The sequence below is a fragment of the Gymnodraco acuticeps genome, unplaced genomic scaffold, assembly GCF_902827175.1.
Source record: "Gymnodraco acuticeps unplaced genomic scaffold, fGymAcu1.1, whole genome shotgun sequence".
Taxonomy (NCBI): Eukaryota; Metazoa; Chordata; class Actinopteri; order Perciformes; family Bathydraconidae; genus Gymnodraco; species Gymnodraco acuticeps.
Window position 1 is genome coordinate 2,346,318 of NW_022990054.1, and position 285,916 is coordinate 2,632,233.

Below are 285,916 nucleotides of genomic sequence, written 5' to 3' on the forward strand. Positions count from 1 at the left end.
CCTCCCTGACTTCCATCACTTTCTCTCTCTCTCTCTGCCTGTCCTGTCTCTTCCTTACCAAAGCTGAGCTTCAACTCTTTTCATTATATCTGAGTCAGTGTAAACAACTACAACAATACAATGTTATATCTTCAATGTTTTACTCAAATTGAAATGAAAATTACAACGTTTGTTAAAGTGTCTATTGGATAAATGTTGGCCCTTGGACAAATGTAGTTGGTGATCCCTGGTCTACACTATCTGTCAGTGCTAAAAAAATAAAAGCTGTAACCAGCGACGTGCAGTCAGGGGAGGCAGGGGAGGCAGAGCCTCACCTATCATACTCCAATGTAACGGAAAAACAACTAAAGAAAAACGAAATAGTAATAATAATAAAATGTCTCCACTGATCTGTGTTGTAAGTGTGATTTATGTATGTATCAAAATCAGCAAATTTGCCGAGCTCCGCTACAACTACGGGGCGCGATGAGAAGAGAGGCAGGGACGAGCTCTGCCTCTCGTAAGCCCACAGTAATTAGCTGGAGCGCGGGCACTAATTTAACGCGGGCACTTATTTTGTGAGCGCGCTCAAGCCAGTTACTGTGGGGTAAGGTGAGGCACAGATGAGATCTGCCTCACCTCAGAATGCGTCACCCCCATGGGGTCACCCCACAGAAACTGGCTGGAGCGCGGGCCCTAAGCGCATGCCTGCACCATCTCACTGTATGTCACCAATGTAATGTTTGTAGATCCCTTTATTACATTTATCCTCGCCATCCATAGTCTCTAAATAACTTATTTCACGTGTATATGATATTTAGGCTCGCTGGTCTCATCATACAACGGCAATGAAAAAAGCACCAGGGGAGGCAGCCATACCCTCTGCCGCACTGAAGGGGGCGCAAGTGAGCCCACAGGTTCTTGTTGCTACTGTTATTCTACGCAGGGACGGTAGACGCGAACAACAAACTAGACTTTTGAAACTAGAGGAAGATAAGGAGGACTTTTACAAAAAAGTAATGGAGATTGTTGTCCAGAAGGATAGCATGGACTTCATCTTCAAGTCAAGGTAAGACCCCAATTGTAATGGAAATGGGATCTTACTAAGAAAGAACAATCCAATATTTAGATTTTGGGTATCCTTTTGTTGAACGGTCTGTTTAAAATGAATCGAAGCATCAGACTAAAAAAGCTTTTAAAAATAATCGAACATTTCGATTAAGGTCAAAATATAATATTTGTAAATCTGACTCTGAAAGAGTCAGTGCCTCACCAGCCATGAACCTCACCGCACGTCACTGGCTGTAACATCGGCTTTAATTCACTGAGATACAAATCAGTTTATATTATATTGCCATGTCATATAAAAGGTCAGATTTTTATGCTCATCACTTTGCCTTGTCAGGGACGTGAATGGATTTCTGCGAGAAAACACATGAATAATAGCTCACTGACAAAGCAATTACCAAAGAGGCTTGAATAGCACCAATCAGCGGCCGAGGATGGGGGGGGGGGGGGGGGAATCGTGAGGTCCGGGGTCTCCTTAGGGAGGAGCAATTCTCCTCCGATTATACTGGATTTCATTTGAAGAATTAACTGCACAACATGCTGTAGATGGATTATCTTATTGCTTTGTAATTGAACGGATGGGAAGTGGTTGATATACCGAGGTCCTGATGTATGAACACTGTTATGTTAATGACACTAGAACATCCATAGAATTTCATAGCATACAATCAGGCAAAAAGGACATGAATTATTCAAATCCAAAAAGGGATTATACAGTTTTAACTGAAGCATCAGGCCTAATGGAAACTAACCTGTTCCAGTAGACTGCTCCTGATACTCTCTGCATCTCGCCCAGCGCTGCCAGCAACAGAGACGACTTCCCACTGCCCACCTGGCCAACAATCATAGTCAGCTTACCTGAGAGGGTTGAGAGGCAGCAAAGTAAACAGGTGAGTGACTGAAGGACTGCATGGAGAAAGGATTCGGAGAGGAATCGATGAGGCATATTGTATATCACACTGTCTGACTCACCAAAAGGAATCTTGATGTCCACATTAGAAAGAGTTGGTGGTCCATCGGTCCAGGTGAAATAACCGCTGATTATCTAGGAAAGCAAAGCACAGGTATCAAAACAGATGACCTTACTCTTTAGCAAGTAAACAGTCAAACCTGCCATCTGTACGAGGTGATGCAAGGTGAGGTAATAAGATGTGTAAGTGTGTACTTGTTTTCTCTTCATGCAGGGGAAGGAAGATACTGATGCTTTTCACTTCACAGACTATGCCAGGCAAATTATTTAGACTGAACATTCAGTTGAAGAGCAATCAGTCTCCATTCAGAAGAATTTGAGATATTGACAATGAGATTTTCTTTTTTTATACATAAAACTAAGCCCAGTTCATACACTTTATGTTAAAAGGAATATATTAACCAAGAAAAACTCCAAACATTTACATTTTTCATATATTTGAACATGTAGTGTCCCATCTGTAATTTACTGTAATGTAAGTATTTATTATGAAATGTTCATTTTCAACCCATGACTATGATATTATGATTCATGGTTTTAATTTCCTGTTTTTATGCCTGGATGCCAGAAAAGCAATAGTTCTTTTTAAAGCTTTGTTATAGTCATATAGTAGTAATGTAATAATACACTGAACAGCTTTGCCTTTCTGTTGCTGCAGTGTCTACATTAATGGTTAAAAAGCTCTCTTTTCTCCAGGTCCCTGGATCCCTCGTGGTTTGAATAATTTACCGTTATAATTTCAGTCGATAACTCCTTTTGGATTGTTTATAACCACCAGAGCATGGACAACATAATGGGAATGCCACACACATAATTACTGCTTTTCATCCAAGTAAACAGGTAAGTAAAGGTAATTCTTGACAAATAGTGACAACATCTGGAGATAAAGTGTGTTTATCCTCCATAAACTCAGTCAGTTTCATTTGAAAGGACTACAATTAAAGAAAGGGGCAAAATGTTCAGAACTGTGAAGACTTGCTAGATCACCATTTCAAGTTTGATAAGACCTTGAATAATATTGCATCTTTTTTCTGAGCAGGTAGCATCTGGTGCATTTGTCCTTTTATCGCTCTCACTTTGATGCAGATGTCCTGGTCCATGTCCTGGTAGGGTCCGTCTCCCTCGTGGTCCCCCAGGGAGCTGTAGTTGTTCCAGTCATCCCTCGGGGGGCGTTTCCGGTTCACCACCTTCAGAGGCTTGAGGTGTCGGGACGAAGACGAGGAGGAGAAGGATGAAGTGAGAGGTTTAGAAGATGGCTAGAGGAGGGTAGCGTTACAACAGTCACGCAGGACGAAGAGGTAAATGGTGATATTATCACAAGGACGATAATGTGGAGGAAGGAAACAACATTCAAAGCAAAATGAGACCGCTGGATTGCAGCAGCAGGGGAGGATACCAAGAAAACTGACATCTACATTATTGCCTAAATCAAGCCAACATAAAAGGCGTGTGTGCACATGTACTCACCACAGCCTGGTATCTGTTTTGGTTGTGATTGCTGGAGCCAGAGGTTAACATCGCTCTGGGCTCCTGTTCCTCTCCTATCTCATCGCAGGAGAAAAACTCGCTGAGCTTCTGAACACTGCACATCAAACAGAAAGACAATACATGAGTAATGAGGTCAAACTAAATTAATATGTATAACACATTTGTATAGAATGCTCAAAACATGGTGCTAGTACAGCAGATAGGTAAAGGTTTTCATTGAGCTATCTTCCATTCATGTAAAGATAACAGCATCCCTGCTGTTTATGGTCCCAAAGCTCATTCAGAGGAAGATGTTTCAATAACAACGAGCTTTTGCTTTCTCTGATAAACTCACATATCTCTACATCTCTGAATTGAATCATGTCTCTTCTTCTTCTACTTCACTACCTAAATGAGAAAAAATGCTTGCCAGGTCAAGACCATCTTAATTTAATTACTAAATGTGGGCTGAATGTCGGATCTGACACTGGCCCTCATTTCCTTCAATTTCCTTTTGTCTTATCTTTGTTTTTTTTGTTTTTTTATTGTCATTTGTTTTATTGTCATTGACAATTGTCATTGTCATTTGTTTTATTGTCATTTATTGTCATAATGTAACAAAATGGTTTCTCTGCATTTGACCCATCCTAGTGTTTAGGAGCAGTGGGCTGCCATTATGAACGTAATCAGTTTATAGTAGGGTTAGGTTTTAGGCTGTTTGTTAAAGCAAATACACTGAAATAGTAATCAGTATAATGCATATTATCACAAGTGCATTAAAACATGATAATTACTCTTGAAACATGTAAAGTTATGCCCCAGCCACACAGAGACGAAACGAGTCGTATCCGCTACAGTTCTCTATCATATAGACGGTTCGGCCACACGAGGCCGACAGGGAAACGCAGATAACGATAACGGGTCCCAAGGTGGGTAGATCTGCAGACGCAACGCTCTGGGGGGGCCAAACAGCTCCGTGATTACGCCCAATACGATCATTTCTTGATAACGAAAATACTGACGGGGCTGTCAGGAGAGGGGGAGGAAAAGAGAGACTCCGTATATTATTCTTGTATTATTATATAGAGTCGTTATTCATTTGTTTTAAAGCTCAATAAATAACAAAGAAGACCATTGACCGGCAATTTTATAATTTTGTCCGGAAGATTTCAACTTTAACGGACATGTTGACCAGCGAAAAAAAATTCGAACGGAAACTCTGCCGCACGGTTCCCTCGTCCCTTGGAAGAGGCGGAGAGGTGGGTGTTTTTCATCTGCTGGTAGACTACTGGGGAGATTTACAGCAGGAGCACACGCTTGCCTTGGGGAGGGAGAAAAAGAGCCAGAGCCCTGGCCCCTGCCTCTCCCCACCTCTGCTGCTAAATCCACTGCGGAGAATAAACAGAAGGGCAACCATGGCAACCATGCATGCTCGTGAAGTCTTCTTCGCTGCTTTTGGTGTATTTTACTTACAGGCCCGGCATATGTACTACAGCGTCTCCAGCGGGTCGAGCGGTCTCGTGTGGACGGACACGTTTCTGGTGCCGATTGCGTGTGGGAGGAAGACTTTTTTTATATCGAATTCGGTTCATTTTCGTTACTGTCTCCGTGTGGCTAGGGTCTTAGAGTCCACAGGAACAATAAATGATTCTTTAATGAAATCCAAAGAAATATATGTCAAGTTTCACAATGACTTTGCATTTAAATTGGTGCATAAGTAATCTATTGTTCCTCTACAAAGACACATCTTCTCACGTTGAAGTGTGAAGATGAAGTGAATATAAGCTGTGGGTTATTTTAGTTCCTGCTGTCTGACAAAGTGTGTCAGATCACACAGTCTCAAAATAGAAATCTCGAATAATCACAGGTGCTTCCACATTACATTACATTACATTACATTACAATGCATTTAGCTGACGCTTTTATCCAAAGCGACTTACAATAAGTGCGTTCGACCAACAAAATACAAACTTGAAGAAAACAGAATCATATAAGGACATCAGGTTTCATAGAGCTAAAACATTTCAAGTGCTACTCAACTGGCTTTAGATAAGCCAGCCCTTTCTTAGTATATAAGTGCTTTGTTAATAGTTCTATCACTCGAAGTGGAGTCGAAAGAGATGCGTTTTCAGTCTGCGCCGGAAGGTGTGTAAGCTATCTGCTGTCCTGATGTCAATGGGAAGCTCATTCCACCATTTGGAGCCAGGATAGCAAACCCACGTGTTTTTGCTGATGGGAACTTGGGTCCCCTTCGCAGCGAGGGTGCAGCGAGCCGTTTGGTTGATGCAGAGCGGAGTGCACATGCTGGGGTGTACGGTTTACATTAAAGGAAGAAAATACACTGGTTAAAATAAAGAGCATATTCAACTCAGTTGTATAAGCTGGCCTCTTAAAGACCCTTATAGAAAATGTGTGATGTCAGTTTCTTCATCCTCAGTCATTACTTCCTGCCCTGCGATCAAGACTTAAAGATGGAGATGATGGGATTTAGGCTGACACGCTCTCATTGTCTGTACATGGAAAAAGTTCTGCTTCATTGACTTTATGAGACAACCTTAAAAGACTTTAACGTTTTAATCCTTAAAGCATATAAATATTTTGTTAATCAACAGAGTTTGGATGTTACACATTTAGGAGGCATACATAAACACCTCAGGCAAAGCAGTGAGTTTGGCAATTACATTACATTGTTGAAAATAAAATAAATTGTTGTCTCATCTTCCTGTCTAACTATATATGGAAAGTAAATTAACATATTATTTTCAGATTAAACATGTCTTGTAGCTCAGGGGAACAATTTATATGTTTTCTCCTTCAATACTGAAGCTAAAATGACCCTACAGCACAGCATGTTACTTTTTCTATTGTGGCGTTTTTGGAACCTTTAGGAGTTGTAAAGGTTAACCTTGGCAAATAAAGTCTGCTGTACATTGAATACTTTTCAGTGCCTCACTGCACTCCGTCCTGCTGAAAATGATCTGTACAAGAAATGAATTTACAAGAAGTATATTACTCAGTATAATAAGCAAAGCACACATGGGGAGTTATTTGCTTGTGCAGCATCAGCATCTATGCAGCAGCCTAATTACAACATATGTATTGACTGCCAAACTAATTGTGCGCTAATTGCTAAATGAAACAGGCAGAGATTCAAGGGTACTACAGTGAACAAGCACTCGGTTACATAAATAAAAGACTGATCTGATAATGCATCTGATCCTTCTAATGGAAAACTGAGTCGAGTGTTTTCATTTAATAATGGTGCTTGTCACTCCTCCTGAGTGTTTTTGTAAACATCTCCTTCCACAGAACACTTATCACATATTTCCTAACCAATAAACTGACCCAAAAAAAACAGTGTTTGCTAGTTCCTTTTTCAGATTATGATATTGTATTCATCCTGCATCTACTCAAATCAATCAGCATGAAGATGAATCTGATGTTGAACTCTGCTGTTAATATATATTAAAGGTCACCTATTATGCAAAATGCACTTTTTTATGTCTTTTATACATAAATATGTGTCTTCAGTGTGTAAGGAGACTCACAAAGTGTCAGAAAATACAACCCTCTCTCTTTTCCTCCTTACCCACATCTCTAAAAACAGGGGTACAATGGAGCTGTTCGAGATTTGCTGCGGGCTTGACGTCATTACTGAAATATAATTTCTGAAATATAATTTCAGTAATGATATATATAATACATATAATGGCACTGTTCTAGCGGTAAACACTGAATAAAGAACATGTCAAGCTATGTGCTGTATCAGAAACAATGTGCAACGTGTTTTTGAAGTAATATATTCTTTGTTTACATTAGCAAGCATCGCTAACACTCAGAGCTAACACTGTACTGGAGAGCGTATGTGTAAAGATGTTGTAGATTTGTATAGATAAGGCCCTATAATATATTGTTCAAATATAGCATAATAGGTGACCGTTAAGGCTTCTCACCTCACAAGGGCCTTGACGGTGGAGCGCACCACGCTGGAGAGCAGGAAGAGGGGGGTGACCAAGATGTGAAAGAGGGACAGGGAGGCAAAGGCCACAGCTGGGGACAGATCAGCGTCATCTGAGAGGTGAACATGAACCACAAACGTCTGTAGGATGAGAGGAAGGGTAGAAAGGCTGAGGTTAGTCTCCACAGCATGGATTAAGATCCCTAAACCTTTGAACTGTTAGCAACTCAAGACCAGTTCAAGGTGAAAACCAATGGAGGAAAAACAGACGTTTTTATCTGTCTGAACTTCAGTTGTGCTTTGTTTGAGGAGTCAGATACAATGAAATCAAAGGGGAATCACTTGTCTACATCCGTCATTTAAAATAATCCCCCTCCTTTCTATGTGTCTGACTTTTCTATATCGTCACCTCTCACGTCTAAATTCATGAAGGACTTCTATAAATACAGTCAGGATTTAGTGAGTTGCTGTCAGAGAGCCTCCGCTGTGGAACTACAAAGTCACAGGACACTGACACTGTCTCTGCTCCGTCCTTCACACAGGAGGGAAGTCGCAAAGATGTAATCTGATCAGTAGTTATTGTCTCTGTTCATGACTTGACACAAATATAAAACAAATTATCATAAATATATCATCTTGGATAGGTTAATTATGTGTGAATTAAAGGTAGAGCTAGAATTTAAACTCACCGTCAGGACAGCTGCAATGGGAATAGCTGCATTCATGAAAACTGAAATTGAGAAGAAAGAGAGAGGAGGTTGTGAAGGCTTGTTTAAACTCAGTGAAAACAAACAATGTACATTTTTGGAATATTATTTTGTATTGATACCGTAGGTTCGTTAACAAAAACAGAAGTGTATCCATATCTTCTCAGTGATATCCTGTAAAAACGTCACAACTGTGGTGATACTGTACATTTGATACTGATGATACTTGGTTATGTATGAGACGAGAACAATTAACATCCCTTTGATTACATACAAAACGTTTTAAACTATTTAGACTCCAAATACATGGGTTGGGGTGACCAGCAGTTTCATAGTGCATTTTAAGAAATCACAACATCATCATCCCCTTTATCTCTGTGTATTATGTTCTAGGATCCGCCATTATAAACTATGCAATTAATTTAAAATGACATATAATTAAAAAATGTGAAGGATGTTATGACGAAACAGCATTGTTACTGCAATGTGTACTGATAGCATGTGTCAGTGGTGGATAGATCATGATTTGTATTACTGGTGTATTATCAGTGTGCTATTCCTCTCTATTGTCAGGGAGAAATGATACTAGTTCATTCCTCTTGAACTCTATAATTGTGCCATGCAAACTGCAGCCACTGTTCACCCTGGAGAAGAAAAGGAGCAACCTCTAACAAATCACAGAGTGGCATTTTGTGAAGTAATAAAATGGGAAAAGTAATGGAAGTATTAAAGTTCCATGTTAGCCGCGCCTGAAACATTAGTTACCTTGTTGTGCCTTTGAATATTTCTTTCGGTGGAAGCAACGTTTTATCTTTTATAATATGTTTAAAGGGCTCCTATTATACTATTTGTAGGCATATATTATAGGTCTTAGATATATATAAAAGTATAAAGAAACACGTCTATGAAGTGTTTTGCTCAAAATACCAAACAGATCACCCATTCTAGCCATGCCTCATATCCCTCTATTTCAGCCCTGTTAGAGAAGTGCTGATTCTGGGTCCGTAGCTTGAACAAATTATACCGATATACTCAGCTAAATGCTGCCGTGATGAAACGCCATATCATGTTCAAAACCACATCAAGGATTATTTCTGAAACAGTATGGAGCTCAAATGCTTTTTCTCTTGCGGGTTTACCACAAGGTGAGTTCCTTTTTTATATCCTGCTTTTTTACACGTACTCTCTCCAGTACAGGTTAGCTCTGAGTGTTAGTGATGCTTGCTAATGTAAACAAAGACCATATTACGTCCAAAACACGTTGCACATTTTTTCTGATAGCAATGTTTCTGATAGTGCCATGGGTCCACATTTTCGATATTACGTCATATCGGACGCAAATCTGGATCAGCTCCGTTGTACCCCCGTTTTTAGAGATTTGGGTACAGAGGAAAAGAGAGAGGGTTTTGTTTTCTGACACACCGGGGACACATATTTATGTACAAAAGACATACAAAAGTGCATTTTGCATGATAGGAGACCTTTAATTAATAAAGTGCCTTACTGGATATGGATGTGTAAAAAGCGAAGGCCTTCAGGCTGGTGAGCTCTTTGCCCCTGGTCCCCTCCACACTGTCACAGAAGATGTGTTCCCAGGCGTACAGCTTCAGCAGCTTGATGCACCGTAGCAGCTCATTGGTCTTCTTAAGACGTTCACTGGAGTATTCCTGCAAGTGGAAAAGGGAGCCTTTGATTAAACAACAGTAATCCATCACATCACAAGAGGTGCAGCTAGAGAGCTCACAAGCATTATCACATCCTACTTCAAGGATTAAATTGCCAATGCAAACATCAAAGTCAAAGAGGCATTGTTTTCCCTAATATAAAAAAGCATCCAGTAAGGCCCTTTGTTTCCCCTGCGCACATGGACCCTTGCTCTCTCACATTTGAGCTACTTAAAAAGAATAATACTAATAATAATACGTTTCTTGCTGAGAAAATATTCAAAGGAAGGCACAACAAGGTAGCTAATGTTCCAGGCGCAGCTAACATAGAACTTTTGTACTTCAATTACTTTCCCTTTTTAATTACTGCACAATATCAAAGTCAAGTAGGTCAAAGTCAACTTTTTTGTCAATCTTTCAGTTTGTTTTTATCAAGGTTTCAATTGCCAATGCAAACATTGAAGTCATTGAAGCATTGCTTTCCCTGATATGAGAAAGCTTTGTATATCCCTGGCAATAAATCCTGCTCTGCAATATCAAGGACTGAAGGTAACAATATTATCACACCCGACTGGACTTAAGGCAGATTTGTATCAATGGAAAGCAGCAGAAAGGCTTGAGGCAAAATCAGTACATATCCTTTGTTAATATTGACCAACACTGTTTTCAAAGTTTTGTGTGATCTTTCTGAAACAGACGCGGCTTAGACACTGTTTGCATTTAATAGTGAACATGAGATTAGATGTTTAACCAGGCATTCGGGTAAAAAAACAAGCCACTACTCTCCTTAATACTGGATTAATAGTTTTCGAAAACTTTTTTGATTCCAAAAGATTATAATAAAACAAAGACAACACTGATTCTTATTGAACCAATATTTCCCTCCGAACAACAGTGTCGACTTCATAGTGGTACTGAGAGTAAAATAAGGAATTGACAAAAGTAATTTCTCATGGATATCTGTATTAAAGCTATGGGCCTCTTCAAGCAGCAGATATTGAGATATTTTACAGGGAAATAAAACTGTGGGTGATTAGAGTCAGCAGGATTTCCTCCTCTTGGTGTCATGACATTTTTTTATAATAGCAATCCATCCAAAATATAGACACATTTCATCTGGACCAAAGTGGTACACCAACAGACTAACCTTTTAAAGCCTCTAGCATGGCTAAAAATAAAGTCTCAAGAAATACTGCATCTCTTTAAATGAGACAATAAAAAATACCCACCAGGGTGCTCTTCTGAGTTTGGGACAGCTTGGTTGCGACAAAGTATTGTACAGGAGCTAACACAGCGATGACGGTCGCTCCAATCAAGGCACTGATTCCCAAGAGGTAGTAGAGCAGGATCACTCCCACAATGATCTGAGAGGAAACACAGAGAGAGAGAGAGAGAGAGAGAGAGAGAGAGAGAGAGAGAGAGAGAGAGAGAGAGAGAGAGAGAGAGAGAGAGAGAGAGAGAGAGAGAGAAAAACTATTTAACCTTGTGTAGAGAAAAATGACAGACTGAATGAAAGACCCAATTACCACAGCACATTGCTTTGTGAGAAGCAGTGACCTTGAGCAAAAGTGCATCAGCATGGAGGCACGAATACCGTTTTTCCTGCAGTGACATACAGCTTAACCCTTGTATGGTGTTCGGGTCTGTGGGACCTGTTTTCATTATTTATCTAAAGAAAAATTATATGATCAATTATTTTTTCAAACTCACACTCAATGGCCGTGGCTCATTTTCTGTGAAGAACATATATCAGAACACATTTTCAATGACCATTGTGCCCCCTACACATTTATATTACAAACAGGATGTTCGGGGCTCGGAAATTGTAGGTCCTGTGGTGTGTGTGGTGTGTGTGTGTGTGTGTGTGTGTGCTGTGTGTGTGTGTGTGTGTGTGTGTGTTTGTGTGTGTGTGTGTGTGTGTGTGTGTGTGTGTGTGTGTGTGTGTGTGTGTGTGTGTGTGTGTGTGTGTGTGTGTGTGTGTGTGTGTGTGTGTGTGTGTGTGTGTGTGTGTGTGTTTGAAAAACTTCTAGTGTGTTGCCTACACTTTTTGAGATATTTAACTTAGTTTGGAGCTTGGTAAAGAGGCCTTCTTCAGATTTTAACATTAGTGTGTATTGAGCAGCTCGTTAAGGCTAGAGTGCGTGATGTCACAGCTATGTGGGGGAGAGCTTGAAATTAGCCTTCATATTTTTTTTTTTTAAACCTGCCATAATTCCCAAACCCTACACTCCTGAGACATAATTGTTCATGAAAAACGTAGGAAAACCTCTCCTAGGTTGAAAAAAAAGGTTAAGTAAGAATATTAAACAAAATGCCTCTTGAGGGCATGAAAAGACAAAAACTTGTCAAAAAGTCCACCTAGCTCCCAATAGACTCTCATGTAAAACAAATCTGGATCTTTCTTCAGACTAGAGAGAAGTACACTTTAAAAAAACTGCTCCCATCTCCACAATTTACACACAAAACCTAAAAAAACAACATATATCAGTTCATTGGGGTTCCCTGATGCTCACGGTCTGGTCATTCTTTTATAGGAGCCATAGTTTTTGAACAGGTGGCAAAATTATCAGATATAATCCTCAATGCATTCTTAATGGGACTCAGTGCTGCAGTTGGTAACCATGGTGTTGCTGGGCAGATTGGGGCCACAAACCTGAGTGACATCATCTAATCAGAGCAGACACGCCCACAGACAGACTGGTACACGCACACACAAACACTGGAGGTTTGTATTATTATTTTTTCAACAAAAGTTAGAAATGCAAGAGGTTTATCTCTCATTCAGAACAAATGGAAAGGCTCTCCTTTCACAGCACATCTCCATGGAAACCTTTGATCTCTGGGCTCACTTAAACAGGTGTTTGATAACGTCGTCACCATGGTAACCTTTGATCTCTGGGCTTACACACACAGGTGTTTGTAAACATGCATTCACTACTACTTACATTTAATATCTAACTCATTGAGCCTACTTTCAGCTGCAGAAACCATCCAACTATTAACTTATTCAGCTATTTCAGGGCATTGAGGCTATACATGTTGTTGTTTATACCTTTTTTAAACCTTTTCTTTTAAATATTAAGCTTCTTCACTATTTTTCCTACTCTTCCAGTTTAACATTTCACTTTCAAGTTTCCAACAAAGTCATTGCAATGCATTTGAGCTGTAACAATTTTGATTCAAATAATTTCACTTTTCTGCCTTTCTCCGCTAAGTTCAGCAACACACTTACTTGGTTTTTGTAGCTAAAAGCAGCTACAGAGACCATTCAGCTAATAAAATATTCAGCTTTTTCTGCATTTTCAGCTAAATTCAGCAACAAATGTACACAGTTTACAGCATTCGCACGCATTTTCTGCAGGAAATGCATTTTCTAGTTTTTTATATTTTTTCTTTATGTTATTATAGTTGTTTTCAAATAGTTTTCTATCTGTGATTTTAATTTTTGTTTTATTTTTATGTATGCACCCCATTCTTATTCTGATTCTGACAAACTGAGGTAACGTAATACATAGCGACACAATGTAAACTTGTTTTATAATGCACACATGTGCCTAATCAAACAGAGAAAATACATGGAAGTTGCATAAAGTCATTTTTTTTTAAAAGGAGACGAACACATTTCTCACCTGTACAGGCATGGCCCACAGGTTAGGACAGAGGAAGAAGAACCACATGAGCTGGTTGGTATCAATGGCCACCAGGTTACAGATCTGAGCAACGGTTAACTCTCCCATGGACATGTTGGAGGTGCACAGACGCATGATCTTGTTGTAGATTTTTGTCTAGGGAAGAAAACCAACAAAACAACCATGTGGACAAACAGTAGACGAGAATAATCAGTTTTGGCTGTTATACATTAAATGAAGTGTCCTCTACCTGAATGGCCCCACGTAGGTTGATGCCCGTTTCAATGGCAACATAGTAGGAGGCCTGGAGGAAGGTCCTCTGAAGGAGCAGGGCGAAGAACAGCAGCACAGCCAGCACATATGCATTCTCCAGAAACTCTTTGGAGGAAATGAAATAGATACCCAGCAAACTTGTCTGCCAACACAGAGAGGAACGGAGAGGGGAAGATAGTGGTATCGACCAGTTTATCATTGTTTGTCAGGAAGCGATCATTACAAGGTCAATCACACAAGCTGAACTCTGCAGGATTATGTTAACACTGTCAGTAATGACTTTCGACTACAATTGTTCCTGTTCACTTCAGAAGTCAAGATGACAATTTAAAATGCATCATTTTCATTTCACAGTGGGCTACAACATTGCATTCTAACTGAAATTAAGTGGAGCCCTCAGAGATATGTGTTGTGTGAGCTGGAGACCAAATAAAAACGTGGCTAGGTTACAAGAGACGGATACAGTATCTCCCTCAAAGTTGAATGAATTAATCAGGTAGATATCATTCACTCAGGAGGGATTACAAATTATTAATTAGATATGTGCCTGATCTTAACATCCACTTTATCTGCTGTCTTTCGCATCCCACTGCTAGTTTGACCCAGAAACACCATGCTGCTACCCTTGTTGGTTTTAAATTGTGACCATTTCACAAACAGGCCTATTATCAGTATTTGATTGCCTGGCGAGTCTTTTTTCCATTTTTCAATTATCGTTTTCAATTCCACTGGCTCGAGTGAATGTGACTTAGTCTTAGACTTGTCTGTGGTAGTCTGATATTGTAGTGTGTCCTATTGTGGTAGCTAAGAAACTGAGACAGCTTCAGCAGCAATAAGTCTCATTAATATTTGACAATAATTTAATTAGTACACCAATGTGTCAGGTGCACCTGGGAGAGATAGAGGCATCATAAATGTCTCAAACATTCATAGTGACCTTTAAGAGGCAGGAAGAAGCCATGTAGTGAATCTGTCACGTCTGCTGAAGCTGTGTTTGTCTGTTTCTCAATCCTTTCATCAGTTCGGTTTATTTTTGTCAACCCAACATCAACAGGCTGTACCAAAAAGAGTTCATTTTTACACAGAACTCTAAAGTCCAGGTTATGTTGCACGCATTCTGCTGAAGCACATAAGTGTTATGGTTTCACAGGTAAAATTGAACGAATGCAGTTTAAAACATGTCGCTGCAGGTTATTCTGAAACTTTGGCAAACTACACGACAGGCGTCTGTTATTTGTGAACAGGGACAACTTCAGCACCTGAAATATATTCTGTCACTGCCAATATCCCTGGTGTTGAATTGAAAGTGAACCCAATATGATACCTATTTGAAAAAGGAATATCAAAGGCCATGAACATATTTAGTTCTTCAATTTAATTTTTTATACTGAGCAATGGGCTTTATTTGAACCCTTGTGGTTCTTTGGTGTAATATCTTTGAAACATATTTTGAAAGGAAATAGCCCCAAGGCTATTCAACACTAGTTAAATAAAGTTTAAATAAATAAAATCTAACATGAACACACCGTTTCTTGCCAAGGTTAAAATTGATTTGTTTATTTTACATGATATTATTATATTATCTCACTCGTTTGGAGTGGGTGTTTTACACAGTCCTGATGAAGCTGTTAATATATGATAAACAAGGATTATTTTTAATACCTACATTTACTTTTAGAGCAGTTTATTTAGACATGTATGTGTAATGTTAAGCAAAAATACTTAAGATATTGAACCAGGCTATTGAGGCAGAAAGTAGCGGAATATTATTGTGGCAAAAAGACAGCAGGTGAGGATAAGAATATGAGAGCAAGCAGGTAAAGACTGGTTTTGCAAACGAAAACTTGAGTAAAAAACAAATTCAGCAGCTTATATACAAAGTTCTACAAGTTATATTGCCCACTGTTGTGTTGTTTTATGTTATGCTTCCCTATCATGTGCATGGCAGAGGTGTTGAGCCCTCACCGGCGGCTGAATGGTGCGGTTGTCCTTGCTGATGTGGTGCACGATGCCAGAGATGCAGAGAGGGCCGGCGAAGCCCAAAAGGTCGGCCATGAAGCGAAATGTGATGCTGAGGATGAGAGGTCTGCCAAACGCTTTCCTCAATGCCTGCCAGATCAACTTTGGTCCCTGGCTGGCTGAGCCCTGAGGCTTCTGAGGGAAGACAAAAACAAAAGGTAGAATACATTCAGGAGAAATTAACCACATCGGGCTCTTAATGTCATCTGCTGAAGGCAGCTATAGGCATACATCTACTTTCAAGGATTCTCAGAATTACATTTACACATTAAACCCGTAACTATCAGAACATTTACATTAGTACTTTGGTGTAATGAAAAGGATGCAGTGAAGCTAGAAGTACTGTAAATGGGTTTGTTATTTCTCTTCCTGCACCAAACATTAAACACAGCCAACATTCTGTGGAGATACTGGCAGTATAACTAAAGAAAAAAACGAGTTTCCACAAAACAGGCTTATGACATCAGGTAATTGTTTGATCATAAAAGCTAAAATTACACTTTTACTTAAAAGTTGCTCCACCACTGCAACAAAAACCTGCAAAATCAGATCAAGTTTGGGGCGTCCATCTGTTCTTATTATACATCCATGCCATGGTCCATCCTCCCCACCAGTGTTGGGCAAGTTACTTCCAAAATGTAATACAGTACATATTACTTATTACTGTCTTTTTAAAGTAATAAGTTACATTACAATATTACTGTCTCTGAAATGTAATGAGTTACACTACTTTTATATTACTTTTGAGTTACTTTCACCAAAATAACCGCAAAATAATGGCTAGGTATTTTAAATGCTAAAATGTAGTTTAGTGCAGCAACTGTATAGGCCCTTAAAGGTGGGGTAGGTAATTTTGGAGAAACCCGCTTGAGTGCGTTAGAATTTGAAAGTACACAGCCGGAAAAAATCTGCCACTTCCTTACAGAGCCCCTCCTCCAACACACGAACGCGCACATGACCAATGAGGGCACGAGATAAGTTTGTGCTAGTGATGGGAATTCCGGCTCTTCTTGGTGAGCCGGATCATTTGGCTCGGCTCACCAAGAAGAGCCGGCTCTTTCGGCTCCCAAACGGCTCTTCAGTTTACCACATACCTTTTAATTCAATCAAATGTAGCCCTGTTTTGACTAATGATTTATATGTGTACACATATATCACTTAAATTATTCAATACATCCTTTGTACTGAAGTATTCAAAAGTAAAAATGACATGTTTAATATAAATGATTTGCTGTGGCCAATTGTTTTCATTTCATTTACAGACCTGTGTAACTCTCTGATACCACCCAATGAATGCATTGACTTGCTTGTAGAACCACGCTACACAAAACAGATAGCAACACCTATAAACACTATTTAAAAAAGGGGCTACTGTATCGACCTATATAAAGTATATAAATATAGTTTTTTTTTCAAAATACCAAAAAGATCCTGCATTTTAGTCATGCCTCATTTCGCTCTATTTGCTCTTTCCAGCGCTGTTTTTGCAGGGGGCTGATTCTGTGAGCTGCAGCTGACCACGCCCCCCTGCAGGAGAGGGGAGCGTGCTTTGAGATCAGCTGCTGGGCTGTCAGAAGAGGGGGAGAAAAAGAGATCTCCGTCCTCCATGTTTTATTCTTATAGAAGTAAGAAGAGAAGTAATGGGGCAGAAACCCTCCTTTTTACGCAGCGGTCCAGACATAGACATCAAACAGCGACACATATTCAGTGTGCAGTTACTTTGGCATTAGGGCAGGGATATCTAGATACTTTCCAAGGTTTGACATAATGAATTGTGCTACTTTTAAAGCAAGCAACGATGTTTTCAAATCTGTAATCAAAAAGCTCCTCAAAAACACTATCGAAGCAGTTCCTGCCGTTGCTACGTTAGTTCAAACAGTAACAACGGACAATTTTCTTAGCGGATGCATGTCAATTTAAATCAATACATAAAACTATTTTTTAAATCAATAAAATCATTTTCTAAATCCATAAAAGCATTTCAATTAATATTGGGAGTCATGTCGTTATTTTGTTGAGAATGTGGCCATGTGTAATAAGCGGGATAATGTGCACATTGCATAATGTGCCTTCATGCCGATCTAGATCCCTCCGCAAAACAAAAACAAAACCGGCTCGTTTGCGGGCGCGAGCCGGCTCCCGTCGTTCTCTTTATACCTCATGCACACCAATGCAACTCCGGTTCAAGCTCCGTGCTAGAGCTTTTCCGGTTCAGAACCAGTTCTTCGGTTTAGCTCTGGCTCTTTTCACACCGCCCAGAGTCCGACTGGTAATGCGTCGTTGCGTCATCGTTTGCGTCATGACGTAACCGTTTGCGTGCCTGCTTCATAAAGCCAAACTGCGCGGATGAAATCAGTTGCATTCATATCTTATGGCTCTATCTGCAGATTTTCCGGAGTCATTTCTGTGGTTTAGTTATATTCTTATACAAAAGTGTACTCGTGTCAATAAAGGTTTTTTTAAAACACAACTGCTTCCGAGGTCGGTCTTATTTCTTAAGGTGGACTGAACCATGAGTGTGGAGTAACGTTGTATCTTTCATTTAAATGAACTGTAACCTTCACCCAGGTATGTAACAGCTGTTCTCAAATGAACACGTGAAGTAAAGTTTAATATTTGTAGTTTTATAGATTTATAATGAGTTATAATGAGAGGTGATCAAGGTGAATGCTCAGGTTCCACCTTAACACGCAGACACGTTGCTTCACCATGAGCAGAACCCTTTATATACAGTCTATGGCAGAAACACTGAAACTCTTGTTAAGTTTCTCCATCGTTGTGTACAAACTGGATAAAATGCGGGCTTTTTGTTGTTGTTCAGGAGTTGATCTGTCTCTGCCCCTGCCCCCGCCTCGACGTAAGCGTGACGTGTGTGGTGCTTTTGCTCTGGCCGGACAATTTTTTGGTGCTTGAAACGAACCGGATTCCGGAGCTAATACCTCATTCACACCAACGGTGTTTCGGGGCCGGTTCGGAGCTGGAGCTTGAAAAGCACCGGGTTTTCCTCTTCACACTGCAGCAGAGCAGCCTATTATGCCCCTTTCACACCAGCGCTTTTTCAGCTCCGGCTCGGAGCTGGAGCCTGAAAAGCGCTGGTTTTTCCTGTTCACACCGCAGCGGCGCCGGCTCTTAGCTCCGGAATCCGGTTCACTTCCAGCTCCAAAAAATTGTCGGTCTAGAGCATGGGTCGGCAACAGGCGGCCCGCGGGCCATTGTTGGCCCACCAGCAATAATATTTGGCCCGTAATTTTGAGAATCAAAAATAAAATATTATTTAGATTTTTTTCTTTTTCTTTTTTTTTACAACATAGGACCGACAGTCGCACATGAGGGTTTCCGTTAGCCGCCGATTGATCGGCCGCCGGTCATTATCGGCCGATATTCACTCTTAATAGTTTGATCGGTGCTCTCTATAAAGGCCGATCAGGAGAGCTGGATCTGATCGATATGGACATAAACGCGAGTGAAGTGTAACCGGACCCGAGAGAGAGATCAGATCAGCTGCTGAGTCTGATGGAGACACGCAGCTCTGCATAATCACCTGAAGCCCCGCCCACTGTTTAGCGAGCTGCAGGAGCTGCATGAGAAACTGACGGGCTGTCAGGAGAGAGAGGGAGGGAGAGGGGGGAAAGAGAGCATCCGTTTCTCCCGTGTGATTATTCAAAGTTGATGTAAACTTTTGAATAATGTACTTCATCTACTACAAGTAGTTTGTTTGAATGTAATAATTATGTTGTTTGTTGTTTGTGGAATCATTTATTGAAAAATGAATCTGAACTTTTCGATCTGTAACGATTATAAACTGAAGCAATATAAAAATGAGCCCCATTAACTGAACTTTGCTACACCATTCTTATTATTATTATTGAAACATGACGGTAAGTTTCAGATTTGTCCGGTAAAATAAATTCTGTCCCGATATATCCGCTTACATTCATAATGTCAGCGGAGGGAGGGGAAGCGGCGCTGTGGAAGAGCAGAGTGGTGAGGGAGAGCAGTCATCTTCCTTTTACAAGCTTCAAACATTTATTTATCGGGTGATTTTGGAAATAAAAATGTCATATTCTGAAAGCCAAGACTTTGTTTATTTAAAATCAAACAAAACACCCGATCCCCGAAAAACTATTTTTTTTACGCAAATCCACGTTTATTTTTAAATGAGCCGTTGCGTCTTTCGACTGATTTCGATAGAGCGGGTCACATATGGCAAATGTGTGGTTGGGGGGAACCAGGTCAATTAAAGTACTTATTTAACTATTAAATACATTGAGTTTGAGTAAAATACTTGGTTACTGATTAATTTAGGTTATAATATATTAAATTGCAAAGCAAAACTGCTGTAATGGATTTATTTTGTCCTTTGGTATTTTTTAAAGGTTTTCAACCTGAAAGAATCCTAATGTGTCCTTGAAAAGTTGAAATAAAGAAAAGGAACAAGGATTCCAGTTGCCCCTCAAGCCTCTCAAATGTGGACAAACACTCAAATAAATGCCAAAAACCCAGAGAACTTGACAATACTTATCAGAATAAAAGTATGTTAAATAACACTGCTACCTAGTTAATAACTCTACTTTACTCAGTTGAGGCTCGTCCATTGAGGAAAGGGAGGACCATCCTCCCTACAATTTCAGAGAAAAATAAACTTTGAAGAGAAAAATAAATACACCTCAATTTAAAAGATAAGTCTGTTAAAATACAGATAATAGCCCTGGCTTTGGGACTGAAATGGGGCTAGAGAGGACGAGCCTCCCTTTGGGCGGGTCATCAGCGATATCAGAGTTTTTTATGAACCGGGGAACAGGGGCGCTGCGCCCTCTTACCAAAATCAATTCCTTGAATTAGGCTTTGATTATGTTCTGGCCCGCCATCTGGCGGCCCAGCAAAAAATTGGCCCACGGCCAAACTTACTTGCCTACCCCTGGTCTAGAGGCAAGAGCTTCGGAGCTAAGAGGTGGCGTCGCTTACGTCTCTCTTACGTCGAGGCGTGCAGGAAACTAAACCCACCTCCCCTGAACATGGGTCGACTGTCATGCCTGCCTACAAGCAGTAGTGCTTATAAACACACTTTATAAAGTCAGGCAACACTAACCAGGCTTCGTGTGATTCTGTTTATTTGTACCTTACTTTGACCATCCGTTCACTGTTATTGATCATTGTGGAGAGATGCAGACGTTTTGTTTTGTATTGTAGCAGCTATCGGATGGAATCAATACATGGGCTGCACAGGTTGTCGTGTCCGACTATCACAAGTAGAATCATAATAAAAATACACCGGTAAAATGTGCCTGTAGAAAACGGTTTATGCCACAATAGGATAGCAATAGCAAGTAGTCAGTTTAGCTTCGGTTGCTATGCTAACATCACCCATTTTATACCAGAGAAACTTTCATAACAGCGTTGTGATGCCAAACAGCGTCAATTCAGACTGACACACATTCAGGGGAACTGGGGATATGTATCAGCTGCTTGTGTGAGTTGGACAGTGAATACTTTAGAGCGGCCGCTGCAATGTGAGCTAACCGGGAGCTAACGGGAGAAGAAACTCCCGTGGAAGAGCAGCCAGCACTGCAGCGGTCGGTAAATGCTGCAGAAACACATTAATAAACAATGAACCACGGCACTCTGGAGAAAAGCATAAGGTTGGAGAAGTCGTTATTTAATTTAATCTGGCTTCGTGTGATTAAAAGCAACACGATCATCGACCCGACGCAGTTGTTGTTGTTGTGAGCGCCGTAATGCCGTTGGGGAGCAAATCAGCGATGTAAACGGTGACGTTATGACGCAGCAGCGGCAGCACCAGTCGGGTGCTGGGCAGTGTGAACAGAGCGGGAGCAGAAAAGGGAAACCGGAGCTGAACCAGAAAAGCTCCCGCTCGGAGCTAGAAAGGGAAAAGTGCTGGTGTGAAAGCCGCAATAGCTCCGGAATCCGGTTCATTTCAAGCACCAAAAAATTATCCGGCCAGAGCAAAAGCACCACATACGTCACGCTTACGTTGAGGCGGGGGCAGGGGCGGGATCAACTCCTGAACAACAACAAGAAGCCCGCGTTTTATCCAGTTTGTACACAACGATGGAGAAACTTAACAAACAGCAGTGGTCCACTGAAGAATCTGGTCTTCCGAAGAGGTACAGAGGAAGCTGGAGGGGAGCACGCAGTCCAAAGCAATTCTCCAACAATTGCAGAAAGAGATGGCAACCGCTGGTTTTTACCGTACCGTGGAACAGATTGGCAACAAATTAAAAAAAAGTCAAGAAGGACTATCGGGACCAAAAGCGAGACCTCGGACGGAGTGGTAGCGGTCGTCCGAAAACAAGTCCACATTATGACATGCTAGACTCGGTCCTCTGGGACAGACCGACGAGTGGTTTTGGATCCACGGTGAACTCGCTTTCTCTCACGTCGATGATGTTGCAGGACGAGTTGCTGAATGTGCAGAGCTCATTTGATGCCGGTGAGTTATGCATTACCCATTTGTTTTATTTGTGACTTTTTGTTTTACAACATAAACTAAACCATGTAGCTATCGACAGACCTGGTAAGAAAGCTAAAGTTGACCTACTACAGCTACCGGATGTGTGCATCCAAACCAATAATAGCCCTAGCATGCTAATGCTAACAATAATAAACAAGGACCTGTATCCCCATGGCAAAGACAGCTAACGCCTCCAATGTATATTCTTTCTTCTCACTAACGATTTATGATTCATTGTGTTTATATTGTGTTTACAGAAATATCTGGTTTGGAGTGTACTGTGTCGGAACCACCACTGCCGTCGGCGTGTAGCTCGCCAATGCGGATGCAAGAGTCTCCTTTTCCCACAAGCAGCTCTTCCCAGGAATCTCTGGTGAACCTAATCCAGCCAGTGGGCCGACACAAACAGGGTAAGGTTTACAGTGGTCATAATAGTAATACTGTTCCCTGTTGCCATGTGCATTTATCATGGCATAGTCATTGTAGTAGTTGTTCAAGTTATACAACTGCAGCCATAAGAACAATACAACATTTCATTACACAGTATATAATATACATCTCGTAAAATGCCATGAATACGGTGTTGACTTTATTTTTCTCTTTTTGTAGTTAAAAGGAAGCGAGATTTATCATCTGGCCTTCTGGAGTATCTGGAGAAAAGTGAGGACAGGGAGGAAAGGCTTCAGGAGCAGGGCCAGGCGTTGCTTAAGGAGCAGGGCCAGGCGATGCTTAAAGGGGAAAGGAAACCGCTATACAGCTATAATATTCCGGTAGTTTATTCATTTTACAATGGATATTGATCGTTCTATTTATTGTATATGATATTACTCACCAAAAGAAAATTAATTATCCGCCGGCCGGGTGGGGAATTCCGGGACCGCCATTAGGGGAGTCCCAAATGGTGACGTCACTGGGTGGGTCTTACAACGTAGCAAATATGGCAGCGATGGAGGAATTTTGCAATGAGATCGACGTTTTGAACGATGAATTTGACTATTCGTCGGGAGATGACATTGATGTGGAAGCATCTACAGTTACCAGGCATCCCATGGCCTATGCTTATGAACCGATTCGGTCGAATACTCGAGTGGCATACGATCCGGAATCCGCCGAAAGTATCGACGGTTCTGAACTCGCCGAGTGGGATACCACCAGTTCCAGTACCGACTCGGTCTCAGTGGTCAGTTGACATATATTTTGTATTATTTTCCAACACCTCATACATCTTGGCAATACCATCCATTGAACACCTAGTCCAGCAATACTAGCCTTTTTAGGGCTGTTTTCGACAGATGAGCGTATGTATGCCAGTTTAATTAGTTGAGCTATAGAACACCCCAAATTCTCCATTGTACGTCATAATAATAGCTACCATTTAGTTTGGACGTGATTGCGTTAATTAATAAGGTCACACTGTGTCAGTAAATACATGTGTGAGCTAGTAATCTGGTAGTGCTGCAATATTTACCTCTCTCTCGGCAGCTGAAGCAACTCGTTTGGTGGCTCGAACTTCACGTTTGTTGACACTGTCATTGTCTTGCGCGGCCGACGTGCTGGGACGGTCGGTGTTCCCGACTGCATACGTTGAGAAATCGAATATTGTGGGAACAGATCCTGGCTTCAAATCCGATGTTTTGTATTGAACCAGGCATCCAGACTCATCAAACCTCATTTTGTGGACATAATCGTCATTTTTAAAGTGTTTGCTGCACACACGTGCGTACTGATTCAGCGGCGGATCGGACCGTTTCATGGAAATAACCCATGCTTTGATCAGCTTCTCATCTGTTAGTGGCAGCCTATGGAAATGTACTTCTTCCTTCTTCGTATAAAATCCATTTGTGCAGCCTGGGGCAATACAATAAACTCCTGACGACGACCGTTTTCTTTTAATGTAAACTACTGGTGCATTGCACGCCATGTTGTTTGTTATTGAGCTTTGGCCCAGGAAGCCGTACCCACTCAGTGACGTCACTGGGAAAGTCCCGGAGCAATGGAAGCGCCCATGGTCATTAGGCACGTATTTCAAAAAATAAATGTGTGTATCTCGATCGTTTACATTGGAAATAGACTAGATAAATACATTTCCTAATGGGAATATTGTCGCATGGAAAGCAGTTTGAAAAGTGTTTCCATTTCCCTTTAAGGAGCAGGGCCAGGCGATGCTTCAGGAGGTGCATGTGGCCAATGCTGAGTTCCTACGAGTTTTCACCAGAATCGAGCAGAACAGCCACTCAATAATTGGCATGGTAGACAGGCTTGTGAAGGTGATGGAGGCCAACAACAAAAGCTGACCATATTTTTTTATGTAAATAGTTCATACCTTGTTTGTATACACGTTCTTTTTTTGTATACACATTATTATTATTATAGTATATTCGCCACACTTTTTGGTGAATTATTGTCCATACATGTCTTTGATTTGTACAATAAACAAAATTCAAAAGTCATGTCTGATCCATGGATTTTATTGAAAAAACGGATAGGCATGTGTATTTGAGTTAAGAATATAGTCTAAACCGTTTGGGTATGCACTTTTTTATAAGAATATAGTCTAAACCACATAAATGACTCTGGAAACGCTGCAGATAGAGCCATAAGAAAGGAATGCAACTGATTGAATGTGTAATCTTTTTATAGGCAACAATTTAAGCTTTGTTAGTTCCAGGTTTAATATTACTCAGATGTGAATCATGTGTGCAATCCTTATCATTTAAAGTGCCCATAAAATGATGTTTGAAATGTAAATGTATACTTGCAATGTCTTCCTAGGAGAAGGCCCACTCACAGATTGACACACATTTAAATACAGGGCATTCACTTATGATATGACATACTGTACATTATATATGAGCCCCATCAATACAGGCTAATATGATGTTTTTTATTCTGATAACAGTATAGAAGCATCAGTATAAACAAGCTACATTGATAGGGATCCTTTTTCTTTTTATTTCCTGTCAAATTAATTAATATAGTTTTTAGTAAGAATATACTATTTTGATAAAGGGTAATAAGATTGAGTATTGCCAATAATGAAATCAACATGTTCCACTGTTGTGTAGATGAACAGCAGTCATTGTTATTATGGATATATAATAAGGACTGCATGGTTGAATGGTTATATGATTTTGGGGAGGCCAGGACTGTATGATAATGTTCTATATTATTTGTAGTTCTTTTGTCCAGTTTCAATTGTATTCATAACTCGATGTGCTTTTTATAGTTTTTTTCATTTGATTTTACAATATAGTCTAAACCACAGAAATGACTCTGGAAAAGCTGCAGATAGAGCCATAAGAAAGGAATGCAACTGATTTGATGTGTAATCTTTTTATAGGCAACAATTTAAGCTTTGTTAGTTCCAGGTTTAATATGTGCAATAAGTTCATTTCAATACGTTTTGCAATAAACATTGAACCAGTCCGGCCCTCGACTAGTACCCATCTATTTTTATTTTGGCCCATTGTGTATTTGAGTTAAAAATATAGTCTAAACCGTTTGGGTATGCACTTTTTTTATAAGAATATAGTTCATACCTGTTTGTATCTAGATGCTGTGATTTGTATACAAAATAAACACACTTCAAGTCTGATCCAGTGATTTTATTGTACAAAAAAAAGAGGCATGATACAAAATAGATCAGGTTTAACTGCAGTAATATTAGTGGTCCCCCATGTTGAAATAGTCCATCAATGCGGATCTAACATCAGCTCCTTCTTGTCTACCATTATCTGGTAAGGGGTGTAAAGCGGGTTGGTCGTACACAAGTTCATGGCAATCGTCAGTGAAGTTGTCGCTATGTTCCTCACATATGTTGTGTAGTACACAGCAAGTCACTGTCATTATTTTGCTGAGCTCCAGCTCGCAGTCGTTCCTTTTTAGGAGGCACCTCCATCTTCCTTTTCGCCTTCCAAACGCCATCTCAACAACCGACCGTGCACTGCTCAGTCTGTAATTGTAGGTGTGCTGTTCAGGGGTCAGTCTCCCAGTGTCTGAAAATGGTTTCATTAGCCATCTTTGCATTGGATAGGATGGGTCACCAATCAGGTAATGTCCCACATCACAGCCAGAGATGGTCATTTTGTTTTGGCCTAATGGATAATCTCGGGGTGCTAAAATAGGGATGTGACTTCCATCTATTGCACCAACACACTGTGGTGCTCTCCAACGTCTGTTGAAAAAAGTGGCCATTTCCACCAACTTCTCCACATCAGGAAATGTGATATGTAGTGGAAGCAGCACTTCCATGGTTGCCCAGCAGAAATCCTGAACACAGAGGCAAACGGTGCTTTGGCCTACCCCGAAAAGATGGCTGATGGTCCTGTATTCACCTCCGGTGGCCAGCTTCCAGAGGGCAATTGCAACCCGTTTTTTATTGGGTATACACAGACGGTAATTTGTGTCTCTTCTCCCCATAACGCCGCTGACCTGGTTGCAGATGTAGTCAAAGGACTGCCTGGACACGCGGAAATTCTAATGTTATACCATAGTAATTAATTTAGCAAAGCTGGGTAGTTTGAGCTTGGCGCATGCAGAGGCTAACAACAGCTAACTCTAACATTGAATAGGACGTATATTTACCTTCTTTCTCCTACGGAATCTGAATCGTCGTTGATGTTTAGGATTGTAAAGCAGTTTTGAATTTAGCATGTAACGACTGTAAAGTTGGTAGTAAAGTCGTCCCATTTCTTCCATTTCGTTTCGACAGAGCAAAACCAAAACGAGTAGCGCTTCAACACAATCGGCCATTGTTGTTGTTGTCGGTGTCAGCTGTGAGGGTTTTCCGCGCGGTTTGGCTTTATGAAGCAGGCACGCAAACGGTTACGTCATGACGCAAACGATGACGCAATGACGCAGCACCAGTCGGACTCTGGGCGGTGTGAAAAGAGCTTCCGCTACACCGAAGAACCAGTTCTGAACCTGAAAAGCTCTAGCACGGAGCTTGAACTGGAGTTGCGTTGGTGTGAATGAGGTATGAGAGGCTGCTCCGCTGCGGTGTGAAGAGGAAAACCCGGTGCTTTTCAAGCTCCAGCTCCGAACCGGCCCTGAAACACCGTTGGTGTGACCGACACATCACCAGTGTTGCCAACTTGGCGATTTTCTCGTTAAATTTGGCGGCTTTCCAAACCCTCCGGCTACTTATTTGTGTCAAAAGCGACTAACGACTAATCTAACGATTTATAATGGTGTTATTAGGGACTTTTCTGGTGTTTGGAGACTCACGTATTGTTCTGCAGTTAACGAGCCGCGGGTGCTGCCGTGAGCCCCGCCTCCCTCCCATAGTACAGTTGCCTGGCCGCAGCAGAGCTGCTGCTGCAGTCAGAGCAGAGAGGAGACAACCACACTCCCCCGCGTCGAGACTGCAAATGAATTGCGCATGCGCCAACTGCCAAGCCGTCCTGGTTTTGAGCGGGATTTAAATGTAAATGTTTCTTCACTCACTTTCACACTATAATAAATAACTGCCTTTGCTTTGCTTTGCCTCACACAGCCTCAGTCACTCAATCACCTCGTCCACAGTGTGTGTGCCTCTCTGTGACAAGCTAAACATCATGGCACAGTCTAAATTGTATTCTCAAAAATACAGAAAGGAGTGAGAATCAAACCCTGAGTATAAAGGATGGTTGAAGCCATTTATTGGAGATGACACACGGGCATACTGCCTTTATTGTAAGGGGGATTTCTATGCCAAACGGTCTGACATCAAGAAGCATGTTAAAACCCAAAAACATACTCAAAAGGCCTCTACCATTCCTGCCAATCACACACATATGTTTTGGTCATGCCCCAGCCTGAATGCCCTCTGGTCTAGTATTTTCAAAACCCTTGAGCAGGCCCTTAACACACCCATACCCCGTAACCCTCTAACTGCCTTGTTCGGCGTCCCCCCAACACAGAACATGCCCACCACGACTCAGCGGGTCATCGCCTTCACAACCCTGCTGGCCAGGCGTTCCATTCTTCTTACGTGGAAGCACGTCTCCCCACCCACACATGACAGGTGGATACAGGAACTATTACAGTGTATTAATCTCGAAAAGATACGATTTTCACTACAAGGATCCCTGACACTCTTTCATAAGACCTGGACTCCCTTACTACTGCTAATCAATGACCTTACAATCAACCCTGATGCTGATGAGGTGTGAGTGAACCCGGTGGGGGGGGAGGAGAGACCTTCACTTCCCCCTTTCCTTATCTCCCTAATACATTGACCATTACTTTTTATGTCTTCTCTGTTTCCTCATGTAACTTGCAGTACCGTTATTTCCCTGGTATTTATTTTTACTGACTATTAACTTGAAGAAGCACCTGTATTTTTATGTAATTTTCAGTTATTGGTCTTTGTATTTCATGTAATTTCTACCCCTCTTCTTTTTTTTTATGCTGGTGTTTTATGTTTTGTAACTTTTTGATTTATGTCTTGTTTATAATGTGATCATAGCCCATAGGGGTGGGGGGTGGGAGGGAGGGGTGAGGTAACTATTTAATTTTCCTACAGACCATCTTCTATACATGTGTACCTACTGTATTGCCATTGTGATGTCTGTCAAAAAGCCAATAAAAAGATTAAAAAAGAAAGAAAAAAAAGGCCTCTACCATGCTCTCTCCTACAACCGCCATTACATGATATGCAAATTAGGCGATGACGTCATTTCGCGACTTCTGGCGACTTTTCGGACAGCCAATAGCTACTTTCCTTACTATGGAGTTGGCAACACTGCACATCACTAGTTTGTGCACAGATGGAAGGCTGACAGGCAGGTAGGCCATCCAGTTATTTTAGCCGGGCCGGCTAAAATGATTGGTCGTGCTTTTTACAATACTACGGCTTCCACAGATGACATTTTTTTATGGATTTTTTGTCAAAGCACTTAAGATATTCATTGCTATTGGGATGTTAAGAGCATTCCATGGAATATAACAAAAAGTGTATCTCGAGCCGGTTTCTCAAACTTACCTACCCCACCTTTAAGGCTACTAACAACTTTTATTACACGGCTTAGTTGAATACTCGATTCTGATTGGTCAATTCAGAACACGTGACACGTATTACAGACGTATTACAGACGTAGTACAGACAGGGACTATAATGGGCGTTGCTATGGAGGATCAAGAAAGAGAAAGGAAAATAGGTTAAAACATGGTGCGCTGGACGTCAGATACATCATCATATGTACGTAGGCAGACAGGAAGTAAACAGTAACAGGAACACGATGTGGGCTCTGCAGTGTTTAATGACTTGTTAGTGGATCATCAGAAACTGTTAACAGAGTTGGCCAGTACTGCCGTAAAGTTGTTGTTGTCGCAGTTCCAGCCGGAAGAAATACGATCATTTTAAGTCAATAAAATCATTTCAATTAATATTAGGAGTCGAGTCCTTAGTTTGCTTAGTATCTGACCGTGTAATAAGTGGGATAATGTGCAGGGGCTTGGTCATTATGGGGAAAAGAACACCCTTCATGCTCATCAAGATCAGCTTGTCCCTCCGACAGGCTTCTTTCCCCACAATTTGTCTCTGGTGTCGGAATGTCTTGCGATGTTGATGAATTCTTAATAAACAAAACACCATTTAATTTCGGGTTAAAATGTGTTGTAACTGCGTTACTGAGAATTGTAACGAGTAGTATATTACCCAAATTTCATTAGAAATGCGTTACATTTCTTCTTTACAGCAAAAAGTAATACAAGATTAGCCTACTGTAACTCTGTTACTTTTGTAACGCGTTACACCCAACACTGCTCCCCACTGCGACTGCTGCGTCACATGACTGGTGATTAATATAGTTTCACAGTAGAGCTCAGACCACCTACTTGATATGCTCTATAACGGTAAAAATGATCATCAAAAACAAGTCGAGGCAGACTGGTAGAGCTACTCATTCAAATGTTATATTACTATAAAAAACAGCTTGTTCGAGTGAGTTTGCAATGATCAGAGGAAAACATCTGGACTGTCCTGGTGCAGTAAACACTCCCACATCCTCACTGTGTGTGTGTGTGTGTGTGTGTGTGTGTGTGTGTGTGTGTGTGTGTGTGTGTGTGTGTGTGTGTGTGTGTGTGTGTGTGTGTGTGTGTGTGTGTGTGTGTGTGTGTGTGTGTGTGTGTGTGTGTGTGTGTGTGTGTGTGACTAGTTCATTTACAGAAATGGGTCACTGTGCATGTTACATAAACACACACACACAGAGTTCCCGTTAGCCGGTAATTACCGGACTACGACCGGTAAAATATGCTGAAGACCGGCAAATCTAAATCTGTCCGGTCAAAGTGTCCGTTCAAAAATAATTTCCGCTTAGCGCAATACCACATCAGTTGCCCAACTTGCGCCATTTATGTGACAGACAAAAGAGTATGTGACAGACAAGAATAGTCCATTCTAATGTCTAACACGTAATGTGGAGAAAGAGATGTCCTGTATGGGTTGATTGTGCGTTGATCTGTTGGTAATGCCTCGGGGTTCCGGTGGGCATGTAAACAAATACATAATGCTGCGCTTGTGGTGACCACCTATTAATACACTGGTTCATAATTCACACATGGAACTACAGTTGGGGTTTTGTTTCCACACGGACATGTTGTGTGTTGACTATATATGTTGTGTGCCCTCCTGGCTTCTCTCTCTTCTTCCCGGACTGCAACCGGACAACATGTCCTTTTCTGCTCCGCAATAAAGTTCACTTTTGCACCTCCATTGCACCGCCTCCGACTTCCTATCTCTCGGCACTACACGCTATACTTTGCGGCCTCACCCGGTTGCATAGCAACGCTTATTGTTTAGGTGTCTTTTAATAATCAGGTAGTCATATCATTAGCTAGAACTAGCTGGATCTGATCGATATGGACATAAACGCGAGTGAAGTCTAATCTGATGGGAGAGAGAGATCAGCTGCTGCTGACGAGTCGACACGCAGCTCTGCATGATCACATGCAGCGGTGAGCGGAACAAAACACACACTTCAGGTTAGAATATCACACATAGCTATTTCAATTACCTCTCAAACTACCTAAACTAGTTATAGATATGTTTAGTTTTACAGTCGGGTGACTCATCACTGATCCGCGAGCTGCATGATACTGACGGGCTGTCAGGAGAGGGAGAGCGCTCCGTTTATTATTCACGTGTTATTGTAAGTTACTGTTCACTTTTGAATAATGTATCAACTATAATTAGTTTGTTTAATATCGAATCATATCAATTTGTTTTAAAGCACAATAAATAACAAAGAAGACCTTTGACCAGCACTTTTCTCATTTTGTCCGGAAGATTTAAACTTTAACGGACACGTTGACCGGCGAAAACATATTCTAACGGGAACTCTGACATACTCACACAATCCCTTTCCACCTTGGGTTCAGACGAAAAGGAAGGAGGACATTTCCTTTTCACACACACAAAGTGAAACTAGCTTCCCATGCAGTTCTTTCACCCCCCGGGGGTCGGGATGACACCACGTTCACAGTGGAATGGGAATGACCCGCCGCCTCCATGCTCCCCTTTAATCCCCCCCCCAACCACTTATCCACTGGGATCTCTAAATCTCTCTCATCCTTTCTTCAAGCGGAAGTAAGTGGGTTTGCGTTCACACCGGACGCACATGACGAATCTCTGTGGCCTTCCAAACACTGGAAAACAGCGACCCAGGACAAGAGGCCCTTCACCTCCAACCCGTGACACGTGCTCCGTAAGTCCGTAACGGACCGTAACGGAGACCGAAAGAGAGGCAAGAACAAAAGATGGAAAAATAATATGTAATGAGAAAACTACCCCAGTTTGGACTAATTTTTAAAAGACTGGAAGCACACTGCCTTGGGACGAGTGTGGAAAAAAACAGAAAGGACAGAAGCTGTTTCGTGCGCCTCTCCTGAACATAATTAACGTTATCCATGAATTGCAAACAGCTGAACTGCAACTAGCCTGTATTTCAATTTTGCGAAAAGAAGAGAAGGGACTAACAAAGTGTCAATATTTCATGCCTATATAGGAGGAAGCATTGTTTGACAACCTCTTCTACACCGCACCCCCGATACCGGCGGAAAAACACGTCATCTGCAGGAAACAGCGTCTGAGGGCTTCTTAATATTCAATAAACTATGAATGTTTCATATCTATGTAACGGGAAGAAACTCAGCTAACTGATCTTTTTTTTTTTTTTTTTAAACCCACAAAGCTAGTGCCGAGCCTCTGAATTAGCTACGAGCGAAAGAATCTTAAGGCCGTTAGCACATTTAGCTACACTGATCGATATACTTATTGGATCTGCACAAACAATCTCAGATAACATCCTGAGAGTCCACAGATTATAGAAATATAAGGATCATCACTGAGCGAACTCATGACAGGGGAAGTAAATACAGACAACACACGACGTAGCTTTAGGTAGCAAAAAACGGAGATATGCTCACTTTAGCTGTTAATCTGATCAAAAGTCGTGTTCAATGGCATTAAAACGAGAAAACACGCGTATTCCCATAATTCCATTTTTATGCAAAAATCGGAGAAGAAAAAATAGCTGCTAATGGTAGCCACCAGAGGTTAGAGCAGCTTCCAGTTTTTCTACACGTCTCTCTCACTCCTTATTTGGTAAGCTGTGTGTGTATGGGGAACAGGGACGTGCACAGGTACGGGCTAATGTTGCCTGGGCAACGGCCCGTTTCCCCTTTTTGGCTGACCTGCCCCTCTGGAGAGAGAGGTTTTTTTTTCTTTTTCTGTTGTGGTCGAATCAACATGATAAGCCACAATTAGTATTGTAGTGTCTCGCTGCGGGAAAACCATGGATGTATAATAAAACACACCAGCTTCATTTTTCTTCTACTAGCCTACTTCTTCTTCTTCTCCTTCTTCTTACGTAATTGCCCGCGACATTTTGAATAAAGAACTTGTTTCAGTGTAAACTCATTCCACAGTATGACCACAAAAGTGTTTTAAACCAGGTATATCTACGTTTTTATTATTTATGTTCTATATCGCTAAGTGTGTGATTACACATGTTACGTATTATAGCCATGATTATAGCCTATATTGTTGAACTTTCCTGTCGGCTCCCAGACCGTGGTCGAGGAAACAGGGGGGATGACTCCCTGTCGTCTCCCAGCCAGGGCAGAAGCAACACGCTTCGGGTTCAATAACCCACTTATAAAATGACTGGAGAGAGGCAAGCTCTTCTTGGGAGGTCGTTGCATTATTTTGCTCTTCTGTTTCACAAGATACATCACAGACCTATGCTTTTTCCTGCTGCCTCGTTTCATTTCCAGAAAACATACACCGCTCGCTCACTCTCGCTCTACCATACCCACACCCCACATGCACGCACCACACCCCTCTCTTAAAGGGGTAGCGATCTCACTCTGCATGACCCTAATGTCATAACAATATCATATTTATTATATATTGGTGCCGGTGCGTTAAGACCACCTCCAGTGTCGGATTTTGGAAAATGGATTTTGAGTTTTCCTCATGCGGGACTTTACTTCCTCTTGGACACCGTCGGTTATTTACAAAAAAACACCTATATACTTGTTATTGTGCTTCTGTCTTTCTGTGTCTTTTCATCTGCTCCGTAAACTCCTATTAAACATCCATGGTAAACTCCCTCAACGGGCCGCTCGCTCTCTTCTCTTGATCAACCTCTCACAGGAGAACACTTCACTGCCCCGCTTCATTGTAGGATTTCTGCCATGTTTCTACTTTAGTTTGACCATCTCTGTTATTAAGTTATGGAATACTAAATAAATAAGTAATTAGATACCTTACCGTTACTGCGCTCATAAAGAATGATAAGAATAAGAATAATGCGTATTGAACTGGTTTCATTAATTAGTGAGTTTATTTAAGGTAATTATAGAAGCCCTATTTTATCAGTAGCCTATGTCTGCACAGCAGTTATAATGGTCAAACTACATTGAATTGTCCCCATTTTTTCTTTAGTTACTAACATTAGATATTTTAATGAGATATGGACTGCAAAACAAAAAATGTCCCTGGTTTTCATTTTAAAAATCAAGTCACAGAATGCAAGTAGTCGCCTTAGCTTATTTTGTTATGAGATGATGATGTGAATTACTGTTCAAATTAGTTAATGTAATAATCGTTTTGGTCTTATATTTTTTTTCGGGGAGATGCCCTTTTTCCAGTTTAGAGCAATAGCCCCTCCAAATGTCTGTGCACGTCCCTGATGGGGAACTTTCCCTCGATTCCATGGCTCTGACGATTAGAAAGATGTCAATCAGCAAAATCGACCAAGGGGGGCCAGAGATATGGAAAATCCACCCAAATGACCCCAGAAGTGTTTGTTTTTTTGCTAAACCTCTCTAAAAAGGTCAAATGTCACTTGTTTTGCATCAATCTTGATACAGGGTACTTATTATATGTAGTACTTTGGATTACTAAAGCTTTTAGTCTACCTTACCATCATCCAAGGGTAGTTTTCACTATAAGTACAAAATAATTTTCGGACGGACACTATCATTTACAGTTTTTTACTATGTTCAATCTGAATTTTCTTTAAAATAAAAAACTTCTATATTGATTCTGACTTTTCTACATCCAGCTCACAGGTGTATCATTACTTTGAGAAAAAAGATTATTAATGTGACCCTTTTAGAAGGGAAGATATGGTCATTTGTTCTGGGAATGTCATTTTCGAGCTTGAGACCTGAAAAACAGGCTCAGTGCTTAAGCATCAGCTAATACATTTTGCATGCATTAGTAGGTACATGCATGAAAAGCTTTGAGGATAAACTCAAAGGGAAACTTTTTTGTAGCACTGTATCGCTTTTATCTAAAGGCACTAAGATTTAATTTAATTTAAATTTAAATTAAATTCTTGTTTGTATTGTACAGCATCCAACCATCCGTTTTCCATACCAGCTAAGAGTTGAAGGGGGGTAAGTATCCCAGCATGCAATGGATGAGAGGGAAGTATATCAAAGACCGTGTCATCATTTAAGTTTCAGTTTTAACTAAGCTGCATGTCTTTTGATTGTGAAAAGAAACCCTTAAAGACACAATATTTCCACTTTTCATCTCTGTGACGTCTGACTAGAGTTTAATAGTCCCAGTTCAGCCAGCGCTGAGTCATCACAGGACAGAGATCAGTGTCTCTTTAGACAGCTGCATTACAAAAAATAAAATAAAATTAAAACGTTGTAAATTCCCAGATCAGGTTATGCACATGTCAGACTGAGACAGCAATCCAATATTACACACACAAAATGACAGCTCAAATAACCAATAGAATCAGAAAGGTGGGGAGGTGGGCCATGAGGACTCCTTGTTTTATGATCTGGTTTGCGTGAGTATGCTATCGTCAAACAGCAAAGAAAACTTCACATGCAGATGTTTGCTTTGCTCTTCGTTTAAAACATGCTTTTGCTTTGGACTGAAAACGACAAGCCATAGAGAAAACGCCAATATATGAATACTCCCTTAATCTATTTTCTTTCCAACATACACATCATATTCTTTCTGTTGCAATCTGCACCAGAGCATGATACATCCACGACTATTCATTCAGCACCAATGACGCAACAAACAGAGTGAGGCTTTTGATTTCAGTTGCAAAGCCTCAGATCTGACATCAAACACATCGACTACGTTTAAATAGATCTCAAGGCAATCTTAAATGAACTGCCTTTTGCACTGGTCATTGGGCTAAATGGATTCCAGCACTATACAGCACTCTCTCTAGAAAGAAGCAAAGATTAACCACGCACCAGTTGGCCGGGGCACTCACCTTTTGGTCCTCGAAGGCCTTGCGTAGCTTGATGTAGTTGGTGAGGGCCCTCATGGCGATCGGCAGCTTCCCGATGACCTTGAGGTCGATGGGTCGTCTGTGAGCGTCTGTAATAAAAGTGTTCATCCACCAGTAGGTGGCTTTGGACAACAGGTTCACGAAGGGCTGAAGGAAACGAACACCCAGGTCCTGGAGGTCCTCGGGGGGCTTCACCTCTGTGGGGTCAGCGTAACACATGTAGCGCTGTGAGAAAAGAAGGGAAGACAGACAAGTTTGACTATTAGACTTACTGTTTCCAATGCAGGGGCCTGTAAAATGGATAAGATGAACACATGCAACCGCTGATTAAACCCTCAATAAAATATAACATTAGCTCCTCCCACATGGCATGTTCTATGGAGTACACACAGTTTTTAGTGGGATTCATTATAGTTGGCGGGGGAAAAAATGGGTCTCTATTGTGGACTAATAACAGGTTGCCTGAAGAAAAGGAGAATAATAGATGTGGTGGGCACAACTTTAGATTTAGGGAACTTAGCCCAGATACTGGTTATTAAAAAGTTATAATTATTTCATTATACCAAAAGTCCCATGATATTCTGTTAACATGGTTTTGTTTGAAATTGGTTTAAGATCTGAAATAACAATGTTTTTGTAGAATTACGTTTTGTAGTGTATGAATAAATCAGATTTCACTGGAGAATTTGGGGGGTTAGCAGTATTAAGGGATGGAAGAGTAAAGTTTAGACTGGTTTATTAAAAAAGTGATTATTAATCATTGTAACATTAATTCACAAAGAAATGTAACATTTTAAACAATTTAATTCATACAAAAGAGATAGTTTGAAATTAACTTCAAAGCTATGATGCAGTAGAAATGGGCAGAGCCCTTGCTTCAACAGAGTGCAGTGCATGATGGGAGAATCCCTTCCTCTGCCATTCACCCTGAGGAACGAGATTCAATAACAGATGTGTTCTCAGTGCAGAGGTTAACAGATTCAAACACATACCAAATTGTCCAGGGAAAAGGGTACACGAGTCTGACATTTTCTCAGTGGCGTCAGAAAGGGTTTGATTTGATAACAGGAAATGTCTAAGGAAAAGTTATGACCACGTTCTCTGTGTTGTGCAATCAATACAACAGAACTTTAGATGCCATTGCTCTCAACATCAGTTTTAAGATATTGTTGATCACATTCCAGACACTGTTTAGTGGGCTGGCACACTAAACAGTGTACGAGCCAGATAAGAGGGCAGTCTGAGGCTGTTATTGTTAGTTCAGTTTCATCAAGGGATCTGGGGCCTCATGTATATAGGATTCACGTGGGAAGGTTGCTTACGTAGTAGAAATCCAAAAAATAGGTACAGAGATGTTCCGACATTTTCCGATTCACCAAACATTGCGTACCGGCGAGGAAAGTGCGTACAGCGCTTCCTACGCCGGTTTCCTTATAAAATCACAACCGACTCGAAATGCGGTGGCAGCTTTTGCGGGCTTCACGTAACGCCCATATTTGCCTATAAATAGTCAAAGAAACGCCCATTCCATTCATTTTGACTGACTTTATGAAGAAGATTCGCAGGAAATGACGACAGAACAGCTAAAAAAGACATCTCACAACCCGTGTCAGATTCTGGTTATTTGTGGGAGGTCGAGATAAATCATATTGTTTGGTGATGCAGTTTGAACCAGAGTATCAGCATGGAGGGGTCGGATCGTCACCAAAATAAATAAATAAATGGCCCGAAAAAGGTTAATGACAAAAACAATAACACATATCCTCAAGGCATGTGTTTGTACGGGGACAGGAGACCCCCTTGAGGATAAACTGTTAAGAAGCGAATAGTGGGAATCACTCCGGAGTATAGTCATGACGACTTGATCTGAATTATGTTTTTGTATTTGGTGGTTTGTTGTTCCAGCTTGTCGATCAGCTGTGGGCGCAGCGAATTCACAGCAGCTGTGCATCTCAACCCCCCCCCCCCCCCCCCCCCCCCCCGCAACCCTATAGCCACCAGTTAAAGGAAAATACAACTAATGTGTTGTGTTATATCAGCTATACAATTTACCACATATGGTGTTCTTAGCTTCCATACCTCCTGTGTTTTACGAGGACTTATCAAGTATTGGCAACCGGCATAAAACACGATTAAACATGGTAGTATATAAAAACCATGCTCGTATCTACAACCTATAGAAATGCAAAACGGCGTCAGTTTAAAGTAATGCTGTCCTCCTGCTTACCGCATCATTTATGAGAAAACATTTCATAACATTAACACAACATATTCGAGGTGGTTTTAAATAACATATCCGTATTTATTTATTTCTCCAAGTTATGTTTTTGTGTGCACTGAGGAGTCGCAAACAGGCGTTTGTTAAATCATTTTAAGATTGGCTTCAATCAATGTTTGAAAATGAATTCTTCATATATGATAAATAAGAGGTAACGTTTTATTTATGGTATTATTTCCACATATTTCTCTCCATTCTTCCTTCTGCCAACGGTGTCGCAGTTTCTCGTCTCTCCCGTGTTTGTGCTTAGTGCGGACGCATGGGTTAGAGTTTGCGTGGAGGACCGCACGTTTTCCCATCAAGTTAGTATTTTATAAATCGCAAACATTGCGTAGAAACTGGCGTCCGCCATTTTTTGAGCGTATATCCCTTTATAAATTAGGCCCCTGACCTTCATTTCCTTCCTTTTGTGATTCAGGTGTGTTGATTTTCTTGCCTTATTTTGTATGCCTTTTTTATTTAAGTTTGTGTTTTTTAAGCTTTGCTAAAAGCATGTTGGGCTGTCAGTCAACCCTTTGTTCCAGACGGAATTATATCAACAACTATTGGATGGATTCATGTGACATTGTGTGTACAGATATTTATTGTTCACCACAGAATGATGCAAAATTACTTGAGTGATCCCCTGACATCTAATCTTGTATTTTGAAAATCTTGGAAATCAGCCATATATTTTGGTACAGTAATTCAGGTCTCCTTCACTATTAGTTGCAACATTCGTCACAATGACAACATAAACATAACTTTCCAAACAACATTGGTGAAAATGTCAAACAAAATGTAGCATCATTGCATCATCAAATGTTTATCTCATCCTGGGAAGCTTTACTGATCACTGGCTATTGAAGACGTTAGTATGTCAGATTAAAACTAAAGGTGAATAAAGCTTTAATACAGGACACATTCATATGACTTCACACACAAGAAATCACACAGACACACACACTCACCCTTCCCAGGATGACATTGACCTCCACAGCCAATAGGAGTCCATACAGCAGCATTAGCAGTCCGGTGATGCAGTAGCGTAGCTGCCGGGGGCCGATGCCATGCTCAGTGTACTTGGCAAACTTGATGGTCTTCATGATGAAAGCCAGCACCCAGTAGATCAGCAGGGCTGAGGAGAATTAGCAGGGATCAAAGAAGGACAGCACTTCACTGTACGAGCCAAAAACATAAATAAACCAACTTCAGGTGGCTAATATCAGATGACTTATCAGTGTTTTTTAAACTGGATTTGAGTAATTTATTTGATGCACTTGTTAAATGACATAAAGACATGGTTCAATTGATGTTTTTTGAGTGATGTTTTCCCGTGTTAGCATCATTTCAGTTCTTGTTTTTGTCTTTTGGGACAGGTCTGCTTTCTGTCCCCAGAACTAAACATGGAGAATCAGCGTTTAGTTATTATAATCAAAATACCTGGAACAAACTCCCAGAAACATGCAGGTCCGCTGCAACTCTTACTACTTTAAAATTCAGGCTCAAGACTTTAATTGTGTTACTGCTTTTAACTGAACTATTCATATCTCACACTGCACTGTAACTTGTATTCATGTATTTCATACCTGTGTTATTCTATATTAGCTTGTTCTATGTTTATTTTATTCTCTTTGCTTTTTAATGACTGTTTTTAAATGCCATTTTATAATGTGTTTCCGTTGCACTATTTCTTAATGCTCTTAATGTTTTTTATTTTTGTAAAGCACTTTGAATTGCCTTGTGTTGAAATAACACTATACGCCAAAATATGTGTCAGATTTTAAGGCAATCTCATTTAATCCAGAAAAGACCACTAATATAATATTCTTTGAGAAGATGAGAAGACCATCTATACCCCAACAATAGTGGCAGCGTGTGAGTCAATGGAACCAATTCATGAGTTTGGATTTAGAAGTTTCATTGCTGTTCGTGCAATAATAAAACACAGAGACTGTCTATGAAAACACAGAAGACTTAATGATGCGTGTGGAGGGCAAGTTTTAGAGCAGCACCACAGGGATCATTACAGAAGCAAACACTGGACAAAAAGCAGACAAAGGCATATTAATGTAAAATCTGAACAAATACAAGTATGTCCTAATTAACTTCACCGTTGCTATGGGGATACTTCATTATATTGTATAGTTGTCACTGTTCATAACGGATAATTTTTTTTTTTTATATATATATAACAAAAGGAGGAAAAAGTAAGAAATAAATGATTGTAAAAAAACACAGAAACCTTTCGCCAAGAACTAATCACCCTAATATAAAGGGATAATTAATATCTACCAAGGGCAGTGCTATTACACTATTATATTTGTTCAAACACTTTCGATCCTAGCTGAATGTAATGAACCATTTATCTTGAAATAATTGCACTGACTCAGATTATAATTGTTTAATTGTGAAGAGCTTGTGTAATTTGATGTGTTCTTCAGTTGTTAACTCAGAGGTGAAAGAGGTGCCTAAGGTCAGTGTCATAGTCAAGACATTCTCACTCCCAACTCATCCCTTATAGTCCTTGGTCAGGACCATCTGCAGTCACTTTTTGACGCATTGAGTTACAATACACGACATCCAGCTTCTCATCTCCACCAAGTCCATCTCCACTGCTACCCACTCCATCCTGATAAACTGCATCCCTGAAATCAAATCCTGGCTCCAACTCAATTTCCTTAAACTCAACTGCGATAAATCTGAGATAATAATCATTGGACCAAAAAAGCTCACCACACCTATCCATAACTTCACCCTCAACATAGACGGCTTCCCAGTTCAAACCTCCCCTCACATCTGGAACCTAGGCATCATATTTGACCAAACCCTCTCCTACAACAAATACATCAAACAGATCACCAAGACAGCCTTCTTCCACCTCAAAAACATTGCCCTTCTACGTTCATCCCTCTCCCCCACTGCTGCAGAAACCCTCATCCATGCCTTCATCACCTCCCGCCTGGACTATTGCAACAGCCTCCTCTATGGTTCACCTGCAAAAATCCTCAACAAACTTCAATACACCCAGAACTCCGCCGCCCGTCTACTCATCCACACCCGAATCCGTGACCACATCACCCCCGTCCTCATCAAGCTCCACTGGCTCCCCATCCCCCAGAGAATTCAGTACAAAATCCTCCTAATGACATACAAAGCCCTCCCTAACCTGGCCCCATCCTACCTGACTGACCTCCTCCACAGACACACTCCACCTCGCTCCCTCCGCTCTGCTACTGCCAACCTCCTTTCCCCCCCAATCCAGACCAACCTCAAGTCCTGGGGCGGCAGAGCCTTCTCCGTTGCTGCACCCACCCTCTGGAACTCACTACCCCAATCCATCAGAGATTCTTCCTCCCTTACAGCATTCAAAACATCACTCAAAACCCATCTGTTCAACACTGCATTCAACCACTGACCCCCACCCCCTATTTTCTGTTTTGTTTATCTATTTTTGTATTTTTCTTTGTTTAGTTTTTTTTAATTATCTGTCAAAGCGTCTTTGAGTTTCCTGAAAAGCGCTATACAAGTCTCATGTATTATTATTATTATTATTATTATTATAATAAACTTCAAAGTACAGAGTGTAAAGGAAATTTCTAGAGCAAGGACTCGAAATACAATGATAACACGGGAGAGCTGGAACTTGATGGCAGACACCAGGGCCGTCCCTCCTTACAGGCCGATCATGCAGACTGTGTGGGGCCTCACCTCGCGGAGGGGGCATCATCTGGGGGGGAATGCGGCACACCTATGCGCTTATGCTGCGCAATTAGTGTGGTATCGCCGCTGCGAGGCTCCACTAGAAAATATTTACCTCAAAACAGAGTAATCCAACTTTGTATTAATCAAGTGACGGAATTTAAAGACGTTATGTAAGTTGAATGTGTTGCATTACTCCTTCGTTAGGTTATAGCAACAACTACGTTTAAAATAATGTATTGTTTGGGTTCAAATAAGTATCTTTTTAATTTAAATTAAATTACAAAGTAGGTTATTTATGCAAGTTTAGTAAATGTTAGTCATTGACTTCAGTTTTATGCAAAAATGACACCAGAGGGTACGTCGAGTGTCATAGGTCACCAAGCTGCTGTATTGGACGAGCCAGCAGTGAGAACGCAATTTTAGTTCAATAGTTTGATTCATCTGAGTTCTACAAACCTCGATCCCTAACACCCAAGAACTTTCATTACATTTTATATTTATACTCAGCACTCTTGTTTGAAAGCCTCACGTTGGTTCAGAGCTAAGTATACACCAACAGCAACAGACAAGACATGAGTCAATGGGGGAGCAAAGTTAAAAAAGAAAACATCTAATGAGTACTAAACAAAGGATAGTTGAATTAAAAAAATACTGTACCTAATAGTAGTTTGGGGAAGTTGGAGGTCTCGATGTTATGATAGTAGATAATAGAGGTGATGCCAGCCATGAAGGCCAGAGCTGCAGGCATGTATAGATGAAGATGGAGGGATTGGCTGAATCTGCAAATGAAATACAAATCAGATAGAGAAAGAACATCTTGAGTTAACACAACGTGACTGACAAAAATGTGAAGGGCTCCTAAGCACAGCATTGAAGTCAGTGTGAATAGCCCGATGAAGAGGCAAGCTCTTTAATTCAGTAAACACTCGTCTCCAGTCTGCAGAGAGGGCTCAAAACAGGTAGCAAGTGCTTACTTGACCTTGTTTGAAAGAGACTCATTACGTTATATAACAGTATGCATAGGGCACAGAATTGAAGAAAAAGGATAACAGGATATAAATAACAGGATATAAATAACGAGACAGGGATTTAGAGAGAAAGGGCCAAGATGGATTCTCTGACTAGCCATGTCTCCCGGAGACTGAAAACATTTCTTATATGTGGCTGATTATAAAAATACAAGTATAATAAGATTGGACATATTATAAATACAGACACAACGTTTTAAGGCACATGCTTTATGGCTGTATTAAGTGTTGCTGGAAAAGCACAAACACCTTAAATGAGTTAAAATCTGTGATATTAGCTTAAATCAGCAATACCAGCCACTGATTTGTATAGTATATTAACACAAGACAAGCAAATGCTGTAGGTCTATTGTTACAATACAGCTTATCATGTACAAATGACAATTGCACTTACTTAGTAGTAGTAACTGCCCTATTGTTTCTGTTGCTAATTTGGCAATAATTGTATAATTTAAGACAAGAGTCATCCCTTAATCCTGGGTTAGCTTCAGCCATAGGCTACAACACTGTAACACAATAGTGTGGCTTTCTTTTCAATGACGCTTGTCATTTTTAACAAGATACAAATAATAGTTTGTGAGCAATCAGCAATTGCAACTCATACGTTTTTGTCAAAGTGCAGCTGCTAACGCTAGGGTAGTTATCTATGGATTAAATACAAAATGAAATAGAACCAGGCGCTTCATTATCACAAACCTGTACAGTAGCAGATATCCAGAATATGGTTGGAAAACCGCTGTATGTAATATAAAATATAAACTATATATATTTAAAAAGTTTCTCTAGTGAATCAATATTGAGTAATTGCTATAAGCAGATGAAGTTCATAAATAATAGGCCTGTATTGCATTCACCTGCCATTCCAGGTTTATAAAATAGTCTTTGATTAACTACTAGCATGAGTCAGATATACTCTCCGTCACACAGCACAATGCAGATTGATTCATCATCTCAATGTCAGTTGCGTCTGTTTATCAAATACCACTGTTTAAAAGTAGTTAATAATGTAAAACGTTAAACATTTACAAGTAAGTAATAATAATTGGAATAGCCTAACAATTGCTTATAAATACTAAATAGTATAGTCACACATCATCAGTGTCAGGAAATTAAGACAAAAACATCAGTTACACTGGCAGGTTAGATTATTTAGTGTGTGGAACATACCCATCAGACACAATGCCCTCTGCAAACTCACAGACGAGGATAAACAGCAGGACAAAGGTGAGCAGCCAGCGCAGGTTGTGACCCTGGAAGTGCAGCCAGGTGCTGTGGTGGATGTGGACCTTTGAACTCTGGCTGGCCCAGCCTAAAGAAGGAGACAGGAAATGAAAGTTTTAATAAAAGCATCAGGGGTTTGTCACTTTAAATACATATGCAACAGTAACATTAAAGAGTGACTTGTAAACATGTCTGTAGATGGTCAGAAAGTGTAAAGATGGATTGAAATAACAGTAGTTAGACAGTAGCTTGACACACTTCTCTGTGAGCTGTGAATTGGCACTCAAGAAAATAACCATTTACACAGTTTTGAACTAGTGCTTTCTATTCCCAGTGCAACCTTTCATATCAGGAGCTACGATAAAGTGCTTTTATGATCACAGCTTAATGACAAGGCTGAAGGACTAAAGTAAAGACTAAAAGGATGGGGCTGCTGAGGGGAATTGCAGCCATTACCATTTCTGAACTCAGGACACTTATTTTATTTTTCACTTTCATTACATTATTCGATGTTTGGCAGGTACGACAATGAGAGTGGCCAGATGGCTGATGGCCTTAAACCGCCAAGTCAATTATTTGAGCTTTTATTGTGTCTCTGTGTCCTTTCACTTAGCTAGATGTACAAATCTTTATTATACCAATGATATAGTCATCAAATTGCAATTGATGTAATTGTGAGTCACGGCTGTCATAAAACACAACTCAAAAAACACAAAAAAAAGCGGTCGCAAAACAGTTGTGTGATTACTTAAAAAACAATGATTTATTTGAAGATTTTCAGTCTGGCTTTAGAACACATCATAGCACAGAGACAGCTCTGGTTAAAGTCACAAATGACATTCTAATAGCCTCTGACAAGGGACGTGTCTCTATTCTTGTTTTGCTCGATCTCAGTGCTGCATTTGATACTATCGACCATGATATCTTATTGCAAAGACTAGAGCACTTAGTTGGCATACAGGGAACTGCTTTAGACTGGTTTAGGTCCTATCTATCTGAACGCTCTCAGTTTGTACGTGTCAATGATGAATCTTCCACGCAAACCAAAGTTAGCCATGGAGTGCCACAGGGCTCAGTGCTCGGACCTATTTTGTTCACTTTATATATGCTTCCGTTAGGCAATATTATAAGGAATCATTCTGTACATTTTCATTGTTATGCGGATGATACTCAACTATATTTATCAATCAAGCCTGATGAAATTAATCATCTAAATAAAATTCAAGACTGCCTTAAGGACTTAAAAACGTGGATGACCTTAAACTTTTTAATGTTAAACACGACCAAAACTGAAGTTATTGTACTTGGCCCGAAGAATCTACGAAACAAATTATCTAAGGATATACTAACTATGGATGGCATTAATTTGGCCTCCAGTGAGACTGTAAGGAATATTGGTGTTATATTTGATCAGGAATTATCCTTTAACGCCCACATAAAATCAATTTCAAGGACCGCCTACTTCCATCTACGTAACATTGCAAAAATCAGGCATATCTTGCCTCAAAACGATGCAGAGAAACTAGTCCATGCATTTGTTACTTCAAGGCTGGATTATTGTAACTCTTTATTATCAGGGTGTACCAAGAAGTCAGTCAAGTCGCTTCAGCTGATTCAAAATGCTGCAGCTCGTGTACTAACCAGAGTTAGGAAAAGGGACCACATTACTCCTGTTCTGGCTGCCTTACACTGGCTCCCTATAGAACACAGGATAGAATTTAAAATTATTCTTCTCGCCTACAAAGCCCTTAATGGGCAGGCGCCATCTTACCTTAAAGAACTCATTATACCCTACTGTCCTACTAGGGCATTGCGTTCCAAGAATGCAGGGTTGTTGGTTGTTCCTAGAGTCTCTAAAAGTACAATGGGAGCCAGAGCCTTTTCTTATCAAGCTCCACATTTGTGGAATCAGCTTCCAGTTTGTGTTCGGGCGGCAGACACCCTATCCGTTTTTAAGAGTGCGCTTAAGACCTTCCTTTTTGATAAAGCTTATAGTTAGGGCTGATTAGATTCAGCCCCTAGTTTTGCTGATATAGGCTTAGTTTGTCGGGGGACATCTTACTTCTTCCTTCTCTCTGTCTATACTTGTGTACTCTCATGTTCCGATTAACCTAGCTTCCCCAAATGTCTTTCTTTTTGGTGTCTATATACGCCGGGATCCGGTGTCATGGATGATCCTGCGCTCCTCTGTCCTGGATCGCGAGCCCTGGATCTTGAGTCGTGGCTGTGGTCCTGGATCATAGGTCCTGGATGGATATCCTCGTGGATTCATCTTCCTATTATACACACATGCATTTCCAAACATTTGGACTACCTATGTTGCAAATGTATTATCTTTTCAATTTACACACGGCATCTATTGCACGTCTGTCCGTCCTGGGAGAGGGATCCCTCCTCTGTTGCTCTCCCTGAGGTTTCTCCCATTTTTCCCTTTAAACTGTGGGTTTTCTTCGGAAGTTTTTCCTTGTACGATGTGAGGGTCTAAGGACAGAGGGTGTCGTATTGTCATACTGATATTTTGTACAAACTGTAAAGTCCACTGAGACAAATGCAACATTTGTGATATTGGGCTATATAAATAAACGTTGATTGATTGATTGACTCTGGTGACAACATTATGTTAATGACTCTTCTGTTGTTGGCACCTTAGCGGTTGGACACTTCATCTCTATGAGAAGTGTTGGCAGCACAGGCCGGCAATCGCTCCCACACACACACACACACACACACACACACACACACACACACACACACACACACACACACACACACACACACACACACACACACACACACACACACACACACACACACACACACACACACACACTAAACACGATAACTCACTCTGCGCTCCAGTGTTGTGCCTTACATGACGCAACATTTCTCACATGTGTAAAACAAAAACTATTCAGTTTTTGATTATACATAACTTGGACTTATCTGGAATATGGGAAACATTCAGGGTTTCGGTTTGACAGCAGCTAGAGAAGGCTGAGGCTGGAGTTTAAATGGTCAGCAGACAATTAGAATCTATTGTGTGCATCAATGAATTATATCACAAATTTTGTTTACAAATAAGCAGGGGTTCAAAATTCTTACATTTTATATTTTTCTTGTATATTTTATGTGATATTTAATTAAACATATTTGAGTTCTGGACTGCATGTTGAAAGAAAAAATCACGCGAAGATATTAACAAGAACAGACATCAAAACATGTGGCGCTCGGTAGCTAAAAACGGCAACATGGCTCACCTTGGTCGTTGTCTGGTCAAAAGTGGTCTTCAATGGCATTAAAACGATAAAAACGCTGCTGAAGTTAATCCATAGGTTAATCCAATGTGTCTGTGTCTCTTTGAAATGATTTCTGATAATCCATGAGCAATAAATCTGCTTTCGGTTTTCAGATGTCAGAGCGAGAGATAGGTTCACTCCGGTTCATTCTCATGCAAAACTGCGTGAGCGAAGCCCCCACCTTTTTGTTTTACCATGTGTGTGAGTGGGGAGATTCCCCTTCGATTCTATTTGCTCTAACGGTCAAAAAGAGATGTCAATAACCAAAATCGACCAATGGGTTCCAGAGAAACGGTAAAACCCCCATTTCCACCCAAATCACCTCAGAGGTGGAGTTTTTTTTGCTAAACCTCTCTAAAAAGGTCAAATGTCACTTGTTTTGCATCAATCTTGATACAGGGTACTTATTATATGTTGTACTTTGGATTCCTGAAGCTTTTAGTCTACCTTACCATCATCCAAGGGTAGTTTTCACTATAAGCAAAAAAGAATTTTTGGACAGACACTATAATTTAGAGTTTTTTACTGTGTTCAATCTGAATTTCTTTCTTTAAAATAAAAAACATCTATATTGATTCTGACTTTTCTACATCCAACTCACAGATTTATCATTACTTTGAGAAAAAAGATTATTAATTTAACCCTTTTAGAAGGGAAGATATGGTCATTTGTTCTGGTAATGTCATTTTCGACTTAAAAAACAGGCTCAGGGCTTAACAGGTTAAGATCTTCAAAACATGTGTTCACTCATTTCAATTATTTCTAATCAATAGGTTGCAGCCATAACTGAGGTTGAACATGTTTTTAGTCATTAATGGTGCAAGAAAACTGTCTCATAAAAGTGTTGTGGTGCATGTATTTACGACTCTCTCTTACATCGTTAACCTTGATGAGACTAGCTGACTCCCTGCAGGTCAGGATACAGCGCAGAGTACATCTATAATGCTGGACACAAAAGCTTGTAATACCTCTGAAGGGTTTTATTTGGTTAGAGAGTTGTTAGTCAAAGCAGTAGAGCTGGAGGTGACATCAGAGAGAGAGAATTCACAGCATACAGTATTTATACAGTCTATGGATCACAGCAGCTTCAGTGTCCTGGACACACACTGCTTTTCACTCATTGTTTTGCCTTTCTTATTTCAGTTTGCTAGTTGCCATAACTTCATTCTGATTTCTTTGCGCCAATCATACAAGAGTGTTTTTAAAATGACAAACAAAACATTGATGAAGGCCATCTCCACAGTGTTTCTACAAACATCTAACCTTTGAAAAAGATAAAAAAACTAACAATATTTGACAGCCAGAGCAGTTCTAAGAGACATGCTCACATGCCGATTGTTACCATGTTCACCATCTTAGTTTAGTGTGTTAGCATGCTTACATTGGCTTGGTACTGCTTGCTGCTTAGTACTTATTTTTTGTATTACATTACATTACATAACACACGTAAGACGCTCTTATTTGTCTTAGCCATTATCTTTAGCAGATATTTGGTCAAAATAAATATTGGGCAAATTTGGCGCAGTGGTTGCAGTTTACAAAGAAAGGAATCCCAAGTTGTTACAATTCATGCTTGGGCGAACATTGAAGTCTTTATTAAACTTTACAACAAATGTAATTGTTGAGATATTTCAGTGGTTGCACAGACAGACAGACAGATAGACAGACAGACTAGCATTGCTAGCATGGCTAATAACACATATATCTATAGTGACTAAAAGTGGAAGCATGTGGAAAAATAGCCTACTTAAAAAACAAAGAAACAGACAAACTAAATGAGAGATATGATTAATATATGGAACTATGTATGGATGCAATTGGGAGTGTAATGCGGTTATTGAGGAAGACAAAATATAATCGATGAACAATGGGGAACACAGAGCGACTATCAGACCAGTTGTATCAAGGGACATTGTGTTAAAAAGGTACACATGGTGTAGATGTAAGAGGAAGGATTATGAAGCGCGTTTTGTACGAGTGGAGCAGCAGTGTGTGCAGCGACGCTTAGCTGGTTACACGATGGTGACACTAATGGAATGGCCAGCGGCCAGGAAGGAGGGCAAAGGATATAAAGACCTATCTGAGTCTATACCTCACATTCACCAGCGTGTAAAGAAATACGTCCTTAATTTCTAGCACACTTCTAACCTTGCTAATGGGACTACAGAGAGGGTGTTTTAACTGAGGGAACAAAGTGCACATACGAGCGCATTAATAAAACAAAGGTAAAGTGACTAAATACTGTAGACACTATTGAAAACAGATGCTTTCATTAGTCTATTAGTCACTTTACACACATATATACTGAGTGTGTGTGTGTGTGTGTGTGTGTGTGTGTGTGTGTGTGTGTGTGTGTGTGTGTGTGTGTGTGTGTGTGTGTGTGTGTGTGTGTGTGTGTGTGTGTGTGTGTGTGTGTGTGTGTGTGTGTGTGTGTGTGTGCACAGGGAGCTATGATGGGTAGAGGTTGTGGATTTCACCTCACAGTTACACTCACCGATGAAGAGGATGGGGAAGGTGATGAAGAGGAGGAACACATGCGGCACCACGTTGAGCGCATCCAGGAAACAGCCGTTGTTCAGAACCCCCCCGTCCACATTGTATGCCACCGAGTTATTCTCGTTCCCACAGAACGCCAAGGACATGGTGGAACTGGGACTCTGCGAGGAACCGGCCGGTGGAAGAGGAAGAGGAGGGGAGGAGGGGAGGAGGGGAGGAGGGGAGGACCACAGACAGGAGGAAACACAGACAGATTTTAAATAGTGGCTCTCAGAGCATGTCGACCCTTTTCTAAGGGAACACTGGATGGTGTCTTCAATAGGAAATTCCCAAAGAGACCTACTCCCTCTGGAATCCAGCTAACAAAAATCAGATCAAATAAAAGAGAGGAGACAGAGGAAAAAAGAGAAAAAGGAGGGAAATGTGGGGTCAGAAGCAGTCACAGCAGCAGCTCTCTCTCCTCTCCGGCAGACTAAGCTTCTTTCCCGGCCATGCTGGTGAGAAACATCTGCACGCCGTCCGTCTGCAATCCTCAGGCATCCTCTGAAACTGAAGCTTCACTTGGCTCTGCACCGCTCCACGAGAATGCATTCAGACACACATACACACAAAAGCATGCACACACACACAGAGCAGCGGTGGCATTCTGCAGTGCATCCGCTATTCTTGTCTCTTTGAAAATGAAAGTCGACCTTGGAAGACAAGGCAGAGGGAGGAAGAGTATACCGGCGAGCAGGAGGACTGAGAGCCACTGAAGACAAGGGGAGGCAGTACAGGAGAGCAGTGAAAGATGAGAGAGAGAGAGAGAGAGAGAGAGAGAGAGAGAGAGAGAGAGAGAGAGAGAGAGAGAGAGGAGGAGGAGAGAGAGAGAGAGAGAGAGAGAGAGAAAAGGGGGGTACAGATGCTGAGTGAGCAGTAAAAGCATCCCACAAAAGGTACGTGTGAAGCATGAGCGAGCGCACTAATCTAAATCCTTACCCCAGCAATTACATAACCCTACCCCCAGTCATTTATCATTTTGGTTCATATTAAGAGCATTAAGTAAGGAAGAGCACAGCAGCGACTGAATAACCAGGCTGGAAACGATAAAAAAGAAAATGATATAAAATATTAATAAATGTCAGGGACGGGTGCAATATGTGCCGGTCCTGCAGGGAGAGATCCCGCGGCAGCCAATCACAGCTGACGTTTCTCAGAGGGATCAGCAAAGAGGCACATGGGAGCAGATTTGATAATCCATGTTTGAATAGCCTTTTTTTAACTGGTGAAAATGATTGATGTTTAGTGTAATCCAAGCCACCATGACCTTTGCATAGTAACAACAACAATAGGAAGAAAAGCCTAAATGTGTTTACATATCTGTGGAATCAAGTGATATAAGAATACACAAACAGATAATGTCTTCATAGTCATTATACAAATGTGGCCCTGTGCATGCCATGAATAAAAGCAACATAACTCTTGACGTCGAGCTGCTTGAAAGAGATATTCAGTTTTTTCCAATTAAAATGTCTGCAGGTTTGCATTCTGCATTTCTTTCATTAACTAACTCCCTGAGAAACCAATTGCTGTAATCTTGAGTGTCTCAAATGATGTTAATGTTGGCGGAATTTGCAAACGCAGGCAGAGCAGGATTTTCTTCACAAACAAATAGCTGAGACATATTTCTCTTTTAAACTAATAGATTACTCAAAAATAATAAATCAATGCGATTACTTTTAGGAAGCTCAAGGTCCAAAGGAATTTCGGAAGCATTGACATGTGAAGGAACGAGACACCGGGCATAGAAGTAAAGAAATTCTTGCTAATCTTTCATTTGAACACACAAGATAAACAGGTCATACTGTAAAGACTGCAGCCACATCCTCTCACTTCCTCTTACCCAGAAGACCATAGACCAGCTGACAGTAAACAGCTAGGCAATATGTGGCTTCTTGAAGGAGAGGGATACTTCTGTTAAGCAAAAGTAGACAGCAAATCCAGATGTTATGTCAGCAGGGGTTTTACCAACACAATGAGAATAGATTGCATGGTGCAAGATACTGCCAGCATCAGGGGCGGCGGGTGCTGTAGGCTAGGGAAGGCTTAAGCCTTCCCAAATATTTGTGTAACTGCATCCTGGTCAAATAAAAATATAATGTCTTTGACATTAGCGCTGCTATGCAGCCACCTGTGCCCTGTACCACGAAGCCAGTTCAACATACATATGCTTGAGTTATCTTAACTAACCCTAACAAACGCGATCTCGCTAAACGGTCCTACGGCGCTGGTTATCAACTCGGTGAATCAAGCCAGGGTTTCTCTCTCCAGCTGAGAACGCGTTCACGTGAAAGGGGCGGGGTTAGCTACATTTGACCAATCACAAACAGGGACAAGTGTACTGACAGCGCAACATCATACTTCATTAATGAAAAGTAAACTAATATTAGACAAATATGAACTTTAAACATCCATAATGACTTAAACATATAATCCAGGATACAAGCCACATAGTTGCACCTGCAAGGAGAATACAGAACAACTCGTTAAAAAATAAACTACCGAGTGTTTGAAAGCGCACAACAGTTTTATGATACTGCCCCATCTAAAACACGAGGGGATCTGAGTTTATTACATTTGAGTTGAGTGTTTCGTCAACTTAATGTGTTGCTTAAAATAATACGTCTGCATACAGTATATGTGACAATGTAACTAAGTGTTGCACGGCCAGATACGGCTCGAGAAGCTGACTCAGATAAGGAAATATTGTGATATCGATGTGAGATCGATGATCTGATTGATGATGTGATGTCAGTGTGATATGAATGATAAGTGCGACACGTCTGCGTCTTCTCTGCATACGGCAGTTTAAACTGCATTTCCTTTTTCCTGTAATATGACTTGATAGATTTAAACTCCGCACACTGAGCTCTGATCGGTCAGCAGGCGGTGCTTTCACTGAGTTGATCTCTTTTCTATAGACGCCGGAGGCGGGCAGCGTAAGATGGAAAAAAAAGTTATTTAGCCTTCCCAAACCTGAGCCTCACGCGCCGCCTATGGCCAGCATCAATGCCTCACATAAATAAAACAGCTTTATCATGCACTGTATTATTATTATCCTTCTTTTTTTTTACTTCTGGGAAAACTGGCTGAGTTGTGGTTCTCTGCTGCCCTACATTTAAGATAAGCACTGGATTGCCTGGGGAGAGTTAAAGCTTCAGTGTGTGAACAGAAAGAGAACAATGAGTAGAGCAGAAGCCACTCACAGAGACCCTTAGAAAAGAACAAAGTGCTTAGTAAACCTGGGGGGCTTACAACAAAGATAGTGGACAATGCATTCCTAAAAACACTAATAGGAACAGCAAGAACTCGAGACTCTGCCATTGTTATAGAACCACAGATACAGACAGATGCCAACTACATGTAACTGCTTGAATGTGTGAACAGTGTGTATGTGTGTGTGCCTCTGGGAGTAAAGTGAGGGTGAGAGGTGACTGATGAATCACACATTGTTATAATTTATATGTGAATCAATGTAGCGGGTTTCTCGCCCACGGATTGAAGGAATAACATAAGTGTAGTGCTCATCCTAGAAAATGTTCTCTGTTCATCTTGCAGTGACAAATGTTCAACAGCTCAGTCGAGAAACCAACAAATGCAATATTTCATACTTTCCTTTCATTTCTGCCAAGAGAGCCATGAATATTGGTGATGTATTAACACGGGGAATCCTCAACTACTATCCAAAATGACTTGTTGCATAGTCTTGCATTCAATTCAGGGCTGTAAAGCATTCAGTTGACATTTATATATAGGCTAGGTCTATTATGCACGTGTCAAATACTTCATGATTCCAACACCCCTTATATTACTACTCTGTTGGGTATGAACTGCTTACAGCATGCAGCCTGCTATTTAAAGTGAGAGTATCGACCAGTGTGAGAGACCAGGTGACTTACCAGTTTATATCGTGAGATCATTGTTGCAGCGGCGTTTCCCTGACTCCCAAAACTCTCTTCAGTACTGTCACATGCGTCGAATGGTCGTTAAAAAAACAAAAGGGGTACAATCTCCCAGATTGCACTCTCTCATGTGTTCAGAGTGCAGCCGACTTCTTGCCGTCCCACTTTGTGTTTGACCACCAACCAGGCGGAGGTTTAAGGAAGAAGGCAGTGAGCTGTCCACGGTCCTGAACCAGGGTAGAGAGGAGAAGGAGGAACAGGAAGAAGAAGAAGAAGAAGAAGAAGAAGAAGAAGAAGAAGAAGAAGAAGAAGAAGAAGAAGAAGAGGGTTAGTCTTCCATGGTAGGCCGCCTTTGGACTACAACGGGTTAAAGTAGCAGGGGCAGCTCAGCTGTCGATGCGACGCTGAAACTTGCAGCAGTCACGTATCGTATGTGCTCATGTACCGCCCGGAGCGGCTATATAACAGTAAAGCGACGCTGCACAGAGATACACACGTGTTTTTACATTACATGACGGATGTTCTGGGTGACTTTTAGATAAACACAAGTTCGCATTTACAATTAACAAGTCACACATGTAGGGGAGAAGGGGGTACATTGAGCCAGTGGGTCAGTTGAACCACCTCCTGTAACCAGGCAACGCCTTATAGTTGTAATCACGTGACCAGAAATTAAACTCCTCCCATCTCTCATTGCCAGTGAAAGAGAGATGTGGTCTGGAAAGTAAGCATTTTTTTTTTTACTTGTCAAGGTACATTTTCTAGATGTCAGCTATATCGGCTGTCATGTAAAAAACAAATGTATCCAGGTTTAAACACATATATTGTACATGTTGATGTGTTGGCAGCGTAATAAACCATGTGAACCATTAAGCTAAAGATGACTCTGAATTTTATTGCTAGGCTAAAATGGTGGCTATGGGGTAAAGTGAACCGTGGGCCTTGGGGTAAGTTGAGCCAGTTTTTCAATGGAGAAATGACTGAAAGTAGGCCAAGTTGATAATAAGAGCTCATTGTAGGCTACATTTAAAGTTGAATTTACCCTGTGTTTGATTGGTAAGATGTATGAAATTGTATCACCATTTGTATGATTATTTTTCCTTTTAACAAAAATCTATCAATTCAATCGGAATTTATATAAAAAATATTTGAAAAACTAAACTTATATTTGGTTTGTTATTTATTGTTTAAAGTTACCTTTAAGATTTTTTGAAGGTATGCCCAGGTTTGAACAGTGGTTCAATTTACTCCCTGACCTGGATCAATTTACCCGGGGCAAATTGACAACACAAGACCACTTTTTTTTTAGAGGTAATATTTTCACTGCCCTTGATCAAATATTAATTCTTATCATTGCCATTGATAGGAGACATCCTGAATTATAGGTGTGTGCTTTCATTTTACTATGTGTAATTTCTCCTTGCTTAGAGGACAGCATAACTAAAAAATGGCTCAATTTACCCCACTCTCCCCTAATCTCGTCAACCTTTTTGACATTTAGGGTTAATTAAAAGCAGGATTACAAATCCAGATGGGACTAACTAACCCTTATACAGAGTGTAATGATATTCAATAAGGAGCACTATTGCCCCCTGTGGACGTTTAATTCCAAAGCTGTATGGCGCCACAACCTCAATGTAAGTCTAAGCCGAGTTGGTGAAACGGTATAGAGAAGGCGAAAGTATGTCATGAGGGGATGTGATGGAGAAAAGTGTTTACCCCAAGCCCCCTTTACATGAGCAGAATATTGTTTATCAACCTTAAAGCAAGCAAAGAATGAGAAAACAAATGTATGCAGGGTAGAAAAGGCATGAAAATCTAAAGCAGGAGCTGGCTGCCAAACTGAGATCAGAGAGAAAATATCAAGCTAGAATCTTTCCCTTAATTGTTCTTCCTGAAAATGTATGGTGTGTAAAATCTGCTGATAGTCCTGGCTGTCTGTACTATGACAATCACTAACTAGATGTTGTTCTCTCTCTGTAACACCAACCTGGCAGTGTAGTGATGAAAAATGCAAAGCAGGGGGAGAATAAATCTGTACGCACAACAGAAACTCAATTCTGTGATGATGAGCAGTCTTTTATTGAGCTTTGAAAAGGCAGATTAGACATCAGCTATTGATTACAGTTTGCCAGTTTTAACCCGTCCTTTCATACTGATGAATGAGTCACATGTCTGAAGAGAATGCTCAGCATGGCCATGCGGATGTAAAAAGAGGTCAGCCATGTACAGGCTGAAGACGACTGATTATTGACTGGATCATCCTTTAATAAACAAGACAGTGAGGATGCTTACTGACCCTATGGTGTCAATAGCTTGATAACATGACACAAGGCTTTATAAGAGCCTATAATAATGATGAGTAAAAACAAAGGACCATGTTGCGCTTAACAATGATAAGCTTCTTAATCAGTGTGGATTTTCTTGGCAGGCTGTTGATGAGACTAGAAGAACGTCCTGCAGGAAAAGAAAGAATAATTAATTAACAACATGTGAGATAAGAATGCACCAAATAAAAGCTTACTTTGTACATTTCTCCTAATTTGATTGCTTTAGTCACTGCACATAAACACAACACCAACGCACATGCAGGAATCAAAACTGCAACAACTGCTTCCTTTAAAACGGTATCATAACCCTGGGAACATATAGATGTTTGCTGTAGCACAGGAGGAATCCTCGCTACAGCATGACCCGGTGTCACTGAGTGTCTATGTATGTCACAACATGTAACAGTCCAGGGAGCAACATCAATCAGAACAACTGCTGAAGGCTGGCAGGAGTCCTGCTTTAAAGAGTGGCCATGACCTGATGACAAAGGACAATACCGCAGAGGCCACAAATGTACATTTGCGATATATGCGGCTCACTGGGTAAGATATTTGGCAGATATATAGTGGGATGGGTCAACGATCGCATTAGTTGTAAATGTCTTCACTTAAATAGCATGTCTTTATCATTCTAAAGCACATTCTTCAGCAATAAAAGGAACACGCCTCGAGATATTTTTCGTATATAGAAAAATTGCATAGGCTGTAGATTTTCACTCTCACGCTAACCTTTCTTGGAAATGTCCATACTGTAAAAGCAATACATACTGTAAATATCACAGTTTGACAAAAGGTGGGAAACAAATCCCAAAATAGTCTGCTTTTTTAAATTCTGATCGACAGGGAGACTGTCACATGTGCTTTCGAAAAAAAAGAGTGGGGCCAAACAAAACAATGCCACACCAAACCTCCTCTCTGAGACGTGCAGTGAAGAGGAATCTTTGAAGACTACGTTGTTTACCGGGAGGTGAGGGAGGGCTAGTGCTGAACGAGGTAGCCGTGTCTGTACAGTGTTGCACTGCCTTCAAACACCTTTCTGTTCACAGTGGGACTGACTGATGCTGACTTAGGGCTGCATACACATTCAAAAACACACAAAAGCCACACTGTCACATACACGTAAACTACTGGGCCAGTTTCATTAGATTATGGCCTTAATCTCAAAGTGACACTCTGCCAGAGGGTCCGCCAAAGGTTTTACAAATGATTCAGTTTAAATTATGACTTTTTTTCCCCACCAGTCATAGCTTAACAGTAATGTTTAATAACAATAATACATAAACAAATGTTTTAATCTATAATAGTTCACAGATTACTTTACATCTACAACTTTAATATCTGTAAATATGCTGATTACATGTCCAATATGTTACTAATACATTTGTCTTGTGTTGTTCTTAAACATAGGCTAAATAAACCTATAAAAGTGTGAGAAAATGTATATTTGTTTTAATATTTCCAATAATGCATGAGGGTGTCCTGGTTATCTGCTCTATGTTTTGAGGGGGCCTTGGCTAAAGAAAAAACTATTGAGAAACATCTGGCCTTAAATGATCACACAAATGCCCCAGATTTAGATTTGAATAATTGTATAAAAGATCCACAAAAACAAATTAATACACAATGCACATACATGTTTGTGAATAAATAATTATCAGAAATGCTTACACTTCATCTTCATAATCTTTCGGAGGGGAGACGGTGATCACAACATCGATCCAGTCCTAAAGGTAAAAACAACTTTTAACTGTGATTTTCCGCTTGAGTGAATATCATTTTTTTTATAAATGTAAAAAAAAGTGTGACAACAACATACACAAACAATCAATCAATCAATGTTGACTGGGTTTAAGTACAATCAATACTGATGTTGCTACTGTGGTTAACATAAATAATCCTTTGAATGGAAGTACGACACATCATTTTCCTTTAATCTGAGTCATACCCCTCCACTGTTCCAGGCTCGTGCCAAAGCGTTTTGTCCCTCGGTCAATGTCGCATCAAGCAGGATCTTCCCATTCACAGCCATCAGTTCATCTCCGGGCACTACGCCACCTACAAGCAGACACATCAGAGAAGGCTCACTGCCAGACATGTTTCATTCATGACAAACTGAGTGGGAAGCTGCTGCAGAGATTAACAGCCTGTGTGAAGACTATCAAAGGGAAACATCATCCAGCAGCAACCAGTGTCAATCCCTGGCACATCCATGTTTCAAATGCTTTCAATAAAAAATACATTTGCCTTTTTTGTAATGTCCATGGATCTAAATGTAACAGATTTTTCAGTGAGTTCATATTTAAAACAAAAAATGAACTAACCGTGCTTGTCAGCAGCGCCACCTTCATACACAGCGGATATCACTAACTTTCCCAAAGGCGAGTCTGCACCTCCCTCCAGAGCAATGTCAAGATGTCCAGTCTTGAAAACAATCAACATCAACACCATCCTCATGTTTTAAAATATTGAACATAAAGAAATATGTGAGATTTATTATATTACAGTGAGGCAGAAGATGTACCTTTTTTATTCTTAGACGTCTTACATCTCGCCCGTCTATCTGATCCTGGGAGAACTAGAACCAGAGAAGGATTAGGGAAGTTGAAAAGCCCAAAACAACACGGATTGCTTTGTAGCAACGGTAAAACAAATATTGTGCCAAAATAAAGAATGCCGTTGCACTATCTAACTATATCTGTATGGCAATGCTTAGCAAACAAATTAAATTAAAATGCTCCTCTATTAACCATGAAGGATATAACTTAACACAATTGATAACTAACTAACATCCGTTCTGATCCCGGCAAGTGTATGCCGTTATGTGAAATTATTTTTATTAATTTCATCGTAACTGTTGCAGTAATGCACTGTTTTGAACCATTTCTAGTCAGACATAATTCAAAATGGCTGCCATGCGTAGGCCTATAGCACACACACTTTGTAACCTAAAGAAACTTTAGCACAGCAGGTAATGCATCCTAGCAGACACAGAAAGTTGAGATTTATACTAAGCAGAAGGTCAAATCTGTTAGCTAAGTACGTCTTTCATTTGAAATGCATACAATACCATTGAGTAGGGATCAAAATCTTCCTCGTATTTCTGAAATCCCTGAAAGATAATCAATTAAAAACACATCAATAGGTGGGTAACAAGCGACACAGTGAAAGGAGAATGTCAAGGAAATCTTGGTGAATATCAGTTGTTGACCAACTCATTGAAGGAAGTGCTCAGATTTCCTTTGACAACCAATTCTATGTAAACGTTTTAATATCACCCAGAATAAACAGAAACCATGGAAACACTCAGGGACATTAATTCAAAAAGCACAGTGGCTCTCGAAGCCTCACACTTTAATGCAATGATGACAGGATGAATTAATAGAAACGCACACACAGAAAATCCTTTCTAACGGAGTTGGCGACTATTTAATTTTAAAGGTAGGAAACTGGACAAAGCCAGAGCCTTTTTCTCCCTGCAGAATAAACGAATGTTAATCTAACTCTTAATTTCCTGTTGTTTTGCTCGAACACTCAACACTGGTCCGTTTCTTTTATAGGTTTTGATTTGTTGTGGCTGGAGTCAGCAGTTGAAATCAGCCAAATCAAACTAAGTGATGTGGTTTTCCAAACAATAAATACAGTCACTTAAAAAAAAAAACCTCATCACTTTCATAATGCTCATGTAACCAACCAAAACAGATCAGAAGTCAGTACATGAGGAACAAACCATCTGTTGCCAGTAAAGATCAAAGCCAATAACTGCAGTAACACTGACATAAATTCATGTCACTATAGTATTCTCCAAATCAATAGAAACCCTCTCGTGCACAATTTACCCCGCAGTAATGCATCCAAGGAGAATGAGGACAAAATAGGAAGGAAGAGCCATGACAGGCAATAATGAGAAAACCTTATGTATGAGCACGGACAAACCAATGCAGAAAGAACTCAGAACACGCACTCAATCAACAGATAGTTATGGATTACTTGTCGTTTGCTGTTGGATTTAAAAGACGAGTTGAAAGGCACCATCCGTTTCAGCATTTCCTGAGGCTGAAACACAAGACCGTGACATAACTTTTAGCGAACAAATGAAAACAAACCCTGACTTCTCCGCTGTTGTCAATGTTTTTACTGCCCTCAGATTGAAAGTTTTAAGTGTATACATTCTTGAATTATTGCAAAAAGGTCAGTGACATTGACTTGTTGATACCAAATCTTAATCAGTTAATCCTAAAATGTAAGTGGATGTCTGGGCGAAATTTGATGAATTTCTCTTCAGGCGTTCCGGACATACTGCTTTCATGAGAATGGGACGTAGGGGACAGGAAGAAAGCCTTATGACTCCTTCCACTGCTACTCCCATGGGAGGCCTAGTAATATAGACTACTATGAACCGTATCCTAAACTTAATTGGCCCTTTTCTCCATGCTGATAAACACAGGGACCCTCAGAATTGGGTAATACTGCACAAAACGTATCTTTGGGTTCAATATTAACGATTCAACTTAAATAAAACATGTAAACCTGCTTTTAAAGGCTGCAGCAGTGTAATCTACTGTAGCTACTAGGGGAAAACATGTGAGGGGAAAGTGAGTGATTTATGGCACCCCCTCCCTCTCCTTCTCCCTCAGTCAAGGTGCCTCTCAGAGGGACGTTTCGCCTCCAGCTGCAGAGGAGCTTCTGAACTGATGGTAGAATTGTGTAGTTTATCTTTTCAGGTGTATAAATGCCAGCACAGTACTGAAAAGTGTTCCTCCAAAATAAAAGCAGTTTGAAAAATAAACAATCCGTCAACTTTCTTTGGAGATATTTGACATGAAATGGCTCCCCTGTGGGATGTGAAAATGACAGATTGGGAACAGCTGGAGAGTCTGGAAGATGCAATAGGACTCGCTAAAGAGGTGGAGAATAATCTCGCACACAGTTGAGGGCACGCTGTGTCAGATGTCTGACTGTTTCATTAACTTATTACACTGAATGAGAGAAGATTTGAGTGTGTGGTGTGTTTCCTACCAGGGCCTCTGAACGGAGCGTAGGTCTGAGAGGGTCTGCTCTCTGGGTCTGGGACTGCGGCAGCATGACGGGTTTAGACATGACAGGGGTCATCTGACGCCTCTGGTTTGGGGGACTAGGAGCTAGTTGCTAATGGGGAAAGACCACGTTTTCATGGAACAGCTGAGTTTATGTTGATTCAAACAGTGTGTTCATTCAGTACGTCCTTTGAAAACAAAAGCATCTGGTTTGGCTAGGATTTGACAAACGCATAAAGCTGAGTTGTCCTACAAATTGATTGTTTACAGAAAGACACTCACCAAGGGGGTGCTTGCACCGGAAACACGACTGGCATGAGAGGTATTTCTCATTATCTGAACCACAGTAAAATAAGAGGAATCATTAAGCCTCCTGACACATAGAGAGCACGGCTGGAATATCAGTTCAACACATTCACACAAGCTGCACTTCACACACTTCACACTTAAACAATCCACTCAGCTATAAGGCACACACCAATACGAATTAAAATCAATGCCTTCGCAGTTCAGTCCTGCTCTTCCTTGTATCGCCCTCTCTTCCTACATAAAACATCTCAATAAATAAAACAAGACATGCATGCACACACCCTTAAGCATTCAAGAGAATTGAGCTTTGCATCTATGCATTTACATAGGTGAAAAACAATCCATGACAATAATACATATCACAGCACATCCCTCACATGAGGGTCTCCAACCTTTGGACTGGAGGGGTAGGACATCTCACTGGTGCTGGATGAGTACATCCCCCCTCTTGGGAGATAGCCGCCTGACTCCCACTCACTCCTTTGCCCCGGAGGACTGGGGGGGTGTTGTTGGTGTTGGTGGTGATGCTGCCGGTACCCGCCGAGGGTTCCCACTCTATCTCCTGAGTGTTGTGGTGGTGGCGGTGGAGGGGGGGGAGGCGGGGGCGGGGGTGGAGGAGGGGGGTGCGGGGGGTGAGGCCGTGGAGCCGGCTGTGGGGAGGACGGAGGCCTCGACGACTGAGGATATTGGGAGGAAGGCGGGCGAGGGTGTTGGGGAGGCAGAGATTGTGGGTGGGGCCTTCGTCCTTTGTTGGGTAAAGTAGACGGAGCAGAGGGAGGTTTTCTGGCGCTGGGTGGGGAGGGAGGGCGTCGCTGTGGGGATGCTCGAGAGGACGGAGGGGAGTAGTTGTGTATTGTGGGGTTCAGCTTGGGTAAGGGTGGAGGGAGAGGCAAGGGAGGGGGAGGGTAGCTGGTGCTGGGCTGGGTGGGGGCCAGTCTCTTCAGAGGACCCCTCAGGCTCTGATCCACGTCATCCAGGTTAATGTCATCCAGATCAGTGGTGGCCAGGTGGAGGCCGCCAGGGAAGCGCTTCACTCGGGGCGCCGCAACGGGGGAGCGCGGGGGGGAGAGCTTGAAGTCAAAATGAAAAATGGTTCACGTGTTAATTCTCCTGTTGAGAATATACGCCTCAGGAGGAAAACACACATCCATAAATTCTCTCCTGCAGATTAGTGTCTCATTCTTCTTGTTTTATTACCTGTGCCCAGGAGGTTATGTCTCTAGTTTGCTTGTTTATTCATCAGCAGGATTGAGGTAAAGCTACTTTAGAATCCATTCCATTTGGAGCAATTCCAAACAGAAATGGACAAACGCATATTTTTTTCACCTCTGGATAAGATCGGCTCTAGTTTTGAATCGGTATGTTGTCATCTTACTACAAATGCTCTGCGGTAACATAATGAAGACCATTTGAGCAAAAACATGGTCCACACTATGTACAATATAAAACATGGGAGTGGATTGATAAGAGTGTGGTCATTTTTTGTGTCAATTCACAATTCACACTGCAGTCATATTTTACTTCTCTCTTTTACTTAACTTCAGATTTCACTTGCTAGAAAATAAATTAAGTTTCGAGGTACTAGCAGGTGAAAAATGATTCGTCCAACTCTACATACAAAAAATAAGTGTGAACTCATAGTGGTGTAAAGGGCCTCCTTTTCCTGTCATTTCACTCATCCGAAAAGTCAACGGTAACGGTAATGGCGGAAAGGTGTTCCCTTAATACTAGTATCAATGCTATTCTGAGAGCCCCATCAAAAAAAGGAGAATTAATGGGATTACACAGTCTATGGAAAAGCCAAACACAATAGCTCCGAGTGCAGACAGGTTTTGACAGTCTCACTCTGTACCTCTGGGGATTCATTTTCCACGCAGGATATCTGCTCCAGCCGAGTCTGGCAGAGACGCTCCACCCAGTGTTGCACTTTCTCCGACTCCTCCAGGTCTTCTCTCTCCGTCTCTGAGACCTGAGGCAACGTCAGAATATAGCAGCGTTGTTGAGTGAGAGACTTTGTGGTTACTTTTAGATAAAAACCAAAACTTGAAACTCTGAAAGTACATTTGAAATATCAGTTGTTTATTATCGCTTTGGTAAGCCCCTCTTTTTGTACCTCCTGAACCAGCCGATTGATCTTCAGCTGCTTCTCTCGTTCATGCATCTCTTCCTTCTCCTTGGCGAGTTTCAGCTCAAACTCCATCTCCTTCTTGTTCTTTCTCAGCTCCTGCAGCGTGTCCGCGTTGGACACCTTTTTCTTTTTCTTCTTCTTCTCTCCTTTCTATCATCAGGTAGTCAAAATAGTCAACTAGAAGCAGACCAAACTGCAACTCCAAACCAGGCAGCATGACATGAAGAAATACATATTGAGACCACGCTGTGATGACCAATAAAAAGCCCAGTACACACCATGAAGTTTTCTAAATATTTCTTAGAACAAAAAGGGCTTGAATATGCAACAGCATCTTAGTCCGGATGACACAACAACCTTTCATATTTCCTTTGTAGCCACACCACACTGAACTCAGGCTGGGGACAGTACCTTGTGGAGTGAAGGCAGTTTTCCCTCATACCGATAAAACCAGCCGAATGCTAAGGGTGGAAATGAAAACAGGTCACTCTCACAGCTTTGTTAAACTTGTCAAAGGTTAGAACCGATTCTTAGCTAACTCTATAGAAACATAACACAAGAGAACCAGAACCTGCTCCATTCAGGCACTCAAACAAACAACACCCAAAGACGCTCCGTTTTTTTAAGAAAGGCAGCATTCAACTGCTAAAACATTTGTATCCTTCAGCAGCATCTAGCAAGAGAATGCTACTCAAAGGACACTGCAAACACAACTCTCCAAAGGTTACATTTTGGTTGTCAAAGGAAATCTTGCACTTCTCTGTGTGTACAAACATCCTCCCACGCCAGCTGTGAAAATGGCAGCTGAGGCTCCGGACTCACTTGTTCTTCCTCGTTGTCTTCCTCTGTGAGGGAGCTGGCTTCATCAGCTTACCGGAGAGTATGTAAAAAGCAGCACAGCACACAGAGGCGACAGGAAGAGACACAGAGAGCGTGCAAAAGAGAGAAGGGGATATAAGGTGAAACCCAGGCAAGAGCAACGTCTAAAACTCTATAGTGTCAGAGAAAATGTAAATATATAGGTTCAGCAGAATTCATGCATTTCACGACAGATCTGGCCTTACGTGAACTCTTGGATTTGGCGTTTTTTGTCTCAGGTGGGGCGGGGGACGGGCTCTTAGGGCTCTTGGGCCTGTCTTTGGCTCCCCAGTCCTCATCCCACTCTCTGTTGTGCTTCTTCTCCCCAGCCTCAATCCTGCAGAGGACAACAAAACACGTGAGAGATGTTTTTTTACCAGCCAAAATAATACTGAATTGGCACTTTTATAGAACAATAAATCAGCTGTTTACTTCTCCATCTCTTTTTTATAGCGATCCTCTTCCTCTGCGGCTTTCTGATTGATCTCCATCTTTCTCCTGTTAAACACACGATACATATACAAAATAAAACTGCTGTACCACAGGCTTTCAACATAAAATATCACTTTAATATTAAGACATTGCTTGATCAAAGCACTGACAACACTGCGAGGATATAAATCTATGTAGCGAGCAATATAAAATTACCCGTTTACTTTCTTCTCACATGATTTATGTAGGTGGGTGTTTGTGAAGCACATGCCTAGTTGACAGGGAAATGACATTTGTTCCCATATGTAGAGTACTCTGTTTCTTTGATGGGTTGTGGTGTAGGGAAGTTAAGTAATGCTATTGGGTGATTTGAGTCTCATATTGTCGCATGTTAGTATTCCCCAAGTTAATTACAAAAGCTGAGCCTTCCAGCTGAAAGCCCCACCGCGGAGACGCGCACCATCTCCCCCGTCCTCATCACCGCGCCTACGTCAACCACCTCCCCCCCCTGGCAGCATGTCCTCTACCCCCGCACCATCTAGCCCGTCTCCATCACCGTGCCTACGTCGACCACCTCCCCTCCTTTCGAGGGTGCATCTGCAGTCTCCGAAGCCTGATAAGGATGTGTGTGTACAAAACACAACAAACTCTTACTGATATGTGATGGGTCCAGGCTCAAGGGCGTATGGCACTCTCAACTCTTTCCAGGACATGTCGGGGCCCTGCCTGCCAGTAGCTTTGCCGATATCTGTGTTGATAGGTAATAGATTAAGAGCGGTGAATCATAGAAACAGGAAGCGCTCAAACGTTTGTGTGAGTGTATCTAATTTAGCAGTGATTCCATGTCAGCCACAGCTTGTTACAAAAAACATGACTGATAGTGTGTTTAACAAACTTAAACTAGCTTTATTAAATGTCAGGTCTTTGGCAGGAAAAACATTTTTAATCAATGATTTTATCACTGAGCACAATCTCGATTTTATGTTTTTAACAGAAACTTGGATTGAACAAAATAACAGTGCAGCTGTTCTTATCGAATCAACCCCTCCCAACTTTAGTTTTATGAGTCAGGAAAGAATGCATAAGAAAGGGGGGTGGAGTTGCTATTCTGTTCAATGATTCCCTTCAATGCAGGAAGACATCGTATGGAAACTTTGATTCTTTTGAATATGTGGCCCTTCGGCTGAAATGCTCCTCTCGAGCTCTGTTCCTAAATATCTATAGACCACCCAAATACTGTGCAAGCTTTTTTGATGACTTTACTGAACTGCTGTCTATAGTGTGTATTGACTTTGACCGTCTAGTCATTGTTGGTGATTTTAACATCCATGTTGACAACCCCCAGGACAGAGGGGCTAAAGAACTGTTTTTGTGTTCTTGATAGCTATGGACTGACTCAGCATGTGACGGAGCCCACGCACAATAAGGGGCACACTCTGGACTTAATTATCTCAAAGGGTGTGAATATCTCTAAGGTTGTGGTGACTGATGTTGCACTCTCTGACCATTCCTGTGTTTTCTTTGAGAGCTCTATTTCTGTTCACAAAAATGTTCAAAAAGAGGTAACCACAAAGCGATATTAACTGAAAATACTAGGGAAATGTTTACTCAGAATTTCTCTCCACACTTGCCCCCTGCCAACATCTCAGTAAATGAGCTAGTAGATCATTTTAATTCAAAAATTAAAAATGTTATAGATGCCATTGCTCCAACTAAGGTAAAGGAAGTGTCTGGCAAGAAAATATCTCCATGGAGAAAGGAGCGTGAAAACAGAAAAAAGAGAATGTCGAAAAGCTGAACGCAGGTGGCGAAAAACAAATCTCCAGGTTCACTTTGAAATCTATAAAGAGAGACTTGGCCTTTATAATTTGGAATTGAAAAACGCACGACAATCGTTCTTCTCTGACATCATTACCAAAAACAAAACAACGCACGTGCCTTGTTTGCTACCGTCGACAGACTAACTAACCCCCCCAGTGTCAGTAGCCTCTGAATTTCTATCCACCAGGGCGTGCAATGATTTTGCCTCCTTTTTCACTGACAAAATTCAGAAAATCAGACAAGCAGTCAGTGCCTCTGCATCAGGAACAGCAAATGTGTTGTCCCTATCTCCACTTAACATCAATTCAGACATCATGACACAATTCCATCAGATTAATGATAAAAACCTAGAGGACATTATTCAACTTCTGAAATCCTCCTCCTGCTGCCTTGATATTATTCCAACAGGATTTTTCAAAGATGTTTTGCCTTGCATGGCCTCAGATCTACTTCATATAGTAAACAAATCTCTTCACTCAGGTATTTTTCCACAGGCCCTGAAAACTGCAGTCATTAAACCGCTCTTAAAAAAGAATAATCTAGATGCTTCAGTAATGAACAATTACAGGCCCATATCAAACCTGCCATTTCTAGGTAAAATCATTGAAAAAGTTGTTTTTCAACAGTTGAGTAATTTCTTGCATTTAAATAACTGTTTTGATGTGTTCCAGTCAGGCTTTCGTCCAAACCACAGCACTGAGACTGCTCTTGTAAAGGTCTTTAATGACATCCACTTAAACACAGACAGTGGCAGAACTTCAGTGTTAGTATTATTAGATCTCAGTGCTGCGTTTGACACTGTTGACCACAGCATATTACTAGACCGACTGGAGAACTGGGTGGGACTTTCGGAAACAGTTCTAAATTGGTTTGAATCCTACTTAAAGGACAGAAACAACTTTGTTTCTATAGGTAAATACACATCTGAGTTGACAAATATGACATGTGGGGTTCCTCAAGGCTCCATCTTGGGGCCTCTTCTCTTTAACATCTACATGCTACCACTGGCTCAGATAATGAAGAACAACAAAATAAGTTACCATAGCTATGCAGATGACACACAAATTTACGTAACAATTTCACCAGGAGACTATGCTCCAATTCAAACACTGAGTAAGTGCATTGAACAAGTCAATGACTGGATGTGTCAGAACTTTCTCCAATTAAACAAAGATAAAACTGAGGTAATGGTTTTTGGAGCCAAGGCAGAACGTATACAAGTTAGCGCTGAGCTTCAGTGTGCAATGTTCAAAACAACAGATAAAGCCAGAAATCTAGGTGTAGTCATGGACTCTGACCTGAGTTTCAACAGTCACATTAAAACTGTTACTAAATCAGCCTACTATCACCTAAAGAACATATCTAGGATTAAAAGACTAATGTCACAGCAGGATTTGGAAAAACTTGTCCATGCTTTTATCTTCAGTAGACTCGACTACTGCAATGGTGTCTTCACAGGTCTCACTAAAAAATCTATTAGGAAGCTGCAGCTAATTCAGAACGCTGCTGCTCGAGTCCTCACTAACACTAAGAAAGTGGATCACATCACTCCTGTTCTGAAGTTTTTACACTGGCTTCCTGTGTGTCAAAGAATAGATTTCAAAATACTGCTGCTGGTTTATAAAGCACTGAATGGTTTAGGCCCAAAATACATTTCTGACCTCCTGCTAAATTATGAACCATCCAGATCTCTCAGGTCTTCAGGGACTGGTCAGCTTTCTGTCCCCAGAGTCAGAACTAAACATGGTAAAGCAGCGTTCAGTTATTATGCTCCAAATATCTGGAACAAACTCCCAGAAACCTGCAGGTCCGCTACAACTCTGACTACTTTTAAATCCAGGCTGAAGACTTTTCTTTTTGTCGCTGCTTTTAATTGAACTATTCATATCTTAGACTGCACTGTAACTTTTATCCATGTACTTTTTTCTTTTAATGTTTAATTGACAGCACTGTAACTTTTATCCATGTATTTTTTCTTTTAATGTTTATTTTATTAGCTTTTCTTTTTAATGACTGATTTTAAATGCCATTTTCTTAATCTCTTTCATTTTTTGTAAAGCACTTTGAATTGCCTTGTGTTGAAAAGTGCTATATAAATAAACTTGCCTTGCCTTGCCTTGCCTTGCCTTGCCTTGCCTTGCCTTGCCTTGCCTTGAAAGTGGATTTTTGTATGGAGCTGTATCAACATGTCAGCCAACTGCCCAAAAAACAACACTTGTACTCAGTCCATTTTTTCTTCTGTTCCAGTTTTGTACTGCTTTTCATACAGGAAAAAAAAAGTCATTGGTTGAGCAGCCAAGGTTGAAGCTACTTCAATCGCAACGCTACTTTGGATTATGAACTGTAAGGAAATGTGTATGTGTGAGAAAGATCAGTCATTCGTTGGTTTTAAATAATAATAATAATAATAACTTAAATGTATATAGCGCCTTTCATCAACCCAAGGTCGCTTAACAAAGAAACATATAAGGACAAAACATAAAATAAATGGAAGTGTTACATTGCAGGGGGGGGAAGAGTGAGTTAATGTTGGAAGGCTTTGTTGAACAGATACGTTTTCAGAGTTGATTTGAAGATGTTCAGAGAAGGGGCGTTACGGATTTCAGCAGGGAGGGAGTTCCAGAAGGTGGGGGCAGCGACACTGAAGGCACGGTCCCCGAAGGTGCGGAGGCGTGAATGGGGAATGGAGAGCAGGCCGGAGTCTGAGGATCGAAGGGTGCGGGACGGGATGTATGGGTGGAGGAGATCTGTGAGGTACTGAGGGGAGAGGGCATGGAGGGATTTGTAGGTGAGGAGGAGGAGTTTGTAGGTGACGAGGGACTTGACCGGGAGCCAGGGAGGTTGAAGAGAGTGGGGGTGATGTGCTGCCAGGGCTTGGTGCGTGTGAGAACCCTGGCAGCTGAGTTCTGGATGTACTGGAGCCTGTTCAGGGTTTTGCTGGGAACCCCGGATAGGAGTCCGTTGCAATAGTCCAGGCGGGAGCTAATGAAACAGTGAATGAGCTTCTCTGCAACAGAGTCGGAGAGTGATGTCCGGAGTCTGGAAATGTTTCTGAGGTGGAAAAAGGCTGATTTTGATACTGACTTGATGTGGTTCTGAAATGAAAGGGTTGAATCCAATACAACGCCAAGGTTGCGGACCTGAGGGGATGGTGAGATGATGTTGAGGAGCAGATCTCCAACCTTCCCGAGCAGCGCTTTGGGGGCCACAACCATGAGCTCAGTTTTAAATAAAAATTCTATCTTAGACACTTTATAAATGACAATTCATAAAAGGGTTAATCTTGTCTTGTTTGTGTTGTGTGACAATTCCTTTTTTTTTAAACTAAATAAATGTATATTGCACTACCTTAACATTTTGGACTTTTATCTATATAAGACTTGGACACTGTCATTATTCTTCAATATACAACAATAACACAATAAAACATTTCAAGATGATTTCTTTCTGTGTGGTCCACTCACTGCCTCTCCTTCTCCTGCTGCTCTTTAACGATTTTGTTAGTCTCCAGGGCCACTCTCTTCTGGTGCAGCAGCTCCTGCCGGTCCACCTCCCTGCGGGACTCTTCCGCCAGACGCTCCTCATCGGTCATGAACAGCTCCTTGCCCTGAGGGGGAGAGAGGCGATGATAAGGGACACACACCGTGCACAGCAGGGGGCCCAAAAATACTCCCAACTCCCAAAAATAGTGTATTATTCTTAAATGGACCATTCTTCAACGTGGGTACTTTTGGGGTAATTTTTTAACTTTCCTCAATAACAAAAGTAGGACTTGTGTAGTTATTCAACACTGTATGTTTCTACTTTAATCCAAATACAAGATCTGAGTAGTTCTTCTAATACAGATGATAACGGTGTATACATGCTAAAATATATAGGGAACACAATAGAAACACTATGCTACATACATTCATGCTATGTATGAACTTTGAAATATTTACTTAAAATGCAAATAAAGAAATGCATTGCACAGGCATCAAGTGAAACGGGAGATGCGAGGGGACAGTTTGTCACAGTTACAGTGGTCGTCACCCAGTCCCGTGGCAACAACCTGCCGTGTGACTCCACTGATGATAGATGTTTCTCCTGGAGACAGACAGGCTGAGGCACACACTGGGTAAAGAGATGTCTCCAAAACAAAAGCATTTGAATCTGTGTGGCTTGAATGCAAAGGAGGAGAAGGCGGATGTTTATGTATCCTAAGCGTATTCACTCAGATGTTACCGGCTGCAACTCTTTTTCTTTCTTATCTACTGTAGGAGCCAATTAACACTGTGGGTATAAAGGTAGGAACCTATGTTTGTGGTTCGAGGTTCCGCTGGAAGGCCATACCGTTTGTGACCACACACGGACTACACACGGAGAACACACACACACACACACACGGGATTACAAACATTTGCAAAAGGTATTGTGTGAACCGTAATATCGTGTATGGTGAATGATAGAAAGAAGCAAGTTAAATGGAAACCAGTGAAAAGGAAATAAATGGACTGTATCGAACTGGAAACCTTGTATCGGACTTTTATTCAGCAGCAAACTTTGTGTGCGTCAATTACGCCAACATAGCGGATCCTCAGAGGCTTAAAGCGTTGGCTTAGCCTCTACATCTACAAATGATTCTCTGATCCCAAACACTATTTACACAGCAAGCCATATTATATACCAAGGTTTCTGCAGGTTTGAAGACCTTGTATTTCCTTTTAAAACCATATAGAGTATGTTTATTTAGCAATCACACTGGCAGAAGTCTGAAAGAAAATAAGTCATAGAAGTACTTTAAGTATGTGGCATTATTGACATAAAGCAAAGTAATTATAACAGGAATCTACGTTTAACTCTAGCTAAATCTGAAACCTTTTTTTCTACTGTAGCTTTTATTGTTTTCAACCAAAACACAAGACCTTGGCAAACTTTAATCTTAATGAAGCTGTTAGGATAGCAAGACAGTCACCATGGGTGTGCTGAAAAAGTTTGACCGTGGTGGAAAACCTTCATTTTGTTAGTTTCTCCGCCGAATAATATACCCATTTTGAAGACCCTAGATTATTCGCAGCTAATGCAACAGAAGAGCATCATTTAACACTATTTTAATCATTTTTAAGCCTACATTTTACAGTATTTTATGTAAAACTAATAAAGGATCTGTGAAAACCCTGATAAACATATTTTTGTTTTTACCACTTCAGTATGTCACCATTGTAATTTGACTTGTATTTCCGTGGTGTCGCATTGAGAATGAATTTAGCAATACTCACAGAGTTTTGAGTCGAGCTTTAAAAGACCACAAAGTATTGATTCCTCTAAAATGTCTCATTATTTCTTTACAAAGCATTAAGCAGTTAGAGTGTACTTACAGCTCCTGTCAGAACAGTAATGGTCAGACTGCGGCTGCTCTTCAGGGCTCTCACAGCCTGGGGACATAATAACAGAAAAAAGGTTTGAGGTTATATTTGATGAATAAAATGAAGGGTTTTACATTGACAGTCTCAGAGAAATGCATGGCCTGTGTGAAGTATGTGTAATCTAAAATGTATCCGGGTATGAAATGATCTCAGACTTGTGGTAAATCCTGCAGGCTTTGTTTTCTAATTTGGTAAATAACAAACAGCGCATGGAGGATGTTTTTTTGTTTTCTTTTGCAAAACCATTTTGGCTGGTTAAATACTAATTTGGCTCAATGAGCTGAAAAGTAGAACAAACATTGCCAGTGGCCCAGGCACAGTTTAAACAGATGCACTCATTGGGTGCTTTGGATAAAAGGGACCAAATGTACCAAATAATATGTCTTGGTCACAATAACAACAACTTAGGACTCTAGCCGCCATTACTGCAAGTGGACTAAGTTAAGCACTATTTACCTCCTTGTGGTCCGCATTGGTGAAATCCACCCCGTTCACTTCCACAATCTGGTCTCCAACCTACATTTTGGGATGAGAGAGATCTTGTTTACAGCAGGCATGCATCTTAGTTTCATCGAGACGTTCTGGCTATTTTAAACAATCACCTCCAGTCCAACTTCTGCCGAAAGGGAGCCTGGCTTGACGTTACTGATGTAGATACCAGGTTTCTGGGTGGGACCAGTGGAGATGCTGATGCCCATCCCCTTGGTGCCCACCAGGCTGAGGAAGACCTTCTTCTCCTTGATTTCTTTGCCTCCAATGGACGCCAAGCCTGCAATGCTGTTTTTTTTCTCCTGTGGCAGAAATAAAAAGTCTGTGAGATGTCTGCAGTTGAGATACACATTTTGAAACTGAAATAAATAAATAGATCTGTCTCCTACCCCTGACTCAGATGCAAACTGGTCGACAAACTGCCACTTGAGAGGTTCCTCTGATGACCTGGAGAAAAAGAGAACAGATAAGAACACAGACATCTCCTACATCTCAGCTCTTTAGCCCCACATTTCACCATTAAATCAGCAAAATTAGTATTAATATTGTATCCATTCTTTTATTTGTATTATTATTATTATTTCATTACGGATTTGTCAACTGTTATGTAGTTAATTTATGTATCTATACGTGTTCATTTTGTTATGCATGCTTCATGAATAATTTCTTAAAATGCAAATAAAATAAAATAATAAATACAAATCTGCAAATGTAAACTATATTAACAGCAGGACTGCAGCTAATGATTTTATTTCATTGTAGATTCATCTGTGGATTATTTCTAGATTGATGTTGATCTATAAGAAAATATATCAGGAAAAAGTGAGTTTCTCAAAAAAGTATTTTAATGTCATATTTTGTCCATCCCAAACCGAAGATATTCAGTTGAAGGTGATATAAAACCAAAGAAAACAGTAAATCGCAAAAAAAATTTAAATAAATAAGGAATGGCAATTATTGTTAATTTAACCTATCAAACTATCGTTGCGGCTCTATTAAGGATATACATGTTTTTACCTTTTGACTGGGATCATCCCCACATCTGCACAAAAAAACAAACAAGTAAAATGAATGAATGATGACTTTGGGGAAAAACATTACTCATATTGATGCACATGGAAAATGAGTTTTTGTGTTTGACGTACGCCTGACTTTGAGTGACACAATCTTCTTGGTCTTGATGAGGCTGATGACCTCCTCGTGGATACAGGAGGAGATGGAGTATCCATTGATGCGCACAATCTCATCACCAACCTATAAATCAACACAGGATGGGATATTATGAGTGACACCTTCACTCTCAATATATCAAGTTAAGTCAGAGATTAAGTTATTGGTTCTCCAACCATTTACATCCCTATCTGTTGCATATGCCAGCCACAAAATGATCTTTGGATCTGATCTGTGTCAACTATTTATATTAGATGTCTAACATAACTGAGCTTGGCATAATCATGAACAATGTTACCACATATGTACACGTTGTTTTTATTCTGATTTATTTGTATCAATTAATTTGTATGGCTGTTTTAAGCAAAATCTACTTTAGGCAGGCCATTAAGCAGATTATAAAAGCATACAACAGCATATTGCAGTATTCTTTCAAATGATGCATCATTTAAAAAAAGTGTTTTTTCCCTTAACATTTTCACAAGATGGAGTAGTGATGCTGAAATGCTTTATTGACTGTATTTCAGTTTTGTATCCAGATGGTAGACGGCAGAATACCTAGGATGTAGTTAAAAAACGGATTGCAAGTCACAATATCTGACAGGTATTTTCTGGTCTCATCCAAATAAGTACTCTTTTTTGTATTTTATTGTATTTATTGTATTCAATGTCCATCTAGTTTAAACTGGACCAACATTGACTAACAAGCAAACTGTAAGAAATGTAAAACTTGGTGATTTACCCCACCTATTGGATTCTGGTATTATGACACACGCCTCGGACACATAGGGATCATTACAATGTATTGTGTCTACTGAAACAACAGTGGGTAATGCTTTATAATATTCAAATTAATAAGTTTACTAATAAGGTGACATATAATATACTTACAAACATTTATGAAGCACAATATATGTGTTTACTTGAACTACAATCAGCATTTAGTGTTTTAGGAATATAACACATACAGAGTAACATAAAGGATGGGGAAAACACACCAGTTAACACTCTCGTGCGTACCTGAAGGCCGACATTCCCAGCCTGACCGTCTTTGACAATCTGTGATATATAAAGACCGCTGCCAAACTCCAGCCCTCCTCGGACACTCAGACCCAGTCCATCACGATGTGTCCGATCCAATCTCACCTCTTTCAGCTTCCTGCACAGGAGAGAGGAAGAGATTAAACAGGATGTACGAGCCGGGTAAGATTTAGACAAGGAGAAAGAAGAATGGAACCAAGAACAACACAGAAGAAGTGGGGCCGCTCAGGGATATTATTGCATAGTTAGATCTTCTATATATGACGTATTATATTATGTACACATGAGTGTTACACACCACATTCACACCAGTACCAGTAGCAGGACACGAGTCTCTGCTTCACTCACCGTGACCTCTTCGGGGTCAGCAGGTCATACTCCACCTGGTGTTTGAGGGGGATGAGAGGTCGGATGGCGTCAAACAACGGCAAGCGCTTCGGTTCGTTGATGACCAGCTTCAGGTCCCCCACCAACACTATCAAATCCATCGACCTGAGAGAGAAGAGGGGAATAAATATGTCTTTAAGTTCATGTTCTTCATACAGAATGACTTCTACCTTCTGGAAAGATACAATAATAGGTCAAGCTAAGTGAACTTTTAGAAAAAATATGATTTAGTATAAATGTAGTATTTACTAAAGTTGAAACAATTTACTTTTATTAAATGAAATTAAAGCAGACTTTAGAATAAACTGAACCTGGGCTGGAGAAAAACCTAACAATATAATTTGATACAACACCTGATATTACACCAAAAACGTACTGTTAAAGTTATTTGGTTGTTATATTTATTTGTGTGTTAATGTTAGTCTGTCAATTCATTCTGCATTCAAGAGACTGCTCTATAGCCTGAGGATTTATTCACTCAAGAGCACTGAACAGTAACGTTTTAGGTTCCCGAAGTTGCTCTTTGAGAGGCTTTTCAAACTTATGAATATGGATATCTATTGTTTTAATAATGCACATATAATACTTTAAATTGTCAGATTTAGAGACACTGAATGTAATAAAGACTAAAAGTATTAAAGGTGTCCCTAAAGAGTACTCCACTAATTCAACATATCACTCCTATTAGATTGTCGGACTTATGGTGGACAGTTTTTTAAATTAACTATTTAATATCAACAGAAGCTTCTTCCTTAACAAAACCTGGTGCCTACATTACCCACACTGCAACTTGAGAAGTTACATTTTGTTTGGGTATATTTTAAGCATAAGGAGCTCGCTACAGAGGTCTGCTTAGCTCACTTCTTTCTACTTCAAACTTGTAGTTGTCACACCTAAACAACACTGACTCAAGTGTGGTCAATTCTAAATGCTGATGGAAGAAGGCAACACAATAATCCATATTTTACAACTCAAAAGCAACCAAGGCAGCAAATTAATAGCTACTGTGTAAAATCTGTCCACCTGGCCTCCTCTTTAAATTATTAATAAGCGCCATTTCAGCCCTGTTTGGAGGATGAACATAAAAAGAGCTTTTGTGGATAACTGGCCAAGCTTGTCGGAGCACAGTGGAAACTGATCATAGGCTTAACCGCTGGTGCCACAGAGCTCTGGCTCAGTACAAAGATTAATGGAAACCTAGACCTTTAGCCCCCCCCCCACTCCCTCCAGTGCACCCCCATCCCAGCCCTCTGAGGCCAGGCTGTTATCAGAAACCATGATGGAGCACAGAGTTTAACCTGGAGAGGTCTGTGTGCATCACAACAAGGCTGACATGATAAAGAGCTTTTGGAAACTATACATAGAGTAGAAAAGTTGTCGATGATCAGGTAGAGGTTAAACGGCAACAGAGAACAAGTAGAAATTATGAACAAATCTAGAATTTTATCTTAGATTATACTATCTTTTTTAAATGCCACATGAGTTCAACTAGCAACACTTTTGATCAGTTCTGCTTCAAAGTGTTAAGGACACAAAACTATCAAGCATTTCTTTCATAGAGGACTATATACCTGAAAATGAACACAATTTGCATGTCAGAGACAAATCAACAAAGGAAATTCAACTTGTACGCAGGTCTACAGACAATTAAACCACTGGTACTCACTGGTGATACATGCGGAGGACATCATACAAGTAATCGTTCTCCGCTTCATTTTCAATCAGCAGCTCCACCTGCAAGAAAGGACAAACATCTGGTGCCAATGTTCCTCTCACTGCTGAATCAAACACACATTGTACCTCTCTGCTGTGGTCCTGTCAACACCATAGGGGGGTGAGCCGTGTGTGTGTGTGTGTGTGTGTGTGTGTGTGTGTGTGTGTGTGTGTGTGTGTGTGTGTGTGTGTGTGTGTGTGTGTGTGTGTGTGTGTGTGTGTGTGTGTGTGTGTGTGTGTGTGTGTGTGTGTGTGTGTGTGTGCAGGAGTCATACAAACCTGATGGCGGCTCAGCTGCAACAGAATGGTTTTGAGGAAACGCTTTGGCCAATCACTGATATAACACATTTCACTTTAAGTCCTTCTAAATTGTTCCCAAACTACAAAATGCTCCTCAAACCCAACCTGAGGTGTTTTTCTTTTTTCTGAGCTGTGGTTCAAACTCGGCTTTGAGGATGATGAGACTCCTTGGACTGAAGCAGGTGTAATGGACAGCCCTACCCTAACTATCAAACTACTGGGAGAGAATAATGGCAGAACAGTGGAGGAGAGGCTGGAGGAGGAAGGTCAGCAGTGTCATCTTACATCTCTGACACAAACTGAGGTGAACATTCACACCAAACAATCACACACGGCACACGCACACCACATCTTATGCCATACAGACTCAAACACAGATCTGCAAACAACGGATGTACACACGCACATTCAGTCACGTGTGTATAATGTCGGGGTTAAATGATTGGACTATAATGATAATAAATGTAGGACTGCACTATGTGGACCCTGCTGTGATGGTGTGTGTGTGTGTGTGTGTGTGTGTGTGTGTGTGTGTGTGTGTGTGTGTGTGTGTGTGTGTGTGTGTGTGTGTGTGTGTGTGTGTGTGTGTGTGGGTGTGTGTGTGTGTGTGTGTCATCACATTTATGATAGTCATAAATATCTTCTGCTCAGGGCAGTGAGGCACAGCCGGCCACTCCTTCATGCAGACTTTAGCACCATAAACCAATAAGGAAAGATAGAATTGCTCAGTCACATACCAATTTTAAAAAGTGCACCATTCAGTTTGAAGCTTCAGATTGTTTTCACATAATGAAAAGGGGACTATGATAATGTCCTAAAAAGAAACAAAGCCCCATTGTGCCTTGTTAGTCCCTTAGCCTCTAATTAAACTCGTAAATTGTCCCATCTCTTCGCTCAGTTGCTCATCTCTGGCACGCTCTGCATTTTCTAATGCTAATTTGCCCTTTGTGAAGCGCCTGTAATATGTGACACTGCCTGCCTGAGTGCAGCACAGATGGCTGTCCGAGGATCCCTACATACACTGACGATATCATGTTTCCATCCCCTGTTATTTTTTACTCATAGTTATCATTTCAAGGCTGTTCTGTGCCAACACCAACCACAAAAACATGGTATAAATTATGCTTGCTTCATAAAGCCACACATTTAAATAGCATTTATTGTACCTTGGACCTCAGCTGTATGATGTTTACATAATCTTGAAGAGGCATAGACAGGTACATAAAGGATGTCCTTCTATATAGCTTTTTAGAACATGTAAGCTGTAAAGGAAAATAGATCCACTGAAGCCCATATTGTGTTCATAACTAATAAGAGATATGCCTTTAAGTACAATCCAACAAAACAGTTGCTGAGACTGTAAGATCCCTATGAAATTCGTCTAATAATAAACAACCCAAGGAAACCACTTATTTTGGTTGAATGAAAACACATGAATCTATGTGCAACTCTTAGTGTTGTCTATTACTTCTCCTATGGGCTAAAATAGTTAATGATATGTTATATGTTCCCCAGGAGACACTCCCACACACAATATCAATTTTAGATTTGAGTTAGAAACATGCTTTTTGATTTGTTCTTCAAAAAGTAGCGTTTTAACAGAAACAATTTAAAGGATTTTAACTGTTTGTTTGTTTGTTTGTTTTCGTGAGGCTTTCGGTCAGGCCTAACGTCTCAGAGAAAGAGACACCTGAGCCGGTGAGGGGATACACCAGGTAGGAGAGGAGCTTTTGTTAGGTCAATTGAAGATCAAATAAAAGGATATATCTATCCGAGGAGAATAATGTTTCTCTCTTACCTTGTGCCGAAATTCCCGAGCAACTTTCCGCTCCATCGCAAAGAGACAGTGGCAAACAGAGCGACGTGAGATCCCAGTGAGAGAAGTTTGTTAGGACTGGTGGTGAGTTCATCAAGCTAGCCGGAGGAAAACTAAAGCTTCCGGTTAAGATTTTCATAGTAAGACAACTATTAACGAGGAAAGAAAGTTGGGTTAAGGAATTCGACCAAGGTGAATATATATTTATTTTTTAACGTGGCTAGCTTCTTTTTAAGAAGATATCACAGATTTGCATATTTCTTATTCTCCACGTTTCCATTTCAGCCTTTTATTTTGAAGGGATAAACGTTTATCTTCCGTTTTTCTGCAAACTGCAAGAGCTTTCCACAGTAGTGCATTGCACACACAGAATTAATGCAAACGCTGTTGTGTAACAGTGGAATCGAATTACTAAACTAAATGTATATGACCACATACACAAATACCATCCATAAATTGCGCCAGTTCAATGTAATTATTGAAACTTTAAAACAATTTTCTTTACTTTTTTCGATATTACAGTAACTTCCTGATGTTAAATCATCCTCCATCCCTGGTGATGTGTCTTCTGTCTGTTTAAGTTGATTCCTACTTTTCATGTCGCTCCCAGCTCAAACCCAGTACCCTGGCCTGCCGCTGGAGGACCAAATAACTCCGACTTCGCTGCAGTTTGCCACGAAGAAGACGACGACGCATAAACTTCCGGGTTTCAAAATCCAGATGACAACAACCGGTAGCAACGAACCAACAGCACCGCTGAACGAATACTTTTGAGACTGTGGGTAAGTTAAATGTAAAAGGATGGTAGCCAAAAACACCAGAAATAAGTTAAATGTAGCTTTGTTGTTGTGCTGTTATGTGCTTACTTTATTTTTGCTAAATCTAAAGTGTTTCCATCATATACCTCACAAAGGATCAACAAAACTTAGTAGCTTTGCAAAAGGAAGTAACGTGCTTATTTGTTTTTGTCATAAAGGTACAGTTACAACTTTAGTCTTATTTAGCTCGATTTGTGTTGAAATCTTCAACGTGAGTATACCGTTATTTCTAAAAGAGTAGTAGACTTTGCTTTTAAACGTCCCGCTCCCCCTGGCGCCCGACCAATGGAAACTCAGACATGCTGCACACACTTCCCTTTATACAATATGTGTCACATTTGACTTTTATATTTTACAAACTACGCTTTATATGATCGTAATCCGACCACAACTCATGATAATGGGCATTTAAAAAGATGGCATTAAGCTGTTTATTTGCTGTCAATATTTCAGTATTCTCAGCAATGATTTCTCACAGTGGCTCTCTGGGCTGACATCTCTGTATTAACATTGTATATTCCAATCATCTGTTTGGCGTCTTGATACAGAATTGTTTGCAGAAAGTATGTAATTGTTAGACAGGTATAAACAGTATTTTTTACAGTATTGATGACAACCACTTTTTTTATTACACTTTTGTTTTCAGTGTTATTGGGATGGGATCTCCAACAAAAGATGCAACACCACACAGGTAAGATCTTAAAGTCAGAGAAAAAAATGTGTGCAATATATATGTTGCTGTGACACTGGTCCATTGTCAGAAGATGTAATGCTTTAACTGTAATCTCCCTGAATGATGCTTAGTCTTATAATGTCCCCCCCCCACTGATACATCCCTAAATCTTATCCCACATGGATTAAGTCTCACTCCTTAAGAGGGTTTAAATGCCTTTTTTCATTCCTTTTTTGAATGCAGCAGGTACTGTCACGCATGGGGCAAAATGTAACATTTTCTCATTTTTAAGATAAGTCTCTTTCTTGTTTCTACAGAACCAACCTTCGTACGCCTGGTCGAGAACCTGACTCCCCACTTCCCCCGATCCACGAGCGGCTGGCTTACCTGCGTCCCTCCAGGGAGCTGTTGGAGTTTTACAGACAGAAAATCGCCCAGTTTGACGGAGAGCACGAGGAGCTGCTGCAGATGCTGGAGAAGTACAAAGGCATCACAGAGGACCAGGTGAAACACAGCTAGGAGTCATATGTGATTATAATTGTTTTTGTATGTTTGGCATGCATGAGTATAATCGCCTGTTTTTACTGAACTTCTGTGCGTCCTGGATTTCCTCTCAGCATAAACTACAGTGGGAAGTACGACAGCGGGAGGGCGAGATTGCCGAGCTGCAGAACGCTCTGAGTGACATGCAGGTCTACCTTTTTCAAGAGAGAGAGCAGTCTCTCCGGCTTTATGCGGAAAATGACAGACTAAAGATCAGGTGGGTGTACAGTTGATGATGAATCCAGTGGATATTTTGACCTGTATTAGCAGGAAATCACAGCTTTGATAATAACATGAATTAGGGCTGCTTTTAAATGTAGGTGTACCAGATCCATGTGGCTGCTATTATGCATGATTTTTCACTTAATGGTACTTCATATTTGTTTAAACAGTATAATAGTGTATGATTTTCTAACAGGCCCTTTGTGAAACCACCTGTGTGGTTGAGCCTTTAATATCTGCTTTTAGCATTGTGTTGTCATTATTTTTTCTCAAGCATTACTATTCAGTTATCTAACATTATTGACTGCTGTGCAGAGAGTTGGAGGACAGGAAGAAAATCCAGCACCTTCTTGCTCTGGTGGGTCCTGATTCCGGGGAGATCACATATTTTCACCGGGAGCCTCCTCACAAGGTACATGTTTACTTTATCGTTGATCTGTCTCACAGCAGCCTGTGCAGTTTATCCCTTTTATACATGCTAAATCGGCTGGCACACTTAAATGGAACTGGTGTTCCAAAAAATTCGAAAATATTGTTTATTACTTTATTTTTGCTCTACACTTTATTACTTGGGATTAAATATGACTATGCAAGATAAAAAGGTAAACAGGTAATCAATGTTCTGAACACAGCTGTTCTGTTGTATATCAGGTAACCATCACACAGAGGGAGTCCAGCTTGGAGGAACATCTCAATCTCAGGCCAACAAAGTTAAGACCTGCTGCGACCAGGAAAGGTTTGAAAACATTTTATGGCAAATGTCTTTTGTACAATTAATGTTATTTAAATGTTAAATACAGACAGACTGTGACATTTTCATTCCATGTCTGTATTTTTTTAGAGAGTGGCAGGAGATTAAAATCAGCAGAAGGGACTAATGGAGAGAGCTTGGAACAATACAAGAACGATAACCAGACATTGTTACTACAGGTAGGTCTAGGTGTCTTTCTGATGCGGGTAATAGAATGAATGTGCTTTCAATTTTCATAAAGAGAGCTCTCACTATTCAACATTAATAATAAACAGAAATGTGAAAAGAGTGATGAGAACTTTTTTCCCTTCTCTGCCTCCATGGTTTTGGCGATTATTTTACCAAACTATATTTGTATCGCTTGTGTTTTCAGGTGGAGGCCCTGCAGGCTCAGATGGAGGAGCAGACCCGTCTGGTTAGAGAGCAGGTAGAGTCTCTGATGGAGGATAGGCAGATTAAAACAGAGGAGGCACAGGCACAACAGCAGAAAGATCAGGAGCGGATATCAGCTTTGACTGACAAGTGGGTCTGCATTTATTTATTTTTATTCACAACTACTGTACTGTGTATTTTAGGAATGATGCTCTTTAAGCCTTTTTTTCATTTTGTGAATCGTGAATCCTCTTTTGCATTTTTTTTTCTTTTTGTAAACACATTTTTCTTTGTTTGTTTACACCTCAGGCTCCAGCGTACCCAGAACCTGTTATATGAGAGCACCAGGGATTTTTTACAGCTAAAGTTTGACGCCCGGGCTCATGAGAAGAGCTGGATGTCAGAGAAGGACCGGCTGCTCAGGGAGTTGGACTCCAGCCACAACCGCCTGAGGAAGACCCCGTCTGCCGGCGCAGAGCTGGGCCCAAAGTGGCAGCCCAGTAGCAGCACCGCCCTGCTCCCCCCTCTGCCTCAGCCTGAGTTGAAGCAGTCGCTCAAGGAGGAGCTGAAAGTAATGTTTGTTTCGTTTTTTTATCCTGAAAGCAAAGCCAGAACTTTAAATATATCTGCTAACTCACCTCAATATTAATAATAATAATAATAAAATAATAATAATTCCTTACATTTATTATAGCGCTTTATCAATGACTCAAAGCGCTTTATCCTTCCCTTTGATGAAATATTAAGCTCCGTTTGTTTTAGGGTGTTTTGTTTTGTTTTTTATTTAACTTGTTTTTTTTTATCTATGTCCTCAGGCAATGCAGGAGGATGTGAAGCAGGCCCACCGTCTGGCAGAGATGTACAGAGGGCAGTGCATTACACTGGAGACAGAGCTGTCCCAGATCAGAGAGGAAGGGGATGTGGGCAGGGAAATATTTAAGGTACCATTCCTGTGCATATACAGCTCTGATTTAATGTTCATATGTTATGCCATGCCCAAGTTCCTTGATACTGATGTTTGTTATTTTACCAAATGTTTTTGTGCAGGAGCGTTCAGACAAAATGGCCAAGCGTCTGCAGCTGATGACTCAGCGTTATGAAGCGCTGGAGAAGAGAAGGGCCATGGAGGTGGAGGGCTTCAAGACGGACCTGAAGCACCTCAGACAGAAGTTCAAAGATGTCGAAAAACAACTCCTCAAGGTGAAATTACTTGACTGATAATTGAACTTTTTCAACTAACCCCATTTTTTCACTTTGTCTTAACTGTTAAATGTTTTTTTGGCTGATTTTTGTAACACCAACCAGCATGTTTTGAGCTCTCTATTTAACTTTATATAGAACTTTATTATAGTTAAAATGCAAACTGTTAAACCTGATGTACATACATCCTCTGTGGCAGGTTACTCTGAATGTTGGGCCCAACCAGGACTTAGCCATTCTGCATGAGGTACGTCAGACCAGCGGCAGGACGAAGAAGGTTCAGGGTGAGCTGATGGCGCTGAAAGCTAAGATCTACGGACTGGAAAACGAGCTGAGATTCAGCTGAGGACTGGACTGTGGTGTCTACTGTCTGCCTGTAGAGGATAATCAATGTGAAGTTTATCTAAGTCATGTTTGTTTGTGCTACTGGGTTTATAGCTTACACTTAGAATTAATGTTATTTGTATTTTGTAACCTGGACTAATAAAGATGTTTTGCTACAATGGTTTTAAATGAATGAACACCCATTTACAGAATGAAATGAACATGTCATATGACATATGGTGTCTAGTAAATACTTTGGAATTACTGATTCTGTTACAACATTACTGGCAAAATATAAATAAAAAACGTTTGTTGGACTTAACTAACTTTACCTAAGACAAGCATAAGTATAGACATGGTTTGGTTATATAGAATGTCTGTGAAAAGTAAATTCTAACATGGTACCTGGTTCATTTGTAGGTGTTAAGAAAATAAATTGTATATGTGCATTACCATGTATATTAATTAAATATAAAATGTGTACGGTCATTTGCTGATATATTTTAAAAGGCTGACTAAATTAAGGCTGTTAACTTGAACACAGCATTGTATAAAACCCATATAAACTATAAAGGTTTTAAACATGAAATGTTTAGTAGCCTATGTAGTAACTAATTTGACCAACCACTTTGCTCAAACTACACGGTATTATGACATGTTACAGAACACATTATTTGCGTGTCAATGTCGAAAATTAATTATTTATAATAATTTTAATTATATTTGTGCGGTTAAGTTTCTATTATAAAGTCATTCAGTTTCATTTCTACAAAAACTCAGATCATAAACAACCTTGTCTTTCCGGTGGCTCTGCGCATGCGCATTCATTTTCATAGACGTCACTGTTGTGTATTGAGCATTGAGTGATGGCAGCTACACTGACAGCATGAGCAGAGCGCGCAGAGTTTAGTATTGACCCTCTCTGTTTGAGATACCATGACCCATTTCTTCAGTCCTAAGTAGATAGTTACTGTTAGCTCGGCTAAAGCTCTTTTATTGTTGTTTACCCACCGTCTTTTACTTACAAGTGCCTGAAGATATGCAGAGAGTAAGGTGTTGGAAAACCGGCTTGCAGCTGCTGAAATCAGCCTGTGAGGGAGCAGCAAATCCTTCGACTTCAAGAAAGTATAGCCATGTAAGTAGAAAACTTTACTTAATTTAAGATAGAGGTTAATGAATACCAAGTTAAGAAAAGTACCTTGTCAGCTTGTTTTTGTACTTATTTATTTTCTATTGCAATGTTAAAATGGAAAAACCACATGTCAAAAAAGCTAACCCCATCACACACACACACACATTTTTACTATGGCACAAATTCAAACCTCAGTCATTACTATGTTATTCTCCTATTTCACTCCTCAATTAGTTATATGGGTCATTCTACAGAAAAGGTGGAAGTGCTGTCACTTACTTTTGCAGACACCAAAATACATGACATTGACCTAATACTAGTGCTGTAGCGACGCGTCGACGCGTCGACTTCAAAATATCGTCGACGACATATTTCCGCGTCGACGCGTCGCTACACACACGTGGGTCACCCAAAGCAACAAGCAGTTCGCAATCGCACTTCAAACACAATGGAGACTGAAACGGCTACCACCTCCTCCTCACAGGATTGCGCACGAAGCCCCCAAACGAAAACATCTCGCCCTAGGTCTTCAAAAGCATGGGAATATTTTAAAGTTAGTCCAAAACGCAAAGATATTTATATATTTATATCTCACTGAGACTGCTGCATAGCCTAGCAGAAGCAGCAGCTAGCTGTGGTGGCTACCATTAGCAGCTAGCATTTGCTCTCCGATTTTTTACATAAAATGGAATTATGGATTATAAATTCAATCATTTTTTATACATAGACGTTAAAAACCTATGGATTAACCGATTCAGCCGCGTTTTTTCTCATTTTAATGCCATTGAACACGTCTTTTGATCAGATTGACAGCTACGGTGGTAAGACGATCTCCCTAGAAGCTCTGTGAAGGTACGTGTTGTGATGACTGTATTTGCTTCCCCTGTCGCGAGTCCGGATCACTCAGTGATGATACTATATACCTACATAATCTGTGGAGTCTCAGCTTTAATCGGATATATTGTATGTGCAGCTACGATAAGTAATAAGGGTACTTTTATCTTGAGTTCTGTGCCAATGTCCGTTAGCATTTTTCGCTCAGGGGTCATTTAGATGCTTCTTATGAGACTTGTGTTTTGTTTTGGTAAACATGGTTTGTATCGTCAATTAACTGAGATTATTTCCGTTAATCTGGTATAACACATTAATAGGTTCTTAAATATTAAGATCCCCTGAGACACAGTATCGTGAAAAAAAAAAAATTTACATGACGTTTTTTTTACATTACGTTTTTATGAAATGAACAACAGAAAAATAATCGTTCGATTAGTCGACTAATCGATCAAATAATCGCCCGATTAATCGTTTTCAAAATAATCGTTTCCCCCCAGCACTACCTAATACTCACATTTATTATATATGTTGAATAAATAGAGATTGTCTTTGCAATGGTACTAAATAAATAAAAAATGGTTTTATACTTAAATTGCAATTTATTTAAAATGTCAAGTTCAAGGAACTGCCTTGTCACTTTGATCATACATGGAAGTGGAGCCTATAGTTTTAATTTAAAAGATTTTCTTTTCAATAAATAAATCTAATTTATATTTACATAACATTACAAGCATTAAATATAACACTGAAATGGTAAAAAAAAAAAACATAAATTATTATTAATAATATCAAATAAATGTCAGTCACCCAAAATTACGTCATTGGTGTTACTGCCACACAAAACGCTTTTATTTTTGAAATAATGTACTGTCTCTGAAGTGCCTCCTGTAACAAGAGATCATTTGAGGCAGTGCAGTGGACAAAGACATAAAGAAAGTCAGATACTTCTTACTTTGTTTGTTAAAGGTGTCATTTTATCTTAAAATGTTACATGCGTCTTTCAAGTCTGTCATTAGTGTTACTCATTGCATAGGGTGAACATTGGAATGGGAAAATGTATTGTATTGAAGAGTTAAACGATTTTGATATTGACTGAAGCCATATTTGGTCTGACACATTGCTGCCATTTTGTTAAAATGGTAGTGTTTTCTCCAAATTGTCACAGGATTATGACCCAGCCTGTAGTGATGAGAATTCCGGCTCTTTTTAGTGAGCCGGATCATTTGGCTCGGCTCACCAAGAAGAGCCGGCTCACCAAGAAGAGCCGGCTCTTTTGGCTCCCAAACGGCTCTTCATTTTACCACATACCTTTTATAATTCAATCAAATGTAGCCCTGTTTTGACTCAGGATGTATATGTGTACACATATCACTTACATTATTCAATACATCCTTTGTACTGAAGTATTCAAAAGTAAAAATTACATTTAATATAAATGATTTGCTGTGGCCAATTGTTTTCATTGCATTTAAAGACCCTTGTAACTCTCTGATACCACCCAATGAATGCACTGACTTGTAGAACCACGCTACACAAAGTAGATAGCAAAACCTATAAAAACTTTAGCATAGACATTTTAAAAAAGGACAGCTACAGTATCGACATTTTAAAATTGTATTTAAAGAAAAAGCCCTAACAAAACAGCAGGGCTCTAAAAACAAAAAAAGACAGCAACAGCTGACATCAAATCTTTGCTGAGCCTAAAAGATAATCATAAATAAATAGTGAAAATAAATATATTGCAATGTTCAAAACAGCAGCATCCAACCGTTTCTAATCCTTGGATATTACATGTCACTGCATGCATGCACGGAGCACCCGTAGCGCGGAGATCATCATATCATTCCGTCTTGTATTACTTAACAAAAATAAATAAAACTCTTTGAGCCGGCTCGTTCGCGACCGACACATCACTATGAAGTATCACTGCTAATGAACAGCCCCATGTTTTCATGCTGCACATGCCCCCCCCTCTCTATCCCAGCTCCCTCCTCAGGGCGCCGGCTCCTTTGGGCTCCTCTTTGACATTGATGGGGTGCTGGTGCGGGGCAGGACCCCCATCCCTGCAGCCAAGCAGTGCTTCAAGAACCTGGTGGACCGCCATGGGAAATACAAGGTGCCTGTGGTGTTTGTCACCAACGCTGGGAACTCCATGAGGCAGGCTAAAGCAGAGCACCTGTCACATCTGCTTGAGGTGGAGGTAGCTGAAGACATCATTTCACTTTTCCCTTTTTAGTCCTCAGCTTGCACTGTTTTGTTTTTCTCTGACATCCATATTCTTTCACAGGTGACTCCAGACCAGGTGATGCTGTCTCACAGTCCTTTGCGAATGTTCACCGATATCCATAAAATGCGGGTGCTGGTGTCTGGACAGGGTCCCATAGAGGAGGTCGCTCACAAGTATCCTGTCTTAAATCGGGAACTCTGCGTTTGTGCACTTACCTCTTGAAGTTGACCTATAAGAGAAGTGTGCATGTTCTGTTTATTCAGTGTATTTTTGCTCGTGTTCCACATTGTTATCAGTATTTAATCTGTGTACCCTTTGCTGCCTATTTATCTCAGTGAGGCCCTTTCACAGATGTATTGCCTTTTATCAAGTGTAGGTTCAATTTCAATTCAAGTTTATTTATATAGCCCAAAATCACAAATCCTATTTGTCTCAGAGGGCTTCACAAGTCAACAAACAAAATTGGCAATGTAAAACAATGTAAAAACAACAAACGTATCTTACAAGATCAATGTGAAAATACCAATTTAAAAAGGAACATAACACAATGACACAAATACAGTTAGAGTACAATAAATACAATTCCATAAAACGAAACGAAGTTGATTCCAGAGGAACGGGGCTTGGTAGCCAAAAGCTCTAGCACCTGACCTTTTTTTGTGGACTCTGGGAACCACCAACAGACCTGCACTCTGGGATCTTAATGCCCTAGAGGGGCAATAGGAGATTTAAAAGATCCTGTAGGTAGGATGGTCCCTGACCATTGAGCGCTTTGTATGTGAGTAAAAGTATTTTAAAATCAATCCTGGACTGAACTGGGAGCCAGTGCAATGCTGATAAAACAGTCTGATGTGGTCCATCTTCTTTGTTCCTGTTAAAACCCGTGCTGCAGCATTTTGTATGAATTGAACGGTCTTTAATGATGAGTTTGGACAGCCTGATCAAAGGGAATTGCAATAATCCAGCCTGGAGGTGATAAAAGCATGGATTAGTGTTTCTGCATTGTTGTCATTTAGGATGTGCCTGATTTTTGCAATATTCCGTAGATGGAAGTAGGCAGTCCTTGAAATTTGCTTTATATGGGATTTAAAAGACAAATCCTCGTCAAAAATAACACCAATATTTGTTACAGTGGTGCTGGAGGTTAAGGTAATACCATTCGAAGAAATTATGTTGTTGGACAGTTTGTTCCGAAGGTGCTGGGGGCCAAGTATAATGACTTCTGTTTTGTCAGAGTTTAATAATGGAAAGTTGCAGGTCATCCATGTCTTTATGTCTGTGAGGCATTCTTGCAGTTTTACTAATGGTATTGTACATCTGGTTTAATTGATAGATACAATTGTGTATCATCTGCATAACAATGAAAATTGATGGAGGTATTCCTTATGATATTGCCCAATGGTAGCATATATATGATGAACAGGATGGGTCCAAGTACAGACCCTTGCGGCACTCCATGACTGACTATAGTTTGTAATGAGGATTCATCGTTGACAGATACAAACTGAGACCGTTTTGATAGATATGACCTGAACCAGCTTCGTGCAGTTCCCCTTATACCTATCAAAAACTCTAATCTTTGGAGTAGTATGTTATGGTCAATAGTGTCAAAGGCAGCACTCAGATCTAACAGAACCAGGATAGAGGCAAGTCCATTATCAGATGCACAAAGCAGGTCATTTGTGACTTTAACCAGTGCTGTCTCTGTGCTATGATGTTTTCTAAAACCTGACTGGAATTTCTCAAATAAACAATTTGTATTTAAAAATGCACACAATTGTGAGGCCACTGCTTTCTCGAGGATTTTTGAGAGGAAGGGAATGTTTGATATTGGCCTGTAGTTGGTCATAACCTCAGGATCAAGGTTTGTTTTTTTTATAATAGGTTTAATTACAGCTACTTTAAATATCTGTGGAACATAGCCTGACAGTAAAGATATATTCATCATATTTAATACAGGTGTATTCATTTGGGGTGAAATTTCCTTGAACAGCTTCGATGGAAAAGGGTCTAAGATACAGGTAGATGCAGAGGATGAAATGATTGAATTTAGTTGGTTTTGGTCTATAGGAGAGAAGCACTCTAAGTATATGTCCGGTGTTAAGGGTGATTCAGTGCTGACTAAGGGTAGGTGGTTTATTTTGTCCCTGAGAGTTATAATTTTATCATTAAAGAAGTTCATAAAGTCATTACTACTGATGGATGTAGGAATAGAAGACTCAATGGAACTGTGACTCTCGGTCAGCCTGGCTACTGTACTAAAAAGAAACCTGGCATTGTTTTTATTTTTCTTCTATTAAGGAGGAATAATAAGCTGCTCTGGCAGTGCGTAGTGCCTTCTTATATTTTTTAAGCCAGAGTAACCGAAATTCTTCATGTTTGGTGGAGCGCCATTTCCTTTCAAGTTGCCTTGTCCTCTGCTTTATTATGCGTGTTTCATTGTTGTGGTTGTCATTCATTTAAGTCAATCTATGGATTTCCCATCAAGTCTTAGAAAAAGACAGTTTTTAAGGCCTTAGTGTATAGATAAATACCGTAAGTTAGTCAAGTGTGTTTACTGTAACTCTTGCTCATCTGTGTTTGACTTTAACCCACTTCAGCCTGGGCTTTCAGGATGTTGTTACCATAGATATGCTCAGGGATGCATATCCTCTTCTAGATGTCGTAGATCACAACAGAAGGCCCAAGGGCAAGGTAAGTAGTATTAATAGTCAAGCCTGTTGATGTTCAGTTACAGATTAGTGAGACATTTTAACAATTGTGTATCATATTTTACAGATTCCCCCCACAAAAGGCTTACGACCAATAGACGGTAAGTTGTAGCCTTAAGTGTGATGCTTAAGCATTGATTAACAATTCCTAACAAACTCAGGAATGGCTGTCTTATGTTTCTCCCTTCTTCACCTGTGTGTTCCTACAGCTGTCATCCTATTTGGTGAGCCAATCAGATGGGAGACCAACCTCCAGCTTATTGTTGATGTCCTCCTGTCTAACGGGAACCCAGACAATGTTTGGAACGCGGCGCGGTACCCTCACATCCCACTCCTGGCCTGTAACATGGACCTGCTGTGGATGGCCGAGGCGAAGAGTCCCAGGTACAGTATGTGTAAAAAATACACACTGAAACATTATTAAGGGTGTTATTATACTGAATGTCCCTGTGTCATAGATTTGGTCACGGTATGTTCCTGGTGTGCTTAGAGAGCATGTACAAGAAGGTCACAGGCTTTGATCTGAAGTACGAGGCTCTGATCGGTAAACCCAGCATGGTGACGTATAACTACGCCGAGCTCCTGATCAGAGAGCAGGCCAAGAGGCTGGGCTGGACCACGCCTGTGAAGCGGCTGTATGCTATAGGGTGAGTTACTCAGTCGGCTCATGACCTTAGACCCACATTTGTCCTTAAAGCGATAGTTCAAACTGTTTAAAGTGGAGTAGTTTGAGTTTGTCCATAGTGAAGCAATACACTGCTGAGTACAGGGCTGGCAGGAAAATGTATATTATAATCAATATCAGTTTAAGTGTATGCCATATTTAGAATATTTACTTTACAGAGAGAGCCCTTTCCTACAGGGAACTGAATCAGAATCGGAATACCGTTATTAGTCCCACAGAGGGGAAATGTACATAGTTACAGCAGAAAAAGAGCCACAGACAGCTTAATGTTACATATGTTACATGCATTAAAGTACTAAGTTATGATATAATACAAAATATAATAAAAGAACATTTAAAAAAAGTTACATCATTTTCAAAATACACATCTTGTAACAGTTCTTAGGATTTAGCAGGCAGGTATATAATTACAGTTATTAACGGCATATATATATATTTTGCACATATAGCACATAGTTGGTTATGGTCATGAACAGTCATTTTACTCTTTATATTGAGTTGGTGGTCTCATACTGCCTTAATTGGTTTGTTTTTTCAGTTATTGTGTAACTTGTGTTTTTCTATCCTGTCTTTAAAATGGTGGAACCAGCTCCCCATTGTAGCAGGAGAGCAGACCGTCAACACATCGTATGTCTCAGACTGCACCTTGGCCTATAAAATCTATCAAAGAATATTTATAATACAACTCTTCTCATTTCTGTATGTCGCACTATTTGAAGCATATGTCCTTGCAGGACTCTTGCTGTTCTGAATTTGCCCTCATGTAGATAAAAGCATCAGCAAAATTAAAATCTGAAGGGTTGGCTCTGATTCACCAAAGTCAAGTAAGAGCTCCTTTTAATGTGTTGCCACTTCATCTTTTTAACAGTGATAACCTCATGTCGGACATATACGGCGCCAACCTCTACGACCACTACCTTCAGGCTTCCCAGCGCACCAAGGCCCAGATGCAGGCCAAGAGTGGGGGAGGAGGCTCAGAAACTGTTGAAGACGCCCTGAAAATGACCTCAGCAGAACTGGGCGGAGCGTCAGGTGTGTACGGGACGGAGGGGGACCTCCCTGAGGGCTGCAGCTCCATCCTGGTGTGCACAGGAGTGTACAGCAGAGAGGAGGGGCTGCCCTCGGACCCTGCCCTCGCCGTGAAGGATCAGCCCACCTTCCACGGCCACAGGGACTTCCGCTTCGACCCCAGCCTCACGGAGCCGACCTTCCTGGTGGAGGATGTGAAGGAGGCGGTGGAGCTGGTGTTCCAGCAGGAAGGCTGGCCTCTGGAGTAGGATGAGCGGCTTCATCAATAACAGCCATCCAGAAAACAACTCTAACCATCCTAAACCGGTAGCAGCACCATCTCTAAGAGTTGTTTTGTGACTAACATCCGTCCCTAATCTTGACTGGGGACATGAAGCTGTTTCAGTGGCTTGTTTTTACAGATTTTTATAAAGTGCCGTAGAATTAAATGCAAACAGCAACAGTATGCAATCCTTTTTAAGTTGGTCATGTTTGATAGTGTGTCACAGACTGCTACAGTATTTATATTGCACAACACCTCCACAAACACACACAATTGCCCTACCTACTACTACTACTACTACTGTACATGTCAATTGATCAAGTAGAACGTGTCCATTCTTGCCTTTTTACGCAGCTTTCTCTTTTTATAAAACACACATGGATTTGAAGGAAGTCTAGGTTTTGAGTTACTAAACTATGACATTTATAGAGTACTGTAAGTTCATGTATGATTGTTAAAACATATTTACACGTTTACCTGGATAACATTCAGAATAATCCAGAAAGACCTTATCTTGCCTTTCCAAAATATACCTAGACCATTTCTGCCGTTTTTTTTTACTGCTATCATATTTCAGCTTGATTTGTTTTTGCATGTGTAACCACTAATGGTAATAAGATTAAGTTGGTTTCAGTTTAGTACCTCATACATTTTAACCTATGTCCAGAGTACTGTCATTTTATTTATTTATTTTTTTGATTTATACACAATATTACAGTTTCAAAAGAATGTGCTTTTTTATCGTCTAATGGTTAAAGTCTAAGGGAAATATTTTGAAATATTTTGAAATGTCAGTAATACAATATTTTTGTTGAAGATTAATAAAGTATTTACATTAAAGTACTACTGAAAATTAGACAGGTTTGTTATATCTGTAATAATATAACATTATAATAAAGTATATTATTAAATTGAGTCTTTATTCTACAGTGATAATTAAGTGGAATCTGCAGGTGATGTTAAATACTGGGTAAAACTGTGAAACACTGGTAATGTACTGAAAAAGCCATATTGAATAAAATAACAATTAAAAGGATGAAAGACACAAAACGTTGCTTGTCAAGTCAAATATTCTGTGTACTGTAGTGCAGTTTTAGTACAGTCCTCCAGCTGAGGTGTGAGATCCTCTTAACTTATCCTCTGAATATACAAAACATGTTTGATAAGCAGCCACCATTTAAAACCTGTTACTTATTCAACAAAATGCATAAATATTCAATGTCAAAATATATACAACACTTTCACACACACACAATGTATATATGTAGTTTCTTCTAAATTGTCAACCCTATTTTCCAAACAAAAAGCAGTTGCAGTCCGCTCAGCAGCCACACTTCCTGTCTGAAGACTCGGAGCCGTTGACCGAGTGGGAGCTGTTACTCAGCATGAATTGAGGCGAGTCTTGGGGTATCTCGTCTGTGATGGTCATGCCGTTGCGTGCCAGCAGCTCCCGGGCCATGAGGATGAAGGCTGCCTCCACATTCTGGGCCTCCTTGGCAGAGGTTTCCAGGGCAGCCAGCACACCGTTGTTTTCTGCCAGAGTGCACGCCTCCTCGAACAAAACCTGCCTCTGAGCTTCAAGGTCGGACTTATTACCTGCAGGGATTAGCAGAGCAGGCAATCAGAAAGAACACAAATAGCAGCTTTATCAATTTAACACGGTCAGGAAAATAGCAGACATTTTTTTGAGATTCCAGTGTAATGTGTTAATATTTTCTCCCACCAACAATAGAAATACTGAGTTAACTGCCCTAAATGAAAAAGGAAAACATAACACCCTCAGATTGTAGGAGATGGAACTAGAGGAGCACATATACTTGAATTTTTTTTAATTGATTTTCAATTATATATAATCTTTCAATTTGCAAACCATGTAATCTAATGATTGTTTATCAACATAAAAGACCAACAATCCAAAATCCCTAAAAACGGTTTACCAGCAATGTATTGTCCTGAAGTCTAGGAATATGTAGAAGAGTTTACAGGCTAACATAAAACCAATTTATTTTCAATCTACTTACCAATGAGGATCAGCACCACGCTGGCAGCTCCAAACTGCTCCACCTCTCTGATCCAGAGGGGAACAGAGTCAAACGTGGAGCGGCGTGTGATGTCATAGGCCACCATCGCCCCGTGGGCACTGCGGTAGTAACTCTGAGTTATGGTACGGAAACGCTCCTGACCTGCTGTGTCCCACACCTGCATCTGCAATAACAACCCCAAAACATCCAATATTACTTACATAGTTACAAAACGGGCCTTTGAACATGAGTTAGTCAGATGTGCTGTGAAAGACTCTGAAAGTAATCCGTCCTTTTTTTTTTATTACTTTGCCTGTGTAGACTAACCCTAACTAATAAGCATAATAAGACAAGCAAGCAGTTGACAAATGAACACACCCAGAAAGCTAACACACAGGCCGTTCTTAGGGAACATTAAGGCACTCCTCTTTCTCTTAAGGAGAAACAAATACTGATCAAGCAAAGGGAGTATTTACTTTAAGACAAGAGTAAGTACACACACATCTTATATATTCATATTTCTGTTAAATATGTTAAGTTATACCCATGATCAAATTGTGTTGTCACATACCTTGACCTTCTTGCCATCGATGTCCAGGGTGCGAACAGTAAAGTCCACCCCGATGGTGTTCTGCTGCTTTCCAATGAAAATGCCAGACTTGAAGCTCTGGACCACACAGGTCTTCCCCACGTCTGAGTCCCCAACCAGGATGATTTTGAAAAGAAAGTCGAAAGAGTCCTCAATCTCTGGCCCTGCTGACTGCATGGTGAAGGGAGGAATATGTTCACAATAAACCCACTGAGGCTGAAACACAGGATTATGTGCCTCTATGCAAAATAACTGGTTCAAGTTGTGTCAATAGAAAACTGACACTATTTACAGAAACATCCTAGTCATAAAAAGAGGAAAATCAGGTTTATATCAGCTGTAGTAGAACAGTCAATGTGTTTCCAGCTGAAAAATGTGTGATCTGCAGGTAAAGAGCCAGTCAGAGATCAAAATAAATCAATATAAATTATGAAAAATCCCAGTTTTTATCCAACATTGCATTTTCTGTCATGTTAAACCTCATTCACCAACTCTATCCAGCTCCAAAATCAACTTGATTGTCCCATAGCAGAGGATTAAAGTTCCCTTTTTGTCACCCAAAAGTTGTTATTCATCCTGTGCTTGTTTCCATGTCTTTGCTACGCGACACATTCTTAAAGTCTTGAAGAACAGTCTGCCCTGCTGCCCTTTAGACTGTTTCTGCCTTCCACTTCAATTCTGACACATAGACCCGCCTCCTACCTGTCTTGGTAGGTGTGACCTCCAACTGCCAGCCCACCTGCACCACTGCATCTTGGGATATGGGTTTTCTTTGTAATAGGACGCAATACCTGAAAGAAGCAAAAGTAAAGTTAAGTGACCTGAAATATTGTTTATTACAATAAGTACTGGTTAAGCATAAATAGATTTTAGATGGATTTAAAAATATTGAGATCTAGTTGGATTTGTTACAAACTAGTTATGACATTTAGTTTAGAGTAAAAGTTACACAGACTACAAAGTGCTGGCTCAGTGTGCAAATACCCCAAAGCAAACAGCTTAAACTACTTCTGCAACTTAACGTAATGTAAAAACTTGACATTCGTCTTAACAGCTGTCCTTTGGACCACAGAATGTTTTTGTACCTTTAAAATTGCCTAAACTATGAGCCCCCCGGCTGACTGCTGTCAACTAACACATTCCACAGCACTCCACAACAGAGAGCTAAGCGTAGCACGAGCAGGAACAAAACACCACAGGCACTTAGAAATGATGTATTTAAAGACAGGATTATCTAACTAAAAGTGTAATTGAAATGTTTTTACCTCAGGCTGCACACATTGGTATCACAGTGAGATGTTAACACAGAATGAGCATTCAGCTCTGAATCAGTCTCTCTCTCTCTCTCCACCCCCTCTCTTGTTCTGTCGTCATCTCAGCCCACAGAACAAGGCACAGCTGGACACAGGACAATGTGTGAGTGTGAGGGGCACTTGACCGAGCTGGGTGTATCTTTGGCTGTGACCACCAGCCACCTCCTTTCCGTAGTGTGGTTGATGCCTGATTAGATGCAATGAATGTGGTTTTGTTGACCATTTCGTGATGGCACAAATAAGACAACAGTGAAAAAATTACTTTGATAAAGCCTCTTTTATCGACAGGATGCAACAAAATAAACCCCATTGTTTAAATGTCCAGCCATAATGCTATGTACACGCGCCATTATTATGGTATAAAAGCTGGGTGCAGTATCAGAATACATTTTAAACATATTTGTGAAATCATAACAATCCCCAAGACACATCTTTACAAACAATCTAATATGAGCTGGTGCATTATTACAATATTGTTCAGTGTTCAACAATACAACAAATCAAAATGTAGATATGGAAGCTTAAATACCACATCCATATAAGTGAACAGAAATACTTCTGTGATTCAGCAGTCTCAGTTCAGGAGCTGTTGTGGTTGATGAATCATATTTAAGCAGTAACAGAGCAGCCGTATCAGTCACACACGTGTCAGCTGTGTCATCTCCTCTGCAGCACCTGGGTGGCACTCGCAGAGTTCCTCAGTCTCAGAGCGCTGGCGGAGCTTTGTTGGCTCCTCTGTTGTTTCTGAGGTTTCTTGCCAGATGTGTTATTCAGTTCTTTCTCCACAGGAGGGACGTGAATCGGCTTCCAGGGGATTGGATTGTAGAAGCCTGGTGACGGGAGGTATTTCTCATATGGACCTAAAATAAATCAAAGCCATAAGAAACTGATACATAACAAATTCTAAATACTTGTCTTAGCTAGGCAAATTAAACGTAAGATATAATGACATTTGATCCCGTCTGGAACTAACTCAAAAACAGTTACATTTCTATAGACATCCAATCCAATTATTAGCTTAAAGTAAACATGTATTTAATATTTTTGTATCACGGAATACCACAGCTATACCTTTGTATATATATATAAAGTTATATATAGTATTTTATAACACGGTTTTAAAAAATGAACACTGTCAGTTCGTTTTTTCATCAGGGTTATTTCTGTCTTAAAGGTCCCATGTCATGGCCATTTCTACTGATCATAATTCCATTGTCCTAAACGGCTTGTTGGAACTCCTGTCCCCCCCCTCCCTATGAGCCCAGTAGATTCATCAGAACTCTGTAACCACCGTTACAGCGGAACATCAGTGATTATGTGTTACAATGGCGTTAGCAACCAGAAAATGACACCAGTAATGACAAACAGATGAGAATGCTGCGTGGGGTCTGGGTGCCGTGTTGGCGGGACATTGCGAGGCTCGCTGCTGGAGCGGACAGTGTGAGCTGGATTACTGGTGTTGTTTCCTGGTTGCTGCGTGGGGTCTGCGAGACATCGCGAAACTCAGCCTGAGCACCATGGACGCGGGAAGGGGGGGTGCAGCACCCCCACCTGCGAGGCTCCACTAGCACCCGCGGCACACCTACAGTGTAATCGCGCCACAGTTTGGCTCCACTAGCACCCCCCCCCCGCGCATCACAGTTTCGCCGCTGACCGCTGAGAGAGTGTGTGCGTGTGAGGAGCTCCACGGAGTGGTCCATTTGGATCGTCGTTACGTCACTTGGTTCCCGGAAGAAAAAAATGGAAAAAGAAAGATCTCCAACGAGGCGTTCTGGGGCAGCATAGACAGGACTTTTCTGTTTTAGAGTTGTACTCGCTACAGGGTGTACTTTGAGGGTTTGTGACTCTGCAGACCGTTTACATGCAGAAAAAGCTACATAACACACAAGGGGACGGGTAATAACCGGAAAGCATGACATGGGACCTTTAATACATTTCAGTTATTTACATTAATGTCTTTAGATCACTTTTTCACACAATTAATTAAGTTATTTACAATAATATTTGCTTTATATATTTGCTCCTACAGATGTATTTATTTATGGTATCAGTTAGTCCACAAATTAAAAAGCCTAGTGAATGAGGTTTAAATGAATGAAATGATCTTACTTCTCGTGTAGCAGGGTGATTGGGGACTAGCTTTGGTTTTTTCATTAGCTTTTGCCAGCCAGTCCTTAAACTTCTCCTCTGCCCTCTGGTGGCGCTCCTTCTCCTGCTCCTCCTTCAGGGCAGCTTCCTCCTGTCAAGATTAAAAATAAATATATGTATCAGTATCGGTCTATTTCTGCTCATGAATAATCTTATACATGAATCTAATAAAAAGATCCACATTACCTTCTCCTTCTTTTCCATTTCAATTTTTTCCTGGTTTTTCTTCTGTAGCCAGTCTTTGTATTTTTGTTGAGCTTTCTGTTCTATCTCCGTCTGTTTCTCGTGCTGCCTCTGTATATCCTCCTCCTCTTTCCTCAGTTTTAGAAGTTGCTCTTGCTTCTCCTGAGATTGAAAAGAGAAAACAAATAAAAGACATGTTGTCAGCATTGGATAGTGTACCAATTACAGCCAAAACACTATTGTGCTTTATGAGTTTTAATGAGTTTAAAGTATATACGAGTCATATACCTGTTCTCTTTTCATCTTTAGCCAAATTTGGATCCTCTCTTCCATGACAATCTTTTTCTGTTCCAGCTCCCTTTCTTCATGTGCTTTCTTTTCCTTTTTTAACCAATCCTATTTTAAGGAACATGAGATGTTGAGATTCAGACCGGATGCAATAAGAAAATATATTTTGGAAATAAGGAGGAAAGTTATGACTAGCCTTATAGACACATTTAAAGAGCAAAAGAACATAAGGAAAGTACACACTTGTACATTGATATAAAAGGTAATTAACTGTTGCTTGCCTCTTCTGCTTGTTTTTCTAAATGTAAACGGTCTTCTTTTGCTTTGCTAACCAGCCACTTTTCCCATGCACTAAGAGGCTCCACAGCTGTATCCAACATCTGCACTGAGGGCGTTCTTGGTAGCTCACATCTATAACAGAAACAGATGTACAATGTATGTTGTCTCTCTATAATGCACCCTGTGGTCTTGGTTCAGAAAGTATCTTAAGCCTGAATAATTGTTCGGTACCTGACTGGTGAAAGGCTGAGTCTGGATGAGTCGCTCAGCCTGGGGGAAGCCCGCGGGCTGGGTTCCAGGTCTTCATCACTGTCGAAACTGTCGTGGTATATGGGAGAGAGCAGAGAGAAAGTGTCTTCTTCGTCGGACAGCACGTCGTCGTCCAAACCCTTTGATATGTTCAGGTATTTCCCCTGGATGGTTTTGACAGGGGTGGAGCTGAAGCACTGGGACGCAGAGGCAGGAAAGTTCGGCATCTTCCGTCCAGACATTGCTAGCCGATATCTAAGGTCGACACATGAGAATGTTTTCCATAAGTTACGCGTGTTGTCTTTTTGGATGCGCCTATAGCACAAACAAGCTTATGCTAAGCCTTATGGCAACAGGTCCTTTTTACGGCTAGCAAAGAGGGGGTAGCGTTAGCACTCGAAGGAAACTAACAGCTAGCTTTCGCTTTGGTTAGCAACATTAGCTTTATTATGTAACGTGCTACGAACGTTTAATGGTTAGTTTCAAACTAGCCATCTCCATGTAGGATGTGTGCAGGTCTCTTATTAACTGTACAACATTGCAAACATTTTATAACCTACCTTTTTTACGTGTATTTGAAGAAAAGCCTGCTTTCCTCGTCGTTTCCCTCAACGCTGGAACTGATTTCCAACCAACTTTTTTCCCCATGATACACCACGCCCCCAAGCTCAACTGGACGCTGCTTCTGTAACCGTGGTGAAGCCTGGCGCCATGGATACCAGCCTTCTGTCTTTACAACATTATTTCCTTCTCAAAAATAATAATCTGTGTTATTGACATTGTTTATTATTATTTATTCAAAATAGTGTGGCATGTCAAAAAAGGCCCACTATAATTATTGTATATTGGCCAATTAGCCTACTAGGGCCTATATGAAATAAGGTTCAAACATTGATTGCAATTTTTTACATTATCCCACACTTATCCCTTCTTTCATACTGGTCTTTTTGGTTATCTCTAAATAGCTTGGTACCCGATTGGTAATGCAACAATTAATTTATAAACAATTGTTGTTGAGACAAATATCTCTTGGCCCTCAAACAAACAGTAAAAAGGGAGTAGGGTTTTCACGGTCTTTGAATCAACAACATTATTCCAGTGTTATTCTGTCCAGTGCTGTTTGGTTGAGTCAGACAACATGTTTACTCCCTACTGCAAAAACAGGCAGTTATTGTTGATCCAGCAGCCCTGATCCAGGTTGACCGGGCCGTGCACTCGGTCACACTAGCACTTAACATTTTCAGTCTAATTATCAGCAGGCGTTTCAAATTGAGCTTGTACTGCTTTCACATAGAGATGTGGCATTTTGCGAGTCGGATGCACTAAATTAATTTGTTGTCTTTTTTATGTGTGATGCTAAAGCCAACTAAGCATTCTGTGTTGATTGTTGATGATCATTTAATCTATGACTTTTTGCATTACAAAATAATATTTATGTTTGAATAGACAACATTTGCTTCATTTAAAACAAGATCCAACAGATTACAGCTACTGTAAATCTGTACCAGTGGTGGAAAAGTCCTCAGATCTTTAGGGGTTAGGGTTAACCGGGTTAACCGGGTTCAACCCTAACCCTAACCCGGTTAACCCTAACCTAAAAGTAGTGATACCAGATCTTAGAAATACTCAGTAACAATTAAAAGCATTCAAAACATTTCTTGGTTTGGAATTATTAGCATACAGTTGACTTAAAGTTTCAAAAATAAAAGTACTCATTATGCAGAACTACCTGTTTCAGTCGTACTGGTATATTTTTGATACTTTTTTGTCTGCATCAATGCTTCAGCTGGTAAAAGTGAATGTGCATGCACTTAGTTACTTTCCACCACTGCGCTGTATGAGTCATTAACAGAAACAACATCCACATGACTGTATCTTGTCAGCAATTATACAAATATTTCTGGGATGCTCTCTACATTGCTCCCAGCCTACACTCCTTCTGAATACAATGTTGAATCAAGTGTTAGATCACTGTGAGACAACCACAGTTCTGAGTAAGATCCTGACACAGGAGGACATCAGCCACCAGCACGTACAGAATGCAAAGAGGTGTGTCTGATCCTAAGTGTCGCCAGAGTCACACCAGGGTGAGGGATTCCAGCTCTGGCTTCTGCTGCTCCTATCCTCGAAGGGCAGAGTTCCCTCTCATCAGAGCTCTGCGAGATTCATTAGTTAGCTGAGCAGCCCATCAGCCAGCTCGCTGGCCAGGTGGTATGGTGGTAGGAGACCCAAATAAACTGCCAGATGGCAGAGGCCAACTGCGTCGACACTCCAGGGCCCCTCGTCCAGACCAGGCTCCTCGTCCAGAACATGAACCACCAAGGAAGTCCCGCAAGAAGCTCCAAGTTATCATCTGTGTCCTGCTTGTGGAGCTGTGTGAGAGGTTCACTTTCTTTGGGATTGTATGCAACACCATTCTCTTCTGCACGGTGAAGCTGGGCTATGATAACTACCTGGCTGCGACCGTCAACCTGTGCTTCATAGGAGCCAGCACCCTGACCCCGGTTCTGGTTGGCTGGTTTGCAGAGACCTGCCTGGGGAGGTCCAAGGTGCTCTACATATGTGCCTTCCTACATTTCTTTGGTAAGATACGATTCAAGTTTATCAGATTCACTGTTGTGATCAAACTTGTGATAAAACTATATGACTTGATTAAAATGTATTCAGTGTTTAGTATTTCCGTATAACGTAAGATTAGATATCCATTTGGTGTGGGGTGAAATCTTAAGAAAACTGGATATTTATCTGTATGTTTGACTTGAAAAATAAATATTTGACACATTATTCATCATGAGTCTTAACCTTTAGTGAGTAAGCTCCTTTCAAGAGCGATACTTTTCTTATATTTTAAAACAACTTTTTCAAGTTAAATACAAGATGCGAGGCTCCATCGGGACATAAAACCAAGGTTAATAGAAAAGACAGAAAATAAAATCGGAAAAAAGATTAAAGAAAACACAAAACCATCGATAAATAATCCATTCAAAATATATGAAAACGAAAGCCACTAGGGCTTCATATATTGTATGAAGCCCTTTATTGTAATACAAGCTAATATACAAAGATCAGAACTTTATATAACCTCTAAACTCTAAATGTATATACACTCCAAATCCCCCCTTCTGCCAGAAATACCCACAACATTCCATCTATTAAATGATTTAAAAGCATAATACCACTGAAAGGAGAGAAACAAATTATCCAAATAAGGAAACCAAATCCCATAAATGCTGATAGTAAAAAAGACAGAGCCATGACTGCTTCTGTTAAGTCACACTGTTATTTGAAATACAACTATACCGTGACTTTCACCTGTCACTATGCTTTCTAGGCACAGCCATGCTGCCTGTGGTGGCATTCCCCTTCGAAGATTTCTACATTGACACTCACCACATGACGCACCAGCTGGAACGTCGGGAGCAGCAGATCTTGTTCTACACCGGCCTCCTGGCTGCTGCTCTGGGCATCGGAGGCATCCGGGCCATCCTCTGTCCAATGGGAGCATACAGCCTGCAGTGCTACAACCAGCACCAGCTCCTGTCCTTCTTCAACTGGTGGGTGCTGGTGCTGTTTGGATGCAGTTATTAAACTGGTTAGCCAATGATAAGACTCCAAACTGTCCATCGATATTGTTACTGTGATCAGTTTCATTTAAGAATGATTTCTCGTCAAGTTCTTTACAATCAAGTTGTACTGTTTAGAAATAAGACATGCAAGTTGTTGTATTATTATGGAGAACTATAATGTCCCGGAAATTGGGACTTGAGTTGTAGGGGAGTAAACATGCCAGTCATTAAAAAACTAGACAATTTATTCGAAGAAGAGCATAAATGTTTGCTCCAAATTTCCTATGAATCCATTCAATGGCTGTTATGTTAGTTCACTAAACACCTTACATTTCAATTTCATGGTTTTGCAAAAGGCTAAGTCAGAAGATTGCCAAAGTCATTGTGATTTATCTTCTGGGGACCATGAATGCCTCTAACAAATGTCAAATTACACTAGTATTGAGGTATTAAGTAAGGAAGTGAGTGTATTATTTGCTTTACGTTTGTTCAGGTTCTACTGGTTGGTCAACCTGAATTCCACTGTGGTGTTTCTGGGCATCGCTTACATCCAGCAGTCTGTGGCCAAAAATCTGGGCTTCCTTATCCCCTTCACCTCTGTGCTGCTGGCTCTAATTGCCATACACATGATGCGGAACAATCTCACCTACAAACCCAAGAAAGGTAACATACTGTATATAAAATGTCATTATTAAAGTATTCAGACACACTTACATTACTTGTTTTCAGAGATATGGACTTTAGTCAGACACAAGTTTGATTACTTGAAAAAAATCTTGCAACTTGGAATGGACTTTAACACCATAGTCTTGTAACTTCAACTTAAGCTTTTTGACTTTTGACTTTTTGAAAATACCTGTCGGGCTTCTGACAAGCCCAAATATTTCACAAATCAAAAAACTTTAGAAGTTATTAGTTAAGTCGAACGCTTGAATCTGAAGATTCACTTGGTTGGTACCAATCAAACAGAATCCAATCATATTTCAGGAGAGAGACAAGCCCCGAGCCTGTTTTTCAGGTCTCAGGCTCGAAAATGACATTCCCAGAACAAATGACCATATCTTCCCTTCTAAAAGGGTTAAATTAATAATATTTTTTCTCAAAGCAAGGTTACATCTGTGAGTTGGGTGTAGAAGGGTCAGAATCAATATAGATGTTTGTATTTTAAAGTAAATTCAGATTGAACACAGTAAAAAAATGTAAATTAAATTGTGATGTCTGTGTCTGTGTTTGCCTCCCCTGTCGCGAGTTCGGATCGCTCAGTGATAATACTATACCTATATAATCTGTGGAACCTCAGCTTTAATCGGATATCTTGTATGTGCAGCTACGATAAGTAATAAGGGTATTTATCTTGAGTTCTGTGCCAAAGTGCGTTAGCATTTTTCGCTCAGGGGTCATTTAGATGCTTCTTATCAAATCAAATCAAATCAAGTTTTATTTATGTAGCACATTTATAAACAATTTTTGGTCGAGCCAAAGTGCTGTACATATAATAAAAATAACCTACAGTAGAGACACTTTACAGCAAATACAACAGCACAGATTGTTCAGAATATCAGTATGAGAAAAAAAAAAGAAAAAAATTATGAGACTTGTGTTTTGTTTTGGTAAAAATGGTTTGTATCGTCAGTTAGTTGAGATTATTTCCGTTAATCTGGTATAACACATTAATAGGTTCTTAAATATTAAGATGCCCTGAGACACAGTGTCGTGAAAAAAAAAAGAGACCCGCCGAGGGGGTCTTTGGGGCTTAACAGGTTAAGAATGTTACGTAACTGAGCACCAATTGATAATACCAAAGAAAATATCCTATCCTACAGAAATTATATAGTTTTTAAGAAAGAATGAATTGCAGTATAATATCAGAGACAAGTTAGGACTCAAAATCTTGACTCCACAATGACTTTGGACTTGGTTGTTACTTGCAAAGTTGGTTCCACCTCTTTTTGTATTTTACTTGTAACACCACAATAACTTGTTACACATCAAATCAATTTAACAATTCATTCAATTACTTCATGTGTCTTTCGTTCTGCAGGTGGATCATTATTGACCACACTGGGAGTTTTCTTGAACTCCCTCAAGATGTGCTGCCTCCACTACCGTCACCTGAGCGGAGATGTGGGATCTTGGCTGGACCGGGCCAAGGAGAACAATGGCGGCCGTTACAGCGAGACGCATGTAGAGAACGTCAAAGTCCTGGCCAAGCTCTTCCCTCTGTATGGCCTTCAGCTGCTTTACAGAGCCTGCATCACACAGGTGGTTACATGGAGTACAATGTGGCTTTATTATGAAGCATGTAAAAGGATTGTGTCCATAATGCACTGAGGTTAAGACAATGTTTTTTCAGATTCCCTCAGGGTACTACATACAGACCATGAACTCAAACCTTCACCTGGCCAGCCACCTGTTGCCCATCGGTGCCATGAATGTGATCAGTATCATCCCTCTGCTGCTCTTGGCCCCCCTCATAGAGTGTGTGACCACTTGCTACCTCTCTGCAGAAAAAGCTCCTCTGGCACCTGCAAAAGTCATCAGTGAGTATTTCTATGTGCACACACGCACATCTCCACTTTTGACATATCATTCTAATGTCTCTCTCTCTTGCTCTTCTGCCTCCCTTTCCTCCCGTACTTATTCTGCAGCCCCCTCTCTTATCACCCCTTCCTGTCCATCCTCCCCTTCTAGCTCTGGGCCATGCATGTGCCACTCTGTCGGTGTTGGTGGCAGGTTTGTCTGAGCTGCATCGGAGGTCCTATCCTCTGGTGGAGCAGACCCTCTCTGGGAAAGTTCTGCAGGTGTCGTCCATGCCATGTTTCCACCTGGCTCCTCAGTACATCCTGCTGGGTCTTGCAGAGGCTCTCGTCACCCCTGCATGTGAGTGAGGCCAGTGTTTAATGCAGGTTGTCTGTAGCTGGTGCTTCCTGCCTAAAACTTCCTCTTTATCAAATGAGAACAAACTAACTGAAATACCTTCTGTTGAATTTCCAAAGTTTAGAAATACTGCCCTGTTTGTCATAAATACACAGCAGGGATAATGACAAAACGTACCTGCTGTCACTTCCTCTCCCACAGGCTCCCTAATATCTTTCCAGCTGACCCCAAGCCACATCAGAGGGATATCCTTACACTTCCTCACTCTGTCCTATGGAGGGGGCTGCTTCCTGGCAGCCTTAATCGTTCAGCTGGTGTACTTTCTCTCTGGAGGTAAAATGAGAAAATAAAAACTTCGAATACATTGGCACTGTAATTTGGCTAAAAAACAAAACTTGTTTAGCCTTAGATATCACTGATTCTGGAGACTGCATTAATACATGTTTACAGGTAACTTCTACCCAGACGCACTGCATGATGGGAACCTTGAGAGATTCTTCTTCCTCCTGGCCTCACTGATGGCGGTTAACACCCTTGTGTTTTGGCGTGTATCTAACAGGTGCAGTATTATCTAACTACCTGCCTGCACTACAAGGTGGTCATCAGGTTACTATTAGATTATACATTTTACATATCATACTTTAATTCTAACCCTCACTGATTTCCCCCCAGGTATATAGACCTGAGTGTGCAGGGTAAAGCCCTGACAGTCAGCCCTCTGGCTGAGAAGCTGCTGCACTACAAGGCCTGCCTGCGCTTCTACGACACGGTGGACCGCTCCTACACAACCGCCTCCATCGAATCTATTTTATGAATATCTTAAATATTATCTTTGCTGTTAGTGGCGCTGGCGCTGCATGTGACTATGTCAGAGTCTGTGACTATTCAAGCCGAAGTGTATAAATAAGGTACCTGGCATGTACATATGTTTGGTGTCCCTTGCTGTGAATGCTGACCGTTATTTGAGTGTGGCCTGTACAGGAGAGATTCATTTTGAGGTACATTTGTAAATCAAATTGTGAACATAAAATGTAAATAAAAGCACAATAAATCAAATGAAATTACACATCATTGGAAGAAAATTGCTCTTTATTGAAGTCTATTAAAGGTAGGGTATAGGTAATTCATTTCAGATACACTTTTTGTGAATGAATACGTTATGCTTTGACAATAAATACATTTAAAAAAATGCATTCTGTGGAAGCCGTGGTGCTATAAAAAGCACGACCAATCATCTGAGCCGGCCCGGCTTAAATAACTGGATGGCCTACCTGCCTGTCAGCCTTCCATCTCGTGCACAAATGTATCACTTGCCCTCATTGGTCCTGTGCGCGTCCGTGTGTGTTGGAGGAGTTGCTCTGTAAGGAAGTCTGAAGGAAGGGCCAGATTTCTTTCGGCTGCTACTTTCAAATACTAGCGCACTCAAGCTGGTTTCTTATCCATTCTTACCTACCCTACCTTTAAAGCAAGAATATGCTGCTTAACTGATTGTTTGATAATTGAAAATAAAGGATAAGCATAGCAGTATTTACAATAATCAAGGATTTAAACTCTATAAACCATTGGTGGCCTTTTTCCCATTATTAACCCCTAGCACAAGACACAACAGAGTGATTGTTCCAAGTATTTTTTATAATATCAAATCAGCCTGCAAAATACTGAGACACCATCTGTTGAATAAGCCCACTTTGAAAATGTGCCCTGATGAGCTCAAATATAAAATTATTCAAAGTATAGAAGTTATATAAAAAAGTATTTTGATGTGCTATATAGAGGCATTTTAGAGAACAAATAGCTTAACTAAAAGATATATTTTCAACTATTTATTCGTTTCCAGAATTCTCAGTACAAATACCCATTATGTGAATATTATTCCTAATTTTGTACATATTTACTTTTAGGGTTTTCTGTCCATCTCAATAATTTAAATGCTTATTTTTTAAATTAAGCACAAATGGCTTGGAAGAAATTATGAAATTATGACATTTTGGACAGACATGGATATAAACTGCAACATCTCTGGTTTCCCTGAGGCATTTTGTTTCTTTAAATGACAGGAGGTCCTGCGGCTTTAATGGTGGCTTCGAGTTTGCATATTTTAAGTGTCGCACCCAAATCCACGGCAAACCCAGGATACAGAGGCTCGGTGAAAATGGTCTGGACGTGGTGCAGCAGTGAGAAACTGCCCGAGTCAGAAACACTGTAGAAGCCCAGAGTTCCTGCTTCAAAATCAAGATGTATGCCCACTCTGCGGGAGAGAACCGGAGGAATCTGGCCTTTGTGAAGATTATTGTGCCAAAATGTGCTACCGGACAACGAGCAGGTTAATTTCCAAGACAGCTCGTTGTGGCCGAAACAGCAACTTTTGCCAGAACCATTTCTTTCAATGCTTCTGTACGACACAGCCAAATCCACAATGCCCCCATCCCACTCCACCTCCCAGTAGTGGCTGTACTGAAGGCTGTTTTTGCACAGAGCCTGGTGATAGTAGGAGAATCTGTCTGCATGATCAGGGTGAGCCTGGTCCCGGTCACTCCATGATATCTCTCTGTTTCTGTCTGACAAATGAAGACATGCAGCTACTGTGTTGGGGTCCACCTCCATGGTGGTGTCTCCTGGGAAAGATGAAACACTGTTAAAGATGTTCAAGTATGTTAACACTGAAATGTGTGAATGAACATCAACCTTACCCTGATATTTGGTCAAAAGATACATCCTTGATATTGTTTTCTCATGAATCGTTGGTCGTTTCCACACTGTGATAAAAGGAAACTGGTCATTTTGTTGATACACTAACAGAAAATAAACAAACCAGATGAATTTTGAGATTCACTTACACAGATTTTTTTCCAGATCACGCAATAATTCTATCTTTTCTTTGTTACACAGATTTTTCAGTTTTTTTGTCTGTCCAGAGATGAACTCTGTCAGTGTGTTAGGACTTGACTCTGCGAACACAGGGAGGTCACCAAGGGCCTTGAAACCCTGCAGAGGGCCAACAAATAAAGTGTGTGACTATCTGCAAAAATTAAATAGAAAGTATTGTATGGTCTCAAAACACATCCTCACCTGCACAAACTGAATGGGGTCCTCTGTTAGTGAAAGCTGGTTGAGTCTATCCTCCCTGCTCCTCAGCTCGAACACTTCACGCTCCAGTTGTCCGACACAGATGTTGGTCCAGTCCACTCCTGATTTCTCTGCCTCTCCAACTCTCTCTCTCATCTCAGAGCGCTTCCTCTCCACAGAACGGACCAAAGTACAGATGTGTTCCGCACACAGCCGCTCAAGGTCATCACACGCCTCCCATGCAGCATCCTGGTAACGGAAACATGCACCATTTGTGTAATGGCTGGTGAAATGGGGGATTTGACCATATACTTTACACTTCCTTTAGTTATTCTGCAACATTTGATAGGTAGATGTTTTAGAGGTTTATTTAAAATAAGTGAAATATTTGCAAAACATTTTGACATTCATTCATACATTCTATTCCAAATCATTATTTAAACTCATGTGCAATGTCATGGAAACTGTGGTATTAATGAAATGTAATGTTTTAGTTTTGTGTTCTTTAAGAAACAGATGTCTCAAGTATAAAGAAGAAAGGCATTTATAAAAACTGCAGATAGAAAGTGGAGGCAGGATCTGGATGGTGTCAGGATAACGATAAGGTTGACCGGTAAAGGATATACTCACTTAACACTTTGCGTGCATGGAATAAAGATCTGTATGTTTCGTGCATTTGTTGCCTCACATATAATACTCTAGAGTCTAGACCATGATTTAAAGTTGTAATGACAGCAACAAGAACGCAAGCTTGTGTGATTTAAGAGGTCACAAGCCAAAAAAGGTTAGGTATCACTGTTCAAGATTACTCCAGCCATTCACAATATTCCTGTCAGTGTCTGGATATAGTCTGCATGTTATGTTCAGTGTGTCAGAGGCTGAATGTTTTCAGAGACACTGGAAAGTCCCCTGCCTTACACAGTTAACATCCACGCCCCTTTCCTCTTTTTTAGGGGATCTTTTTTGTCAGCATATGAGGCACTTTGAATACTTTGAAATATGTTGAAGAATAACAGAAAAGGTAAATGTTAAACTCACTCTTATAGAGCCTGCAGCCTGCCTCAGCTCCATTATTTTACTCTCCGAGTGCAGCAGTCTGTCTGCTATTTTCAGTTTGGTCTGCCCCAGTTGTCTCTGTTGAAACACAAACATTTTGAGATGATCAGTGACTATATAACAGTCTGGCCTACAAATGACTCCAGCATGTGGCTGGACTGAATTACCTGCATTTGACACTTTTCTGCTGACACTGCCACAGTGTCATGTCCTTTGTGCTCATCCATGGTACACAGCAGGCAGATGAACTGCTGATCCGTGCGGCAGTAAATCTCCAGAAGTTTGTCATGACGGCCACAGATTCTGTCTTTGATCCATGCACAGGCTTTGATCAGATTGTGTTTTTTTAAGGGGGGCACCTCAAAGTGAGGCTTCAGATGAGTCTCACAGTAAGAGGCCAAACACACAAGACAGAACATGCACGCTTTTCTTTTTCTCCCTGTGCAGGCGTCACACTGAACATCACCAGGAGCAGCATGAGTGCTATTATCAGCGTCTTCACTGTGTGTCTTCCTGTGCTCCTCCAGCAGGGCAGCCAGGAGTGTGTTCCTCTTCAGATCAGGCCTGGGGCAGAACGTCTGCCTGCACTGAGGGCAGCTGTAGCTATTCCCTCTGTCATTATGTCCATCCCAGAAGTTATTGATGCATTTCATACAGTAACTGTGTCCACAGGACGTCGTCACAGGATCCTCCAGTAGCTGTAAACAGATAGAGCAGTCGAACAAATCCTCACTGTAGGCCATTTTGTGCTGCTCAGAGTTAGTTTAACTTTTCCTGGAAAGGAGGTGTGGCTTGTTGTTGGCAGATAATAGGCTTGTTTGGACAAGCGAGACCTGCGCAGTTGCGATCAACGTCTTGCTAGTGCGTTGCATGATGGTTAGTCATTTTGTCCGACTTGCTCTGGAGGCTCGCCTACATGAGACGTTGAAATCTCGCGGGACAAAGACGCCCGCAGCCTTGAGAGCGAGGCGCGGCGAGGCGGCGCAGTTCCTCTCCACGGGCTGCGGAAGCGAAATGCTTGATGAGAAACGACTCGCTGGTATCTCGAGCTGAGTGCTCATTGGTGGGTTTTACCCCGTGCTGCTGATGAAACTCTCCAATTGGCTCTGCAAAAGTTTGTTGTTGTTTTGTGTCAGTTTTACGTCGCCCCATCCATTCCCATTTTTCATGATTGTTCCACAATGTTTATCATCATGGAATTAATATCTATATATTTTATACTATACTTGCAATGCTTACCGTTTTCATACTTTATATATCTTAGCATATTCATACACACTGTTCATACTGCTCACAGGCTGATATGATATCTAGTGTATTCATACCCCTCACTGTTTATTCATCATTCAATTCATTCTATATTTTATTCTGTCTATTGTGTACATTATTTTTCACTTTACTGCTTGTTGCACCTGGTTAGAAGCTAAACTGCATTTCGTTGTCTCAGTACCTGTAATATGTGCAATAACAATAAAGTTGAATCTAATCTTGAGCAGGAACAAATGTATTTACTTAAACAGCATGCTGGCACAGAAATGCACAAGGGAGCAACACAAAATAAAGGTGCATCAAATATAACTAAATTCTTCAGCAGTTCAACTGCAGAACAAGACAAAGTTGCTGCATGTGAGGTAACATCAGTGTATCACACAGTTAAGCATGGTTTGAGTTACAACAGCATGGACTGCAGTAATAAGCGGGCAAGTGCCATGTTTAGTGATTCGAACATTGCAAAGAAAATGCAATGTGGAAGAACAAAGGCTGAGATGATAACAGCCAATGTGCTTGGCCCCAAAACTGTTCGGGATATTCTAAAAGAGCTGTGTCCTCCTCTCACCGAGGTCGCAGCAGGTGAGGAGGTGGAGTAACTAAAAAAGTAACTAAATCCGCCAGAAACCCGAAAATCTTTGCGCGCACGCGCGCGGGGGACACATGCATGTGTCCCGTTTCTCCATTTTTGGAAGTTGGCAACCCTAGGAGGCAGGTACTTGCTTTCAAAGAGAACAGGGGCAAACAAACGTTGCCCCTGTTCTGGGGCAGTATTTACGTGTTCAGAGGAGTGTTCACGTGTTCAGTGTAATGACGTACAACGTCCTCGACAACTTCTGTAGTCCTATTCAGCCACTTGTTAACAACCATCGTTTTTCAGACATGTAAACTCTTCAAAAATCATCAGTGGGGTCACTGCTGATGTATTTAATGTCGTAGAACAAAACGTGATCTGTCTCTTAAATGTGTCTCAACCACAGACCTTATTTCCAGATATTTTCCCAAATCCTATGGAGAAATCCCATTGACTCTGAGACGAGGGAACCGGTAGTGGTAAAATGCTAACTCATTTCCGGGTTTTAGGACTCGTCACTGCACCACTCTATGCCGCTCACAAAAACAACCATGGGGGACTGGGTCGGGTCGATCATCACTGGAAAGTGGAATGAACTATTTTGAGGTACGCAGTTTAAGCTCTTAGACTTATTCTGCAATGTAAAGAAGAAACCAAAAGTGATTTGATCAAGCTGATGATTTTAAGTGAATAACCTTTATTTTTTGTATGTATTTAAAATAAGGCGTTATTTAAATACTGATTGTTATTTGTATTGTAAGCAGTAAGGAGCTGTGGTACTCTGTCTCAGTGACAGGAACAAACTTTTTTTCTAAGAAAATTGGATTGGACAACAGGAATATATTGTTGTTTTTTTATTGTAAAAGATACATTTAAAAATCGTTTGGATCTGTGTTTATTTATTTATATCATTTGAATATATTTCGAATCCTGTTGGCTCGATCCTTTGGAGTCATGATGATGTCATCAACACATTTAGAATGCTCTTTACTTTGATGCGTGGTATGACCTCACAATGATGTCACGTTCCATGTTCCAAATGCCTACAGGAAGAAACCGTTTCTATCACATTTGGTTACATTCAGTGTAGGACAAAGGAATCCACTTTAAATCGACTCAATTTAGAGACCATTGAAGAACCTTTTATAGCAAAAATGTCTCAAACATTTCAGGTAGAGAGAGAAGACATAATCTCCAGCAAGTCTGCAGAATATCGAGTATTGGACTTTATTCGAGAAGGACAATTTGGCAAGGTTGCAAAATGTGTCAACCTAAAAACCTCAGAGATTATAGCCATTAAGATTCACAAAGACAGTGAAGATCAAGTTGAAGAAGTGAGAATGCTAGAAAAAATCAGGAAACTTGACCCAGAGAAGAACAACCTTATAAGATGTATTGACAATTTCTTTTTCGGAGACATTTCTTGCCTCGCATTTGAGATGTTGGATCAGAGCCTTTTGGACTTTATGATAAACAGAAAGAAAGCATATACGCTTAATGAAATCCGTCCAATCACACAGCAGCTACTTGTAGCATTCAGAGCCCTGAAGAGCATTGGCGTCATTCATTCAGACCTTAAACATGACAACATCATGCTTGTGAACCACCAGAATCAGCCCTTTAGGATTAAATTGATCGACTTTGGTGAGGCCATCCCAACATCTGAAGTAGAAATTGGAACAGAAATGCAACCTCTAGCATACAGAGCTCCAGAGGTGTACTTGGGCCTCCCCATTTCTGAGGCCATAGACATGTGGTCACTGGGATGTATTATTGCAGAGATGTATATTTTTGCTAACCTCTTCGCTCACGACTCAAAATACTGTATTATGAAAGTAATTTGCCATCTTATTGGCCAACCAGGAGACCACTTGCTAAATGCTGGAAAGTTCTCCTCCAAGTACTTCATTAGGGAACGGGAAAATAGTCCAGAGTGGAGATTTAAAACGCCAGAGGAATACAAGAAACAAACCGGTGTCGAGTCTGACATTTCAGAGCGTGCTTTAGACCAGTATTCAAGTTTGGATGAAAAATTGGAGGATTACGCAGAGGAAAAGGGCAGAGTTGAGTTGAAAGACAGGATGGCCTTTGTACAACTGCTTAAACGGTTATTTGACCTGGATGCTAACTCACAAATCACACCCGAGCAAGCCCTGACCCACAGCTTTGTAACAATGGGTCACCTGGAGGAGGACCTGGACTGCAGCCCTTATGTAACAGATGATGTCAGGTGGATGGCCATCTGCAGACTGGACCATTCTGAACCATCGGATGTTCCTGTCAATAATTACGAAACTGACTCGAGTGGTGGAGAGAAAGACATGGAAATCTCCTGTAATGCAGACGCACGGCCAGATGGTTTCTGTCAAGATCCTCCTATCACATCTTTTAGGGAAGGCTCACAGAAAGAGCAACCCATGACTTCCATTGCGCACAATTCAAATGTAGAGAAGTCCAATATTGACACAACACACAACGAGTCCACACCTAATTCCAACGATGGTGCTGCAGCCGCCATCACACCTACTGATCAGGGCGATGTCGACAAAACGCGCACAGGATTACCAAAGAGGCGAAATGTTTTTCAGCGAATGAGAAAGAGAGTGGTTTCCTTTTTCAGACGTTTTAATGCCAGTAATGCAGACGCACGGCCAGATGGTTTCTGTCAAGATCCTACTATTACATCTTTTAGGAAAAGCTCACAGAAAGAGAAACCCATGACTTCCATTGCTCACAATTCAAATCTAGAGAAGTCAGAGGACCTGGGCTGCAGCTCTTTTGTAAAAGAAGTAGGTAGCTTGTCAAGCATCTGCACCCTGGACCATTCAGATTCATCGGATGTTACAAACAATTCTGAAGCATTTCAGGTAGAGAAAGAAGACATAATCTCCAGCAAGTCTGCAGACTATCGAGTATTGGACTTTATTGGAGAAGGAGCATTTGGCAAGGTTGCAAAATGTGTCAACCTAAAAACCTCAGAGATTATAGCCATTAAGATTCACAAAGACAGTGAAGATCAAGTTGAAGAAGTGAGAATGCTAGAAAAAATCAGGAAACTTGACCCAGAGAAGAACAACCTTATAAGATGTATTGACAATTTCTTTTTCGGAGACATTTCTTGCCTCGCATTTGAGATGTTGGATCAGAGCCTTTTGGACTTTATGATAAACAGAAAGAAAGCATATACGCTTAATGAAATCCGTCCAATCACACAGCAGCTACTTGTAGCATTCAGAGCCCTGAAGAGCATTGGCGTCATTCATTCAGACCTTAAACATGACAACATCATGCTTGTGAACCACCAGAATCAGCCCTTTAGGATTAAATTGATCGACTTTGGTGAGGCCATCCCAACATCTGAAGTAGAAATTGGAACAGAAAAGCAACCTCTAGCATACAGAGCTCCAGAGGTGTACTTGGGCCTCCCCATTTCTGAGGCCATAGACATGTGGTCACTGGGATGTATTATTGCAGATATGTATATTTTTGCTAACCTCTTCGCTCACGGCTCAAAATACTTTATTATGAAAGTAATTTGCCATCTTATTGGCCAACCAGGAGACCACTTGCTAAATGCTGGAAAGTTCTCCTCCAAGTACTTCATTAGGGAACGGGAAAATAGTCCAGAGTGGAGATTGAAAACGCCAGAGGAATACAAGAAACTAACCGGTGTCGAGTCTGACATTTCAGAGTATGTTTTAGACCAGTATTCAAGTTTGGATGAAAAATTGGAGGATTACGCAGAGAAAAAGGGCAGTGTTGAGTTGAAAGACAGGATGGCCTTTGTACAACTGCTTAAACGGTTATTTGACCTGGATGCTAACTCACGAATCACACCCGAGCAAGCCCTGACCCACAGCTTTGTAACAATGGGTCACCTGGACTGCTGCCCTTATGTAACAGATGCTGTCAGGTGGATGGCCATCTGCAGACTGGACCATTCTGACGCATCGGATGTTCCTGTCAATGATTACGAAATTATTACTGATCAGGGCGATGTCGACAAAACGCGCACAGGATTACCAAAGAGGCGAAATGTTTTACAGCGAATGAGAAAGAGAGTGGTTTCCTTTTTCAGACGTTTTAAGAAATAATCCCCTAGAAAGTAATTGAAAAGAAATATCTAATTTAATCTAATTGATTGTAAAATAAGCTAAAGTTGGGTTTTTCCAGGTACGCTGGTTTTTTCCTGCATTATAAATAAATGCACAATCCTAAAAACACAATATAGATATGTGAAACCCCCCAGATCCGAAGCTTTCAAATAGGGGCCCCTAAACAGAAAGCCCCTTAATTTCCCCCTCACTGCACAGAGCTCTGTCTGGTGTTATTGGTACATACCCCCATGGCTGCTTCTGTCTCACGGTCTCATATTTATTTGTGCATAAAAAAAAATTAAAAAAAATTCCACTACTTGAGTATATTTCAACATTAATGAGTATCGAATCAAATATTATGTTTTAGAAAACTGTTTTTAAGGCAGACATATCAATCAACTCATGCATGCTGATTGCTACCAGCGCTTTTTAACCTGATAAGACTGAAGACTTTTCTTTTTGTCGCTGCTTTTAATTGAACTATTCATATCTTAGACTGCACTGTAACTTTTATCCATGTACTTTTTTTCTTTTAATGTTTAATTGACTGCACTGTAACTTTTATCCATGTATTTTTTCTTTTAATGTTTATTTTATTAGCTTTTCTTTTTAATGATTTTAAATGCCATTTTCTTAATCTCTTTCATTTTTTGTAAAGCACTTTGAATTGCCTTGTGTTGAAAAGTGCTATATAAATAAACTTGCCTTGCCTTGCCTTGCCTTGATAATCTGGTTTGTATTACAAAACTAAATGAAGTAAAATGGAAAATATGAAAGAACAGAACATACAATATAAGGCCTTTTTAAAATGTATTGCTTGAATTGGTTAATATTGATCTCTTTTATTAAATGTTCTTAAACAATCTTCCACAATGCACCTACCTTTTTGCAGTATATAATCTGTGTTACTACATTTCACCAGTAGACCTCTCTTCAACTCTACTCTGAGCAGCTACACAGAGACACTGAAGGAAGAGGTGGGATAGTAATGGAGGGTGGACGTTGGAGGGGAGTTTTTTTGTTGTAAAACTGTAACACAACAGAGATTTAAAAAAAAAAAAAGAGCATACAGAAATGACCATATAGATAGTATGTTAACAAAGGGAACATTTCTATTTAAGTATTAAGCAGCAGTGACAGTATAACACAATGACAAACTCCTGCCACAGCTACAGTACATTAAGTGAACAGAGCTAGCTTTTGCTGTAACGTCGGGTATGTATGGCAGCCTGTTTGCGCCACAGAAAAGTCATAATTATAATTATGACGCCAAGTCCAAGTCCAATTGAAATCCATATTAAGGTCAGATTTGCTACCACTACAGGAGTTTATTGTGAATATCTTTCCGTACTATCTCACTTCGGACCACTGGAAGTCTGACGTGATCTCTGAGGCGGACTGGCACGCTGACTTCCTGTTTCCCCCAAGCAAATAACATTTTAATCCACACCAAGGATTGTGATGAGTTGCTGATCTGGAAGTATAACTATCTGCATACATTTTATTTAGATATGTTCATTTTGAGAAGCCGATCACTGATAATAAATTATCAAAATATGCATTCCTGAGTAGATTAGAATTAACCAGTGTACACTAAGCATAAGGCTACATGAATAAAGATAAACTACCACTTAAACAGCAGAAGAGAAAAACATTAAGGTCGCAAACACAGGTGTACACACAATATAAGCAGGGGTGCACATCACTGGTACGCAGGTACGCATGCGCAGCAACAATCTGAAATGCGTACCGTCACTTGTGTCACAAAGCGCATTTGCGTACAGACGTACTTGTGAAGCTTTTCCAGAAGGCAGTTAGATCACCGGACGACAGAGTCCGTCTCCGTGTGCACAGACAGGGCTGCTGTTAACGTCGGTCTGTAAAACAGAATTGTGCCAAAACTACGCCAACCGGCTGCGGAGGGAGACTCCCCCCCTTCACTGGAGAACTGCGCTAAAACAGCTGATCCCCCCGACTTTCCTGAAGTACTAGAATAGCTACATAATTGATATCACAATTTAATCGGAGCTGATCACAACTTGTCATGAGTGATCCAGTCATCTCGATGAGCATTCGGGCTGTGAATAAACGACTTGTGTTTTACATTTAGGCTGTCTGAAGGTATGGACAGCTATCAAAGCTATACTATACATCACATTAAGAACGATGTACAAATGAAAGTTGGACACAAATATATAATTTAAATGATTTATTCAAGTTTGCAATATTTTGAACAGGCATCCACACAGTCACCTACTTTGTAATGTTCGATACCTCCCTGTAAGCGTCACGATATCCACCTCTCACCCACAACCTCACATACGAGCACTGAATGTGCATCAAAGTGATCTTAGGAAGGCAGATATAGCAAAAGATTAACGTAAACGACAAACGAGGCGATCGACATGTTTATTTCCTGGTAAGTCAACAATGGGTCCTCAATGTACACGCCTCGGATTCCTATGACGAAATAATAGAATGTCGCCAGTTGTCATGACTCAAGTTATACTGCAACACCGGTACGCAAATAAAAGTCACGGTACGCCAAAGATTAAAATGAGGAAGTGCTGGTACAGCGTACCAGTGATTACCGGACACTTTGAGCACTGATGTTCATGCATAAGTAATTTGTATGATCAAAACAAGGAATTTTCATAAATACCAATACTTTCAAAACAGAGTCTAATGTGTGTCACGATGTAAATAGCATCGCTCACAATGGACACCTGCAGGGGCGCAGGTGAGATTTTGAAATGGGGGGGACGAAACTGAAATTATTTTCACCATATTTACTGACTATTTGTTTTACTATGTGTTTTAAAATCATAAGTAAATAACCGTATGCTCAAATATTAACTGTTTCAAGATCAAATATAATACAATGTAAATTAATTGGTATTTACCTTTAATTTAAGTGCAAGAAGGATAATTTATTAAGACGTTTGAGAAAATAACAATTAGAGGAATAACAATTAACAATAAGTAAAAGTAATCTATATATTACACATACAGTATGTACCCACAAATTACTTCTTTATACAGTATGCTGCTGTGTCGGACAGCTCTAACTTAAACGCTGCCCCACACAGGCCTGACTGGTACATGCACTCATAGTACTTAATGCATATTATATGTACACCTAAATTACTTCTCTATACATAGTGCAGCCACTTGCATATAAACACAACTAAAACACAACTAAAGGCTGCCGTGTAGGACAGCTCTAACTTAAACACTTCCCCACACAGGCCTGACTGGTACATGAACATATTCTTAATGTACACTATATCTATATATATATTTACTGACTGGAAATAGACTCCTCAAAGGACCCAAAAACTGTTCTCCTCCTTTCATTACCCTGCACAAATTGCTGGGCAATTTGTATTTTATTCAGTCTGTCGAGCCTCTCTTTTTGAATACAACCCCATTGGGTCTTTTTTGACTCATGGTCGATTGCAACCATGTTTTTAATCTACGCAGTCCAATAAAGCTCTGCCAGCAGTAAATAATACTACAGTGTCTGTGTTAATGTTATTTGTGGATAGCCTTAATAAACGGAGATGTTCCAATGTCCCGTTCATCTTTTCCCCGGAGTTTGCAAAGTGTCTAGACAGCTGGTTACCGGCTGACAACGAGCCTAGTCAGAATAGTACCGGTGAGCATCTAATCTATGGCTTCGGAGCCTAGATACCGGCACTGAGGAAGGTAACACCTTGGAGACGTAGCCCCTGGGTGGGCACATCGGAATGATCTAAGATGATTTAACAGTGTCCTTATGAAATTGGGGGGGGGACGTATCCCCCCGCCCCCCCCCCCCCCCGCTAATACCCTGATATACATCTGGGTGTAAAAGGCAACACTGGCTATGGCACCCCGGGTGTGAATATCATTGTTAGCTACTGCATCTTCCTTTTTGTTAAATGATTACTTTGTGGTGACCACCTTTAATACACTGGGTTACATAATCCACACATGGAACTAGAGTTGGGGGTATTGTTTCCACACGGACATATATGTGGTTACCTTTATATGTTGTGTGCCCTCCTGGCTCTTTCTCTTGTTGTCCCGGGCTGCGACCCGACAACACCTGCATTTCTGCTGCTCATTAAAGACAGTTTTGCACCTTCGATGCACCGCCTCCGACTCCCTTTCTCTCGGCACTACACTGGTGACCCTGACAGCGTCTTGGGAAGTTTCCGAGACGGACCCGAACACGGCAAAGGAAACTCAGGTTTCTTTCTCGAAATGCCGGGGATCTTTTGGAGTCGACCGTGGCTGCTACAGGCACGTGGACTGAGGCTCGGTGCGCGCCTCGCCGAATGGCTGGGGATGTTGCTCGCCATTCCCGCATCTGCCTTCCGACTACAGAGGGGACGATGCACGACCTGCTGGGTAGGGATGAACCCGATTGCTGCCTCGTGGGGTTTCTTCGGGGCGTGCAGCTGCACGTCCCAGCTGCGCTAGCTAACGACAACTAGCAGCTAACCACGTTGGCTAACTACGGCTAGCAGCTACCGATGGCTGCCAGCTAACGGCAACAGCTAACGGCTATCGACCCTTTTGAGTTTTTGTTTTCTTTCTGGTGCCGGAGAGGAGGTTCGACCAGCCGGTTGACCTCGTGTGGACACTCTCAACGGCGGTTCCAGACACCACTCAAGTTTCCTTCGGCGCCTGGGTGGTGCACTCCTGGACCCCATCTCGCCTCGACAGTTTCGGACGTCGCCCATGCCTTCATCGGCCCGTGGGTGGCGCGCTCCGGGACCCTGCCTGGCCTCTCCTCTTACCGCGGCTCACGGTTCGCCTCAACGGCAGCTTCGGACGCCCCCCCCCGTAGGGCCTCTCCCCTGTCCACGGCTCTTTCCTCCCGAGGACTTCGTGCCCGCCGCCGCTGTGCCCTCGCCTGCAGCCGGGCAGCTCTCCTTCCTGCTGGGGACCACCGGGTTATTCACCCCCGTTGCGGCTCAGCGACCCGGTTTTCACCGACTGGCGGGTGATGACTTCATTCACCACGACGCCAACTGCGGAAAAAAAAAAAAAAGTGTGCAAATGTATTTAGTATCCTATCCATGTGAACATGGTTTAGATGGGGGTGGACCTAACCTCCTCTAGGAGGGTCCGGGGGCCCATTTATTTTGGACCTTTAAGATTTGTATTTGAGTACCCCTGCAGTATAGGCTACAGCAGGGGTACTCAAATACAAATCTTAAAGGTCCAAAATAAATGTTTCAATAAGACAAAGGTCCGTTTATTACGGTCATTCAAACTTTTAAACAATTGCAACAAGATTCTTAACACGAGGTTGCAAAAACAAAAATAATCTGTATGCAGCAGTTTTCATTGTTATTGTGTCTGTGCTTGACCCCTCAGAGTCGCAGTGTAAGAGCTGCACAGTTATGAATAAAGGCAGCTGCACCCTCTTTCATTCAGCATTCCCATTATTGCTTTATAAATGTCTTGCCCCCTTGTGTGTCCACTGAGGTTCGTCAGGCCCAACACATCTTCAACAAACTCCCCCTTTGCCTCATCATAAAAACTCACAAACACCAGCAACTGAGCATTGTCAGTGGTGTCAGTGGACTCACCCACAGCTAAGGAAATGCACTGTGCATTTTTTATTCCATCACAAAGCTGATGAATCAAATCACCAGCCAGTATTTATGTTCTTCTGGTTGCTGTGGAATCTGAGAGGGGGATTTGCTTGATTTGACCTGTTATTTCCTCTTTTTGTTTGCCTTCAACATGGTCTCCATCACTTCAGTCATGCATTCTTTTATACTTCAGTTATTATCCAGTGGAAAGTCCTTACCTACTGGCCTAGTTAAATCAAAGTGGTTACTTTTTTTTGGCTGGGCAGTGTAGTTTTACACACCGTCTTATTTGACTTTCTCAGGACTTAAAACAGTTTTTTGGGGGCAGACCCCCTCAAAGAAAAAAATATATTTACACACGTAAGGTCATCATCTTAATAGTTGTGTATGCTCATCCGTGAGCAGAGCATCAAGTTGACATGTCTATTACAGCTGAATGCGGCGATTACCGTTTTGTTCAGCAAAACGCCTCACAAACGTATTAAGATCAACAGCTTTAGTACGTTTTGATTCAATGCTGAGTACAGCCAAACTGACAGACTCTTCTCTGTCAGTGTAGACCGCAAATACCTCATTCCTTCAGTGCTTGGGTCCGAATGCTTCTCGTTTTGCGCCGTCCAGTTCAAAATGAAATCGCCGCCAATCGTATGTCCACGCTCACGCCAGGACCGGGGTTACATGACGTGCATCTTGTGCTGCATTCACTTGCACTCGGACATTAGAGACTTTCTCTCATAAATGTCCGATGAGCCACAACTTTTCTTTCAAAACAAAGCTGCCAACTGGGGTGGCAAGGCCTATTTTTAGGGTGTCAGTTGCCACCCCGGTAGGTGAAACTAGGCTACTAGCTACAGTACAGATGGAACTAGATGAGCTGTTAACTCTCGCTCTGAATCTTTTTTTTTTTTAATTCTCGCTCTGACTTAGACAGGTTGAAAGAGACACACACATTTTTCCCACCCGCAGTCCGCGAAGACCCGCCCTACTGTGCCTCTGATTCGCAGATTGTTTGGGGGGGAAAAACGCTGACTGGATGCTGAATGTGATTGGACCAAAGCGTTGACACACACAGGTGGAACACAGTGGAACAGTCAGACATGCAGAGCGCTGTTTGCAGTGGACATAGCGGAGAATTTTGACTCGTTGTGAATGCGTTGTGGCGATGTCTCACATATAATACAGAGAGATAATACATATGAAAAGTATAATTTGCTCAGAGTCCGGAGACAGTGGTGGTTCGGTCCGGATCCGGACCGAAGTCCGTAGTTTGAGGATGCCTGGGCTACACTGTAGTGACTGTACAGTCAGAGTGTACTGTCTGTACACCATGTCTTTTCTACAACTCTACATGTGTACATTATACAGTACATACTACATACATAGTGATGTACATACATACTGTTAGAAATTAAAATCAATGTTCATATGGCGTAATTTTGAATTAAATACACTATTTAATTTAAATCAATTTTATTCTGAAAAAAACGGAAGTTCACACTATTAATTTAATACTTTTATTCTGAAAATTATTCACTTCCGGTTAGCATTAGCATGTGGCCAAATGCTACGTTTTCAAACCGTGAATCGAAGGTGAAATGACATGTGATGTTGTACACTGAGCACACTGGAATTAGCACTCATTTATTTACGCTGAATAACGTTTATCAGGGAATGTTTAAATAACCACAGACACCAGAATATACGTAAGTGGTAATTTGTTTGCGAGTCCAAGTACCGGTTCCCGACGTTCCGGTTTTAACTGGACTTGAACCGAAACTTTTTACAAGTCCAGTACCGGTTCGGCGTACCGGTACGCAACACTACGTGTGTGTGTGTGTGTGTGTGTGTGTGTGTGTGTGTGTGTGTGTGTGTGTGTGTGTGTGTGTGTGTGTGTGTGTGTGTGTGTGTGTGTGTGTGTGTGTGTGTGTGTGTGTGTGTGGTGTGTGTGTGTGTGTGTGTGTGTGTGTGTGTGTGTGTGTGTGTGTGTGTGTGTGTGTGTGTGTGTGTGTGTGTGTGTGTGTGTGTGTGTGTGTGTGTGTGTGTGTGTGGTGTGTGTGTGTGTGTGTGTGAGAGAGAGAGATTTTCTCCGGTGGGCCGCGGGTGCGGCATCATTGTTTGTGTGGCATGTCAGTCTGTTCAGTCGTGTGGGAAAATGAGCCCTGCCGGTGGAGGAGGTGATAATGAAAGAGGAGAAGAGAGAGAGGATGTGGTTCTGGGCCCTGGCCCTTCTAAAAGGAAAAGACTTGTGTCTTACAACAAACAGTGGGAAGAAAAACACAGTTGGGTAAAGCCCGTGAGTGGAGATCTGTCTCGGGTCTTCTGCACCTTGTGTCGGAGGGAGTTTTCAATAGGTCACGGTGGAGAAAACGACCTGAACATATCTGACATTAACGATTAAACACGTGTGCATTCTTTATAAATGCAAACCGAGTCAAGCCGACTCCGGAGGTGGCGGTATGCACCTTAAAGTTGTTTGCAATCCGCCAAAAAACCGAGAGAAGAAGAAGAAGACGAAGCCGACTCCGAGCTGTCCGACTTCAGGCCAGCTTTTTGAGACCTCCCCCGGCTGCGATCGGCTATTCTCGTCTACTTTCGAGGCGAGCCGCAACGCGTCTCAAACAAGCCTACTATTGGAGTGTTCTCACTGACTGTTCTGTGGGAGTGTCAGTGTGAGAGCAGTAACCTACAGTACATAACCTACTGTCAAAGAGGTCTCAAAGTCTACTCGTACTTTACATGAGTGGCCTTTTTCTCAATGTTATCATACTTTATACTTCTATTCAAAGAATGAAGGGGTGGATATTTTAGCCCTAGTTTAACAACACTGTATTTATGTGAAAAACATCCATTGTCTGTATAGTATTTTTGAAGGAATCTGAAAAAAAGACATACTCTTAGCCCCTGAGCATATGATAAAAGATTGAATTTTGTTTTTACAAACAAAATAAAAATAAATGAATCACCTACAATTATGTTTCTTGTTTGAATCTCCATGTACGTATCTGATTGTAGTACAACTTTACTTACATACTATACAAATGGCCTACATACAAATGTTGCCATAAATATGAAATGTACTTGACAAAACTAAACTTTTTGACACAATGAATTTTCATATTGTAAAATAGCTTTTTTTATTGAAACTATGTTTTAACATTATTTGTTAGAATAAAATGAAGCATTTCTCTGAAACATATTTTTTATTGATTAAAAACATTAAATGCATGACAAAGCAAGAGGAGTTTGAGTATCTATTACATTTATATAGAATTGTTCTACTTAATAACTTAACATGCATGATGAGTTTACAATTTCCATTACAGGATGAGAAACATGATACACACCAAAACCTCACATCTGTCTCATCATTATCTTCACCCTTTTTTTCTAACAAAAACCATAATAAAGAATAGAATCAGATAATAAGCTACAGACAATATATAATTGAAATGAACATATTTTTAGCACTCGTCTTTAATACAAACGCAGAATGAACATACTGCCTTACTTCACTCGAGCACACCTTGGCAGTGGATTTATTTTGCACACACTATCCTGGCTGAGGCCCTTCTGGAGACCATGAGGCCGGGGTACAGAGGCTGGGAGAATGTGGTGCTGACTCTGTGAAGGAGCGTTATTTCCCCACAGTCAGACACGCTGTAGAAGGACAGAGTCCCTGCCTTGTGGTTCAGATACACACCTACAGTAGAGGAGCAGTTAATGGGTATTTTGGTTTTGATTCCACCGTGCCAATAGGCGCAACCAACATTTGAAAGAGAAATGCACCAGGAGTGACTTGCTATACCCCCAAAGCCACTTTCCTCCAAATCTGCCCCTTTATAGCACACAGCGACCTCAACCCTGCTCCCCCGCCACTCAACCTCCCAGTAGCAGACTCCAGATAAGCCTTCAGTGCACAACACCTGATCATATTGGGTAAACCTCTCTGGGTGCAAGGGATACCTCTGAGCTTGTTTAATCCAGGTTACTTTGCGGTTTCCCTCAGAGAGCAAAAGGTTTTCAAATGCTGTGTTGGGATCCAAACTGAGGCTGCTGGAATCTGAAATGTAGAAGTTAATATAATTCAGTGTGTTTATTATAACTTGTAAGGAAGGCACAGCAGTTCATGTAGAAAATGCCAGGACTCACAAAGGGAGAGCTCCTGTCTTGTCTGAGGGTCAGGATCAGCTTGAACTAAACGTAAAAAAACATGACAGCAGAACATTTAATAAACTGGCTATTAAACATTATCTCATCGTTCCAGTAAATATATTTTTAAAGGAAATATCTTCTTACTTGTCTGAGATATTTCTGCAATAGCTATGGAAACATTTTCCATTCTGTCTCTCAAATCAGATATAGCCCTTTTGACAAAGTCAAAAGGGGTTTGTTGTTCGATGTCAACATCAGAGGACAGGTCAGCTTCCGGACAGTCAAAGATGGCCTGGCAGCTCTAGAAACACATGAAAACAATAATAATAATAATAATAATAATCATAAGCTTTAATTGTATAGCCCCTTTCATATAAGAATTGCAGTCCTATGTGCTTCACAGTAGAGGATTGACATCTCATAGAACACAATTACCGATAAAAGACATAAATAGACATAAAATAAGCATAGAATAGAAAATAAATTCAAATGTAAGATCATATAATAGTGCATTAAGGAGGATAGTGCAAATTCACATTGTGATCACAACTCAAAATGATGGCAGTGATGGGATGATATTAATACTTACACAAAATCAGGTGACAGTTTAAGAGGCATCAGAGTGCATTGAAAAAGAGCAGCAAGTGCAAGTGTTATCTACCTAAAAGGCTAAACACAATATGAACTGTAGCCCTGAATAATCTATGTTTGACTGTCTGTGTACCTGCAGGAAATGAATGTGATCCTCAGTGAGTGACAGCTGTTTGAGGTCATCCTGTCCCTTTCTCAGCTTGGAGATGTCCTTCTCCAGACGGTCCACGAACGCCTCGGCTCGACTCACCACAGCCTTCTGCTGAACTCTGATCAGATCTTTAGTGGCACAGCGCCTCTCATCCGCCATCCGGACCATTTCAGCGTAGGCTTTCTCATTTTGATCAACCGCTGCATCTCCTGAAAACTAGCAGAGGGAAACCAAATACAAATAATGTCAGGTATTTTGAAGTATAATGTGGAAAAAAGGGTATTTTTAGTTGTGTGCTTACTTTATAGAAATGTTTCCAACAATATTCAAACCAAGCAAAGACCTTTATTCTTTAAATCAAGATAACGGCATGTTTCATATCCCCTTTAAGCATATTGTGAAACTACTTTATAGTTTATTTTGGAGAGGAGTCCTGGTAAAAAAAAAAAACTCCTCACTGAAGAACAATAAAGGAATCCAATCCAGGATGATGATGAAGACTACAACTCCCATGACTTTGTGCCACATTATAAGGCCACCAAACTCTTTCTTTTGTTTCTTACTTTTAATAGAAAATACAACATAACTCACCTGAAGTGCTTTAATTTTTTGTTTTAGCTGCTGCAGCTGCTTCTCTTTCTTCTGTATTCCTTTCAGATATGTCAGTTTTTTCTTTCCAAATTCTTTCTGAAAAAAATATATACTTTACAATATTACTTTGAAATATTTAATATGCAATCGTGTGGCCAATATAATTATTCTTACTTGTTTGTCTTTCCTCTCTGCTGCAGCGGAGACAGTGTCATGACCTTTGTGTTCATCCATCACACACAGCAGGCAAATGCATTGGCCGTCACTGCGACAGTAGACTTCCAGCAGCTTGTCATGTTTGGAGCAGATCTTCTCTTGCATGGAAGAAGTGATTTCCACCAGCGTGTGCCTTTTGAAAGCCTCAGACACATAGTGGGGCTCCAAGTGAGTTGCACAGTAAGAAGCCAGACACACCAGGCAGGACTTGACAGCTTTCAGCTTCCTCGCAGTGCAGAAATCACACTCCACATCCCCCGGGCCCACTTCATCCTTCACAGCAGGCCGGGTGGGTGGTTCAGGCCCTGACACTTTCTCTGCCAGATCAGCCAGCACTGTGTTTTTGTTCAGCACAGGTCTGCGACTGAAAGTGCGTCTGCACTGGGGACAGCTGTAAACCCCGCGGTGGTTCTCCTGGTCCCAGTATCCGTTCACGCAGTCCATACAGTAGCTGTGGCCACAGTGAAGAGTCACAGGGCTTTTCAATCTGTCGAAGCATATCGAGCAGGATAACGGATCTGGCTCCGTACAGCACTCTTCCATCTTTATTACAGCTCTGTTCACTTTCGTTTTCTCGGAAATCAGATGGGTGTTGCGTGGCGTGGGAGTGAGTGAGTTGTGTAACTTTTGCATTCATGAAATAAACTTTGTTTTACTTTAAATCAGTGTAACTGATTGTGAAATGGGAATTTTTGATTCCTAGACTAGATTTATTAAAACAACAATTTAAAAAAATCGAGGGGATAGGCCTACCCCTGAAATGAACACCTGTGTGATCGGGGAACTCACCAGATTTAAACCCCATGAGCATCACTTTCTTGACTTAGTTTTACACTAGTTGTTGCTTAAAGTGGGTTGTCAAATTGTAACACTATATTTAAAAAATAATGACCAAGTGAACCCCTACCTCTAATAGGGATGCAAGTATCAATCAATCTGAATTGATATTGACTAAATGATTAGTCCAATATCATGGGGAAACCTGGCGATGTCATTTACATAGATATTTGATTTGTAAGCATTGCAGCCAAAAATACTACAACCCAGTTTCACGGTATTTTATAGTCATGGAATGTGATGTTAAACCCCTGGGCGAAAGTGTGATGATTTTGTTATAGTTGTATGGCTATATAGGCTATACAGTTAATCGTTTAGAACATTTAAATAGCTGTCTGTGCGATACATTGTGTCTTTAAAATATTTTAAGGGACTAAACAAGGACACAACTGAGGAAACTGAGGAACAAGGGGAACTCTTTATCAAACACTGAGGGGAACGAGAAGACGGTTTTCATGCGAGATTTGAGCGGAACGCGAGATTTTTTTTCTGGTATCCAAGGAGACGACCGCAGCGTACATTGTGTTGAGGAAGGGGCGGTGTGTTTTCCCTCTGGTCATGTTTGGGCTTAGCAGAAAACATTTTACACCATGGACCTGTCAGAGACCATCAGAAAACGTTTAGAAGACTTCTCTCGGAATGTGTTGTTCGACCAGAGTCGGTCTCGGCCTGTCGCCAGAGAGAATGACACGTTTCTGCCACACGGTAAACCCAGCTAAAGATACATTAGCATTTATGTTAGCTTACAAATAACAGCCTGGGTTGAGCTATATTTGTCTCTCGCGTAGTTTTACAGTAGCTGCTGCTTAATATGGGTTGGTATGTTATCCATGTTTCTTTGTTTTGTTTTTCAGGCAAGAAGGTTCTGTCTAGTCTCCACCTCCAGATGTCTCTGTACTTTAACATGTGGTTCTTCCCCCTGTGGTGGATCAGTGAAACTGTAATGCTGCAACTCAAGGTAAGCCATGCAGAGAGAAAGTCAGGTTAATTATAAAACTAAATCATCTTGTTCCCCCGCCCACCAACCCACCCAAATAAATAAATAAACAAGCACTGTGTACACTTGTTGTGGGGAACAACTGGGGAGGTCACTAAACGTGGTTTGTTATTTAAAAGTAAGGAATATGAAAAATATAGACCTTGATATAACATTTAAAATGACCTTTATTAAATGGCAAAATTCTGCTGCCATATCGAGAAATTCCCTCTGGTTTGATGATATCTCTATGTGGAGAGAAAAAAAGAGGATGGGCCGGACATGGTCTTTACTATAAATTATGTTTTGCTGATTCGATAACATTTATCTACATAGAAAAAAAGACTGTAAGGATAAAAAAAAAAAAAAAGTGAGGTTGGAGGTGAGTAAAATAGAGGGGGTGAAGACATTGGGCTAATGGGAAAGACAAATGTTATCATTTATAAACTTTAATTGTTAAAGGTGGGGTAGGTAATTTTGGAGAAACCAGCTCCAGTGCGCTAGAATTTGAAAATACACAGCCGGAAAAAATCTGCCACTTCCTTACAGAGCCCCTCCTCCAACACACACGTACGCGCACATGACCAATGAGGGCACGAGATAAGTTTGTGCACAGATGGAAGGCTGACAGGCAGGTAGGCCATCCAGTTACTTTAGCCGGCTAAAATGATTGGTCGTGCTTTTTACAGCGCCACGGCTTTCACAGATGAATTTCTTTTATGGATTTTTTTGTCAAAGCACTTTAGATATTCATTGCTATCGAGATGTTAAGAGCTTTCCATGGAATATAACAAAAAGTGTATCTCGAGCCGGTTTCCCAAACTTACCTACCCCACCTTTAAATGATCAAGTTGTGTAAATGCGTGATAATTGGGGTCGCCAATATGATTCAAATAATAGTCTATTTAAGGAGGAACTCATTAAATTCCCAGACTCAATTGGATAACGGTTTGACCATCAGTAGTAGTTTCACATTGTCAGACTGCATGACATCCTCTTCTAAAAGTCAGTTCAAGTAACACTATAAGCTCACCAAGCAATTAATCCTTGTAATGCATTATTTTTTAAATACCTTTGACGCAAAACGTAGTACTTCCCAGGAGAAAAGTATCAGTGACCAAAAAAAGCAGATTTAAAATATTGAGGTAGCAGCTAAGTGAACAAATGATCCCCAAAGGCTGATTCGTGGGCCTTATTGTTGTCAAATTCAGGCGGTCATTTGTTGTTTTTACAGGCATTCATTTTAAGTGAACTTTAAACAAGTCAGACTATTTCCTAATTTCATAAAAGTCACTTACAATAATGTCTTTAACTTAAATTCAGTTTACTTAACTGCATTGTTGTATTTGTCATTTCTATCAGTATCCTGCCTTGCCAGACTACTACAAGTTCATCCTCGTCACAGTTCTCATCGTGATGACTCTGATCGAGGCCATTAGACTCTTTCTCGGCTATGCTGGGAACCTACAAGAAAAGGTGGTGCATCACTCACACAAATGTAAAGATACAGTTGGAGGGAAAATGGGTCAACACTCACCCACAGGCATGTCTATGGTATTAACATGTTGTGAGTCTCTTTGTGTAAATAACCCAATTTGTGTTCTGTGAAACTGAAAAGGATATTATATTGTTTGTTACTTTCGTTGCAGTTTTATATACGTCTTAAATGTAATTTAGGTTAACTTCCTGTTTTATTTAGATGCTTTTATTTTGAAGGTGAGTTTACGCTGTTGACAGGAAGTTGTTGTTGCTATGGAAACAACATGACGGAGAAAAGGAATATCTTCTACATATAAAGACGGAGAAAGTAAAGAATAAAGTGTATGTTTAAGTGTTAGCACCCCCCGAAGAGGCACAAGCTCTTACGTTGATTCTGGAGTTTCAATAAATTCTAAATCATCAGTAAAGTCTACGACCTTATTTCGGAGGGATATGCTACACTTTGGATAAAAGCGTCTGCCAAATAACATAATGTAACCCAACAGACAGGGATTAATGTAACGTGTGTGTTTGAAAGGTCCCGGAGCTGGCTGGTTTTTGGCTGCTGAGCATCCTGCTGCAGTTCCCACTAATCCTCTTTCAGCTCTTCAATGAAGCCATTCTCATTCAACCCTTGGAGAGGGGGGTTCACATAGTTCTCGCCATATTCATACTCACACAGGTACCATAGCATTCTTTTTAAAAACTGACTTCAATTGTTTTTGCATATACTTAAATATTATGTTCAGCATGTTTTCTATACTTGGCGTTGGTTGATTGTCACTGGTTTAATTTGTATATAATGTTTAATTTATTCCTGAATTATCCAGGCCCTCTTTGGGTTTGTGGCGCTGCGGGACCTGGTCAGACACACAGAGAGGCAGTTTCATCTCCGGCAGTTTGACTGAATTATGAAGCTGCGTGTCTACCACACATCTGTATGGACATCTGTATCTCCCAGACTCAGACAACAAAAAATAATGTGCCTTTTTTGGTATTACATGTCGTACATGGTAACATTTCTCACCTCAATTGAGTATCAAAGAGAACGTGAACGTATTTATTTTTATATTGTACCCACATTAATTGTAATGTTTTTTTTTTTGTAGCTTTGCAATAAATGAATCGTTTAAAACACACAGCCTGTGTATCATTTATTAGGCAACTAATGCAACGTATGGCAGACACAAGACCAGCATTGTGTAACCATCATTGAACAAAGGTTGCCATATGAATGCCACATTAGTAGTTTAACTTGCATTATGATATCTGTGTGAAGGAGGTCATAAACATAGTATTTTCGTCTGTTGAATGAATGAACCTTTAAAAAAAAAAAAAGTTGAATCTGTAGTTCCAAATGTATAAACATCCCACCCTACAGTGAGGCAGAATGTGGGGACAGTGTCACCATTGTCTTTCATATCTGATAGTGCCTGATGTCCTTATTAGTCTGAAAACTACGGAGGGAGTCACTCTGTGGACGCTTAGGCACCATCTGCATGAGGCCTGAAGGCTTTGAAGCAGGGGATAAAACACCCAGGTGCCTCTTGTCCTCCACGGTCTCTTTGCAGTATCTGAGGATATTGAAAAAGATAAAAGAACAAGTTTTAAACATTGTAAACTGTAGTCATATAACGATTGCACAAACACCAGTGCTTATTTCCTGATATCTTAACTGCAATGGCAACCGGAGTATTTAACAAAATCAGCTAATGACAGACAAAGACAGAGAGAAAAAGAGAGCCCAAGAAGGTTCAAAGTGAATTTACCTTTTCCCTCTCAGGTCTGTGTCTCTCAGAAAAGGCACAAATAATCTGCTGCGCGATTCAGTTTCTCTCTGCTTCCGTTCTCCCAGGGGCAAACATCTCATCAGTGAGAAACCTACTGAAGAAAGGACAAGATCAGATCATCAAGACAGGAGATCATCTAGCTGATGAATTAAAAAAACCTATATTTTTGTCCAAAAGATTGAATAAACACCTTTTGCATGACACTATATTCACAAGAAAGTTTCAAAAATAATTTCAGAAACTAGAACAATATATGTGCATATGAAACCTTCTGGGGAATCTTCTTCCTCGCTCTGCTGCTTGGTGTTTGTTGTGTCTGTGTGTGAGAGGAAGGAATCCTCAGGCACAAAGGAACTTTCTAAGTTTCTGTCTCGGAAAGTGTGCAGAGTGTCAGCTGGGAAATTTGACAGCAAGCGTTTGGTTGGAACAATGTCTGGAACCATCTTGAGGTACATGGAAGACCTGTGAGAGAAGAGAGACAACACTTCATGAATCTGAACGTACCTCAACATATACTGTAGTTATCTGCAACCTATTGATGAGGATACATAACGTTTCTATAAGGCTCACCTGTCGGGCGCTGTAAGGGAAGGTGGCAAACCTGAAATACGGAGACACGTTTCAGTAAGAGCTACACTTTGAGTTGAATGACAGAGATGATGAAGCTTTTTTTAAATTGAATTCAGTTCTAGATCTACTCTGCATGCGGACACACCTCTGTAGACATTATAGGCGACCAAGGATTGTCTGGGGCAGCGATTCTGTCGGTTGTTGGGATGCAGGACATTTGGAGACTGAGGAAGGACGGCACTCAGGTGCAGCAGCTGAGAGGAGCATCTCCACTGTCCTGTAGACAGGTCATAGTCAAATATACAGCAGACTGCTACACAGTACTTTCCCCATGCTCTGATGTACTTAGAGGACAACAACTGCCATCAATAATAATATTCTCTCCTTATCTTTTCATTTGAACAAAAATCAGTCCCGATCATTACAATTTCATGCATTTTTAGAATTTAGAAATATCTAATATCAGTTTATAATGGATTGTTTTTCATTGGATTATTTTCTGCATACCAAATGCTTGGGAGAGATTTTTGTTTGATTTCACAGTCTGTATACTATGTTAGTGATAAGAAACAACATTGAATTTGAAAAATAAAAAACACAGATATAGCAGCATAACCTTTGGGGAAATTAGGAAGTTAGCATGTGTTGGACCCACAGGACAAATGTGAGAAAAAGGCTCACTCGGGTTTCAAAGGGGACATTTATACCCTAATGTCTAATTGGGGGGGGGGGGGGGGGGGGGGGGGAAACTACACAAAATAATGTTTTAAAAAGTGTTTAACTGCACTTTATGAGTCGGTACCAACAAGTAAACCATAACTAAAAAATAAGGCACTACATGGATGTAATGGAGAATTAGACGCAGAGGGCGCATTACCTGTGCTAGTGGCCACAGTCCTGTATGTGCTGAGATGTGGACATTCTTTTACGCTCAATGCCGATTTCATGTTTTCATACTCCTAAAACACAGAAATGTAGCAAAATCCAGAGGAAAATGACAGATTGTGAAATACTGACAATACTTGAAGAGGTTATGAGAGGCTCTTTACCTTGACAGGCTCGCTGCCCTGCCACAGAGTCACATGACTGACCTCCCCTGGGTGGGTGAAGTGAGACGGGATCACAGCTTTCTTTATCAGGCCATTCACCTTCCAAAAGAAAGAAATATTAGATAGGCACGGCTATGAAAATCTTCTATATTCCCTTCACTGTCTGGCTGGCTCTGTCTCCTAAACGTATCAAACTCTTCAAACAAAGGTTGTAATATTACATTGCATTTAGCTGACGCTTTCATCCAAAGCGACTTACAATAAGTGCGTTCAACCAACAAGATACAAACTTGAAGAAAACAGAATCATATAAGTACATCAGGTTTCATAGAGCTAAAACATTTCAAGTGCTACTCAACTGGCTTTAGATAAGCCAGTCCTTTATTAGTATATAAGTGCTTTGTTAGTAATTCTATCGCTCGAAGTGGAGTCGAAAGAGATGAGTTTTCAGTCTGCGCCGGAAGATGTGCAAGCTATCGGCTGTCCTGATTTCAATGGGGAGCTCATTCCACCATTTTGGAGCCAGAATAGCAAACCCACGTGTTTTTGCTGATGGGAACTTGTGTCCCCCTCGCAGTGCGGGTGCAGCGAGCTGTTTGGCTGATGCAGAGCGGAGTGCACGTGCTGGGGTGTACGGTTTAACCATGTCCTGGATGTAGGAAGGGCCAGATCCATTCGCAGCATTTAGGAAGGTTGAAGACCAGACGAGCTGCAGAGGTCGGATGGCACATGCAGGTAGACCAGCCAGGAGGGAGTTGCAGTAGTCTAGGCGTGAGATGACGAGAGCCTGGGCCAGAACCTGCGTCGCTTTCTGGGTCAGGTGGGGACGTATCATCCTGATGTTGTAAAGCGTGTATCTGCAGCAGGGGGTTGTAGCAGCGATGTTTGCAGTGAAGGACAGTTTGTTATCTAGGGTCACACCCAGATTCCTTGCAGTCTGAGTCGGGGAAACAACAGAGGTGCCGATGTTGATTGTCAGGTCAAGAGTGGGACAATCTTTTCCCGGACAGAAAAGCAGTTCAGTCTTGTCAGGGTTGAGCTTGAGGTGGTGAGCAGACATCCACTGAGAGAGCGGGGAAAGGACAGAATGAATTGGGTGTCGTCAGCGTAGCAGTGGTATGAAAAACCATGCGGGCTAATGACAGATCCGAGCGAGTTTGTGTACAGGGAGAAGAGGAGGGGACCAAGAACAGAGCCCTGAGGGACCCCTGTAGTTAATTGACAAGGGTCGGACTCGGACCCTCTCCAAGTTACCCTGTAGGTGCGGTCTTTGAGGTATGAGGTGAGGAGGGAAAGTGCAGAGCCTGAAACTCCAAGTTCTTGGAGAGTGCGAAGGAGGATCTGATGATTCACCGTGTCGAATGCAGCAGACAGGTCCAGAAGGAACTAGATGTTGGATCTCAGTGGAGCATGTGGGATAGACGAGAGCAGGCCGGTTATATCGATTAGGAGAAACACGGGGCCAGTGATAATTGCGAGAAGACACATAAACAGGAATGGAGAAAATACACATGATTATAGCACGAGGGGCTAAAAAACTAAATTAAATTAAATAAAACACCAGCGATACTTGGCTCAATCAAAGTAGGATTTGCCTCCCTCGTGACTCCAGCAGGACTCCTTTGTCTTTGTCAGTCTTTGACTCGAGCAGGACTCCTTTGTCTTTGTCTTTGTCAGTCTTCGTCTGAAGCTGACGCTCCAGGAAAGTGCTATGTAAAATGGACACCTGATTGCTGAGTTCTCACTGCTGTGGGGCCACGCCCCTTTAATTAGTTAACTCTCTGCAGCTGGTGGCCCTCAAAAGGAAATCTAGACTGGCTCCCTCCTGAGTTGTTATTGTCTTTTCAGTGGCCCAATGGTTTTATAATTACATTAAACCCTAAGTTATAAAGTTATGAGTTTAACACTTAATACAGTTACACCTACTCAATAAAGCTCTTAGTATTCTACAAATGTTTAAATCAAAGTTAACACTAGCAGTCAGTTACTTCAGTTTTAGGGTTTCTATCAAATGAGTTGTCCCAAGTTTCTGCCTGACAGATACTGTAGCGGTTTTGAGATTTAAAATCACAATTTCAATCAGATCAACTACAGAGCATGTATACAGAGTACACACACTGAAACAGAGAAGTCTAAAAACAGAATGTTACTCACACAATTCTAGAAGTCACCAGTTGTTATCCTGTCAAAATCGAGTTGCGACTTTGCAATGTAATCATGAGGACATTTTCAGAATACGATCAGATTTCAGAGAGATCTAGTTGTTGTATATTTATTTGTCCTATAAGGGCTAGCTATAATGTCTCAGAAGTATGAAGCTATAGTTTGTAACTGTGTAGGAAAGATTATAATGTTGAAATCTTTGGAACTAGTCACCTGTATCTCCATTCAGACCCCAGTTGAGCTAAACAAGCTTGGTTAAATGTCATTTGATCTTACTAGAATATTTAAGTATTTTTAAAGTTGTTTTTCTGCATGCAAAGGTCGAGTTGACTAGCTGTTTATTTTCTTATAATACAAATAATGATTTTTCCCAAAACATTTAAACAGGCAATATTTATTCAATTTAGTTTTAGCGCTCTTAGTTTAGTTTCTGTTAAACCAACATTGTTTCACTGCCTTTTATTATTTAATTTCCGTTGTAGTATTGACCTGCTTCATACCTGCCATGTTTTCCTGTGTCTTCCAACAGGCCTCTCCTCTTTAACAGTGCCCTCTCGTGGCAGGTTGGAACCCTGCAAAGACCGTTACTCTTGTTAACCACACTAAAGTGTGAAATAAATGATGCATTATTTAGTATATCACAATATTAGTATACATACAATATTGGTTGTGCTGCATTGCAGAACTTTGGCCTGTTCTTTACTCCTCCCTTCCTCTGGTCGCAGCCTGTTCCTCTCTTTACAACTCCTCAAGCGTTTATTTTTCTTCTTCACTGGAGTCTGCTGAGGAATAGAGAAGCAGCATGAGGTAAAGTAATACAAGAGAAGAACATGATTCAAGGCCCATTTCACAAAGGGATCCAAATGTAATACAAGCTTTACAAGGACATTAAACAACTGTATAAAACAATACTTCATGGAAGAGTAGATGTATGTCAGCGAACCTCTGTATGGTTCATCAAATGAGCTGGGAGTCCGTCGGAATCAGAACTATTTGAACCACTGGTGCTGTGAAAGCAAACAAACAAATAACAGTCTTATTAAGCTGATTGAGAGCACAGTTATACATATCATATTTTGTCCAAGTTATGCATATTTTATAAAAAAATCACCTGCTTTCCAGGTCAGACACAGAAAAGTTACATTCAGTGCCCAGATCTTTGCCCAGCCTCTCGCTGACCTGCTTCTTAAACAACGCTGCCAGCTCTGACAGACAGTAAGTGGTCTGAAGAAAAAAGCACAGGGATAACACAAAAGACAGCTACACACACACACACACACACACACACACACACACACACACACACACACACACACACACACACACACACACACACACACACACACACACACACACACACACACACACACACACACACACACACACACACACACACACACACACACACACACACACACACACACAATGGTCACATTTAAAAAGCAGTGCCTGGTTGCATAAACTACTTAAGTAGCTAAGGCAAAGGATGAAAGGGATTTTATGCAACTCATTTTTTTTCGAAGGCATCCTTAAAGACTTAGGGGCAGCCTAAGCTTAAGTGCTGGGACCAACCGGGCACATAGATACACAATTCCAGCTTTGAAAAACAATATCAAGGTATATTTTGAAGCATCATGTTGTTTGACTACACAGAGAAGGCTAACATAATTTCTAAGCTGTGGACATGCTGCGTTATCCCTCACCTTTGTTGGATCTGGGTCACAGTAGTCCAGCAGGGTGTCACAAAAGTAGAAGCCGAGGGACTTCAGGTCTTGAGTAGTAAAATGTGTTCCTCTCCTGTCGCCTAACATTAAAACACATGAAAGATCCAAATACAAGATACATAGGAAAATACACACACACACTCACACTTGGAAACTCACCCAGAGTGGAGCCTCCGAAGGTGGCCTCCATGGTGTAGCTGTTTTTGATGCCGAGTCTCCACATGGCGATTCGTCCGGTTCCCTCTTTGCTCTTCTGAACCCGAAACTTACAACTCTTAAAAGAGAACTGATGAAAAGAGTGATCAAGATGTTAAAGAAATGTTAAATAAACTGACGTTATAGTTTTTATTTATACTAATAACCATGGTGTCATGATATAAATACAAGCCCAATGTGACTCGGACTACATATATGTTACAAAGAGTTTTTGAAAAACAGTTCCTAACCTTATCACCGGCATTCTTGCTCATCATCAGTGGAAAGAGTCTCTCATGAAGCTTCAGCGAGGCGTCACCTCGGTTGTTACATCCGTACATAAAGACATTGTTTTTACGGTTGTGTCCATGAAAGTCACAGTAAAGAACGACATCCATCTCAGCCATCAGCCTGTATAAGAGAAGTAGGAAACGTGCAAATAGAGGATGAGCCATGTTTGGATGGAAGCCTTTAAAAATATTGTTCTTTCTAATAAAAAAACAAGTTTGATTTCACAGAACTACACTAATGCATTGTATGTATCAAAGGCGGGTCATTTAGAATGAGACTGCTTATCTTTTACATCTATCCCTCCTGTTTCTTAACCTTACAGCAATGAATTGAAGCAGATATATTTGATCTAGTATAAAGGAAACGGCCATTTTGGTATAGATAAAAATCCAGTAAAAGTGAATGCAGTGATATCATTTTATAACTGGACTGCTTTATGCAATAAAGTCAGCAAGTAAATGCAGACTAAATACCACAATCGCTGTTCATTGCAAGTCGTGCAGTGAATTACATTTTTTGTTTATTTTTGTGTGAAAATGTTCACTTGGGTCGTAATCTGTGAGAGTCTTAATCCCTACTCAACACAAACTGGCTGCTCGCTGACACAAGCAGAACAGCTAAAGAATGATGTGTTGTATCCTAAAAACAAATAATTATAAATACGACGTGCACATTTTTTGCAATTTACTGGATAAACATGCACAGTCCACTGAGGATGCCATCTCCTCTGCTCTTCATCCAGCGCTCACCCACCTGGACACTAAAAACTCTTATGTTAGGATGCTGTTCATAGACTTTAGCTCAGCGTTCAACACTATCATCTCCCAGCAGCTGGTTTGCAAGCTAACAAACCTGGGCTTCGGCCCCTTTCTCTGCAATTGGCTGCTGGACTTCAACAATCTCTTTCTCAATGTGGAGAAAACAAAGGAGATTGTTGTCGACTTCAGGAGAACCTACACCCAACCCATTGACCATCGGTGGTACTGCTGTGGAACAGGTGAGCAGCACCTAATTATTGGGGGTCCACATCACCGAGGACCTCTACTGGAGTAACAACACCACGTCAATCACCAAGAAAGCCCGGCAGCGCCTCTACTTCGTCCGCAAACTGAAGAGAGCAGGAGCTTCCCCCCCATCATGCTCTCCTTCTACCGAGGCGCCATCGAGAGCATCCTCAGCATCGAGAGCATCCTCATCACGGTGTGGTTCGGAAGCTGCACAGCATTGAACCGCAAGACCCTGCAGGGCGTGGTGAACACCGCTGAGAGGATCATCGGTGCCTCACTCCCATCACTCCTGGACATTTAGAACACCCGCAGAGCACTCAGACTTTTGGGTGACCCCACCCACCCATCCCTCCAACTGCCTCTTCACCCTCATGCCTTCAGGGAGGAGGTTCCGCAGCCTGAGGTCGAGCACAACTAGAGAACAGTTATTTACACCAGGCTGTCAGGAGGCTGAACTCCCTCCCCTCTCTCCCCTCTCTCCCCTCTCTCCCCTCTCTCCCCTACTGGACAAAATTGTTTGTTTTTTATGCTGCTACGGACAATCTTTAATAAATGCACATTTTATGGACAATCTTGCACCAAAGATATTGATATTGAAGTGACTGTTATTTTGTATATATTGATTGTTGTGTTTTTTTTATCTTAATGTGTGCATATGTGTAAATGTGTCGGTTCATTGTGTATATAGGATATACATATTTTATACATATCTGTACACTGTATCATTTTACATTCGGGATTGTTGGAAACGTCATTTCGATCTCTCTGTCTGTAAACACAAACTGAGTAAGATTGACATTAAAGTTGACTTTGACATAAAGCTAAAGACTGATGAGAACACATTGTACATCTACATGCAATACAAGATGTTTTCTATGTAGGAAAATATAATCCACTGTAGTTTGCCATATGTTCATTGTACTAAGTGTTTTTGTTTATTAGCTTTTAAGGTTCTTTGTGTATTTAAATTTGTTGTAAATACTTGTCTTTAGTATTCCTTTTTAATGCGAAACTTTTTTTACTTACTATTGCAACTTATGTTCTTAGATTGTTTATGTTCGCACAACCAGATACCAAATCAAATGCCTTGTATGTGTAAACGCACCTGGCAATAAACTTGATTCTGAGTGTGTGTTTAAATGTGTTTTGTTCATGCATGTGTTCTGTGCTACCTTTCCACCATGTTTAGGGTGTGCCACACACAGGGGAAGGAGTCCCTGAGCAGTGTCTTGTAGTTTCTGTTCAGGTCCCTGCCTGCCAGAGAGCAGCGGTAATTACCCACGATCACACCATCTGGGTTCAGCATCGGCACCACCTGCAGCACCACAAAAACAATGAGGAAAAAGCTATTTGGATAGCATTACAGCATTTAAACAAATCACAAGACTTATCAATTATAGCATCCTGATATCAATTATATTAAATATCTGCTTTATGTTTTGTTACTGTACATTTGTATTTCCACATGTATATTTTTTACTTTTTTAATGCTATCTTATTTCTATTTGAGATGTTTACATTTTGGATTGTTTATTTCTAGTCTTTTAATTTCTCCAATGTACAATGCCATGTCTTTTTATGCTGCTGCAACGCAAACATTTCCCAAATTGGGATCACTAAAGTACTTCTTATCTTATCTTAATTAATCCAACTTTATACAATTACTGTTTGGAAATATCACAAATGACTTAATATTGAAGTCATAATGATGATATAAAGAGAGATGTGAGGGAAGGAGCTTTAAGTCCCTCACCTTAAAAACAAAAGTGTCCCTGAGTAGCTGAGCATCCTCTGAGTCCCCGAGCAGGAAGTCTAGGAACCCCTCCATCATCCAGGACCCGTTGGTTTCTCCAGGGTGCACTCGGGCCGTCACCACCACGGCCTTCTTAGTCCTACCCTCCACCCTGCTGCCCGCCCGGGACGTTATCGTCACCACATACACAGCATTTCCAGCGAGGCTGTGGCACAGCACCCTCAGTGAACAGTATGACGCGAAGGCTGGGTTGGAAGAGACGCGCCTCAGGTAGCGCTGCAGGTGGGAGTAGGTGTAGGGGTAGCAGTGGGCCAAGTAGCAGGTGTCAGAGTCAGAAGGGAACTGGAGAGTCCAGGTGAGTGAGAACAGGGGGGGCGTGTCACTGTTGTTGTCCTTTGTATTAAAATGAGACAGATAAGGTGGTTTTAAAGAAAGGTCCCTCTTTTTCAGAAATAATTACAATTGTCATTCTGTTCTGATGTGCGTTATGTCGGATAGACAAAAGAGGTTTCTACATTTACTTTCACAAACCCTTATAGGTACATTTTTTAGCCAAACATTTGCACATGCATATCCTAAGTACAAAAAACGATTTACAATGTTCTTTAACATTATATTTCATGTTACTTATTAGACATGTAATACATTCAATACTGTGGACAATACCCACAGGAGCAGTTAATTAATATTAATATAATATTTTGCTTCAGTTTATATGATGACGAGGCAGTAACACCGTCCCTTTTTCCTTCACTGTTTCTATCTTACAATTCCTTTTAGTTTGAATCTTCTACTTTCGGTGTTTGTTCATTTATGACACTTTACTGGGGAGTCAGAGCATTTATATTATTATTTTGATGGGAAACACCAACACAGATGTATCACTGGTTGGGGCAATTTAATATGAATTTCAGTTGATTTTTTCTCATTTTGTTCTCTTGGTAATGGGTGGAAGACTCATTCATTGGATTTTCATGTATTGAAAACACAACTTTAAAATAAAACATAAAAGCTGAATAAAATATATTCATTCTTAACTCATAAACGGAAATCACAGCTAGTAGAGAATGGGTTTATTTAATAAAAATCCAGTCTTGACGCCTTTTTTGATTTTTAAAACTCACTTCCTCTACCTGCTGGCAGTTGCGGTAGTATCTGATATTGGCGCCGGTGCGTTGCCATCCAACACCTTTCTCTTTGGCGGCCCTCTCTGAGTAGAGGAGTGGTCTCATACCCTGAACATACAGGCTGCTGCTCTTCATCAAGTTGACGATAGTGAAGCGGTATGGCACTCCAGCCTTCATGTTCCTGACCCTGAAGTAAAACCACTGCGTGTGCTTCCTGGTGTACAAGTCTGTGTGCAGGGTGAGCTCATAGTCATAGACTCCCCTGCACAGGGAAGAATAGATGTGGGGGGGAACAGAGAGAAAGAGTATACATTAAGCTAGAACCACAGTGATAACTTACAAATACAGTAATGGTTAAAAAGCTGCTAATCAGTAGATGAAGCTGCGGAGACTCACACTTGCACCGCCTTCTGGAGGTTTCCACTCTCAAAGCGTGACTCAAACTCAAGGGTGAAGTCTGTCTGATTGTCATATGAAGTGGCGCTCTTAATGGGCCCCCTGTTTCCTCCGACACGGGAGCAGGAGAAGAAGGGACGCTTGGTGGCTTTTTAAAGGGAAAGAAAAAAAAGAAAAAGTTCATATCAAAAGCATGGATGGACTTGCATTGTTTTTCAGAGAGCAGTAGAGGGTTACATTGTTTATCCAGAAAATGATTTCTCTGTTATTATCTACGATAACACAACTGTTCAGTCTCTCTACTTACTATATTTAGTTTTAAATTGTTAACTTGGTTATTTATTAGATTTGACTGATGCTTCTTTGATTTGCACTATCCCTTTTCCTACTGTAACACTGTACATATCCCTGCACTGTAACTAATAAAGGATAAACCTTTTGTAACACTGCTGAGCAGAAACACTTAAGCTAAAGGCCCAACACAATTCTCCCCATATTAAACTGTAACAACACTTGGGGATTGTTATATAGCACTTAAAATGTAATATCAGTGCAAATCTTAAAGCACTAAGGAATTAGGTTGTCACTCACAAGTATTCCATTATTTGCCATAAAAGGCCTTTAAATTGAAACAGATCATCTACTCTCCGAGGGGAATAGGTAGAACGAAGTAACTCAATTAGGTTTTTTGTCATTATTACTGTGTTAAGCATTAAGTGTTGGCACCACTGTGACGACACAACACACCATGTAACCTGGTGGTACAAAAAAAAGCCTTAGTTACCATGGTCAATGCAGTACACCACTTTGCCCCTCTCATCTCCTGCTGGTATGGGGGTCCTCTCATGTCCTGTGGCCTTGTAGAAAGGCTCTGGCTCTGGGGGGTCCCACTCTACAACACACACTCCCTTGGTGTTAATAAGTGTAACACAAACAGCAATAGGACATGCCATGTTTTACACTGTGTTTAACTTCCTGATTTTTTAAAGTTTTTTTTACCCAAGACTGGTATTGTGTACCAGATGATTCTGCACACAAGTCATCACTAGCACTTTGGATGCACATAATCTATTACGAGTAAAGGTTCTGCATTCAAAACCAAAAGTAAGATACGTTTAATCGTATAATCGGAAATGTTTTAAAGCATGACAATTATTTATAATGCAGCTAAATGTTCCCTTTCAGTGTTTTACTAATTGAATAGTTTATGTTGTTTTCATATTACGGCTTATTATTAAAAGTCCTTCAATTTATCCGAAACATTCAGATTCTTAATCACCAAATTGGAGATGGATGGGTTTCCCTGGACAGGGAGGGAATGGAAAAATATAATATGAAAAGTAACTAAAGCTGTGCGAAAATATCGCAGAGTAAAAAGGACATGGACACATCGGACTTAGAGATGTAGTGTTATTAAGTTGCATACAATGAAATGTGAAACCCCCCTTCAAGTACCCTTACCTTGAAATTGTGGTTGGGTAAATATTCCGGGTTACATTCTATCAATGTAACATGCCTAGTAACATAATGGTTTCAATCAAATGTTGTATTACCTATGTGTTGGATGATGTCATTGATGACCTCACACTCTATGGGCCACCGGGGGCAGGAGATGGATGGGAAGCTAACCAGGTCCAGCGGTGCCCTGAGACTCAAAACAGGCCGGCCGCCATCAAAGTCTACGAGCAGCTGCCTAGTCCGCAGAGTCTGACTTAAGTTTATAGTTACTGAGAGGAGACATGAATCACACCTTCAATTCCACTCATTCTCTGCCAGTGGTGCACTATGGGTATACATTTTTCATTAGGTCTGCCCCTATGGGTCCTTACCTCACCTAGACCACACAAGCTTGTTCATTTAAGAAGGGATTATGCACCACCTGAATGCTTTCATTATCTCAAGTCGTGAAAGAGCTTGTTTAATATATAATGGTTTAGCCTTGGGGAAGGGATGCAATACATACAAGTTTGACAACATCTCCTTTCTAACAGGAAAACCCAGTGCACATAGCATGTATCCAAATGCAGCGTTTATGAAAATAACTTACACTGCCTCCTCCCTGTTAATTCCTCCTCGTCTTCTTCTGTGTTGGAGTCATTGGTGTCAGATTTGTCCAACTGGTGGGTATTCCACCAATTCCTGATGGCAGAGACGGCCATGGTTGGTCTTTTCTCTGCCAGACTGAAAAAATGTAAGTCATGAATGTTCCGTATTAGTTACCAAACTGAGTAAGAACACATTGTCCTGGCCACTACATCGAAACAGGCTTGTCAGGATCAAAGTCAACTATTGCCAATCTCCTCTGAGATAGATAGATATTAAAAATATGAATTATATTATCATGAACCAATAGAGATGTTTTGAAGCCAATGCCAAAATGGCATTTTGTCATAGAATATCAGCTAGAACACATTTTAGTCTTCTTACAAATGCTAGAAATCCATTATATTAAGCTTTTCAGACATTTTATGATGTAAAAACTTTAGAAGCATACTAAATGTAGGTCACAATTTGACAACACATCCACCCAACTAATAGTAGGATGGATGTGTTGCTAAATTACCACTTAGTAATGTTAAAATATGGACTGACATTTTTAAGCTGATATTGAAGAGTTCCTGAAGTTGAACTATTAAACATGTGTTGATACCGTACAAATCCCTGTATAGTAGGCTATAACTTCAGCAAGCACGTGTACAATTGTTTAATAGCATCACTTTTTCTGAGCGAATTCACGGAGATATCAAACTCACATGAGAGATGCTGAGTGGATTTCTCACATCGTCTGTTGCCTTTCTGCTCGAAGTAAAATGCCGGAATAAAAGTCTTCCTTATCCCGTTACATGGCGTTAACGCTACTACCTTACTTTCTGTTTTTTGTATGCATGAATTCCGCATGTTAACTACAGATGCTTGGTCGCCACTTCCACACTCATGAATAGTGACACGCGCGTAAACATTGTTTTGTAGTTGCTAACATTTTCTTTAGCTACGTCAATTAATAGATAGCATATCTCAGCTCTCTGAAATGTTATCAATGAGTGGCAGACACTTACCTAGCTTACATTTCAAATACACAAGCTTAACTTCCTTTTATAGACACAAGATAAGAGCGAAAGCATAGCGGCTAGCAGGAGTGGAAGCCTCTTTCCAGAAGTACGCAATGTTTCCATGCAACAGGTCCTCTCAACAACACTGCTGTTGCCATGGAGACGAGAAGCAGTGGCGCAAATAAATGGGTAGGAAACTATTCCTCACAAATCCTCAAAATGTATATCTCTCTATCGACGGAAGTGTATTACAGTGTTATCCTGTTTATTATAAGAGATGAATTAACGCCATGTAGGTTATTCACAATTGTTCTATTCATTTTTATTCAGGACTTTAAAAAACAAAGTATGAAAAAATAACTAGTTGGTTGTTTTTAAGTCATAAGGAATAAAACACATGAAAGCCAAAGAAAAATAAGTGGCTTTGGAAAAACAGTTTATTAACTTTTTACAAAATGTACAAGTTCAGTGACCCCTCCTGCCCTTCCAAAAACATGGAACTTCTCCCATAATACATATGTACAGAGTTGTAAAAATGCTCAATAAAATAGACAATCCCTCCAAAAAAAACTGTGGTCATCTTTGTGGGGTCTATACAAAAAATTGTTTTCGATGAACTCAAAACTTTTGGCACGTTTACAATAGTGACTACAAACCAAGACAAAGACATTCAAACCCCTCTGGAGAATGGCCTCTAAATGTCTCCATCATAAACAAGAACAAATGATAAAGAAAGTCAATAGATCATTTCACAAAACATAATATGGGGTAGAATGACCTTTAAGTAATGGTTGTAGTGGATAAACAAAAAAAGAAAGAGAAAGGCTGAATGGGCAGTGTATGACCCAGCGTGGGTGTTACGTCTTATTCGTCGTCTTCCGTTTCTTTAGTCGGTCCCGCCAGTTATCTGGAAGTGACTCAAAGTTGGCATTCTTAGAAGCTTTTCCCCTGTAGGATTAACACAGGTAATGAAGAGTTAGCAAGATGAAACATGTCAAATATCAAAAGAAACAAGGATAACTCAATAGAACAGTTCAGCTACATCTTCACAACTATAAAAAAAAGTATACTTAAAACAAACTTACGTCATGAGCTGCTGGACCTTCCAGTCCTCGATACCCCTTTTGTTCAGCTGATCTCTGTCCTCATCACTGGAGCTACTCTTTTCTTCTTCATCCAACTCTTTCTGGATGCTCTGCCACTTCTTCACCAGAGATGGCATTTTGATCTTACTCTTTTTTGTCTATAGATAGTAAGAAAAATCACAGAATTGGTTGTTTTGTATGTAATATTTAAGCAATGGATTGAAAGGATGGCTTGCCTGTGTAAACTTTACATGCAAAGAAAACCAATACAGAATGTTAATAGAACAAAATAATCCTCAAAATATTGGGGAATTGTATTTACTGCCCTCCATGTAAAATGTTAACTGCAATACTAACCTTTTCCTTTTTTACTTTCTTGGTCTTGTCTGTGGGCAGAGCTTTGGCTGCAGGAGGTTCAGAGGGCGGCTGGGAGGGGGGCAGTGGGGGCTGAGGAGGTAGAGCAGGGAGGGGGGGGGCCGGAGGTTCACAAGGGACCAATGGAGCAGGGACAGCCGGTACGCCCCAGTAGGCAGCAGCAGACATTAAAGGGGCTGCAGAAAAAGAGAAAACTGTATTAAGTAAACACCTGAAAGTATTGCAATTACACTTTGAATTTAAACACTGACTTATTGAGGTGTGACACTGTTGTGCTCACAAAAAGAAAGTATGACAAAACAGAATTATAAACCTAGTTTATTACCAAGAAGCTTTTCCCACACAAGTTGTTTGCTAGATGTATTGGTGAATCGCATAGTAAGAAAAACATTACAAAAAGATCTACTATTTATATATACAAACAAAAAAATGGTAAGAGCTCCAAAGTTTTAACAAGTGACCGATATACAAAGGGTTAAAGACAATGAGATTGGACTCTAGTCTTGTTTCAGGGGATGAGTAATAATGCTGTTTAGGCACACGTTTATTTGTGCCATTATGATTCACACTAACTGTAACTGCAGATGGTTAGTAGGGATATGTTTTACCTGCACTGAAGGCAGGCTGGGTGTAGAGAATAGCATTGCTGCCAATAGTGATGGCTTTATTCATCTGACCGGCTTTACGTTTCTGACCCTTCCCATAGGGCCCAGACGACTCCAGAATCTGTGTGACAAGAAATATAATAAGAGTTAAAGTTTTATTAGAATTTTGTAGGTGAACATTACCAAGAGTTCACCAACTAAAGACGAAACTTGATTACTTCCGTACCTTCATACTGGCAGTGCCTGGAGGTAAAGGAGGCCTGCCGCTGCCATCTAGCTCCGTTCCGGGAGCTGGCGGCTCCCCGTCATCATCGTCATCCATTTCCATCTCCACCTCCATGATCTCTTCATCGCTGTCAGGAGGGGGAGGGGGTGGAGGTGGTGAGCCTGGGGGGAGAGGGGGGGGCGGAGGCTGGCTGGAAGGTGGAGGAGGTGGTGGGCTGTCAGGAAGCGGCGGTTGAGATTGGGGAGCGAGGGATGTGGCACCGGGCTGAGGAGGAGCTGGTGGGGCGGCGGAGGGAGAGGTACAAGATCCTGGATATTTAAGAAAAGAAAGAGAAAACGGAAGTTATTATCATACCAAAGATTACCCCTCCAAATATATTTCTACTAGGGCTGAACGATTAATCGCGATTTGAAATGATGCGATTATCAAATCGCAAAGCCTGCGATTTTTTTTAACTTATTTTGTTTTTTTTTTACTTCTTGTGTGTCAGTCATCCACACCAATCAGAAGTGCTGTGCTCCACATGTACCAGCCATTGTTAACCAATCAGAATTGGCCCATGATAGAAGGTGATAGACAGATTGATCCAATCACCTGCCAAGTGTTTTTGAAAGTGCCTGCCCTTTCCAAATGGCTTCCAATGGAGTTCTCCTAGATGGTTTGGTGAAACAAACCATCTGAGCCATCACATGTTTTACATCTATTACAGGGTGAATCTTAAACTGAAGCTTGACTTTAAAGCAACCCAACGGAAGTTTCATGTAAGTTTAGTTCTTTCACTCGTAGCTCGGGCTGCGGGGGTGCTAGAGACGGGAGTACATTGATACGACCTTCCTAGCCGGAGTTATGGCCGCATTTTACAAAAAACCTCCGTTGAGTCGCTAAAAAGCAAATATCGCAATCGCAATATTTGTCAGAAAAATCGCAATTAGATTTTTTCCCAAAATCGTGCAGCCCTAATTTCTACTTGTATCTATTATATTATGTATTGTATACATACAGTTGCAAGAAAAAGTATTGAACCCTTTGGATTCTCCACACATAGCGTTGTTTCCATCCATCCATCTTCTCCCGCTTATCCGTGGTCGGGTCGCGGGGGTAGCAGTTCCAGCAGAGAGCCCCAAACTTTCTTTTCCCTGGCGACATCAACCAGCTCTGACTGGGGGATCCCAAGGCGCTCCCAGGCCAGCGAAGAGATATAATCCCTCCACCTGGTCCTAGGTCTACCCCTTGGTCTCTTCCCAGCTGGACGTGCCTGGAACACCTCCCTAGGGAGGCGCCCAGGTGGCATCCTAACTAGGTGCCCGAACCACCTCAACTGGCTCCTTTCGACGCGAAGGAGGAGCGGCTCAACTCCGAGTCCCTCCCTGATGACCGAACTTCTCACCTTATCCCTAAGGGAGACACCAGCCACCCTGCGGAGAAAACCCATCTCGGCCGCTTGTATCCGCGATCTCGTTCTTTCGGTCATGACCCATCCTTCATGACCATAGGTGAGGGTAGGAACGAAAATGGCCCGGAAGACTGAGAGCTTTGCCTTCTGGCTCAGCTCCCTTTTCGTCACAACGGTGCGGTAAAGCGACTGCAGTACTGCTCCCGCTGCTCCGATTCTCCGGCCCATCTCACGCTCCATTGTTCCCTCACTCGAGAACAAGACCCCGAGATACTTGAACTCCTTCACTTGGGGTAAGGACTCATTCCCTACCTGGAGTGGACAGTCCATCGGTTTCCTGCTGAGAACCATGGCCTCAGATTTGGAGGTGCTGATCCTCATCCCAGCCGCTTCACACTCGGTTGCGAACCGATCCAGTGAGTGCTGAAGGTCGCAGACCGATGAAGCCATTAGAACCACATCATCTGCAAAAAGCAGTGGTGCAATCCTTAGTCCACCGAACTGCAGACCCCCTCCCCCATGACTACGCCTCGAAATCCGATCCATGTATATTACAAACAGGATTGGTGACAAAGCGCAGCCCTGGCGGAGGCCAACCCTCACCGGAAATGGGTCCGACTTACTGCCGAGGACCCGGACACAGCTCTCGCTTTGGGAGTACAGAGATTGGATGGCCCTGAGTAGAGACCCCCTCACCCCATACTCCCGCGTTGTGTGTTCCTTCCAAACAACTCAACTTTGGTTTCATCTGTCCACAGAATATTTTGCCAGTCGTGCTGTGGAACATCCAGGTGCTCTTTTGCAAACTTCAAACGTGCAGCAATGTTTTTTCTGGACAGCAGTGGCTTCCTCCGTGGTGTCCTCCCATGAACTCCATTCTTGTTCAGTGTTTTACGTATCGTAGATTCGTCAACAGAGATGTTAGCATGTGCCAGAGATTTTTTTAAGTCTCTAGCTGACACTCTAGGATTCTTCTTCACCTCATTGAGCATTCTGCGCTGTGCTCTTGCAGTCATCTTTACAGGACGGCCACTCCTAGGGAGAGTAGCAACAGTGCTGAACTTTCTCCATTTATAGACAACTTGTCTTACCGTGGACTTTCAGAGATACTTTTGTAACCCTTTCCAGCTTTATGCAAGTCAACTATTCTTAATCGTAGGTCTTCTGAGAGCTCTTTTGTGCGAGGCATGGTTCACATCTGGCAATGCTTCTTAAGAATAGCAAATTCAAAACTGGTGTGTATTTTTTATAGGGCAGGGCAGCTTTAACCAACACCTCCAATCTCGTCTCATTGATTGGACTCCAGGTTGGCTGACTCCTGACTCCAATTAGCTCTTGAAGAAGTCTTTCGCCTAGGGGTTCACATACTTGTTCCACCCTGCACTGTGAATGTTTACATGGTGTGTTCAATAAAAACATGAAAACATATAATTGTTTGTGTGGTATTAGTTTAAGCAGACTGTGTTTGTCTATTGTTGTGACTTAGATGAAGATCAGAACACATTTTATGACCAACTTATGCAGAAATCCAGGTAATTCCATAGGGTTCACATACTTTTTCTTGCAGCTGTATAAGGAACAGGATTTAGTCACATGATATGCACTTAATTCATCAATACAATATTCACTCCCATGCATATATTTATTAGGAAACACACTTGTTAAAAAGGAACAATAATATATATTTTATATATCTTAGTCAATTTGCAGGTCTTTGGAGAAGCAGGAGTAGTAATAGACTGACCTGTGACCCCACCAGCAGATGCAGAGGATGTTTTGCTGTCCCCTTGACTGGAAGTCTGTGTCTGGGTATCTTTCAGGTCCTCCTCCTTGTCCTCCTCTTTCGGGAAGTCCCACTGGGAGGCATTGGTCCGGTCGTTCACATAGAAATATCGCCTGTGCTCTCTAAAGATTGGGACAAGAGAGATAAAAGGCAAGAGTTTCAATGACTGGCCTTGCAACTGGCTGATTGGCATGATACCCTGGGACGGAGGGGCAAGAGTGGACATAAAGGCCACAATAAAGGGAAGGAGTGTTGGTAAGGACAGCGACTTTAGCCGTCCAAATCGAAAAAACCCAATTAGAGAGTGCTTTTGGATGTGGATAGGGAACCCACCTTGCTCTCAAAATCAAAGAAAGCAATTCAAACCATCTCTAGGTCCTGAAAGTAGCATTCAGCAGCTCACACCATGGTTGTCACATTTGTTCCATTTTTTAGACAACCATTCCCTCCCAGACAGAGGAAGACGCCAGGGAGGAAGCACCATTATGAATCATTAACAACCATTGTTCAGAAAAATGACAAGCACAGTCAACTGGTTTAACATCAGAAAGAAGAATATTAAAAAAAACAGGAAGACATATGAAATAGAGTAGGTCTGACCTGCTGGATCCCGTCATTGCTCCATCTTCACCTTTTATTTGATGCGTGATACTCCTCGCTTCCACGGCATCACTCTGCTGCATTGCATTCTGGTGGTTGTAGTCCTGTAAAGTTCAAAACTCTCCCAAACAACCAACCTTCCTACCATATTCCCCCCTCCCATATTTTCCACTGACTGGACCCATAATCAGTCTACAAATGCCCTCACAACAAAGGGCTTAAGAGTCTGTGTTATGGGGGCAGGGAGTTTCCTCTGTGGCAGGAATATTTAACAGGAAGCCGTCTGGCCCAGAGTGGATGCTCCCTTATCAGTATGTGCCAGGATTGCATCACAGAAACCTGAAGAGTCTGTTTCTGGCAAGTATTCTGATCCTCTGAGACTGGTTAAGCTTCTCCCCAAGTCATGTAACAAAGTCTGCAACCTCGGCCCTGAGAAGGGTGTAGTCACACGGTAAGATTTTTGGGGGACGAAGGAGTTTAGAGATGTGAAAGGTAAGGAGCGCGTACCTGTCCCAGTGGCAGGACCAGCCTTTAGGAGTCGCGTTAAGTTCGTAATATTTTATGTGTTCGGCAGCTTCCTGAAGCCTGCGGCGAAGATAGATCCCGTTCAGAGCGCCTTCCCTCCAGTCAGCAATCCGAGTCTGCGGGGGGGGGGGGGGGGGGAGAGAAGGGGGAGGGACAGGAGACAAGAGTTAGATAGAGCGCAGGAAGTAGAAGTAAAGGGATAAAAATGCATCGAGACAGAAGAGCCACAAGATAGATGGGTAAGATGAAAGAGTAATTACAGTAATTTTCGAGAATGACACCTTGTGATAGATTATAATGAGGATTTTAAATATTAACTACTACCACACGAGATGTATCATTAAATGATATGGGAAAAAAAATTGGCTTTAAATATTTTAGATGTGGGTTATCAACTGGAGGCCAGGATAGTATTGCCTTAAAATGGTCTCTCACCTCAGTTTGTAGCAGAAGAAACTGAAAGTTTGAAATCGCCTTTTTGTTTATCCCAAGGAACTCCATCTTGCTGGTTAAGGTGTTGGCCAGTTCTCCAATCTGAAACTACATTTTTGACATCATTATAAACATGTCTCTAAAAGGAAATGTCATATTATTGTGAGTAGTGATGGTAACATTGTGGTTACCTTGAGCTCAGGTGTTTCCACCTCTTCTTTAGCCGGTGGCTTTGCAACAGTTTTCTCCTCAGAACTGTCAATGTCCTTGTCTTCTCCTTCTGCAACGCTCTCTAGAACCGTAGGAAGAGCTGAAAGAGACAAAAGATGTTTAAGTTGTTGTCTAAAAACATTTAATAAGTCCAATATGTCTGTCATGCACGCCACCTTGCATAATGTATATTTATTTGTTCTCACCAGTCTCTGCGTTGTCCTGTAGGTCTGAGCCTCTGCTGTTGGATTCCGGGCTGGGAAGAGAGGGGAAGGCAGTCTTCCACCGGTTCTTCTTCACTAAAGGGACACGAGAACCAAGTTCTTGGCTCGTCTCAGAAGAAGGACTGGAGCCCCCTGCGCTCCCATCACCATCCTCCAGCGCCCGGAGTTCAGCCTAAGATCCAGACAACATGTTAAATGCAATGTCAAAACACTGCTGCACAAAAAATATATATATATGTTGAAATTATTCCTGCAAGTAATCAAATACTGCTTTAAAACCCACCTTTTTCCTCTCCAGAGCCAGTTCCAGCTCTATTGTGTCTTCCTCCGTCTCCTCCTCAGCGTCAGAGTTTTCTCCCGACTGCTTCTTGGTGGAAGGATCTTTATGGGTAGTTGGGATTGGGTCAGGGTCTGACCGAGGGGTGGAGGGGGATCCTGCAGGGCCAACACCATCTCCATCAGAATCCAAACTGTCCTCAGGCTCATCCAAGCTTTTAAGTAGCATTTTCCTCCATTTTTCCTCTGCTTCTTTCACTTCAGTAGGGATCAGCGGACCAAGCAGAGATGCAGCGACTCCACGGAGGTCCTCCTCTTCACTTGTGAGGCCGACAACACTCTCAATTACCTCCTATAAGAAAGAAATATGAGCATGATGTATTAAACACGACATAAGCCAAGCTCATTTACATTTGTGTTGCACTTAAATGAAACTTGCCTTCACTTTGGTCTCTTTCACTGATGGCGGGGCTGTAGCAGGTGCAACACTTTCTTTGGTGTGATGATCTGAATGTGCAGTGCCATTGCCGTTGAGACTAGAGCTACAAAGAAATACACAAAATACATCACTGACTTGCTGTACTGAAGACAAATCCAAAAAAGTGAAAATAACTGTACTTAAGATGTTGTAACTAGAAGGATTTATTTATTATTACTAAATTGTGATAATAATGCTTCTCTTTCAGTTTTTCCTACCTGTTGACATACTGCCCGCGGATTTGCATCTGATCGGCTAAATAGTGCGGGAGCTCCCAGGACACCTCGTTGGTCAGAGTGTTCCAGTAGTAGTAGCAGCCAGAGTTCTCATCCCACACCTCCTGCCAGTCTCCCATCTCGACATCAACTGCAAAACAAAACATATAAATTAGATGCTTTGAAACAAAATAATGACATATTTTAGGTGATCTTTGTAATATATGCTAAAAACCAATACCATAGTATCAAGCAGATACATCCACCATATGTTTTGGGGATGTACCACAATAAGGCAATATTGTGAAATGTAATTTAACTGTTATGACGATAAATCATTTAACTAGGGTACAAACTGTAGGCTACACCAAAATAACCACTAGATGGCAGAAGAGTTTTATGCAACAGAGATACTTGAAAAGGGTCTTTTGTCAATAAGTGGGATATCAGGCTTTGAACCCTTGATCCAAAATAAAGAACAGATAGTTACCTCCAGCAAGTGAGCACTGAGTATTATACTCAAACTCTTTGCTTTGTTGGTCCCGTTCCCCACTGGCGGCTGGCTGTTGAGCATTACCCTCAGGTCTGGGTGGGTTGGTGGGTGGGACTGAAGGATGAGATGTTGCATCTTCTGAATTTGGCTGGATGGTGATTGCATCAATTTCCTGTGGTGGGATCAGAACAACATGAATTTACATTTCTGACAACTATATTTTCTATTTGTTTAATTCTAAATCAATACAATATTATGCAAATTGTACTTACAGCCATGAAATTTGCCAATGTACTGTCGATGTCAGTTGACTTCGCCATAACAATCTGCGAGTCTCCATCATCCTCTTCATCACTATCATCATACGCTCCAAGCAAGGACAAACCCTCTACAGGTGGACACAAAACAACTGTGTCAGATCAAAACGTTTTTCATTGCATGATAAAGAAAAACAGCTCCACATATAGACACATTTACTCTTACCGGTGGCCTTTACTGTGGGAATCTTCATGTTTGTTATTCTATCTCTCACGAATCTGAGTCCATTACCCTCCTGTTCGTCTGCAAAAATGTCAGCCCAGAGGTTAGCATTGGGCTAAACAGCTGCTACAGCGAGCTAGTTAAGCTAGAAGATAACGCCATTCTCCCATACAGACACCACACTCACACTACTAAACCAAGTTAAATGTCAGTATATTTTTAATTAGGGAGTTTCATAACATGTGGTTAAGCTGGCCCAGTGATTTGCCATAAGCCTGTTTTGGCATGTTCACAAAAAACTAGCTTGCTTACTTAGCATGTTAGCCAATAGCTAAAATAAAAATGTATTATTTCGTTTCATAAGCTAACATTTTACTATCATTGAGATATATTTCGTAAAATTGCTTGTTTTTTCGCGAAAGTTATTAATGTGGCAGCTGCATTTAGTGGAATACATCGTTTTTTACGAGATGGGCCCTATCTGCACACCTCACGCATTTAGCATTCAGCTAGCCTGTCGCTAACAAGCCACTGAGGTAACAGTAAAGAATACCATCAGATCCCGAGGGGGCTTCTTCCCTCTCTCCACCGCGGAGCCCGGGAGGTGAAAGCTGAAGGATCGTTCTCCGACCGACCGCTCCGCCTGTGAGGCGACTTTTCTTACCCATCGCAGTCTCTCAGTCTGGGTCTGCTCCCTTCCCTGGCGTCGGTGTTGCGGCTCTGTCTTGCGGCTCTGTCTTGCTGCTCCGGAGTGGCACAGAAGAAAGAGAACATCAGCTTCCGGTTCGTAGGGTCATGTTTTGTGTACAGCAGAAGCTATGTTTAAAGGCTAGCTGAGTTGCTAACGAGCTTAGAAACTCACCAAACGAGTCTGGGAGACAACTAAAACGTATCACCTTTCGGAGTCGTGGATATTTTTGCCGAGTAACGTTAGCTTATTTACATTTGTAAAACAATCTAGCTTAACAAGAAAAAACTCAACCTGAGCTGAGTGAGTGTGTTGTTAGTTCAGCAGACATGGGAGGCTGGAGATAAGCGATTTCACAGTTTCGGAGGGAAGACGCCCACCGATGAATGAATATAAAGACCCACCAAGGAGGCAGCAGCAGTCGAGGGTGCTTGAAGGACGAACAACTTCACAAACAAGGAGCCAACAACGGTCTGGAGCAGACACGATGGGTGCTACGGTGGGACCGGTGCTACACTGGATGCAGGATGTTGCAGCTGTGACCCTCCTCAAAGCCCGGCGGACAATATTGCAGGCTGGCATCCTCTTCTGTGTCCTGTTTCTGCTACTATGGGTGTCCATCTTTCTCTATGGAAGCTTCTACTACTCCTACATGCCCACTGTGAGCTTCTCCACCCCTGTGCACTTCTACTACACTTCAGATTGTGATACCTCGGAGTCCACACTCTGTTCATTCCCCATGGCCAACATCTCCTTCATGAAGAACGAGAGGGACCAAGTGATGGCTTACGGTCAGCCTTATCGGGTGTCTTTAGAGTTAGAGATGCCCGAATCCCCTGTCAATGAACACTTGGGCATGTTCATGGTCAAGATGTCTTGCTACACCAAGGGCGGGAAGATTGTCTCATCAGTGGGCCGATCTACAATGCTGCATTACCGATCCAGCCTTCTGCAGAGCCTGGGCACTTTACTGTTCTCTCCTTTCCTTCTGACTGGCATGTCTGAGCAGAAGCAGCTCATTCAGGTTGAGCTCTTCTCAGACTACAAGACAAACGCTTATCAACCCTCTGTTGGTGCAGTCATTGAGATCCAGTCCAAACGAGTGCAGGTCTACTCATCTCAACTCCGTATCCATGCTTACTTCACTGGTATAAGATATGCTCTGTACAACTTCCCCCTGACATCTGCAGTCATTGGCGTGGCCACCAACTTAGCCTTCCTCAGTGCCATTGTGCTGTTCAGCTACCTGCAGTTTATCTGGGGGGGGATCTGGCCTCCAGAGCAAGTTAGAGTAAGGGTTATGATGGGGGACAACACCCGAATCCAGCAGAGGAGAGAGGAGGCCCGGAAGCGCATGGATAAGGAAAATTCACAGAAGGACCTCTGTTCTCCCCAAGTGATTGGTTCTGTGAACGAGGCCTCTGATTTTCAGGGAAATGACACGGTGGTGGAAGCATCGTCAAAGGAGCCCCCAGAAATCCCAGATGCCTCAGGGTCTGATGCACCGGATACCAAGGAGAAAGAGTCAGAGGAAGGGTCTCATGACTCTTTGTTGCCCACGGGGGAAGACGGCTCAGACGGGTTGGAGGGATGCCAGTTGCCTTCCCAGGGTGAGAACACCCTGCGACAGAGAACCGGGCCCTGGATGAGCCTGTGACCCACGCCGCTGCAAAAAACCTAAGCACCAATAGTATATGCTCCATTTTGCATCACTCTTCAGCAAACCCACTGATGGATAGATGCAGATGCATGATAACTAAATACCTGTGTTGTTTTAGCTAACAAATGAATGCTTATTATCTCGTGTTGAGGAGACTTTACCTCATTGCAACTTTGAGCTCTTCTCATTTCTTTCTGCTTATTGTGTACAGCACTTATAAAGTCTTATGTTTTTCCATCTTTCTTTTCATGAAGCCTATAGCAGGATATACCACTGTCCATTGTAATGCCTACAGGAATGTGGCATTACTATTCAGTTGTTACACAAATATTGCAATACAGCCTTTTAAAGTTAGTTGAACCTGTCCATGTTTTACTGCTTCTATGCCTGTACGCACTCTGTATTACCAGGTCAAATATCAGTAGACAGGGTTCTAATGTAGCTTCAGCATACTTGAAACGCAAGTTTAAAATGGTTCTTTCAGTCGAAAGAATGTTGCACACCCTTTTAGAGAATCCACAAAACCAAGCCCTGTGATTCACCGAGGCTCTCTCAGACCAATTAGATTTGGAAAATGATCCCATAAAGTGTCTTTGTTTTAATAACCTCCTTTGGAAATATGTGCAATGCGTCCGGCTTGAGGTAAATAAAGAACATGTTGTGATTCAATATACATTTTAAGCTTGCAAAAAGAGGCATTTTGTCTCAGTAAATACGGTGGTTTTACAGCCACAGCATATGAAGTAAACGTTTCAACGCTTTTACTTGGTGTCCATTGCATCGTCATTATTCCTCTCTATCCAGTATATGTTACAGTGCAGTTGAAACTTTGCAATTTCAGTTCATAACGACAAATCACCAAGAAATGTAAGATGGATCTTTTAAGTAATATATGTCTGTCAATTAACCATGTTTGTATTTAATATTAAGGAACAGTAAGTGATGTTACTTTGTTGAAATACTGGTTGTGAGAGCTATAAAGTAAAGGTGTTTAACACATGGAGGTTTATGGTTAAAGCAAAAATGTATTTAAGAGTTTGAGTTCAGTTAAGTTGGGTTCGGAACCAAAGATATTGTAAAATATGATGTAATCATAGTAAGTACATTTGGATTGTGTCATGAATAATATCCTTGCAAATGACCTAATGTTATACTGTCTCTACGTGCATGTGTTGAACAATCAAAAATGAACTTTCTTGTTTATGTTTGGGTGACATTCCTGTCAAACAATAAAGCCGCTTCAAAATATTACTTTGTTTTTGCAAATATCTTTACATTTTTGTGCTTTAACAGGGGTGGCAACATATTAAAGTCCTACAAGGAAAGAGATTGTATATATTTAAGATTTAGAAACCCAAATCTGACAACCATATACAAACATTTAGTTATATTACTCTCATAGAAGTGTATATTGATAATGTATAGGTTAATAAATCAGAGAATATTTTTTAAAACAGTAACCGTTTTTTCAAACAAAATGGATGTCTATTAATACACTTCATTATTTTGTTAAAGTGTACATGACAATGACTAAAACAAAGTTATCTTTGAATTAGCTAATTTTGATTATCGAACAATAATTAAACATTTCCTTACTCCAAACACCACATATACAAATACGATAAAGTCCTTTCTTTTTAACATAATAGAATAAGGCAAACCTTGAAAATGTGTTTTCATATCATTCTGATAAAATCCTCATTAGGTTAAAAATCAGTAAGTGTTTTGACTAATCTTGTCAATTGACAATTTATAATTGAGAATTGATCAAGTGTGATATTAAATACACATTGATGAAAACACAATTTTAGATTTTACAGTGCCCCTCGCTGCGCCCAGTTATTAGTCACACCCAGAGCCAGAGTACTGTAAAATCCACATTTAGTGACGTCTTTGAATTTAGGTATGCTAGGGGGCAGTGTAACAGTATCGAGATTTGTACATTTTACACACACTGAACAGCATTTGTATAACTTAGAATGATGTCATGTTCGTAGAACCTCTAGGATTACATGCAGCAAAAATAAAACAGTTGTTTCATTCAATTTACAGTAGTTTAGTGTGTTCATGCTGTGTGAAATAATCCCGTTTCCAGGAAAAGGGCTGGTGTGCAACCTTAATTTATTTTCCTACACTCCGTTAAGAAGCATTCCAAATCTCTGAAATGATACATTGTGGGATGACATTTCATCTTGTTAGCAGAACATTTTCCTGGTATGCTGAGGAATTGGAAAAGTGCATTTACGATCTGTTTCAAATCTGAACCTCATGCTGAAGATATTGAAGCCCATTAGCAGCCTTTATTCAAAGCCACAGCCCCAATCTATCCGATTAATTATGCATTGGTCTGGATAAGGAGTGCACTAATTGTATTAAAACCATCCATCACTTGTATTAAAAACCTCACTGTATTTGGCCTCAGTAGGTACAGATATCATCTCATACTCAGCTTCAACCAGATGAGTGTAATGAATCCTTTCTATTTCCACCATCTCTGCCATACCGACCAACTGCGCTGTCAATTTAACAGAAGTCTTTTGCACTCACACAGTTTATCAAGTCGACATACTGTACAAATGCCAGTTCTGATGGATTCATTGTACACAACTTGGAAAGATCACAAGATATATGTTTAATACCATGAGATAAAGATGTTTAAAATGTTTGAATTACAGAACATCTGATGTTGGTGGGAATTACATTTCCAATGTCACTGAAGCTTTCATTGAATCCATTTACAGAGTTTTACTAATTCAAATAAGGCCCCAACATTTTATAGAATCATTATCAAACGTCCCCTTTGACTCACATAGTTTTTACAACGACTTTCCTTTACCATATATAGACCACATGCCATCAGCCTTGTGTACAACACACCACTCAGCGTCAAGTGTTCCACTTGAATGTCACCCACGCCTCGTCACAGCTTCAGGTCACTTTGTTCGTTGACCCTAAATGTTGTGCTCCTCCTCAGGGTGTATCTCTGTGACCTCTACTGTAGTGTCACCCGCTGCTTTTGACCCATCATCTTCCTGCTCATCATCTGAGCTGTCTGCCCAGCGCCCGACTCTCCTGCATCCCTCGCCCACCACCGGGGCGTTAAAGCAGGGGTTGTGGTCATAGATGACAAGTTTCAACCCCAGCATGTGAGACAGGCAGGGGAAGTAGCGTATTTGGTTCCGATCAACATCAATGACGGCTAGAAAGTGCATTTCCAGCAACACTGGTGGGAACGCTGCCAGCTGGTTCCCAGCAATCCAGACACTTCTCAGCTCTTCCAGCACTCCAAGCTCTCTTGGTAAACTCTGTATCTGGTTATAACCAAGGTGCAGGGTCTTGAGATTAGGGAGCTCACAAATCACCTGAGGGAAAACAGTGAAGCAATTAGTCTCCAGCCACAGAGTATTAAGCTCTGTGAGCTCTCTTAGTTCTCTGGGGAGACTGTAGAGCCTGTTGTTGCCCAGGTAAAGGATGCTCAACTGAGGCAGTCTGCAAACAGCTGCAGGGAGCTCTTCAAAGCAGTTAAAGTCGAGGGCAAGGAGCTGCAGCTTCTTCAGGCCCTGCAGATCAGCTGGTAAACTGCTGAGGTTGTTGTCACTCAGGTAGAGCTTTACCAGCTCACCGAAAACACAGGCAGCAACAGGTAGCCGACGCAACTGCCGGCTGCTGAGGTCCAGGGTCCGATCAAGTGGCATCTCCTTCAGGTCCCCCACCAGGAAGCGTTGACAGCGCTCTGAGGGAATTAACGCAACTACGCCCCGCATGGCATTACCCATCTCTACCAGCCTCTGAAACACCACTGGTCCTCCTCATCAATTTAGTGCCAGACAAAGGGTTTCACTGAGGTAGGCAGTTGGCGTCTTCAAGTAAATATCATGGCATCCCATTAATGCTGCTCCACCGCCCTTCTGGAGTTATTGATCTTGAGAAAAACAAAACAAAGTTGCAACAATGTAATGCATCTTTGTTGTACTACATTAGCATATGAGACTGCATATCAGAAATAACTTGATTATGACGTTGAAGTACACCCTTGCATGTGAGAAAAGCCATGAAAATAACAAAGAAAACAACCATCAGCAAGGAAACAGAGACCATATTAAGCGTAAAGATGATCGTATGACAATTAAAAACACTTACTTTCCACTGTTTTCCTGCTGGTGTCCACGCCTTTCAGCACCTACAGTAAGCCATTTGTTTATCCAACTTAATGGGCTGAAAACATTATTTTCCCAGGGCAGATATTCCCCAGTGTAGTCCTCTCATATCGCTCAGTGGCTCTGAGCTTTGCCCTGACTTTCATGGCGATAGCAACCACTAGCTCTCTCCTCCCCATTTGTGCCTAATGACTTTCCCCCCTTCTTCTCTGAGATGACAGAGGTGGGAGAGGGAGACAAAGGGAGGGGCAGGGTACAAGCAACCATGCGTTGTGATGAAAGAGCAGTGAAGGTCATTTACATGATGTTATAATCGGGCCCAGATGCAGTTTTGGGTGTATTCCACTGGGCCAGACAAGTGGGCCTGTAATGTGGAATAATTTCGAGAATTTGTCAATGTTCACAGGGAGAGAGTTTTTTGTGTTTTGCTCTGACCTCAATTGAAGTAAATGATTGGGTGTTTTTGAAGGGAAGGGAAATTAATTTACAGGTCCCCATGAAAACTGAAAGGTGTAGTGAGGTGTGGTGGAGGGTGCATGGCTCTGCAGGTCTGTGTTTTGTCAGTGCCACATTTCATCTGTTTGAACATCAACTGTGCAATCATTGTTGAGTGAAGACATCAGTGCCATACCCCTCCAAATGCAGGTGCTCATATTTCAGTTTTCAATGTAGGCATTAAAGCCCAATATAATTTCCTCTTTATCTTTCCTGGAGCAGGGTTTACTCCTGGACTGCCTGAGGTGTGATTTACTATGCTATGTTGCATACCTTCATTAGGGCTATTTTCCAAATAGATAATACTGAGAAGGAATTTAATTTTCCTTATCAGAAGGGGACACTGCTTGGCCCTTGTCTGTTTTAACTCACTGACAGACTGTTTTTAGCACTTGTCCTTCCCCTTATCCACTGCGTGGGCGCCTCAAGCAGGCAACAGTGCAACCCATACCGAGTACACAGAAATAACAATGTAACTACGTTAGTAAACCTTTTTTGTGCCAGAAATGTTTCTATGTAATAGCAGGAGGAGCACATGTCTTATTAATTTCCCTTTGTCTTTATTCATTTGATCTTTGACCTGCTTTTTCTGCCATAACTAGTCAACATTTGTGGTGGAAAAAAAGGTCCATGAGCCTTCAGGTTTAATCATACCTACTTAAAAGCTAAGAGGCAGCAATACATGGTCACTCTAATTCAAATGTTGCAACAAAAGGATATGTATAATAACAACTCAATATTTGAGGATCATGCTAATCAACCTGTCAGGGGAAATATGTAGCAAAAAATGCTTATTGGGTTTTGTAAGTAGAAAACAACTAGAAAACAAATGAATACAAAGTAATGAAGGGAACTTTAGGGTCCCCTGGTGGACAATTTGCCTGTTTGGTAAGGCCCTGAGAAAAAACAGCTTGAAATCGGAATCTAATGCCAATATCTTGAGGAACACAGTTGACCAAATATATTTTATCTGGATATCCTGACAATGTTAATAACAGAGGCATATTATGTCTGTATTGAATGCAGATTCACAGTATTGTAATGCAAAGACACGTTATTATGATCACAGGAAGGAGGTAGAGACGGCGGTGCCTTATTTATATTCCCTGCTAAAAGCAAACACTTTTCTATGTGTTTTGTTTTGTTCAGTTCTTGGTGTCTGTTTAGTCTCTGTGGGACTAACGGAGTGCACTTTCTCATATTTTCAGATTTGTGTACGGAAGTGGTCAGCCGGTTGTAAGGTCAGAGGGTAAAGGCTATCATTCTTTCGATTGTGAATACACACAGCCATCTTGGATCTAACGTAGAGAAGGGAAATTGATGCGGTGAGGATATTTTACTTATTTGTAGTCATATTAACACAGTTTGGGTCATAATTAGGCCTTCTGTATAAGCGATTTCCGTCGCTGTTTCCCCAGGTTTGGATACAGAGCGAATCGTTAGCCTTTAGCTTCAGCAGATTGTCGCTGCTGCTGCTGCAAACGGAGCGTAAACTGTGCCGAGAAAAAGCACAGCTGACTGGCTATATGGAGGCAGAAAAGGCCCACATTACTGCCTTATAGTGCCCGCTGCTTGGTAGACAAGTCGCTGTGTGTTGGTGTGAAATGTTTCGTTATGTTGTGGTACTTGGCTCCTTGTTAAGTCAGCCCACTTGCTAAGCTAACACAGATTGATTACAAGCACTTAGCTTGCTAACTACACTGGAGTTGGCTAACTAGCATGTTAGCCTTGCTGCTGGTATATTTCTCAACAGTGTCAAATTAGGTAACTAATCTATTTGGAAATTATCATTCAGCATAGTAGTTAAGGAAGGAAAATAATTGAGCTGCCAGCTTATTTAATACATGTTTAAGATGAGATGAAAAGTGTGTTCTTATAGAATATCATAATGTTCTTCCTTAAGGCGTTTACATCATTCAAAAGTAGACACACATACTGTTCAACACTTTGTATTAAACATCCACAAGATGCCAAACGTGTTAAAGGGATTTAAGGAAAAAAATAAAATAAATTATGCATTCAGAAAGTTGAATTTGATTAAAATGTGCACTGATGAAAAACCGTGTCCTTTGTTTATAAAAGTTGATAATATCAGTAAAGTGTTGGAACATCCAGGTGATAGGTTGTCTACTGTTATAAAAACAACATAGATGTTTTTAACTTGATGTTTTGAAGTGGAATCGGTGTATTTAGATTATAATTGTTAACTTTACTGTTACATTGTATTTTTGTTTGTACAGTTTTTGACCCATGACCATACTTCCTTCCCTCGCAAATCTTTGACAACAGCTCTGCTCTCTCTCCCTCTTCAGGTGACATAAGGCATGTTTGGTGCTAGAAAGAAATTTGTCGAGTTCGTTGAGGTAGTCGATAATGACTTCTCGGACGAAAGCATGTACTACAGCCAGCCGTCGATGTTCCCACATCGGTCGGACAAAGATGTGAGTTTTGTCATTATTCACAAACTTCTCTCATTTCAAGTGTTGACACCATTGGAGACGTTTTCTAGTTATCTTACTCTTTCTAGTCCTCAAATGTTTTCCTTCAGATGCTGTCGTCTCCCTCGCCATCGTCGTCGGGTCAGCTGTCGCAGCTTGGTGCGAGTTTGTACGGTCCACAAAGTAAGTGTTGTTTTTTCCTTTACACTCACAAATCAGTTTTCTCATATATAGCATATTTGCATCATTCCAGTTTAGCTCAGGAAGTCTTATTAAACCTTAAAACCTACTTGCATTTGAATGCAGGACACATTGCAGAGACATCTTGTCTGATTGGTCTGACAGTATTTGTTTCTCTCCCTGTTTTTCTGCAGGTGCACTCGGCTTCTCAGTAAGAGGCATGGGGAATAGTACGCCTCAGTTAAATCGAAATCTAACGCAAGGCTCGCAGTTACCAAGTCATATCACCCCCACGACGGGGGTCCCCACCATGTCCCTCCATACCCCTCCATCACCAAGCAGGTTAGTATAAAAGTGCTCACTTTTTTGTGAGTTTGATAACTGAGTTTGGATTCAAACTTATGTGGCTTATAACAATAAATAATAACCTGGAAATAGAACAGCAAATCACATGACGTGAGCTCTAAACCTGACCTGTTGATGTTTTAACAGGGGGTCGTTGCCAATGAACACGAGAAACATGCTAAACCACTCTCAGGTCGGTCAAAGTATTGGGATGAGCGGCAGGACTAATAGTATGAGCAGCTCGGGGCTGGGCAGTCCGAACCGAAGCTCGCCAAGTATCATCTGTATGCCCAAACAGCAGCCAGCGCGCCAGCCCTTCACCATAAACAGGTAGACGGGTCTTTGTAGCGATCTGCTGTTCTTTTTGTTCCCTACAGTTTCTCATATACATGTTTTTTTATTTTATTTTATTTTAAGGAAGGTTCTGTTTTTGAAGCTCATGCTTTGTTTTGTTTTCTTTCATCTGTGCAGCATGTCGGGGTTTGGTATGAACCGAAATCAGGCTTTTGGGATGCCCAACTCGTTATCGAGCAGCATCTTCAATGGCACAGGTTAGTGTGTTTACCTCAGGTGGGTATACCAAAGGATCATTAGTTTGGGGTTTTTATTCAAACAAAAACTTCTGTGGTTTAAATTGAATACATTAAAACAAAGTGAGGATTACATACATAAACACACCTTGCTGGAGGACCTTCAGGACCGTTGATGTGATGACCTGGTTCACTGTAAAATAAAGTTACAGTGTCTTCTCTAAGCAAGAGGCACAACTGCTTTTAAGTGCCGGCAGCGCGAGGCCAGAGTTAGAATCAAACTTTGGTATTTGTTGGTGAAAATACATTTATTTTCTGGACATAATGTTAATCTTTGACTGCTGAAACTGACGGTAGGTAGCTACTGTACAAATTAGCTGTTTGGTTTAGTCAGCAGTTATTACTCAGGGGAGGGTGGGCTATTTATGAATACAATTACAATCTCAAGTAGTTACATTGAGTTGAAGGTGACATTACAAGTTCCTAACCTTCCTATTACTGCAGATGGGAGTGAAAATGTAACGGGACTGGATCTGTCAGACTTCCCTGCGTTAGCAGACAGGAGTCGGAGAGAAGGGACGGGAAACCCAACACCGGTGCTCAACCCACTGGCTGGACGGGCTCCTTATGGTAGGCCATTAGGCCGCAGAAAGTGTCTTACTGTTACACACATAAATCTATAGGAAGTAGGCTCCCCTAGGAAAGGAAATAGATATTAGCTCCTTGATTGGGTTGATAATACTAGCCAAGGCTTTGCTTTAATGCACATCCACAGAATAGCTTGTGATGACCTTTTTGTTGTGATTAATTGCTCATTACACTTCGGGGAATTATAATCTCTGCTTCATTGTGTTCATCATCAAGTTGGCATGGTGACAAAGGCTTCAACAGAACAGACGCAGGATTTCTCCATCCACAACGAGGACTTCCCTGCACTGCCTGGCCCGAACTATAAGGACCCCTCGTTGAGCAACGATGACGCCAAAACTGTAAGTGTGAGCGACTGGTGGTCTCTGCAGCACAATCTGGAAGGGATGTCTGTTAATCATCATGGGTTTTAAAAAAATATTTTTATTTTTATTTCAGTTTTTTTATTTCAACTGTTTTTCTTTGATTTTAGAACTTGAACTCCGTAACCAAGAGCACATCGAATGCAGATGGACCGAAGTTCCCGGGAGACAAGACGACCTCAGCACAGAACAACAACCAGAAGAAAGGGATCCAGGTGTTGCCCGATGGTGAGACTCCTCAGCCAATCGTATCGCTCCAATTCCACTGAGACATCCCTTCTTAATCGCACAACTTGGGTGAGGCAGTTGGGCTCTCTACCCTGCATTTGGGGTTAGATAATTATTGGATAGGCTTCAGTGAGGAAACCACAAAGAATATGTTCAAAATGGTACAGACCATTATCATCCTTCCATTAGTCTGTATGTGACCATGACATGTTAAGAAAAAAAATTGGCTTGGTTTGCTCTCCAATACGTGCACAAAGTGTGGGTTTTAAATATGGAGGTAATGTATTGACAGTAAGTATTAAGTGTAGTCCGCAGCCCAGCGCTTTGTTGAACTCTGAATTATCCGGCTGCTGCAGGTCGGGTGACGAATATTCCCTCAGGAATGGTGACGGACCAATTCGGCATGATTGGCTTGCTGACGTTTATCCGGGCGGCAGAGACTGATCCGGGGATGGTCCATCTGGCGCTAGGAAGTGACCTCACGACACTGGGACTCAACTTAAACTCACCAGAGTAAGACAGAGGTTCTACCCTAGATACAGTCACATTTTAAGGTTTTTTTTTTGCCACCAGGTGTATGGCCTAGAAATGATTCGAACTAGTCCAAAAACCCCGTCATGAAACACCGCAACCCATTTAAATGTTCCATAACCTATAAAACATGATGAATACACAGGGTTTCCATGGTTACAATTGCATGAAGTTTTCTTTTCACTGAATAAATCTTAGTTAAACCCTAACCCCTCTTTATTCAAGCTGACATGCCATTTTGGACAGTGGGACATATTTGGCTCTTAATTGGCTCTGTGCATGACTTCTTTAAATGTTCTTGTCCCAAAAATAACATTTATCACAACCTACACTTACTTTATGTCCAATATATCTGTTTTATATGAAAAATGTCTAGAAATTGTTCCGTTTCAATGTCCAGTGTCAAGAACTCACATCAGCTTTCTTTCCTGACAGAAACTTGTACCCTAAGTTCGCCTCGCCTTGGGCCTCGTCGCCATGTCGACCTCAAGACATTGGTAAGACATTCGTGTGAATTATAAGCGGGAGGATGACTTTTTAATGTTTAATACCTGACTTCATTTAGTGATGAATTGGCAGTCAGCAATAGCTTTTAAAGGGGACGTATCATGCAAAATGCACTTTTTGATGTCTTTTATACATAAAGATGTGTCCCCGGTGTGTTAGGGAACTCACGCAGCGTCAGAAAATAAAACCCTCTCTTTTCCTCCGTACTCAAATCTCTAAAAACGGGGGTACAACGGAGCTGATTCAGATTTGCGTCCGATATGACGTAATATCGGAAATGTGGACCCACGGCACTATCAGAAAGTTGCTATCAGAAACAATGCCCGACTGTTTTGGACGTAATATGGTCGGTGTTTACAATAGCATCGCTAACACTCAGAGCTAACCTGTACTGGAGAGCATGTGTGTGTGATGAAGCTGGATATAAAAAGGAACTCACCTTGTGGTATAACCGGCAAGAGAGAAAGGTTGCAGTCGAATAGTCCATTTAGCTTAGGAACCTTCCTAACGGAGTGAAATGACCCGGAAGTCCCTCAGTGGCAGCCATGATAAGTGCCGTTCGAATTCTCTAGAATGATAGGAAAGGAGGTTTCAAACTTCCTTTATAACCTCCTTTAGCTTAGGAATCACTGGACCTCCCTCACCGAAAGGAGAGGAGAAAATGCTGCCCCACAATGCCTTGCAGCCGCAGCATTTGCCGTCACACAACATTCAGCCGTTCACGGAAACAACCGATTATGACCGAGAAATTATATCATGAAAGTTACGGTGCTTATTAAGCTTTTTAAAACGTATGTGGTAAGTTGCCAAAGTGCTTTGTTTTGAACGTTCATCAGTATTATAATCAAAAAGAGAAATATGAACGTTAGTTTTTACTGAAATGATCAAATAAAGTCAACATTTCACTGAGCTGTGTGGGATTTGCTCAACTTTTAAAAGATGTTTGGTGATATACACAGTGATAGATGTTAAGGACTAACGTTTATAATAAATACGTATTGGGATAATTTGTATTAATGTGGACCGGAGGGAGAGGGTGACGAGCATAAGTTTCACTTTCCTTTTTTATTTCAATTCCATCTTTGGTCATGAATATGTTTCTCTGTTGTCCACGTTCATAAAGCATACAACAACAGCATCAGAGCACGGTGCAGAGTCTCTAGATGAGTTTACAGTAGTCCGTTGTTCTTATTATACATCCATGTTGTAGTCCGCTGTATAGAAAACTGTAGTTTCCATAGTTTCCCCACAGCAGCAGACGCACATTCATGACGTCCGCTGGCGCATCATAAACACGTTGGATAGTGAAAGTGCAGTCGGATTCTCTAAAATACCGCAGTCTCTTCTCCTAAGTCCTTTTGAATTATCCTATCCACTATCCCTTAACCCCGTGACGTTTCACACAGAGGTCAAGGGATAGACGATAAGGGCCCTTTCTCATTTCTCTAACTCCCCTCCTCGACTCCTATCCTCGAGACTTAGTCCCGCCCACAGAAGATGCGAGCGGAGGTGCCGAGGAGGGGAACCGAGGAGAGAGGAGGGGAAGCAGCAGGCGGTTAGAGAAATGAGAACTCCTCTCCTCTGAGCGGTCATTTTAAAGAGACGTCCATTAATGATGACAGCAGCCCTCTGTCTGATGGACAGATGTGTTCATGACGACTTATATATTTACTTTGATTCATTCACAGTGCGGTATAATGAGACAATAACAGGCTACAGATGCGGACACACACTTGCTTACTTCCTTATGGTTGCTTACTTGCTTATGGTATGGCTTGTCGAATCCGATGATGACGTCCACTTTTCGGTGAGTTCTTTGGTGGCTGAATAGTCCTATCCTGGACCCACAAATCCTATTGCAGGTAGGACAAGTGTGTGTGGTGGCAGTAGCAACAGCAACTGTAGGCGTGTTCCTCCTGAGTCTCCTCTCCTGTCTCCTGGCTGTCCTTTCCTCCTCCAGCATTTGGGTCCCATCCCGGCACAGCTGGCGCCAGGTGTTACGGTCAGCAGCAGCGTCCTCCAGGGCCTCAGGTCTGATTCTACATTTCTTTAACGCAGTCTTCAGCTGGTCTTTATAGTGCTTCTTCTGCCCTCCAGCAGAGCGTCGACCATGGTGTAGCTGGCCATATAGCACTCTGCGAGGCAGGCGGTTTGAGGGCATCCTTACTACCTGGCCCAGCCATCGTAGCTGGTGCTGAGTAATTGTGGCCTCAATACTCCTGCTGTTGGTCTTCGAGAGTACTTCAGAGTGGGGCACACGATCACGCCAGGTAATTCCCAGGATGCGCTGAAGGCAGCGTATGTGGAACTGCTCTAGGGCCCTGATGTGGCAGCTGTAAGTTACCCAGGCTTCGCAGCTGTAAAGGAGGGTAGTGATGCAGATGGCTTGGTAGACACAGATCTTCGTGCGGAGATGGAGGTTCTTGTTTTGAAAGACCCTACGCCGGAGTCTCCCAAAAGCAGCTGATGCCTGCTTTATCCTGTTTTGGACCTCATTGTCGATGGTGTTGTCTTCAGAGAGAATGCTCCCCAGGTATCTGAAGGATGGTACAACATAAAATTGTTCACCAGCAGCAGTGAAGGTAGGTGGTGTAGATGGGATGTTGGCACTCCACTGGCAAACTACTTCCGTCTTGATGGTGTTGACGGTCAGTCCCATCCTGCTGTACGCTCTCACCACAGCAGTAAGAACAGACTGGAGGTCTTGTGGACTGTGAGATACAAGAGCACAGTCATCTGCATACTGTAGCTCAATGACTCTCTCCCTTTGCAGTTTGGTGGTTGCCTGGAGCCTCCTTATGTTGAAGAGGTTGTCATCTAGATGAAAGTCCACTGCCACACCGCTACTGTCCTCAATCTCCTTGTGGAGGAGCTGGGTGACACATAGCAGGAAGATGTTAAAAAGTACTGGTGCTAATACACACCCCTGCCTTACCCCTCCTGTATGTACAGGGAAGGGGGAAGACTCTTGTCCTCCTATGGTCACCCGAGCAGTCATTCCATCATGAAATTGGCGGAGGATGTTGACAAACTTTTTGGGGCAGCCAAACCTGATAAGGACTTCCCATAAAAGTTCTCTCTGGACAGTGTTGAAGGCTTTGGAGAGATCGACAAAGACCATGAACAGGTCCTGATGTTGTTCTCTGCACTTTTCCTGCAGCTGTCGAGCTGTGAAAATCATGTCCACCGTGCTCCTGCTCTTCCTAAATCCACATTGTGATTCAGGCAGTATTGACTCGGTGGTGTTTCTAATCAGCCTCTGGAGCATAACCTTTGCCAGGACCTTACCAGCGACAGCAAGGAGCGAAATACCCCTGCTGTTGCCACAGACAGCCTTGTCACCCTTGTTCTTGTAAATGGTGACAACATTGGCATCTTTCCATTGTTGTGGGACGTTCTCATCAGCCCAGACCTTGGTGATGTACTTGTGTAATGCTCTTGTACAGAGGTAGCCTCCTTGTTTCAATAGCTCAGCAGGGATGTTGTCATTACCAGGGGACTTGTTGTTTTTAAGGGAACGGATAGCTGATAGGACCTCCAGGAAGGTTGGGGGCTGGTCTAGATTGTGCATAGGAGGAAGTGTAGGCAGGTCGTCAAGGACGGTGGGGTCTGCATCAGAGTCCTGATTTAGCAGGGTACCAAAATGTTCAGCCCATCTCAGCAGAATGCTATGCTGGTCCTTCAGGACTGTCAGGCCATCTGCTGTTTTCAGGGGAGTGATACAGCGGCTTATTGGGCCGTAGATCTTTTTGACAGCATTGTAAAAGTTGTGCGTGTCATTTTTATCGGCAAAAGACTGGATTTCGTGTGCCTTTTTAGTCCACCACTCATTCTGCATGACCCGAGTAGCCCTTTGTACTTCCCGACGAATTCTCTGCCATTGCTGCCTGGTGCTACTGGACAAGGGGCTCTTTAGCGTTGCCCGATGTGCTCTGTGCATGTCCTTCAGCAAGTCGAGTTTTCATCAAACCAGTCTTGGTGGTTCTTGCTCTTATAGCCGATTGTTTGGGCTGCTGCCTCATAGAGAGCCGAGCTGATAGAGTTCCACTTCTGGTCCATGGTGTTCTCTGATGAGCTCAAGGACAACTCCATCCCCCCTAGTTTCTCAGCCAGGGAGCAACGAAATTCATTCCTTGCATCAGGGTTTTCCAGGCGGGTGCAATCTAGTCGCCTCCTTCTGGGTCGTTGTAGCCGCAGTGGGGGGCGCACTTGCATGTGGACCTTGGCCATGATCAGACGGTGATCTGTCCAGCATTCTGCACCTCTCATGGCACGGGTGATGTGAACGTCTCTGATGTCACTTCGCCTCACAATGACATAGTCTATCAGGTGCCAGTGTTTGGAACGAGGGTGCATCCACGAAGTCTTGTATTTAGCCTTCTGCTGGAAGATAGTGTTGGTTATGGTCAGGTTATGCTCAGAGCAGAGAGTGAGTAATCTCAACCCATTTGCATTAACCTGGCCAACTCCATGCCTGCCAAGCACTCCACTCCATATGCTGCTGTTTTGTCCCACTCTGGCATTAAAATCACCAAGCAAGAAAATCTTGTCATTCTTGGGGATCCGGCGAAGAGCCTCGTCCAGTGACTGGTAGAAAGAGTCCTTGGCCTCACTCTCGGATGGCAGGGTCGGTGCATATGCACTGAGAAGTGTGGCGAAGCGGTTCTTAACCAGGGGGATACGGAGGGTCATTAGTCTCTCACTAATGCCAACAGGTGTTTCAGCGAGTCTTGGTAGTAGAGTGTTTTTGATGGCTAGTCCTACACCATGCAGATGTTGTCCTCCCGACGGGTAACCTTTCCAGAAGAACGTGTAGCCCATCCCTTCCTCTGTTAGAGAGCCTTCATCCAGGATTCTGGTCTCACTCAGAGCAGCAATGTCGATGTTGTAGCGACTCAGCTCAGCAGCAACCAATGCTGTTCTCCTATGAGGTCTGTCAGAGCTGCCATACGAGTCCAGGAGAGTCCTTACATTCAATGTTGCCAGTCTTAAGTTGCATGATTTCCGTGATTTCCGTCCGTAATTTTTATTTGTATTTTGACCGCGGTAATGGAATGGCCCGATAGGTGCGGTATCCTATCCAGGCGAGGTTGAGTGGGCAATTTTTAGGCCACCTTTTCTAGGCCCTTCCCCAATTGGGGTGAACAGTGTGGCCCCTAAATAGGGCTGCTCAGCGCACAGGGGTCTGCCGAAAACAGCTTCCACTCAGTCCGAGCTGTTAGCGACCTATACCTTCTGCTGCTGCCGTGCAGGGTTCTTAGCTAAGAGCTTCCAGTTCATTCGTACCTGCTCCCGTCGCCAGAACCCCATCGCCGCCAGACTTCAACAAGCTGTAAGGTCCAGGTATTTCACCATGGTCAGAGGTGGATACCTGCGCAAGGAAGTTTTTAAGTGCCATAGGGGATGCGCACTTCCCAGTAGCACTATCTTCACCCGGTGGCGTGGGTAACCCATGACGACCAGTCCCCCATCCTGGCTGCAGGAGGCTGCCGGGTCCTTGGTTTTTTAAGGCCCGCCTATAGCGCACCGCCAGTGCATTGCTTTTCTGTCAGGTTGTGTTCCCTTAGCCTTTGCCTAAATAGGCTTACCCACAAGGCAGCGGGGCTATTTACCCATAGTTGGGGCAGGGGTTGACGGAAGTCAGGGCATGTCCACACGACGGTGGGCCTATACGCCGCGTCTCTGGGGCCCCCTGCTGCTCCGAGATCCCCTCCAGTTTAGCCTGGGTTACCATGTGTGGCCACGGGGAGGCACTGCAGGAGTCTTGGTGGTGGAGAGGCTGTGTACCAGCAGGAGGAGACTTACACACTCGGCTCCTCTTTTCACCCCCCGAGGGGGGCTAGCTGGCGGTGGCAGCTGTAAGCAGAGAGTAGCAAGCAGAAAGCGGCATGCAACATGCACTATCTACAAACATCTCTATTCTACTACGCTACTGCACTAGACGCGTCACACGCACCCTGTGTGTCCATCACACACACACATGTGTATATATATATATATATATACACATGTATGTATATATATATATATATATGTATGTATATATATATATGTATATATATATATATATGTATATATATGTATATGTATATATATGTATATATATATATATGTATGTATATATGTATGTATATATATATATATGTATATATATATATATATGTATATATATGTATGTATATATATATATGTATATATATATATATGTATATATATATATATGTATGTATATATATATATATATATATATGTATGTATAAATATATACAATTTCAGAATCAAACGGAGCACTCTCATAATAACGTAACACTATCAGAGACTGGATATATCCCCCCCCCCTCTCTGGTCGCTACAATGAGGAAAATAAATTACGGGCCAAAAGTTGTATTTACAAGTATTAAAAGTAAGCAGAGGACATCAAGCCAACTGAGAACTGTCTGTCCGCTGCATCTACGTACACGCTGTACAACACACACACACTGTACCACACACACACACACCTACAGCTCCTAAAGCATAATCAGGCTACAGCCGTTGTGTATTTTATGATGTGAAGCACTAAATGGTTTTAGAAAAATATCGACTCTTTGTTTGTAGATATCTACTAAACTAAAGCAATTAAAGAGAGTAGGCCTGTTATACTGAGTGATATATATTATACACACTGCTCTGCTTTCTGCACGGACCTCACACCTGTTCTCACTGTAAACATCGCGTCGCGATGAGAGCAGTTAATAAAATAATATCCAGGGGATGTATGCAGAGCTGTCATTGGCTGAGATAAGTCCGGCCGTGCGTAACGCCTCCACCGTTCCCGGAAATGCAGCCACGAAGGAGCCGTGGAGGACCCATCAGTGTCTCCTCGGTTGGAGCTCCTCCAGAGAGCCTCCTCGACGCTCGATCCTCGAAGTGCATTTAGAGAAATTAGATGTCCTTCAACATGGCGCGCTGAAATTCATTTCCGGGTCACTACCGGAGGACCGAGGAGTCGAGGAGGGGGATTTGATGAAATGAGAAAGGGTTAGACGTTAGGAGCTGATTTTTGGACTATTCGACCGCAACCAAAGCCTTTGAGCTCCATACTGTTTCAGAAATAATCCTTGATAATCCATGATATGGCGTTTCGTCACAGCAGACACTTTACCTCTGCCACATCATAGACTATAGGGCTGTGCGATTATGGCAAAAATCATAATCACGATTATTTGGGTCAATAATTGATATCACAATTATTTTGGCGATTATTCATTGAACTTTAAAACAAATAATATTTTACCAATAAACAAGATCAACAAATATGTTGGAGCGCACTTCCAAAACCATACTAAACATATATTATTAATATGATAAATACAAATAAATTAGACCAAAAATAAATGAAATCAAATATGTTGTTGTCACAACCTACTGAAAACTCCTTAACATATAGCCAACATTTTGGTAAAACATATTCAACATATTCCACTCAGTTAAACATTGAAGGCTGGCCAACCGTCATGGTCCAGAAGTAACAGGAAATAAATGTTGAACTATAATTTAAGACCAAATAAAAACGTTTTGGCCACCATGGCAAATGCTGGTAGGGCTGCTTATGTCATCTCTTAAAGATTTTTTGAAACACCAACCTGTTTACATGGTCTGGTTTCAGAGATGAGCGCAGGCAGGTGACAATATTGCCATCTGTACTGAAGACACTCTCTGAAGAGGAACTTGTGGCAGTGCTGCCACATATGACACAGGAAAAAAAGAAAAGACTGAACCCTTTCTTTGCCATTATATAAAAATAGTGTTGCTACAAAAGTAGAAATTAGGCTTACTAATAAGACAACTCAGATCTGAAGCTGCACAGGAATCTGCTGCCAAAGTGCAATAAAAAAGACAAAATTAATAGAATCAAACCCTTTTTTTTAGAGTATAAAAATAAATGCCTTTTTTAAAATAGGATGCAAGCAACACTAGTTTCTTAACCTGAATTGATAATAGACTATAATCAATTTAAACAGAACAGATCTTAATTTTAGCATTCTTATACAATTTTGTACAATAATTATAATGAATAAGTTCAAACAAACTAAAACTTACAGCTGATTAATAACGTATCTAACTTGAGTTTTTATTATATCAAAAACCTGTTGAAATGCTACTGTTATTTTTACTGTCCCCAAAAAGCGCGTCGGCAGCCTCCAGGAATGCTTCTTTCACAACTTCGCCGTCTTTGAAAGACTTCATGTGTTTCGCAAGAACTTGACTGACACGATAAAATGCTATGGTAGCAGCCTTGCTCTTGTTGTTGGGCCTGGTGAAAATGGACTGCTGTGCATTTAGCTGTCCTTTCAGGTCCCTCACCTTTTGGGAGCGTTTGTGCACTGTTTTGAAATGCCGCTCCTAAATTACCCTTCTTCGGTAAAGCCACGCTCGCATTGCAGATGAGACAGATGAACTTTGAATTGGAATAGATACAAAAATAATTATCCTCCCACTCGGAGTGAAAATTATATATTTTGGGCTTTTTTGCTTCTGCCATAATTGCGGTTTTGTGTGTGTGCGGACTGTCACTCCTGTTGACACGGACAACGTCAGCGAAATAGTGCACTGCCCACTGCCCACCAGCCACGCCCCGACACATGGGGTGACGCCGGCCAATCACAAAGCTTTGATGCGTTCAAGTGCATTATTCTGGCACAGGAAGATTATGTTACAGGACATTAACGATAAAACAGAATATTGTTGTTCTATTTTTAGACACATCTCGCGATCAACTGGGAATCTCCTCGATCGCGATCGTCTGGTTGAGCACCCCTGGGCTAGACCATAGGTCCGTTGTGGTGGCAAAGTAGTCCGCTGAAGCCACATCTCTCTCAACTTCCCCACGGCATTTGTCATATAGTGCAGGCAGCGCAGACCTGCTGAAATAATACCGAGACGGCATCGCGTAACCCCCTGATCCCACCGGAAGCGTCTGCGCTGCGTCTGCGCCGCGCTGCGACCTCCTCCTGCATCCTAACCCACCAGGCGCGTTTCAAAACGTTGCGGAAGCGGAGCGTCGTGTGTGCAGCCTCGCAGTTGTTGGATGAACATTCCACTTCCTGCCTGCGCCGCGCTGCGCCGCGTCAAAAATAGGATTCATCCTATATTTTAGAAATTCCTTGCGGCGAGGAGCTTCTGGGACGCTTCGAGCCGCGGCGCAGCGGGTCTGGTGGAATAGCACCCATTGACTAGAGTGGCCGCGATCGCTAAAAACGCCGCAGACGCTCCTGGTGGGATTAGGGGGTAACCCCCTAATCCCACCAGGAGCCCCGCAGACGCTCTGCGGTTAACCCCCTAATCCCACCAGGAGCGTCTGCGCTGCGTTGCGCCGCGGCTGCGGCGTTTTTAGCGATCGCGGCCACTCTAGTCAATGGGTGCTATTCCACCAGACCCGCTGCGCCGCGGCTCGAAGCGTCCCAGAAGCTCCTCGCCGCAAGGAATTTCTAAAATATAGGATGAATCCTATTTTTGACGCAGTGCGGCGCAGGCAGGAAGTGGAATGTTCATCCAACAACTGCGAGGCTGCACACACGACGCTCCGCTTCCGCAACGTTTTGAAACGCGCCTGGTGGGTTATGACGCAGGAGGAGGTCGCAGCGCGGCGCAGACGCTTCCAGTGGGATCAGGGGGTAACGCTTGTCCAACGTGTTGACAAGTTTCTTAAAGCCCTGGTTGCTAACAGTGCTAACTGGGCACATATCTTTAGCGATGTGAAATGTAATGGCACCTGAATGGCACCTGTAATATCTCTCTGTCTCTGCGAGCTCGTCGCGTAGGCCGTTGCTCTGTACAATGCGTCCTGAATCGATTATGTGGTGGATGAAGTCGAGCGGGCATCTGTATTATTTAGACCCTCCAGAAAAACGCGATTCTGCGATCGCAGAATTTACCGCATAATCAGCAAAATGGCGCAGATTTTTTAAAAGGCCGCATATTTATCAAAAGGCCGCATAATCCCCGCATTTTTCCACACAAAGTTGAGAAATAAAAAAGTTAACTCGTCTTGACGTGAAGTGATGATGATGATGACGTGATGTCATCAGCTCGCGCATCACAGAAGGTAAACAACACCGTGGAGTGAACGTGTGGATCTCACACAAGAGAGAAAACACCAAGATGAAAAAATCTGATCCATCTCATTTACCGACAAACATTTCTGCTAAAGACCGGTTTAGTGGAGCACGCGCGTGAGCTGCGAGCACCAGAGCCTCGCAGCGGCGAAACTGAGGCTCCGTGGTAAACTGTAGTAACATGAAGAGCCGTTTGGGAACCGAAACAGCCGGCGCTTTGAGAGAGCCGAGCCAAATGATCCGGCTCACTAACGTAAAAAGACAGTATCTATAAGGGACGGCTCAAGTCAAACTTCAAAAGCTTTATTTCCAAAATCAGCACTTTTGAAACAGGAAGTGAAATAGAGGGGTATGAGGCATGGCTAGGATGGGTGATCTGTTTGGTATTTTGAGCAAAACACTTCATAGACATGTTGCTTTATTTATTTGTATATATCTGAGACTTATGCTATTGCCTAAACATAGCATGATTGGTGCACTTTAAGATGTGGCAGTCAGAGCCTGTCTGAAGTCATCTTTATGATCCCAGACAGGTTGTTAGGAACAAGATAAAGCCACCTCATCATCTCACACATCCCTGGCTTGGCAGTATACAAATATCACAATTACTCAGTGGCGAACCGTCAGGGCCTTCAAGGTATTCAGAGAATACCCTGGAACACTCAGATAAAACAAACAAAAAATCGATTTAATTATATAAATAAAATTTATATAAAATGAATACATGAGAATCGTATCTCTGTTGTTGATCTGTAATATTACAGTGTTACGTTGATTTGTTTGTCCTTCTCGGACCATGCACTACGCATTTCAGTGGTTTTGTTTTAGAAAAGAAAGCAACCAATCAGGTCTCTGGGTAGAATATCCTTCAACCAAGGTATTCTACATCCTTGATCGAATGCCCTGGCCGTTGCACTGAATGAGAGCGTACGTTTGGACTGACAGTTTGATCTACCAATCATATATTCATTTGAAGCCAATGGGCGTATTCTTTCAGAGTTTCCCTCGGTTCCAGGGTACTCTAGAACAGTGGTTCTCAACTGGTCAGGCCTCGGGACCCACTTTTTACTTGGTCAATACATCGCGACCCAACATTTTGAAGCACTCAAATCTATTCAACCAAAAAATCGTGCTGTAATATATATACGCTTTTCAGCATACAATATTAATAAAAGTGAAGTACAGTGCATATATCCCTTATATCCCTTATATCCCTTATATCCCTTCACAGAACTAAAGTATGCTTTAGGTTTAAAAAGGTTTAATGAGATGATGGAATCAAAGCTGAACTATATAAAAAGGCACGCATGCTGAAAACCCAACCCCAGCAGGGGGGTCTGGGGGGATTGTCCCCCAGGAGATTTTTAGAAATACTAACATAAACTATGCATTCTGGTACACTCTGAGAAGAAAATAAATAAATCTATTACTACCCGACATATTAATAATATTTTATGCCATTGTTTGTTTTTCACTTTGTTCTGACATCTTGCTGCGAGAAGAGTAAAGAGGAGATGGTCTGTGTGACTTACTTTAAATTGTGGGTAAGGGTAGATAGCTCCCATTGTTCTGTGACCTGTCAGTCATCAGACCGGGGGTCATATTTCATTATGTGTTCATTTATATCTGAAGTTGTAACCATGGATGTATAAAGAAGAGTTCTACCGCAAAGTTATTCTCCGTGGGGACTTCCGGCAACAATCTTGATTCTGATTGGCCAGAAGACTCGAAAAAAACATCAGCAAAGATATTTTATTGAGAAGATGATCACTATGTGACAGAAGTTTTCAAAACCGTTTATGGTCTCCGGTACTTCCAGTCCAACGCCGACTGCATGCACAGCGTTAGAAAATCGGGCCTTCAAAATAAAAGTTTGACTTTTCCCCCCCAAAAAATAAAAAGTCCACTTTTTTTTTTTTCAATTTTTTTTTCTTCACTCACACATCCGCGACCCACTCGAAACGGGTCCGCGACCCACTTTTGGGTCGCGACCCACCAGTTGAGAACCACTGCTCTAGAAGGCCCGCTAGTTAACTGGCTCGAGACAGAGGATATAGATCAGGGGTGGCCAACCCGCGGCTCTCGAGCCGCATGCGGCTCTTTGCCTAGTTTCATGCGGCTCTTCAGTTCATATCGAATTGTATATGTGTGAGTTTGGGGGAGAGACACTGACTCCTGACTAGTGTTGCACGGTGTACCGATACTTGAAAGGTACCGCGATACCCTGCCGTTAAAAACGTTACTATTCCTCCGTTTCATTAGTATCGGTACTTTAAGAATGACGGGGAAAAGTACTCCGGTGAGAAAGCGCCGTTTAATAAGAGCCGTGTGTGTTCAGCGCTCTGCTTCCATTCCCTGCACTGCAGCCGTGCCTGCAGTCCCGCCCCTCTCAAGCACGTTCTAAGTCCCTCCCCTCTCTCATGCACGCGCTAGCTGCCAGAGCATGTGAGAAAACGAGAAGCATGGCTGCAAGTGGGAGTGCAACTGCCGCTGCGTCTCGGCTTGTTGACAAAAAAGACGCCAGAAACGACATTTGGAAGTATTTTAGCTATATCTCTGACAGTGAGGGCAAGCCACGGACACCACGAGGCCCGTCTGTAAGAAATGTATTAATTTGATTTAATACGAATTATTGTCATTTTGTTTTATTTATTGTTCTCATTGTTTAAAAGTTTGTGTTATGGTTATGGTTCTGGTGTGAAATAAAGCACGATAATTACATTTAAGACTGTTTCCCTTTTTTTTCAGAAAAGTATCGAAAAAGAATCGGAATCGCAATTCTTGACTTGGTATCGAAAACAAAATGTTGTTATCGTGACAACACTAGCTAGCTACTCCTGACAGTTAAACATGATATTTAGTAGGTCTGTTAAGTATTGAATGCTGATAATTCTGACGTAATTTGGCCGGTCAAAGTTGTTTGGGCTCGGATAAAATCGCTCCGTTACTTTCGTCCCGTGTTACTTTCGTCCCGGCTCTCCCTACGTGTGTATGTGTGGTGTCAGGAGTCAGTATGAGAGGATGACAACGCGTCTAATTTTGATGTGGCCCAAGAGCCAATCACAATAATACCTGTGATGCAGTGAACCAATCACCTTTGAGGGGGGGGGGAAATCTATCGTTGATTAAACACTATCCAGTGTTTCCCCTACCATTGTCTTGGAGGGGCGCTGCTTCCCGCCAACGGAGCCCCGCGCCCCCCCTGGAATTCAAGGTGTTTAAAAAATATATATAATTATTATTTTTTTAAAAATATATACATAGCACCAAATTGCAAATAATCTATAACTACTGTCACTTTTCACATTGAACATGTGCTCTTTTATTAAATAAACTAAACGCTTTCATTTTAAGTTGTGAGTTTAGTGTTTTTGACCCTAAGAAACACTGATGCATGAATCAATAACAATAATCCACAGCTCCTCTCTCTGCTCCAGAGGATTTAAAAAATATATATCCCAATGCCACAAAGATGCATCAGTGACGTGGTTGAAATCTTGTCTCCAGAAAACAAAAAACTGAAACAAGCGGTATCAGTGACTGTGTGTTTGATGTGGCTCTTTGCAGTAAAATAGAAAAAAATTGGCTCTTAACCTCTGACTGGTTGGCCACCCCTGATATAGATGAAGCAATTCATGCCGTTTTATTGTTTTTAACGTTGAAATGACAAGTGCAACAGGTGAAGATGAAGTTGTTGCGGAATTGTGGCGGGGAGTGTGGGTGTGTGTGTCTACAGAAGGTCCAGTTGTGATAGACACGGTTTGCCACTGTAATTACTACACATTTTTTATATATCATTGGCTATGATCTACTAAAATATACTGTATTTCAACGTTTCAACTTTAAAACGAGGTTTGTTTCAACTGCTTATCACAGCATCTGTATGTTTTATTAGTATATAACAACTGGCAGGCCAAGATGATGCATTTATTAAAAAACCCTCATAGGGAAGTTTTAACGTTGCATAATTGTAAATGTTCCTTATATTTTTCAAATAAAATGACATGAGTCACTCTTACCTGTTGTCTTTTCAGACTTCCACGTTCCATCTGAATACTTAACCAATATCCACATAAGAGACAAGGTAACTATGAGCTTCAGATCAGTTTCAGTCTTCAGCTCCTGTATGTGTGGCCACTAAACTAACTCTCCTTATTCTCTGCTGTCTTGCCTCCAGTTGGCAGCAATTAAACTGGCACGGTATGGCGAGGACCTGTTGTTCTACCTGTATTACATGAATGGAGGAGACCTGCTGCAGCTCCTGGCAGCAGTAGAGCTGTGAGTACTAATGTTTGAATGGTGACACCTGCAGAAACGTTGTCTATAATTTCTCTTTAGTTCATACTGGAAATAGTTCCTGTCCAAATTTGATAATGTTGTTTCTTCTCTGGTGGAAACACAATTCGTTTCTGTCTTACCAATGTCACCAATATTACTTATTTAACGTCAAACAACTCTTTTTGAACATGTGCAGTCTGTTTTAATATTTTTGAACTATTGACAGATAGGGATGGGTAGCGTTAAGGTTTTAACGGTACTACTACTTTTATCGATACCGCTTATCGATCCGGTCCTTTAAGGGTACTCTTATCGGTTCTTTTGAAAAAGGTAAATTAACTAAACAAATTGTGAACAGAACTAACATTGCTTTTTATTTAAATAAAATAAATAATATTCCACATCAAAAGAAACAAAAATATGTTTAACAAATCATATTAAATAATGTCATGACAGAACTGTAAACAGAATTAACATTGCTTTTTATTTAAAATATATAAATAATATTTCACATCAAAAGAAACAGCACCAGAGTTGTTTCATTGTAGCTGAAACTTTAACAGACAGTCAAACATCTGAATGTGGTGCACTTTTGCTAAATGTTTAGACAAATTGCTCGTGTTATCGCCCTTAAATGATAAACTCTTATTGAACTTTTGGCAACGAGCATTATCCACATGGAGACAGGTAAAATGTAACTACACCTTGGAGCGCTTAGTTCTCTCCGCCATCTCCGGAGATCTCCATCTCTGCCGTGTGTGTGTTTTTGGGTATTAGAAACGGAATTGGCGACTCTAAAACTGCAATATAATGTTTGTGTAGCATAATACATATGACATATTTTTTAAATGTCTGTTAAGGACTAACGTTGATGGGTACCGATAAAAAGACCGATAACGTCTGAGCTTAACGGGAACCCGGTATTTAATAATTCAGCCCAAGGGCCCCTTTACTACCGGGGCTCGGTACCCATCCCTATTGACAGATCTTTTGAAGTGAAGAAAATCATATACCACTACATCTTTGACAAATACCTTGATATACACATTATGACCATATTCTTGGTTGGACCATTGGTGCTTCACAACATATTCAGGCATCAGTAATGTGGAAATATTAACTAATGGGGGGAGGCAAATAATAAAACAGAACATTCTGAAAATTGCATTACTTTACTACAATTCATGAAAGACAACACTTAGGATATCATAAATCTTAGACAATATCTAGTCTCTCATATTAACCAGCCCTATTTGAAGTCAATTTAAAGTTGTGTTTCAGGCTGTCAGCGACTCGTCACTCTTTGGGATCAAAACTTTCTGGAACTCTGCGTTTCTTCCCTATTTTCCTCTTATTCCTTGTTCATAACTCCCCCCCCCCCCCCAGCTTTAACCGGGACTGGAGGTACCACAAAGAGGAGCGGGTTTGGATAACGAGGGCGCCGGGCATGGAGCCCACACTGAAGACCAACGCATACGAGAGGGGAACCTACTACTTCTTTGATTGTCTTAACTGGAGGAAAGTTGCCAAGGTAAGAAATTGTCTTTCTCTTGCTCTTTCACCACCTGGCGATAAATGGCATTAACTCTTACTGACTCTTTTTGTGCGTTTCTAAGGAATTTCATCTGGAGTATGACAAGCTGGAGGAGAGGCCTCACGTGCCGACAACATTCAACTACAACCCAGCCCAGCAGGCCTTCTAAGGCCCGACCAGTCCAAAAGGCTGCAGCGGTTCCTGCACACAACACTGTTGGTCCAGGAGGTGGCGCTGTGGTTCACAGAGCTCGGTTTTTATTCCTTGAGGATTTGACTATCTTGACTGCGGGGGTCGTCGCCACCATTAAAACTGCCCTGCCTTTCCAAAATTACATGCTGCCCAAAACACCAACACTTGTTCTGTTTTTATTCTTTATGTTCCTCCTGTTTTTTTGTCTTGTTTCCAGCAGGGTCTGTGTTATGTTTACGTCTCTGAATCTGAAGCCTGTTTTCTTTTAGAAAAGGAGGACGGACCTTTTTGGCACAAGACAGTGACAGATCAAGGTTTACGCCTCGCCAAGTGTTAAGAACAGAAAAAGGCGAGGAAGTTAACATCCTCAGACAAAAGTGAAAGGGTGAAAGAAATGCAATGTTTATTGTTGCACTATATTTAGTAATAAAAGAACACAAAATTTGTTTGTGATTTTTTTATGTGAACACTCCCAGATAATTATCCATGTTGTGGGACAGGGCTTCAAGCAACGTTCAAAAGGCATCTCTCTTCATCTCACCCTTTTCATTTTTCTTCCTTCCATTGATTCCAACCTCTGTATTCGCACCATCCAACAGATTTCTGTCTCATACTCCCTTTCCGGCTCTCGCTGTGACTTCTGTTGAACATGGACACAACTCTGGGCGACTGCTTTGGTTTTCACAAATGTGGACACATCCTCGCAGAGGCTAAACCGCTACACGACTTTGCTCCGGAGCAAACAAAACACTTTCCAGTCTTTGTTACAATTTTGTAAGAAATGTGTACATTTTTGTTTCTTTGCATCACATAACTTAGTATATATATGTACGAATGTGTATATATGATTGCTATATATATATGTGTGTGTATATATATATATATGTGTATGTGTGTGTGTATATATATATATATATATATGTGTGTGTATATATATATGTATATATGTGTGTGTATATATATATATGTATATAGGACATCTATTTTGAAAGAAATGTTGCCCTCCCTTTAACCTCGTTTTTATGAGGTGAGCAATGGATGCAATATGTGGACGCAACAGGTAATTTCTGGATCTGCTGGACAGGGTGTCACATGGCACTGCGGGCACTTACATCAAAATAATAATACATGTCATTTAAGGAAAGGCCTAATTCTCACCCAAAAAACAAACATGAAAATGTAAACATGGAGATCATCCCTTAAGTTTGGAGTTCAGCGCATCATAAGGGAGGTATTTCAATCCGAGATGCTGAACAGCAGTGAACGGCAGCATTTCATATGAAACGGAAAAATTAGTAATTGAGGAGAAAAAATAACCCAGACCAATCTTGTATTTTCTGAAGTCAAAGCTTCTTTTCTTTGTATTAAAGCAGAAAAGGCTTTCATTAAATGCTGCGTGTGCGTGTGTTTTTGCTCTCTTAGGTCATTCGTAAAAATTGTCGTTACGTTTTATATACTACACAGGGTAAACGTTTACATTGGGAAACATTAGTTGAGCATGTTATCTGCTTTTACACATCTTAACTCTTTCATCGCAAACTAATTGAGAGACATTCAATTGGGTTGAAAGTGCAAGTTTTATTTAGTCTTCAAAGACTAAGAAAGACATTTTCTCTTCAAGCAAGTCAATTCATGGAATGCCCTTAACTAAATTGTGGCCTCATTTTCCCATGCACCAAATGATAGATACAAAATTGGGAAATGAAATGATAAACTTCCAGTGCTGCAGAGAAGTAATGCAACTTGTAACTATGCTACACTCACAGATCAAGAATCTTGTGCATTAAGATCATTATTTTAAAACTAATTATCAAAACAAGTATCCACAGTTTAGAAAGGCACATACACACTATAGTTCAGACAATGTATAAAATGGACAAAACAAAAACTAGCAGTAGACAAACATGGCACCCAAACGTGAGAAGATTATACATTGAAAACATTCTGAAGAGTCCTCGTCACTGCTATAATCTACAGAGGCATCAAGAACATAGCTGCCATTAAAAGCCATGGACATTCAATCACATTCAGTACATTGGACACAAAGAGTTGTAGCAAAGCTTTGAAATCAAAACAGATGCCATTGATTGATTTCGTCTCTGATCAGCAGAGGACACACATACAGGTGAGGCTTCTACTGTAGAAAAATAATCCAGTTAGTCCTGACTGGATGTATCAAAAGGTGGGCAAAAGAAAGCCTTTACTTTTACCTTGCACCGCCGTTTTTTCAAATTGCAGTCGTTTGCGTAAATGCTACAAATTCAAGAAGACATTTCAAAGCTGTTGGGATTTTACATTGATGTTTCTGTACAATGGAAATAAAATCACACTTCCTGCAGGAGCACATTCTCGAATGAAGATGATTGTTTTATCATGGGACGTTACCAATGTCTTTCAATTGTCTGTTTGTCCCTGAACTACACACATATTTCAGTGGAGTCCGCTACTGTAGATCTTCTCTTCCCACTTCCTCCTCTAGCCATGTCACAGTACTCAGGTTATGAGTCTGCTGTTAAGGGGGGGTCACTTTGATGCAGGGTCAGCGGGGGTCGATCCATCTGAAAGAGCTCCTGCTTTGGAAGCTACTTCTGTTAAAAGAATGACAAGTGAGTCATTGCATTATTAAAAGACTCCATTAATCATCTCTACAGCACCTAACCTTTATCTTTCCTCTCCTGAATCTCCTCGGCGGCGGTCTTGTCCGCTCTGAAGAAGATCCGGGCGCTGCTCAACGAGAAGTGGAGCAACTCGAACTCCTGAAGGGACAGGAAGACGAAGAGGTGAGAGGGAACCATGGTTCTACACCGGAGGTTGTCAGGTATAGACATTACATTACATTCCATTGCATTTAGCTGACGCTTTTATCCAAAGCGACAATAAGTGCATTCGACCAGGAAGACACAACCTTGAAGAAAACAGAATCATATAAGTACATCAGGTTTCATAGAGCCAAACATTTCAAGTGCTACTCAACTGGCTTTAGATAAGCCAGCCCTTTATTAGTATAAAAGTGCTTCGTTAATAGTTCTAACGCTCGAAGTGGAGTCGAAAGAGATGAGTTTTCAGTTTGCGCCGGAAGATGTGCAAGCTATCTGCCGTCCTGATGTCAATGGGGAGCTCATTCCACCATCTTGGAGCCAGGACAGCAAACCCACGTGTTTTTGCTGATGGGAACTTGGGTCCCCTTCGCAGCGAGGGTGCAGCGAGTCGTTTGGTTGATGTAGAGCGTAGTGCACGCGCTGCGGTGTACGGTTTAACCATGTCCTGGATGTAGGAAGGGCCAGATCCATTGGCAGCACGGTAAGATGTAAGCAAATGTACTGAGTGAGGTTAAAGGGACAGGTGTTCTAAACAAGTAGGAAGTTAGTGATTGTCGTATTCCCTGCTGATTTGTTTTATGGACAATGGTCAGCAGCTGGAGCAGCACCAGTGTGTGACATGTAGCTCTTGAACGTAATTAAGGTACTTTACAACCCGTACCTGTAAATTGCATCAAAGTTAGTATTCCTACTCTGAGCCATAACTTAGTAAGATATACATTCAGACATAATTTAACCTTTTTAAATGTAAACTGACTCTTCCAGAGGATATACATGCAGCAAAGAGCTTCATTACCAGTAAGCCATATTAGGAAAGAGTCATAATAGCAATTAGCCAAATTAGCAAAGAGTCATGTAATTAAATACATTAGCATAAAGCAACATTAGCGATTAGCCACAAATCGGTAACATTGCTTCCACTGCAAGATTGTCCAAATGACATCATGTGGATTGATTTAAATTATAATAAATCCTGATGGAAGTTCCGCTTGTTTTGAAAAATGAATATACTTTTTGTCAGTTAACACAACTTAGTAAGATATGAATTCAGACACAATTCAACCTTTTTAAATTGAGTTTGACTGACTCTTCCAGAGGATATAATTATCTACTTTGTCTTTTATGAATAATGAATCAGCTTCAAATCATAGAAAATACCCTCCTGAAATTGTCGGAAGCTGCCTGAGAATCATTACGTTTTTAAGTTTTCTTCAGCATCAAAGCCACCTTGTGACAGCAATCTGTACATCCATGGATACACTACAAACTGCCAACATCTAATCCAATTTGTAAAAAATGTAGGCAAAAAACCTGAGTCCATGGCAACATTATACTTCCTGTTTGAAACCTGAGTTAGATGGGGTTGTTGTGTCTCTTGGTTGACATGACACAGGGGCTGTACCTGAAGGTAGACGTCCAGCCTCTTCTGAGTGAGGTTCATAGTCTGCAGCAGCTTCTCGTCCTGGCCGGCAGACTGGACGCTCTGCTCCTTCACCACAGCGTTCATCTCTTTCTTGTACTTATCTCTGACCGCCTGGAACCAGTGCAGAGAGTCAAACTCCAGGTACTGGTCCAGCAGCTTCAGGATGTACGCCACGCCTGAGAGCGAGAGATAAAGTGATTAAAGAGAGGAAATACAGAGGAAGTGAGCAGCCACAACGCAGCACAAGACATGTTGCATAGCACACACTCATCCCTTAAGCCCACTCACCCATAGCAAAGCCATCGTCTGTGAAAGCAGCTCCAGTTTTGTTCTTCTTGTTGAGTTTCTCTTTGCAGCTGATGGAGTGCTCCACAAAATTCACCGTCTATGGGAGGGAGTTGTTTCAATTACTAAAAGTGCAGCATAGTCAAATCACTGAATAGAGTATTCAACAAAAGTTGCGTGGCATGTCGTAGCAAAGAGCTTCATTACCATTAAGCCATATTAGGAAAGAGTCATATTAGCAATTAGCCAAATTAGCAAAGAGTCATGTTCACAATCAACCACATTATCACAAAAAGCAACATTAGCGATTAGCCACAAATCGGTAACATTGCTTCCACTGCAAGATTGTCCAAATGACCTAATGTGGATAGATTTAAATTAAAATAAATTCTGACGGAAGTTCCGCTTGTTTTTAAAAATGGCTATATCAGTTATCAATAACTAAACTTGAATTAAGACAAGAGGAGGAGGAACGCTAAATAAAGGCTGCAAACATATTAGAAAGTCTTGTCACTGACCAGAGGCGGCACGATCATGTAGAAGTTCCTCAGGTGCATATTCTTGGCGCTGCGAAACTCAGGTGCAAACACCGCCACCAGCATCTTGAAGTACTCCGTCCCCTCGGCAGAGTTGCTGGTCAGATCTCCCAAAACTGAATCTAGGACACTAGTAGTAGTAGTAGTAGTAGTAGTAGAAGTAGAAGAAGAAGTAGAAGAAGTAGAAGAAGTAGAAGAAGTAGAAGAAGTAGAAGAAGAAGAAGAAGAAGAAGAAGAAGAAGAAGAAGAAGAAGAAACAATATTTACCTGTGCCTACTGCCTACCCCTTGTGTGTGAGGCATACCTTTAAATTGTTGTTATAGCTGTGGCGCCCTCTGCAGGCAGAGGAGTGGAAATGCACTGAAAATATCTCGACCATTTTTTTTTACTGGGGGAGACATCTAAAGCACAGCCAAATGTGTGCTTGACAGAAATATTTAACCAAAAAATGAATTACACAATTGAACGCCCATTGGAGCTGACACTGGACCTTAAAACAGCCCAAACATTTTTGATTCTCATTATCTTCATAAAATAGAAATAGGGTAATGCTAGACGAATGACATTTTAATTATAATGTGCATTTAAGCGCAGGTTTTCAAATGTCGTACCTAGCAGCTTTCTGGGTCTCCTCTGACAGCCCCTCCTCCTTCACCAGCTCCTCAAAGTTCACTATATCCTCCAGGTCAGGGACAAACCTGGGGAGACACCAAACATGCTAGTGAGATATGACGGAAAACCCTTCACCGTACATGAGTTTAAATCAGATTGACCTAGTATTTATGTAAACATTAATGTATAGAGTTAATCACATTTATTTCAGAGACTTTCCGAAACATAGTTAACCATGGACCTTCATATTAACTTTGCCAGAGAGCACAAATATGTAGAAGCAGCACTCGAGACAGCTCTTTTTTTACCTGATAGCACTGCTGCAACAGTGGAGGCCTCCAGAGCGGATCATTCGCACATAGCCCATAGCGTTACCTAAAGAAAAACAGAGTATAAGTAAATTGGTGTTGGTTTACATTTATCTGTACCTGCATTTGATTATCTAAGATTATCTACCAAGGACAGATCAAAATGTATTTCTCACCAATCTGGCTGATGAGCTGTCTGAACTGGTCCAGGTAGCTATGCCCGTCCGGAGTGATGCCCAGCTTCCTGATCCCACGGTTAAACTTCTCCGCTCGCTCAAATGGATACTGCAATGAAAAACTATAGATGAAACAAGAGCTGGTGGAAGGGAGCAACGTTATTGTTCTCTATTGATAAAGAAACCACTTTTTAAAACTTGAAGAGGATTAGAGCCCTGTTTCACTTAACAGACTGTATGTGGTTTGTCTTGTGTGTCATGTTTTGCATTTTGTCTTTTTGTTTATGTATGTCTGTAAGTTGTTGCTATTGTCGGGACCCCCTTGAAAACGAGATGGTGCATCTCAAGGGGTTTATCCCAATGAATAACATTTCTATATATATTAGAGGGCCAATTGCTTCCAAGAACAGACAATCTAGAAAGGCCCCTGTCCCTGAGGCTGGCTTTTTCCGAAAGTCCGTGTCTGTTTATATGAAAACTTAACAAGCTCATTCGGCAGCTTCATTTCATCTGAACCTCTGGACTTCCGGCTGGGGCTTTACAACCATCCGACCAAACAAAAGCACAACATTTTCTGAGAGTTCCACCGTGCAAAATTCACCATCTGTCCATTGTGCTTTGTTTGAGTGACTGATGTGGTGAAGAGGCGCTGAGCTCCTTCCTCACCTTCTGATCCGACTGGTCCTTCGTTTCTCTGAAGAAACGGATGTCCTTGATGAGTCTGGACTTGATGTGCTCGTCGTACATAAACTGACTGAAGATGTAGAACTTCTTCCGCAGGAACTGGTAGGTGAAGTTGACCTGATGGTAGAAGAGAGGCAACAGGTGATGATCTGAGGGACACACAGACGGACTAAGACACACACTCCTGCCTTCCCTCTTAACTCACCGTGGTGTTCATGATGCCTGTGCCATGGGTCCGGATGGAGTTAGCGATGTGACGGATGTTGATGGTGTTCAAGTGCTTGTTGTTACTGGCTTTCTCTATGAAGATCTGTTGGGATGAAAACACTGTAAACCAGGGGTGTCAAAGTCAATTTCATCGCGGGCCACATTAGCATTATGGTTGCACTCAAAGGGCCGGTTGTAATTTTAAGACTATATAAATATACGTATATAATTATATCATATATATATATTAAAAAAATGTATGATATTACATTATTGCCTCTGCTTTGGATTATTATCAGATAGGTCAAGGGTCGGCAACCTGCGGCTCCCGAGCCGCATGCGGCTCTTTAAGCCCTCTGCTCTGGCTCCCTTGAGCTTAGACAAAAATAAGGAAATAAAATACAAATATTTGTAGGACTATTTATATTTTGTTGAACGGTTGAAAATGTTTCGTATCTTGTATTTTGAGGTGATACTGTGACACATAAATACAAAACAAAACTAATTAGTAATTCGGTCAACTAAAATATGCGTCACATCCTGCTACGGTCCCGCGCCAGCGCCTTTTCTTGCAGGTGAATAACCTGACCCCCGGCTCGATGAGCAAACTATGGATAAATCAAAGAAAAGAAAAGTATCGGAGGAACACAGAGGGTTTAATTCTGCGTGGACAGAGTTATATGCTTTCACAGAAAACGATGCTGGCTTACCGGTATATTTGATATGTGGAGAGAAGTTGTCAAAGGTGCTGCAGCCTCTCTTATTGGAGGGAAAACACAGAAGAGGAAGACAGCTGACGATCTTCAGTCATAATTCAATCAGTTAACTATTTTTAGGGTGAAGCTATAGGTTTTATTTATTTCAAAGTGGGCCCTATTTTAATTATATCCATTGACATCAGGACGGCAGATAGCTTGCACATCTTCCGGCGCAAACTGAAAACTCATCTCTTTCGACTCCACTTCGAGCGATAGAACTATTAACGAAGCACTTTTATACTAATAAAGGACTGGCTTATCTAAAGCCAGTTGAGTAGCACTTGAAATGTTTTTGCTCTATGAAGCCTGATGTACTTTATGATTCTGTTTTCTTCAAGTTGTATTTTGTTGGTCGAACGCACTTATTGTAAGTCGCTTTGGATAAAAGCGTCAGCTAAATGTAATGTAATGTAATATTCATTTTCTTCAAATATGCAGAGGACTCCCCAAGTGCTGTGTTTAATTTATTTTAAAGTAGGCCTGTGTATTTTTTTATTATTCTCCTTATAAGAATTCTTTGTTTCTTATTAGAGGTAAACAGTTTTCTATAATGTAATAAATAATAAATGCAAAAAAACTGTAGTTTTTGCCTATGATGTAACAATATATACAACTTTATAAGCTATCAAGCTATCAAATATGTTTTGCGACTCCAGACAAAAAAAATGTGTGGAAAATGGGGCAAAATGGCTCTTTTGGTCAAAAAGGTTGCAGACCCCTGGGCAGGGGCGGACTGGCCATTGGGAATACCGGGAGTTTCCCCGGTGGGCCGTTGCTGTGTGTTTTGCCTAAATCCTACCGGCCCACATTTGTAAGTGTTCCGGCCCAGCCCAGCCACAGCCCGTTTTGATAGGCTACCTTTGTTCTATTTATCAGATTCAATTTCACACATCAGGCCCGTAGCAGCTGTCACTGCCCAGTGAACGATCAGGAGTGAGTGACTGAGAGACCTAGCTGGCAGTTGCTTACAGATGGATAAACAAGCTCCAAAGCGTAAAGGCATTTTTGTATAGTTTGTGTATACAGTATACAGTATTGTAGCGAGCCCTGGGTTCAGAGGGAGGGGCTTGCATAGGGGAGGGGGAGGGTGGGGGTTGGCAGGGAAACGGGGTTCAGGGGGAGTGGCTGTACGGCTGTATCCGTAGGATAGAAAAGGGGGAAGTGACGTCTGACTCAGAGGTGGCGCGGCTGTGGAGAAGAACGTGTTGCCCTCATTCTGTTACTGAGTTTAGGCTAGTTAGCTAGCAGGTTTATTGTTTTTGGTGCAGTCACTTTTGCCTCCACTTGCTGTTCAAATAAATGTTGAAAGAAAAAGTAAATCTGTTTACAGTTCTGTTTTATATGGGTGTTGAAGAAGAAGAAGAAGAATTGGGAGGGATGAAACCCTCTTTAATGGTCACACATGCAGAGCACACACACAGTGAAATGTGTTCTCTGCTTTTAACCCATCCTAGTACAGGAGCCTAGTACTAGGAGCAGTGGGCAGCTATTGTACAGCGCCCGGGGAGCAATGGGAGTGAGGGGGGAAGGGGGTGTCCGGTGCCTTGCTCAAGGGCACCACGGCAGGGCAGGAGGTGAACTGGGACCTCTCCAAGTAGAAGTCCACACTCCAAATGTAGGTCTGGTCGGGGACTTGAACCGGCGACCCTACGGCTCACAGTCCAAGCCCCTACTGACTGCCAATGCCATAGATTTAGTCCCTAATTTTGCTCTCAAAGTGCACCAGATTGATGCATTTAACTTCAACATTTAAAAAAAAACTTCCCGGGGGAGCATGCCCCCGGACCCCCCTAGAGGAGGTGAGATCCACCACCTGCCCACACCCCCTGTTAAATTGTCTCACCCACATTGAGGATGCTTCCTACGCCCCAGTTTTATTCCATGTGTCAAGTCAGGCAAATTGGGTCCAAATGTTATTGCATCAATGATCTGTTAACATTAAAATCACTAAATATATGCTGTAACTATTTTGCTCTAGGCAACTCAAGGGCTCAGGTAATGTGATTACTATATGAATAATTGTCCAAAATAACATTAAATGCATAGGTTTTTTGTTAATTAACATACTTTCGTCGCCGGCCGGCCGATACATGCCGCGCATTAAGTGGGCCTGTCTGTCAATTAATTCCCAGGCCACTTTTTCCCCCCAGTCCGCCCCTGCCCCTGGGATAGGGTAATAACTTCAGAATTAACTAGTCTGAAAGCAGAAGTCTAGGGTAAATAATTGCCAGCCTCTTCAGTGCCATGTCACAAAGTGAGATGCATTGTGGGACATGTAGTTTATGGGCAACGTGCTTCTGTAATGCGGCATATAACCGTATAATAAACGTATTATATTCTATAAATCCATACCTGGTTGTTGAGGTTATAGAGGTAGCGTGACACAAAAACGTGAATGTTCCTCATGATTTCCAGAACGTCCAAACCCTAATAGAAAACACAGGGGATCGGTTAATACTTTGGAAAAAAAGTCCACGTGTCATGATGTTCAGGCTGCAGCCACACCGACCTGCTCCAGAGTCTGGCTGGGCAGGTAGGCCTCCGTCATCGTGAGTCCATAGCGCTGCGTGGCGAGGTTTCTCATCTCACTGTAGGTGGCCCAGTCGTGCAGAGCCACAGTGGTTAGGTTGTAGAAGGTTTTATCCAGGTAGTGGGTCACATAGGCTGTACAGACGTTCAAATAAGATTAAGTCACTTTCTCAATTAGCATTATCTTATAGCAGGTGTCAACTTCAGACGTGACATACAGTTCATTTTCTTGAACAGATTCAAGTGTATTTGTGCTGAATTATATATATATTTTTAAGTATGGCTACAAAATGTGGATAACAGTGTTGAATATTGCGATTATGATATTGCTTATGAAACAGTTAACTAAGTTATGTCTGCTGCTGTCAGTATACTGCCTAAATGCAAACATACCCTTCTTTAACAAATTGAAATGAACACAAATGGCACCATAAACAAAAAATAATTACACATTTTAAAGAACAGTTTTCTAAAGATACTCTTTCATCCAACTAAAAAACAAGTGCTTTTGTAAAACTGACGTTGCTGCACTGAAACAGAAACAGCACTATCAAGCTGCCCACCTCAGCCAACATTCAATAATAATAATAATAAAACATTGAATGCATCTGAATTTGACATTAAATGAAAAAACTCATTCAAATAAGTGCAGTAGAAGCTCTTAGGAAATGCCAAAGAGAACAGGACTGAAATATGATATGAGGGTACATGTATGGAAACTGTTTCTCTTCACCTTTGATGAGGATGAAGCGGTTGAAGAATCGGATAGGTTTGATGGAGAAGAAGTGTGCCATGTCCTTCATGCCGACTTTGAAAGGGTTCCTGTCGTCCAGCTTCAGGTGTGTGTGGACAGAGAGACGCAGGTCCTTCTCTATCTCCTTACACAGCTTGTCCAGCAGGTGCTGCAATGACAATGTTGAAATAATCTATATTACTGTATATGATCATGTGTTTTAAACCATGCTAGTGAGTTATTCATTTAGTTTACTTAAAAGAGGCCCATCTATGTCTTCACCAGCAGTTGTAGACATTAACATGTGTGGTAACTGCTTAATAACGTCATGAAATCTAGGATCATGTAAACTCTGAGGAGACAGAGGATGTAACATATATGACTGTATAAGGCTAGAACATGTCTGTCACGCATGCTGTTTCAAGTGTATATAACGTGTACGATTCTCTTGCTCTGTGAGGGCATTACACGATTCACTGCTTTGGAGCAAGGTAATGCGTCTCATCATAGAGCTGTACAGCAATATAATAATTAACTTCAACCATCTCTGTGTCTTTGTTTTATCGATTCCTCTTTGTCTTATTCTTTAATGTTGTGAGTGTTACATCGGATCCACGACAACAACAAGATGTACAAATGAAGGTTAATGACTCTACTGCAGTGTTTCTCAAACTTTTTCATACCAAGGACCACTTGACCAATAAAAAAACACTCGCCGACCACCTAACTCCACAAATATCCAAAATCACATAGTATTTCTAGAACAGATTACAAATCGCCTGAAAATGGTACGAACAAGTGGCAACATGTGTGATGAAGGTGTTGCGCTGGGCTATATCATGCAATTGAAAGTTAAATGTAAGCTCGCTCCATTGCGGAGATATTCCCGCGAGAGTGCGGAAAACTCTAATTTATTTATTTATTTCAAATGTGAAATGTTACCAATATACTCACGGACCACTAGGGGGCGCTCACGGACCACCAGTGGCCGCGGACCACACTTTGAGAAGCACTGCTCTACTGCAATGCTGGTGGTGTGTACACTTCTACACCATACTGTGTATTTCCTCTTCCTGCCTCTACCATACACATTTCATCTGGTTCCTCTATTTCGACCTCTCACCTCGTTGAACACGTCCATGATCTCCTTGTCGTAGCTCTCCAGGAGCTGGTCACATGATTCCATGTGTTTGGCGTGCAACATGGAGGGCACACTGTCCCTCAGAGCGCTGAACATGTACTGCTCCGGCCAATCAAAGACAGCATCCAGGAAGGCAGAAAAACAGAGCAACCAATCAAACACAGAAACTAACATTTAAAAGCATAAACATAGAGATAACAGTTGATATACCTTTGTAGATCATTAATGGTCTTTGTATCTGCTAAACCAGTAAATCCAACTTTCAAAACTCAAGGAGATAGTTAGGTTTCCCCATAATTGAAAAAGGATATTTTGGGATCTTGCAGACATGATTAGAAGTCTCGCTCTTGTCTGTCTGCTTACGTGTATTCGTGCTGCGTCCACGGCGTTGTCGTACACATCATCGAGGTAGATAGGGAACACAGCTCGGTGCCAGTAAAGGAAACTACAGTCACACTGCAGCTTCACCCTGAGGAAGAAACAAAAACAGTCCCTAAGTACGCCTAAAGCAGGTCAAAGAAAATATCAATTGGCTGACAAGTCCAAAATTAGCATCCACCAAGTATCAGATGACTGCAAGACTGTTTCACTAGATAATCGATGACAGTCAGCTGCCAAAGCGATTAATGGGTACTTTGAGGTGTCAGCATCTTCATGATTTGGTTTTATAAAGAGCTTGCCTTGAGCCTTTTCTCAAAACTACGAGGTGGTTTAGCTCATTTCTTACGAGACATCACAAAACACCAAATTGCTGACTATGAAATGAGATGTTGTAAAGCTGTCACACAAAGCAGCAGCATCTAAACTTTGAAAGTTGTCTTTCTGCCTGGAGGGTTAAACAATTGTCCAGCTCTTGAAATGTTGTTCAACTCATTTTTGAAAGAAGAAAAAGCCCACCTCTCACTCAGCTCGCTGATCAGATCCAGCTTCTTCAACACGAGCTGCAGTGGAAGCAGCTCCTCATCTTTGAACGTTTTCTAAAAGAAAGCAGATGTTTTTCGATATTAAGCAAAGGAACGTTTTGTATCCAATTAACCACCAATTTATCCCAACGTACCAGCTGCGTGCCGACACACAGTGCCAGAGACACCACGAGGCGCCGCTCCTTCGTGCTGGGTCCACTCAGAGCATTTTCTGCCATCACCAGAGAGGACAGCACATCCAGCCGCTGCTCACTGTACTTCTTATCTGAGATCACCCTTTTCTTCAGGGAATAAATACACAAAGTTAGTCCTCTAGTTAGAAAAATATAAACATTCCACTCACGTCACAACTGCAAAAACTCCTCCTGTCAATAACAAGTAAATAATTGAGTGTGCTTGTCATTACCTTGGCGTTGCCGATGGAGTTGAGGGCCTGCGACTGCAGCTGCTGAGTGATGTGAGAAACAGAGTCTGCTACAACCATGGAGCGCCTGTGAAACGTGTGCTCCACAGCCTGAGAGGAGCCACACATCACATGAGCTTATTAGTTTCAATCAAACTGACAAGGCACTGGTGGGAAAACAGGAACACACTCACCTTGAGCAACTCCACCAGTCGACACAGAGCTTTGACAGAAGTCTTGGTCATGGGCCGCTGCATCGACATGTACATGTTCATGGTGGTTTTGATGATGGTGCCGATGCTGTATGCATACAGAATGCCCTGTGAAGAACAGGAAGCGCAGAGGGAACTGTTAGTTAAGTAGTACAAAAAAAGTGTTGTTTGACTTTTTACATAATAAAATCATATTACAGACAAGTACTTATATCACTGAAACTTAGAAACAGGTATTTGGTTGGTCTTTGAGGAGAATACATGTATATTCTGAGCATTTGCAGCAGAATTTCAAAGTGTAAAATGTGAATGCCATGAATACCCTCTGTGGTCCAGCTGAGCCTTGTTAATACTGTCAGCTCTTACCTGTACAAACACATTGCACCTGCTGTTCAGGTCTTCTGCCAACTTGTCACTTTTATGCTCCTTGGATATGATGGACTCCATCTTCATCATCCAGGAAGTTACAAACACGTAGTAGGACTGAACATCCCTGAAGAGAAGAGACAACAGTAACAATCAGATTCTACAAATAGAAAAAATTGAAAAAAACAAAAAAGAAACACTTTTTAGTTGTTGCAACTAACTTTGTTAGTGTCACAGCTCTTTGCTGCAGGTAGGCGTCTCTCTGCGCTCTGATGGCCTGTAGACTCTTCTTATCCATCAGCTTAGCTGCAGCTGGGACTTTAGCGATGAGGAAAGTGTCGGGAAACCAGATGATGTTAGCAGTAAGAGTGACAGCTGGAACCTAGAGGAAGAGAAACACACACACACATTAATGAGATATTTTTAAAATAAATAAACAGAAGAAGATGAGGCAGTCAGATAGAGAACAAAGGCAAGAACCCATAACTACCTTTTTACAAACATCCAGCAGCGCCTTGTAGAACTTTTTGTCGACACTCCTGAAGATGTGAAAGTGAAGCACAAAGAGGCCACAGACACCTGCATACTTATCCCTCTGGTCAATCTCTGAAGGTTCCCCTGAAAACAACAAAGGCACACAGACATAAAACACTGGAAGCTGCAGGAAAGCACAAACCAGTTCATCCTGAGAAGAGAAACTGACCAATTTTGGACTCAATATTGGTGAATATGGTGCGGATGTTGAGGGCAAACTCCTCTGCAAAGGCACTGTTTTTGGCAACAGATACTCCTTCCCCCGGATCGTCGAATCTCTGCTCCACACAGGCCTGTCAGACAGTAGCAAAAACCATGTTTTCAACACCCCTCAGAGGACCTCAACACAATATTAGACTTAAAATGATCTATGCTCACAATGGAATTTGCATATGAGCACAAACTTGGAACCACCAACTTTTCAGCAAAGTCCTCAAACTAAGACAATGAATTCTACATCATAATCAAGGCCTGAAACAGTGGAGTCACCTGCAGTATCATGCCATCCAGCATCTGTCCCTCGAGCTTGAGCAGCAGCTTCTCGAATGGTTTCAGTTTCTCTTCAGGAATGGAAAATTTCCCAGGGTTATGGTGCACAGATTTCAACAACCTACAACCAACAGGAGGATGTAATTACAGAGGGCTTCATCCTAAATCATACATTAAACACAAGTATGTAAACGTTTATCATACACATACACTCATTTCTGGTTTAAAGACCAGGTATCATAAATGTTAATGTGTCTTAGATCAAATCAATGCAAGTATATTTAAGTGAGATTGAAAACAACAACTTAACTAAAGCCACTGAGAGCTGTCCTTAGTGGTCATCCAGATACATTCAAATTTTGAAATGGAATATTGGGAATTTCAGGGCCTTTCTTATTGGTTGCCATAACTGTGTGTGTTTACCTTTTATACATCTTCCAGTGATCTTTTAGTGTGCCGTGATTCTCCATGATCTCATCGAGTGTGAGCAGAACCACTAATAACTCCCCGAGGTGTTCGTACACCGTCTGCAGAGGGAACATCAAACAGACATGCTACAAATATTTAGAGATTGAGATACAGAGATGGAGAGTTTGTTTCAAAAATCTTAAACCCACCTGAAAATGGACACCTGATGACTCAATGACTTTTGTTGCACCCCTGAAATATGAGAGACATGCTTTGTATCATTTGTTTGACATTGTAACAGAGCCAAAGATGCAATAAGCACAACAACGCATTCTGTTTGTTGTTTGTTTCTCTGCTGCATGTGAAGTGCACAAAGGCTCTTTTGACGACGTGGGTACTCGAGCCATTTCAACAAGAACAGCATGTTGACTGTGAATACTTGCTACAGTTGAAGGATCTTACTTGTTGCTGTTGTAGAGGGCAGCCAGCTGATGAACAATGTTGACCACCACTTCATAACATCTTGTCACAAAACAGGAAAGTTCCTACCAATGGACAAAGCAAACAACTATCAGTGTTTCTGGATTTCAATCAAATACAAGTGACGACATAAATGATCCATTATCTACCTGAAGGAATGAGATAAATCTGCCCATCTGTATCTGGGACTCTCCTTCAACAACGCTGGTATCAGACACTGTAACACAACATAATGTATACGTTTTATAATCATTTAATCAACAATGACTGAGAAACACTTAGATTACAGCTAGTGTAAAAGTAGATATTAATTGCTGACATTACCTCCCTCTCCATAGTACAATAAGCCATTGTAGAACTTGGTTTCTGCCTGCAGGGGGAAATAAATGAAGGCCACAGAATCAGAATTTGTATCTCACAGCACAGACAAGGGATTTCAACAACAGTTTGAAAAGATGTATTTAGACCTCTATGACTGGGTCACTGTTTTGTTTATGACATACACAAGCAGTGATGTGATACACAATCCTGCCATTGGTGTCACACTATTCCACTAATCAGCAAGTAGCCTTCACACGCCAAGATATGCAGTAATACGCAAGATAGTGAACATGGATGCAAACAATGCTATGATTCTTTATTTATGATAGACTTTAAAAATAGGTATAGTACTCATTTTCAAGTAAAGACGTTTTGGGTTTCTCCAATCACATGTTTACATTACGCGTTAATGTTCAAGAAACTAATTACATTTAAATTAGGTTTCTCATACTTTCTGTCTGAATGTAGCTGTATTCTGATATGGAGATTGTGGTATTACTGTTTTAATAAAGTAATCATTAACTTTGAAATGTTACTTTTAACAAATGGTATCCTGAGGTGTTTAGGTTGAAGTGTTTTATGACACTGCAGGAGGAGAAGGGGGAACAAAACAGATTGACCTGGTGCCATCAGGTCACCCTCTTGCGTAAATCCCCCGGCCCAAAAGGTGTTTTACAACCTGTAACTGTTTATTCTTGCTCTCTTGTAACTTTTTTGAAATGCTGTCGGTTCACTCAACAGCCTCAATATTGCCTTTAGAAATAAACAGATTTTAAGTTGCAACAACGTTCCAGTCTGCTCTAATTGAGTGTCAGTGTATCTGTGCACACACCATCTTCATTGCCACTTTTTACCCATGTGTTGTATAGTTGTGAGATCAAAACTTCTCATTTCAAAAACTGTTTCTTAATATGAGATGTGTAAAACTTGTTACTTTCACAATATGAATGTAGGGTCTGCTTTGAAATCAAAAGACATAAGCGTTCATTGTTTACATAATGGGACCTTCAACCAATAGCAGACAGACACAAACTAAACTAATTCCACAATAGCACAGAGTGAAGTGTTCTGAGCAGGGTTACCTCATACTTGAGCTTCTTTACTTCACTACAGAGAGCAGCATATACTGTGATGACTTTGTTCAGAACCTGCACACAATGGAAGCAATATTAGCCATATCTAAACAAGTACAATTGTGTAGATAAGTGTCTAGAAAACTAAAGATTATGTGTGTTTCTATTTACCTTGTTGTCTGTTTTAATTAACTCCAATAAAGATGATTGCTCGTACGGGAGAAGCTAAAAGAGAGTAGAACATATAGGGAAGTAAGATGTGTGTGAATTGAGAAAGCACAATGTCAGTGTTTTCAGGTTGATGTACAAGTACTAGTGTTTGATGTTTTACCTTCAGGGCGATGGGGTCCAGAGTGAAATCCCACACATCTCCTATGGAGTCATCCAGAGCTTCCTCAATACCCCTCAGCTGGGAGGTGTAGTCCTCCAGAAACTTGCTGTAGTTCTTGAGTTGAACCTCTGTGTGTATTTCTGTAGGGTGGAGGGTTTGATCAAGTACACAAGTGCAGCAGGCTATTCACTGTGATTTAAACACCAATGTTGTTACAGCTAGATTAGGGTAAATGTCCATTAATGCTTGCTCAAATGTGAACGTAAAAGTCTCATTCGAGAAATAGATGCACAATCCTATCCAAAACAATTTCCTATCTGTGGGGGGCACTGCATAATAACCGCAGGACACCTTACACACAAATAAATAAAACCCTACCATTGTCCATTTTGTTTTCTAGGAGGAAGTTAGTGTCCACTATTTTTGCAGTGTTTACTATGAGCCACTGTCAAAACTACCCAAGTGTCATTAGGCTGTCAGACTGATCAGCTGTTAGCTATGTGACTGATAGCCGTGAATAACGTTAAATAACTTTGCTTTTACTTAATTGTACACATTTACTTCTACATATCAACTGCAACCAGCAGACTACGCGTTCAAGTATAACAAATATAGTGAAATAATTTCAGAAGGTTTCCATTTTACGAGCATTTGTTTGCAATTGACAGTAGGAGTTGTTCCGTGCCAGCAAATAGACGGAGCCCAGTGGCTAAGCGTATAGCTAGCAGCGTAAGCTAGCACTGGAGGCTAGTTAAGTTTAGCACGTTGCTATTTATACAGGACTTTACTTACTTTGTGAACCGTCGTCAAAACGGTCAAATTCCCATTCAGTGGCGATGGTTTCTACTGCCATAATGCAAAACTCGGTTACCCAAAACACTGCTGTTAAAGAGTGTTGCTACACGGTCCCATGATGGGTCTCATGATTTTGTGAATGGTTGCTAGTGCTCATGGGAAATGGAGTCCAGCAGACATGTCACTCGACAGACAGACAGACGTACAGACAGACAAATAGACAGAAAGATAGATAGATAGATAGATAGATAGATAGATAGATAGATAGATAGATAGATAGATATATAGATAGATAGATAGATAGACCCTGTATGTCAAGGGTCAAATAAACACTCCATGTGATAAAACAACATAACAATTACATGGTCACAGCAGGCCAATATTGGACAGCTCCTAACAAATAACTGTTAAATATGTGTGTATCCTGCTGCCTGTCACTGTCAACGTATTTGAATATGCCTACTGAAAATGTTAGATGGGGGTTACAGAGAGATATGCAGTGTGTGTATGTGTGATTGAGAAGGGGGAGTTGGGCTAAAGTCACACTGAAGACTCAGCTACTATTTAGTGGATGACAGAGTCGACAAGGAAGAGTCACGGTTAGCAGTGCAGTGAGAGAACTCTTCTCCTCGTATGGTTCAAAAATAAGGGTAAGGCCCTTTTTTGTTTCATTTATTCGTTTATTTATCTAACTATTTTCTACATTTTGTTCATACTATCGAATTGAAATATATAAAAACACATATTGACACATTGATTGTAGAAGTATGTGTGATTAGCAGATATGCTAAAGGACCACATACACACCAAAATAAACTCAGCATTAAAAATTGATTTGGTATACAAATTGAAACTTTTTTTATTCCTAGTAGGCTACTTATTTTGTACTTAAACCTTTGATTGTGATCTGGAAGATGATTAGCTTGACTGTAGAAATCCTTTCATACAGTTTGTTTGATGCACCATTCATTGAGATTCCCTCGTGAATCTGCAGATTTATGAGCACAATATTCCTTTCAGATAACTTAGGCTGCTTAAGGTTCAAGGTTCTTTATTTTGTCATACGAACATAGCTACAGTGTAGTTATGCCGATGAAAATCTTAGGTCACAGGCTTCTCCAACAGTGCAACACAATAACACAGATAAACAGAAACATATAGTGAACCATGTTAAAAGCAAACGGCAAAAAGTAAATAAACACAAACAAAATACGAAAAAGGGCAAAGTTGGAGAGGAGCCAAAAGACAATGCGGCCATCTTTCACCGGCGCATTATATCTTAGCCTCAAAGGATGAAAATATGGTCTTGGTTCATAATAGTTAGGTTCTTGTTACCTTTTCTAGCCATTGTTGATGGTCAAGTTGACCATGAATATATAACATGACACAATGATGTTTCTCAATCATAATGTTGGTTTCTTTACTTCTTTAGCAGTCATTTTTAATAAGATTTATCTAAAAAGGTTGTAATGTTTTTAGGATAAAACGTTTTGTTCAGGGTAACGTTGATGCATTGTGATAAACAGTTGAAGCAGGTTTGTTGATAGGAAAATGATTGACAGTTACATATTTTGGATATTTTCTCGCTCTCAATTCGATAACCTCAGTTGCTTAGTACCTGGTCATCTCTTAGGAATTCCAAATCTAGAGCTTTGTCCTCCCAAACAATGCTGCCTCAGTGTTGCCGATGAGAACAGGCATGAAGAATGATAATGCAGCAATCTGTGCCATCAGATGACCCTGACACAGTGACACAGCCAAGCTTTCCACATGCCAAAGTTGCACACTTGATTTTTCATGGAAATTAAATGTGTGGTACACAACTTTATAACTAAATGCTGAGCTTCTGAATCAACTTATACAGCTTTTGAGCCAGTTTTTTCTTGCTGTTTTATTTCTTCTTACTTTTGGTGTTTCTCTTATCCTTTTAGGACCGCTCTGACCAGTGTTGGTGCCACTGTTTCTCAGTTTGCAGAAGCCTCAGGAGTAGCAAGCATCCTACCAGCTTTACACCATGGTTGTCCCTGAGTCACACAATGACAAACTGTCCCCAAACGGCTCTGTGGGCATAGGCACCATCCCACAGTACGGATCCTACCCATCTGCATCTCAACACTCTGGAAGTCCACAACGTTTTATCTCTAATGGGAGTATTTCAACAATCAGCCCAAGTATCCATCATGATCCAGAGTACACTGAGACAGACTTTCTGCTCCCGAGTCAACTCTACGGTAGATCAACGCTCAGTAGATCCACGAGTGCAAAGGATACGGGTGACTCCGTTCCACCTGCTGAGTCCCTCCGCTCCATGCTGCTTCAGATCCTGGTGCCTTTTCTGCTGGCCGGGCTCGGGACTATCTGTGCTGGGATGCTGCTTGAAGTGGTGCAGGTGGGTAAACAAAGTAAAGGAGATGTGATTTACAGTTAAAAGAGGTCATAATTGCTTGGCTTTACAAAATGTGGAAGCTAAATTGTAGAGATTGTATAAAGAACACATTCTAATTTTGCCAGAACATTTTAATTTAATTTTTACGTCTTTTATTATCCTAGGTGAAAATGAAGATGATTTATTGTGTGTTTGTGGTGTTGTTATTGGTTCATCCATATTGCGTTTGTTTTCATGGCAGAGCTGGGACGTGTTCCAGGAAATCACAGAACTTTTTATCCTGGTCCCTGCAGTGTTAGGCATGAAGGGTAACCTGGAAATGACTTTAGCCTCGAGACTCTCCACTGCTGTAAGTGTGAATTTTAACACACACACACACACACACACACACACACACACACACACACACACACACACACACACACACACACACACACACACACACACACACACACACACACACACACACACACACACACACACACACTGTAATTGAATCCATTCCTATGCTTTACCATGATGTACACAAAAAGGGACTTTTTTGTGTCTATATTCTTTATTTGATATATAATTACTAATAAACAACGAGATTTAGAACATTACATACACTATTAAATACCAAAAACCAATGCAATAAAAAATAAGAAATGTAAAGAAATTAGCAACAGCGTTGGAGGTAAACAACATATATGTAGAACAGGGTAAATTAGACCTCTTTCTCAGAATTATATTTTTGTCTCTTGCACCATGGATTTTCTCTCCTCGTGTGAAACTCCTCACAGAGCTGTGAAGACCACAGCAGCACATCAACTCGCACAATGTCCCGCAGGACAAGTTGATAATAACAATAGTCCAACCTAAACATAAACTGAAAATATGTTTTCTTGGAAGGGAAAGAATATGATGATCAAATAATGTTTGTTTTTAACAGCTGTGTAATATGGCTCCATTACTTTCGAAAAAAATTAAACACATTGATGAACAACACTGTTGCACAGGATAAGACTTTCATTCATTGGGATAAAAATAGGATGTTTTTATTCAATTCCGTTCTTGTGACGTTGATGCTTTTAAGTGCCTTAAGTTTGGAAACCTTTGTAGGTGAAAATAGTCTCAAGAAAGACACTTTTTACTCTGGTTGCTGTTTCATTTTATAAAAACAGCAGCTTTTAAACATGTCCATCTTTAGTAGGAACCACTTAGCGGAGGGATGTTGAAAAGTAATGACAGAATAGTAACAGGTTGGCCTTCGTGTTTCATTGAAGTTATTCTCAATGTATGTTAACAAATAATCCCTGTATAGTTTGATTTTCTGTTGAAATGTATAATTGCTTGTGCAATTTAATTATATATTTATTTTCTCAGTCTTTTATCCGTTTTTATGCTTTTGTTGAATACGGGCCATATGTACTCGTAATAGATATAGTCGATTAAGCAAAGCCCAAAAGCGTTCTTTTTCATTGTTCACAAAGAATCTAACAATGTATTTGTTTATAGTATTTCTATTTATAATTAGATGTTTAAGTTGGATGTTACTGGAGTAGAAGTTATTCACAGTTGTTGTTGATTCTGTTGTTTTAGCTGATTGTAACATTATAAACAATATTCATCCATTCATTCTTGACTTTGGAAAAACCAGTTGACAAAGAAATCAAATCCATCCATTAAGTAGCTCTTCTGAAGCGTTTATTTATATCCCATGATCTTCATAAGCAAATCGAGTCTATCAAGTTTTTAATGTATCAGCCACATCTCATATTTTCAGGTGAATGCAGGAAAAATGGAGTCCACCAGAGAAAAGTGGATGTTGATCATGGGGAACTTGGCGCTGAAGCAGGTACCTTATTTTCTTTCGGCTACAGCCGCTTTGTGATAAACTGTATCTATTTTGTCCGTCAAAAAACGTCCTTGTATCATTACTTGATTATTTCCCTCATGTTATTGCAATCTAACAAGTGTTGTGGGTATTTCTAACGTGCTCCCTCATTTGACAGCTTCAGGCCACAGTGCTCGGGCTGTTAGCCTCTTTGATGGCGACTGTGTTGGGCTGGATGGCAGAAGGACAGATGCCTCTACATCACATAATGCTCCTGTGTTCTGCCAGTGTTTCTACCACCTTCTTTGCTTCATTGCTGCAAGGTAACAACACAATCTGCCGTACCATTGAAACACCATCACAATCCATCTGTTCAAATCTCCTCTGCTTCACCCTTGACCTCAATCAATTCAGCTCAATGATTCATACATTATACAATGACAGGTGCTGACCTATGAAATCCATTGTGTCCTGTGTTTTGGTCCAGCGGCTTGAAAAAACTGCACCATCTCAGGAAATTGACTATTTTTCTTGAAAAGAGCTGCTTTTCATGATGGACATTATGCTAAGAATGTGAGAATAAACAGAGAGAGTGTGGAGAGTCGCATCTAAGAAATGTAAAACAATTCTAGAAAAGTTGTACAACTTTTGGGGACACAATATCCTTTTATTAAACAACAATTTGAATTGTAGAACATGGTAATTTTCACAAGCTCAGTGCCACATATGCAGATGTTTAGCTATAAATTGGGGCCTGCATTCACACAAGGTACTCATTATTTCCTCTGCTGCCCCTACATCACTTTTATTTTCTTAACAATTAACATTGAAAATAAATAATACTAAAATTAAATGTTTAGGGCCCTTTTAGTTCCATTCAGGTTGAAATCAAAACATTTTTCCCACAGAATGAATGCCTTCCGTACCGATCCCATGTCACCTCATAAACTACGATTTTACATTGTTTTTATCCGTCTGTAGGTATTATTATGGTGGGAGTGATCCTTGGCTCCATGCGGATGGGTATCAACCCTGATAACGTGGCCACACCGATGGCTGCCAGTTTTGGAGATCTCATCACTCTTGCCTTGCTGGCCTGCTTCAGTCAGTGGTTCTTCTCCCTCATAGGTAAAAACAACAAGGACAACAAGGTGGTCTATTTAAATCTGTTTAACATACACCATAACATTGTGGAATAATACTGTACATTGGACACCCATAGATCAGAGGTCATGTAATTTGACTGTTGGCCAACAGATGGTAGGCTACTCATGATCCTGGAACCAACTCATCCATAAGGATCATGAACATAACAAAAACTGAATCCTTGTTGCAAATACAGGTATAGATAATGAGTTTTTTGTCTTGACAGAGCTGTATCCCTACGTGTTGTACCTGGTGGATATGTTATTTATATGCCTGATTCCTCTTTGGGTGGTCATCTCCTCCAAACATCCAGCCAGTCAGCTCCTGCTCCGCACGGGCTGGGAACCAATCATAACAGCTATGGTCATCAGCAGGTACTGACCCTAGTCTTTACTGACCTTTCAGAAAGCATGCATACATATTGAAGACTAGTTAACTATCTTTGTTTAGTTGTGGATTCCCAAAGTTATACATTCAGTAAATGATTAGTTAGTTTGTCAAAATGTAGAACTTTATAAGGAGGAATGCATGTTTTTGTCTGTCTTTATTTTAGTATTGGAGGACTTATTCTGGACAAGGCTGTATCCGATCCAAACTTGGCAGGAATCATAGTTTATGCACCAGTCATAAATGGTGAGTCACCCTCTTTTGGAAGGGCATATTGGCCTGAACTCGAGTATATGAGAAGTAGGGATCTCTTTCCTTTTCTCCCCGAGGTCACTTGTTGACCTGTCTGCGACTGCTGAGTTGATTTAAGACACGGATCCAACCAAAATAGCAAGGTCTAACCTTTACCAGTCCCGGTGAAACAGGCTAACCAAGTATCAATACTCAACATTATAAGCCATTTAATGATTACCTGGAAAGGTGGAGAATATGTATATGAGATGTGCATTGTGTAAAAACTGCTTGTTGGGCTCAAAGTGCCACAAGCAGTATTATTGATCTCAGGAGAGCCTGTATAACACTGTGCAACTTTAACTTAAATTGCTAGATTGATAAATAGCACTAAAGGTAAGAGCAAACTTATTTTAATACAAAAGTGCCATGATCAGCTCCATCTGTTAAATAGATTTCAAAAAAAGCATTGAATCCAGCTGTTTCTGTGAGATCTGTTGGTCTGCCCCTCCCCCTGTCTGGTATTTTCATTCTCTGCGCCGGATGTTGATGCCCCAACCCCCCTCTGGAGAACTGCCTCTAGACACATTTTTCTACGCCCGATCAATGTGACTATTTGCATTTGAATTATGAAATTCCTTCTGCTGATGCATGCGTTGTGGAAATTAGTGTTTTCATCAAGATTTGCAGCTGCCAAACACACCATTACCTTGAATCTATCAAGAAATGTTCTTAATATGCAAATTAGAATTTTGGAGGTGAACTCGCTGGGAACTATGTCAATTTACAAAGTCAGTCTACAGGAAGTACTAATGTATAATGTAAAATAGATCCCTTTGTTGTAGTTGCTGTGTGAAGTCAGATGAGTGCTCTCTACATTGTCTTTCTTTTCAGGTATTGGAGGGAACCTCGTCTCCATTCAGGCCAGTCGTATTTCCACTAATCTGCATTTGAATTACTCACATAAAGAGGTACCTGAAGACCGTAAAGGCTGTTTTAGCCCTTGCCGCACTTTCTTTGGTTCAGGTAAAGATCGATTTTTTATTTATTTAAATAACATACACGCACCTTAAAGGTTGACAGTGAAGGGAGCACACACTTACACACTCTCTGATGTTTATCTTTGTCATGGCAGGAGCAAACCATCGATGTGCTCAGGTTCTTCTTCTTCTGGTTATCCCCGGTCAGATCGTCTTCTTACACGCTATCCACCTTTTAAAAGGAGGCCACACTTTGCCTAGTGCTCTCTTCACTGTTGCCTTCTTGTCTGCTTCCCTGATTCAGGTGAGTCACAAGTAACACATGTCGTAATTTTTCCTCTGCACACTTAATCACTGTTTCACAACACCACTTTTGTCCATCTCTCAGGTCTTCTGCCTGCTTTGCATAGCAGACTGTATGGTCCACTTCCTGTGGCGTCAGGGTAAAGACCCCGACAGTTACTCAATACCCTACCTCACAGCCCTTGGAGACCTACTAGGCACAGTGCTCCTCTCTCTAGCCTTTGTCCTGCTGTGGTACGTTGGTGACTCAGGCATCGTATAGGTTCAAAGAAAGGAACATTTTTCAACAAAAACTCATTTATTTCAAAGAGATACCAAATAGAAATGACAAAGTAACTGAACATTTGCAGCAAAGACAGTCATCTATTTATTCTTTACATTTTGTTTCACTTTGTCATAAGTATCCAACTAACAGATTTAACAAATGTGGTATTTTTTCACGTCAATTTATAATCCTCAATCTGCCGGCTTCCTGACAACATTGCCAGTCTTTGTTGACCTTATGTCCCCCGATGAGCAACTTTGCTTACTATTCAGTTTGGGGCCTTACAGGATGTTTATTAAAGCACTTTCTGTGTTTCACAGCAACTTGCCAAATATATGGATGCTCACAATAAGCTTAAGGCTCATATAGCACAGTAAGGGGCACTTCATTGTAGCAACACTTATTAAGAAACACGTTTTTGTGACCTTTTTCTCATTACACCAATTGTTATTATATATGAAACAAATAGAATGTTCCTAACTTAATACAAAAGTTTGGTAAAAATGTGGAACTTAGTCTAAACTGATGTTTGTGGGGGAAACTTCTGAAGCAATTGGATACAGGACTCAAGAGAGACACGAGGAGAGCTGGAGCTTTGATGGTAAACGCTGACAGTTTATTTGGAGCTTCGGCCGGAGAATTCACAAGACATGTCATGGGCCACGATCTGATCACACGATTGAGATGCCAAATCAATTCTGAGGGTTCTCCTCTCTGGTAGGAGGTTTTAATTATAGTTCGCTGAGGGTAATCAACATTCTTCAATAGACTAAACAGCTGGTGAAACTGAATCACATTTGTTGTCGCTTATGGCTCGCGGTCATCTACACCCCGAGAAGGATGTGTTCCAGGTGTCCCACAACAATAACTATCTCTGACCGAGAGTTGCCCGGTCATAAACTGGTAACAACAACAAAATGCTAGGGCAGCCCCTCCTTAAGGGAGATAGTGGTTGCCCAAGGTTGGGCATCTGCGTCAGAGGGCGAAGGAGGACATGCAGGGAAAATTATTCCCTGACAATGTATATCATTTTGGATAACAGGAAGTGTAACACTACTTGGTCTTCTGAATTTGTATTTCATCTGTTTGCTTTGGGTTCTTCCATTTTAATTTTGTTTCATTTGGATGTGGAGCTTGGCATAATGTGAGTCCCCTTTATCACCAATGACACAATGCAAAAACTTTCGCTTCATAAAAAATGTTTTACAAAATTAAGGAAGAACTGAATAATTACATATTGTTATAAAAATATCATTCGTCACCGGCTTGAGCTTCAATATCAGAATACATGTATTTATTATCCTGTCAAGTTTATGGAAGTCATCATCACATACAGAGCATTTGGTACAACTAGTTCCCATAAGTGTCCTTCACATGCTTAAGAGAGGGTGTTACACAGTCACAAGATGCAGGAATACAGGTTCAAAGCAGTATTCAATGTTTAGTTTAGATTAGCTAAGACCCACGTCAGAAATGATCATGCTTGTCATATGTCTATCTCCATTGAGACTGAATCATCATGTTAATCACATAGCTATCATATGCCTACAACAGTGTGTCCTGACGCTCTTCTCTGTAATCATACATCCTTTCATGTACACAGCTACAGTTGGGCCTTGTTATCATGTGCTACTCTGATATTGGAAGAGTACATTCAGTATTTTCCCAACACATATTTACATGTTGGTACAGAGATTGTTTTTCTTTTTATTCTTGTTTTAAATGTTATGCAAGGCCCTATAGATATTTGCATTTTATCGATAGAATTTGTAACTTTTACATCTTTAAATACTGGGTGCAAATGGCATTTTTCTTTTTCATTAATGTTTTTACTTTCACTAATGTATTTTTATTAGTTACAATATTTACAAATCATGAGTGAGAAGAAAAAGGTAAAATCAATAAGTTAATTTAAGTTGCTTTTAAATCTATGCATCATCTTCACAATTGCAAATGCAGACCATCTGCTCGTATCTGTTTGTTTGTTTGTCTAGGAACTTTTTATTCAGCTGATATTGATTTGTGGAGGTTTCGTAATTCTTGTCTCCACATTCCATTATTAATGTTTTGTATGCTGATTTGATACATCACATTGTCAGCCTCTCCGGTTGATATTCTGGGCTCTCTCAACAAAAACGTCCTCCCCTCTGTTATGAACCTTGGAGTGACCTTCGATAGCGCTTTTAAATCCGACAAGCAGGTCAGCTCCGTAGTCAAAACCTGCTTTTTAAAAAAAAATAAGACTATTTGCCAAGACCAAGTCGTTTTTTTAAATCTTTTAACGACCTAGAAAGGGTTATTAACGCCTTTGTTACCTCGAGACTGGACTACTGCAACGCTCTGTATGTGGGTATGGACCAGGCCTCAATTAGACACCTGCAGCTAGTCCAGAACGCAGCTGCGCGTCTTCTCACTGGCCACAAAAAGCGTGACCACATCACCCCAATTCGGGCCTCACTACACTGGCTTCCAATTCGGTTCCGAAATGATTTTAAACTCCTTTTATTAGTTTTCAAAGCCCTAAATGGGCTGGCTCCGGCCTATATAGCCAAACTCCTCCATCGCCACACCCCAGCAAGAGCTTTTAGGTCTGCTGACCAGCTGCTGCTGATAGTGCCCAATACCAGGCTCAAAACCCGAGGGGACTGAGCATTCGCAGCAGCTGGCCCTAGGCTCTGGAACAGTCTGCCCTGCAAGGGAAACTTCTGTAGCAATGGAGAGTCAGGACTCAGAGAGACACGAGGAGAGTTGGAGCTTTGATGTCAAACACTGATGGTTTATTTAGGAGTATCGGCCGGAGGATTCACATCACAACTCGCACAGCCAGTGGTTCTGACTGCACGGAAGGGTTGCCACGTCAATTCTGCAGCGCCTCTCTCCTGCTAGACCTTTTAAATGGTTTACAGAGAGTAATCAACATATTGGGGGAGATAACGTAAACATCTGGGAACACTGAAGATAGCCTAAACATCTGGGAACACTAATCACTTGTCTGACCCTCATGGCCTCGAAGATTACACCTTGGAGTCCACAAACACAGAGAAGGAAATGTTCCAGCGTTCTCACAATCATCGACCATTTGTGACCGAGAGTTGCCCGGTCATAAACTGGGAATAACAACATATAGCTGGAGCCTTCCATTCCTTAAAGGAGATAACAGACGTCAGGGTTGGTCATAAACGTCAAAGGGCAAAAAGGTTAGATATCTAGGAGTCCAGGAGAATTATTCCCTAACATGCCCCTCCATGTGAGGTCGGCCCAGACCCTAGGGGTTTTTAAATCCTCACTGAAGACACACTTCTTCTCTCTGGCCTTCTAGTCAGAGCTGAGCATGATACCTGACATTTTCCTGTGTTTAGTCTTTATATTAATGTTGTACATTTCTTGTCTTTTCTTTCATATGTTATTGTAGTGTGCTTTTATTACATGTACAGCACTTTAAATGTGCTTTATAAATAAAACTTGATTTGATTTGATAACCATATTTATTATGCTTTTGTATTCTTATTATAATTTGATTTAAAGTTTTATATTTCTTTGATAAACTGTAGTTACATAAATCCTTACATTATAAGCCGTGTCCGTAAAGACTCTTGGTCTGACTACATGTGTTTAAATAAACCGACTTTTGAGAATCATCTTGTGGTCTGATTAATATCCACTTCCTTTAGTTTTGTAGACTGTGTACAGGAAGGGAGGTAACACACATGCTGACACACAGCTCTGCATTCTCACATACTGTGGTGTCCCTGTCAGGTAATCCTCAAAATATAAGACTTGTGGGCATCCAACTCAAATTCCTCTGCAGCAGGTATATTAGAGAGTCTAGCCTGGAGGTTGGGGGTTGTGGTAGTCAACACACTCTCACTCCCTAAGCGTCCAGGAGCGACGCTTGGTCAGGGTCCCGTGGCGTCCAGTTGTGACGCGCCGAGGCTCCTTCAGCTTCATAAACGGACGCAAAGAGCTTTCAACTGATTGCAATGTATTCCCATCGGCGGCGGTATTTGACGCTCATGGAAGCACCGCATCCATTTATGTCGGCAGCTCTTAAAAGGCAATGTGAGCGTCCATTCCCATTGGATAACGGAGAATTGTACACCCGGAAGTAAGTATTCTCCTTACTGTCGATTGATTTGACAGTGATATCTGCACTACTCAAACACCATATTATCTTTGTTAATTTAACGACATTGATAGGTTTAAATTGTGTACAATGCTTTTGTGTTTTTCCTCTTCAATTCTGAGAAACAACTTGTTTTCTCTGAAATGTGGAGCGCCAAAGAGACTACACTACCCACAATCCCCAGCTATTGTTGTGACGACGCCTGTCCGCTTTGCGACAAACCCTGTGATTCATCTTCAAGCTCTGGGATTGGATGTTGGAGTGGCAGTGCGCCAAGGTTATGCCGAGCTTCAAGCTCTTTGAAATGGAACGAAACCACGGCAAACTATTCAAAACTGGACTCGGACGCCCCCCGAAAACTACACATGCTGGCTATTGTGTTTCGCAACATGTTCTCTATGGCACGTCTCTACTGGGAATTGTAGTTTTAAAAGACGTTTTCGTTTTTCCCAAAATTCGAAGTTGACAGTATTAAACTGTGTACAGCCCTGGAGGTTTAGGCAATAGGAAACAAATTGGTGTCTGTCAGAGAATATTTTAAGGAGATCTCTTTGTGTCTCGTTAAGTCGCATATGCTCCTGCCTGTAATGTGAGGAGGACACAGGTCAAGAGGTCCTTTGTCTTCCTGTGGGTGAGGGGTTTGGCACATGTGGGTTTGTAACACAAACGGGTCTTTGTTCCAATGTCTGGTAATGATTAAGGAATGGAAATGGCAAAATGAGAATGAACCATACAATAAACTTTCATGACTAAAAAGATTATTTTCAAACATTTAGTTCAGGAAAACATAAGGGTTTACCACCTCTTTGTCTTCTTTTTTTTGGCCTGCTGACCATACCCGAGCTGCGTAGAGTGCCAAACTGTGGCATTGTACAAACTATATTGCTGGATACACAAACTATGTTTGTTGGGTGAACAATAGATGAACAATGTTAGTTGAACAATGTAGGAGACCCCAAAAACAGGTTCCTTTCAATAAGGGCTTGAAATGTGCATTCATTTGTTAACAATCTCAGCAGCTGCGTTCATATCTGACATGCACTTTACAAACTACACTGCTGAAAACAAGAACAATATGTAGACTAACAGTCCAAAACAGAAACTCCCTTCTTCCAGGAGCTATGACATAGTCATTTGTTTAGAGGTGATATCTCAGCAGTTTATTTCTGAGTCCATGGATTCTTGTGGAGCAATGGTCTGGTTTGATGGTCATGATGACCTTTTGAAGGAACTCAAAATATTATTTCATGTTGCGGGGGTACTCGAGGTTGAGGCAGTCGATTGCCCCCATTAACATGGTGAAGCCTGTGGGCACATCTCGGATAGGATGATCTTCTCTTCTACCACCACAGCCACATTGAAGACTTCCAGAGGAAATGAGTCAAGCAGAGGGCCTTCATGTCCAATCAACAGTCCAACCTGCATTCCTTTCAGGATCACATCGAGGGTTTCTCCATGAGTCTAATAACAAAGACACATACATCTTAATTGACTGTTCCAAACTTGAAATAAAAACACGAAAAATTGCAAGGTCATCACTTTTTCAGTCATTATTGCAATTCCTTAATTAACAATAGTAATACTTAAACAATACACAATATTGTAACAATGAGCATTATATTGGCTATGGCAAAACCTCAAATTAAGCGAGAGAAAAGTAAATGTAGATTATATAGTACAGGGTTCATACACTTTTTCACCAATGATTTTCCATGACTTCTCAATGACCTTTACCTAATTTTCCATGACCAAAAACAAATGACCACTGAAAATGGTTTATTTGAACATGGAACAGGAAAATAAGGTCTGCATATGAAATATGTTGTGCCTATGTAAAGCAAATCAAATAGTAGGCTTACTAGCTTCTACACGCTGAAGCAACTGTAGTCAGGGATGCAAACTCATCAGGTATGAAAAAGGTGACAAGGATCCGAGCCCCCCGACCCCACGGAATATCGGCTTTAAAATGAGGAATAACAGGATGTTAGCAGTCAGAACAACTAAAGTAGCAGGTAATTACAGAAATGCCAAAGAATCACATCTAATAGAAATATATAAACGCATTTATTTTAATTGTGTAGCAGTCAGTTTATCATTTTGGCAGCACTGTTGAGCATTTTGAAAATGTATTTTCATGCCTCTGTGCAAGGCTTAGTCTTTCTATCTGTATAGCCAGTGGTGTAAAGTAACTAAGTTCATAAACTCAACAAGTACTATACGTGGGTACAATTTTGAGATACTTGTACTATATTTAAGTATTTCAATGTTTTTCTACTTTGTTCTTCTTCTCCTCTACAGTTCAGAGGTACATCCGCAAGCTACCCTGCAGTATACAAAGTCATTCAAACTAGCTGCACCTTTACCAGCTTTGAGAACACTTTCATGATCAATCATTATAAAACATATCATATATATTATTCTGAAATGGACCAATCTGCACAACGACTACTTTTACTGTCGCTACTTTCACTATATTTTGATGAGAATACTTTTCTACTTTTACTTGAGGAACATTTTGAATGCAGGACTTTTACTGTAACAGAGTATTCCTACACTCTGGTACTTCTACTTTTACTCAAGTACAAGATCTGAGTACTTCTACTTTTACTCAGGTACAAGATCTGAGTACTTCTACTTTTACTCAAGTACAAGATCTGAGTACTTCTACTTCTACTCAAGTACAAGATCTGAGTACTATACTTTTACTCATGTACAAGATCTGAGTACTTCTACTTGTATTAAGTACAAGATCTGAGTACTTCTACTAAAGTACAATATCTGAGTACTATACTTTTATTAAGTACAAGATCTGAGTACTTCTACTTTTACTCATGTACAAGATCTGAGTACTTCTACTTTTACTCAAGTACAAGATCTGAGTACTTCTACTTTTATTAAGTACAAGATCTGAGTACTTCTACTTTTACTCATGTACAAGATCTGAGTACTTCTACTTTTATTAAGTACAAGATCTGAGTTCTTCTACTTTTACTCTAGTAAATATCTATACTGATACCACCTCTGTTTATAGCCTATGAAAAAAACTATTAGAAAACGAAGGCTAAAGCTAACGTTAGCAGATAGTGACAATGTATGCTAGCTAGCTAGCTAGCTCAACGATTCCTTAAGGCGAGACACCCCAGGTGAATAGGGTAATTTTTTTAACTTAAAGGTATCAGCTAGAAATTTCTCCAGTTAATTACTTACAATAAGGCAATTGTCTTTTGTATTACAAGTTTTCTGAAATAGCATGTTTAAATATGCAAATTATCCATTATCTCATTAAATATGCACATTTTTTAACACATTTCAGGAATCGAAATCTGAACTTTGGATATAGCCAGATTCAAAATTATTGTTTCATTTTGTAGTCATATTAGTATCTAAGGCTTTTACAGAAGGGATATTGGATATCTCTTTTTATCACTCCATAAATCCGAAAATACTGTCAACAGCCCTAAAATATCCATTTTCGCCATGTTTTTAGGTATACAATGTTGTATAATTCAGGCTATGAATTATATATGAACAAACCCTTCTGTAAAAGCCTTCATAATATTGATAGGAATATAACTGGAAGGTTTGGTGTATGTACGTGCTACTGAAGTTGAAATTTCGAACTCAGAGTAGGAGAAAAAACTCATTTTGAGAAAACGACCTTTAAAGATTGCAGTGAGGCGCTAGCTAAACCTTCCTGTTCTTTGGATGACAGCTTGCGCATCGACGCACTCCGTGAAGGTATTTCATGTTCAGGGTCATTTTTTTTTTGTATAACCTTGCTTCGTGCAAGTGACAATTGTTGTCGTCTTCTCTGTGAACGTTTTTTTCGCCGTTCTTTTGGCATTTTGAGATTTCAATTTCTAGCTGAAAGCTAACCAGGAAGTGTTTTAGCACACCACGTGACGCATCTGAACAAATCACGTTGTCAGAAATTGACACCAGCCAATGAGATTTCGTTTCTTGGTTTAAGACCCCTTTGTGCTTTCACGATTGGTTGCTGATACAAAGGAAATGACCATATTTGGATCCGATGAGATTGTGCAGGAGAGACGGAGCTTTCCAGCGATACCTCTGTTGACATGGTGCACACAGCGGTCGCGGTACTTTATGTTACGTTAGAATGCTAACTTTTGGTGAATTTAGGAGAAATCTACAGACGCAAATAGACAAACTATAGTAAAATAAACACTTAAATGTGTATTTTGTACGTTTTCCTTCCAAATGCCTGAAAGAAAACATGTTATGGAATCAAAATAGCACAAAATCTCAAAATTGACCAGTACTTGAAAAACGATGTTTTTGCCTGCCGTGTCTCGCCTTAAATGATATTGCGACAGAAAAACTTTTCAGTTCACATCAGGCTCTGCCGCTCTGTTCTGAACACCTGAAAGGCCCGTTCTAACAGCTGTTCACCAGCGGCTCAGTCTGTGCCACAGTGACTTCGCACAGTTAACGAACGCACCGTAGATAATGTAGCTGACCCTCATCCCGGAGCAGCAGAGTTCAGGGACAGGCAGGAAGACTCGAGCACACAGCTCGCACTTCATATATTAAAAAATAACACCATGCGCGTCATGATGGCACATAACAGCTCGCGACCGCAGATTATTTCGGCGATTAGATCAAATGTAAATTATATTTGACGCAACTTTAGTTACATTTCCAAAACTTTGGGAAAAATATTGTTTTCCATAACTTTTCCAGGGCCTGGAATTTACATTTTGAATTTCCATGACTTTTCCAGGTTTTCAATGACCGTACGAACCCTGATAGTAATATAGTGACTTACATCCAGGGGTTAAATTGGGCCGGGACTGTCCGGGGCTAAGCCCCGGCACATAGGACGATGCTCTGACATCGTCACCCTCGCAAATTTGTCATATACAAAAAACTATATGTTAAAACTTTTTTCGTTCTTAATACAGACTATATTTAGTGTCAATATGTGTTGACTTTACTTTCAAATAGCAGATCTCTGTGACCGGATATAGTTTTTTGGCTTAGTGAGCGTGTGTCTCTGCTCTGATCAGGAGTTGCAGCCCGCAGCCCCCCCGCCCGGACTCCCGTCCTGTAACGCGGAGCCCGTTTCCTAAACCAAGCTAAATGTATGTGTGTGAGTGCATAAAGCTGAGTTCTGATTGGTCATAATAACATCGATTTTTGGTAATGATTCAATCGTTTACAGTGAAATGTACAGCATACTTTTGGCCATAATCTCGCAGCCCTATAACTGAGATTTCATCAAAAATGTTCTCTAGCAAGTGTGCAGAGCAATTATGATTTAAAATAGCAATTCGAAGGTTGGATATTTGTAAACATGTTTGTGTGTACATTAGGGGTGTAACGGTATCCGTATTCGTCCCGTCACGGTTCGGACGTCACGGTTCGGCACACGCAGTCACACGACGAATACACCTTTTTTTTTACGAGTGGGAAAAAAGTCTGTCATTCAGGGCAGTATCCACTACACTATATATAATCCAGGGGGCGGTATTGCGCCTAAAAGCTGTTTGCCAGCCGCCCTTAAACAACAAATGAAGAACAAGAAGAAACACAACAAAACGAACTAAATACAAGAAGAAGAAAAGTTAGTATGGCGATTTCAGATAACACACAGTAGCTAGAACCCACCTGCTTCTTTTAAATCAGCTGTGTGGGAACATTTCGGGTTCCCTGTGGACTACAATAACGATTAAGTGTGCGAGTGGTGGATCGGACGAGCAAGGTGTGTCGCCGTTGTTCTACAGTGGTGCGGTATGCTAATGGTAACACACGCCAAACATGCTAAATCATATCAGAAGGCATCACCCAGATTTGCCAATCACCGGAGCACGGCAAAAGACAACAGCAGTTCAACAGCTTATCCCCGCTGTTTTTAAGAAGCCAATAGACATGAGAGCCGAGAGACCAAAATAAATAACGGAAGCTTTTGGCATGTTTTTCAACGACTTTGCGCTCTTGAAACACTTTTTTATTATTTATGATGTCATATTTTCAAGACATTCTTTTTAGTTTTACAGCTTGATGAAACCTTTTTGTTTGACATTAGCCATTATAGATAATATGGCCATCTGAGTGTACTGTGTATGGTTTGTTTTTAACTGTTTAATACAGTTAATTATTCAAAATGTCAGAGTTCTTTATTTTTAAACTGTAACTTGCTACTGTTCAAACATAAATAACAACAAACCTGGAATTATGCATTTGGGACTTTTTTTTGCTTTTTCTTGTTGTACCGAACCGTACCGAACCGTGACCTCCAAACCGAGGTACGAACCGAACCGTGACTTCTGTGAACCGTTACACCCCTAGTGTACATTAATAATTTAAGATGTAAATGAATGCAAATTAAGTAATTGCTATTTGTAGTGTGTCATTTGGTGGCATCAATGTTTGCATTTGATACAGATAATGGAGCAGTTGGCTTAGGGCCTCATATACAGTATAGCCCTTAAGGTAAAATCATGAGATGTTCGACCCCCCCCCCCCCCCCCCCCCCCCCACATATCAAATCCCAATTTAACCCATGCTTACATCACACATCCTGATAACGTTGGAGGAATCCTCTGCAATACATATTGGAAGACCGAGTAGGGCAGCCGTTCTTCTGTTCTGGTTTGTGTCCTCCAGGGGGGGAAAAGACAAGGGTAGGTAAATATGATAGCCAAGCTAGAATCCTTATCTTTGCACATTGTTGGTAATAGTTTCTCTGTTAAATACTTGCCTCTTTCTGAAGACACTGCAGAACAACACTCATGGCCAACCAGATGCTACAGCAGCTTTGTAAGCCTCCAACAGACTTGGAACCATGGCATCTAGTCCTTCCAGGAAATATTTCAGCAGGTCTTTGGTGACAATTCTGCTGAACTCGGCACATAGCTAAAACAGAGAAATGACAGAAGTGAGAGAAAAATAAGAGCACCATGTAACAGCTGTAGTCATTTAAAGAGAGGAATCCAAAACATAATGGCAATAAATAGTAGCCCTATGCTTTATGTTGTTGAAGTATAATATCCTATAGTCCAGTAATAGTAGTTGTACCACATTGAAAGTCCTCAATTATAATGAAATGATGGAGTATATGATATTATACTCCATTACTTATGTAATAGTATTATCAGCAACTTAAAGGTGGGGCAACTATGTAATTTTGGAGAAACCAGCTCGAGTGCGATAGAATTTGAAAGTAAGAACACCCTTCATGCAGATCTAGATCCCTCCGCTTCGCGTCGGGCTCCTGATCAGCCTTTCGGGTGTTATTTTCCCCATAATGACCGCGTCGCTGCACATTATCCCATACCTGTTGTGGCGTGATCCATACATTAGATTTAAACTCAAGCGCTACTGCTATCCCTCTCTCTACCCCTCTCTCTATCCTACACCCCACCCAGCTCCCGACGCTCTATCACCTGCTCTTGGATGCCCACACACTACGTACATTACGCACCGCACTATTCCCGAAAAAGCTAAGCTACTCTCATGACATTTTTGTATGATACTTAAACTTATAAAGTAATAGTTTGAATATCAGACACACGAAAACCCAACAACACAAATGTCGTCTCCGTGTCTCCTCTGCCCTGCCCCCCCCCCCCCCCCCACACACACACGCAGAGTGGAGAGAAAAAAGGAGACAAGGTAGATCTCCCTCCAAAAATTTGAGTTGCCTCCAGGGTCTGCAGCATGCGCCACATTACACGTCTTTAAGTGTATACAGTTCATAATAAATTGTATTTTTTACTGGTCAATATTAAACCCAAAGTGCACGCACAGCCATTAAAAGTAACACAGTATCGCTCTTATCCCTGACTGTGTAGCTAGCTGACAGCGAACGTTGCTAATGGCAATTTAAGCTAGCAAATTTACCACTTAATTGTCAAAGCAAACCTAAATGTCGAAGTAAATTAAGATAAGTTAAAAATATTAACAGTTATTTTTTCAAACCGGCAAATAATTAAAGGTTTTCAAATCATTAAAACTTACCATTACTGTCTTGCAGCAGAAATAAAATGCCCTCCGTAACCGTAACGGTCCTAGCCGGTTTCAGATTGTAGATTAACGTATCATTCGAGAAGGTCCTCGCTGCGGAACGCGGAATGGGGCGGGAATAAGAAGAATAAGAAGAAGAATAAGAAGAAGAATAAGAAGAAGAATAAGAAGAAGAATAAGAAGAAGAATAAGAAGAAGAAGAATAAGAAGAAGAAGAAGAAGAAGAAGAAGAAGAAGAAGAAGAAGAAGAAGAAGAAGAAGAAGAAGAAGAAGAAGAAGAAGATAGAAAAAGATAGAAGAACCATGTGATCACCTAGTTGGTCTGTTTGTCCGCGTTATTACATTTGAAGACGATTATACATCATCATTATCATGGAAGGGAACGACCGAAGGTAATAAATTATGTATTATGCAACCCAGTAGACATTCGCTACCAAGTTCCTACCTTGTAAGTTGTCTGTATGGCCGTACCAATAAGTTAGCGCAGCATGCTTGGTCTTGAAGTGTTCGTAAGAATCCATAGATGTAGAATATCTACATTGTTCATCTTGATGTGTTTTTAAATTCTTACAAACCAACTGAATCGATCTGCTTAAAGAAATAACAACATTTGATACATGTAGACTCTGATTTGAATGTATTCCATTTTGTGTTCTTCCTCAGACACCATACAATTCTTACTGAGGGAGAAGAACCTGTGCCCCTACACAGTGGCGACGGGTCATTAGGGGCAGGTGGGGCACAGCCCCACCTAGTGTCAGCAGAAAGTATTAAAAGTAATGATTACAAAAAAATGCAAAAAATAAATTAAAAAATATATAAAATATATTTTAAGATCATGTTTAATCATCTGATTCGTCTGTACATTGCTGTTTTAGTCTGTGTTCTTCTAATTAGTGTCTACAGTGTGTGCCTATTGAGCTGTTTTGAGCCATGTGGGACAAAACCCGATCCTGCCCCTCCCTCTCCCTGTTTAAGTCAATGGTGACTTTAAAAACTACACTGCGCATGCTCAGAGTGTTGTCCTATTTAATGTGTATGGCAAAAAAATAATGACCATAGAGAGGCGAAGTCCCTCCCCTTCCGAAAGCCTCCATGGGACCCCGGAAGCGGAAAATTATACATTGAAGTCAATGGAGAGAGAAAGGTTATCTTTTGATCCCGTTTGAATTGTGCCACGAATGACACATATGATGTTTGTCAATTTAAAAGAACATTTTGCAAGTCAAAAAAATAAAAATGTGTCGTAAAACTGTGAAGTTACAAATTTGTTCGTGTGAAACCGCTCAGTGAACTACAGGTCTCTGGTCTCGCACAATACGCGTCACCAACATAAAGATGGCCGTCACGTTATCACATTTCACCACATTCTTTCAGAATGAGAATACAAGTATTTTACGAGGTGAAAATTACTACAAGTCTGGGCACGTTGAGAACTGTACCTATATGAAATGGGAGTTAGTCGGTTCTGTAAGAGCAGCGGGACCGGCTTTACAAGGTTTCGGTGAGTAATATGAGTGCAATGTGTAACGTTAATGTCAGCTAGCTAACATTAGCTAACAAGGTACACTAACGTGTTTTGTTTTAGCAACTAGTTTTCTCCTTAAGAACTTCGTGGTCTCTGTGTATGCTGTGGATAACATTAGTGTTCACAAGAACAAGGTACACTCCCGTGTTTTGTTTTAGTTGCTCTTCAGATTGAAGCGGCCAATTTTATATCGACTATACTGTATGCGTGATCTCCTTTTTCTCGTTGTGTCATTTGAGTTTATTTGCTGTGTGTAGATTCAAGGATTTTGGTTATCTAGGCACAGCTGTGTGTGACTCCCTCTGGTACACCGGTATGTGTTTTCCTAATGTAGAGAGCATTGATTAATTAATAAACTACACACTGAGTCTAGATCCTGACCAAATCCTTTTTTATTGTTGATCAAATGTTTTTCAAAAATGTATTCATACACAGTTAGAAAAATACAATGTACAATCACAACCAATACAACACAAATTACAAAAAATACAGAAAAAACAAACAATAACAACAGACAAGAGGACAAAACTATGGAAAAATAAACCCTCCCACCCCCAGATCCGGACCATCCTTGTATTTATTGCTCATTCAATCTATTATAGCATGTTAACAAATGGTACTTACTTTATTTTTACAGATCTGCATGAGAGACGATGGCGCGATGCAGAGCGCTGTCTGTGATTGTGCACAGGAGATGTACAAATGCAGCCACGCTGCAGCATTGGCAATATTTGCCATGTGGCAGATCAGCTCCACAGATGTTGAGTGCCAGTGGAGGAAGCCTGGCACTTCCAAAGTAGTCCAGCCGGTGTCTCAACTTTACCAACAGCGAGAGGAGACATACAACCCACTGGCCAGAGACATCGCCAACTGTCAACTGGGGGGTTGTAAACGAGGCCGAAGAGGTGAAGGCTTTTGTGGAGGCCTATCAAGTGACAGTGTTAGAATCGAGTCTGGTCTCTTTGTGAGTGAGTCGGGTGTTTTGGGAGCATCACCCGATGGTCTTGTGCAGCCATCTGCCCTGCTGGAGGTGAAGTGTCCACACAGCCAGAGGAACATGACCATCGCGGAGGCAGTCCAGTTACCATCCTTCTGTCTCCGTGAGGAGGGTGGGTCATATATTCTCAAGGAGAATCACCCATACTGGCACCAGGTCCAAGGGCAGCTCCATATCACAGACCGGAGTCTCTGCTACTTTGTTGTGTGGACCACGAAGGAGGCGATCATCATCCCCATCCCCAAAGACCCTGCATGGCATGGAAATCTCCTCCTCCTGGAACAATTCTACACCCAGCATATGCTCCCTGTGTTGGCCAGTAGAGAGGAGGACATTTCAATAAACATACTCTTAACACCCTCGGACTCTGCGTTGTGTTTCGTATGTGTGATAGGGTGTTATGCAGAGGGGAGGAAAACGGGACACAGCAGATTGGGATTGTGGTGGAGATGCTGAGCAGTTATTTAATTGTTGCATGTAATTATTATTATACTGCGTGCTTCTGAGTTATTCCATCTTTTGCTGTAACATGGATCTGTATGTAACTCTATATTTACTTGTTATCTACCACACTTCCTTCTACATCATACACCATCATTATACATGATGGTGTATATAGGATATATATATTTGTATACATATCTGTAAATTTTATAATTTTATTTAAACGTCTTTTTGGTCTCTCAAACTGAGTAAGATTGACAATAAAGTTGACTTTGAAAAATATATATATTCTTTATGAAAATAGTTGACTGTTATCAAATGAATCCAAATGAAAGTTGGACTGAACTACAACTACGCCTTTAAATCTCTACGGACTGTTTTTCAGTGGAATGGCAAGTTCCTATCTTTAAACATTTATTAGTTTTTTCTCAGAACAGATTTGATTTTCTGAAGGTAATTTAACTTTGCCGACCATGTAAGGTCATTATTAAAAGGTACAATCAATTTGTTTAGGGTTGACTAAAATAATGAAAAACATTCATTTGGATAATTTACTGACAGAATAAGAAACTCAATGATGCTCTACTCACCTGTTCCTTTTTTATAAAGTGAAACAGTTGAAACGATAGATTTTATAGTAAACTTAAAAACAACCTTCTCCAAAAGCTATCAAGGAATATACCGAATACTTGTTTTAGAACTTTATTACATATTTTTATATAAATAGTTTGAATGATCCATAATTGACAGAAGCTTGTGTTTACACTGACCTGTTACTCATATATTAATGTCTGTAACCTCAGTAAACCACTACCTCACTCATTTCACTTTCATTCATCACGGTTCAGTAAACTAAGTGATACATGAACCAGTTTAATCATTATAATAACATAGGATTGCAACTCTTTGAAACTGTAGGTGGCTCTTAAAAGAGCTGTTGTGTTTGGGTGTGCTGGTCTCAGGTCAGTCTAAGCCCTCTCTCCGCGGATGCGGCGGGCCAGCTGGATGTCCTTGGGCATGATGGTGACCCTCTTTGCTTGGTTCATCTTACTGGGGGGCAGCTACATGGATGTCGGTGCAGTCCACAATCATTGCGCAGTTGAAGGCAGAATTAATTTATTATTGACTCCGAATGAAGCACAACTTCATGTCATACAATACAATGACTTTATTTGTAATTGTGTAAGAAAATATGAGCATTGATTAGCAAGCAGGACCTGCAGGAACAGAGAACGGTGATGGATGGAGTTGGGAAGAGAGAAGAATAAAGAAAACAGATCAACTTTATTATCGGATATTAAAAATTCAATTTCAAAACAAGTTGCCGCTCCTACAGTTTTCTAGTATGTAAAGATGATTTCACATAACCTATGCAAAATATCACACTCAATACATGTGTGTCTCTGGGGGGTGCATTGTGCCTTTGATGTATATAAATAATATACCATGACCAAATACTATTACGTACAGTGGAAATCAGGTTGCCAGAGCAGGTCAGTGCATGTTCCTCAACGTCTCAGCAGTTACAGGTGAGGTAAAGAAAATAAAAGAGAAAAAGGTCAGTAACAACACTTTAAAGTAACAACACTTTGAATAATTACCTCTTCTAACAATTTTCTCTCAATAAGCACACAACGACTGTCTTTCCAACAAACAGATTGTCATCACAATGAAACACGTCCAGAAGAATGACATGCAAAGCTCCATGCCTGCCTTCGACTCTCCCTGAACTGCTTCCTTAGCACCCGGTGGAGGGCGCAGTAGGCTACTCTTCAAATGTTTCACGAAATACTTACCATCATGTTTGGTTACTGTTTAACATTTTGGTTTACTTCATGTAATAAAATAATAACTTCATGGTAAGGCTACTAAAAATGACAAGGCTAAGTAATGTAATGCTAACTAATGTGCTCGCTACTCGTCGCTACTAGCTAGGTAGCTAACTTGACTATGTTCCATGCACAACATGTATATTACCTATGATATTACCTGATATGTCTGATCCAGCGACTCCTGGTCCTTTCATCAGACAGGAATCGATAGAAGGAGCAAGTGGTATGATCACTTTTATGACTACAACCTGGTACAAAGCACACAGGCATCTTGTAAAAGTGAATTTATTTTTAGCGATCTATAATTTATTGGAGGGAATAAATCAGTTATGAGATCTTCTTCTTCTTCGCTTTAATTACGAGTCTTATTATAAATCACTGAGCATGCCTGTGACATCACTTACGCGACCCAGAATGGGATTTGGGATTTGTAGTCTTTGTAGTAGCGTATTTTTCATAGTCTTATATTTCAGCAGTTTTACGACAAAATGTGACTTTTTTGACATGGAAATGATTGTTTAAGATTGACAAACATCATATGTGTAGTTCGTGGCACAATTCAAACGGGATCAAAAGATACGTGTTCTCTCTCCATTGAATTCAATGTACATTTTTCGCTTCCGGGGTCCCATGGTCCGGAAGTAGATGGGCGTGACTTCGCCTCTCCATAGGGGCATAGTGCTGCCATCCCCACCATACGTCATCTCACATAATTCAGAGCTGATTGGCTGTAAGTACGTGTGCCGCGAAAAGTGTGGTGTGTGAAGAGGAGGAGAGAGAGCTGCAGTGAGGCGTCCTAAAACCCGGAAATAAACTGCGCATGGCTTCCCTCCACAAAAAAGCAATGATATTTCCAGTGGCGTTTTCTCCCGGAGGCCAAGGGAAGCCAGGCTTCCCCTGTTTTTTCGGATTGTAGTTATAACTTAAATAAATAAATAAAAACACTTTGTTTTGTTTCTGTAATTCTACTTTCCTGTGTGTTCCTGCCGGACCGTCTCTCCGTCTCTCCCCCATTCTCATTGAGTATTTTACAAAGAGTGAAACAGCGCCCCTCTAGATGTCATGGTGAAACAGTAGATTGCATTCACTGTTGCGAGAGGAGGCCAGCAGAATCTAGCTTCCCTTGGTGAAAAAAAATTGAGGGATTAACCAATCAGATGAGGCCCACGTGATGCCCCTGCCAACCTGTGATTGGTCAGGGCCATGCCAGGGGAAGCCAGCCGCCTCTAGCTTCCCTTCAGGGGCGGCTGGCGGCTGGCGATTTGATTGGACACTGCCATCCAATCACATCAACATCAATTTGAATACTGTAACTGTCATCACCGCCGTTAGAAATGATCAAGCAAATGAAGCATTATGGAGGGAGGAGATTTGGCGTACTTAATTAAGCATAACTTCACTAAACTTCCGCTACAGCAGCAACTAAAAATTAAAGCAGATGGCAGGACAACGCCCACACTCGAGCTGTGTACACAGAGGAATAAGGGATCTAATCGGACGTTCAATGAGGACAATTATGTCCGCACGGAGTGGCTAACTGGAAGCGCTAAACTTCAGCGTCTATTTTGCTGGCCATGTCTTCTTTTTGACAAGGGTTCGTGCTCCCTGAACAATCCTTGGGCAACTTCAGGATTAATCGACCTTGCCAACCTGTCACGGGCAATTGAGAGGCACGGTAAATCTAAAAATCATATAGATTGTGCTGTGAAATTAAAGCTTTTTAGACGCGTCAGGATTGACGAGGCTCTGGATGTAGCAAGAACCATTAGCACAAAGAAGCACAACGAACAAGTAAAAAAGAACCGGGATATTCTGAGGAAACTCATCATTGCTGCCCTGTACCTTGCACGTCAAGAGCAAGCATTCAGGGGACACAATGAGGCCGCTGGCAGCTCTAACAGGGGCAATTTTGTAGAGCTGGTACGTGCATTTGCAGAGTTTGACACTGCACTCGCGGAGCACTTGGGATCGTCAACAGTCTTCAGTGGTATGTCAAACACCATACAAAATGACATAATTGAGAGCATAGCTCGTTGTATCCAGGATGAGACTGATAAAGAAATACACATTTCTCCTTTCATTGCTGTACAAGTGGATGACACATCAGACATCTCCAATAAGTGCCAACTCACTATCATAATCAGATATGTGAATGAAAAAGGCAGTGTGTGTGAACGTTTCCTCGGCTTTTTTTGATGTCAGCTTAGAAAGAGATGCAAAAGCTGTAACATCAGTTGTCATGAGAGCCATCGGGAACTACAGCCCAACAAACAAACTGATTTGTCAGACTTATGACGGAGCAAGCTGCATGAGTGGACAGCACGGTGGCGTTCAGGCTTTAGTGAAAGCACACTGCCCCAATGCGCTATTCATCCACTGCTATGCTCACAAATTAAATTTGGTTTTAGCACAAGGCACAAACAACATCCAAGCAGCCAAACTGTTTTTTGCCAATCTCGATGCCTTCCACAATTTTTTCTCACGTTCATGTAAGAGATCAGCACTACTGTCTGAAGTTGATCGAGCTGTGCGTGTACCAGGGGGTTCTGCTGTGAGGTGGAATTTTAAAAGCCGCGCAGTACACGCCATCCATGAAGGACGCGGGTCGCTCTGTATCGCTTTTGACAGGATAATGACAGAGCCGGGATGGGACAAAGAGACCATTGCACAGAGTGCTTCCTTGAAGCAAAAACTTGAGGATTTTGACTTCACCTTCCTGCTCGGGGTCTTTCAGTCCATTTTCGGCCTCACAGAACCACTCTTCCAGGTTCTGCAAAGCAAGACGGCGGACATAAAAAAATGCCAGGATCGGATCATGAGCACTCTCAGCGCTCTCAAAGCCACAAGAACAGATGAGACATTCAGTCGCATTTACGATGACACGGTCAAAGCAGTCGGCGATCCTGTGCCCCGACGTAAACGACGTCGCCGCGGCTGGGACGACCTGGAGCAAGGGTTTAACCAGCACCAAGAAGGAGACGAGGAAACGGTTGTGTCTTTCCGGCGTCTTTACTTCCAGATTGTTGACGGCATAGTGTTGCACATGACCCAAAGATTTGCAGATATGGAGCACCTGCACTTTTTTCGGATACTGGAACACACATCATTCACATCGTTCTGCAACCCTGATGCATTTCCCAGCAGTGAGCTGGCTCAGCTGATCAACACGTATCCATTCTTTGATGAGCAGAAGTTAAGGAATGAGCTGTACACGCTGTACAACAACAGGTTGTTTCACAAGCCACCAGGAGAGCTGATACAGCTTCTTATTGAGGATGACCTACAGGGCACACTCTCCGAGGTCTACAAGCTGCTCCAGCTCATGCTCACGATACCAGCCACCAGCACATCAGCAGAGCGCTCCTTTTCCTGTCTAAAAAGGATCAAAACGTATCTGAGGAACACGTGTGGACAGGACAGACTTGTCAACCTAGCCACAATATCCATTGACTCTGTTGTTGTGGAGGACCTAAAGTTCGCTGGGAAGTTCTATGACATTGATATTGACCACTTCGCTACCATGAAAGACAGGAGAATGGCCTTCCTCTTCAAATAGGGTGAGTGAAATGCACACCCCTTTCTCTCTGTGCATACCTGTTGCCTGAACTGCCCGTGTAGCTATGTGTGCAATTTCTGATGTGGTTCTGTTGGTTATTGTGCATTGCTTGCCTGGATTTAGCTGCAGGTGTTCAGTCTGATGTAGTTGTTTTATTGCAGTTGTTTAATTAGCACAGGGTGCTGCTATCCGAAAATCAGCACCGCAGATAGCATGCCATATAGGGCCCGATCACCTGAATAGATGAGATTGTTTATATTTTTGTGTTACTTTTGGACTACGGACTGAACTAATTACAGAGACGAGGACTGTTGCTGCACTTGCAGTGTGTGTTAGTGTAACAGATGTAAATATGCAGTGGGGTTTATTTAATTTAATTTTGTATAATCACACACATTCTGTGTTTTATATTATTGTATTCTGTGTTCTTCATTTTATTGAATGTTAAATACCTGGCAAGGTCGGAGAGCTGTGCTCAGGAGTTTATTGTTGTGAGGACTTTAATTTCCTTTCTTTGTGATTTTACTTTTTGTATATATTGTGTCCCTCACGTTTCCTCTTCCCTTTTTGTAAACGTTCCAAGCAATGAGAGGAGTCACTGAGGGAAATGTATGTAAGACTGATCATTTGATCTGTTATCAGATTCAGACATTAAACAGAGATCGTCTCAACTTTACGCTGACTCGGCGGGTCTCGTCCATTATCAACACAACGCATACTGATACTTTGATGTGAACGTAAAACTTTAAAGGTCTCCTGATTTAGTTTGTGAATGAATGCTTCTTATTTATTAATTACCGAATCTGCACTGCGCATTGAGCGGCTGGTATTGCATTGGTGGGGGGAGGTTGGCATAAATTAATAAGAAAATGCTTAAATTAATAAGAAAATGCTTAAATTAATAAGAAAATGCTTAAATTAATAAGAAAATGCTTAAATTAATAAGACGAGAGAGTTTCAGCTGGAGAGTGCATGCGGACCTGTCGCTTAGATAACAGGCGTGTACAAGTCCTGCATCTGTATGATACAAATGTGTGTAAAATGTTACCGGGCGCTGTAATCACTCATCTGGTTACGTTATTGACCACACCATCCCCCCCCCCCCCCCCCCCCGACCCAAAAACATTGGCTTCCCCTACATTTTCCCCCACCCCACGCTACTGGATATTTCTCCATAGAATTTTAGAAAATAGCTCAAAATAAGATCTGTGGGAAACAAACCTGTTAGATAAATGCACGTTTTGTTCAGCCGGATAATATCCACATGTCTACCCTACTTTTATAATTTTCGAATCATAAATCTATTGATTAGATCAGATTTATGATAGACTTTTGAAACTACAAGAACATAAGGAGGACTTTTACAAAAAAGTAATAGAGATTTTTGTCCAGAAGGATAGGCAAATGGACTTCATCTTCATGTCAAGGTAAGACTGCAATTTGATTGAAAATGGGATCTTACTAAGAGAGAACAATTCAATATTTAAATGATACAATTACATTTTTTGGGTATCCTTTTGTTGAACTGTCTGTTTAAAATTAATTGAAGCATCAGACAAAAAAAGCTTTTGAAAATAATATGATATTTTGATTTAGGTCAAAATATAATATTTGTAAACCTGAAGAGTCAGAGCCTCACCAGCCATGAACCTCACTGCAGAAGCTTATATATAGACATCTAAGTTTTTTGTGCCCCACCACTTTTGTACATATAAAAACGCCACTGCCCCTACAGTCTGCCGATTCACCTTTTTATCAGTGCCCATTCTGCTCTTATAAGACTGCAGAAAGGCATTTGGTGATTAACCACATACAAAATCATGCAACGGTGAAACATAAAGGTAAAAGCCAATGTTAGGGCATAACTTGAACAACAAACAAAATGCATGTGAACAGACAACATACATATGTATATATAGGTACTTTATTTATCCCAAAGGAAAGTGATGCACAAGCAAGGTAGAAAGATACATATTTAAAATACTAGTAAAGGGTAAAAGTAAACAAGTAGAAAACTGAGGTATTACCTTTATACTGGTGTACAGCAGAAATAGCCTTAAATATGCACTGTAAATATACTGCATCTATAAGCATATAAGCACTACATACATACATACATACATACATGTATTGCTACCAAAAAGAGCTGCAAACTATTGTTAACTGTCAGCCACTGTCAGTTGCAGCACACAAAGGTTAAAGGTAGCATATAATAATGTTAAAATGTGCAACAAAAAAGAGGAGTAAAAGTAGCTCTTTTTTTCGTTTTAGTTTTGGAAAGTAGCTCTCATCCTAAAAAAGGTTGGAGACTGTTATAGAACGATACATTTGACAATTTTAAGATTGAAAATTTAAGCTTAAGAGGAACAGGTGGGGCTTAAAAAGGCCCACCTGTTCAAAGTGGGGAATGACAGAAAAAGTTTGAGAACCACTGCTGTAGGAGAATCACCCCTTTATAAGTAGTGCTATGGCGGCATCTCAGTGGTGCTCTGCAAAGAATATGGGAGATAAAGTCATCCTGCCACAAATTCTTTCCATGGCCCCACTGGACAGAGAAGCAGCTCTCCATAACCTTGGTGAAGCCAGCAACCTGCGGGACGAAGACAGCTGGGAAGACAGGATGGACCCATTTATGTTCAGGTTCAAATTTGAGTCGGACTATTTAATGTTTTTTGAGCAGTGCATTGACAAAGAAAACCTTAAGGTTCATGCCTGTTTTGAAGAGCGCGGTTGAATGTTTGCATCAGCAAAGCCTTTCACTGTTGTATACATTTTTTTTTGTATACTTGGTTTGGTTTTTATATTTACTGTATTTGCTTTTTCGGTTCTGTTATCTTAATGATTGTTCTGTTATATGATAAATGTTGTAAATAATAAATACTTTTTCTATCATTCTATGAAATGCAGTGCAACGTATCATTTGAAATATATGGACTAGATATGAGTATGCACAGAACTAACTAAATGAATAATCAATTAAAACAAATATTAAATAATATACTTAAATACACTAATATATCAATTAAAACAAATATTAAATAATGAACTTAAATACACTAATAGAATATATGACTTTTTATACCACATATTTAAATACATTCATGCATTTAATTAGTATGAAGTTTTTTAATTATATTTAGTCGAGTGCAGATTTGTATTTGTACTTATTGTAGTTGTCCAGCAGATGATGCTGTTTGTGTCATTAGGATATCCATACACCCCGCCCATTGGACGTCCAGCCCCGCCCACATCCGCCCCCGCCCCATTCCATTCACTCTTGTAGTTGTCCAGCAGATGATGCTGTTTGTGTCATTAGGATATCCATACACCCCGCCCATCGGACGTCCAGCCCCGCCCACATCCGACCCCGCCCCATTCCGCGTTCCGCAGCCAGGGCATATAGTATCATTCCGCCTCCGTTGGATCACCGCTGCAGGTGCACATAATTCCTCCGCCAGCGGCAGTAGTCCTCTCATTTAGATCAAAATGTGTCTTTACTTTAGTCCGAATTAAAACATGACATCTTTAGGATATACCAGTTGATTACATCCATGCTTAAACATTGCATTCAGTTTAGGGAGGAGGGTTTTTTTTTAAACTCAAATGTGGAAGCATACGTTTTTTTCTGTAGCTCTCAAACCTGCCTTCCCGCCTTTTTCTTTTGTTTCTTTTTTCAACTGATAACTTGCTAAGGCAAGTTGAGTCAATGTGACAACATTTTTAAATTGTCAAGACGGTGATTAAATGTAAGTTTAACCTTCTAAAACTAGAAAAGCTGAGTTCAAAATCAAAAACTTGTCAGAGCTCTTTGAATTAAAGAGACAATGTAACTTGACATAACTAAATGGGGCTGTGATGTTTTACAGTTGAAGAGAATTAAATTAAAATATTATAGCAGGAAGTTTAATACAGTGTAATTTTTGGTATATTCATTTTAATGTCCCCTGATATATAAGAAGTGTGTTTTTATATATTCATGTGTGTACTTAATTACTTTGTATTTAATAGTAGCAGTTTATATGAACAAGAAGCTGGAAAGATGAGAGAGAAGGAGACAGAGAGGAAATACCCTTATATAGACATATGCTATAGGCAGCAGAGTAGGATGTGTGTGTGTGTTGCAGTAGCCATCTGGCTGTATCATAACTGCTCAATTATACTGATGCTTGTGTTTTTATTGATTTCTTTCTGTTTCATTCTTTCATGTTGTGAGTACTAAATTGCCAAAACTTTGTGCAGTAGTTGGCTTAAATGTGTTTAAATTACTTATGTGAAATAAGGAGCAGGTTGGCATGACAGGAGACTGGGGATGTGGGGAGAGGACACATTCTTATCTAAACACAGAATGCCAAGTAGCTAGAATGATACATGTCTAAAATATATGTGTGTGTTTAATTACTTTGTATCAATAATAATAATAATAATAATAATAGGGAGTTGGAAATATGATTAAAACCATTATTTAAAGTAAGATGTGAGCAGGGGAATGCCCTTATTTGAAGATAGCTCAGATCTCTGAAATTAGTGTGCATTCTCTGTATATGTTATGTAGGTTCGTGCAGGACACTCAATGTGTCTGTGTTACCTTACATGGTAAAAGAAGGAAAATGAGTGTGCATCTGGACCCGGTGACGACCACTTACCACTGTAAGTTATATTCTTGTTTAATTAGACTTCTCTGTTTCATTTATTCGACTCTGTATAAATTGTTATTGTAGCTTAAACGGCTAAATCGCGTTTGAGAGATTTTAAATCTCAGATCTGCTCAGGCGAAACCTGCTTTACAGGTCTCAGCACTCAAGCCTGCATTAATATAGGCACGGCCAGTCTATTGATAGCGTGAAGTACAACCGCGTGACTCAGTCATTTTGTACCTTAAAAAGCATTTAAATACCGCATTTAAAATCTGATGAACTCAGTGTGCATCTGGACCCGGTGACGACATTACCTATTGACGCAGCAACCACTGTAAGTTATATTCTTGTTTAATTAGACTTCTCTGTTTCATTTATTCGACTTTTTATAAATTGTTATTGTAGCTTAAACGGCTAAATCGCGGTTGAGAGATTTTAAATCTCAGATCTGCTCAGGCGAAACCTGCTTTACAGGTCTCAGCACTCAAGCCTGCATTAATATAGGCACGGCCAGTCTATTGATAGCGTGAAGTACAACCGCGTGACTCAGTCATTTTGTACCTTAAAAAGCATTTAAATACCGCATTTAAAATCTGATGAACTCAGTGTGCATCTGGACCCGGTGACGACATTACCTATTGACGCAGCAACCACTGTAAGTTATATTCTTGTTTAATTAGACTTCTCTGTTTCATTTATTCGACTTTTTATAAATTGTTATTGTAGCTTAAACGGCTAAATCGCGGTTGAGAGATTTTAAATCTCAGATCTGCTCAGGCGAAACCTGCTTTACAGGTCTCAGCACTCAAGCCTGCATTAATATAGGCACGGCCAGTCTATTGTCGCCCATCAGCTGTAGATAGTTAACTAATTAGAGGGCCATGGCCCTACAGCTGTGTAAACTGAGCAATCAGGCGTCCATTTCGGGTAGCTCTTTCCTGGAGCGTCAGCTTCAGCGTCAGACAGCCGAAGACTGACAAAGACATTGGAGTCCTGCGGGAGTCAAAGACTGACAAAGACATTGGAGTCCTGCGGGAGTCAAAGACTGACAAAGACATTGGAGTCCTGCGGGAGTCACGAGGGAGGCAAAGAGGAGGCAAATCCTACTCTGATTGAGCTGGTGTCTTATTTATCTTTTCTTTAGTTTTCTAGCCCCTCATGCTATAATCATGTGTATTTTCTCCATTCCTGTTCATGTGTCTTCTCGCAATTATCACTGGCCCCGTGTATCTCCTAATCGATATACCCGGCCTGCTCTCGTCTATCCCACGTGCTCCACTGAGATCCAACATCTAGTTTCTGGTGGCCTGTGGAATTGCCAGTCAGCTGTTCCTAAGGCTGACTTCATCTCTGGCTACGCCTCCCTGCAGTCTCTGGATTTCCTTGCTCTCACTGAGACCTGGATTACTCCATCCAACACATCCACCCCAGCAGCTCTCTCCACTGCATATTCCTTCTCCCATACACCCAGACCCACTGGCAGAGGAGGTGGCACTGGTCTCCTGCTCTCTCCCAAATGGAGCTTGTCCCTCTTCAAGCTACCTAACTTCACTCCTTCCACCTTTGAATTCCATGCCGTCACAGTAACCCATCCTCTACAGTTAACCATTGTTGTTCTCTACCGTCCACCAGGCGCCTTGGGGGACTTCTTGGAGGAATTAGATAATCTCCTCTCACTCATCCCTGAAACTGGCCCTCCCGCTGTACTTCTCGGAGACTTCAACCTCCAGACGGGGAAGATAGACGAACTAACATCTCTGTTAACCGCCTTTGCTTTCTCACTGTCTCCGTCCCCACCGACTCATAAAGCTGGCAATGTCCTTGATCTCATATTCTCAAGGAACTGCGCTACTTCTAACCTCTCTGTAAACCCGCTCCACACATCCGATCACTTCTTCATTTCATTCTCTCTATCCCTTTCCAAACATAACAAACTAATCTCTTCCCATCCTGCACTTGTCCGCCGTAACCTTCGCTCCCTCTCCCCCTCTACCTTTGCCTCGTCGGTGCTCTTCCTCTGATTCGTTCCATCTCCTGCCTCCAAACTCTGCTGCAGAAACTCTCCTCTCTACTCTCTCATCCACTCTGGATTCGCTCTGTCCTCTCACATCTCGGCAGGCTCGTCAGTCCCCTCCTGCTCCCTGGCTAAATGATGCACTGCGTGCTAATAGAACCGTCCGTAGGGCAGCAGAGCGGAAATGGTGGAAATCCAAACACCGTGACGACCTCCTAACCTATCAAACTCTCCTCTCCTCTTTCTCTGCTTCGATCTCTCAGGCAAAAAGCACTTTCTTTCAAGATAAGATCCAATCTTCCTATTCCAATCCTAAATAACTATTGTCCATCTTCTCCACCCTCTTGGACCCTCCAAAAGCTCCTCCCCCCTCCTCACTTCTGTCAAGCGACTTTGTTACCCACTTTGAAAAAAAGGTTGATGATATTCGCTCTTCTTTTTCTGACTCACCTTTACTCACCGCTGGGTCACCAGACCCTCCTTCCACCAACACACTTACCTCCTTTTCCCCTCTCTCTCCAAGTGAGGTTCTTACCCTCATTACCTCTGCCCGCCCTACCACCTGTCCTCTGGACCCTATCCCCTCAAACCTCCTTCAGACTATCGCTCCTGATATTCTACCGTTTCTCACCCATTTCATCAACACTTCTCTAACTTCTGGTCACTTTCCAAACAGTCTCAAGGAGGCAAGAGTAAACCCTCTCCTAAAGAAACCCACTCTCAACCCGTCTGATGTTATAAACTACAGGCCTGTCTCTCTCCTCCCGTTCCTGTCTAAATCACTTGAACGCGCTGTCTTTAAACAACTCTCCTGTTATCTCAATCAGAACAACCTTCTGGATCCGCACCAGTCTGGTTTCAAGGCAGGTCACTCCACAGAAACTGCTCTCATTGCTGTCACGGAGGAACTGCACACTGCATCCCTCTCCTCTGTCATCATCCTGTTGGACCTGTCTGCTGCATTCGACACGGTGAATCATCAGATCCTCCTTCGCACTCTCCAAAAACCGCAAACTGAAAACTCATCTCTTTCGACTCCACTTCGAGCGTTAGAACTATTAACGAAGCACTTTTATACTAATAAAGGACTGGCTTACCTAAAGCCAGTTGAGTAGCACTTGAAATGTTTGGCTCAATGAAACCTGATGTACTTATATGATTCTGTTTTCTTCAAGGTTGTGTCTTCCTGGTCGAATGTACTTATTGTAAGTCGCTTTGGATAAAAGCGTCAGCTAAATGCAATGTAATGTAATGTAATGTGTGACACAACTAAGGGAAAATGGGTTTGCGTTCTCTATAGAGGCTGATATTCTACTATTTTACTGCTTGAGAGCAGAGGTAATGTTTTCCTTGTTATTAAAGTTGTACATATATTGTTTGTATTAGTCAACTATAACCAAAGTATGTGAAACTGTGTGTACATTGTACTAAGGGGAGAGGGGGGCCACAGAGAGGGAAGTCTCTGCAAAATGTGTGGGTGTGTGAAAGTACACCCCATGCGTCTGTTTGATCTTAAATGGTAAAAGACTCTTGTTTCTGTGAGTCCTCTGCTGGCTCGTCGCTTTTATATCAACCAATGAATGGACTCTATGGGAGGAGAATCCGGCACACCTCCTCCCCGTTCTCTTTGCATATAAGCCCGTTGTGTCTTTAGATCGCTCTCTCTTCTCCTGCTGTCAAGACCGGAATCTGAACAGCACGCGAACCAGGGCAGGAGTACTCCTTATTGTATTGTATGGCATTGTATTTTTACCTTTTATAATTAAAACAGATTATTGTTTAACTGGTATCTTCTGATTTCCTTCCTGTTTATGATTTTAAGCAGGCTCGCCAAAACGACACGCGGAGCCGAGGTGGGTTGTAAAAACCTCTAAGCTACAACACAGTGTATATATAATTTCATAACGAACATTTTCTATGTTATTACGATGGTTTTGGTAATTAATTATAATAGGGTTCAATGGAATAACAAAAAGGTGTAAAACAAAATGAAAGCAAATGTAGCCTAAGCCAAACAAAGGAGCCAAAAGGGCACAGGTAAACTGCTAATAACAGGAGGACTCTAAACGTGAGCCTAATTCCACACCTGTAATCACTACCAATCACTACTAATGGAAGGAGGCCACAGGGAAATGCAGCTAACAAGGGGAAACAAAACACGCTACTCTAAATCAGTGGCGTAGCTGTGGGTGGGCCCGGGTGGGCCCGGGTGGGCCTGGGCCCACCCACATGCATGTCTGGCCCACCCACAGCCAATCAGCGCTTCATAGCGCAGAGCCGGTAAGCCCAGAAGGAAGTGCCACAAACTGCAGTTCATCTAGTGGCCGACAGGGGATGGATGCAAAAAGGAGCAATTCCCATAGACCCCATGTTAAAATGCCCAACTTTACAGCAGAAATAAACATGTTTCTAGCCTGGATCCAATAAAACTTATTCTGGATATAGTTAGATTCCACCTTCATGACAATGGAATAGGGAGTGCATTTTTTTACCGTGAGTTTTTATAGTAAGTAAAGTAACTTTTGCCGTGAGTGAATGAAAGTATTATTTCTTCTTGAGGTCTGCAGTTTAGCGTGTACACATTTGCTGAATATGAAAACACTCAGTGTGTGCCCACTGTGCGACTGTCAAGGATAAACAACCTGTGGCCCCCGATATATGTCGTATGTATTATTGCTAAACAAACATTACATTGCAGTTTAAGTGTTGCCAACTCCGTTTCTAATATGCAAAAAGACAGCAAAATTGTTACGGCGTGCAGGAAGCAGGACCCAAATGCAGATTTAAGTGACAACATAATTCCTTTATTTCAAGGCTACAATATTCAGAGACAGAACAGAACACTCACCGCAGTTTACTTACAACACAAGACGAACCGACACTGAACACAGGAAGAGACAAGACTAAATACAGGAAGGGGTAATCACAAGACGAGACACAGCCGGGCAGGGGAGAGAAACACAAGGGCCACAGGTGAAAACAATCAGACAACTAGACACACCAGGGAAACTAACGACGGGAGGAAAAACACAGGAAGAAGGACCAGACAATATACAAGGATGAAAATACCCATAACCAGACATACAAAACTACAACACAGACAGATCCTAACAGTACCCCCCCCTCAAGGGACGGATCCAAGACGTCCCAAAACAAAACCACAAAAAGTCCAAAACCACAAGCAGGGTGGGTGGAGGGGGTCCGGAGGAAGGACGTAGGCCACCAGGGTGGGTGGAGGGGGACCGGAGGAGGGACACAAAACTAGGGCCAACAGGGTGGGTGGAGGGGGTCTGGAGGACGGGCTTGGGCTGACAGCCCAGGGGCAAGGCAGAGCTTGAAAAGGGGGTTATGGAGGGGCGAAGGTAGTGTTGAGATTTTCATATGAAGTGAATACTTAAAACGAAAGTTAATTGAGATCATGGTATGAAGTGAATACTTAAAAACGAAAGTTAATTATAAATCATACATGATCAATCATATTCTTGTATAAACCCATAATGAGAATGCTTCTTGATGGTTTTTGAATATGTATGTATGCTTACAATTTTTTCTGTTGCTATTTTGATAACTTTGCGTTTTGAAAAGAGGGTGTTGTGAGTTTTCATAGTATGTTTAATACTTAAAAACGAAAGTTAGTTATAATCAAATATAATCAATTATATTCTTGTATTTCGACGCGAAGGAGGAGCGGCTCAACTCCGAGTCCCTCCCTGATGACCGAACTTCTCACCTTATCCCTAAGGGAGACACCAGCCACCCTGCGGAGAAAACCCATCTCGGCCGCTTGTATCCGCGATCTTGTTCTTTCGGTCATGAACCATCCTTCATGACCATAGGTGAGGGTAGGAACGAAAATGGCCCGGTAGACAGAGAGCTTTGCCTTCTGGCTCAGCTCCCTTTTCGTCACAACGGTGCGGTAAAGCGACTGCAGTACCGCTCCCGCTGCTCCGATTCTCCGGCCCATCTCACGCTCCATTGTTCCCTCACTCGAGAACAAGACCCCGAGATACTTGAACTCCTTCACTTGGGGTAAGGACTCATTCCCTACTTGAAGTGGACAGTCCATCGGTTTCCTGCTGAGAACCATGGCCTCAGATTTGGAGGTGCTGATCCTCATCCCAGCCGCTTCACACTCGGTTGCGAACCGATCCAGTGAGTGCTGAAGGTCGCAGACCGATGAAGCCATTAGAACCACATCATCTGCAAAAAGCAGTGGTGCAATCCTTAGTCCACCGAACTGCAGACCCCCTCCCCCACGACTACGCCTCGAAAATCCGATCCATGTATATTACAAACAGGATTGGTGACAAAGCGCAGCCCTGGCGGAGGCCAACCCTCACCGGAAATGTGTCCGACTTACTGCCGAGGACCCGGACACAGCTCTCGCTTTGGGAGTACAGAGATTGGATGGCCCTGAGTAGAGACCCCCTCACCCCATACTCCCGCAGCACCTCCCACAGTAACTCCCTGGGAACTCGGTCATACGCCTTCTCCAAGTCTACAAAACACATGTAGACCGGATAAGCGTACTCCCAGGCCCCCTCCAGGATCCTTGCGAGAGTAAAAAGCTGATCCGTCGTTCCACGACCAGGACGGAATCCGCATTGTTCCTCCTCAATCTGAGGTTCGACAATCGGCCTGACCCTCCTTTCGAGTACCTTAGAGTAAACTTTCCCGGGGAGGCTGAGTAGTGTGATGCCTCTGTAATTGGCACACACCCTCTGATCCCCCTTTTTAAAAAGGGGAACCACCACCCCGGTCTGCCACTCCTTCGGTACTGTTTCCGACTTCCACGCAACGTTGATGAGACGTGTCAACCATGACAGTCCCTCAACACCCAGAGCCTTCAGCATTTCCGGGCGGATCTCATCCACCCCCGGGGCTTTGCCACTGTGGAGTTGTTTGACGACCTCAGTGACCTCCCCCCGGGAGATTGGTGTTGATCCCCCGTCATACTCCAGCTCTGCCTCTAACATAGAGGGCGGAGTTGTCGGGTTCAGGAGTTCCTCAAAGTGTTCCTTCCAACGCCCTAACACTCCATCAGTTGAGGTCAACAACGTCCCATCCTTACTGTACACAGCTTGGATGGTTCCCTGCTTCCCCCTCCTGAGGTGTCGGACAGTTTTCCAGAACAACTTTGGTGCCGCCCGAAAGTCCTTCTCATGTCTTCTCCGAACTTCTCCCACACCCGCTGCTTTGCCTCGGCCACGGATGAGGCTGCTGCCCTTCGGGCCTGTCGGTACCTTGCAACAAACAAACAAAAATAAATAAATGGCGGACGAGGTTAGAACGCAGTTTTTAATGACTCGGAGCCAACCACACAGGGAGGGATACACAGAAGCAAAATCCGGAGCTTCTGCCAGCCCTGGTCAGCTTAGCCCAGACCCACGGGCGTACCGCGACCAAAATACGTTTCCTGTCAGACTACCGTTTTGGACAGAGAGCAACAAGCAGGTGGTATAATGTCTGAGACCCTATCTCCACCATACAGGGATAAAAGCTCACAAATGCCATTTATGAGTATCTACTAATCCTAGAAAAAAGAAAAAAAACACATTGTTAGACATGATATTCAGGAAAAAAGGAATGTTGGAAATAAATAATGTCAAATATTGAAAATCCTAAAACTGGATCAACAAACCAGGTTAGTGAACCCTGCTAATAGGAAGCTAAAACATGCAGGAGAAATAGCAGCAGCTCTGGAAAAGAGAATAGGTCCTAGCATGCAAGCACAGTGTGATAATATGATAAGGACTATTAAACTGTCAGAAGGCAATGTGGTGATCAGATGACCCAAAAATACCGGTTGTTTTGCATGTACTTTTAAGAAAAAACCTATGTGGGAACTATCAGCAGATATCAAGCCCCAACAATATCTTCAAAACTAATATGAGAAAGTTTTTGCGAAGCTAAAGCTCAAATACTTTACCAAAATTAACTAAACTATTTACTTTTGACCCCTTTTTGGGAATGGGATTTTCCGTTACACAACAGAAGACTCAATTCAAGCCTTAAAGAACGCTTTAAAGACAAGTCAAGGAGAGTTAAATGTGGTGCTATTTTGCTCATGAAGGAGAATACACTTTTGAAAAAGAAAAAAAATCTGCTCCCGAGGTGCTGCAGAAACATGCAGCACACGGGGTCAAAGACAGGCGTAACCTCTGGAGGGGAAGAAAATTTGAGCAGACCACGAAAGACCATTAAAAGTTTTATGGCCTCAGCACAGAGGAAGATCTGGAGATTTTAAGGAACTCTCCCAAAGCAAGCTACCCATCCCCCACCCCAGCACAAGGGAAATAGTGTTCCTCTCACCAATGAATAAATCAACTCTTAACCAAATCGGATCTAAAATAGACATAGCTCCAGTTGTTAAGAAAAGAGGGAGATTCAAAAAAGTATCTTAACACCAGAACAATAATATTAAATATAAAAAAAAAAAAAAAAATAGTATGTTGAGACCAATTCTCAGAAACTAACAATGTGAGATATGAAGAAAACTTGAGAAGTTCATCTAGCCACGAATGATTTTGGAGGAGGTGTGGAGATAAGGAACCAGGGTGATAGAAAATCTGTGTTATTCATGTCCATGACTTGATCAGGAACAGAGGAATAATTCTCTCCTGAAGAGAAGCATCTTGCACTTGCATTCAGATGTTATCCAGCCCTGAGGGAAATGTCTCAAGGTACCAAAATGTGCATATACACTCTTTATTTTTCAATATCTGAAGCTACTAAACAAACTGTTCAGGGAGCAGAAACAATGATGAGTAGATGGAGAAAATGGAAGATGATGATGTCTGATCCAGATGTGGAGTGTAGAGGACCTCAGGAAGTAAGCCACAAAGGGAAACATTGAAACCCTTACAGAAAAACCGCTACTCCACAGATAACACTGTTTACAGATGGGAGTTTGCGAAAAGGTGTCCAAGCAGCCACTTGGGCCTTTATAATGAAAACTAAATCAGGTGAAGTACTTTGCAAGCAAAAGGGTGCAATACCAGGTACAGACTGCTGAGGAAAAGGCCATTTGTTGAGGGACTTCCTTTTGCTAAAAAAGGTAAAATAACACACATCCGTATTGTTACTGATAGTGATTATTGTTAAAAAACGGGTAAAGAAGAGCTTAATAATTGGGAACAAAGGCAGTTCAAAAATGTGAAAGGTGAAGCGCTGACACATGCCCATCTATTGAGGGTCTTATTGCAGAGTTAAAGGCAGGCATGTACAATGGAATCATGTCCATAGCCATACATATAAGATATAATTTGACTATCAGGGTAATAGAGAAGTTTTACCTTGCTTAAAGCACGGGACGAGTTAACCACCTGACTGCCATATTCCCAGAATATGGAAAAAGGGTGGAAGCATTCACGTACCACCTGAAGAAGCTCCTTAGGTTGTGCGTGAATTACACAGCAGTTTAGGCCATGTGGGCCTATTTCAGATGAGAAAATATTGTCTCCACAATAAAATCCTCTTACCAAAACTGCGATTGCACTTACAACACCCATGGTCAACATGTCTTCAATGTGTAGAGGTGGATGGGTTTAAGAAAGTTCATCCTGAGCATCTTAAAATAATAGAGGAAGAACCACTAACCATTATTAGTGCTGACATAGCAGGTCCTTTTCTGACCCGCACTCCCAGTGGGAATAAGTATTTCCTTGTGACCTTTGATAAATGGAGGGAGTCATAAACATGTTTATCCTCTGACCAGAGTAACTGGAACACAGTGTCTGCTAAAATGGCGGAACATATAAGCTACCTAGGGCAAAGGTCAGGTCATATCTAACTATCACACCTTTTCCGTTTAAGTTCAGAAATTGTGTATGGGTGACCAGAAAGGGGCAAAGTCCAGAGAAGGGTTAGCTTAAAACTAAATCAGAAGGGTTGGATACAGTGAAGTCAATTTTCTGGGAAAGTAGTTTCACTCCAGAAGAGAGGACCGGTTCACCCAAGCCAACTGAGTTTAGAATCCAGATAGGAATATGACTGCGGCCTACCCATCCACTGTTGATGCTATCAGTCTCACATCACATGACATGTTTTGCACACACACGTGGCAGTTAATGTGTTTTCTTCCACAGGAGAGGATGGCTTTTTGTGGGATCTTCCCGCAATAAGTTAGAATTTGTCTTGGTAAATTCTGTGCCAAGGGATATTTTATAGAGCAAAAGAGGGAATTTAAATCTGAGTAACAAGCAATAGCTCCAATGCAAAGGATTTAGCAGTAGAACTGTTAGAATCTATAGTGAATTATGCAAAGAAGGATGGCAAGACGAAACTTTGTCTATTAGCATATGGATCATTAGAGCTTGAATGGAGAATACCTCAGTATCAAAGAGGAAATGGAAAATAACCTTTATATTATTTTTCTCATTGTTTTTTAACTTTACACTATTAGTTTTCTTTTCAGTTATACGCTTACACCCTAAAAAGAGTATTCATTTATAAATTTGATTTTTTGAGCACATCTCCTTCTTTTTTGCTGGTTCTCACACAGCATGAAGGTGTAGGTCGTTAAACTGATAAGAGTAAATTATGGCCCAGTGCTTTCCGCCATTAGAGGCCAACTGAGTAAGAGGAGAAACAATCAACTTGCTGTATATAGAAATTCCAGAGCAAAATGGAATACACGACTCTCTTGAGAAAACCCTTGGGGAAGTTTTTATTTTAACTGAAACAACTTTTTATGAATCAGAGAAATGATTTAAACTTGATTTTAGCTATATTGTTGAGATTAATACCTCAGCAATCTACCAAGAGGATTTGAACCTGCCTAGCGGGGAAACTTCAGTCACAGTGCCTCAAGTGAAGCCAAGTAGACTCCTGGACCCAGGAAACCTGTGCAGAAGGACCGGAAGGGGCAAGCGGTGAAAAGGAGGAGACTCGTAAGAGAAAAGAGCGATCTGATTCAGAGGTCTCCCCGGGTGCCCAAGCCAAAAAGATGTCCTTGCTGTCAATAGAAATTCTAGAGGAACATGGAGTACCAGACCCCTTGGAAGGATTCCTGGGGGAAATTGTTTCAAATGAAACAATTATTAATGAATCAGAGGTCGCATACGTGTATGATCATAACTATATGGATGATATTAGTACCTCTGGAATCTACCAAGAGGAATTGAACTTGCCAAGCGGAACTACTTCAGGCACAGGGTTTCCAGTAAAGCCAATTCCTGAAACCAGAAAACTGGTGCAGAATGGATCAGCGGCTGAGTCACCTATGACCCCGCCAGAGGAGGAGGACGATTCTTCCAGCTCTGTGGGACAGGCTGCATCTCTACCCGCTGAGCCACTCAGATCGCAGTGGATTTCCCAGAAAAGGATGACGACTACCTGATAACTGCATGGTCAGATATCAGACGCCAGGTAGCAGCAACCCTACCTACCCCCTGCCACTGGTCCACTTCACCATCTCCAACCCGGTGACTTCGTGCTGGTCAAGGACTTCCGGAGAAAGAGCTGGAAATCCAACCGTTGGCAAGGTCTCTACCAGGTGCTCCTCATCACCCAGACAGCGGTCAAGGTCACCGAGAGAGCCACGTGGGTCCACGCCAGCCACTGCAAGGTCGTAGTCACAGGCCAGGAGAGACGGTAGAAACAGACGACAACAAGTGATGTGTCCTAGTCACCAACGAAAGACGACAACAAGTACTACCAGCACCACACTGGCACCACATACACCTAATCTCACACTGCACACAGGATGTCATGAGCGAGTGCCAGCTAAGCTGTTTCATATGCCTCTGGTTCCTCGTTTGTGCTATCATTGTGTGGGGACTCATTGACCTTGTCACAAAGTCATGAGCGATTATTGACGAGGTCTAAAAAATCCATAACAACTGTCGACCGAGTTATCTGGTTTTCGTTTGGAGATGTCGTCCAGTGAAAAACTGCAACCCCTCCATGGTCAGGGTCAAGGATTTACATCAGATAGCAACATGGATTTAGGAGTCTACAACAGATGGGCCCCTCGTCCAAGGACATTCCTGTACGGTACTATGTTTTCGGTGTTTTTTCACACCAGGTTCATCAAAAGGTCGTCCTGATTACACATAAGAACTTTTCATGATATTGATGCTTGGGGTTTTACGGATGTAATATGTATGTGTTTTTACGATTTTATCTGTTGCTATTTGATAACTTTGCGTTTGAAAAGAGGGTGTTGAGATTTTCATATGAAGTGAATACTTAAAACGAAAGTTAATTGAGATCATGGTATGAAGTGAATACTTAAAAACGAAAGTTAATTATAAATCATACATGATCAATCATATTCTTGTATAAACCCATAATGAGAATGCTTCTTGATGGTTTTTGAATATGTATGTATGCTTACAATTTTTTCTGTTGCTATTTTGATAACTTTGCGTTTTGAAAAGAGGGTGTTGTGAGTTTTCATAGTATGTTTAATACTTAAAAACGAAAGTTAGTTATAATCAAATATAATCAATTATATTCTTGTATAACCCACGATGAAAATGCTTCATATTTTGGGTTTTTCTATAGTTACAGTATAAACAAAACAAAGTGGTTTGTTTAGGTTGAGTATGTAAGGTGTCTCTGATAAGAGAGTAGACCGTTTTCTCCCTCTCCTCTGGCAGCAGTCCACAGGGAGGGGGGGCTCCAGGCTTAAGGAGAAACACATTAGAGGCCAAAGAGAGTTCATGTCCTTTTCACACTAACATGAGAAGGTGTGTCTTATGTCATAAAGCTATGGAACATGTCGAGGCATGTTCAGCCTTGTACATTAGAGGGCATGCACAGTTTTCAACTGAATTGGGTGTAGAGGAGGAGTTTGTTTTTTGGGTTTTCGATCCAGTTTTTTTAGCATAAAGAGACTGGTTTTTTGAGAGAGCGTGAGAGAGAGGGGGGTTTCCCCTGGTAGACTCTCTCCCGGTAGGCTGTGTCCTTCAGAGCTGGGTAACTAGCTCTCGGTAAGGTTCTGCCAGACGGGGTAAATATCTCTCGAATTTCTTGGTTGTTGGCTGAGTGGAATGATTTGATGAGAGATGTGTTTGTGAATATTATAAATACCGCCACCTGTGGGGAAAATCTCTCCCCCAAATTATTGCGGACAGGTATGGGTTTTTGAGTGTTAATCCGCCGTCTGTGTCGGAAAAAGTGTATGAATATTATAAATACCGCCACCTGTGGGGAAAATCTCTCCCCCGAATTATTGCGGACAGGTATGGGTTTTTGAGTGTTAATCCACCGTCTGTGTCCGAAAAAACGGTATGAAACTGATGTGAATTGATTGGTGAATGCGCTTTTTATGGTCACCGGTCTTTTTACGAGGAAATACCTCTAAATTCTATCGGGAGAATTTTAAAATGTCACAACTGAATTGGGCAGTTGAAATTAAAACATTTTGGTAATAAATGTAAGACTGTGAATTAAAGTTTCATATTTGAACATGATCACAGCACCAGGTTTTTAGTATGATTATAATGTTGTAAAGAGAGAAGGTAAAAACCCTGTATTAGTTTGGACCTATTTTTCTTCAAATAAACTGAATCCCACCAGTTGGATTGGGATAATTTAAAAGACACCTGTGCTCTCCTCTCCTGCTTCAAAGGTAAGATTGCACCCTGCCACACACACTTAGGTAGGAGCACACTCCATTTACTGATATCAAAATCCTTCGGGATCCCTTAAACAGATTAAAAAAGAGTTGTCTGAATTGAAACAGCAGTTAATTGAACCTGGTTCTTCGGGGGGTTAGGAAGAGGTGAGATCTTGCTGACGTTGGTGGATCTGAGCCAAGCAGCAACCTTACATAGACTCAATAACTTCGGAAAGGTCAATTAGTAGGTCAGAGTAATTTACCGGAATAAATTATCAGGACCTCTCCGACTGTAAACAGTAGTGGCAGGAAGAGTCAGGGGGTCGGGCCCGAGGGCGAAGACCGCGGCTCTCAGGGGGCCGGACTCGAGGCCGAAGACCGCAGCTCTCAGGAGGCCGGGCAGAACCCGGTGTCGGCCAGACAAGAACCGGCGCTGGTGGGACAGGCCTCGGCGGGACCCCCAACGGGACAGCACACAGGGCTGGCAGGACCCCCGGCAGGAGAGTAGTTCGGGGGACCTCCAACGGGACTGGACATGGGATTGGCAGGACCCCCGGCAGGAGAGTAGACGGCGGGACCTCCAACGAGACAGACATGGAGTTGGCAGGACCCCCAGCGGAACCTCCAACGGACCAGGACATTGGGTAGGGACTTGAGACGTGACTCAAGTAGGGACTCGAGAGGAGAACCAAGGGGGAACTCGAGAGGGGAACCAAGGGGGAACTCGAGAGGGGACTCCAGAGGGGACTAGAGGAGAGACTAGAGGAGGGACTAGAGGAGGAACTAGAGAAAGGAACTGGAGAGGGGACTCCAGAGGGGACTAGAGGAGAGACTAGAGGAGGGACTAGAGGAGGAACTAGAGAAGGGAACTCGAGAGGGGAACTAGAGAGGGGACTCGAGGAGGGACTAGAGGAGGGAACACGAGAGGGGACTCCAGAGGGGACTAGAGGAGAGACTAGAGGAGGGGCTAGAGATGGGACTCGAGGGGGAACTGGAGAGGGGACTGTGGCAGCTGGGGCCGGGACTGGGGCCGGGACCATGGCTGCTCGGGCCAGAACTGGGGCTGAAACCATGGCTGCTGGGGACCGTACTAGGTCTGGAACTATGGCCGGAAATATGGCTGTATGATCCAGTTCTGAAGCCGGAAACATGGCTGTATGGGCCGGCTCTGGAGCCGGAATTGAAGCCAGAATCATGGCTGTAAGGTCCGGTTCTGGAGCCGGAAACATGGCTGTAAGGTCCGGTTCTGAAGCCGGAAACATGGCTGTAAGGTCCGGTTCTGGAGCCGGAAACATGTCTGTAAGGTCCGGTTCTGAAGCCGGAAACATGGCTGTATGGGCCGGTACCTGAGTACGAGCTGGCTTCCTGACCTTGCGTCTTTTAGAAGTCTTTTGGAGGCTCCGTGGACCTCCAAACGCCAGGCGGGATCCCAAGAAAGGCTCAGAGAATGGAGACTGGCACTCAGGGCTGCGTGAGAAAACTCTGAGAAACTCAGGCAATGAGCCTCTCAACCATGGCATGTTGTCCACCTCCATTTGTGCCTTTTTGAGGACAGCCTCTTTGTCCCTTTTAGCCAAGTTTCTACTCCATTCAGCATAATGACACTGAAGAGTGTACTCTAGGGATAACAAGTCCAAATCAAAATTAAAATCCGCTGGGTCCATTGTTGGTCGGTTCGTAATATTACGGCGTGCAGGAAGCAGGACCCAAATGCAGATTTAAGTGACAAAATAATTCCTTTATTTCAAGGCTACAATATTCAGAGACAGAACAGAACACTCACCGCAGTTTACTCACAACACAAGACGAACCGACACTGAACACAGGAAGAGACAAGACTAAATACAGGAAGGGGTAATCACAAGACGAGACACAGCCGGGCAGGGGAGAGAAACACAAGGGCCACAGGTGAAAACAATCAGACAACTAGACACACCAGGGAAACTAACGACGGGAGGAAAAACACAGGAAGAAGGACCAGACAATATACAAGGATGAAAATACCCATAACCAGACATACAAAACTACAACACAGACAGATCCTAACAAAAATGTGTTATTTTTAGTATTTTAGATCTTTCCAATCCAGACAAGAGATCTCTCTCCCCCGTCTGTGTGCGAGGGGGCAGGGCAGTTTACACACACGCAGCTGCAACACACACACACACACCACACACACACACACACACACACACACACACCACACACACACACACACACACACACACACACACACACACACACACACACACACACACACCACACACACACACACACACACACACACACACACACACACACACACACACACACACACACACCACACCACACACACCCAATTCACACACACACACACACACACACACACACACACACACACACACACACACACACACACACACACACACACACACACACACACACACACACACACACACACACACACACACACACACACACACACGGAGGAAGATGGCGGAGAGAACGCGCTCCGAGGTGTGGTTAAACTATAGCCGTGTCGATGTGGACAATATTCGTTACCAATAGTGCAATAAGAGTTTTGCATGTAAGGGCGGTAACACGAGCAATTTGTCTAAACATTTAGCAAAAGTGCAACACATTCAGACGGAGGAATGCACCGGGTTCGACTGTCTTTCTAGTAGCTCTGTAGCCCCATCCACGAGTAACGCTGTCAGGTGTTATGTATGCCAGCAGCAACACACGGAGTTAACTCCATTATACAAACATGGGTTAATGATTAGAGGTAACTGAGTTATTTATTTAGTTAAAGTTTCAGCTATTCTGTTTACAATTCTGTCATCAGATTATTTAATACGATTTGTTAAAACACTGTTGTTTCTTTTGATGTGAAATATTATGTATTTAATTTAAATAAAAAGCAATGTTAGTTTTGTTCACAATTTGTTTAGTTAGTTTACCTTATTTTTTTCTCCAAAAGAACCGATAAAAGTACTGTTAAAAGGACCGGATTGATAAGCGCTATCGATAAAAGTAGTAGTACCGTTAAAACCTTAACGATACCCATCCCTATGTGGATGTCAGTTTTACACACATTCTGAGGCCGCCGTGCCTATGTTTTTGTTTTCACTGCTAATTTATGCTTATGTTCTATTAGTGCATTAAAAAATCATTAAAATAATTAATGAAGTTTCAGCTCAGACCCCACGCTTAATATGTCTCCCCCTGGCCCATCTACATTTATCCAGGCCCACCCACACAATAATTCCTGGCTACGCCACTGCTCTAAACATATCTCAACACGCTACTCTAAACACATGTATAAACACACCAAACACACAACACTAAACACGGATCACAAGAGTCAAACACGGTCTACTATCTCAAGTCTGAAATGTCCACGACACAGGAGCAAAATGCGTGAGGCGTCTGATTGCAGCAGAGCCTCCCGTCCCGAGTGATAGGTGCCCCCAGGCTTTGTAGTCATCTCCGGAAGGTGTGCGCTGGGGCTGCACGGGGATTGGAGTGCGTAGAGCCCGGCGTGCTCCAATCAGTGTCTTCGGCGGCGGACCAGGAGATGGCAGCCAATGACGTTGGGGCAACTACAGAGCTCATTTACATACATAAACAGCAAAACAGAATTACCAGGACCGGAGAGGCGACAGCCGTCACATATGTGAAACACAAATCAGGAGAAAAGTACTAAATCATTCAATGTTTTTCTATCGAGCAATTAGGTGCAGTTTGGTGTTCGTTGCCCTGCTCGAGGGCACCTCGGCAGTGCCCATGAGGGGAATGTAGTGACAGCAGGAAACAAACTAAGTCGCTGAGAGGCTGAGGCCGGGCCTGTTTGCTGTTGTATGACACGCTAAAAAAGTACTTGCTGATATCCAAAGCTCTGTTTCGTAGTATGGTAGTTTAATGAAAAAACTCTGTTCTCAGACATATACATTGTTATAATCGAAGCAATTGTAATCTTGCGGTCAACAAAAAAGTACAACGGCCCCGTGTCACCCTCTCTTCCACACACTCACACCTCACACAGGTGAACAGGATTATAATGAGTGCCACCCATACCCATGTGACCCAAGCCAACCAATCAACAGCGATCATGGCTCCTACACACCAGCCTCTAATTATTAGGATAGTATACATAATAATTACTAACAATTAAAATGGGAGACATGTGACAATTATAACTTAGTAATCAAGTCCATTCAGTTGCAGTTCATGTATGTGTAGTTTTCCTTCTTCTTTTCTGTGTACGAGTCACAAGTCAGTTAGGCCAAAAGGTACCACCACCTTGGCTCAGTCAAAGATAATCCTTAGTGTCATTTAAGTCTGTCAGTCGAAAAGAGTCAATACTGTGGAAAAGATGTCCCTGATGTCAGATGTTCTTCTGTCTCTTCCTGCCGTTTCTGCATCTTCTCCACGATATTCTCGCTTTGATCGCCCCACTCCTTTAACGAGGAGCTCAGCATGTCCTCGTCGTCTTTGATTTTGAGTCCTTCGGCCTTGTAGAGCACGTTGGTCCACTTCATCCTGTTCTCCATTTCTTTGTTTGCAGCGGGGGCCTTTCTGAGCAGCCGTTGAAGGAGAGGGCTTTTGTTGGGATTTGAGATGAGGCTTCTTCTCATCTTTAAAACTTTTCTTTTTACACTTCCTCTTCGACTCTTGCTGAAAAAACACTCTCTTTGCAAACTTCTTAAACTTGAGATCCTCTCTTGACATTCCAGCTTGTTCCTCCAATCTGCATTCAGGGAAGTCTGCGCTGAACTGCTGTTGCCAAGGTCCATCCAAATTCACAACTGAGATTCTGTTCACATATACTTCTGGTTTGTCAAAGTCCATTGCATTCCCACTCACTCCTTTAAGTGGTCCATTCACTGTCCAGCCCAGGATTGTCCTGCTTGCATAGGGTCCGTCATCCACACTGCATATGACTTCCAATGGTTCCAAGGCCTTAGCAACATTGGTTCCTATCAACAGTCCAATCCCTGCATTTATTTCAGGCAAATTAAAATTTTTCAGATGAGGCCATCTCTGTAGGTCCGCTTGTCTAGGAATGTTCCCACTGCTGGCAGGCATGCACTCTTGGGTGTAGCTTTGTGGCAGTTCAAAGAAATTGTCATTTTTTAAGCCAGCCACTTCTAGTCCGAACACAATATGGCTATTTACGACCCTTTCTTGGCCCATGGTTCGTAAACTAATCTGCGCCTTCTTTCCAGTTAGGCCGAGCTCGTGCATCAAATCCTCTGTACAAAACACTGCTGTACTTCCTGGGTCCAAGAAAGCATAGGTGGTGAAAATCTTGCTGCCCTTCGTTGACTTGACTTGCACTATGGGAAGTTTACAATTGTCATCACCAGCCCCTGTAAGGCCACTTGAAACCAGTGCGCTGTCCACTGATAGCTCTGATGTATTCTTGGCTTGAGCAGCATTGTGTCTTGCTTCATTGGAAGGGATGTGAAGTATGGTTGGATGTTTGAAGCCACATTTTGAACAGGAAATTCGCTTATTGCAATTTCTGCTAATGTGCCCCATGCACAAACAGCCGAAACAGACACCTTTTTCCATCAAGAAGCCTATCTTCTCTTTGTGTGTTCCTTTTTCAAGCTGATGGCACGAGTCCAAGGTGTGACCTCCTCCTCCGCTACACAGACATGTCCTCCATTTTGTCAGAATGTGTTCCTTCCCTTCAGTATCTGTCTGGGTTTCTTTTTCTACAAGAGCTACAGTGGTGGCAAAGCTAGTTCCTACGAAATGTGAGCGAGGCTGTGATCTGTTTAAAGCAGTATTTGTTGTTATGAAGGGAGCATCTTGAATGTTTCCAAATACTGGGTCGGTTAAGATTTTAACTTGTCTCTCAATGAAGTGTGTGATGTCAAAGAATGTTGCTCTACGGCTGTTCCTCTCCTGTAGCTCACAGGCTAAAGTTCTCCACTTGTCTCTGAAATGGTAAGGTAACTTTCTTATTATGATCATCATATTCGCAGCCATGTCAAGCTCATGCAAATACTGCACCTCTTCCATTGCGTTTGCACACGCTCTAAGGAAGAAGCTGTAGTCTTGCAGAGCCTTAACATCGTCTGTTCTTATAGGAGGCCATGAAAGAGCCTTTTGCAAATATGCAGATGCCACTTTCTGCTCATTTCCAAATTGCTCCTGGATTAGAGCTTTAGCCTTGACGTATCCCCTCTCTGGATCCATGTGCTGGCAACTTCGAACAAGTCCTTTGGGATGACCCTGAGTGTACTGCTCCAGAAAGTAGAGTCGGTCACTGTAGCTGTTTGTGTTTTTCTCAACACCATTCTCAAAAGCCTTCATAAATGTGTGATATTTTAACGGGTCGCCATCAAAAACTGGAATCTTTATCTTTGGCAAGGATGAAAGGCATTGCTGTTGTATTAACAGGGTGGTTATTTCATTTTGTTTTCACTTGCGTTCAAGCTATCTCCATAATTCATTTGTGTTTTCAAAGTGGATTTTTTCTGGGATACTGGCTCTGAGGAAAGGAACCAAGGTGAAATGTTCTTATTAGGCCGTGTTGTTGGCTCCAATAAGTCATTGCTAGCCTCCCTTTGGTTTAGCAACATTTGTGGAGTATTTATATTGTCCTTAGCAGTGTAGAGGACTTGTGGTTTAATGTTTCTTTGTTCGATGTAAGAGTTAATTCCATCCGAATGCCTTGTCTTTGAACTTTTCCCACTTAGGATGCTCCCTGTTTGCAACACATCTAATTTAGCCACATGTGCTGCAATATCCTCCTCCATCTGAAGTTGCTCCTTTCTCCTCCTAATTCGTTCCTCCTCCTCCAGTTCATGTTTGTACTTTAATAGTTTATTTATTGCCATTAAAGCTGCCAAGTCAGCCTCTGTTTTACGGCATGCAGACGAAGCAGTAGAAGTTGCAGACTTTTTCCCCAAAGCAGAATTTTGTGATCGGGCTGCTCTTCTTCCGATTTCCACGTTTGACACACTGTCACTTGGTTGTACATCCTCTTGCATGTCATCTGTAGTTGGAATATCCAACACAGCAGCAGTTATTGTGGCAGAATCCTCTTGTGGCTCTTTTAACCACTGTTTAATGTCCCTCTGAAAGCTTTCACTGTATTCCAAGATACTGGCAAACCATTCTTCTTGTTTCTTCAGTTCATCCTCTGGGAGTAAAGGAATCAACATTTCATGTGAAATAATGGCTTTTTCACCCAGTTGAATTAATTTCTCTAAATGAGTTTGCACATGTGAGGCATTTCCCCTTTCTCTCATGTGTCCTTTTATTTCTGGTATGAGTGCTTTTATTTTGTTCACACTGGTTTTACGTTCCTGTTGAAGTTTTTCGATGTTATTTACCAATGCCTTCGCAGTGAGTGTGCGTTCTCTTTTCCCATAGTCCATTTCAACACCTTCAACGTCAACATTTATTTGACTCATTTTCTCCGTCAGTTTATTCAAGCTTCCTCAGTGCATTCGTCTGATTGCAACACACTCAATGATCGGAAGACAATTCCTTCAAAGCATCACATTTCCATATGGCCACATCAACAGAGCAGCGCGACTTCCATGCGGCAGAGCGGAGTTATACAGTGGAGACACACAGCTGTGAATATGTGCACATTCAGCGGTAAGGCTTACCTGTCTGTGATCCGCGTTGAATGCGGCTTCCAAACTGCAGTCTCTATTAACAGCCAGTGCTTACCTCAGTGAATTATTTCCATATCTCCATTCTCATCCAGTAGATCCTTAATCCATGCGCTGTTTGATGATGATCGCCTTATGCCTTTTGTGCTTGTTGTTTTTTTTGTTGACAAAATGTAGCGACAGCAGGAAACAAACTAAGTCGCTGAGAGGCTGAGGCCGGGCCTGTTTGCTGTTGTATGACACGCTAAAAAAGTACTTGCTGATATCCAAAGCTCTGTTTCGTAGTATGGTAGTTTAATGAAAAAACTCTGTTCTCAGACATATACATTATTATAATCGAAGCAATTGTAATCTTGCGGTCAACAAAAAAGTACAACGGCACCGTGTCACCCTCTCTTCCACACACTCACACCTCACACAGGTGAACAGGATTATAATGAGTGCCACCCATACCCATGTGACCCAAGCCAACCAATCAACAGCGATCATGGCTCCTACAGGGAACTTGCACCTCTACAAATACCAGTCCACACTTAAGACTGGAATCAGGTAAATGACCCGGCTGCGCACACCTGAACAGATTTAAATACGTCTATATCCCTATTATAACCTGTATAGTTGGATTCAGTCTATTCACAGTTTCTAATGCGTTGAACTCCAGAGTCCACTCTGACCTGCAAGTCTGCAAGAAAGCCATGTGTTAAATTAGTGCAGGGGGCTGCATTGCTGACAGTATGGATGAGTCAATGTTGAACATGGGTCAATGTTCAAGCCTTGACCAATAAACACCTGCACATGCATTTAAATCATGCAAACAAAGCATGACGATCACATGGAGGAGGATAAGAGAAGGACATGGCAATATTAATAACTGTAAATATTAAATGCAAATGTATTCTCCGAAAAAAATTTGACCAGATGTGCAAGTGGTGCAACAGCCCCAGCCCCCTTTTTCTCTTTGTTTTTGAATAAGTTATATCATATTAATCAAGTGTTGTTTTGACGCCCTGTTGTTTACAGGATGTGAAGATCTGTGTGTGGCAGCAACTTATCAATCATCATATTACAAGCAGTTATATGTATTTCAATAGTTGCTCCATTTTCCTAAAACAACATGCTACTTTTTCCTTGTTATGATAATTCTATAATACAATGTGTTTTCCCCATCCATATATCTAAAACCGCCTGTATATATATTACAGTGGGTGAGATTCTGAAATCTATACTCTGAGAAAGTTAGGAAGACTACTAACGGGTCATGAGAAAGTGACCTACACATCTGTGATAACTAAGTTAGTTGCAACAGTAAGACAGTTCCTGGTGGTGTGACGTTATGGGATTGGAATGTTGTTCAGGTACAGTGGCGAGCCGTGACTTTTATATAGGCCCTCTGACCCCCACCCCTTCCCTCGAAAAAAAGAAAAAAAAGAAGAGTTATTACGTCACAGCGTATACTTCAGTGGAATATCAAAACAGCGGCCCGGGGTGCAAAACGCATCAATGACAGCGACCCTCTACCACACAAAACAACACCATTTAGCTAAACACCTATGTTACGAACTCAGACACTTAGGATGTAGGACCCAATTGCACGACCCGGGAGACAGAGGTAAAGTATTTGTAAGATACTTTATTTTCCAAATACAGCATTGAACAAAAAAAAAAAGGTAACTATCAAATCTCTAGCCGAGATGACAAAAATAGAGAACAAAAAATGAAGCTCACGTAGTGAGGAAACAAACTTTTCAAGAGCACAAGGAGCAGACACAGAAAGGATGCCAGGTGAAAACAATCAGGAAGCCTGGAATGAGAGATAATTGGTGAGTGAGAAAACAAACATAAAACAACATGAACCTGAACCTCTCTAGCATTTCTGTCGGTGCACAACAGTACCCCCCCCTCTAGGGCCGACTCCTGATGGCCCAGGCTGATTGTAAAAGTCGTGGATAAGAGTCTTGTCTACGATAAATGAAGCAGCTACCCAGCTCCTAGCCTCAGGACCGTAACCCTTCCAGTCTACCAGGAATTGCTTCCCCCTCCCCCTATTACGGACCTTCAGTAGCTTACGGACCTTGTAACCCTCACCCCCTTCAAAGAACTGGGGCGGTGGAGGGGGCTTGGAGGCGGGAACAAGTGTGCTCTCACACACCGGCTTGATTTTATTGACGTGAAACGTCGGATGCACTCTCATATTCCTGGGGAGTTGTAAGCGTACAGACACCGGGTTGATGACTCTGGACACCGGAAAAGGACCCACAAATCTCGGAGTCAGTTTCTTTGAGGCGACATGGAGTGGTAAGTCCTTAGTGGAAAGCCAAACCTTTTGGCCTGGTCTGTAGGAGGGAGCGACCCTGCGATGGACGTCTGCAACAGCCTTCATCCGAGCTGAACTTCGGAGAAGAGACTGACGAGCACCAGCCCAAACTCGGAGACAACGTCTGATCATGGCATGAGCCGATGGAACCATCACCTCTTCCTCGTTGTTAGGGAAAAGCAGAGGCTGGACACCATTGACACAATGGAATGGAGAGAGACCTGTGGCTGCCGTAGGAAGAGTATTGTGGGCAAACTCGACCCATGTGAGGTGGTCACTCCAGGTGGTCTAGTTCCGGGAGACGAGACAACGTAGCGTAGTCTCTAGTTCTTGGTTCAGACGCTCCGACTGTCCATTTGACTGAGGGTGATATCCTGATGACAAGCTGATGGTGGCACCTATGAGTCGACAAACCTCCTTCCAGAAAACGGAAATTAATTGTGGACCCCTGTCGGAAACAATGTCATCAGGGAATCCATGGATCCTGAATACGTGATTCATCATGACCTCTGCGGTGACTTTGGCAGAGGGAAGCTTGGTCAATGGGATGAAGTGAGCCATCTTTGAAAATCGATCCACCACTGTTAGAACCGTAGTCTTGCCTCTGGATGAAGGAAATCCTGTCACAAAATCCATTGAGATGTGTGACTAAGGACGTTGGGGAATCGGCAGCAGCTGGAGCAAGCCCATCTTGACTTGAGACGAGGTCTTATTACACGCACACACCGGACAAGCCACTACATACTCCGCCACATCCTTCCTCATGGCTGGCCACCAGAAACGTTGTTGAATCCTGAACATTGTCCTTGTTACTCCCGGATGGCACAAAAGCACAGATGAGTGAGCCCAGTGGATGACCTTGGAGCAAAGAGCCTCAGGAACAAACAGCAAATTGTTGGGACACTCGCTAGGTGCTGGATTCATGACATTCACCTTTTTAACGTCCGACTCCACCTGCCAGGAAAAGGCTCCGATCACACGGTTAAGTGGAAGGATGGTCTTGGGCTCTACGGCAAGTGGTTCTGGATCGTAAAGACGAGACAAAACATCAGGTTTTTGATTCTGAGACCCGGGACGAAAAGAGAGTGTGAAGTTGAACCTACTAAAGAATAGTGTCCACCTGGCCTGACGGGAGTTGAGACGCTTAGCCTTTCTTATATATATTCCAGATTTTTGTGATCTGTCCAGACTAAAAACGGCTGCTCTGCCCCCTCTAGCCAGTGTCTCCATTCCTCGAGGGCAGCTTTTACAGCTAACAGTTCCTTGTTTCCCACGTCATAATTCCGCTCTGCTGTTGTCAACTTCCGCGACAGGTAAGCACATGGATGCATCTTGTTGTCTTCTACAGAACGTTGAGACAGTACTCCTCCAATTCCCTCATTGAAAGCATCAACCTCGACCATAAACTGGCGCTGGGGATCTGGAATGGTGAGTATGGGAGCTGATGTGAATCTCTCTCTGAGGCGTTGGAAAGCGATGTCCGCCTGGGGAGTCCACTTGAAAGGAACCTTAGGAGAAGTCAGAACATGCAGAGGGGCAGCAACATAACTGAAATTCCTAATAAACTTCCTATAGAAGTTAGCAAATCCTAGAAACTGCTGAACCTTCTTCCTGGAGTCTGGTGTGGACCACTGGGATACTGCACTGATTTTAGCAGGCCCATTTGCATATGATTAGGTGAGATTATGTATCCTAAGAAAGACACCTCTTCTGTGTGGAACTCATATTTCTCTGCCTTGACATATAGCTGATTCTCAAGCAGTTTCTGCAAAACCTGGCGGACATGGTTAACATGAAATTTAGCGTCTGGGGAGAAAATCACAATATCATCCAGATACACAAACACTGAAATATTCAAAAATTCCCGCAAAACCTCATTTACAAAAGCTTGAAACACAGCCGGTGCATTGAATAGTCCAAAAGGCATTACTAGGTACTCATAGTGACCACTCTGAGTGTTGAATCCTGTCTTCCACTCATCCCCTTTTCTTATTCTAACCAAGTGATATGCATTTCTTAAATCTAGCTTGGTGATAGCGGTTCTTCACCGTAATGTCATTTAGTGGACTGTAGTCTATGCAAGGTCTCAGAGACCCGTCTTTCTTTCCCACAAAGAAAAATCCCGCTCCGGCTGGAGAAGATGAAGGTGATTTGAGTGAAGAGGAGATGTATTCGTCCATTGCTGCTCTCTCAGGTCTCGAAATCGAGTAAAGTCTCCCCTTGGGAATGGGGGCTCCCGGTAAGAGATCAATGGGACAGTCAAAATCTCGGTGAGGAGGTAGCGACAGGGCTTTGGACTTGTTAAACACTTCCTTTAAATTATTGTAACAGGGAGGTACCTTCTGTAGATCAGGATAGTCAGGGTGATCAATAATGATTCTACTAGAGTCTGTTGGTGCATTAACACAGGGCCGCCCCTGGCCAACTTGGGGCCCCAAGCGACATTGTGAGATGAGGCCCCCCCCAACCGACAGGAGTGAAAAAAAATGATTTTGGAAACAAAGTAGGCTACTTTGCAAATATAATTCCTGTTTATTATTATTATCAACACTTTTTTATGCAGTGAGGTAAATGGTAAATGTGCATGTATGTCGTTCAGTATGCGTTTACAGGTGAATACGTCTGCATTTCCTGCCAAATACTAGCCTCAAAAAGATTAAAATATAATTAATGCAAATAAATAACTTCTACTAATAATAATAATCATAATCAATTCAATAATATAAATACTATATTGTTTTATTATAATATAGTTGTAATATAGTCAAGACAAAACATGCTTATGACATGCTCAAAAACTGATATTTCTTAAATCTGTATTCAAACGTAGTTCCCTCTGTCAGCAATGTATCAACAACTACACACACATTTCTATCAGTATTTCTCTGTGTTGTGGTTGACATGATGATGACTGTTAGGAGTTAAGGGGAGAGGCTGAGCGTCACCATGAAATGTGCAAATTGACATCAAAATGAATATAAGGGGGAAAAATGCTCTATGTTTTTTAGGCTGTAAACTTTAACTGTTATGTAAGCCAACTAGACAGACAGTGTATCACTCTTCCTCCTGTACATTAGCAGATAAAAGGCATCACATACTTAAATGAATGGTAAATAAAGAATGCTGGAAATAACTGCATCTCCATAGCCTGTATGCTATGCAGAGACTGCCTTCTTCATGTCGTGAATTGCAGCTGATGTTTTAAGATGGCAATTGGCAATTTGACTTATACAACATTCGCAAGTTGTACATTTGACTCATACAATAACCCACCTTCGAGTGATGCTCTAGTTTCTTCATGTTTTGTTTTTTGCGCCGGACTGAAACTGTCTTTTCACCGACATCTCTTCACCTGCACTAGTGGCCGTATCAAAGCCGTGATTGGTCAGATGTCGATTCATTGAAACGGTGTCGGGTTACAGACGTGCTCCCCTTGTCACCTCTCCCTCTCGCGTGTCAGCCGGGGGTGCGCGGAGAACTGAGCGGAGAACTGCGCACAGCAGCTGAGGCCCTCTGGGCGGGGCCCCCTGCGCAAGGCAGGGCCCCATGCAGCCTGCGTGATTGGCCTGTAGGGAGGGGCGGCCCTGCATTAACAGGTTGTGAAAGTTTACACTTGCCAATACAATCCTCTCCCCATTCCTTAATTTTCCCTGAACGCCAGTCAATGTGAGGATTGTGGGTCTTCAGCCATGGAAACCCCAAAATAATCGGGTGCTGAGCCGACTCGAAAATATGAAATTGCATGCTCTCTGTATGGTCCTTATTCACAGTAATCTGAATGGACTCAGTGCAATGGGTAACTGTGAACAACAAGCGGCCGTCTAAGGCACTGGCATTAACAGGCTGAGATAGCAGAACAGTCTTTATTTCTAGCTGATCCCGGGCATGAAGCGAGTTGATGATCCAGCTGGCCGCAGTAGAAACAGCAACCATCCCGTAGACGGCGCTGCCTCTCCTCCAGAGAAAGCCTGGTTCTTCCCAGCTGCATGGGTTCACCGGAGTCATTCGGAAGTGTAGTCCTCCGACGGTCCGATAACATGGGCTGGAAATCCTCAGCTGGCGGCGCGACCCTCCAAGACGAATCCTGGAATCTGGGAACAACATCTCTGTTGCGTCGACGCTCCCTCTCTCTTTCCCGAAGACGGTTATCGATCCGGATGGCCACAGCGATGAGGGATTCCAGATCCCGGAGTGTCTCCAGTGGAGCCAGCTGGTCCTTTATCGGTTCCGAAAGTCCCGTCATGAAGGTGTCACGAAGAGCCGGAACATTCCATCTGCTGTCCGCTGCTGCTGTACGAAACTCGATGGCATAATCAACCACCTGAGCTGATGAGCTGATGAGCTGATGGTTGAGCTGACGTATTTGAAACAGTCTTCTGCTGGCCTCTGTAGCAGGCGATGAGTGGTCAAAAATGCGACTCATAGTCTCTATGAAATCGGCCAATGAGTATAGTTCGGTGTCTCTAGACCAGGGGTCGGCAACCTTTTTGATATGAAGTGCCATTTAAAAAAAATTGTTATCAGCATGTCAACGCTCGTCAACTATCAGCAGGAGGGCGAGGGAGCCTCGCTATGGGGAAGCAGTGTGTGGACCTGTCAGCGCAACTTACATGAATTTAACACATTTATATAATTGGTTTAAACGGCATAATAATAAGGATGATCATCCGTTCTGTGATTCTCCAGAGCACACGTTATGATATTAGGGTCATGCAGTGAGATGAGATCGCTGTCCCTTTAAGAGAGAGAGAGAGAGAGAGAGAGAGAGAGAGAGAGAGAGAGAGAGAGAGAGAGAGAGAGAGAGAGAGAGAGAGAGAGAGAGAGAGAGAGAGAGAGAGAGAGAGAGAGAGAGAGAGAGGGGTGTGGCTTGTTCATACTGTTTTTGGATGGTAGAGCGACAGTGAGGGAACGTGTGTATGTATCTGGAAGTGAAACGAGGCACATATGTGATATATCTGAACAACAACGTGGTCAAAAATCATTTTATTCATTTGTTGGAAACATTTTCATGATCGCTTTTTTCGTTTTACATTTTCATTTATTGTCATTTCCATTCAGTCAGTCATTAAGTGCTATTAAAATGTTAATGTGCTACATATCCAAACAAACAAACAAACAAACAAAGTGTGCAATCCAATTAATGTTAATCTAACTGGGTTTTGATAGATAACATATCTCTTTTTCTTCTCTCAATTATTTTATTTCTTTTGTGCACTCTAATCAATATTAATCAAACTATTGTTCGTTTATACATTTTAAGAATGGCGTTTATCTTTTTTGAGAATGAGTTCTTATTTTATTTTATTTATTGGGATCTACAACAGATGATACAAATGTTTGTGTCAGTAAATGTGTACTAACAGAGGCGGGGGTGTGTGTAGAAATAACGGGGAACAGAGCTGGCTGCTGTCAGACGATCAGCTGTGCAGCGTCATCACAAACGGACGTCGCTTCACGTGGCGCTCCGGAGGAAAGGACGTCCCATTGCTCTTAAAACTCATTTCCCTGCTTCTCGTGGTTTCCTTGCGTCCCTCCATGCTTCCCTGGTGGGAGGGACTAAACGCAGGGAAACGACGCAAGTGAGGGAAGCAAGGATTTCATTTAATCGACCTGAGAAGCAGCCTGTGTCAGACCCGGCGCCAGAACAAATCTAAAGGGAGGGCATATGATTTTCATGGGAGGGCCCACAAAACCGTCACGTGCTGCGTGCTTGCGGCACAATCAGGGTCGGCTCTAGAACAAATCGAATGGGGGGGAAATCATTTACCAAGGGGGGGCACACACTGCCGTCAACAACCAACACACAAACACCAACGCAACTTCAATTTCAAAAAACATGCTGTAAAGTCTATTGTCTTTCACACACATTGCAGGGGTGTAGTGCTATTGTATACTGCACCTATGACTTGTGCATACATGCACGGTTGTGGCACGACCACCAAAACAGAAACATCTAAGGACAGAGGGTGTCGTTTTCTCATACTGATATTCTGCACAAACTGTGCTGTTGTATTTGCTGTAAAGTGTCTCTACTGTAGGTTATTTTTTATTATATGTACAGCACTTTGGCTCGACCAAAAATCGTTGAAAAATGTGCTATATAAATAAAACTTGATTTGATTTGATATGGACATAGGCCACCATATGAAAAGTGTGCAAATGTATTTAGTATCCTATCCATGTGAACATGTTTTAGGTGGGGGTGGACCTAACCTCCTCTAGGAGGGTCTGGGGGCAAGCTCCCCCGGGAAGATTATTTTTAAAATATTGAAGTTAAATGCATTAATCAGGTGCACTTTGAGAGCAAAATGAAGAGATCTATGGATAGCCTACATCTCTCAGCATCCATATGAAACAGAACTGTACACAGATTTACTTTTTCTTTATGGATATTTTACTAATCACTCCCCTTTTAAACTGTATTCTTGTTACTGTCCTATAGTATTTCATACCCGTTTTTCATTTATTCTCTCTTTAATAACTATAATGATCATATAAAAGGTATTCCTCGCAAATACTTGTTTACATAAATGGTGACCAAACCGTTTGAGACCCACTGAGATAACTTACACTAAAGTGAACTATCTAAACACTGAGAGAGTCCTTACCTCACTGAGCTGAGGTTATACGATCCTCTCAGTCTGACAGGAGAGGACTGTCCTCCACCTTGGTGTAGAAACAGCTCTTTATATCTGTTAGCATAGCTAGCTAACCAGATGCTAACAACAACATTCCACGTTACCGCTCGCGTACTCACAAAATGTGCTCGTGCCACACACACACACAGAGCCGAGCTTGAATGAAACACCGAGACCCAGAAGTAGGCTACTTGTACTGTACTATCATATTATTTTTGATGGCTTTACTGTATAATCAGTTTAACAGATGAACAGATCGCCACTGGGCTTTCATCTAAACACTCAGCCACGTAATGATAACAAAAAAAAGGTCGGGGGTCATTGGTCAAGCAACACACCAATCAGAGAGCAGCAGTGAGCACATCAGGCTGTGTTTTATATTTGTATTATTTATTTCTGATGTATTTCACACAAAAAACCTTTAGTGGAAACGTTTTCACTTATATGATTAAAAAAAGAAAAAAACGGCAAAGTGGCAAGGCTTGCCCACCCTGCGTTGGGGGGGCACAGTGACTCATTTGGGGGGGCATGGCCCGCGAATGACCCCTCATGACGCCGACCCTGGGCACAATATATATCAAACAGCAAGGCCAACAGCATTGCGTAAAGACGCACACTTATCGCAAATACATACACAAATAAAGGGCAACATAGAAACCACTTTTGAAACATTGTGTGCGTGGCAGCACAAACACTGGTAAATCACGAGCAAGGCACACTGGTTAAGGATGGCAGCTTCCTCATCGTTGCACTCGGAGAGAAATAGTAGAGACGGAGACGATGAACTGTTTAGCCCGCCTTGGGCATGGTTTATTTTCCTATGCACTGCAGGTGCATCCTTTCGCTCAGCCGAGCTAACTTAGAACAACAACACACATAGATCTGGACTGAGGCCCCGGCCACACGAGGACGAAAACGGTCGTTTGCGTTACTGTTTAGTAGACCGTTCGGCCACACAAGGACGACCGAATACGGCACTAAACGACTGCGGAAACGATAACGGGTCCCAAGATGGATAGAACGGCATACGCAACGCTCTGGGGGGTCCAACGGCTCCGTGTGTACGCCCTACGATCATTTTCTGATAATGATGAGGCAATAGCCCCGCCTCTCCACACCTCTGCTGCTCACCCCCGCGTCAAAGTAAACTGCACACTGAATTCAGATTATTTATCTTTCTCTCGATATGGACATAAACGCGAGTGAAGTCTAATCTGACAGGACGGAGACACCTCTCAAACTACCTAAACTAGTTATAAATATGTTTATTTTTACTGTCGGCCGGGTCACTCATTACTGGATCAGCTACTGCATGAGACAGACACTGACGCTGTCAGAAGAGAGGGAGGGAAAAGAGAGGCTCCGTGTATTTTATTATTATATTATATAGATTCGTTATTAATTTGTTTTAAAGCTCAATAAATAACAAAGAAGACCTTTGACCGGCACTTTTATAATTTTGTCCGGAAGATTTCAACTTTAATACACGTTGACTGGCGAAAAACTTTGCCCGGTTCCCTCGGCCCCCACCGCGGAGAATAAACAGAAGGGCAACCATGACAACCATGCTTCTTCGCTGCTTTTGTGGAGGATGTTACAGCGCCACGTACAGGCTCCTGCATATGTACTGCAGCTTCTCCAGCGGTTTGAGCTAAACGGAGCTGTCTCGTGTGGACAGACCAATGGGCAAACTCTGGGGAATAGCCGGGATGCCAATACGGAAGTGCCACACACCGCAGTTCATATATTGGCCGATAGGCGATGGCTGCAGAAAGGAGCAATTTCCATAGACCCCCATGTTAAAATGCGCAATTTTACAGCAGAAAAAAACATGTTTCTACCCCTGGCTCCATACATTTTATTATCGATATAGTTAGATTCCACCTTCATGATTATGGATCTGTGAGTGAATTGTTTTCTAACATGACCCTTTTATTTATATTAGGTCTTAACGTTTTTGCATAAATTAGGGCGTGGTCACATTGAGTGACGGCTCTGTCAAGTGACTGCTGCTGCTAGCTTCTTGTCTCTCTGCTACCTGCTCCGTGAAGCTAGCTACAGGGACTCTGCCTGGTCAGTTCATCCAGGAAACACAACTTGAAGCCGGCCGTGGTTGTTTGTTCTTCATGCTTATATATCGGACTATTGTGACTCGCTCTGCGGTTAAAACAGACGGTGTATGAATGCGGTTTTGCGGTAAGTGAGTGCTTTATTTATGTGTTAATGATTTTAATCAGCTACGTAATGAATGTTAAGGCTTGAGTTAGCGTGTAGCGAGTGGTAGCTACATCGGTGCTAACGATGCTAATCGTAGCCTACAAGTTAAAATAATAGACTGTATTCTTTCACACACACATACGGGTATTGGGCCGAGGGCGACACCGTACTTCCGGTATCCGCCGTTTTACGCGAGGTGCAAGCAGGCCAAGGGTTTAGCCGTACACCGTCTAGGTCAGGCATCCTCAAAGTCCGGACTCCGGTCCGGATCCGGACCGAACCACAACTGTCTCTGGACTCTGAGCAAATTATACTTTTCATATGTATTATCTGTATTATCTGTGTTATCTGCGAGACATCGCCACAACGCAACGAGTCAAAATGATCCGCTATGTCCATAGACTGCAAACAGCGCCCTGCATGTCCTGTTCCACTGTCTCTGTGTGTCTGTCAACGCTTTGGTCCAATCACATTCAGCATCCCGTCAGCGTTTTTCCCCCCCAAACAATCTGCGAATCAGAGGCACAGTAGGGCGGGTCTTCGCGGAATGCGGGTGGGAAAAATGTGAGTGTCTCTTTCAACCTGTCTGAGTCAGAGCGAGAGTTTAAAAAAAAAATATTCAGAGTGAGAGTTAACAGCTCGTTTATCTAGTTCCATCTGTACTGTAGCTAGTAGCCTCGTTTCACCTACCGGGGTGGCAACTGACACCCTAAAAATAGGCCTTGCCACCCCAGCTGCCACCCCAGTTCGCAGCTTTGTTTTGAAAGAAAAGTTGTGGCTCATCGGACATTTATGAGAGAAAGTCTCTAATGTCCGAGTGCAAGTGAATGCAGCACAAGATGCACGTCATGTAACCCCTCCCCCGGTCCTGGCGTGAGCGTGGACATATGAATGGCGGCGATTTCATTTGAACAGGACGGCGCAAAACGAGAAGCATTCGGACCCAAGCACTGAAGGAATGAGGTATTTGCGGTCTACACTGACAGAGAAGAGACTGTCAGTTTGGCTGTACTCAGCATTGAATCAAAACGCATTAAAGCTGTTGATCTTAATACGTTTGTGAGGCGTTTTGCTGAACAAAATGGTAATCGCCGCATTCAGCTGTAATAGACATGTCAACTTGATGCTCTGCTCACGGATGAGCATACAAAACTATTAAGATGATGACCTTACGTGTGTAAATATATTGTTTTCTTTGAGGGGGTCTGCCCCCAAAAAACAGTTTTAAGTCCTGAGAAAGTCAAATAAGACGGTGTGTAAAACTACACTGCCCAGCCAAAAAAAAGTAACCACTTTGATTTAACTAGGCCAGTAGGTAAGGGCTTTCCACTGGATAATAACTGAAGTATAAAAGAATGCATGACTGAAGTGATGGAGACCATGTTGAAGGCAAACAAAAAGAGGAAATAACAGGTCAAATTAAGCAAATCTCCCTCTCAGATTCCACAGCAACCAGAAGAACATACATACTGGCTGGTGATTTGATTAATCAGCTTTGTGATGGAATAAAAAAGGCACAGTGCATTGCATTTCCTTAGCTGTGGGTGAGTCCACTGACACCACAATGCTCAGTTGCTGGTGTTTGTGAGTTTTTATGATGAGGCAAAGGGGGAGTTTGTTGAAGATGTGTTGGGCCTGACGAACCTCAGTGGACAGACAAGGGGCTAGACATTTATAAAGCAATAATGGGAATGCTGAATGAAAGAGGGTTCAGCTGCCTTTATTCATAACTGTGCAGCTCTTACACTGCGACTCTGAGGGGTCAAGCACAGACACAATAACAATGAAAACGGCTGCATACAGATTATTTTTGTTTTTGCAACCTCGTGTTAAGAATCTTGTTGCAATTGTTTAAAAGTTTGAATGACCGTAATAAACGGACCTCTGTCTTATTGAAACATTTATTTTGGACATTTAAGATTTGTATTTGAGTACCCCTGGTCTAGGTGTTGCTAAGCTTCCTGTACTGAATATCATAGTCTATTGTATCTATGTTTATTATAACATATTTCTGCGTGTCAAAATGAAAGACAACCCACACACCTATCAATCATCAAACCGTGGGGTCTTAATTCATTACGTGTTGATTTCTATCAACGGGGGAGTAGGCCTACTTCAGGAAAGTCGACAGAGGGGGGGGGGGCAGTGGCTAGTGGAGTACTTTGTGACCACAGATGCCCCCTTTCTGGAGCCTGAAAAGCGCCGGTTTTTCCTGTTCACACCGCAGCGGCGCCGGCTCTTAGCTCCGGAATCGGGTTCACTTCCAGCTCTAAAAAATTGTCGGTCAAGAGGCAAGAGCTTCGGAGCTAAGAGGTGGCGTCGCTTACGTCGAGGCGTGCAGGAAACTAAACCCTCCTCCCCTGAACATGGGTCGACTGTCATGCCTGCCTACAAGCAGTAGTGCTTATAAACACACTTTATAAAGTCAGGCAACACTAACCAGGCTTCGTGTGATTCTTTTGATTTGTACCTTACTTTGACCATCCGTTCATTGTTATTGATCATTGTGGAGAGAGGCAGACGTTTTGTTTTGTATTATAGCAGCTATCGGATGGAATCAATACATGGGCTGCACAGGTTGTCGTGTCCGACTATCACAAGTAGAATCATTATAAAAATACGCCGGTAAAATGTGCCTGTAGAAAACGGTTTATGCCACAATAGGATAGCAATAGCAAGTAGTCAGTTTAGCTTCGGTTGCTATGCTAACATCACCCATTTTATACCAGAGAAACTTTCATAACAGCGTTGTGATGCCAAACAGCGTCAATTCAGACTGACACACATTCACTTAGGCTAAGGGGAACTGGGGATATGTATCAGCTGCTTGTGTGAGTCGGACAGTGAATACTTTAGAGCGGCCGCAGCAGTGTGAGCTAACCGGGAGCTAACGGAGGAGAATAAACTCCCGTGGAAGAGCAGCCAACACTGCAGCGGTCGGTAAATGCTGCAGAAACACATGAATAAACAATGAACCACGGCACTCTGGAGCAAAGTATAAGGTTGGAGAAGTCGTTATTCAATTTAATCTGGCTTCGTGTGAATAAAAGCAACACGATCATCGACCCGACGCAGTTCCCCGTTGTTGTTGTTGTGAGCGCCGTAATGCCGTTGGGGAGCAAATCAGCGATGTAAACGATGACGTCATGACGCAGCAGCGGCAGCACCAGTCGGGTGCTGGGCGGTGTGAACAGAGCGGGAGCAGAAAAGGGAAACCGGAGCTGAACCAGAAAAGTACTAGCTCGGAGCTAGAAAGGGAAAAGCGCTGGTGTGAAAGCCGCAAGAGTGTGAACGTTGTGATCAGCTGTTTTAGCGCAGTTCTCCAGTGAAGGGGGGGGGGGAGTCTCCCTCCGCAGCTGGTTGGCGTAGTTTTGGCACAATTCCGTTGTACAGACAGACCGACGTTAACAGCAGCCCTGTCTGTGCACACGGAGACCGACTCTGTCGTCCGGTGATCTAACCGCCTTCTGGAAAAGCTTCACAAGTACGTCGGTACGCAAATGCGCTTTGTGACACAAGTGACGGTACGCATTTCAGAGAGATTACGCACATAACCTGCGTATAGGGTGACCAGATCCCAACAAACCAAATGTGGGACAAGGAGTATGGTTGTGTGCAGGGTTGGGAGGGTTACTTTGTAAATGTAATCAGTTACTGATTACTGATTACATGGCTCTGAAAGTAATCCGAATACAGTTACAGTTACGTGTCTTAAAAAAGTAACGTAATCAGATTACTTTTAGATTACTTTTAGATTACTTTATTTTTCCATCACAGATGGGTATGTTTTGGTTAACAGGAGACACAAAAAGCAAAAGGAAACTGAACGTGTTTTTACTGTTTTAATGGCGTATCAAGAGCACAACTGAAACATAACATCTGAAACGATGCAACAACATAATACACTTTTTGGGGATGCAGCTTGGGATGTGAGGAGTGAGGGACACGGCTTAGAACGGGCGTGTCGCCTTCTCTCCTGCCAGTGTTGGCAGGACATTAATTAAAATGTCGAACTCGGACTTCATTTTAAGGACATGTCGGCCAGGGGTGTAGAGCTATATTTGTTTAAGCACCGGATCGGCAAAACAGGAGACTCTGTGCACCAGTCTGCCTTGATCTATGAATTCATGTCCGTGACACTCACAGTATTTGCTGCCCACAGCTGTTTTATAGAAGGAAAACCTCCTTCACTTCATGAAATCTCTGCAGCACCAGGAGGCAGCGGGAGTATGGAAGCAAACAAGAGACAGAAGTATTTGAATTTTATTAGACACCGAATTTATAGCATTGAAAATAATTACTTTGAAAATCATGAATCTGAATTTTTTTTGCTCCGAATGTATCTATGTGAAATAAAAATGTAAAAATTCAAGTTAAAAAAATTCGAATGTTCAAATTCAGATCCCAAAAATTCAAGTGAAAAAAATTCGACATCAAATATTTCGGTGTTTAAAATTCGATGTAAAAAAATTCGGTGTGTAAAATTCGACGTCAAAAATTGCGATGCAGCCTCATCCGGGCTACTCAGACAGGATAAGCAATCGAGCCCTAATGCAATCAAACCGACTTCTGGCCTATCAGAGCCAAGCGGCAAACCCCGGGACAGTGCGGTGAAGCCCAATGCTGCAAACTGTAGGCGATGGATGCAGATGGGAGCAATTCCCGTAGACCCTTTGTTAAAATGTCCAACTTAACATCAGAAAATGAACATGTTTCTAGCCTGGATCTACAAAAACATATTCTGTATATAGTTAGATTCCCCCTTCATGACAACGGGGCTGCTGCTCCTAGCTCCTCTCTCCTAGCTCCTCTCCGTTAGCTCCGTGATGCTACAGCGGCTCAGCGCATGAGGAGAACACTACTTGAACTCGGCCGTGTTTGTTGTGTTGGCTCCTGGTGGACTATTCGTCCTGCAAATATAGGATCTATCTGCGGTTGAAACAGACCGTCCATGAATGCAGTTTCTTCGGTAAGTCAACCCTGCGTACTTTATGTTATGTTACTGGTGTTTTTATTAAGCTAACGTTAATGAATGTTTAGAGTTGGGGTAGCATTTAAGCAATCGTAGCTCCATCTGTGCTAACGATGCTATGCGTAGCATCCAAGAGTGTAAAATATTAAGTGGGATGCTACTGTCTACCAAAAGGCTTCTGTGCGAGGTTGCTAAAATAAGGTCATCTTTGTACGTTAGATAGTTAGTTTGCTATTTAGGTTACTGTATGCATTGTTAAGGTTCATTTAAATTCGCTATGCTCTACTATAGCATAAAATAGACTAGCTAACGTCAACGTATTGTTGAAGAGAGGCTTAGTGTATATTAAATCAACCTCACAATGAAATATGTGTATCTTTAAAATATGAACGTCACATTTCAAGATAATAACGCTCCCTTAGATATTGTATTATGGTTTGTTGAACTGGAGTTATTTATTGCAGCTAACCGCCTATCCGACGAACGACCCAAACATTGTTGTTTTTAATATTATTACCAATGCCTCTTTTAATTGTATTATCCTCACACTTGAGAAACAGCCTCATCGTGGCTGTAGAACAGAACATGTAACTTAATTCCTGCATTTAAGGACGATGAATAGCGTAGTCAATGCTTTAGTGACAAGGAAATGATTTGTTTAAATATTAGATATGACGTTATCTGTGACTTCAGTGGAAATTAAGCTTATCCATTGCATTGCATTTGTTCAATAGGTTTGTGTCTTACCCTTACGTGTGTGATACATATGAATATGGCATATGAAAACAAATTAATTTGACTGACTCATGAAAACCTCATCCAAAGTAACAGTAAAATAAAAAGGACCTACACAATAATACTCAATCAAACTGATACAGTATAAGGACTGTGATATCCAGCCATTTCTTAAGTATAACAATAAGATTATGACCTGTTTTTAAAAGAAGATAAAAAGTTGTTTGCATGGAAAGAAGTCTGTAACCCATGCATGTAACTTTACATCTGTTTGTTCAAAGTCTCCTTAAGGTGATCCAGACAGGCTGGACCAGAGGAGGAGAGACAGACCTGGACCAGAGGAGGAGAGACAGATCTGGACCAGAGGAGGAGAGACAGACCTGGACCAGAGGAGGAGAGACAGACCTGGACCAGAGGAGGAGAGACAGACCTGGACCAGAGGAGGAGAGACAGACCTGGACCAGAGGAGGAGAGACAGACCTGGACCAGAGGAGGAGAGACAGACCTGGACCAGAGGAGGAGAGACAGACCTGGACCAGAGGAGGAGAGACAGATCTGGAGTCCTAGCAGCAGAGAACTTCAGCACGGATTCCAAGGTACACCTTTTTCATGCTTTACAAAGAATGCATAAAGTAATGACTCCAATACACTGATAGACATGCCATTAAACATGACTGAATACTAGATCACCTACACATCAGTGATGTTGAGTGTACTTTCTTAGCAAAAGGTTACATTTACATTTTACCAAGCAACATCACATAGTGAGAGCTGCGACCCTTTGTCTTTCAGTGAGACAACCGAACAGAGCAAGCTTCCACAGTTGCACTAAGTTTTGATAACAGTTAAATATTATTTTAATAATACATTTATTTCAATGTTGATGAATTTAGAATGGTTTATTCATAATCTGATTATCTTTGTAGTACACTGTTGGATTTAAAAAACACATTCAAATAAAAAATCATTATATTTATGAACAAACAAACACACCTCTTTCTTAAATAACACACTTGCTCTGCAATAATATGTTTTTTGATATTTCTGTTAGGAAAGGACACGCCTGAGAGACAGGACTGCTTCACCATGTTCTCTTTCTCTGAGGGTCCAGAAGAACATCCAAGAGGGAAAGGAAAAGCTGATGTGATGAGATTTAAGAGCAGTACAGGACATTCACTAAGAGACACTTGTATTGTAACACAAAGACCTGCACACTGACTAGTTTTGTAGTCTAACAGGAACTTCATTTGTGTTGTTTTGTGTTTTACGTTGCACAGAGACAGTGTGATTACTGTCAGGCCTATAAAGTTTGGCAAAAAAAAAGTCAGCTGATCAAATGCATTTGCACTTTGAGCTTCACATCACTTGTGCCTTGTGCCGCCGAGTTTGGAACGTCATAAATAAATGGTACCAATCTTCAGTCAGATGTGAATGTGTAATTTAACATTTTCAGTAAGGATAACGGACAAAAGGAGTGCAAATACAATTTATTGAAATGTGAACTAAAAGTTATCAAGCATGAACCATCACCATTTTTAAAAAAAATAAAAACAAAATAATATACATAAGTTACACTAAATGTTAATCTGTTAATTGACAGGCTAGGCCTGTGCAGGTGGTAACAGCTATGCCCAGCATGGGCTAAGTTCTGTAGGTGCAGCTGGTGTAAGTCCTCCTCCATCAGGTCTGCAGGGTCTTTCCCTGCGAGGAGGACTCCTCGCAGGGAAAGACCCTCAGCCCTCTCTGGCCAAAGCAACAGAGTTGAGCGTTCATAAAGCTGAGGTTTCCCCCAAAGTCTCTAATCATCCATCCTGTGAATATGAGAGGGGAACAAATAGTGTAATAGATGCTTTGGACAATAAGAAATATAAAGTTAACTGTTGAGTTGCTCAGTTTTTTAGATTGACAGGGTTTAATAACACAAACAAAAGGAGAGAAATAAAGATTGGTCTTTCAATACATTGTGTTGATTTTGTCTTTTGAATTGTTTGTCTGAAGTCAAGTAGCTAGAACTGTTACTTATAGTTTGAATGATACAGTCTGGTTATAATGTGTGGAGGAGGCATCACAGGTAAGAGCACCATTTGTTGTGTTCCATCCACAACACATTGATGTGTGTGTATTTATTTATCTACTATTTCTTGAATCATTACTGTCAGTCCAAAACAAGAGATTTTGTTTTGGTAACATTTAAAAAAAAAAAACATTATCTCTTTTCCACTACACTATCTTGAATACTTTAGTTTTTACGTCACTACATTTATCCAACAGCTTTAACATTGTAAAGGTGTCACTTCGGACTCTGGGTAATTATGACAGCATGTCCTACTCAGAGCCCTAGAGTCTCTCGGGCTCTGGTCCTACTAGTTTGAGACTTTGAACAAACCAGACCTTCATCTATTAATGTAGAAAATAGTCGGCACATTACACCATTATGAAAATAATAATTAGTTAGCTCATTGTTCAAATGAGCTCCAACTACAACAGTTAAGTCAACTCGTGCATCGGTAATAACAATAAATCAAATGATATAATATAATAGAATAACTTGTGTCTACTTTAAATACTCTAACAACACTTGTTGCTAATTATACTAGCATACTTTTACTAAAGTAACATTAACATGTTTAAATGCAGGGCTTTTGTAAGAGAGTATTTCGTATAGTGTAGCATGGTCTACTTGACTTATCTAACCGAAGTGATCGTTACGTTACTTTGCAAACCGTCCCCCCCCCCCCCCCCCCCCACACACACACACAAAAGGACACGGTAACGTTGTGATTCACTTCAATTAATGATAATTACGGAGCTTGCTAACAGCAAGGCACAAGGCTACTTCACTCATTTAGCTAATGTAAGATACAAATGCTGTCGAGCCCTCACTGCTTGTAAGATAAAGAGCACAAACTGACTACTTACCCGAGCGGCGAGCCCCGCTGTTCTCCGTCATTTTTCTCCCGGGTTGTTGTGATCACATGACTGACAAAGCCGTGCTCTGATAGGCCAAGTCAGTTTGATTGCATTAGGGCTCGATTGCTTATCCTGTCTGAGCAGCCCGGATGATGCTGCATCGCAATTTTTGACATCGAATTTTATACACCGAATTTTTTGACATCGAATTTTTTGACGTCGAATTTTTGGGATCTGAATTTGAACATTCGAATTTTTTTCACTTGAATTTTTACATTTTTATTTCACATAGGTAAATTCGGAGCAAAAACATTCAGATACATGATTTTCAAAGTAATTATTTTCAATGCTATAAATTCGGTGTCCATACGGGAGGGTTAACTCAGAAGAGGAGCGTGCAATGCCTTTCACGCACCGCCTTCGCTGTGTTTACCTTCAGAATCATAAGGCTAAAGAGCGGTGTGGCTGATGTGTTTTAACCACACACACCTCTACACACACACGACTTAAACGCAGACTTTTGTTCCTCCATGTTTCGTTGTTATTGTTTCACTGAGTGGACCCGCCACTTTTTTTTCAAACGCTCCCTTTTTTGGTCCATCTGCGGCGGTAAAAGTGTCTGTGCGCTGTGATGATTCGGCTGTACCTTTAATAATGAATATTAAATGTTGTGAGGAAATATTTCCATCAATAATTCCAATAAGTAATCCAAAATGTATTCACTTCAGGTTTACGAAAGTAACTGTAATCAGATTACTCGTTTTTCAAATGTAACGCGAGCTGAATACAGTTACTTGTTTTTGTATTCTGATTACGTAACGCCGTTACATGTATTCCGTTACAACCCAACCCTGGTTGTGTGGGACAATATGGGACACCCTCTCAACAGCACCTAACCCCCCCCCCCCGGAAAAAAAACTTAACAAATATATAACAGAGCAGAAAGTGAAGTAAAAATGCAGTAACAATTTAGTATCTTAATAAAGAAAAGTAAACTAAGGCTAACCAAGGCAGCAGCCATTATTCACTTCAAGTGTTTAGAAATGCATCTTCTTAATTCAACTAGTGTATTACCTGTACAAGTAGGCACAACATAAATTAATAGATAAAAATAAAACCATAAATACAAATCAAAACTGGCCAGGAGGGAACAGAAACATAATAATACATAAAATAAAATAGCTTTCAGTTTTGTCCATCACAGCAACAGCAGGTGCCCCCCCACAGTGTGTGGGCTATTTTGTCACCTAGAACCACTGGTGTCTTTGACTCTGTCAAACAACTCTCCACAGAGGCAGGGGCAAGCACATCTGTTATTATGGACGCTGCTTTTGTACGACCACATGACATTTTCTTTACTATCTCAGAGTCTGGAAAAAAGGTCGGCGCTAGCTTGTTACCAGTCATTTGACCGGTATGATTGGGAGTGTTGCACTGTATGGTAAACACTGGTTATTCCTGCTGCTGTTACCTTGTCTGAGTGGCCATACTTTTTTGGTTTGAGTAGGAATGTCTCCATAGAGTGGGATGTCTCTTTTTGAGCGACACGTTTTGTGAGAATCGCATTCTCGGTGTCTTCTTAGCTGTAGTTTCAGATTCCTCCATTTTCCATAACCTGCTGCGTCGCCTGCGTTCGTTGTTGTTGTTTGGCGGGGCAGCGGGGGGGTGTGTGTGAGTGAGTTACTCTAATTGGTTAACACTTGACCAGCACCCGCCGTGTGTTACAGTTTGATTGACAGCAAACACAGCCCCGTGATGATAGCCTTCCCTGCTTTCTCAACAGCCATTGGATGAATCTGATTTGAAAGAAAAGCGTTTTAGCCAATCAAAATGAAATATGCGGGACATCTTCTCAATTTGCGGGACGCACCAAAAGTCGTGAAAATGCTGTGTAGTCCCGCGCAAAGCGGGACATCTGGTCACCCTACCTGCGTACCAGTTATGTGCACCCCTGTACTACAGCAAAAGTATTCTCCTGCAACAACACCACGCCGTTATCAAAGATGTTCTATTGAGAAGACGATCACTACGTGACAAAAGTTTTCAAAACCGTGGCTACTGAAATCAATCTTACTAACGGAGCGTCCACACAGCAGCGTGCGTTGACACTTGGAGGTGGGCGTATCTGAAGCTTGGGGATTTTTTGCGAGCAACGCGACCAACAACCAATCACATGAATCTCCTGCCCCCGACATACAAAGCAATAGCAATGTTAAAACGAAGTAAACTGGATATAAAATCCCCAAACAGGCGAAAACCTACCAGATTCACCCACTGTCTCTGCCACCTCCCTCCATGCCTCGCTCCTCCGGTTTGTATCCCGGTAGATCAACAGAGACTGATCATACAGCACCGGGTGATTCACTACCGCTATAATGAATTTTCCCTCCATTTTTTTGAATATGAGGAAATGACCTGCGTAGTCTCTCCCAGCATACACGCGGTTTGATTGGCTAGTGCTTGTACTGGCAGATTTGCATAAACGGGATTTCATTGGCTGACGCCTCCGTCGAGGCGTCAAAAGTTGAACATTGCTCAACTTTTGACGCCAGCTACGCCAGCAACGCTCCACGTCGCTTCCCAAAATGCAGTTCGGCTAAAAGTGACGTCACCCCATTCAAAGTGAATGGGCAGAAGCGTTGGAAGCTTCAACGCACGCCGCTGTGTGGACGGGCCGTAACTGCTGTCTGTGCAATTTACTCCGCGCGAGTTGGCAGACTTTATTTTGCTTACTTTAACATCATTTTTCATGGTGGGGCTAAGCCATTTCTTGGTATGGGTGTAGCCTACCCCAGCCATACCCTGGCGCTGCCACTGGTGGCACGTATGGGGCGGGCCATTCTGCACATGCGTTAAATGCGTAAAATATTTTAACGCAATTAATTCAAAAAATTAATTACCGCCGTTAACGCGATATTTTTGACAGCACTAATATATATATATGGCGCGTGTTGCATTGTGGGTAGCTCGTGACGTCACTGTGTGTGAAAGAATATATAAAGGTTAAAAACGAAATAGACGTTAAGTGGGATAATACTGTTGAACAAACGGCTTCTGTTTTAGGTTGATAAAATAAGGTCATCCTTGTAACGTAGAGAGATATTTTATTATGTAGGTAGGAACTGTATGCATCGCTAAGGTTAATTTAAATTGGCTATGCTCAAGTATGTAGACAAGTTAACGTCGAAGTAGTGGACTGTATGTGAAATCAACCTCACAATAAGATGTGTATATTACAATTATTAATGTCATTTTTCAAGATGATTACTTAGATATTACAATATGGTTGGTTGAGCTGGAGTTCATTATTGCGCTTACACGTTAACGTCACAGTCATCTGAAGAACGAACCCAAACCTTGTTGTTTTTATTAATTGCATTAACAAATCGGTATCAAATAAACAGTAAGCATTGGTAACACAACTTCCAAAGTTACAGTAAAATAAAAAGGACCCTGACAATACACAATCCAACATGTTCAACAGAAGATAATCAGTTATATTGTTTGTACACATAGTACTTTACATATATATCTGTTTGTTTAAGGTGTCCAGGTGATGCAGGCAGGCTGGACCAGAGAGTGAGAGACAGAACTGGACTCCTCACAGCAGTGAACTTCAGCACAGTACAAAGACTCTACTCCACTATTTTTCATACTGTACAAAGAATCAAGAAAGATATTGGTTTAAATAAATGAAGTATTGACTTGAATACACTGATATACATTCCATTAAACAATACTAAATACTAGATCACCTACACATCAGTTAAGTTGAGGGTTTTTTCCATGCAAAAAGTTACATTTAGATGTTAACAAGCACTATGATTTTGTCAGCTTTCTAATTTAATGTATTGAAGGCAAAGATATTTAACACATAGTGAGAACTGCTACTATTTATCTCTCAATATTGTCTGTAAAAACGTGGTAAAAGTTATTCTTTCAGTGAGACAACAGAGCAAGCTTCTACAGTTGCACTACGTTTTGTAACAGTTCAATATTATTTTGATAATAACATATATTTCAATGTTGATGAACTTCATACTGTACATTCATAATCTGATTGTCTTTATAGCTCACTGTGGAAATAAAAAAAAAACATTACAATTACAAAATAATTATATCTACAGCCCCAAAACACACAAACACACCGCTTTCATAAATAACACACTTGTTCTGCAATAATATGTTTTATGTTTCCTGAAATTTTTGTTAGGAAAGGACATGCCTGAAAGACACGACATTTTCTCCTTCTCTGAGGGTCAAGAAGAACATCCAAGAGGAACATTAAAAGCTGATGTTATGAGATTTTAAGACCAGTACAGGCAGAGACGTGCACACATAGACTCTATGTCAGGGGTGCCCAACCTTTTTTGAACCGAGAGCTACTTTTAAAGTTGCCAGTCTGCCGAGATCTACCAGTCCAAATAGAGAGGCGTAGCCATTACTGACAGCCTGCTACCAGATAAATACACACTTCTTCTTGTATAAATCTGACCTTTGTACGATTAATACTCCATAAAATACTGCAGATCCTTTATTTTACCTCTTTCTAATCTACACACATACAAGTATTTCACTGAAGTTACACAACAGTGTTGTTGATACAGAGTTGGAGTTTATTCACACGTCACTACAATGGGTAATGTTTTCAAGAAACATTGAACAGTGCTGCCACATATGACACAGGAAAAAAAGAAAAGACTCTGAACCCTTTCTTTGTCCTTATATAAAATTAGTGTTGCAACAAAAGTATAAATTAGGCTTACTAATAAGACAACTCAGATCTGAATCTACACAGGAATCTGCTGCCAAAGTGCAATAAAAAAGACTAAATTAATAGAATCAAACCCTTTTTTTGTTGCATTTTAGTAGAGTATAAAAATAAATGCATTTAAAATAGGATGCAAGCAACACTAGTTTCTTAACCTGAATTGATAGATTATAATCAATTTAAGTTTGCATTATTATACCATTTTGCACAATAATTATAATGAATAAGTTCAAACAAACTCAAACTTACAGCTGATTAATAACGGTATCTAACTTGAGTTTTTATCATATCAAAAACCTGTTGAAATGCTACTGTTATTTTTATTACGCATCGGCAGCCTCCAGGAAAGCTTCTTTCACAACTTCGCCATCTTTGAAAGACTTCATGTGTTTCGCAAGAACGTGACTGACACGATAAGATGCTATGGTAGCAGCCTTGCTCTTGTTGTTGGGCCTGGTGAAAATGGACTGCTGTGCATTTAGCTGTCCTTTCAGGCCCCTCCCCTTTTGGAGCGTAGGGCAGAATTAGGAAGGAATTCCGTCTCGTAGCGTTTGTGCACTGTTTTGAAATGCCGCTCCTAAATTACCCTTCTTCGATAAAGCCACGCTCGCATTGCAGATGAGACAGATGGACTTTGAATTGGAATAGATACAAACATAATCATCCTCCCACTCGGAGTGAGAATTATATATGTTTTGCTTGTGTGCGGACTGTCGCTCCTGTTGACACGGACAACATTAGCGAACTAGTGCACTGCCCACCAGCCGCGCCCCGAAACAGTCACGCCGGCCAATCACAAAGCTTTGATGCGTTCAAGTGCATTATTCTGGCACAGGAAGATTATGTTATAGGACATTAACGATAAAACAGAATATTGTTGTTCTATTTTTAGACACATCTCGCGATCGACTGGGAATCTCCCCGCGATCGACCGGTCGATCGCGATCGACTGGTTGGGCACCCCTGCTCTATGTAGTGCTTGAGCACCTGCCCATTTTGCCCTCTGGACAGCAATGTGCCCTTTTGAAAGTTCGTTTTTTACAGTTTTTTTTTTTTTTTTTACAGTGTACTGTATGTGGCTCATGGTAACATCGATCAATTCTGGATTAAAAGCTTCTAATATATACAACAATGCCCCAAATGCGCGTTGTCATTTTGTCAGACATCCCCACACGTGCCCCGCGGCACTCCCGTACGTGCCCTGGCTGCAGCCCCTCCCTTCCCTGCTCTCAACGTGAACGTGCAGCGCGCAGAGCAGTCAGTCACTCAGTCAGACAGGCCACAGCGAGTGTGTGGTGCAGCAGCACGCAGCAACATGATTAAAAGGGCCCTAGTATGGAAAGCCATTTGCGCCCTTATTCGCACGTTTATTTGCGCGTAGTTTCGCGCGAATACACCGCCACGACGACTCAGAAGGTGCCCTTTTTTTTTCTCTTGAGCACCTGCCCCTATAAATGTCTGTGCACGCCACTGAGTACAGGACATTCCCTAAGAAACTACTTTTATTGTGAAAACACAGTCAGCTGATCGAATGCACCTATTTCCACATCTACACTCCATCAGCTGATTATTTCTATTTGCCTCACTTTATGAGCTTCACATCACTTGTGCCTTGTACCGCAGAGTTTGCAACATCACAAATAAATGGGGCCAATCTTCAGTCAGATGTGAATGTATAATCTAACATTTTCAGTAAGAATAAGGAGTGCAAATACAATTTATTGAAATGTGAACCAAAAGTTAATCAAACATATTTTAAATAAAAAGCACATATGGACAGAAGGTGTAAACCTATTAAATGTATAAGTAAACACATTTAGTCAAATAAAGTGACAGACTAGGCCTGTGCAGTTGGTATCAGCTATGCCCAGCATGGGCTCCTCCATCAGGCCTGGTCCTCCTCGCTGAGGAAAGACCCTCAGTCCTCTCCAAACCAACAGACAGGACGTCCATCACACGGAGGTTTCTCCCTGAAGTCTCTGCAGCTCTCTGGACACCACGCTGTCTCAATCCATCCACACTGAATATGAGAGGGGAAAAATGAAAAATAATAAATGCTTTAGACAATAAGAATTATAAAGTTGACTGTTGAGTTGCTCAGTTTTTTTAGATTGTCAATACTGTATAACTAATATCTCAGGTTAAGAGGCACATTCAAATAAAGATTGGTCTTTAAATACATTTTGTCTTTTCAATTGTTTGTCTAAAGTCAAGGATCTAGAACTGGTACTTAGTTTTAATGATACAGTCTGGATATTATGCTGTTTGGAGGAGGCCTCAGGTAAGAGCACTAACTAGCTACCATCACATGTACCTTAGCTTGACTTAAATGTATTAAACATATAATTAAGTGATATCAAAATATAAATAACTAATGTCATGCAATCATATTAATATTTGCTTGATTCGAGTGTTTAATTTAGCACAATTGTATACAAACGTTAAGGGATTTTAAGATTCTGAAGTATTATGCTAAAAACGCAATAACTTAGATTATTATTTATAGTTTTGCTGAATAGTTTCATGTCCGCTTACCTTAGAAACGTAAAATGTGACGGCAGTGTGCAGATGGGGAGCATGTTAGCTTAGCTTGGTAGCTTCAGCTAGCTCTGGAACTGCTAGCTCTGGAACTTCCAGCTCGGTGGCAGGAGGTCCTGCCTCAGTTCCGCCTCTTTGCCCTTATTTGGAGCAGGCGGGAGTTGAACTCTGACGTCATTGTCGAGCCATTAGTGGCCGACTCCACCTACTAATGCTGCGTTCACACCGGACGCGATGCGAATATTCGCTTCGCTCTAATCGCATCGCTCTAGTCTAATTGTGCATTCACACCGGACGCAATGCGAATATTCGCTTCGCTCTAATCGCTCGAGTTTCATCGCGGCTGCCAGCTGTGTTTACACTGGAACACCTCCCTAGGGAGGCGCCCAGGTGGCATCCTAACTAGGTGCCCGAACCACCTCAACTGGCTCCTTTCGACGCGAAGGAGGAGCGGCTCAACTCCGAGTCCCTCCCTGATGACCGAACTTCTCACCTTATCCCTAAGGGAGACACCAGCCACCCTGCGGAGAAAACCCATCTCGGCCGCTTGCATCCGCAATCTCGTTCTTTCGGTCATAACCCTTCCTTCATGACCATAGGTGAGGGTAGGAACGAAAATGGCCCGGTAGACAGAGAGCTTTGCCTTCTGGCTCAACTCCCTTTTCGTCACAACGGTGCGGTAAAGCGACTGCAGTACCGCTCCCGCTGCTCCGATTCTCCGGCCCATCTCACGCTCCATTGTTCCCTCACTCGAGAACAAGACCCCGAGATACTTGAACTCCTTCACTTGGGGTAAGGACTCATTCCCTACTTGAAGTGGACAGTCCATCGGTTTCCTGCTGAGAACCAGGGCCTCAGATTTGGAGGTGCTGATCCTCATCCCAGCCGCTTCACACTCGGTTGCGAACCGATCCAGTGAGTGCTGAAGGTCGCAGACCGATGAAGCCATTAGAACCACATCATCTGCAAAAAGCAGTGGTGCAATCCTTAGTCCACCGAACTGCAGACCCCCTCCCCCATGACTACGCCTCGAAATCCGATCCATGTATATTACAAACAGGATTGGTGACAAAGCGCAGCCCTGGCGGAGGCCAACCCTCACCGGAAATGGGTCCGACTTACTGCCGAGGACCCGGACACAGCTCTCGCTTTGGGAGTACAGAGATTGGATGGCCCTGAGTAGGGACCCCCTCACCCCATACTCCCGCAGCACCTCCCACAGTAACTCCCTGGGAACTCGGTCATACGCCTTCTCCAAGTCTACAAAACACATGTAGACCGGATAAGCGTACTCCCAGGCCTCCTCCAGGATCCTTGCGAGAGTAAAAAGCTGATCCGTCGTTCCATGACCAGGACGGAATCCGCATTGTTCCTCCTCAATCTGAGGTTCGACAATCGGCCTGACCCTCCTTTCGAGTACCTTAGAGTAAACTTTCCCGGGGAGGCTGAGTAGTGTGATGCCTCTGTAATTGGCACACACCCTCTGATCCCCCTTTTTAAAAAGGGGAACCACCACCCCGGTCTGCCACTCCTTTGGTACTGTTGGTATATACAAAAGGTATTGTGTAAACCGTAAATATCGTGTAGTGAATGATGAAAAGAAACCAGTAAAAAGGGAAATCAATGGACTGTTTCGAACCGGAAACTTGGTTTCTGACTTTTATTCGGCAGCAAACAAGGTGTGCGTCAATTACACCCACAAAGCGGATCCTCAGAGGCTTAAAGCGTTGGCTTAGCCTCTACAACTGGTTAGTAAAAACCATGAATTAATGCTTGACAAGTCTGCAGACAAGACGGCAGGCGAAAAACCTTTTAAAATGCTTGTTTTCTGAATGGAGATTGGGTCGACCAGGCTAAGCTAACGTTGTATATGCTCACTCCACACTCATAACAACGGCCTACAGACATAAATAAACCAGCGACTGTATTCGCCATGACACAGACAGTCTGTGGTTTGTACTTGTTTAACTTTTGTACAGTTTCTGAACAGATATGA

General features: G+C 41.6%; 18 protein-coding genes across 39 annotated transcripts in view; 7 read left to right on the forward strand and 11 right to left on the reverse strand.

Annotated features, from left to right (window-relative positions):
• The window catches only part of abcc8 (ATP-binding cassette, sub-family C (CFTR/MRP), member 8), an 86,716-nt gene extending 32,607 nt beyond the window's left edge, over window positions 1-54,109 (reverse strand). Inside the window, exons 1-17 of one of the 3 annotated variants that reach the window (XM_034215857.1) lie at window positions 53,902-54,109; window positions 49,962-50,124; window positions 44,118-44,259; window positions 42,580-42,701; window positions 39,189-39,355; window positions 35,943-36,185; window positions 15,681-15,866; window positions 13,693-13,857; window positions 13,443-13,598; window positions 11,043-11,177; window positions 9,654-9,816; window positions 8,132-8,172; window positions 7,438-7,583; window positions 3,485-3,599; window positions 3,094-3,213; window positions 2,020-2,092; window positions 1,800-1,905 (exon numbers count right to left, since the gene is read on the reverse strand). In XM_034215857.1, the coding sequence (XP_034071748.1) occupies window positions 1,800-1,905; window positions 2,020-2,092; window positions 3,094-3,213; window positions 3,485-3,599; window positions 7,438-7,583; window positions 8,132-8,172; window positions 9,654-9,816; window positions 11,043-11,177; window positions 13,443-13,598; window positions 13,693-13,857; window positions 15,681-15,866; window positions 35,943-36,185; window positions 39,189-39,355; window positions 42,580-42,701; window positions 44,118-44,259; window positions 49,962-50,124; window positions 53,902-53,922 (2,264 nt within the window). In that variant the 5' untranslated portion in view covers window positions 53,923-54,109. Of the gene's footprint in view, window positions 1-1,799; window positions 1,906-2,019; window positions 2,093-3,093; window positions 3,214-3,484; window positions 3,600-7,437; window positions 7,584-8,131; window positions 8,173-9,653; window positions 9,817-11,042; window positions 11,178-13,442; window positions 13,599-13,692; window positions 13,858-15,680; window positions 15,870-35,942; window positions 36,186-39,188; window positions 39,356-42,579; window positions 42,702-44,117; window positions 44,260-49,961; window positions 50,125-50,306; window positions 50,700-53,901 lie in introns of those variants that run through there. The other 2 variants (XM_034215856.1, XM_034215859.1) reach the window with 2 other exon arrangements.
• LOC117545886 (protein ANTAGONIST OF LIKE HETEROCHROMATIN PROTEIN 1-like) lies at window positions 25,797-26,983 on the reverse strand. 2 transcript variants are annotated; one of them, XR_004568891.1, is made up of 2 exons: window positions 26,791-26,983; window positions 25,797-26,665 (listed from the first exon to the last, which is right to left on the reverse strand). XR_004568891.1 is itself a non-coding variant. In XM_034215861.1 (2 exons), the coding sequence occupies exons 1-2, from the start codon at window positions 26,956-26,958 to the stop codon at window positions 25,870-25,872; spliced, it is 981 nt and encodes a 326-aa protein (XP_034071752.1). In that variant the 5' UTR covers window positions 26,959-26,983; the 3' UTR covers window positions 25,797-25,869. The 2 variants fall into 2 exon arrangements, 1 of the variants encoding a protein (XP_034071752.1); XM_034215861.1 differs by having other exon boundaries at window positions 25,797-26,682.
• Window positions 54,110-55,958: 1,849 nt separating the features above from the next.
• On the reverse strand, window positions 55,959-79,250 carry ush1c (Usher syndrome 1C). Of its 2 annotated transcripts, XM_034215962.1 has the most exons (23): window positions 79,119-79,250; window positions 76,974-77,041; window positions 75,269-75,412; window positions 74,900-75,038; window positions 73,855-73,963; window positions 73,727-73,751; window positions 73,099-73,156; window positions 72,823-73,011; window positions 72,677-72,736; window positions 72,173-72,229; window positions 70,280-70,422; window positions 64,995-65,060; window positions 64,769-64,899; window positions 64,116-64,165; window positions 63,690-63,854; window positions 63,429-63,545; window positions 60,222-60,287; window positions 59,302-59,343; window positions 58,756-58,809; window positions 58,556-58,655; window positions 58,180-58,289; window positions 57,903-57,958; window positions 55,959-56,361 (listed from the first exon to the last, which is right to left on the reverse strand). In XM_034215962.1, exons 1-23 carry the CDS (start codon window positions 79,152-79,154, stop codon window positions 56,349-56,351), a joined length of 1,998 nt encoding a protein of 665 aa, XP_034071853.1. In that variant the 5' UTR covers window positions 79,155-79,250; the 3' UTR covers window positions 55,959-56,348. The 2 variants fall into 2 exon arrangements, with proteins under 2 accessions (XP_034071853.1, XP_034071852.1); XM_034215961.1 differs by lacking the exons at window positions 60,222-60,287; window positions 63,429-63,545; window positions 63,690-63,854; window positions 64,116-64,165 and adding an exon at window positions 64,527-64,573.
• Window positions 79,251-79,681: 431 nt separating this feature from the next.
• Window positions 79,682-84,218, forward strand: ccdc77 (coiled-coil domain containing 77). 2 transcript variants are annotated; one of them, XM_034215945.1, is made up of 12 exons: window positions 79,682-79,918; window positions 80,601-80,645; window positions 80,945-81,131; window positions 81,245-81,387; window positions 81,708-81,804; window positions 82,044-82,128; window positions 82,234-82,322; window positions 82,517-82,665; window positions 82,825-83,086; window positions 83,331-83,456; window positions 83,563-83,715; window positions 83,915-84,218. In XM_034215945.1, exons 2-12 carry the CDS (start codon window positions 80,611-80,613, stop codon window positions 84,059-84,061), a joined length of 1,473 nt encoding a protein of 490 aa, XP_034071836.1. In that variant the 5' UTR covers window positions 79,682-79,918; window positions 80,601-80,610; the 3' UTR covers window positions 84,062-84,218. The 2 variants fall into 2 exon arrangements, with proteins under 2 accessions (XP_034071836.1, XP_034071837.1); XM_034215946.1 differs by having other exon boundaries at window positions 79,847-79,914.
• Window positions 84,219-84,887: 669 nt separating this feature from the next.
• On the forward strand, window positions 84,888-93,969 carry hdhd5 (haloacid dehalogenase like hydrolase domain containing 5). The gene is made up of 8 exons (XM_034215918.1): window positions 84,888-85,174; window positions 87,990-88,205; window positions 88,293-88,405; window positions 90,833-90,926; window positions 91,011-91,044; window positions 91,153-91,327; window positions 91,402-91,590; window positions 92,497-93,969. The coding sequence occupies exons 1-8, from the start codon at window positions 85,079-85,081 to the stop codon at window positions 92,903-92,905; spliced, it is 1,326 nt and encodes a 441-aa protein (XP_034071809.1). The 5' UTR covers window positions 84,888-85,078; the 3' UTR covers window positions 92,906-93,969.
• A 9-nt stretch (window positions 93,970-93,978) lies between these two features.
• Window positions 93,979-96,897, reverse strand: LOC117545907 (ras-related protein Rab-19). 2 transcript variants are annotated; one of them, XM_034215920.1, is made up of 5 exons: window positions 96,795-96,897; window positions 96,232-96,320; window positions 95,512-95,700; window positions 94,941-95,124; window positions 93,979-94,515 (listed from the first exon to the last, which is right to left on the reverse strand). In XM_034215920.1, exons 2-5 carry the CDS (start codon window positions 96,280-96,282, stop codon window positions 94,241-94,243), a joined length of 699 nt encoding a protein of 232 aa, XP_034071811.1. In that variant the 5' UTR covers window positions 96,283-96,320; window positions 96,795-96,897; the 3' UTR covers window positions 93,979-94,240. The 2 variants fall into 2 exon arrangements, with proteins under 2 accessions (XP_034071811.1, XP_034071812.1); XM_034215921.1 differs by lacking the exons at window positions 96,232-96,320; window positions 96,795-96,897 and adding an exon at window positions 96,087-96,149.
• A 203-nt stretch (window positions 96,898-97,100) lies between these two features.
• Window positions 97,101-100,686, reverse strand: zgc:153293 (uncharacterized protein LOC555710 homolog). The gene is made up of 7 exons (XM_034215919.1): window positions 100,550-100,686; window positions 99,972-100,244; window positions 99,743-99,872; window positions 99,462-99,569; window positions 99,177-99,335; window positions 98,952-99,081; window positions 97,101-97,702 (listed from the first exon to the last, which is right to left on the reverse strand). The coding sequence occupies exons 2-7, from the start codon at window positions 100,229-100,231 to the stop codon at window positions 97,500-97,502; spliced, it is 990 nt and encodes a 329-aa protein (XP_034071810.1). The 5' UTR covers window positions 100,232-100,244; window positions 100,550-100,686; the 3' UTR covers window positions 97,101-97,499.
• A 125-nt stretch (window positions 100,687-100,811) lies between these two features.
• slc15a5 (solute carrier family 15 member 5) lies at window positions 100,812-107,510 on the forward strand. The gene is made up of 9 exons (XM_034215835.1): window positions 100,812-102,572; window positions 103,321-103,543; window positions 104,049-104,218; window positions 105,597-105,817; window positions 105,909-106,095; window positions 106,247-106,435; window positions 106,634-106,765; window positions 106,883-106,991; window positions 107,105-107,510. The coding sequence occupies exons 1-9, from the start codon at window positions 102,203-102,205 to the stop codon at window positions 107,244-107,246; spliced, it is 1,743 nt and encodes a 580-aa protein (XP_034071726.1). The 5' UTR covers window positions 100,812-102,202; the 3' UTR covers window positions 107,247-107,510.
• LOC117545872 (tripartite motif-containing protein 16-like) lies at window positions 107,504-111,496 on the reverse strand. Its single transcript, XM_034215836.1, has 6 exons — window positions 110,722-111,496; window positions 110,537-110,632; window positions 109,502-109,747; window positions 109,270-109,417; window positions 109,123-109,188; window positions 107,504-109,047 (listed from the first exon to the last, which is right to left on the reverse strand). The coding sequence occupies exons 1-6, from the start codon at window positions 111,295-111,297 to the stop codon at window positions 108,479-108,481; spliced, it is 1,701 nt and encodes a 566-aa protein (XP_034071727.1). The 5' UTR covers window positions 111,298-111,496; the 3' UTR covers window positions 107,504-108,478.
• A 13,770-nt stretch (window positions 111,497-125,266) lies between these two features.
• Window positions 125,267-128,367, reverse strand: LOC117545915 (E3 ubiquitin-protein ligase TRIM47-like). Its single transcript, XM_034215942.1, has 6 exons — window positions 127,745-128,367; window positions 127,571-127,666; window positions 126,962-127,195; window positions 126,382-126,538; window positions 126,235-126,279; window positions 125,267-126,145 (listed from the first exon to the last, which is right to left on the reverse strand). The coding sequence occupies exons 1-6, from the start codon at window positions 128,327-128,329 to the stop codon at window positions 125,622-125,624; spliced, it is 1,641 nt and encodes a 546-aa protein (XP_034071833.1). The 5' UTR covers window positions 128,330-128,367; the 3' UTR covers window positions 125,267-125,621.
• Window positions 128,368-129,134: 767 nt separating this feature from the next.
• On the forward strand, window positions 129,135-132,217 carry tmem17 (transmembrane protein 17). Its single transcript, XM_034215975.1, has 5 exons — window positions 129,135-129,328; window positions 129,478-129,581; window positions 130,962-131,075; window positions 131,617-131,760; window positions 131,909-132,217. Exons 1-5 carry the CDS (start codon window positions 129,214-129,216, stop codon window positions 131,984-131,986), a joined length of 555 nt encoding a protein of 184 aa, XP_034071866.1. The 5' UTR covers window positions 129,135-129,213; the 3' UTR covers window positions 131,987-132,217.
• A 2-nt stretch (window positions 132,218-132,219) lies between these two features.
• On the reverse strand, window positions 132,220-146,321 carry agbl2 (ATP/GTP binding protein-like 2). 9 transcript variants are annotated; one of them, XM_034215967.1, is made up of 22 exons: window positions 146,200-146,321; window positions 145,191-145,324; window positions 144,697-144,870; window positions 143,928-144,035; window positions 143,144-143,291; window positions 142,745-143,009; window positions 141,621-142,013; window positions 141,040-141,182; window positions 138,821-138,980; window positions 138,534-138,660; window positions 138,354-138,454; window positions 137,762-137,910; window positions 137,594-137,657; window positions 137,310-137,432; window positions 137,151-137,222; window positions 134,488-134,586; window positions 134,316-134,397; window positions 133,584-133,715; window positions 133,439-133,469; window positions 133,137-133,330; window positions 132,848-132,962; window positions 132,220-132,652 (listed from the first exon to the last, which is right to left on the reverse strand). In XM_034215967.1, exons 2-22 carry the CDS (start codon window positions 145,300-145,302, stop codon window positions 132,496-132,498), a joined length of 2,949 nt encoding a protein of 982 aa, XP_034071858.1. In that variant the 5' UTR covers window positions 145,303-145,324; window positions 146,200-146,321; the 3' UTR covers window positions 132,220-132,495. The 9 variants fall into 9 exon arrangements, with proteins under 9 accessions (XP_034071858.1, XP_034071859.1, XP_034071860.1 ...); XM_034215968.1 differs by having other exon boundaries at window positions 145,191-145,316; window positions 146,200-146,314; XM_034215969.1 differs by having other exon boundaries at window positions 145,191-145,316; window positions 145,897-146,282.
• A 287-nt stretch (window positions 146,322-146,608) lies between these two features.
• On the reverse strand, window positions 146,609-156,704 carry fnbp4 (formin binding protein 4). 4 transcript variants are annotated; one of them, XM_034215911.1, is made up of 17 exons: window positions 156,686-156,704; window positions 156,258-156,334; window positions 155,386-155,501; window positions 155,111-155,285; window positions 154,624-154,771; window positions 154,367-154,469; window positions 153,935-154,279; window positions 153,634-153,823; window positions 153,409-153,527; window positions 153,221-153,325; window positions 152,768-152,901; window positions 151,622-151,782; window positions 148,485-148,792; window positions 148,262-148,379; window positions 147,636-147,829; window positions 147,279-147,436; window positions 146,609-147,141 (listed from the first exon to the last, which is right to left on the reverse strand). In XM_034215911.1, exons 2-17 carry the CDS (start codon window positions 156,259-156,261, stop codon window positions 147,051-147,053), a joined length of 2,469 nt encoding a protein of 822 aa, XP_034071802.1. In that variant the 5' UTR covers window positions 156,262-156,334; window positions 156,686-156,704; the 3' UTR covers window positions 146,609-147,050. The 4 variants fall into 4 exon arrangements, with proteins under 4 accessions (XP_034071802.1, XP_034071799.1, XP_034071800.1 ...); XM_034215908.1 differs by lacking the exon at window positions 156,686-156,704 and adding an exon at window positions 155,597-155,674 and having other exon boundaries at window positions 156,147-156,276; XM_034215909.1 differs by lacking the exon at window positions 156,686-156,704 and adding an exon at window positions 155,597-155,674 and having other exon boundaries at window positions 146,613-147,141; window positions 156,258-156,375.
• LOC117545903 (seipin-like) lies at window positions 156,380-159,192 on the forward strand. Its single transcript, XM_034215912.1, has one exon. The coding sequence runs from the start codon at window positions 156,664-156,666 to the stop codon at window positions 157,936-157,938; it is 1,275 nt and encodes a 424-aa protein (XP_034071803.1). The 5' UTR covers window positions 156,380-156,663; the 3' UTR covers window positions 157,939-159,192.
• Window positions 159,193-160,892: 1,700 nt separating this feature from the next.
• On the reverse strand, window positions 160,893-161,763 carry lrrc10 (leucine rich repeat containing 10). Its single transcript, XM_034215855.1, has one exon. The coding sequence runs from the start codon at window positions 161,715-161,717 to the stop codon at window positions 160,893-160,895; it is 825 nt and encodes a 274-aa protein (XP_034071746.1). The 5' UTR covers window positions 161,718-161,763.
• Window positions 161,764-163,638: 1,875 nt separating this feature from the next.
• Window positions 163,639-185,853, forward strand: cnot2 (CCR4-NOT transcription complex, subunit 2). 3 transcript variants are annotated; one of them, XM_034215871.1, is made up of 15 exons: window positions 163,639-163,918; window positions 164,906-165,034; window positions 165,121-165,214; window positions 165,406-165,553; window positions 165,704-165,886; window positions 166,028-166,107; window positions 166,591-166,716; window positions 166,951-167,075; window positions 167,207-167,324; window positions 167,681-167,837; window positions 168,291-168,352; window positions 182,494-182,543; window positions 182,637-182,737; window positions 184,124-184,268; window positions 184,354-185,853. In XM_034215871.1, the coding sequence occupies exons 2-15, from the start codon at window positions 164,918-164,920 to the stop codon at window positions 184,438-184,440; spliced, it is 1,593 nt and encodes a 530-aa protein (XP_034071762.1). In that variant the 5' UTR covers window positions 163,639-163,918; window positions 164,906-164,917; the 3' UTR covers window positions 184,441-185,853. The 3 variants fall into 3 exon arrangements, with proteins under 3 accessions (XP_034071762.1, XP_034071763.1, XP_034071764.1); XM_034215872.1 differs by having other exon boundaries at window positions 165,142-165,214; XM_034215873.1 differs by lacking the exon at window positions 166,591-166,716 and having other exon boundaries at window positions 163,640-163,918; window positions 184,354-184,909.
• A 168-nt stretch (window positions 185,854-186,021) lies between these two features.
• washc4 (WASH complex subunit 4) lies at window positions 186,022-203,146 on the reverse strand. Of its 3 annotated transcripts, none has more exons than XM_034215870.1 (33): window positions 203,007-203,146; window positions 202,215-202,354; window positions 202,055-202,108; window positions 201,893-201,958; window positions 200,814-200,859; window positions 200,639-200,706; window positions 200,472-200,554; window positions 200,219-200,261; window positions 200,025-200,128; window positions 199,602-199,722; window positions 199,282-199,405; window positions 199,069-199,196; window positions 198,800-198,960; window positions 198,579-198,705; window positions 198,195-198,320; window positions 198,004-198,111; window positions 197,732-197,878; window positions 197,572-197,651; window positions 197,038-197,143; window positions 196,657-196,773; window positions 195,534-195,702; window positions 194,781-194,935; window positions 194,624-194,698; window positions 191,512-191,616; window positions 191,289-191,423; window positions 190,623-190,731; window positions 190,447-190,513; window positions 190,138-190,224; window positions 189,509-189,656; window positions 188,994-189,090; window positions 188,685-188,881; window positions 187,123-187,219; window positions 186,022-187,048 (listed from the first exon to the last, which is right to left on the reverse strand). In XM_034215870.1, exons 1-33 carry the CDS (start codon window positions 203,065-203,067, stop codon window positions 186,987-186,989), a joined length of 3,513 nt encoding a protein of 1,170 aa, XP_034071761.1. In that variant the 5' UTR covers window positions 203,068-203,146; the 3' UTR covers window positions 186,022-186,986. The 3 variants fall into 3 exon arrangements, 2 of the variants coding, with proteins under 2 accessions (XP_034071761.1, XP_034071760.1); XM_034215869.1 differs by having other exon boundaries at window positions 186,022-187,051; XR_004568893.1 differs by lacking the exons at window positions 186,022-187,048; window positions 187,123-187,219; window positions 188,685-188,881; window positions 188,994-189,090 and having other exon boundaries at window positions 191,224-191,423.
• Window positions 203,147-203,582: 436 nt separating this feature from the next.
• On the forward strand, window positions 203,583-212,082 carry slc41a2a (solute carrier family 41 member 2a). Its single transcript, XM_034215935.1, has 11 exons — window positions 203,583-203,659; window positions 204,941-205,398; window positions 205,637-205,744; window positions 207,161-207,232; window positions 207,390-207,534; window positions 208,193-208,339; window positions 208,584-208,731; window positions 208,911-208,990; window positions 209,870-210,001; window positions 210,111-210,259; window positions 210,344-212,082. The coding sequence occupies exons 2-11, from the start codon at window positions 205,024-205,026 to the stop codon at window positions 210,518-210,520; spliced, it is 1,533 nt and encodes a 510-aa protein (XP_034071826.1). The 5' UTR covers window positions 203,583-203,659; window positions 204,941-205,023; the 3' UTR covers window positions 210,521-212,082.
• The last annotated feature ends 73,834 nt before the right edge of the window (window positions 212,083-285,916 follow it).

Bases quoted from the DNA above. Each gene is read 5' to 3' on its own strand.
- tmem17 (XM_034215975.1), top strand. From the start codon at position 129,214: ATGGACCTGTCAGAGACCATCAGAAAACGTTTAGAAGACTTCTCTCGG. The intron at 129,329-129,477 runs GTAAACCCAGCT...TTTGTTTTTCAG, and splicing joins TGACACGTTTCTGCCACACG to GCAAGAAGGTTCTGTCTAGT. The intron at 129,582-130,961 runs GTAAGCCATGCA...CATTTCTATCAG, and splicing joins CTGTAATGCTGCAACTCAAG to TATCCTGCCTTGCCAGACTA.
- agbl2 (XM_034215967.1), bottom strand. From the start codon at position 145,302: ATGGCCGTCTCTGCCATCAGGAATTGGTGGAATACCCACCAGTTGGAC. The intron at 142,014-142,744 runs GTGAGTTTTAAA...TTTAATACAAAG, and splicing joins ACTGCCAGCAGGTAGAGGAA to GACAACAACAGTGACACGCC. The intron at 137,658-137,761 runs GTGATTTTTTTA...TTGCTTTCACAG, and splicing joins GTGTCTGACCTGGAAAGCAG to CACCAGTGGTTCAAATAGTT.
- ush1c (XM_034215962.1), bottom strand. From the start codon at position 79,154: ATGGAGCGGAAAGTTGCTCGGGAATTTCGGCACAAG. The intron at 75,413-76,973 runs GTGAGTACCAGT...CTTCTCTCTCAG, and splicing joins GTCCTCCGCATGTATCACCA to GTCGATGGATTTGATAGTGT. The intron at 75,039-75,268 runs GTGAGTGAAGCA...TCTCCTGTGCAG, and splicing joins CTGACCCCGAAGAGGTCACG to GAAGCTGAAAGAGGTGAGAT.
- hdhd5 (XM_034215918.1), top strand. From the start codon at position 85,079: ATGCAGAGAGTAAGGTGTTGGAAAACCGGCTTGCAGCTGCTGAAATCA. The intron at 88,406-90,832 runs GTATCCTGTCTT...AACCCACTTCAG, and splicing joins ATAGAGGAGGTCGCTCACAA to CCTGGGCTTTCAGGATGTTG. The intron at 91,591-92,496 runs GTGAGTTACTCA...TCTTTTTAACAG, and splicing joins AAGCGGCTGTATGCTATAGG to TGATAACCTCATGTCGGACA.
- LOC117545903 (XM_034215912.1), top strand. From the start codon at position 156,664: ATGAATGAATATAAAGACCCACCAAGGAGGCAGCAGCAGTCGAGGGTG.
- zgc:153293 (XM_034215919.1), bottom strand. From the start codon at position 100,231: ATGTCTGGACGGAAGATGCCGAACTTTCCTGCCTCTGCGTCCCAGTGC. The intron at 99,873-99,971 runs GTACCGAACAAT...TTTCTGTTATAG, and splicing joins CTCAGCCTTTCACCAGTCAG to ATGTGAGCTACCAAGAACGC. The intron at 97,703-98,951 runs GTAAGATCATTT...GATTTATTTTAG, and splicing joins ATCACCCTGCTACACGAGAA to GTCCATATGAGAAATACCTC.
- slc15a5 (XM_034215835.1), top strand. From the start codon at position 102,203: ATGGTGGTAGGAGACCCAAATAAACTGCCAGATGGCAGAGGCCAACTG. The intron at 104,219-105,596 runs GTAACATACTGT...TTCGTTCTGCAG, and splicing joins CACCTACAAACCCAAGAAAG to GTGGATCATTATTGACCACA. The intron at 106,766-106,882 runs GTAAAATGAGAA...ACATGTTTACAG, and splicing joins GGTGTACTTTCTCTCTGGAG to GTAACTTCTACCCAGACGCA.
- ccdc77 (XM_034215945.1), top strand. From the start codon at position 80,611: ATGGGATCTCCAACAAAAGATGCAACACCACACAG. The intron at 82,129-82,233 runs GTTTGAAAACAT...GTATTTTTTTAG, and splicing joins ACCTGCTGCGACCAGGAAAG to AGAGTGGCAGGAGATTAAAA. The intron at 82,323-82,516 runs GTAGGTCTAGGT...TTGTGTTTTCAG, and splicing joins ACCAGACATTGTTACTACAG to GTGGAGGCCCTGCAGGCTCA.
- LOC117545872 (XM_034215836.1), bottom strand. From the start codon at position 111,297: ATGGCCTACAGTGAGGATTTGTTCGACTGCTCTATCTGTTTACAGCTA. The intron at 110,633-110,721 runs GTAATTCAGTCC...GTGTTTCAACAG, and splicing joins CAGAAAAGTGTCAAATGCAG to AGACAACTGGGGCAGACCAA. The intron at 109,189-109,269 runs GTAAGTGAATCT...CTTTTATCACAG, and splicing joins TGATCTGGAAAAAAATCTGT to TGTGGAAACGACCAACGATT.
- LOC117545915 (XM_034215942.1), bottom strand. From the start codon at position 128,329: ATGGAAGAGTGCTGTACGGAGCCAGATCCGTTATCCTGCTCGATATGC. The intron at 126,280-126,381 runs GTAAGAAGATAT...TTTTACGTTTAG, and splicing joins TGCAGAAATATCTCAGACAA to TTCAAGCTGATCCTGACCCT. The intron at 126,146-126,234 runs GTGAGTCCTGGC...TCTACATTTCAG, and splicing joins AAGACAGGAGCTCTCCCTTT to ATTCCAGCAGCCTCAGTTTG.
- LOC117545886 (XM_034215861.1), bottom strand. From the start codon at position 26,958: ATGGCCGATTGTGTTGAAGCGCTACTCGTTTTGGTTTTGCTCTGTCGA. The intron at 26,683-26,790 runs GTAAATATACGT...GTATAACATTAG, and splicing joins GATTCCGTAGGAGAAAGAAG to AATTTCCGCGTGTCCAGGCA.
- cnot2 (XM_034215871.1), top strand. From the start codon at position 164,918: ATGTTTGGTGCTAGAAAGAAATTTGTCGAGTTCGTTGAGGTAGTCGAT. The intron at 165,887-166,027 runs GTAGACGGGTCT...TCATCTGTGCAG, and splicing joins CAGCCCTTCACCATAAACAG to CATGTCGGGGTTTGGTATGA. The intron at 167,076-167,206 runs GTAAGTGTGAGC...CTTTGATTTTAG, and splicing joins GCAACGATGACGCCAAAACT to AACTTGAACTCCGTAACCAA.
- lrrc10 (XM_034215855.1), bottom strand. From the start codon at position 161,717: ATGGGTAATGCCATGCGGGGCGTAGTTGCGTTAATTCCCTCAGAGCGC.
- washc4 (XM_034215869.1), bottom strand. From the start codon at position 203,067: ATGGCAGTAGAAACCATCGCCACTGAATGGGAATTTGACCGTTTTGAC. The intron at 200,860-201,892 runs GTAACCCTGCTC...TTCCCCCTGCAG, and splicing joins TAAAGAAGCTCAAGTATGAG to GCAGAAACCAAGTTCTACAA. The intron at 198,961-199,068 runs GTAGTTATGGGT...CTCTTCCTCTAG, and splicing joins TGCTGGATGTTTGTAAAAAG to GTTCCAGCTGTCACTCTTAC.
- LOC117545907 (XM_034215920.1), bottom strand. From the start codon at position 96,282: ATGCAGTGGTGCAGGTGGGCTGGCAGTTGGAGGTCACACCTACCAAGA. The intron at 95,701-96,231 runs GTAGGAGGCGGG...TTCACCATGCAG, and splicing joins GGTCACACCTACCAAGACAG to TCAGCAGGGCCAGAGATTGA. The intron at 94,516-94,940 runs GTAAGTAGATTG...TAATCCCTGCAG, and splicing joins CGTGGTGCTGATCCTCATTG to GTAATAAGTCCGACCTTGAA.
- fnbp4 (XM_034215908.1), bottom strand. From the start codon at position 156,261: ATGGGTAAGAAAAGTCGCCTCACAGGCGGAGCGGTCGGTCGGAGAACG. The intron at 155,675-156,146 runs GTATTCTTTACT...ACATTTTTGCAG, and splicing joins AGCCCCCTCGGGATCTGATG to ACGAACAGGAGGGTAATGGA. The intron at 155,502-155,596 runs GTAAGAGTAAAT...GTCCACCTGTAG, and splicing joins TCCCACAGTAAAGGCCACCG to AGGGTTTGTCCTTGCTTGGA.
- slc41a2a (XM_034215935.1), top strand. From the start codon at position 205,024: ATGGTTGTCCCTGAGTCACACAATGACAAACTGTCCCCAAACGGCTCT. The intron at 205,745-207,160 runs GTAAGTGTGAAT...TCATATTTTCAG, and splicing joins CCTCGAGACTCTCCACTGCT to GTGAATGCAGGAAAAATGGA. The intron at 208,991-209,869 runs GTGAGTCACCCT...CTTTCTTTTCAG, and splicing joins TTATGCACCAGTCATAAATG to GTATTGGAGGGAACCTCGTC.